Here is a 288358-nt window from a genome sequence, read left to right as displayed (position 1 = left end):
CACATATTTTTCCACAAACCTTATTGATCAAAATGTTAAAGGAGTACCCACAGGTGGCAGCCACTTTTTGTAACTGAATTCCCGCTACATTCTTATTACTTTGCAGCATTGCTACTGGTTGATTATAGAAGCACAGTCTTGTTACTTCCTTGGCCTGTTTCATTTTAGAAATTTAAATCTGGTGGACTTCTGACAATTACTAACTTTCTCATTGGATTAAATTCTTAGACAGTTTTATTGTTTCATTCCGCGGGGTTTTCCAGGGTTTTCTTTGGCTTGGTCAGCCTTTCTAAACTGCCACTTAGTTTTGCTATGAAAACACAGGCCTCTGCGCGTCCAGCGCACACCCTGCCAGATGCGCAACGCGAGCCCCGAGCCCAGGCTGCTCACCAGGCCCCTGCACGATGCCGTGGATCTCCAGCGGGGCCGGCGGCGCTGCGAAACCCTGTGGGGAAGCTCTGTGCTCCATCTCAGCCCTCTCATGGACATAGACACGTACTTTAGGCTGCAAAGAGATGCTTTGCAGCGCTAAAGCTGCTTCGGGAGTTGAGCATTTTGGCCAGCACTTTCTGAGGCCCCAGCATCACAGCTGCGTTTTGTCCTAGTTGCAATGGTTGTCCATGATATGGAATAGCTGTTCCTAGGCCATGAGGGTCCTCTCTCAAGTTGTCTTTCTGTGATGGAGACTCTCTTGGATCTCTCAGAGTGCCTGAGGGTGCTGTGGGGCACTGGAGCCTGCATTTCCCATCTCCCAGAGCAAGGATGTGCTGGGCAGAGTACAGGGTACCTTCCTCTTAAAGCTGAAACAGGTTTCACTTCTTTGGGATGGTGAGTGTAGATGTTGCGCTTACTTAGGAGAGGAGACACGATTCAAATTCAGTTCTAGCAAAAATTAAAGTGGTTTCTGTTACACATCCCTGCAGAGTTCAGAATGGATTAAGTGGTAATGAGATATCAGTAATTGCCAGTGGAACTAAAATCATAACATAGATCTCAGTAATTGTGTTGATTTAGAAATGTTGACAATAATGTGTCTACGCTGGTACTTGTAGAGCCCTAAGACTGGTGAAAAGGAGCACGTCCACCCAATGGAAGTGTCTTAAAGATAAGCAAAAATATGCAAAGCAATGGGGGGGACTGAAAAAAGTTCTGGTTTGTTTTGTGTTTTGGTTTGGTTTTTTTGTTGTTTGGGGGTTTTGTTTGTTTATTTGTTTTTGTTGTAATTTGGGGGGGGGGGTGGTGTTTGGTGTTTGTTTGGTTGGGGTTTTTTTGTCTTTGTTTTTTTTTTTTATGCCGAGTTTTGAAAGAACTAGGCCTCAGTTTCTTCAGAGAATTCAATCCTCTTTGTTTTGTATCTCTTCATGCCACATCAGATCCAGTGTTTGGCAGTCACCTATATTCCTTAGTTGCTGTGCTGAAAAACATTCACCTAGTCATTACATTCTGGGAAGCATAACAAGGCTGGCCCACAGATGTCCACTTTTGCAAATATTTTTCCTTTTACATGACACCCCATCACAGACAGTTGTGGAACGGGTTGGAAAGAGGCATCAATCTGACCATAACTTCTGCTTCTGAACATATTTTGCCCCTCATCTGCAAGTGCACATAGAATATTTCTCTCCAAGAGTTGCTCCAGCTCAACTTAGAATATTTTCCTGCCGAACCCTATGCAGGGGTAGGGATTAGGCTGTCTGCTTTCCAAATGGTTTAATTAAGAAAGAAAGACAGCCATAACTGAGTTCAATGAAGGTCTGCAGAGCAAGACTGGCAGCCACAGGGGCAGGAATTTTCCATATATTGGGTGAACACAGCACAAAAAGTGGCAATCCTAAAGCCCCTGCACTCTTGCACCCGTTGTGACCAAGCACGGTTATGAATGATGGTGTGACTTTGGTTATCAGACTGAAGCAGCATTGGTCTCTTCACTGAGGACATTAGGAGCTGGTTTTCCTTTGGGCTGGTTGACCCCTGAGAAATGGGCAGAGAAGACCCACTGGTTTAATACATGGTCTCATCTTCCAGTGGGTCTCAGCTTGGCCCTAATGAACCCCAGTCCCATAACCGAGGTTTGCTAAACTGCTGACCATCTACCACAAGCCTCCTTCTCCTTTTTTTTTTTTTTTTACTTTTTTGAGTGTCTGTCCCAATATGGGTTCCCCCACCCTTCCGTCACTGGAAGGTTTAATGCTGAGTGAAAAACCACGAACAGCCTTTGAACGTGTTCTGCCAAGTCTCTTTTACAGTACAATACTGGCAGGAGTAAAACACTGAGGCCAGGCAAATATGCAAGCTTCATCACATTAAAGGAAGCAGAGCAGCACAGTTATTGCATCATTCTATGGCTTCCCAGACGTTGTTGTTATTTTTTCATTAGAGCAACAGAACTGCACTTGGTGCTTTTTGCTGAAGAGCCAAGGAGGCCCCAAAAGGCTGTCGACTGGAGAAGAGAATGAGGCAACTGGAAAGATGAGTGGTTTACTGCATTCATTTTATAGCGCAGCCTTTACCAGTCTGTGGTAGAGGGAACCAGCAACATGATCTGCGTTCGCATTTTTCTTAAAAAGAGGGACACGTAGCCAAATACTTAAAACTATTTGCTTGTTCACGACAAGTTATTTTGAAATTTAACTACTACTGAATCAATCAACATTTTTCAACAGTAAATCACTTCAGTTCCATATCATATGTTTTTAATTTTATCAGCATCTGTAACTTTTTAATTACCATTTTTATTAAAACTTCTTTTTTTTTTTTTTTTCCCCAGAAGCAGTACACAAATCCCTAGTTATTTAATCTGGGTGTTAGAAGGGGCAGTTGAAGGCTCACCCATTGCAGCAAAGTTCAGCTGCCAGATGCACCCACCAGACCCTGGATGCTCTGCGCTGCTCTCCTGCACTCACAAAGCCCCTTGGAGAAGCAGCGTGTGTCACAGCATGGCTGGAAAAAACCTTACCACCAAGATTTTAATGAACAGTTTTGCCCCCCAAAAGCTTCCAGGCAGATTCTCACCTAATGAAGAGTGGAGACATTTTAAAGGCACTTGAGATCCTGATGCAATGGAGAGTTGCCTGAAAACTGCTGGTTTATGACCTATTGTTTCATAATTCAGCATTAGGATAATGTCATTTTTCTGGCCCTTCTCCAATACGCACTTAAAGTGACAACAAACAAAGGTTTTGACTAGCCAACTACATCAAGATTCTAAAATGATGGAAGAAAACACATGAAATTAGTGAAGATGGCTTTGTGTCACTGGAGAACTGCAAAAGTGATAGGATTAGGCCACATCATATATTTGGTAGCCAGTCAAAGCTTCCTTATATGGGTTTATGAACCTTTCAGAAAGAAAACATTTGCGTTCAAAGTAGAATTGATTACAGTCGTCGTAAAAGAGAGATCAAGCAGCTGAAGGGCAACATGCTCCATGTAAACTAGGATAAAACACATAACTTGCCAATGACAACAACTGGAAAAGAGAGAGGAACTTGCCAACTGAAAGGTGTCTGGCAGATAACATAGAAAGAAGTCAAGAGGATAAACACAAGCGATGCTGATGCTGTCCATGGAAATCCTTCCCAGCAGGTTGTGGGTATTACTGAACCGATAATTAGGCAAGAGGATCAAAAGCACGTTACAATGTAAAATTGCACTCAAAGAAAAGATTCATGAAAATGGGTAAATTTTGGCTGGTTTCAATAGCCAAAGCAGCAAGATATTGAGCATTGAGGAACATCTCTGTTTAAGCAGGGGAGAGAATGATAATCAGTAAAATTAATTCCTTCAGAAGCGGTGCAATGTAAGTTCCCCCTGCAATCACTACGGCTGCAGACATGCTGGTCCTGACCCCGGTCAGGTCACCGAACTGCAGAAGATTAAGTTGTCTGAACTGAGAAGTGGCCAAGATGCAGCATCGCTTCCTTCTGTTGTTCTGGATCCTGAGCAGTGTGTGGGAAAGCTTAAGTGGCTAAAGAAGGGACAAACCACAGTTTACAGGTGGGGAGCAGTCAGCTTCTGACTCTGGGAATAAGCTCTGCAAACAGCCTGCATGGAAACGTGGATACCACTGCTGAGGAAACACACTACATGTTTCCATTGCAGTCATCCTGCTGTCATCTGTAAAACAAAAATTATGTTGGTGGAAATGTGCAAGGAACAACCATTTAATTTATTATGAGATGAAATACTTAAACTAACATATTATCTAGTTCAGTCTCCTGGGATGATCCACATCTGACCCCCAGTGTCAGCAGCTCATTTGACTCATTTTAGGAGACGTGGAATGAAAGAGGTACCGTGCTTTTACACAAGGCGATCAGTTAGCCTAAAGCAAATTAGCGAATCGAATCTCAAGACAGCCCCGTGAATTTCAAGCTCATTTACTCGCCAAAGAAAAGTTTTAGTGACAGAGCAGAATAACAAAGTCCCTAATAGATCGCAGATCCTTTGCACCCAGGCTGTGAAGTTTATATTTCCCTAACAACTTGGAGACAATATTGTGTGTCAGAGCACATGCACTTGTCATTAGCATGAACATTAAGAGGAAATGAACATAAATTCCAGATTCAAAGATGTAGTTTGAATATCCTGGGACAATTAAATTATTGATAATAGTTATCTGTCACCAAGCAATAAATCATAAAGTCACGGAGTGGTAGAAGAAAAGCTATCTTGCTGCTGACAGATGCATAGACTGAAAGATGTGGTGGGCCTTTAAGGTTCCAGAAATAATTGCATAAAGGTGAAAGATTTCTTCTCTGGCTTTTTTTCTCATCAACTATAGTATTTCCATACTCAAAACAACACTTTCTCGTGACAACTTTTCTTACTTGGCCCCTACATTTTCTGACATTTTAATGAAAATGAGGAATGAAGCTGAAAACGAGCAGCCGCTGAAGAGCAGGGCTGGCTTTATGGCTGCCAGTTGGATCGTGGGGCTCTGTGTAGAGCCGAGAGCTGGCTCCCAAAATTGTGAAAAGTGATGGATAATCCCTGCTGACCGTAACATCGGTGTAAATAAACTGAAAAAACCCCCCTGTATTACAACACTGTGAAAATACAGGAATTGCATGGAGAAAACAAGGAAGGAACAGACTGAGCAGACGACAGCAAATGAACAGGACAGAGGTGAACAACCTTTTTTAAGTCCCTTCATTTTTGCAACTAAAAGACTCTGTATTGAATTTGCACATCAAATTGCTTTGCGCTGAATGTAATATTGAGCTCCTGTGCTCAGTACAACCGTATTTCCTAAGAGGCTGCAGGTTTATGTGGACAAGTAGCAGCTGGTGTGAGGAGAAAGGAGTGAAGGTGTTTATTTCCCTTGCAGGGAGAGGGGCCGGGGAGCGGGAGCTGCCGGGAGCCCGGTTACACGCGGTGGGAACACTGGGCCCAGGCGGCTGCAGCTGCTGGAGCCGGTGCCAGGGCTTGAATAGGCCGGGGGGGCTGGCAGGAGGGGTGCGGGCAGCCGGGGGACCCGGCTTTGTGAGCATCCCTTTTCAGAGGGCTGCAGTGCCCTGAAACCCAGCACAGCTCTGCAAAGTGGAAGCTTTTCAAATGTACGCGCTGCACTGCGTCGCTCAGACAGGCCAGGGATCACATTCATTTATTCATTTTCCAACAACTAAATCTCTTTATATTAATTACATGGAATCCACTGGTTTTGGCCAAAAAATATGTATTTTTTTAAATACTGATCCTTTGCCTGTGTGGCGATCTGTATCAATTTCAGCATCTCTTCTCAGAACTTAAAAACCGCAGGCATGATAAAGGAAAAGAAAACAGCACAAATAAGTCAGTTTAAGTCTGGGATTAACTGTCTGAGGTCTTAAGACTTGAGATGAACTACTCCGAGGCATAAGGGCTACCAGTGCGAGTGAGAGTGGCGAGCTGAGGCTCTGTCATTGTCAGGAACACAACATTTATTGCACTGACACCTGTATCATAAAATTTACTTTAGAACTTATTCCATTTGAAATCCACGCTGAATGGTCAAGAGTGCTTTGAGAGGTCATGTTAAGGACAACAGTTATTGCCAGGGAGTTTTTTTCCCCTCAACCGTTAGAAAAATAAGCCACAATTTAACATACTTTTCATAAGCAAGTCTGTGATAAACTATTTGTATCTGCAGCTTCTCTCACAGAAAATATGAAAATAAAATCAAGCCTCTCCTCTTCCAAACAAATTGGGCAATTAGCATTTATTTTAGAAGTATTTTTGGGTCTAGTGATGAAGCATATGCTACCACTACAGCTGTGACATCAGTATAACAATATGGATGTATTTATTTGAAATAACATACCAGGCCTGTGGGGCAGAGCTGGAAAATACCTAAAATAGTATTTGCTTGGTCACTGGCTGCTGGTGGTATTTGTGACAACCCCTGATCATGTTGGTGTTCGCATTGATCAAAAAATACTACTTGGATTAATATTTTGATCTCCACGCTGTCGGCACCTGTCCATAGTTGGTTTCCTTTAAAATACTCTCTACAGCCTCCCTAAGGGCCCAATGCAATCCTCCTTTTTCAGAATTGCGTCAGTCTTCTCAAATGAAATTTTAAATGAACCTTCTCGTCTGCTTCAGAGAAAACACAAATAAAAAGTTGGATTTGCCTTGTGTCTTCCTTAGAAGCTTCTGTTAGCAGTAAAATTAGCTGCCTTGCAGAGCCATGCTAGTTAGAGAAAAAAATAATGAAATTACAAACTGCTTCTAAAACAAGAAAATGGTTAATTATTAAGGGCAGTGAAAAAATTGTTCAGAAGTGAGTACTTGCAAACACAAGGTATTTAAACATTTGGGTTTTATCAGTGTTGTCAGCAGTCTGTGCTTGTAATTAAGACATTACAACTCTCAAGGAAATGCTTCAGTATTACTTGTCAAGCGTGGTACACACAGTGGGTCTGTAATCTACCATATCAATCATTGTTTATGTGATTATTGAAAGCAACTCTAACTCTGAATATACTTTTATGCAGCAAAATAAAGTAACTACATCAATACAATGTTGTCCTCAATTTAAAACCAAAAACCGACAATAAGATACTGTATAAATGTAAAAGTAATTCTCTGCTTTTTATTTACAGCTAGTAAATTTTAATTTTATTTAAACACATGTTAATTAAAACACGTCACCAGCTACTTATAAAATTAAGCACTATTTTGTTCGATGTTGGTAGAAACAGGAAATTTGGAGTGATGTCTACTGCTACAGCTGTTTTAAGTCCTTATATAACACCAGATGTGCGATTGATATATCTGTATTTTGTCCTCTCCTGTGAATTGCAAGTGATCAAACAGGCAAAAACATAATGACAGGATGATTGGACAAGTTTAGCATGAAGGGAATTGTTCAAGAAATTCATAAATCACTGCACAACCACACACACAGTGAAGGAAAATTTATTGCAATGTCATAGGTATGCAAAACCATTTATTGCTACAATGAATTTCAAGTACAAGCATATTAATTGTAGAAAAAGTCTTTGACATATCTTAACTGCTAGTCTTTTGAAAGATACAATACTAAAACACACACAAAACTAGGTGTCTTATAAAATGAGGTGTGACAAACCAATAATGTAAAAACAAACATAATTTTCCACAGATTTATTTTTGTTACTAAGTTATCCTCATATGAATGAGCTCTGCTATGGAATACAGATGCTAGAAGGAGTAATCATATATTTAAACGTAGCTGTATTGCAAAACAAGTGTGTTGGTAAAAGCTGCTAAAGCATCAGCCATACTTTGCTTTTTCTGTTGCTAGAGCCAATCTGCGAATGTTTGCTATGCAACCAGCTGCTGCCTCCTGCAGAGTTTCGTCTGTAGAGCCCACCATGGCCAGCAAGAGCTAGCGAAAACACAAAAGAGAAATGGCATAAGGAGAACAAATAAGTATGCTATTGTTTAAATAATATTCAAATCATCATCTAGAACAATTGCATGGATTTACTCACACATATAATAAATAAAATAGTAAAAATCATATTAACAACACTGTATTATTTATGTATGTATGCATACCTATATACATATACTTTTGTATACCTATATATATTAACATACACAAAGACCATAACACTTTATATTTTAACGTATTTTTACCTGTAATTTGATATTTTCACGTCTGATTTTCTGTTGATTGTATCACACCTGTCTGTTGGTTGTCACTTGGATTTTTTCTTGTAAGTAGAAATTGCATATGCTTTAACTGCAATAATGGTTTCCCCCAGGTATACTAGTATATTTGTACATGTTCAAGATTTTTAATAAACAAAGCCATACTTTTTTTTTGGCCTTGATCGTGAAACTGGATCCATGTGAACAGACCCTCGTGTCCCATTGACTGCAGCAGGTTTCTTTATTGTCACAGCAATCCACTCTTGTTAAACTGCTTGAGGGATACAGATCTGGGCATATAATTCTTAAAGATTTGCATGTAAAAGTAAAAAACAAAAACTCAAAAGACGACAAACTTTTGGAGCTGATTCAGCTTCTTAGTCATATGGATTAGATCCTTTACTCTGGAAGTCATTCAATTTTTTCAGTGGAAATTCCCTTGGGTAAGGTGCTGTTCAACACAAGTATGACCTAAGACAGGCCTTCATGATAAAACATTTTTACATATCAGAAAACCATTAATAATGGGTTTGGATCTCACCTCCTCAGTGTGTTGCAAGTCAGTGATGCAACTGCAAACGCAATATATGGTGGAAAACAGAAGACTCTTGCTTAGCTTAAATCAGCTCCACGCAATCCTCAGATTTCTGAAAATCTGCCAAGCTTAATGTGCGTTCAGGTATTTTGAAGCTCAGACAGCTCTAATTAAAACCTCTATTTTCAGTCTGCAATACTTAGGATTCTGTGTTCACCCAAACAATGTTGACTCAAACCACAGAGAAATCTGTTATCACTCAACTCCAGTGCATATTTTTCATACAGCTAAAAGATTACACGAAATTATGAACTGCTAAATATAAAAGCATAAATTGAATGCAGACATCAAATTCGTACGCTACCTTTTTCTAACCTTCCAGCGATCGTGAGGCATGGGCCACAGCTGCACACATATGGCATTTGCTTATAGAGATCAAAGCATTTTATACTTGAGGAAGTATTTGTGTTAGCCAAATGTACAAAACAAGCACCTTGCCAGTCACCTTTCACCCTTTGACCCCTACATCTAACTTAAGGGTGCCTGTGATGGGCCTGAATCATGTCGAAAGAAGTATTATGTGAGTTAAGCATCAATGATAATTTTTTCTAGCAATTCTTCCTATAACTTCCGTTAACGTCATCAGATGTCTATGTACAAATAGCTAGGTAAGACTTCTTGAAGTGTGAACACACCTAAAGGGATATGCCAGAGTTAAACATGAGACGAAAGGATATGAGAGAGCTTTATAATCTTATTTGCCTGCAAATGTTGGGCCAGGGGTGGCAACCAGAGAAGTCAGTGGAAGTTTCTCCACTGACCTCAACTGGCAGCAAGACCAACCAGCGCATCTATGTGGTGACAAAGCTGCGCAGCAAAGCACGAAGGCCAGAGTGCAAGTCTCAACAGACACTTAACTTCTTTTTTTTTTTTCCCCTAAGAATTATGGCTGGATGAACACCTTTCTTCCTTGCTAACTTCCACCAGCTGATTTCTCACCAACTTGAAATGTTTCTTTGTGTGCCTCACAACTTTCTTGTATAACTTACAGAGGAAAACTGGTCTAGATCCTTCACATCCCTGACTCAAACCCCAAAATATGTATGCACATACCACTCCTATGGTGGTTTTGGTAAAGCCATAAGTTTCCAATTGAGAGGCAAAGAAACTATATGCTTTATGTGATTATTCACTGCATCTTCACAGACCTAGTGCAAGGCTTTCTCAGCATAGCGAATGTGGAACTCAAACTTTCAGAATAATTTCAGCATAAGACTTGTTACCAGTTTGTAAGAGCAGAAGCTCATCACAAAAACAATGTTTTGGAAATACATTAACTAGTAGAACTACAGCAAAAATAGACCTTTGCCTTTATTATAACTACACGTTAGGTAGGACTCAATTCAAGGTTATTTATTTATTTTAGCCAACACTTTTTTCTAGGCTCAGAAAACTTAGGAAAACAGGTATTTTTCTGTCACTTTCCACGTGGAGCTCAATATTAAGCAACGACAATAGTAGTGGGGAGGGAAACTGTGCTATTTATTGGAGGTGCACGTTGGAACATGAGGGTTAGGTAGCAAAGAACAGCTCGCTACAGAACATAGGTTAAAAGTACCCAGAAGGATGTCTAAAGAATTAGTGGTACAAATGCAACTAATGCAAACGACAATTTTTATAAAGGTATTAAATACTGATTTTTTTTCCTTCTGAGTTTGGAGAATCAAGGATCAATTCTTCTCTAATTTGTTTTTCTCCTATAGTGGCAACATCTGTAAGAACTGTCACGTCATACAAAATCCTGTACTACACTGTGTCTCAGGATTTTCACAGTACTACTTCAAAGAAATATACTTGGAAACAGTCTAATACGGTAGCTGCCTCTGAGGACTGAGGATACACAGCAGCATTTGTCAGTTAACCTACTCCTTTTGTGCTAACAAAAAGGCAGTTGAAGAGAAGATTATCGAAAATGCAAAATATTTCAATATAAGTAGGTAATTCCATATTTAGGAATCTAACTTTGAAGATTTTTATATAAATCCTGACTTAAATGAAACAAAATTTTATTCTTTTTTATATATACCAAGAAAGTTATAATTCTTTCACTTCCTGACTGCTGCTCCTTGACACTTTCATAGGTTCAATTTACTGGCAATTTGGGTCATCCAATTCAGGTATGGAAATGTATTCATAGGGAGTATACACAGACTATACCCACATATTAGATATATTTGACAAGTCCAAGAAATCTTTTTTTTTTTTTAAATTCCGGTGCACCAGTACAATATAACATGTCCTTTTTCTTGATGCGATGCCCTTGAACTTCATGTATCCCTTCCCTTTACTGTTCAGGTATTGTTTTCTGACACATGTAAATGTTAACAGATGTGAGAAGCAGTAAAAAAAGCATGTGGTATAAATGCTTCTTTCTGGCACGTAAGAGGCACTTTCCATAGACAGAGAAAGCACTTGCGGCACTATGTAGCCTTCATTTTCTGTTGGCAGGTACCTATATTCTAAGGCAAGAGTCCAAAACTTTTTGCACAGTTAGCACGTCATACCAGCAAATAAGCACAAATACAAGCTGTCTGGAGAACGTACAGAGCATATGCAGCATTTCTGGGTTCCAAAAACAAGAGCAATGCACAGCCAAATCATTTGAATATTCAGAACAATTAAGATTTTGCTATTAATATCCCAGCTTTAAAATAGCACAGAATTGTGATACTATATTAGGACTGCGCAGTCATAGAATAATTCAGAATGGAAGGGATCTCAGGAGCTCTCCAGTCCAATGTCATGCTCAAAGCAGGGTCAGCTACAAGGCTAGACCAGGTTGCTCAGAGTTTTATCCAGCCTGACCTTGAAAACCTCAAAGTACGGAGGTTGCACAGTCTGTTTGGGCAACCTATTGCAGTGTTTGACTGCAGGTCTTCCCTGCATTCAGTTACTCTTGTTTCAGTTTATGCCTGTTGTCTCATCCTCTTGCTGTGCATCACTGTGAAAAGCCTAGCTCCATCTTTTTGATGACTGACATCCTCATAGGTACTGGAAGGCTGCTATTAATATTAAGTCTGCTTGAAGCTTTCTCTTCTCCAGGCTGAAAAAGCCCAGTTTCCTTAGTTTCTCCTCTCCTCATATGGCAAGTGCTCCAGCTCTTGACCATCCTCTGGTCCTCTGGTGGTCCTCTGCTGAACCTAGTATGGTTTATCCATGTCTTTCCCATATCGGAGGCCAAAGCTGGGTGCAGTATTCTAGGTGTGGTCTAATGAGTACTAAGGGGAACAATCACTTCCCTCAACCTTCTGGCTGTGCTCCTGCTCATACAGCCCAGTATCGTGTCTTCTTTGCTGTCAGGACACATTGCTGGCTCATGTTCTGCGTGCTGTCTACGAAAATCTCCATACCCTTTTCAGTAAAACTTTGTGTTTGTCCTTGCTGAATTTCACAACGCTCCTGCTGGCCTGCTCCGGCCCTGCCCAGGCCCCTCTGAGCAGTGGCCCTTCCCTTGACTGTATTGAAACTGTCCTCCCTGCCTCAACTGGCGACTTGGTCTCATTGCAAACTAAGTCCATTGCCTTCCCAAGACCACTGACAAACACGTTAAGTGGGATAGGTCCCAACTGAGAGAGCCCTTCAGCACTCCCCTTGTCACCAGCCTTCAGGTAGAGCACAACCCACTGACTACCACCCTCTGAGCTCGATCATCCAACCAGTTTTAATCCATTTGGTTGTTCACCCATCTAGACTATAACACATTGTAATTTGGACAGAACTATGCTGTGGGAAACAGAAACCTTGCTAAAGCCAAGGTAAAGGACATGCACTGCTCTCCTCTCACCTACAAATTTAGACACATAGAGGGCAATCAGGTTGACCTTTGGTAAAACTAAGTTCACTGTTCCAAATCATCTTCTCCTTCTTGTGCCCAAAAAATGTGTTCCAAGAGGACTGCCTCTGTAACTTCCCCAGACACCAGTGAGAAGCTGACCAGTCCGTGGTGCCCCAGACTGGGAGGACAACTTGTTGCTCTGAAGACACACTTGGCAAACTCTTATTGCTGGGTCTTACACTCTCTGGCATACCAAAGGTGTAACAAAAATGGAAAGTCTTTTGTTCCTCAAGGAAGTAGTAAGAGGTAAGGGGATAAGCCATAATATTTGCTTGCATAGACATGCATCAGGAACGATGCCACCTCCCCCTGCCTGAAAGCACATGACATGTTTTCAATTGCACACATAGTATCTTTACCATTACAAAATAAGCAATTGAAAACCTATTATTTCCAACAAGATAAGACAAGCCATCAAAATAAGAACTTGTAAAAGTGTCATTTCAAAATGGGTACAGCTCCCTGGATGAGTAAGACTCTAATTAAAATGGGCTAGTAATTCTCTTTTCTATGAAGATGTCTTTATAGAATTTTTCACTTCTACAAAAGAAGTAACACAAGGGGATTTGAAAGCAGAGAAAGTGTAGACAAGTTTTGTACCAACAAACCCTGAATCTGACAAAATCTCAGCTGATAGTGATGCTCCATGTACTGGTTACAGTAATTTATAACTACTCACTTTGCTTTAGTCACAGTCATTGCAGCTTCCAGACTCAGAGGCGGGAAGCGGGAAAAATAGGGAGTGATGTCTTCAGAAAGAACGGAGTTTTGCATGTATTAATCTTTAAATAAGGGGTTAGTCACACGATGTGTCTACAGCAAGTTTTCCAGAACAGTGGAAAGGTAGAACAATGCTGCTGGAAAGAGGTTCCAATACAAAAAAGATAAAAGATCAGCCTGTTCAACACTCTGGAGTCCTGTGAACATGAAAGCAAATAACGAATAAAGAATAACTATTAAAAACATGCCTTTTTTGTTTTCCTGGCTTCTTTAGGTTTTCTGCTCTGTAAAAGAAATTTTATTTGATTTTTTTCTAATGAGAAGGAAATACGGACAAACTCCTTCAACAAGATTCATATCTATACTGGGAAGCTAGTAAGAGTTCACATAGAGCTTAAAATTCCTGGATCTAAAGACATTTACTTAAATACATCTTGTAGATCGACATAGCATTTCCAACTGGTGGTAGGACTTTTTTAAAATTTGGATTTAGTATCTGACTTCTTTTACATGCAGCATTTCCAGAAGGATGCTAAATTTCTAGTACTGTGATCTTCTAATTGCGTAACACTTCTTTTCCAAAAAAGACATTTTTCACACGCTTTTTATAAATCTAACCTAAAACAAAAAAAAATGCTTTAAATAAAAGCATATGGTAGAAGTTTATCCAAGAAAGTATCAGTCTAGATCCAGCCAGCATTTTGCTAACTTTCAACACCATATTGCACACTGGAAAATATTAAAGCACCAAGTTTCAGTCTTATGTTATAAATATTCCTATGAAAATGCTTCTCATAAAATTAAACTATAAATAATAAAAAATACTCCACAATCAAAGCATAACGAAGGTTAAGCTAAGTCACTGTTTCTAAATTAAAATTCAGGCCAATTTCCTGATTTCCTCTTTCAGTGGAGTGAAAGGGTAAGACAATATGTACCAGGCACAGCCTCCTAAGAAGATGATGTTCCTGTAAGTTCTGGGGTGTTCTCTGTTAATTTTGTTTTTCTCAGGTGGCACGAAGAGAAAAGATTTCAGACATAAAGTCCGGTCTGTCAGGGAACACTCTGAGCTAGCAGACGTACAAAATCCAGCACCAAGAAATTCCAGTAGAGGCAAAAGCTGGGCAGGGCAGATCCCACTGTGTCACTCGCTGTATGGGTAAAGAGGTGGGAACTGAAGCTCTCTGGCTGGGGTGGGAGAAATCCTAGGAAGACTGCACCTGGCTCTTCCTTCCCTTTCCCTCTCCCTTTCCCTTTCCCTCTCCCTTTCCCTTTCCTTTCCTTTCTTTTCCTGGGAATGAGGAGGTCCAAAGGATGCAGCTTGGGCTAAGGTACCCCTGAACGTGGTGGTGGTCAGCAGGCTGGCCAGGAGCTCTCTCTTCTTTCTCACCTCTCCCTTCCTCCCTCAGAAAGCCAGCGACAGAGCACAGGGCCAGGCAAACCTGGGCACGTTCCACAAACAGGTGTGGGACTTGTTAGGATGAGAACAAACTTGTCTCAATTCGTGGTGCACTTCCTCACCTGCCTCAGGACTTAGGACAGGTGACTTGTCCCCAGCAAGTTGTTACTTTTTCCTATGTGGCTGCCTGGGATGAAACAGCTACTGGTTAGCTGAATCCCACAAAATGCTGGGAAACGGGAGGAAGAAGATCAGGGCTTGATAGATTCAGTGAAGTATCCTGAACGTACGATCACTGGTACCTTACCATGGGATGTTTACCACTTCTTTAGAATATACAGCTCCAGTGAACTTCAACTGATTTTATGCCATGATAGATTTGAAGCTGTACCCTTCTGGGTATAGCTTCGTTTTTTTGGTTTTTCCTATCTGCTATCTTTCCCTTTTTGTCTATTTATTTTGCTTAGTCACCTCTTGTATTAGAACTAAACTGAAAGGTATTTGGGAAAAGGACCATATTTCTCCCACACATCTGAATTGTGCCTACTACAATGGCATAGCACTCTTGAAAAGAAATCCCTTGATCGCACACTAATAAAATACGAAATAAGAATATCATTCTCATACTCTCCAATAAGCTTAAATGTTGCATGGCATTACCTTGGGGAAACACATACAATCTGAAAGCCTAAAGGGAATTACAATACGGTACACACTGTAAGGTACACACACATACTTGCAAGTTTTTATATATTTACAAAATATGAATAAACTCCACAGCTCTCTCTCCACCTCATCTGTATTAATTGTCTATTTCTTATAAGCACAAAATTGTTTAGAGAAGGATGCCACCCTTCTGTGCAAAGACATAATAAATGGGCAGAGAACTCTGAATATCAGTGACAAGGAGAAAGTGAACAAAATGCTAAGTGGTGAAATGTAAAATAGTTTAAAAACTGTAAACTCTCAGGCCACTTTAAAATACACTAAGTTTAAAGGTTTTCCCATCTCAGGTTGTTACGTATAGGACTTCAGATGGATATTTCTAAAAATTTCAGATGTAAATCTAACTAAATATAAACATACCATGCAAAGGTAATGTAGTTAAATAAAACTAGTAACAAAAATGGTTTCTAACCCTTGTTTAAAAGGTACGATTATATGTAACCAATTGGACTCCTTAAAGGCAGACAGTTTGAATCTACATTCAGCTGTAAGAAGTTTGGTGCAATATTAAGAAAGAATTCAATCATCATGAACATTCCAATGTATAAAGAGCCTTATGGGATATGAAATTCATCCCACAAAAAGCAATAGGCAGATCTGATAATCCAGAAGTGATGAAGCCCAGGGTCTTACAGCATATTTTTATTTGAACCACTTTCTCTATTTTATTTTTATTTCATTGTAGTTTTCAGAAGAAGATTAACATATAAAATGCTTTCATTGGGATAGAGAGAAGAAAGAACTTTTTTGTCATCTCAACAGAGTGACATTTTTAAAAAGCTTTTTTCAATTCACTGGAAATTAATTTTATTAAGAGTAAAACGGAAGCCTGCTTACTTACTACATGTAATGGATATTTAAAACAGTAAACTTATGTCATAGAGGTTCCTTTCCTTTCATAATTTAGTTTATCTCAGTAACATGTTGGGGACTGTCCTCCCCTGATATTGCTGCCAGCCAGATCAATCTTTCTTCCTTGTATTTTCTGCTCCTTTTCCATACTTACCTGCTTTTTCACTCTTTGCTTTCTTTTCCATTTTACAAGAGCATGACTTTTACCTTGCATTTCTTTCCCAAATGTTACCAAGGAATATGAAATTGAGAAAGAATTACTAATTCAGTTTTGTTTTTCCAAATTCATAAACATTACTATCAATAAGTATACTATCATTTTATCTGTTTGTCTATCTCTAGCAGTCATACAAAGATCATATGAAAGTTAAGAAGGAGAAATGCAAATAAACTATCAGCAGCAAGTCAGAGGAAAAAAAGGAGGTATAAGCTGTTCATTAACCCTCACATACCGAAGGGTTCTGCCTGATTTCTCACCAATACCCTGAAAACATAGTGCTCTTTTTCGTTCTCTCTGGTTTGTCTGTATCCCTGAAATGCACTATCACTAGCCTGTCTTTGAAGACAACATTGAACTCCAGCAAAGAGGCACCAGTTTCAAGACCAGTGACAAATTTTGCAATGTTTATCTCAAGTTGCATCTTATCCTGAGAACAGGATACAAGATCTGACTGTACTAGTATTTTTAAAGTACGTTAGATCTACTGGTATGCGTGAACTGACTTCAAACTCTCTGTATTCAATTCCAAGTACTGATCTTCATCTCTAAACTTAATACAGCTTTAGGTCCAATGCTCGAAGTATCTGTCTCTCCGCCTATATATTACCATTATAATCAAAAGCAGTGGGGTGTTTTTGCTAGTAAACCTTACATATCAAAGTCTGGGGATAAAAGCAAGATGTTCTCACTGTAGATCCATACAACAGCATTTATTTTAAATCATGAGCCAGGGTATTTCAAAGCTTTTTTTTGTGTGGCATGCAAGAAGACTGATCTATAATCTCATGTTTTCAGATGTGTGGGTGGCAACAGTGCATACATTTACATAAATTAGAAGATGAGTGGTATTGTTCATCTTGTAGTCTGGTTTTAGACTAGTAAATGTACTAGAAAATGTTCAATTAGAACACAGTATAAATGTATAGATGCTATGAACACAGCTCAGCTTTATTCTTACAAATACAAAACTCTCAATGTGATGAAGCAAAAAATGAGCTGGGGATGTTCATGGGCAAACATCTGTCTATAGTTCACATACTAATTCATATCTATAGATTTAAATGTCTGATATCAGGAAAAAAATGAAAGAAATTATGAACATAGAGTGGAAGTTACTTTTCAAGATTGTCAAACTGCTTCTTTTTTGTTATTAGAGAAAAACAAAAGGAATACATTATTTTATACAGAGAAGTCGACTTCCTATAATCAACCCAAATTTCTGAGTCACTTTAGCATTGCTTTATGAACAGAGTCTGACACAGGGGTCATAAAATATATATACTAGTGCTGGAAATTTGTGTGCTTTCCTTAAGTTGGTGTAGTGGAAAAACGTTACCATGCACACTTATTGTGACAAATGCTTCGGTTTTTTGGTGATTAAAACATAAGGGGTGTCTTGAATTATTGCTCCGTTCAGGTCATGTTTAACCAAAACATTTGTGATTTGCACATAGTTGTCTAGAGTGGAGTTGGGTATTTTTTTAAAAACAAGCAAAACATCTCCCCAAAACCATTCAAGGACTCACTTTGGTCACAAACACCTTGAGTGGGATTTTGGAGGCTTTATGAGGTCAGGGATTTTTAAAGACACTTTGTAGGCTGCAAGGAAGCAACAATACCTGCCTGCCTGCACATGTCAGCCAGGAAATACCAGAGGCCTTGATCTGCTTCCTTCCTTCTCTAAAGATGTAACTAGAAAGTAGGGAATGACAGATTAACTAATAGAAGTTAACTTTAAAACTTTCCCCTGATTAGAGCAAAAGTCTGTTTCTCGTTTTTTTTTATTGAGTAATTGCTCAACTTTAATTCCAAGCTTCAAGTTTTGGGGATGTTTTTAGCTTATTCATTTGCCTGGGCTTTTTTAGTTTCATAAAAATAAAGTTATAGTTGTGCTTGGGCAAGTGGAGATTGCAGCACATGCATAAAGGCTCTGCTAAAGCTGGTTAAAGCATGCAGGTGAAGATGTGAAAATTAATATCCTAAAACCACACAACTCTATGCTTTAAAATAGACAGAAAAAAAATTCATGTGGGTCTTCTAGCTGAATGCTACCACTGCAAAAGGTAAAACAGAATAATGATTAATACTCTGAAGTCGGTACAGTGGTTCCCTTATATCTCAGGTAGGATGAAATGGTTAGAAAGGTTGATTAACTAGGTACCCAAAATATTATTTCACAACACTAATGGTAGCACAAGAACACAATTAACAGCATGCTGGACATACTCAGGGCACACTGACACCTAATCATAATAATATGTGTGTAACATACAATATTTTCAATATGTTACACTGAAAATTTTTCTGTCCAAATTGTTTGCAAGGACTATTGCCTTGCCCAAATATATGGACATCTCTCCAGTTCTAACAGATTAGTTGCTGGCAGTCCCTTTGCATCTGCTGCACATGTAGTGTGCAATACTGCCCAGTGTTTTAAATCCAATGATTTAATGAAAGGTAAAACCTTTGCACTGAGCTGTGATGTATTTGCACAGGAGATTTGACCTCCATGGCTCAGCATTGTGAACTGCAGTTTGAAATTGGCTCTTGTCTCTACTACCATGAAGAACTTTATTATCAGCGAAGTTTGCAACCTCACCGTTCGCCACCCTTCCCACTATCATCTATGAAATACTGAATAGCAAGATCCCTTGGCTGCAAAACTTGATCCAAATTCCTACATTTTTATTCCTGATTTTTACGAATTATTTATCCTTTCTAGGACTTTGCCTTCTCATCACATAGCAGTTTAACTTCTTTAAGAGCTTTTGGTGGAGAGTTCTGTTGAGGGCTTTCTTAAAATCCAAGCCTGGTCAATTCAACACTTCCAAATAGCATCAGGATTACTGCACATGAATAGACTATACAACTAATGAAAAGACAAAATGCATTGAGAAGCAAAGACTAACAAAATATTCTCTATACAGTGAATGTTCAGCATATCCAGTACCAAAGTATGACAGACCTTCTTTAGATATATACATACTCCATTATCTTACAATGGCTCTGGAGTCCAGCAATTATCTCTCTTTGGAATTCTGTGAAGGAGCTAATCCAGTCTAATGACTGTTGGATTTGTGCAGATTGCACAGATACAATGTACAGAGAGAAAAAGAGCAAATTCATCACACATACCTATGGTCAAGGTAGACAGTATGCAAGACCTGGTGAAGGACAGGACCTCCAGAGGGCAATTCTGATTTTAGGTGTTCTAAATACCTTCTGGAGATTTTTAATCCCTCTATATTGCCACAGAGCCCTAAATTACGTAACTTAGCCCCAGTCCAGTATTTGGAATTGCCATACGTGTATGGCAGTATGGAAGCACCTTTATGAGTCTCTGCTTTCTCAATCTCATGTCATGGAGAGTTTCTTTATTGTTATTTTTATCTTCAACACAAATGAATGAGTAGACTAGATACAACCTAAAGTCACTTTCTATCTAGTTTTTCAGCTTCTCCAGATTCAAAAGTAACATGTAATATGCAGTGTATCAGACTCCTTTGGTAATTAAGTTATTGGTTAATATTCTCTTACTTTAACATTTTTTTTCTCCAAAACTCAGAGATTAAAAATTATCATAAACTTTGGCAAGAAATCCTGCACTGATTAGCCGCCAATACAAATACAGCCAATTAACATCCTTGGAGATAAATGCAAAATTAAATAAAATTAAATTTCCAATAAAACGAAATTGTATGAACTTTCACTTTTAGTCTAGGAGAAGATATATTTTAGCTTTTATATACAATTGATTATTATATAATCATAAATCCATCAGCAATTCGTAACCTGACCCTGCCCTCACTCAAGTCAGGACAGAGCTCTCAGCAGCCTCGCACCCAGCAGCCTCCTCAGGTCTTTGCACTTTACGCCAAAGTACAGAACACTGACCAGGAACACTAGAGCCCATCCCATAATCTACACATTGCAAATGGACTTTTCCTTAGGATCTTTACCTTGAAAGTGACAGCAATAAGATATACCATAGTACTTAAAAGATACCAGAGTGCTCTTTGAAATGGCGACACAGAAGAGACGGCAATGACTGAGGCCTGAACCCAATTTGAACCAAGTGATTGATTCTACAAGAAGAAGGAAAAAAAAGGCTTCATAGATTACAACAATTAATGCATCGTTTGGTACATTGAGAACTCCTGAGTGACAATTCAGCCTCTATTTACACAGGTATGTGTGTATATATATCCGTCTGTATATTGTTCTTCAGATTTCTTATGTTCAGCTTCCTTGAATAGCTCCTTAAATACAAGGAAACTATTTTTGATCAGCTGAATGCCAAAACTAATTACCTAGCATTCCGCTCTTGTACATCAAGCCCAGTGTCTCTCAATTAAGAAAACTAATTTTAATATCTGACTATTTAGCTAAGATATTATTCAATAAACAGGAAAATATTTTCATATTCTTCTTTCTTATTATTGCCAAATTAGAAAGAAACATTTCGCATAGTCACAAGGATAAGACTGGTGCAGAGAGCTAAACAATTGCAAGAAGCTGCTCTGTGTATTTCTGTGGTTTGGAAATAGTGCAAAGTCGGAAGGAAAAGACATTCTCTGCATTTTCTAAAGCAAGATAAATACAGAAAAGAAATATAGATGAAAGATGGAACTGCTGTCTATGGACTCTGCCAGATTCCTTGGCTTTTTGGCACACCTATTGAAGCTGGCAGACTTAGCCAGTAGCAATCTTTTCCATTAAAAGGAGCAACATATATTTTGGTTTAACATATTTTGTTTGTTCATTTTTAAGCTTCGAAAAATGCTGATTTAATTTTTTTTTAATGATTCCTTCTGCACAGTTGGCTGCAATTGCGCTTATTTGAAGCGGCTCATTTATCACTAAAAGAGCTGCAGGGCACAGCTACTGTTAAATCGTTCCAACAAACCTACAGCTTAGTGGGACAAGCTTCTTTTTATAAGACTAAAAGATGTTTAAAATGTGCCAAGAGTAGCTTTATGCCAGCCTCTAGGTTCGCTATCCAAATGGTACTAAATCAGAGGTCTCCTGAAGCACAGAGTTTGGGCAAAGATAAGCTGATCTCCCTTAGGCTGCTGGTTGTTCCCATTCGGGATCAGCCAGATTTTAACAGAACACTTGCTACGTACCATAAACTTTAATAATGTGAAATTTTGAAAAATAATCTGAAGTTTGAGGTTTGGTCTACACTGAAGCCAAAGTTCATTACCTTTGGCAATGGTGCAAAAGCAAAATGTTTTACATGTAAGTACCCTACTTTATGAATGGTGAAGTTCTGCTTATTATGAAGGTAAAGGCTCACTGGTTTCTGCCTCCTGCAGCTGAAACTATAAAGAAAATGTTCACACCTGGCAGTTGCTAACATAACAGAAATTGCAGTGGTGCAACACTGTCAATTTTCATTAATCCTTCTGAAACAAAACAAAATATGCCAGTATTGGACTTAGTTTATGAAGCCTTGTATCTGAAATTTTAAAGTGTGATGCAATCAATACATTTGTGGGCGAAGGGACTGGGCAGACTTTCTGTAGCCAACAGACATGCAGAAATTTTGCCATCTAGTGCCCTCTCTCTTGACGTCCAAGAATTGTAACAACTAATTTATGAAAAGCAACAGGCATCAGCTTGGATTATGTGCCAAACATGCTATATCTCCAGACTGAGCTGTGGAGCCTGAATAGAGCCAAGCATGACAGTTAAAAAGTTGGTTCTTCTAAACTTAAGACAAAAATATGAATATGTAAATATGCAAATACATACTATTGTACCCCGATAATATTATTGTGTAGATATTATATGAAATATTTTGGATTGATTTAGAAAGATCTTACCTTAAACCTTGCTTAATAATGTAAAACTCTATACTCTCTATCCAATGTTCTCACCAAAGGCCCCCCCGCCCCCCAACAACCAACCCCATAACCAAACACTCCTAAAGAAATAGGTGCCAGTGCTTTTGCATTTCATTTTCTAAACTTCAGATATATATGGTTTGTGGCAAAAAGTTGGTTTTAGAATGTTTTCAGTAGAAATTACTAGTAATTGTCTTCCATATTTTGTAATTCACATCTATTTATTTCACAAAGATGGTCTTACGAAAGTCTTTTCACATAAAATGGTTAGCCAAAATTTCTTGTAGGGATTTATGACTTTAGCAAAAAATGACCAATATTCTGGAAGCTCTGCACAATAAAATACATTAAATGTATTTTTCAATACAGTCATTATAACAAAGCATAGAAGAATTCTCCAAATATTAAATCTACATTTCGCAGTAACTTTCATAAATCACGGTTAAACCAACTGGTTTTATATCTTAGATTACTACAAGGGAACAGAAGAACCTACATGTGATTACCCTTTCTACCAGTAAGAATATAACTTAAAAAATACCAATACCTTTTATTAATTCATCACAGAATTCAGAAAATAAATTATAGCTGTTACACCTTCTTTGCCTCCCCCCCAAACAAAACCCAAACCAAACCCAACCCAACAAAAAAGCCCCAATAATGGCTCCTCTAAACCAACAATAATTAGTTCTGTATGTACAATGGAATAAGAACAGGAGAAAAGACTTGTTCATAGTGCAGCACAGCAATACTATTTTTAAATAAACTTGTTTGGATAACAAAAGCAGCTCAGCACAATGCGGAGCTCAGCAGAGGCTGATTTACTGTGACTTCATGTAGCCTTCAGCACAGACACACACAGAAAGAGCTGCCAGCAGCACCAGTTATGGTTCACATATGGTGTAAGTGCCTCAGTCTGGGTGACTGGCTGCTCTCCAGTGCTCCTGTTTCCTTGTTTTTTGCAAAAAGCTCACAGTATTTATGTTTTACGTACGATAATTGAGTTGCAGCTATGAATTAGCAGTGATTGTACCTTGGTTTCATTGAACTATCAAATATGATCAATACAAATGTTTTTTTATAGATGTTTTCTACCACTCCATTCCTGTTTGTTTCCCTCCACCTTGTTACGTGCTACATTAAATAGGAAGTTTTCTAGGGTTGTCTTCTTATGTAGGTATATATCACTGCCTAGCAAAGTGAACTACTTATCTGTGATCAATGGCTTTAAGCATCACCACAGTACACATAAATAAATGAATAAATGGAAAAAAAGAATGCCTTTACTATTATTATTTAATTGGTTTGGAATTCAAGCACAAACTTTAAGTCAAAATATCAAGAGATCCTCATACGAGATACTGGAAATTATCTCACTGAGAAGATTTCTCTAAATGTTTTAGAATATTTATGTACCATCTGACCAGGTAATGGCAAATTTAGAACTTCATTGGCAAGCTGAACAGCCATTTTTTATAGCTTCATACTTTACCATCAAAGCCACTGGTATTCTTTTCACAGACTTTAATCCATTTGTGTCTACATAATTCAAAAGCATTTACCACTTTCTCAGCCAGTGAACTCTGTCAGTGTTCTAATGAATCATATCTCTGCCAGACCTGGAATCTTCCATTGTTGAAAGGCAATATTTTGTTTTAAAGGCATTACAAGAAGAGTCAGTGTGTTGGTCTCTTAAAATCTTCCTCTCTAAAACAACAAAATGCTAGAATACATTTTGTGGCTGCTTTTAAAGTGTGAATTATTCCTACAAAAACGAAAGCTAACTCATCTGACATTCATGAAGTGTATTAACAATTCAAATCTGATTTAATCTCCTGGAAAAAAAAATCAACTTCTATCACAAGGTCTAAACACACTGGTGATTTACATTAACAATATCACCTAATTTTTACTCCTGTGCATGAAGGTCAACATTATAGTATGCAAAGGTCTAACCTGGGGAACAGTTTCCATAAAGACATGGAAATCAAAGTAGAAAATTGGCCAAATGTGAACTTTGAGGGCAATACTGTGGCCAAACAGAATAATGAAAACCTCTGATGTTCAAACAGAGCTTACATAGAAACAGGAAGTTATTTTACCTGTTTTAAGTATTCATACAGATATTACTGGAATACTGAATTCTGCTCTGAAGTATGTTGAAATTCAGTCCAAAAGGAAAGTTCAAAAGTAAAAAATTCAGGACTGAACACACAAATATAATTAAAGAGTTAAAAAGATAGAAATTCCATTAGAGATTACACTTGCTTAGCTAATTAAAAAGATGACAATGTGACAAGTAATTTGATCTTACTCAACAAGAATGTATATGAGAACAGAAGTTATATAGGGCTTTTTTGTTTACCAAGCAACAGTATCATACATGTAACTGTGTAAGATAAAGCTAGACAAACCTTAGGCTACAAATAAGGTGCAAATGTTTTTATGGGGAAGGTATTTAACTACTGGAACAAGTTATGATGGCTCTAGTGGATTTTCCATCACTGGAATTTTTTAAGTAAAGAGTCAGTGTTTTTCTAAAATATATACTCTCTTCCAAACAGAAGTAAATTGAAGCAATGTCTCTGGTTTGTATGAGCAAGGCTAGTCAGACTAGATCAATAAAATGATCCCTTCTAGTATTATAATGTCTGTACCTATTATTATTTAACATGAGAATAGTGTCCAGTTTACAGGACTATAATCTTATTTAGGCTTTTTAAATGTTGGCACACTACCTTTCTTCCAGCCCTGCAAGTTCCCCTGTGCCACAAGGCTTGTTGAAAATCAACATCCAAGAGGATATTAATTAAAATTCAGCTGTCTGAAACCTAGCTGTTCAGTCTGAGCTAGCCACCTAGGTCCTTTCTATACTCAGTGAAGAAAACTAGGCATTTTCACGAGTCTACTCCTTCCAAATATCTCAGGCATCTATTTTCAGCTAGCACAAGTCTGCAGGTGCCTCTCTCTCTTTCCATTGACTACAGAAGGTGTCTTAATTTAGACTACTCCACATCTAGAAGTGGCTGAAGTTAGACGAAAGGAATCCACCCTTAATACTCCAAAGATCTTTGTCAAAATCCCTGGATTCAAGTTAGCTAAATCCACTAATTTAAAACATCTGGCTTTATTAGATCAGGTTCAAAGTGTGCTTCAGTTACTGCTGGGAAGATAGTGTTTCATCACCATCATAGCATATAAATGCATCTCATCAGTATTTTCCTAGGAAGAGAACAAATTATTTAATTGTTCTTCCTTACTGCACTATTATTCAGAATTCTGTCATTTCTATCTATTAATGAACCGGACTGCATAGTCGTTTAAACAAGCTCTCCACTGCCTTGGGATGGTATTCACCCCATTAAACATAGATACCTACAGTGCAGATCTGAACTTTGAACCTGCACTCTCATTATAGTCAAAGGAGACCAGAAAATATTGCCAGTAGAGACTGAGGTGCCTTATCTTTGCATGCATGTCTAAATTAGTAGAGATGACACACAGTAAAGAATCTATTTCTCTTCCTTGACTATTATAAGAATTTGGGTGACTATTTCAGATGGGCATGTTCACAATGTAAACATTTAAAGTTGAGATGAATGATGACTTTAATTAATTTTGTTCTTCCACAGCCTGATTTTGGGTTCTTATTTTCCCTTTTTTTCATTACTTTAATAATCTCCTCAGAGGTCTTATTAGCCTCATCATAAAAGACTGGCCTCAACTCTGTAGGTGATGAGGCCATTCAAACTTCCTAGGCCTTCTTTACACAGAAATAATAATGATATTCCACAGAAAAAAAATCCTTTATATCACTTACAATATCAAAAATTAACTTCCACAACAGCAGAAACTAACTTCCACAATAGATCACCTTTTATCTTTCTTCATTTGCAAAGTAAGAACAACCAGGAATAACCAGTTACATGTCTTCCACTTGCATATACTTTGAATCACAGAATCACAGAATGTTAGGGATTAGAAGGGACCTCGAAAGATCATCTAGTCCAATCTATAGCTTGCCAACTTAACCAAGAAAAAGTGTGACTGTAACACAGAGAAGCATTGTATTAATTTGATACTGTGATGTGGTCTCTAGGATAATGATTTGAATATTCTTTCAGGATCTTCAGACAACTTGAATTCTTCCTTTGAAACATGTTTAGACTCATCTTTTCGTACTAAAGTAGTTGCACTTCCTCATCTGCCTGTGCCTTACAGAACATTCTTTCTACAATACATCTTAAAAGAGCATCCCTATTAAAAAAACTGTATTCTTTAGTGGACAGTTGAGGATCTTTTCATGAATGAGCTTGATTGTCTAAGGTTCCAGCAGCAGTCAGCTATAGGTAGACATCTTTGTTCCTTTGCAACAGCTACATTTTAAGTGAGACTTTTTTCTGTTTCCATGAAGAATGTGGTGATGGTGATGGTTGGATGTCTCCAGTTGTCTGTGACTGTTCCTGTTTCTCTTCCCTCTAATTGTGACAGACTCCCAGTGTGAAGAACTTTGCCTGGCAGTCCTGCTTATCTTGGCTATAAACTGCCAATCCTCCACTGGATTTCCCTCTCCCTTGATTTGCGGACAGCTATCTCCAGTGTTGAATTCAGGTTGATGCCTGTTCCTTACTCTGATGTCTATAAATTTCCTCTGCTTTCTAGTGTCCCACATGTCATTACTGGGTCTTTGAAAATACAGATGTCTTTTCCAGCACAGCCATGAATTTTTACTTCAGAAAGTGGAAATATTTTCTGGTGTTTGGTAGAAAGAAAGCATTGATTCATCTGTCACAGGTCATAACCATTGTTCCATTCCCAGTCATAAGAACATTGAGCATGGAACTGAACATAAAAGAAAAACTTCATAAATTGCCTTTCTAAACTTCCTCCAAAATGACGCTGTTTGTCTGCTCAGAATTTCACGTGGCAGCTGACATACACCAGCATTTCCCAACCTTTTTGTCACGTAGTCTTGCTTGAAAAAACTGAACATATTTCGGGTACATTTACAAATAGGTGAAAACTTCGAACACTGGGTTTCTCTCACAACTGTATGCAAATATCTGCTGTTTTGTGATTAGCAAATACTATTTGTAGCAGTGGCAAAATGTGAAATATGAGAATCTGGATGAAATTACTTGCCCTATATATTTTTATTCCTGGTTTCCTGAACAGAAACATGTATATACACATTGTGTAGTGAATGGTCAGAAAGTCTGATGCTTTGAGAAAGTCTCTGGCCGACTGTTCAAGTACTCAGCAACTGTGTCATTCACGCAGAGTAAATGTTACCCTGAAGCATCAGAATTTCCATGTATTTGAACGTAGCACATGAACATGTGTTGAAGAACACCTGGGATTACACATGTATTGCAACCTAGTCAGAACTATGGCAGCTGTGACATGAATCCAACTGGGACTTGGACTAGCACTTGGACTAGCACATCTGGAGAACCTACAATAGGTCCAACAGAACACATTTTCACAGACTGCCCACCATGCTTCACTTATTATATGGCCATCCTCACTGGATAAGAACCACTATGTCTCACTGGTCTGATATACCCTCTAAAAAGGCCTATTTGTTGTTTCACTTTGCTTTGCTGATTTGCTATTCCACGTATGACACAACATAAAAGCATTAGAAAGTGGTTGGAAACATCACAGCAAGATATCTGCTAAATAAAACAGGCTTTATTTAGGGTTAGAAACTCAAGATGACCATAGATATTGTCTTCTTGTGAGTGGGAGAATACGACTCCCTGACAAACAGGGGCAAAACCAAACTACACCCTTTTTAAAAAATGGATATGCCTATACTGCAGTCATAGTACTAGAATAAAGCAAACCGTCTGACACTGATCTCCATGCTACCAAAGCTAGACAAGCAAGAAAGTCCAGGATAGTTAGAGAAAGCCAGCTCTGATAACCCCTCATGGACTTCTGTCACCTTACGGCCTAGGGAGAACAGACTAAGGTCTAGATTTTTCAGAGTTTATTAACATGGATCTCTGAGCAATGTTAACTTCAACACATCCACTAGTATTGGATTCTCTCTGGCTATCTCCTAGTTGAAAGGCAAATGCATTTCGCAATATGTCTTGCAGTCCTGATTCCCAGTGGTTCACACATATTGTGGTTCCAGTTCTACATCTGCATGCTATGCACCTGTACATAACAGCTGGGAACTTCTCCAACGTCCTACTGTTTTGACTTACCAATTTTATCAATTTGCCTTGTGTTAAGGATTTATTAAAGACTTAAAGGAATAAAGATTTAATAACAGCTCCGTTTATGCTTATTATGTCATAACAAAGTTTCCACAAAACACTATTTTAAAATAATGTGATAATTAAAACCATAGAAATATTATTTGTGAAGAATGTTTTTGTTTGTTTACATAGAATTACTTTCATATTCTCCAGATTAAATGTCTGCAGCATTTGTAATTAAGCACCTCCATAAATGTTTACTTGAATGTAACTGAAAACAAACACACAGAAAAATGAAATATATGCTGGCGTAGAACAAGATAATTCCATGTATCTCACCTACTTACTTGTAGTTCTTAGCACTAACTATGGGATGTGTCTAAAGAATTTCTTCACATAGATGGATTTCTTACAATAATTAATATCTTCTAATTTTTAAAGTATCAAACTTGTTTTCAAGGCTCAATTTACAACTGTAAATTGTTACACCTCATTGTTACACATTTGCTGGGTGACCCTAGGACTTCAGATTCTACACTATACACACTGATTTCAGCAGGACACAGAAAAGACGACACTTTCCTTGAAGAGCTGGATAGATGTCTTCTTAAAGATTTACACTTATTCAGTACATTTGACTGTGCATCAGCTGACAGTCTTTGGTATGGATGACATCAACCATCTGACTAGTTTGATTTAGTTTATCCGAAAATACACTCTGCCAAACTTCCATTATTTTTTATTTTTGGGGGACTAGCAAGAACTAATCCTTCCAGTAAATTAGTGTCTTCCAAGGATATTTCATTTTTAACTGCTAGTGAGAAAAATGTGCAGTAAGGAATCATAATGTTTCTTTTCCCAGCTATATATTTGGTTCACAGTCACCTCCTGGCTATGAAGAGATGCCAGGTTACCAATCTGAAAGCAACAGTGCAGCCTTTTAAGGTTAGAGGTGATTTAATCGATATTCTGAATCACCTCCAAAAATCCTTCCCAAGACTTTAGCACATTGCACTAGCAGGTATGAAGAATTATTGCAGGTCCTTCATGGTAATGTGTAGACACAGGTGGTTTTGTCTTAATGCTCTTTAACCTCTTAATACTTGATCAAGTTTGCTGCATTTTAAAGATTCATTAAAGAACCAGTTTTGTTCGCAGTCAGACTGCTTTCCCCCAAAAACCTGAGATCTTCTGAACTACAGAGGAGGATTAGTCACACCTCATGGAATTTTGAAATACTTCGAAGCATGTGCGATAGCACTGCATCTCTTAGTCACATATGTTTGTAGCCCTGACCTAAAATTCAAGTGAATTTTCTGTTCATGGAATGAATATTTCATTTCTGAATGACACAGACTGGAATTCAGACACTTTATCCTACACATCTCCCTCAGTATCTAAACAACAGAGTGATTAAATCTGTTCCTCAGGCAGTATATCTTTTGAGATACCCATCTGACTAAGTATAGTCAAGAAGGTTTCTGCCATGTTAGGGTTTCTGGATACTGAATGGGAAAGCCCTATGGCTGTTTTCCCTAATTGAGTATGCCATGGGTATGGCTCAATAAAGTCCACTGAGAAGCTGGAGAATACTGCTTAGTTATCAAAAGGTAGTGAAGAAGTGGTTTGCAAAGAACAATAATTTTCTTCCATATTTCATATTTTTTTCATTATTTTCCATATGATAGAAATCAGATTATCTGAATCACAGAATCATTTCGGTTGGAAGGCATCTCAGAGGTCATCTAGTCCAACCTCCTAGTCAAACCAGGGTCAATACTGAATTCAGACCAGGTTGCTGATGGCTTTGTCAAGCCAGGTCTCTAAATTATCTTGGATGGAGAATCCACAGCCATTCTGGGCAACTGTTCCAGTGCTTCACTACCCTCACAGAATTTTTTTCCTTATATACAGATGGAATATATCAGATTAAATTTTTGACCATTGTTTCTTGTCCTCCTACCACGCACTTCAGTAAAGGGCCTGCCTTTGTTTCCTTGATACATTTCTCTTAGATACCGACAGGCTGCTGTTATGCACTGCTGCCCAAAGGCCTTTGCCAAGCTAGACAAGCTCAGTTCCCTCATAAGTCATGTGCTTCAGGACCCAACCATCCTGGTGGCCCTTCACTGCACTTGCTCAGGTTAATCCACATCTTTCTTGAAGTGGGAGCCCAAACTGAACATAGTACTCCTGATGTGATTTAATAAGTGCTAAGTCACTACCCCTGACCCACTGGCTATGTCTCCAGACCAGGACCCTGTTGGCCTTCATCACTTCCAGGGCATCCTGTTGGCTCATGTTCAGCTTGCTGAACCTGTGCTCCAGGTCCTTTTCCGCAGAACTGCTGCCCTGGCTGCTGGTCTCAACCTGGGCCAAAATGCAGCTGCTTCCTGTCAGACAACTAATGCACATCTGCTTCTAAGATAGAAATTAAGATAGAAATGTATGTGTGTGCTGGCACACGCGACGAGAAACTGCCATATATCCTCTCACATGTTCAGGCCACCCATCAGTTATGAGATGAGCAGCACTTCCACTTTGGTTCTTGATGGACCCACATACAAGCCCATGTTCAAACACGTGCTCACTGCATTACAAAAATACAAGTTTCTCATACACAAGAAGTGCACCCTGGGGAAAAAAAAAAGTTTAGATGCAACAAACATAACCCAAGTTCCTTTATTTTGCAGTTTTGCTCTCCTTTTATCAGTTCTCTTTTCTCTCACTTAAAATATTCCAGAATATTGTGAATAATAAAAAAATTAAATAGCTGTGATCGTTTTCTGTACATTCCTATTTATCTGCAAGTGCAAATAAATGTTTTTAATTAGCCTGAATATTTTAACTAGCACTGAAAAATAAAGATGAACCTAGACTGAGATGGAATTTTTATAAAAGTATATAATCAGAATTGGCTTTATATAATATGTTCAGTGTGCTACAACTTATAAAACCTAAAACCTGCATAACAAAATGGATGAAAACAACAGATGCAGGAAGGTAGAAAATGGGTTGTGGCAGTTGAATGGAAAGATAAGCAACATTAAAAAGTCATCAGACACTAGTTACAAATTGAGCTATAGTACAGTATATATTCCTCTGTGCTCTACAGCCAGTGTAATGCAACTGTGATGGGAAGATGTTACATTGCAGCACTGAACAGGTAGCTTAGAATTGAGTCAGTTCAAGCACTGGCATTTAAACTGAGTCTTTAAACATTTTTGACCAGTGAATCTTTTTAACCCAATTACAGACATAGCCAGCTACAGATACATGTATGATAATGCAGGACCAGTAGACTGTGCCAGAATTGAAACTGCTCACAATAAAGTGCATTATGATTAGTGCAGGCATAAATTCACCATTAATAACAACATTGCATCCCAAGTCAACTCATACTTTCAATACATTTACCTGAACATGAAGTAAAACGAAAAGTCTTCAAACAGTGAATCTTTCAGAAAATTTATGAAAATTGAAAATTCCTACTACCTCCATCTCTACGGCCATAATCCTTATCTCTCCTGTGCCAAAAGAATAACTCTTCTGGCTTCAACTAGTGAGAAAACTTTGCTAGAAAATATTTTTGAGAGAAAAATTCTTTCTGGAGAAAGATCTTTGCAGAATTTGCTTACACTTAACTCCTAAAATAAGAATTTGCATAAGTAAATGCAGAATTCACTGAAACAGCTCCAGATAAACTAAGCCTTCGTATTATTATATCTTAATTTGTCCCCAAATCTAGTTACACTCTGTTCTTAGGTGACTTTCTGCCATACTAGGCAACTATTAATTAAGATGACGCAACTTCTTTTGCAAAAGTCATTTGAGAACAACAAAATGCTGACGTAATGTCACTACCAACCTAGGTCAGAGTCAAGTCAAATACTCTAGAGGTGAATGTCCACATCATATCTCCACTCCCAACAACCACCGAGCTGTAGTATCTTTAGTACTGAAATACTGTTCCCTAATTCACTGCTTAACCAAACACTTTTAGGATAAAGTTCAGAAAATCTGAGGTACGCAGCAGTATTCAAGAACTATTTCAAATGAAAGATCTGTTCTTTCGACCATGCCAAACCCCTTCAATAGTTTGAACTCCAAATAAGAAAAAAGTTCCACCTCACCTTCACTACTCCATTTTCATGCATGGTGATACAGTTGTTGGGATCCTCTGAAAGTTGGTATAAAGCCTGAGCTGTAGCTCTATGAACCGCTGGATCATTTGACTTCAAGTAACGGACTAAAGGAGCTACAGCCTTGGTCTCTCCAAAGGTCACTCTATTGCTCCCCCACACGCAACAGCGGGAAATGGCCTCAGCTAAGTGACGTCTTAATTTGTTATTGTTCTGAAGAAGGCAAAAACACAATAAATTAAAGACAACATAGTACAACAAAAAATTCATAGGAAAGCAGAAGTGTATTCTCAAGCATCTTTAAGGCATGACAATTTAACTGAAGTACAATTGAAAACTGGAAAGAACTGTAACACATGGAGCTACTAGTCCTTTGTTATTGTCTTTTTAGGAAGTGCTGTGCCTTTTCATATTATTTCAAAGGTGCTTTTAGACTGACTGGAAATTAGATGAAATTAGCATTAAAATGTAACGTATAGACCCATCACTGAGATTCTCTGCATGGTTCAGATTTATTGCTCCCTCGACCCTTTGTGCTTTTTTCACATGGCAGCTGCATCTCTCAAATGCAATATTCAGCAACAGTGACTATTAAAATGAAGCTCAACTTCCAAAGCTATTATAGTACCAGCCACAGAGTGTTTTCATGTCTAATATACATCTCACAGAGGAAGGATTGTACAGCTCTTCCTTATAGATGCTGCGAAATCTACCGCTCTTGTCATAAGCTTTTAGTTGGGTATAATGCAGTCTGACTTAAGTAATTCAGAATCTTAGTATAATATGTTTAGATGTTACTTACCGTGTTTGCCAGTTTGGATAACTGGGGGACGACTCCATGATCTGTTATAACAGCTAAATTTTCTTCATCTTTAGCTATGTTTGTAATGGCTGCACATACACTAGCTAAAACTTCTTTATTATTTGACTTTAGTAAATTGACTATCAGTTCCAAGCCACCAACAAAGGATCGAACCATTTCCCCAGCATCCTAAATGAGAATCAAAAGAAACATTATTTTTAAATATTCAATCTGTATTTTATGCAAATGTTTAAAAAAGAGAATGGCATGACATAATTATTCAAAACTGCAGCTATTGCTGTGTTGCCTTCACCAAGAAATACGGCTAATTCGGACCTCAGAGCTCTCTTGATAGACATATGACAGTTAACACTGTTTCACATACCACCATCTAGACAGAAATTCCATGCTTAAATAAAGGTATCTAGTGTCATTTTAGATACCACAGGGAGAAGAACTGGAGCATTAGAGGGAATTGGCAGTTGGCACGTTCAGGATAAAACGAAGTTCTCTTCCAACAAAGAATAGTTAAGATGTTGACGTCCTTGGAGCAGGATTGCAATGGCTGTTAGAGGTTTACATGTTAGAAATTAACCAGACAAATTCGCAGGAAAAAAAAAAGTCCATTAAGGGTTATTAAATATAAAAGTATTCCCTCTGATTGAGAAAGTTCCTGAGTCCCAGATTTCTTGAAGGTGGAAGAGCATTCTAGGGAGTGGAACCCCAGCTACAAGTTTGCTCTACCTTTCCACAGGCATCCCTGTGGGCTAGTGTGAGAAACAGAATACTGTGTCAGTGAACCTTGGGTCTGACATAGCATTGGCTGCTCTCACACTCCTGTGTTTATTAATCAGTTCAAATTAGCAAGCACATGCTTACATGTCAATGTGTAAACCAGACAAAACCAGCAGTTTCGGCACTGTGAGACTAAGCTAATGGGTATGGAATTCATTTGGTTGCCCCAAGCAAAAAGGGACTGGCAGTATCTAATGAAATGACATGCAGCATATGTACTTCACGTACCCTTAAAAGCACACAGGGCATAAATCTAAGATTTGTTCAAGCACAAATTCTTAACTGATATATAGCCACTGACCAATGCTGTACTCTAAGATTCACTGCACTCCGTTAAACTGAGATGCTTGAAAAGAAATGTATCTCTTTCTTCAGTAAGATGTTCTACCATGTCAGATTACATTATTCTAGATAACCTCCTGGTTATCCTCCTGGACAGAAACAATGCCAGAATAGAAAAACACATATACTTCTTTGAATGATTTTTTTATATGTTTATTCAACCTGTGGGTAACTCTAAGGAACATTTTGCCAACGACCATCTAGGAGGAGTTCTCAGGATACCCGGTTATACAGAGCCTGAAAGACAACACTACAAAATGCAGCAGCATTTTCAGAAACTTCATTGTAAACATAATAATTAGCAAAGAGATGGATGGAACTTCAAGGGTCTGACCTGAGTATATCAAGTATTGCAATGTAATCTGGAGAAATCACCGTTTCTACTTGAATGGGTCCAGCAGTTACTTTAGTTGAGTGGACCTCTATACTGAGCATAGATACCTGTGTTTTATCAGGACTTTTTTATACAATCTGTAACCCAGTCTGACATTTTTTGTTACATTTTCTATCTTTCAGATGTGGATCCAGAAAGATGAGTGATTCTCTTTAAGTTCTTTGTCCAATGAATACAGAAACCAGCAAATAACCTAGTTATAGATAACTTAAGGATTCCTGTAAAACATAAGACTTAAGAAAAGTAAATAAACTATTGATTACAAAATAGATATGGGTCAGAAACCACTGTAGGCAAGAACTTCAGGTGTTTTTTGATGTTTCTAGCCTGTGCACCTCAGTGATGGTAAATGTGTGTAGGTGGAAAGAAAGGTCTGCAAGTGGAATTTCTTTCATGAGCTTCCTTCAACAGATCAACAGGAGAATTTTGAATTAAAACTACCAGTCTCCTGAAAGCCTTTTGGACTGAAAGGTCTTAGGACCTCATGAAAATTCAAGCATGGATAGTATGAACTTTCCTAGGGCTAGGGAGTGACCCTGAGACCAAGAATGGTTTTGATTATATTTATTTCATTTTGGGGGCTGATTTATGAACAGAGTAGTGTCCGATTGTATTGTGCTAACTTTGCTGAGTAACTTGGTAAATAAAGATTCCAGAATATGCTGCAGTTCATCATTTTTAGTTCTGGGTCTAAATGCTAAACAGAACTCTTAGCTGTGATGTTTCCTTCTAACAGAAAGCAAAAGCAGTGAGTAGGCCCATCAGAAGAAACATTTTCCACCACAGGCAGTGCAATCCTCGAGACTGGAAGGAAGAGGTTAAAGCCATATAGTGTGACGGTCAAAACCAGAAGCCACAGCATGTGAAAAAAGGGTAGTATCCAAGAGCAAAATTCGTGCTGAAGTCCTAAAATAACCAGAATGAAAAAATAACAGAGGTCCTTACAGAAACTAAAAGAGGATCTAAATGTTTATGCAGAAGGAGGACAATCCAGGTTTATCACCCAGAGAAGCAGCTGAGAGAAACAGAGAAGGAAGGGCAGTTCTCTGCCCCTTCTGTTACCATGTGAGCTGCATGTAACGGAAGCTGAATTACAGCACGTTTCCCATGGATACACCAGCATAAAAAAAATTCTCTATCATTGTTAGTGCATACATACCACATTGTAAATGTATCTACAGACAATCATCTGAACATAAACAACTTTTCTTGGTATCGGTTTTCACGTCTGTCTTGAAATTTTAAAATTTGACCCAAGATGGTAGATAATGTGTTACAGAGCAAGATTTCTTACATGGAAATTTCCTACCTACAGGTATTAGAGGGCTAGACAGCTAAATGACCAGATACAGGAGAAGAAAAGAAAATACAATATTTCACATTTACTTCAATTTCTTGAAACTTACCACAGAAGTGTGCATTGCCTTGTGTCTAAATATTGGCTCAACAAATGAGAAAGGCTTCTGTTCAACAGGGAAACTTACAGTAGCGTATCTAAGATTGGAAAGGGGCCCTGCTATACATGGACATGATTCTACTTTTCTACATGTATTATTATTCATGCTCTTGAAAGACATTTCACGAAGAGATAAGATAATCTGTATCCTGTCTTAATGAACTAATATGTGCATTTTTTATTTTCCTACCTGTATATATTTTCTTTCCAGATAATTATAACCCTGCTTGTTAAATTTCTGTTCTGACAAGGTTATGCTTTCCACATTTTGTAAAGGAGCACGGTCCAATTAAACTGATGGAATAATATATAAACAATCCAGCAGTGAGAAAAAGAAAAGAGTTTCAATGATTGCCTGTGAAACCAGCTAAACACAAGGACAGAACCTTCTACCAGTGATGAAAAGCAGAGGGAAACTGCAGAAACCACATGTCAGGAAAGTTTCCCAAATGTGATTGTGGGTGTAGTCTGGTGGTCTGTGCAAGACAAAGGGAAAAGTAAAGAAGTAAGAAATGTGAAGAACAATGAGCAGAAAGGAGGACTGAAATGAGAGCTTTAAAATCCACTATGTTACAAGATTTTTTTCCCCAAAGAAATTTCAACAACAAATGAAATCTTTTTGGTATCATTTAGCAAAACCACATACTTGCTTTGTACAGTAAATTTATACTTTTTTTTTTTTTAACTGAAATATGTGTATTTATTATATTGCCACACTTTAAAGATATTTAAAGAAGAAATTACATGAAGTTGTGCCTGTGATTGTGGAGGTCTGGATTAAATTATTTTGCTTCTGTGTTCTTTGAGTGTACCCGTATTAATGATCAGATAGCAGTTCATGCTATAAAGTCTAATGTAACTTCTGTGACTTTAGTTTCCAAATACTCTCAGGCATTTTCATCTATACTTATTTTTGTAACACGAGAAGAAAAATTTCTTTTGGAAATCTTTTTGCACTTTTTGTTTCGCACAGAAAAAAATAGAGTTTTTAAATTCTACCTTCTAAATTAATCATCAGACAACTTTTTGTGAGACTTAACCCAAAGGGTTTGTAATTTCCAGCTATTAGTGTGTGATAAGCTTTCATATTTACTTGTAGTCCTTAAACTTTACTGTAGAAATGTAAAAGTTTCAAAGTCTGGGTAGTTTACTATTGGGTAATAACAATTTTAATATTGAAATTAATATTTTATTTTATATATATATTTTATTTAATATTGTTCCATTTCCAAGACTACCTTTATGCTTTAGTATTCACATACTGCACACTCTAATCTATTAATATAGTTACTAAACTACATTTACATTCTTTAGTGTTGCATATGAAGTTATTCAATAAACTTCAAGCATTTTGAAAAGCTTAGAGAGCATCTTAGGATATAGCTATACAAAAAAACCAAAACTAACCCAAAACAACAAAAAAACCAACTTGAAAGAAAAGAAGAATGCATTTAAGTGAATTTAGGTAATTTATTCCCCCCTTACTTGTTGTAACAAGTTATAACAACTACTTCTTAGTTGTTATAACAGGGCTACTCAGCTTGAGTTAGGTGGGGAAAAATGGTATGGTAAGAATAAAGCCTAAGAAACAGCCTTTATAGATAAAAATATTGATAAAATCACTCCCACTGGGTAATTTTATTTTATACATCTGAGTGTGTTAATGATAGGATAACTGCTTCTGTTGTAACCATCACATTTCCTGAGCTCAACAAAGTAAGAGGCCAAACACAGACATTTAAAGCAATAAAAATGTAAAAAAAAAAAAACGGAGGGGGGAGCAAGAACATTTTACTGTATACAGGAAATATCTTCATTTTAAACCTTCATCATTATTCTAAATTTTAATGTAATATTTAACCTGAGGTGAGAGATATGAAACAACATAGATTGTTAAACCACATTTTAAGTGGGTGAAGAAAACGGGAAGAGATAACAGGATTTTCTTGACTTCGTGACCGCATCTTCTAACTAGTGGACAGCAAAGTTTTTATCCTCAGAAATTATGGTAAATATTGTGTCAGAACTGGATTCAAAGGGAGGAGTTTGCAATCTCATGTAGTAAAAAAACCTATCTGGCATAGATGTTGAGTCCAGCAGTTCCCTGTTGTGCTGATAAAAGCCTCATCCTGCTACTCTTTAATCACCTGTCTTCATCTTGATGAACTACATGACTATTAACAAAATTCAGTTAACATTCCCTTTTTACTTATTTCTACATTGGCTTCTGCCAAGAGCAGAAATACTGTGAGACAGATCAGCTTTACACATAATTTTTTTAATTAGGAGCAGAAAGCATGCTTGCAAAAAGACAGATCTGGAAAAATCACTTGATCCTTGCAGTATTTATACAAGGAGAACATTTGGGATTCTTTGGTTCTCTTGCTGTCATATTATATGTGTTTTTGTGGTTATTTTCGTTAAGTAAAGAAAGTTCATCAGCCTTAAGTTGAGACATACAGTTCTTGTAAGTGAGCTACTGAATTCTTTTGTAACTGAATTCCTATCTCATTTCTTCCAAAGTGAATATTGGTTTCTTTATTTGAAAGACATAAAGCTAAACACAGTATTACAAAACCACATTGTGTTTATCTTTAAAATACTCCACTTAAAAGAGAAAAGTTTCTCCACTAAAAACAAGTAGTATTTCACTTTTAGAACATCTTAAGAAGCTTAAGGTGTCAAAGCTAATTTGTCAAATTGAATTGCTCTTGTCCAAAAAAATGATGGTATGGCTGTGCAAATAAACTTTAGTTATCAAGAGTAATTTTTAAACTACCATTTCTTTAATGAAGGCAGCTGTCTTTTTTCATCTCCCATCAACAACTGAATAACTTATCATCCTAATGCACAATCCAATTTAAAATTCAAAATAAAGAAATGCAACAGATAGATTTCTATATTATAGCTGTTCAGTGAAAAAGGGAAACACACAATTTAATATAATGAAGTTTCTATTAATTTTTCTTATTAAACACTTTCATGGTAACATTAATCAAATTACTTTATATTTAAAGGCTAATTTTTATTCCTGTCTCTACAGCTGTGGAGACTTCCACTGTAACAGAACTGATGAAGAAACACCATGTAAGATGAGATTCCTCCACTACATCTCACAGCTCTTCTGTGTTGGGAAAACACAACATGCTGGGAAAACAACAGCAGACAAGCAACATTTTCCCATCCTCTTCACTTCACTGGAGCAGCTAAAGCCAGAGCCACAATGCAGAGCAGCTTTAACATGGCTCCAATGCTCGTCCATAGCCTGGAAAAGCAGAACTCCTTACTCTTGGCTCTTAGGGGATTTGATCATTGCACTATTAAATACCTGGCAAGTATATTGCTATCAATACTTTCAAGAAACAAAAGCAAAGTCCATTAGCCAAGCATACGGCCCAAGAAAGCATGCAATGCATGTTCTGTAAAAGATGATGGGGGGAAAAAAAAGGTCTACCTAATCACTCATGCAACTCATAGTAGTCCTTTTGTCTATAGTTTTCCATACTTTTCAGCCTGGCAGACTATGCCTACTCTTCCTTCTCCTCCTCCTCACAACTCTCAATGAAGTTCAGTTCTGAGTAAATGCCAAAATCCTAATTTTTTTTCACAGAAGCAGTGAAACTACTAACATTAAAGTCTTTTGAGGCCACAGTAGAGAAAACATCATGATTCACTTCAGATTATTTTGAAAAGCGTTTGAATAATGGAAGTATGAGAAACAAATAATATTGAATAACTGGAAAAACTAAACATTGTTTCCATTGGATTTGGACTGAATTGAATCCAAATAAGTGTCTACACAAACTTCTTTATTTATTAATATATTTATGAGATAGCCATCACTAATGTGTAGTTTAATATTGTAAGGAAGACAGCAATATTGGCATGTTCTGAGGCCAGTCTAGCTAAACAATCAATGCAGTGACAACACAAACTAATAAGCTGTTATAACAATTATTGTTTGTGTCTTTGCAACTCTGGCACGGTTCCATAAATTAGAGTGGTATATGAGAAGGTAATCTTATCATATTGTACCACTTACCATTACAGACCACCGAGAATCTGAACAACAAGTGTAAAGTATAAAATACGTTACAGTTCAGTCAAAAGCTTCTGCGCTAGATAAAATGAATGCTTGAAATTTTCTGGTTTATATTATGCGGCAAATGAGACACAATGATCTCTGTGCTCTTTTCTTGCCTTAAAATCTACGGAAGGCCTATGTGGCAAGTGAGAGGGTAAAATAGGAAAAAGGTGAGATGGACAAGAAGAAAAAACAAAGAAGAGATGAAAAAGAAAAAATGTGAGGAGGATGGGCTTTAAACTTTTTATAGATTTTAAAAATCCAATTAGCAAGTCTAATTTAAAAGTACAGAAGCTACATGACAAGCTGTTGACTAGCAGGTGTAGCTATCATAAACTAAGTTACATGGAAAACTGGTCAAATATTTTCCAGTGGAACAGTATTCCATCAGAAAACGCTAATGGAATGGAACCAAAACCTTCCAGAAGAACACAACAACTTCTTGAAAAGTTTTGACAGAAACCAGGCAGAAAGGCAGGCTAAATTACCAACGTGCCTCTTCATTTTTTCTCTTGTCAGCCAGGTGGCTGGTGAGTAGCCTGCCAGGCTGCTGAGCTTCTGGTTTTCACAGAATCCTTGACTTCTTGCCTGATGGGCTGCCAAACAGCTGAAAAGCCAGGTCTCCAGGAGCTCCTAAGCTTTTTGGCTTCTTATGGCCTCCGAGCTCTCAGGCAGCTGCTTGCTCCCCAATGAGGGAGATATGGGTTACACTCTTAGCTTCCCAGCTTTCAGGTTACATGTTTTACAGGAACCGCACTCCTATATTTGTAGACATTAAGGATCTTGGGGCAGTTTATGTCAGTCCATTGAGGATCTCCAGGGTAACGTGTCTATAGGAGGCCCAAACGATGATAGTTGGTTCACTAAAATTCTAGGCAGCCTGGACAGGCTGGTTCCGCATGTACCCTGGCAGCCAGCTATGGATTCCCCAAGCCAGGCCTGGCTTCCTGGGCTTCCTAAATCTCCAAGGACTCTGGTGGTCTGGAAAGCCTGAAGTGCAAGCCAAAAAATCCTTTTTGTCTCTCTTACAGTACTCTCTTGAAGTTTAGCTCATAAGAAATGCTTAAAAATTTGGAAAGTCTACATCCAGATATCAGGCATTAAAAACTGCCTGAAAATGAGACCGAATATAGAGAAGTAGGTATGATTGATGTTAAAAATGATAATGTCTAGAGAAAACAAATAGGAAAATGGAAAGGGAGCAGGAAGAGCACCAAGTTTGAACTGCCAAGGTTTCTGTATAGAATTGCAAGCAGCACAGCAAGGAAAACAAAGAAACTGGAAAAATGCTGTACATACTCAAGCAGGGAGTTTCGACATTAGAGGTTTAACCAAAGAATGGTACGTAAACAAAAATGTCTTGGTACTGCTTACGTAAAATTTTTAAAATATAAAACAAATGAACAAGAGTATGGGGCATGAATGATCTTTATACACTAGAGTTTTAAATTAGGAAAATGTTTAAATAAAGTATCTTAATTCATTTAAAACAGCAAATAATTTTACTATTTGTCAAATAACAGAAGAATTTCCAAGTTCCACTACCTTTCTTTCTTACTTTTAGTAAAGAAATAATATCTGTGGTTTTATACACACGGTGATGTTAACATTTCCATAACAAACAAAATCTGTGTAAGAATCCTAAATAACATGGGTCATCAGCAGCGTATTTTCCACCCACAGGTTAACTCCAGGCTGCTGGCTCCAGAAGAAGTCGTTTCCTCAGTATATAATACTTCTGTAAGCGTGAAAGTTACTTGACCTTTACACATACCCATCTCATGGACATTCTCTTTCCCCATTATGTAGTAAATACACAGACAATTTTAGATGGCTGATCATCCTTCATCACATCCATGGAATTCCACTTCAGAGCTAAAAGGGATGCAATAACTTGGGCGGGGGGGGGGGTGCGGAAATCACATTTAATCAGAAAGGTCTGAGATCTCATTTTACATGTACATTTTAAGAAAATAGAATAACTTTCACTCTCTCTTCTCTCAAATCCCTGGTCTCAGACTGTTTACTTAAATTATTTTAACAGACTTTATATGTAGCTTCCTGAAGTTCTTTAAGAAAGCCTTTACAGTTGTAGCTAAAACAAAAGCTATAACTGAAACTTTGAAAGTTGAAAGCTGATACACAAGAACAAAGGACAGAGAGAAAGATGATGCCTGACATTACCATTCCCATTCTAATGTTTGCAGCCAAAACTCTACTACATATGAGGACAGAAAATAACTTCTACCATTTCTTCTTCTTTTTTTTTTCCAAGGCATCCTGTTGAAAGGTTACTCTGTGAGGAAATAGGAATTTTCATACAAACTCAAGCTGGCAGTGTTCCTCTTACTGGCACAATGCCTTTGGATGAATTTTATAATAGCCCAAACAACAGCTTTGTAGAGTTTCTCTAAATTTTTCTGTTTGGGCTGATGTACATTGGGAGAACAGTATAAATATTGTTTTTCAAAGAAGCATCATAACCAAATATTGCTGCTCCAAGATCAACAGAGTTGAGTAGGCTTTTCTTAGCCATATTTCATAATCATTTGTGGTTTTTGGACAGTGCACTTACACTTTGTCATTACTAATGTGCATGCAGCAGTAACTTTTCCTTTTGGATGTAAGGAACTAATTAATAAGACTCTCCTTCTATTAAGACAATTCCTTTAACAAATGACAGTCTTGTCTCTCATGTTATTACATTTTAAAGAAATGTATAAGCTAATTTATCTAAAATAATGAGATATTTGTCTCAGACTCACAAATAGCACTCACAGGTGATGGGCAAATTTTCTCAGGATAGTTCTACCACACAAATTATATCACTGCCAGCCTATCTGTAAGATCTTCACTCTGCAAGAAATCCTTAAGGTTAAAAATATTTAGAACTAATGCTGGCACACAGAAACGATGACTGATACCAAATCAATGTCATAGCTGCCAGAGCTGTAACAGTTTATGTACTACAGTGTACAATTTATGTCCTCTACTTAAGAAGTCTTAGATCTGTCATGGAGCAAACATCACTCACCTACATCAGGTTGTTGTAACATACAATATCACTTAGCTATATCATACTGATACAATTCTATTCTATGGGAAGTATTCTGAACCAGCTACCATAATGTAACTGGTGACACATATAATCTAGAGTTACGGGAACTTGGATTCTGCTCCTTTTGCAATTAACTGCTTGTCTTAACAGCAGGAAAACTAGTTAGACTTGAAAGCTGCAAAACTGCCTAGCACCTAAACATCTCCAGAACTCAAGTCTTGGCTTTTTGTGACTCTTATGCCCCAGTGGTAAACCAGAAATGGTAGACTTTCCATCTTCAACATATTATGGTTAGAGTAAGAGCATGAGAGATAATAATGTACTCACATACTATGACAATAACAGCCCTATCAGTGTGACAGATTAGCTTCTAAGATTTTATAAATATAATTGAAAATAACCTTGAAGTTGGATGTACAGAAAATGTCTGTGCAGAAAAATGGATGCTGCACTAAATTGTTCTAAAAAATCGTTTCTGATACAGTTAACAAGTTCTATTTCATCTTGCACCTCCCACTACAGAAGAGAATCACTATAGCTTCCACAGAAGAGCACAAAAAGAAAACAAAGCTAGATTCCAAGCTCACAGTCATTCAAAACATGGTTTGCAGTACAGGCTTGGAAAAGCCAGAATGCACATAATCCTTTTAAAATCATATACTCATCACTGCTTTTGAATCAAGCACTGCATAAACCAAACTGTGCTTCTTGGAAGATCATGCAAATTGTTGAATATTATTAACTTTGAATTTTTAAAAAAAATTGTTTAGATAGAAATAGTTACTGCACTTCCACAGTGTGGCTATAATCGCTGCTTTATACATATTTCTTTCCATTCAGTGTCAGAGGAAAGGGTATTATTGGTAGGTTTGTTTCAGTGTGCCACTCTGTCTCAGTCTCACATAAAGAACTCTTTGTGAGGCACAGATTAGCATTTGGGCAGGCAGCCAAGAGAGATGAAAGGAGGATGGCTACACTAAGGATGTATATAGCTTACACTCATCAAATACCCAAGGGAAAAAACACAAGAAAAAGAATCCATGTAGTCTACAATTTCAGTAGCTGTCCTCTATCCCCTTAGTTTCTGAAAAAGTGCTTTTAGCGGAAGCTCTAGCAATGTGGAGTTCTACTCTGGCACTACAGGTTGCAGAGTCTTACACATAATAAATATTACCTCAGTTCTGAGATAAAGCACAATTTGAACATTCAGTTATAGCAACACTACTCAAGAGAGAGTCAGGTATAGTCATATCTTGACAGAGGAGATGTGTATACACCCCACCAAAAACTTTATTATACTAGAGAGTATGTTTAAAAAAAAAAGATGGAAAGATAATTCAGAATAACCAGCATGCTTGAAAAATGGCAAGCAGGTTGCCATTGTAGAAATCATTGTGAAGAAATAGAAAATGTTTAAGATATAAAAATCAAGACCAAATGTTCTCACAATACTTGCATCCATGTATCTCTATCTACATCTACTCATCTATATAAATTAATAGCAACCATATAGTGCTCAATTTCATACACTGCCAGCAAAGTATGCCAAAGATATCTAGCGCTTTGAAGGAATTTCCATTCTTTACATAGTCAGGATCTCAAATGTTAAGTGGAAGGATATATATTTGTGATATAGTAGAGGGAAGATGCAAAAGTTGCATTAAATATGGAGGTAAATTAGAAACGGAAGATATTACTGTACAAGGATTAAGGATAAAAGTCTACTTAGTATTTTAGGAAACTTCTAATGGGAAACAAAACCTTCTCCATTTATTTTACCACAGGTCAGTGGTTAAGAATTCACTGAAGATGACTTACAGCTTATACTTACCATTATATCTTTATTTGGAAACTGACACAAACTAAATGAATAGCTCAGTCTTCTGTGCCCAACTGACCTGCACAACAACCACTATTCACAACTGGCACTTTTTGTTGGCAGTCTGAGCAGAAAATCTAAGGATTACATTGGCACCGGGTCTGAAATATGCTCTGAAACCAAATGATGGTCTCTTGAGAACATAGCTGAAGTACCTCATAGTGGAGAACAACTACAACTACCTTTACTATTCATAGCCTGCGAGTAGAAGCTTTCTGTTTTCAACATTGTCAGATTTTCAACATGCTTTATTTGGGAACAGTAAGTTTAGGTCCTGCTAAGTTATTAAAATACATTTTCCAAATACAGTAAGCACTGTAAAGGCAAAGCAGAATGCTATAATGAGTGCTAGATAGAGGACACTTTTGAAAAGTGAATACATCATTTTTTTAAGCAGTTAACAGAACGAAATAGAGAGTGTAAGCAGCAAACGGCAACGTATTGCTGGAAATCATCCAACTATTAAAAATACATGTGAGTATATATATAACAAAACTACTACTTTAAAACTTTCTTACCTTAGCATTTTCAATGCAAGGACAAATAGCCCAAGCTGCACTTGCTTGAACATCTGGATTAGGATTTTTCAACAATGACCATATCAAACGAACTCCATCTAGACGGTCAATTATGCTATTGCAGAAACAGACCAAAAAAAGAGATAATTAATTATGGAGTAGACAATGTCAAATTCGAAATTATATCAGTTTGTTTGGAACACTGCTTTAAGAAATATTGGTATGATTTTCTTTAACATACTGTTTTGCTGTAAGTGCTTGTGTTTTATTGTCAGCTAATCGCCATCAACATATGCAGTAAAAATGCTTACTATAGCAGATAGGTGTGAATACATGATGCAAAGACAGAATATATTTTCTAACTAAATATCATTAATGTTGTTTACTTTTTTCTCAGCACTGTAATTCAAAATGCTTATAGAAGATAAAGTAAACTACATTATAACCAGAACTCATAGAAACGTGAAAACAAGCATGTGACTTTTTAACGATCTGCATGCAAAGTGAAATCTGATTTCAAGCATACTGGCTTCTTTGATATATTAACAAATACTTTCCAAAACAAATATTTATGCCCAAAACTATGTACTTAACTTTTTATTCAGTCTACACTTAATGTATTTACCTTACTCTATGACATATTTTAAAATGCCATGTTTCTAATCTAGCATTAGAAATTAAAATGGTCACACCACAGTGCATCCTTTGTTGGGTACGAATAACATGTAACTTGTCTCCCATGTGTTCCTTACCAACAAGACTAACACTGAACACTGTGTTATAATTACTTAAACACACTGTAATCAAAGTAGATTTGTGACTAGCTGAAAAATGAATTATCATCAGAATCATCTCTACACCATCTGCGTTATGTTTACATATCAATCAGGCTCGGGGATCATAACTGCGCATTAGGGTCCAGTGAATACCTTAAATGCAAAGGAAGGTCAAACAAAACTTAATACCCTTCACAAATATGCATTTTTTCAAAAAGATATGTTGAACCCAAAGCCAATGAACTGAAGATAACGAAAAGCAAATATAGCTTCATTTTTTAATCTTAAAAGTAAAAATTCAACTGTATAACTGCAATTGCAAACTGGTTAAACACATAGGTTTTTCAAAATAATACTTTTTTGTACAAAGCTATGGTTGAGATACTATAAGTTATTTAAGATCTGCTAATTTTAATACAGTTTATTTTACATACTTAGTTCCAAATCAATTGCACGAAAATCAAAGGCCAATTCAGAAATCTTAACACATCAAAAGAGAATAGCATGATCACAAACTACATAGTTACCTATATATTTTCAACATTGTAAGGATGACTTCAGTAAAAGCTTCAAAACAAGCTTTTAAATCCCTCCAAACTCCCCACACTTAAACAATTTTAACATTACTTTCCTGTCATTTCAGAAAGCATAAGGAGTTTTTTCCTAGATGAGATGTTAATTAAAAAAGAACCCATGAATCTTTCTTCTAGTCAAGCAGAGTACTGACCATTTACCAACATGAGGTACTTCCTCCCAAGAGGGACTAAATATAAATGACCCAGCTCCAACCAGTACATAAAAATCAAGAGGTAGAAGCCAAACAGCTCAGATTTTTCCACCACACTTAAAAAAAAAAAAAAGAAAAAAAAGAAAAAATAACCTCTAGGCTGATTTATCTTTCAATTTTTCTGAAAGCTTCCTTTTTAAAGTTTACTTTCATTTTCTTTTCAAGGTAACCTAGCCTCACTTGCTGGTTCATTCTCTAAAGAGTTTTGCCTTTTGCTTGAAGACCTGAACGACCAGTTGTCTCACACCCAACAGAATAGCTCAAAATATCTGAAAAGGTTGTCCTCCATCCATCCAGCATGTCTAAAATCCTAATAAGGACAAAACAAACAAATCTCCAAAGTACACTGTCCATCACTGATTACTGCTTTCTCTCAGTTACACTAGATTAACACAAATGAAGAGAACTCTATATACAAGAATGATGCTCTTAAATTACTGAACTGGAAGAATTATTGTTGTGTAATCACCAAATAAGCACAAACCCTTTTATTTTCATCTTGCTGAGAACATATATTTGCCAATTAATAATTTGCCAATTGCTTTGCTAAACAAGTGACTAATCCTTTCTCGGTTCAATTTTTAATCTTTTTATGGTTTCGCTGCACAGTGTAGCAGATGAAGAAAACAGGTGTTAAATGAGCATATCTGCTACAAAAGCAAAGGGAACACTAAAGTAAATGGCCTGAAAAATGTTTCCTCTATAAAAATGCTTAGACATTAGATTCCTTTCTATGTGAAATTTCCGGTAGGTTTCTTTACAAATAAATAAAGAGATGGGAAAATAGATCTGTAATTTTGAAAATTTCAGTTCTGATGGCATTACCCTAAACAATATTCTGATTTGCTTTTGTATATAGATTTTGTATCTAATTTTATTCCCAAAACTTATTGTAACATTATTAACAGGATGCTATAATAAAGCTACTTACCACAATAAAGACAAGCAACTATACCTTAACATTTACTTCGGTTGGCATTCATTTCTGTATAAATCCATAGCTAGTACATTAGTCACTCTGTGGTTACAGTCCCTTAAATGATATATTTTATAATAATTTGTTGACATTATGATGATAAAGTTGAACTACAGTTAAACCTGTATTAAACAACCACTCACGGGACTGTTAAATGACAGTTCTTTCAAAAAAATGCAGAACTTTTCCTTTGAAAGCTGAAGGGAATCTCATAAAAGATGATATAATATGATATTCAGTTGATATAACAATGTTAATATTTAATATTTAAAAATTCAAATATTTAACTGCTTTGTAGAACAGCTGAAGTACATGTATGTAATGTATCTAACATATAAAATACTATTAGTCAAAATCTTAAGATGCATGAAAGTCACACGAAGTAGAAATGTAAACATTATAGGTAATTGCCACCTGGTGCTTCACTGTAAGTACATAACGATATGCAGAGTTCAGAAGCAAGAGCCTGAATTCTTAACTACTGTTGCTCTGTACCTTAACAGATCAGAGGCATCTCCCAATATACCTGGCCCAAGACGGCCAGTGACCACCTCTTCTAATTCAAAGCTCTGTACCTCATCATAAGCTGTTCTTATTTGATCACTGATACAATTTAGAACAAGGTGTAAATTATTCTCCTCCTCAAAATACCCAGAAGTGGTTGTATTGGCAGTTATAAATATAACAGCAGGAGTGAAGAGGTGCTCCTGCCACGCGCTGCTGTGCCAGCCAGACGTGACCAGAGCAGGGACCAAGGGTGCGCAGCTGGCAGCACCCCTGCAAAAAGGCAACTGCCAGGGGTGAGCGAAACATCTGCTTGGTTTCCACACAGAATATGTCTATAGAATATGTCTTACACGCAAATAGTTTTAATGCAATTAAACACATTCAGAGATTACTGGAGTGTCTAGGACAGCCTCTGGGAAATCTCAGGTTATAATTAACCGGTAGTTGCTATTTGGCCAGTGCAGATAATTTAACAATTTTTAATTTTTCTGAATTACTTTTGTTCGCTGTTTACAGTCAACACTTGTTTAATAATGACTTTTTACATTATTTCATTTAAGAATCTTGGTATCATGATGTCATCGAACATCACGAGATATCTGTGCAAGACGTGGCTTACAATTCTAGAAAGTAACTTTTTTTTTTTAGGTAACTGAAACTAGCAAAGCTGTTAATCTGAAATAGCACTTCTCTTTCAAATTCAAACTTAATATTGAACATTTCCAGAAGAAACTTCACCATGAATTGCTCGAACACACATGCATACACACAGCCTAGACATCTGTTTGTCATATCTATAATCTTTTTCTGTTACAGTGTCATTTGCCAGAACTTTTGAGAAGTCTAGTTTAATTGCCTGCCAATTTAGACCACAAATACAAATGTAAATAAACAAAGTTATACTGACTCTGCACTGTGCTCACTGGTAAGATTACAGGGCTTAATTCTGGCAGAATGTAATCTTGTCTTTTTTGAAACCACAATTTAGCATGTTTCTCAAAACTTGCACTAGTTGCTGTTGACTGCTTTGATAAATAGTATTATATACCAATGACTCAAACTCCATCTGTTTGGATAAAATAATTGTACATTTTAGTTTATAAGATTCTAAACCCTCAGTTTTGAATGCTAGAGATGAAGTCTACAGGTTTTCAAATGAAAAGTACAAATGAAAATCTAGCAGCAGCTGAAAAATATGCACTAGTCCTCTGATTTTAATAAGAGAAAGAGAATAACTTATATAAAGGTCCTCAAAAAGACAAATGTAGATAAAAGATGTGCAGTGGCATCTCTGTCAGTGGCCATGCACCAGACTGAGTATGGAGAACAACTTCATGCTGTCCACATAATAGTAAGGAAGTTCAGTCACACAGGTTTGGCTTTTTAAGAAAAGTCAACTTATTTTTTGCTGTGAGTGAAGCTGGCTGCTATACTTTATTTTACATAGCTCAACAGAGTCAAAAATAATCTCTTAATTGATGGAAGTTGCCTTAAAATAAAGGCTTGGTGCAGAAAAGTGACACTATTGTACCTTCCAGTGAGTAGTTGTAGAAGTTAAAGTGTCAACTAGGAAACATGACAGAGATAGAATATATAAAAGATATACAGAAGCTGTAGAGTCACCTATGCTGATCTACTAGTCTTCTCTCTTTGTCAGTGCAGGCTTCCTCCATGGAACATATGATAAATATACAATATTTCCCTCAGAAGTTAACTGCACTGTTTCATAGAACACCCTCAGGTTTTTATTTCTTATATTAATCCCATCCTCTTCATTACATACCCTTGAATCATTCACAAAAACCACATGAGCTCTACTCTTGGTCTGTATGGTCTCCACATACCTACTGCTGCAAGTATAATCACATTCAAAATAGAAGACTGCTCAACTGAATATTTAGTCTCTAATCCACACTTCATAAAACATACACACAGCTAATGAAACGTTAGAATATGTCTGAAAATTCTCAATCCTTCTGAGGGCTTGATACTCCCTTTAAATTTTCCTGCTTTGTTTGAAGTTTCTAGTACATACAAAAGTTTGTGATAGCAGAATCCAGAAAAATCATCATGGTTTTCAGAATTTCTGTAGTGCCAAATTAAAACAATAACTTGTTAAACAGTGCTTGTCTTTAACAGATGACAAAGAAAATGGGGCTTAAGACCTGCCAGCCAAATTTGCCAGGAGAAAAAGCGAATAGTAGAGAAAAACTGCTGTCATAGAACCTGCCAAGCCATTCTGAGGAACAAGTGATTATGAAATGAAGAATGAACCAGGATGACCAGAAACAGCCAACTATCAAACTGCGATGGGAAGTTCTCATCACCTGTATATACTTAGAGGCTACAAGTGGCTTTGCTTTGCTTCTTTCTCGAATACAATCTTGGCACATCTCCGCATCCTTGTTAAGATGCATCCTTTTGGTTAAAAAGTTCAGAAAATGTTTACAGAGAGAGAATGCACCCCACAGTAGTTTCTAACAAGACTACTTATTGTTTTAGTCCCAAATTCTGTAAATGGAATAAAGTGATGCTACAGACTCTGTATCCTTTATGTCTTTGGTGACTTACTCTTCCCAAAAAGGAGGAGATCAGTTTGGATGAAGAGCTACAATTTCAATTCCTGCTCCACTGGTCTGAGAGGAGGAGAAGGGAGAGGAATTGATATCCCTTTATGTGTGTGGGGTGGGAATGAAATATCTTAACCCTGTGAAGGGCAGGGCACTCAACCAAACAAATCCTTTAAACATGTGAGTAGTTGCACTGTGTCAATGTTTTAACTAAGCATTGCCTTCAAATATTTTGCTGGATTGGTATCAAACTTATCCACATCTGGATGAACCACACCTTGGGAAAAGACAGCAGCATAGTCTCTTCTAGTACTACAAGTCTAAATAGCACAATACATCAGGTACATGTCACAGTCTTGCTTAGAATTTCTGTGAAACTTTTTTTTTTTTTGGTAGTAGTAGTAAAAATAATATTCTACTCTTGATCTAAGATCTGGCTTACTTGTTCATGTTTTATAATATTTAAAAGAAAAAAAAAGTTGAGAACCTTCAATAAATAATTTACTCATATGAACCAAACTCAACATTTGATCCCTTTGTCCACTCTTTGCAAACTCCATAAATTTTTGTTCCAAACAACCTGTACTCTCTCCTTCCTAAAAACAAGATGGACTTTGTTCATCACAATTTTAGCAGTAACTTGTGTTATTTTTGGTGCTTATACTGACCACATTCCAGTCTGAAGCTATCCATATTGGATACTACAAGTGATAGTCCTAAGTACTAGAGTATGTTTGAGGTTTTATAAATACCAATTTATATTTACTGGTATTTAAATTTCTCAGTTAATTTACAATGTTAATTCTGTTAGGTTCATGCATTTTTAGAGAGATACGTCGCGAAAGTGATTTCATTTATGTATACTTTAATGCTCCATAGCTAACTGTTCATGCAAGCCATGTTTACGGTTGTGTACCATCCAGCCTTTTGCCACTGGGTGACAGCCAAAGCATGAAAACAAAAGCCCTATTCAGGAAAAGAATTCCCTACACTGCTATATGAATATCAAGTGAATTATGCAAATCAGAACAGGAGGAGATTAATAAAACTCTCTTTCTGACCTTCCTTATGTATAAGGAGGGAAATATGCCGAGAATCTTGAGGTAAATATCCCTGTAAGGGAACAGTAAGCACAGTAAATGCCGACCTCAACATTTAACTGGAACACTTAATCATAAAACTCAAGGATGTTTGTAAGCTGTACACATCTACATCACAAAACCAAAGAGAGCAACAACTCTCTCAGTAAAAAGACTGTCTTTTTCTTTGGTTTTGCAAAGGAACAAAAGGGAAGGAAAGGGTCAAAACCAAGTCTGAGTTCATAAAAGCAATGATGGAGAGGGACAAAACAGATAAAACACAAAAATATTGCTCTACTTTTCAAAATTTAAAATTGTTTTTCATGACAGCAAATGCACACTTTTCCTTTTGGAATTACTTTCTCTAATTTGGGCTATTATTTATGATTTGACAACAGATGTAAAAGGAGAAGGCAAAACAGCTACTTATACACTACTTTAAAATGGTGCCCTTTAACTCTGAATTTTAGATTTAATAAATATCAGTTTACTAAAGGTTTATCTGATTTTCCCCAAAATGTGACAGTTTTACATTCTATGTATATTCTTCTTTAATAAAAATCTTAAAAAAATATATATATAGTACTTTTTACGGGGATGTAAATAACCTACTCAGCCCTATCAAAAACACAAACTAAAATACCCTTTTAAATCAGATTAGACTTGACTATATTTGTGCCAGAATTACTAAAAAGAAGGGTTTTTTTCCATATTTAAAATGCTATGAATATGAGTAACTTACATCATAGTGTCAGGTTCTGTTGCACAAGCTCCCAATACTTTGTTGACATTCACAAGTAGTGCATGATTAGTTCCAGAAAGTAACTGCACTAAAGGTGGTATTCCACCACATCTACGGATAGTACTTCGATTTACTGGCTCTTGGCAACATTCTCCCAGTGCTCCAATAACATTTACAAGAACTTGTTCAGGCTGGTCAGTCAGAAGTCCTACCAAAGCTTCTACGGCTTTATATTCCCGAAACCTAAAATAGAGAAATAAAACCAAAGTTGTTATTTTCAGTACATTACTAAGTTTAATTTTGTAATTAAAGTATAATTATAATCGACATATAATGTTTAATTTCTGCGTGTAAAGTATCTTGTTGAAATCACCATATAGGTAAATCACTTCAATCAGTTCTTGAAAGCATGGCGTACAGCATAATTCCTTACTCCGCCTTCTTAAATACATTTCTCTAATGTAGCTACCTAGGAATCTGCAGACTAGTTTGAGCGTTTTTTAAAATTCGACATGTGGATGCAACATCTATAGACATATAGCTGAAAACATACTGGAAGACTGGTAAGTACTGTGGCAGGACTTCCAGTACTTTTTCCTGCCATGTTAACACCAGCTAGAGCCATAGTATACCAAATCCTCTTCCACCTCTCTGAACCAAATGATCACCCTTACTTTTCACTAAATGTTTGCCTTTAGAGCATGTGCCCTGACCAGTTCTATATTTAGTTCAGGCCCAATAAGGGCAATTTCCTAAGGTCAGAGCTATAGTTGTACGTTTCTATTATACTATGTTAAATTCCATTTTGAAATCAAGTAATTGACAGAAATTTGAGTTGACTGCTATGTTAATAATTCCCTCATTTCTCATAGCACTCCAGGTGCTGAAAATCAAAAATATGTTTTTAAAAATCTTGGAGGTCCTATCCTACAAGCAGATGCATGATAAACCTCAAAAGTTCATCTTTCAGAAGAGGACTTTATTCCTCAGTACTGGAGTTGTGTTCCAAGTTCATTTTGTTCAGAATTTAGAAGATTCTTAACGCTTAAAAAAATACTGTCTCTTCATACATTTTCTATGATACACCTTGACAATTCCACTTGGTATATCAAGCTAGATCTAACCTGTAGACTACCTAAGAATTATGCGTTGACTTATACCTTTGTGTAAATACACATAGTTCCTTCCCTAAAGAGATAATTTCTCTGAAGGTACAGAGTTCTCATTTGTGCTTGCCCCACAGCCCCTATCTTCTGGAAACGTCGAACTGCAAATACTCTGTATTTCCCAGGAATCAGTTTTACATGTGCCTTTTCATTCATACAAAAAAATAGTATTTTTGAGATTTTGAGGGCAGAACTAGAACTGTTTCAACAAAAGTTACTCCTTCCAAGCTATAACAATTAAAGTAACTGAGAAATGAGAAACTTTCATTTTTCATGATTCAAGCCTTTGCTTAAGGAGGAATCTTCCTCTCTTTGCTCACTATTATTTGGAAGTATCTGTATGATTTTTTTTCAAGAGAAAACACCAACAGTATGAAAAAAAGAGCAATAAAGCAAGCAAACAATTTAAAACCCCTGTTTTTCTCTGGCTACTTTATCTGTGTTGCATATCAACTGCCTCCCAGATGGAATGATATAAGCAGGTTCTGGCATGACAGAGCTGTTGGCTCGGGCCACCTTGTGTCCAGCAGCAGCAGGGCTGTTGCACGCAAACTGGAATGGGAGCCAGTCAGGCCCTGACACCTGCATCAGCTCATTGCTGAGGCGGCACAAAATCTCAGCAATGTGCTGCAGGTATAGGAACTACTGTGGAGTAGTTCGAAGATAATTAAGTGGCCCTGCAGGAACCAGCAGGGTTTGTTATCTTCATGCCAGACTCAAGCTCATCCCTCCAGATCTACTTGCACATTTTCATATTATTCTCCCTCCCTGTTCTGTAGTGCCCTCCCGTCTTGAGTTTGGATAGAGTTTATTGCTTCAGACTCAGCTCTACATAATACATGAATTCAGCTCCAGTCTGGAGTTGCGCCTGGCTAGTAACCTTTGTGGAGCGTCAAGCGCTTGCCAAAGATATGTGAGTAGCCCAGCAAAAATCTGTTTGCATTTGGACAGAATTATTTGCTACAGCTATACTAATAAATAAAACAGGCAACGGCTCATTCTCTAGCCCTGAGGACAACAAGTACAACATAGCATCCATATGGCTAAAATCTCTTACACCCACAATTCAGGGTGGCCTCACCCATTCTGTGCAATGGAAACAATCTGTTGCCTGTGCTGTTCCCAAGGAGTGTCTGGGCATTGTCTGGGAGTGCGCTTGCTGGCACAGGCCAACCTCTGTAAGGGGCTGTGCTACCAGTTAAACAGTATGGATAATCATAACATCGTGCCTGAACCTTGAAAGGTTCAGCTCTGTTCAGTTTACTAGTATAGAGAGAGCCACTCAGTCCACCTCATCACTGACTGATCCAGAGCCAGGTTGCCTCTCTGCAGATACCCAAAGTCCACAGAAAAGGAGGATACACCCTTCTGAAAAGCCAGCTTACTGTGCAATCAAGAATGCAAAACGCAGCCGGACAGCAGTAGAGTATGAGAAGACCACGGTTCTGTATACCAACAGTCTGGGAACTCATTTAGGACAGTAAAAAGCCAGACTGTTAACCCTTATTACTGGAATTCTTTCTGATTTTTATGCAGCAGTTATCTGTCGTATCTGCTTGTCCAGCAAAGGACACTAAAATTAGTTAGCTCTTACTGATATGCCTTCCAGCCTATGAATCTTACATTCCTCTGTACTGAGCAGCGTAACTGCAGCAGGAAGCCTAGCACAGACTCCAGGGGAGCAGGCTTTTTTTTTTTTTTGAGGTAAGGTGCATCAATCTGGCAAATTAATTTTAGATGAGAGCATCGAGTATTCTCAATCAATAAGCTGTTCCATGAAAGGTGGAGGGTGATAACTCCTGCTGTCACATTCTCAGATAATCACTCAGAACCCTGATACTGAGAGCTTGCAGGTACCTATGGTAGGAATCTCATTTTAATTCCACTCATTTAGAAGCTGGGTGTCCAGCCTGAGCTATAATACTTTTCTGAGCCCCTTCTGTAGCCAATGAGGCTAATTATCCTAAATTCCAGGATATTCTTAAAGCAGGCACACCTAATGTGTATTAGGTATCTAACATAGAACGAGATAATTTGCTGTCTCTCTTGACATAACACATTAAAGCAAAGTGTACTAACTACTGCCTCTAAAATTCAGCAGTCATTCTGGCTTGTAAGCTATAGAGAGGAGTGGGGATATCAGACACACCCATGGTCAAACGTTTAGTATGTGCTAGTACACCTCCCAACACGGTGTCCTATATCCAGCTCTGTGGAAAGGGACCTGGGAGTCCTGGTGGCCAACATGCTCAATGTGAGTGAACCACGTGCTGCTGTGGCAAAGAAGGCCAAGAGGACGCTGGGCTGCATTAGTAAGGGCATCACCAGCAGAGACAGAGTCATTATCCTGCTCTACTCAGCTCTTGTCAGGCCTCACCTGGAAAACTGTCTTCAGTTTTGGTCCCCGCTATACAAAAAGACGTCAACAGGCCAGAGTAGGTCCAGAGAAAGTCCACAAAGATGATCACAGGACTGGGAAGCTGCTATATGAGGAAAGGCTGAGAGACCTGGGCTTGTTCAGCCTTGAGAAGGCTTAGGGGAGACATCATCACCATGTTCCAGCATTTAAAAGGTGTCTACAAAGAAGATGGAGACTCCCGTTTTACAGGGAGTCACATGGAAAAGGTGAGGGGTAATGGGTACAAATTACTCCAGGGGAGATTCTGATTGGACACAAGAGGGTAATTTTTCACAATGAGAACAGCCACTGGAACAACCTCCCCAGGGAAGTGGTGGATTCCCCAACACTGGACACTTTTAAGGTTCAGCTGGACAGGGTGCTGGGCCATCTTGTCTAGACTGTGCTTCTGTCAATAAAGGTTGGACCAGATGATCCTTGTGGTCCCCTTCAACCTGGTATTATATGATCTTAGCTATTTTTTAGAAGCACCAATTGTCCCCACTAACTCTTAAGATTCTAGGGACTTAACACTTTCCACTGTACTCTGATGAAGTCAGGTGGCAATTTTTTAAGTACTATAAAACCTAAGTTGAAAGCCCAAGTGATTATGAATTATGGTTTTGAAGAATCAACACATAATGATTTTGAAATGAATAGAGGCTCATAAAATCAAAACAGGATACGTAATAAATATTTGTAAAATTAAATTGTTACTTTGACACATTTTCTTCACTGATTGCGCACTTCCAGATTGCTCCTGTCACGGCTGCTAAAAGTTGCTTGTTTTCAGAGTTACCAAGCAGAACAGATAGTGGCTGTAGACCTCCATGCTGTCTAACCAGGTCACGAGTTTCTTTATCTTCTCCACACTATACAAAAAATTTAAATATACATATTATATAAACCATGTAAAATTATGTCTTCCAAAGCTAGGTGTATTATGTTGAAACTAGTAAAAACTAATACAGAAGATAACATAAATATTTTATTGAAGTATCTGAATATGTTAACTCACTAAGAGTTTGACAGTAAACCACTACTATATACGTAGCAGCGCTTACACTGTCCTGTTGTCCACCTTGTGGGCAAACAAACATAAAGAATCAAAGCAGCTCTTACACAGTTTCCCCTGCCTCTCTCCAAATGTCACCTGTGTGATTTAGAGTTTGCACACAAGAACAGCAAGTAGGAACTTAATTACAATATTAAATACGCAGCTAAAAAATTTCCAGAAGAATTAAGCCAAAGAACATCAACATTTTTATAAAGTAATTTCTTACACATTAGAGAAATAGTAAAACTAAGAAATATTAAAACTGACGACGACAGGAAAGCAAAGGACTAATCCTGGCTCTAATCTACTGATTCTAATAATACAATTACCTTAAATATGGCACTTGCACAATGCATCTGAAGCTCCTCATGTTCACTGCTCAGATTTTTCACAAGGTACTCAATCATTCCTTCTGTCCTTATTGCAAGTCTGTAACTTGGCTAAAAAGATAAAATGCACCTTTTAAATCCTGTATACTAACAGTTAATAACACTAGTCACAACAATAATACAGTGCTACAATTCTAGGCTTTGATATTGAGAAGCCTTGTACTTTATTTTAAGGATGAGTCATCTGCATTGCCTTGAAAATACTTTTGATGTTCTCGAAGTTAATCAAATACATAAATTCTCTGCAGTGCTCTTCAAATCACCTGTAAAACCAGGTGGAGTAACACCTATTTTGTAGCCACCTGGCTTAAACACAACTCGGAATATTCTGAAAGGTGTCCAGCGTCCCTGCTTAGAGCCAAGAAAAAAATGCTTCAGAATGGGATGAAGAAGTACCCACTCACTTCATCAAGAGCCAGCAGCCAAAACAACAAATCTATGCCTACAATAAGGTTATAAAAACTTGTTCTTAGAACTAAATTTTTTTCAGTGATCTTTTCTTCCAAATTTTAACTCATAAGCACTGTGGCAGTGGACCATTACTTAAGAGAAAGGAAACATTTCTGTTAGAGATGCATTTAGTGCTATTTCCAAATTTGGCCAGATAAGAAACCCTCAAAAACTTCACCTTCTCAATATAGACTTACTGAAGTTAAAATCTGCCAGGTTGCTGTCTCATGGAGCATGCATAAACCTGTGTAGATCAAGAAGCTAATTTTGAAAATACGAAGTGATTTATTATGTAAAGTCTGTCTCAATCTCACCAATAGAACTTAAATATATTTTTGACCTTAAGTGCAATGCACCTTAATTTCAAACATGATTCCACAAATGGAGAAGTAACCATTCATCTCTTATGCTAATGGTAAAAAATATTTGTATTCAAATTCAAAACTTAATATACTCAAAGCTGTGAAACCTGCCAAGGAAATCTGTAGAAAAATCCCATATACTCCTTTCTTCTTCTTGCAATTGACCAGACACCATCTTACCCAATTCACAGAATGTTGTAAATCACACTGCCCTGCACTGCATTGGATCTTCTTGGCCACATCTGCACATTAGCTTTGTAGAATTTAAATGTACTGATTAACCAGAATACAGCATCTTAAATTACCAAACTGGTCAAGTATGATGAAAAAAATGAGAAAAAAAATGACCTTGATTAAGGACTTCATTTCTTTTTTTTCCCCATAAACTATGCCTAACCTTTTAAATAAAAAATACATGGTCTTTACTTCATTGCAAGCTGTGACCTCAAAACCAGTTTGACGACACAATGCTTCTACTTCCTGATGGGATAACTGCCCTGGTTTAGGTGACATTTAAATGTAATGCTTCCTTTCAGTAACTAATTGTTTTAATGATCGGAAATAACTTAGCTATATGTGTTTACTTACCTCTGAGGCACATTCTTGTAGTGTCCCCACTACTGGGGTTACGATGTTTGCATCTGAACATTTGAGCCATCTAGCTAATAATGGAATGCCACCAGCTTTACGGATCGCTTCTTTATTTTTGACGCTTCTGCTGCAGCTCCAGAGTGCCAAAGCCCCACAGCGTGCTATTTCAGCATCTTTTGCTTGATACGGTGTTAGACTGGTTGATCCCACTGAAATGCATTCCAACAGCCCAACCTAAAAAAAAAGAAAAATTAAATTATCTACAGGGAAGTTTGATATTATAGTGCTTTTTAATGATGACAAACACTACCACAAGAATCATGCATACAACATGTGACTTATTTTTTGGACAAAAATATGCATATTACAAGGCTACAGATTTTAATATCTGCTTACCAATCTCTTGATTCCTCCCTGCTGCCTTACTGTCCTTCGTGCACGTTTAAACCGAGCAACATTAGCAATTGTTTCAGCTGCCAAACATTTTAGATCTTTATCTGGAGAGTCCAGTATTTGCACCATGATCTCTAAGCCCCCAAGATCTGCAATTGCATGTCTGATCAGTGTATTATGACTAATTTCCTTCAGGATTTTTAATGAAGCAATCTAAATAATGGAAGATAACAGAAGTTAAACATTATTTAAGCATACATTAACAGAAAAACACCTTAAAATGCTGGGTTATCTAAAACATTTTGTTTTTAAATTGAATCAGAAGCAAAGAAACTGAAAGTCAAAGAAATTGATTTTTTTCTAAAAATTTTTAAAAAATTGAGACTATACAGAAATGATAAAAGAAATAATCAATTTTCTTTATACTATATAACTTGGAAAATTGAAAAAAAAATATAATAGAAAAGGCATATTCATTGCTCTATTCAACAAAGTTACTAACCTGACACTTAATTTCTTCTGTATCAAGTAAATTAATTAACACTTCAAGACATCCAATGTCTCTGATGGCCATCTGACAAGCTTCTTGAGCCAGATTGAAATCTCTCATTGAACACAATGCAATTACAGTCGCTGTTGGATCACCTCCCTAAAATAAAGCAAATAACTAACAAATGTGTAAAGTGCATTTAATATAAAACTTAATCTCTTCTACTAGTAAAACTACTACTAAAGAAGAAATATGTTAGATTATTTTGATTCTATAGTGTTAAATAACGCAGACATAGTAAGAAATTGAATTATTGATAAAGTGTGCAAATGGCATATAGATTGAAGTAAGAGTGAATAGCACAGGTGACAAATTACTAATACGGCTTGCTGTGAATGGACTAGTAAATTAGGCAGTCAAGTATTGTGAGTTTTGTATGAGTGTTTGCAGATAACAAAAGAATACACAGTGAACATACAGACATTTCAGGAAGCTATCTGCATTCTTTGCATTGCTGTTCATTCTGGAAGAAACTAAAGAGATTCCAACTGGAATCTTCCATTGTGGAGAGGATTTTTTTCAGATGATTTTTCTGAAACTGAAGTCACTGTAGAAAGCTTTTATAAAAAAACCCTGATGTCATGAACAGTAACGAATCACCATTATTAGGTAGTATTCAACTGAGTTATAAGGGATCCAGGGTAAACTAACTGATTCAGTAGAAGCGGTACTGTATCCTCTTGCTTCAAACTGCTCTGTTACCAGTGTCCTCGGAAACAACAAATGTGATGTGAACTTTGAGAAGAGTTCAAGAGTTATGGAAGGGCTTTTAGCCAAATATCTGTGCTGGACAAATTGGTAGACTGTAATAAAGAACAGAATTAGCAGATATCTGTCTAAATATTACATTCTTGCAATAATATGATATACTTAGAGTCACCATGGATCTGCTAGGAGAAGTCCTGCCTCACAAAGCTTACCAGGCTGGCAGCAATGGTGATCTAGTTGACATGTCTAACTGGACTCCATAAGGATTTTGACTAAGTCCCTCCCTGATACCATTTAAAGAAACTAAGCCATTATATCATAAGAGGAAGGTCATTGCATGGATTGAAAAGAATTACTGAAGTACAGGCAAGTGGGGACAAGAGCAAACAGATAGTTCAATAAAGGGATGTGATTTAGTGGAGTTCTACAGATCTGTGTTGAAATTGTGCAATTCAGCACACTCATAAACACCCTAAAAATGGAAGGATTAGTTATGTGACAAAATTGGTTGATGACACTATGATTCATGGTCAGTTGTGACAATCTGCTAAAGAACTTAGTAAAAGGACAATAAAAATAGCAAATCAGAAAATGAGAAGCAATGCACAACAACAAAAAAACCCCAATCCTAACTCCACAGATGAAATTATAGGCTTTCAGCTGACCATTAAAAATTAGAAATGATATCTTGGGGTTAGGGTAGATGGCAATCAAAGAAACAAATGGAGTATTAGGACTTATTTAGAAAAAAACAGTGAACAGAGAATGTCACTATATCACTGTATCAATCCATGGTTCACATACACCTCAAAAACTTCATGCAGTTCTACAGCACCAGTTTCAGTTACTGTAGTACTGGAAAATTTCAGAGAACAGCAAAGATAATCCAAGGTTTTTCAGTCTAGAAGACGGATGCCTGAAAGGATATGATAGAGGTCTACAATGTTAGGCATGGCATTGAGTGGGATAGATAGGGATTGACTGTCCAATGCCTCTTTTAATACAGACGCAATCTCTTTCAATAATGAGGTATACTATGATTCAGGTTAAAAAGAAATAACAGAGTCTGTGCTTCTAATGAGGCAACAGACTAGTGGAACTAGTTGTGAAAGGATTCTGTGAAAGCTAAAAGATTTCATTGAAGGCCAGTAAAAACTCATTCAATTTTCAGCTCCCTGAGCTAAAAACAAGTGGGGGCTTGGAGAGTATTAGAACGCTGTGTGTTTGCCCTGTTCTTACTCCACTCTGAGCATTCATTCATGCTCCTGAGTGTCTTCTGCCTTGGCAGAATATGAACAGAGATTCACACTACTTTAAGTTATGCAGTCAAGCTTCCCACATTTGTGGAAGTCAGAGGTTAGGACATGTGGGGTGCAAAAGATCAGCTTTAACCACAGAAAACTTCTATCTCAATTATCATTCTCCCATCCTGTTGCAGTCAGGTTATTGGGATACATTGTCTTCTGATCTGCTCAATACAGTTTATGTCTAAATTTAATGTCATGCACTTACAAATAATGAAAACAGGCTCTAGCTCAATGTAGGAGTTCTATCCTGGAAACCGTATAAAGACTTGGGATGTTGAATATCAACTTGAGATTACAGTGCAACATTTGATTAGAAGAATTAAAATTGGGATGTATGAGTTAAAGTACTGAATAGGAGCATAGGAATTATCTCTTTTTAGACACTTGTGCAACTACTACTGAAATTCTGTGTCTAATTTTCCTTTTTACAATTCTAGAAGGAAAGTGAAAATAAATGTAAGCCCGGAAAATAGTTGACAGACATGAGAAGCCCTATTCAGTTTATTAAAAAGTAAATTAAGGTATGATTTATTCATAGTGAATAAATAAATCTATGAGGAAGAAGAACGTGATCACAGCAAGCTCTACGGTCAAGCACAGAGGTTTGAAGTTAAAGGTACTAAAATTTAGATGAGAAGTAAAGCTCAAGTTTTCCATTGTGTGGTTAATTATCCTTTGGAAGAAATTACTTCGAATGATGATAGGTTTTCCAGCAGTGGAAAGTTTTGAGTCAAGATTGGATGTTTTTCTAAAAGATAAGATCTATTTCAGTCACAGCTACTAGACTAGAAGCAAGAAAAAGATCAAAGAATACACCCTGTGGTATGCAAAAAGCTAAACCATATGATAACAATGGATCCTTTTGAACCTATAATATAGATTTACTATTAATCAAATTAGGTATGAACCCAACTGCACAGAAACTGGGAGGGCTGAGCTACCATGTAGCTACAACAGAGGCTGGAGTGCATGAGCAACGCCAGCTGGTGCTAATGTGGAAGCTACAACTTAAGAGCACCCAGTAAATCAAACTGCAGCCTCCACCTCCCACAGCCTCTGAATTCCAGGGGAGCTTTGGCTCCCACCCAGATCTGAACTATGCTGCCCAAGCCCATCTCTTTCCAATGACGCTTTCAAAGCTGCAAGGGACTTTGTAACAACCCTTTCCAGAGGAAAATGTTTTTGCTAAACTGTGCACGTCATATTGAAATACAAAATACTGAAAAACTGAGTAATGTTTGCTAATATGAAACAAGGAGATCTAACAAAACCAGGAGTTTTGCAGCGTATTTCTCAAGTGTAAAAAGAAACAGTAAGACAAATACAGCAAAAAAGTCTTTAAAATTAACGTGCTTTTCAACAGATACCACAAATGTAGTAGATAATCACAAGTGAGAGAATACATCCAAAAGCAATGTAAGAAAAATACTTGATAAAGCTTCAGATCAGCAACTTACATCAGACACTTCTGCTAATGAATAAAGCGTATGTGGATGGTGCTTCATAGATAATTTCTACTTAAATTTCTTGTAACCATAGATATCCGCAGAATTTCCCCACAGAAAACTGGTTAAATATAAAGCTACTTTTTAAACATCTGTAACATATAGTGTTCTAAAGGAAGATTCCTACTTTTTTTCAAATTATCTCTTTAAAATCATCATTACCATCTTCACTTCAGAAGGAAATGAAACATGTCCAGCTTTGAGAATGTATTTTCAACTGTTTTGTAAAATATGTCCTAAGGAATAAAATATTGTAGCAATTTCTCAAACGTTTTCCTAGAGAAATCAGTTTATCCACACATATCAAAGTCTAAACTGTTTTTTAAAAAATCCATAAAATATGATCCCAAAACTACACTGAATATTCTGTAACCTAAAAGGACTGACAGCTGTCCTTTTATGTGTCTTTTGTGGTCTTTTCATATATCTTAGACTTTGAGATTTACTTTGCTTTGTATTATAAAAATTTTGTAACAGGTGTTTAAAGAGAAAACTCGTCTTTTTATTATTTTACATAAACATAAGTAGTATATTGCTAACCTGACAAGCAATGTGCTTCTCCTACAGTGAAACTACATTTATACATACTGTAGTAATTAATAATTCTCTTATCTCACACATATGATTGGCATACGACATTTAATATGGACCAGGTTTTTAAAAACTAAACAACTTTTATACCTCTTATATTAAATAAAAACTAGAACTGTATATAAAATATATAAATGCATTTTACTTTTTCAGCTTTGAAAATGCACACACCACTTGAACTGTTTTTAAAGTGAAACCACAATAAAATATTTTTCATATGTGCTGAAGCATCAGTTCTACAAAATAAATATTACCAATGGTTTCAAAAATTATTTTTTGTGTCTTCAAGTTATCATTACAGTAAGCCTTGCAGTACTTAGAGCGTAGATTTTAACATGCATGGAAATAGTTACCTCTCCATTAAGTTGACATAAAATCTGCATCATGTTGTTATACCATTTGAAATCCTATATGCTGGATGCAAAATAAACTCTACTGGCAGATCAACAATCAATTTTAAGTCTTGAAATTAAAAACAGATTTAGTTTAAAATGTGCCTCTTTTTCTATATGGTGGTATAACATATTCACAAAGTAAAAAACAGTATCACTGCTACACTATCAGTAAAATATCTTCTGTGTCATTTATGGGTACTGTCTCTATTGTGATACTCGGCGCTCACAACTGAGTATTACAGAACTCTACAGAATGTGTAGCGCAGCTTGTCTTTCTTTTGCTTTTATTTTTGAGGTGTTTAACAGACCACTTTTATAATACTTATAATAATGTGGAGATTAAAACTTTTAGTTAAAACTTTTAATGTACATATACAAAGGCAGCTGGTTTAGATTATGATAAGACTGTATATAAATTTGGTATCTGTGAGTCCAATCTCACCTTCTGTGATGGGAGAAAGAAAAATATCTCTATGAGACCTGCCTCATAAAATTTCTCCATTACAGTAGGGCAGAGTGTGGAACCTGTCTTTAAATTCTTTCCACAACTGAAAAGGGCATTTTAGGAATGGTGAAATACACAGCGGTATCATACAAAGATTGCTGAATTATCTTTTCACTCTTAAAAATGTAAATCAAGATGTAATGTAAAAAAGAACATTAGCCCAGCTAGTTTGACTGCCTTCATAACATAGGTCATGCAGTTTTCATCCATTTATTTTTGTGTACCACAAATAATTAGCATTTGACTAACACATACTTTGCAGCTGTCTGGGGCATGATTTTTGTCTTGACATAAAGATGTCAAAAAATGGGAAATCTAAAGGCTGTTAAAAAAATGATCTTGCCTGACTTCACCACTTTTTTTCAATAGGTTTTGAAAATCTGGACACCAGAACGAGACTCACTGCTTCAAAAATCAGTCTTACCAGCACTGTATAACAACCGTATAACCTTACTTCCCTAAGCCTGCTCCCTGCTCTCGAATATGAAAAAGCACATTCATTGCCTTTCCCACAGAAGCACTGAGCAACTGTTCAGTTGTTTGCATTCTAACTTCTACAATTTTTAGAGTAACTGTTTCCAGAAGACAGCCTCTCACTGTACAGGCATGTTCTGAGCTTCGTGTTCTCATCTATTAATTTTGCACCTGGGCATCATGAAGCACATTTGATCTGGAGACACCATGCCAAGCAATTCAGATCGGCCTTTGTGAGCCTGTCCTGTTACTCCACCTACTTTACCATTTCTGATTTTCAAGAGTGACTTCATATTCACAGCCCAAACTCTGACAAAACTGTTGAATAGTGCAAGGTTTAATCACCACTATACTCGAAACATACTTATTTGGTGAGGTTTCTCCAAATATGACTGTATGCATCAGTCAGTCCATTCTGAATGCACAGCAAGGTGCGAGATGCATAAACTTCTGGCTGCATCCAGGCCTCCTTTTCACTGGCTTGTTCAGCATCCTATCTGTCTTCACTTTGAAAACCTCAGGCCTTCAGAAATTCTTCCTCAGGATCTCACGGAATGCTGGACACTGCTTCTGAAGTATTCAAGTACCTTCTGACACCTTCTGGCAGAAACACATTCAAAACCAACATGCCTCTTCCTTGCCCCACTGCTCAAAGATCTCAAGTTATGGTAGCTCCTCAACAATAGAACACGGTAGAAAGTAGCTACCTACTTAATTGTTGGTGGTAGTGTTTGCTAAAATTAGTATTTAAGGCTTCTTAAGCCACAAGAGAGTTCCAGAATTAGCTACAGGGATGTATTTTAATACCTTTCAGCATATCACTTTTTTTATCTGCAAGTTTGTTAAATGACTTTTACAGTGAAAAGAACTGGCAAAGATGGCTTCATGCTTATTTTGCAGTCATTACCTTCTAAAGCAGCTGAAATCATCTTGATTCCAAACATAAGTCAGTGCAGTTTGAAGGCTGGTTGCGCAGGACGTTGCACAGGTACAATAACGTTTTTAAATGGCAATGTATCAAATAGCAATTAAATAAAGTTAGTAGGAGGTCAGAAATTAATCCATTGTTGTTATGCAAATACAGGAAACCAAGAAGGCATGATGTAATGGGAAAGAAGGGAAGCGGAAGTTCAGAAAAGTCATCACAGTGCCTTAAAAAATACAAGAGTACAAAAGCAAAAATTTCATTGAGGGTGAAGAATGGGACATGTAGAAAGAGATTAATCAGGCAAACAGAGCATACAGAGAGTGAGAACAAGACCAAGTAACTAAGAATGAAAATTAAAGAATAACACAAACATGTAAAGACACAAACAAAATACATCTACCAAGGGACACACACGTTGCAACCATCATTTTGTTTGATACTTCTGTAGTAGTCAAGAGGAAGAAAACTGTCAGTTGACAGCAAGCTTTCGACAAACGTAACCAAGCAAGCTAAAAGCACTAATCGGTCTTTTTTATGCATTAGTCTTTACTATGCCCTAGTAACGTATACTTAATGTCAATGATGATGTAATGAACACTCTGCTTATGCCAAGGACACAGAAAACTTAGATATCTTCATACTAGCTGAGCTTCATGGAATCCACTTTACGGTACTGAGAGAACTGGCTGATGCCAAAGACATTAATTTGCAGAACTACAGATAAAAATCTGGCGTTAATGGAACAGAACATAGGTATTACCTATCAATATCACATTGCTTTCAGAAAAAAAGATCAAACTTTACAGAGAGCCTTATAACCAGATTTGTAACCTGTAAGATACAAGAAATTATCCTTCTTCAGTTCAGCACTCATAAAACCACAGTTTAAGTACTACATCCATTCTAGGTATCATACTTCAAAAAAGATACTGACCAACTTAATGCAGACCAGAGCAGGATAGCAAAATATCTCTAAAGTATGATCTACACAGAAAAACTGAAGGAACTGGAGCTGTTTACTCTAGAGACGAAGAGAAGAAGGTGGTGGTTTAAAGAACACAATTATCTGTCCTCCAGGTCCATTGTGGGTAAGACAAGAAATGACAGGGTTAAATGACATCAGGGCTGATTTATGCTAGGTATTAGAAAAACTTTTTAATGGCAATAATATTTGAATTTTGGCATATATTGCTTTCAGCAGTTATGAAATTTCCATCACAGGGAAGAAAAGTTAGAGAAATATTTGTCCAGAAGACACACAAAGAATTGATGCTGTTTTGGAGGCAAGCAGATGGAGTAAATGACCTCCTGAATTCTGCTCTAGTCGTATTTTTTTTTATTTATTGTGAACTTTTATGACCATGACATTTTTGAAATATTAAGTTTCTTATTAGATATTTCCTTCTCTTCTTAAAAAAAAAAAAGATCCATAACAAATAATAAGATCATACATACAGATAACAGATAATTATACAGGCTTAAGATTTGAATATCACATGTCCCATCCTAATTAAAACCCTTCCTAGTGAATACAAAGCTTTAAATTTTGAAACTATGATCTCATTTCAGTAGGCTAGGAAAGAAAGATACAAAATTTCCTCTAGAGTCATCTCTGGAAAGGGTAAACTCCATTAAAGTTTTTGCAGCTGGCCTGCCAGCAGGCAGAAACATCAGCTTTGCAGATAGCTGAGACTGTGCAGGAGCTGTACAGGAGACTTACAGAATATTTAACCTGGCACAGTCCACTTAATGTGCCGCTTTGACTGCAGCAGGGACCTGTATCGGAGGTTGGAACTGTCACAACTGACACTAGAGACAGGACAGGTTTATGAGAAAGGCACCAAAGCTGGACTCAGGTATCCGTGCTCCTGGAGCCCTTGGACAAAATTCCCACTGCTACTGGCCAGAGGCGTTTTCCCAGTAACGTTGTTCCCCGCTTTCAACTGACACCTAAAGGCATTATTGGAGTGCAAATAATAGAAGTACTAACAAGACTATAAAGATGATGATTCTAAATGTGTTGCCCAATTTGTAGTAAAATGCACACACATACATAGAAAAATATAAACTTTTCAGTGAAGTTATAGAGCATTTCACTTTCCTGAGAGAAAGAAAGATTAAGAAATTAAAAATATATAGCTTTGGGCTTACAAACATCTCTCTAAATATGCAACCTATGTGGAGTTTTTTTATTAAATTATTTAATTTGCATGTCGATTTAGAGTGAATATGATTGAGTGTAACCAGAAAATGAAATATTGTTTTACTATGAATGGCAATGTCAGGATTTTTTTTTCTGTTTATACCTATGGCTGAAATATATTTTGCCATAGTAAAAGTTAATTTTATTTACTGTACTAAGTCAATTCTGGACAGATACCTCAATGTGCATGTCTGTGGATGTATGCCTATGACTAAGTAACAGGAAAGAAAACTGCTTTTTGTGGGCAGTTTTGTCATTCTTATATATAATAATACCCTAGTTTTGATCTTGAGTATGTACAATCTGAATGGCAGTTACAATATTCTTGACAATATTAAGACTGAACATACAAAATGGGTGTATTTTCAAACATACTGAACAAGCAAAATAGTTTTATGTGATATCCAAAAGCAAGTAGGTGAAAATACAGAAAACTTTATGTTGTTATACTAGAAATTATTTAATTAAAATTCATTAATGGAATTAAAAAAACTCCTACAACACACACATTGTTTAAGTAGAATCCCAGGCCAAAATATTATTAAAATACTGCCATTTTTTATAAAATGAGAAAGCAAAAATAAGTAGTAAAGTATAAAACAGGATTCTTCATTTACACCTTTGTGACTTTTTGATTTTCTGTTGAACTTAACTCTCTCAAATCACAGACCATTTTGTAATTTTCTGCTGGAAAATACTTCAAAATTTAAATAAATTTTTATAAAACTTAATGAAAGAGTGAGTATTGCAGTGTAATATGTATAATATGTTTCAGCAAAGCAATTTTTCTGTGCTAGTGAACCTCTAAACACTCTGAGTTATGTTTTGGTTTAAATACTAGTTCAAATTTTTCATTTCAGTTTATAAAACATACAAGCTGCAACTTGTTAAGAGATGAGTTATGGACAAGTATAACTGAGTTATGGAATAATTCCCTGCCCCATTTCCTGAATCTTCCGGCGTTCTTTGGCTACAGCCTGGCAGTATGTAAACCATACAGATTAATATAACTAAAGCCAGTGGAAAATCACAGGCATCTCAAAATCACAAAATCCAAACGGTCACATTGGACTAAAACACTGCACAGAAGCTGCACGGTTTAAGTTGCAGATTAATACCTTGACCCTGACCCTTCACAGTGGCAGAAGTGACATATATGTTATGACCCAGACACAGTGAGTTTAAATTGTCACCATATTTTATGAAATTGAAAAGAAATGAGTTTCCAAACAAAAGAATAAATCTGTTATTTTGCGAGTGAGCCAGAAGGTTTTCTTAGGCAACTGCTGATTCCCTCTTGAAAACTCTCCCAAGACCTGTACCCATTCTGTTAGTTTTCCTTCGCTGATTCATAGTAATTGGATTCTACTATAGAAGAGGTAAGAGTCAATGTAGTTCATGTGCAAACATATGAACTTTTACTTCATTGGACTAGGAACAGTAGAATGTTTTTCTCGGTAACTTCTCAAACCTCAAACTTGGAGAGAAGTGAAATGCTGACCCAAAAAATACAGAAAACCTGGCCAAAGTAATATATGATATCTTAACAGTGCAAGTCTATCTTTTTCTCATTTGTGAAATTTTCGGTTCAGGAGTATATTTGTTCCCCAGTCGCATATGGACAATTTTGTAAAGACAATGGACCACAATCTTTTCAATCCTAGATAAATTTGGAGAGAAAAATAAAAAGATTGTAATGTGCACAACAAACCCACAATCCCACTGTGACTTCCAGATCAGATCACTACAACAGATGTTAATTGTGGATTTAATCTAATTGATCCATCAGAAACTACTGTTACTGCAAAATGTCACCGTTCAGGAGAACGTGTGAGCACCGAGGTCAGCTCTGAGTTTTAGCTCTGGCTTAGGTTTCAGTTACCACAGGCCACCTGTAGTGCCTTTGGTAACCACAGCAGAGTTCAGACTCCAGCTCATCTGGCAAAGTGCCTTGAAGTAACTGTATTTACAGAGTAAGTCTTAGATTGTCTCCAACTCGCACCACAGTCTCCCAATAACACTCCAGCATGAATGAACTCAGCTTCAGCAACCATCCTAGATTTCCTCTGCCCACCATGATATGACCTTTTAGCACACACAAAATGCTTTACTTAATGCACAAAACTTCTATCATTCTTTGAAAGAGAATGGTACTTCTTGGTACCATCTTATCTCTCCAGCAGTACAAGTATCTGGATACTCTGTGTCCTGAATAAGGCTGGCTATGGACCTGAAAACCTCTGCAAGGCCAGCAAAGAGCCTTTTATCAAGTTCAAGGGAATCAGGCCATGGTATTCAGGACTAACATTATTCAATCTAAAACTGCTGCAGTCCTATAGTGTCCTGTTGCAAGTGGGCTATCTCCTTAAATTTAAGTATTTTATGCCAGTCACCTGCAAACATTTTTATATATATATATATATAGGCTTCCACCTGATGTTAGTCTTTATCCACCTTCTTTCCTCCCTTTCCGCCTTCAGTCTCTGGCTGAAGTCATACATGATACTATACAAATCACAAGCTGTTGAAGCAAACTCAGCCTGCAGTAATCCTTCAATGGCCTTCAAAAGGTCCCTTTGACATTTGGGGCTCATGGTGTCCTTAGGCAATGCTTCTCTCCCAATTCCCTCCCAACCCATAAAGACGCCCTTTATGCTGCCTATGCAATCTCCCTCCTACAGGATACCAACTAGCTAAAAGACACCGACTGAACAAAAAATATTCTTTCAGAAAAACTGCTAAATATGGGTAAATTTGTTTTGCAATAAAAAACAAAAACCAAGCTCTCAGATGCATTTGTGCAGATAGGTGAGAACAGCTAGTTGGGCTAATATAGACCAAAGAAAGCCAAGATATAAACTTAAAAGTGATTCTTGGGTAAAGAGAACAAAAATGCTGTTTCTCATAGAACATTGAGTAACATAGATTTATATGATTCCTCAAAGAAAGGACATAGGTATGCTTTAGTGACCAGAAGGCAGGTAACATCCTTTGCACCTGTGAAGAAATCATTGGATTTTTTACATTGATTTTCTGATTGCTCAGACAACATCAATCTCAGTCAGCGATCACAAAAACTGCACGCTGTTGTCTTCTGGGGCAGCTAATTCTTGGAAATTCCTTCCAGATGTTAATTTACCCCCTCTTTGTTCACCAACATAGTATCAGAAGAACCGTCAAAAAAATGCAAGGATACTTCGTAGCCCACTCCCTGAAGAGCTCCAAAGGCAGCGCAGCACACGGTGAAAAGGTAAAGAGCTGTGCAAAGCCAGTAGGTCTGGTCTACTGAAACACTTCTGAAGAACCAGAAACAAGACAAACCTATAGGATACTTGATCACATACTTATTGTCTGTGTAAATAAAGCTCAAGCACAGTCACCAAGCTGGCAAGGCCATAGTGAAAGCATAGGTATCTAGTAGATGCTCATAAATTAATTCTCCCATTAACTGAGGACTGCCAATTCTAATGCTGTTACCAAAAAGGCTGATCTTTACAAAGTACTCCAAGAAAGCCAGAAAGCATGAAAACTCCTATTTCCAAATACATAAAGAATCTGGAGTAAGAGTAGGCCTTCAAAAGACTAATTCACAATAAATTCACTGATGATTTCAAATGCACAAGACGGTGGGGATGGAAGTCATCTGTCTAAATTCACACATCTACAGCCGTCCTACATTCCTGATAATTAAGACCAAGTCATCTATCTCCATCCTACATTCCTGTTAATTGAGATCAAGTCAACAATGAAGTTGAAAATGTGATCCATCTCATTCTGCATTAAATGCTTAAAATATCAGATGAATCACATCCTAAAAGTGACTATTTTTTCCACTCATCATGAAGGTAGCCCACTAACTCTGTTTACATTTAGAGCTAGGTAAGATGAATCCCAGTCTAGGTATTGCATTTTAAGTCTTGGCACTAGGGCAAGGATACAGCTCTGCCTTTGGCCACTTCAGATGAAGAAAATAAAGCATATATATTTTTTTAAAGGAACATGCAGAAAATAGCAGGAAATGAGGATTAAATAAGAAAGAAAAAAGGGTCTAGGATTAAATAATTTAAAAAAAAAAACCCTACACAAAAAGCACTACTGTTTTTTAATGTAACATTGATACTAGTAAATCCTGACTGCAGAGTTGGAGATGTGACATGGGCTGCACATAATACTGACCTTGTGTGACAGTGTCAGACCTGCCTAAGCAATTTTGATTTTGCACAGCATTTGGCTCACAAAGAGAATAAAAGCCTTAATATGTTATTAAGGCTATTTTATTTTTATGGATCCAACTTGTTTGTGAAACCAGTGGAAGTAAAACTGTGGAGAAAATTTAATGAGGTTAAACTAGGAAGGACCTGTGCCTGTATAGGCTGCTGGAGAGCCAGCATGCTGCTGAAGTTTCATACACACTGAGCTGACAGAAAAGACAGAATGATTTGAAACCAGCCAAAAAAGATTCTGCAAGAAAAACAAAATGACTCCAATAGTTTATTAAAAGCTAGGAGAAAAATGTTCTCTGGAGAAATAAAACAAACTTAAAAACTGATCTCAGTGAGAGAACAAGAAAAACAAATATAGATGAAGCATAGGTATGCCTCTTCAATAACTGGGTGTATAGTAAGCTGCAACTAAATTAAACCTAGATCCAATGTGGAACACTTCAAGCCAATGAAGAATGCTGTTCTCACTTCTTAAAATTCTTGGTAGCCTTCAGACACAATCATATTCTAATTCTTTAGGAAAGCCAACAATGTGAATACCTACTTCATGACTATAACGCTGTATGTCAGACTGAGACAGCTGTGGCAGTTTAAAATTATTTTAGAGGTTCAGTAGTTACAGTATCAAAACAGTAGTTCATTAATTTCATTACCTGTTTTTACAACAGAACACAATCCTGCAGAAAGAGAAAAATCAAACATCAGTTATTTTACATTCTTTCCTTCAGCCCTTAGTTTTTGACATACCATCTTTTCTTGCTTGCTTTTTTGGTTGTGTGTTTTTTGGTGGTGGTTGGGGTTTTTTGCTTTATTTATGTATTTCTATCTTGTCTTTTATCTCATCAGCTATGAAATTCTAAGGAATAGGTGACCCTCAGAACATTAATTAAACCCCCACTACACAGAAATTCAGAGTTGGTGTTAATGGTCAAAAATCAACCAGCTGTTATGAATTTTATGTGTCTCTTGTGATGAGGAATGATTGTTTGCACAGTATTTTGAGGAGAGAGCTATGCAAGTGCTTCAGAGTTGCCAATTATAATAATAATTTGAGAGTTCACCATTTGCCAGTATTTCCTACCCAGTAAATTTATCGTAAAAAGATTTCTTTTTCATGATCGGCACTAGCTAACTTGTTAAAAAAACCATATCTTAACTACAAAATCCAGTTTTCCCACATTTTTACTTCCCTCCCGCCCCCCTTTTTTTTCAGTAATCACATTCGTTGCTGAAATTTGAAAATAAAATCTTGGCTAACACTTGAAGATGGGAACAAGAGATGTTCATGAACAGCAGAGAAGAGAGTGGTACGAAGGCTGACAGGTTTGCCATGGCTCACAGGTGAGCCAAACACATGCCTGGAAACACTAGCAGGTGGCACATGATTATGGCTCATACACTTGGTATTTTCTGAAAAATAAGTCTACCGCTTAGCCAAACTACAGCAAAATTAATTTTTCATCTTGATCTTTCAGTTCAGTTGAATAAGCTTCTTCACATGACCCCACCATATACTTTCATAACTGAAAAGATTTATTGTTAGATACTGTACTAATAAGGTCATGTAAATGATCTGCAAAGTTGGTCAGTCCTGGAAAAATGCATTACGCAGTGGCAAAATTATTTTATATACAAAAATATTTTATATGCACTTATATAAGCTTATTTTGTATTTAATAGCTAAAATATAATCTCATGCGATTCTTTCTAAAGTGATACTATAAACAAAACCCAGTTAACTCTTATCTACAGATTGTGGAAAAAATAATATGCAATTCATTTCCTACACAGATTAGATACTTCTACTTCTGCTATTAGATTCTAATATTTGTATCTATTCCACATCTACAGCAAGATTGCAAGATTACAGATAAATTTCTTTGCTAATTTTGCAAAACAATAATTTCTAAGTTGGTTACATATCTGACCCAGTTTATAACTTCTATGTTAATCATCTAAGTATCCAGTTATAGTTGTAAAGTTCTACTGAACAGTAACTCTTTCTGGGAAAACAGAAGCAGAGTCAAGAAACAGAGAGTTAGTTCCTAAGAATTTGTATCTGCAGTTCTCTCTGCAGTTTGTTGTTCAGGAATACCCATTAACACCAGAGGTTTTAGACTTTTTCTATGACTACCACAAAACTTTTGAGCAGTATTGCAATGTGTAAAACAAGTAAACAGACAATTGCTGCTTTAGTGGGTACACTGCAACACTATTTCTTCTTGTCTTACAAAAATTAAAATTACTTTCTGTGTAGTTTCACTTTAAATAAATTAGTATTTGAAGACCCATTTTACTCCTTAGGCTAATATGTTCATGTCTCTTTTAAGGTTCTGCATGTTAGAATAAAACAGAGTTACTCTTCTGCTAATCCCAAAATACAATCAATTTCTTAATCCATGTATAGTTTATGAGGCTGATTTAATTTTTTATAAAGACCACTAGTGTAATTTTAACAATTTGGAATATTTCCAGTGCTGTTATTACTAAAGAAAGCTATGCTTTTCCATTATTGAATTAATAAATACTCTGTCTATCCTCTATTTCACACAAATTTTGAGAAAAATCTACAAGCCACATCAATGTCTTCGCAAGTGCCATAAATTTATAATTGATTCATATAAAAGAGTTGCTGTATACACCATCTGTTAAACTACAGGAGAGCTGAAACCGCTACACAATTTTCATTTACACAAGAAAGGAGTAATTTATTTTGAAAGGCTGGATGTTTTCTATCACAAATTTTATGAGGAAGATGTCTTTTTCAGCTATCTAAAACCTTAGACTTCATACATGACAAGTCTCATCTTAGAAATAAACTGTGACTGAGTTTATATTAATGCATCACAGGGAAGTGTGCAAGCAGTTGCTGTCCGTCTTCTTCCCCTCCAAGCAGAGAAATGTCACATTGCAATCCCTGCATATGAAGTGCAAAAGAACTACCCCCCCCCAAAAAAAACCCCTGCCATTCAAGATTTGGTCCTCAAATGTTCTGAAATAGGCTCCCTGTTTCTGTAATAGTTTGGACCTTCCTTGTCCACGTTCCTACCCTTCATGCACACATGGACTTCCTGCAGCCTAGTTTGCCCCAAGCCCCTCAATTCCAACCTCCAGATGTCTCCCTGTCTTTTCCTGGGGAATAAAACTATCCCATTCTGTTATCACCAATACCTACATGAACCTCTCATTTCATACCCTGCATCTTAACTCCTGGCAGAGCCTCCCAGCATCATTTCACTGTTTGTTTCATTTTTGCATTTCTAAACTGTACTTTTCCTTCCCATGTACAAATAACTCAGCTGGGGATCCCCTATTCCTTCCTGCAAGTCAACACAGAGCTGCATTTCCCTAACTGATAAACTTGAGCTTTTGGAGAAGAGGAAATAAACTGCCTGCAGTGCAGCAGCCACACTACATCCTCCTGGCTCAGCTCTGCTCACACTGCAAAGGAGAAGCAGAAGTGATGGGCAGCAGGTTTTGCCAGCCAACACTCACTGCAACACATGCACTGGAAGAACTAGACCCATGACTTTGATCTCTTAAGACTTTCATTTCCTTGACGCAATTGCCTAGAAATAAGTGAAGACTTTTAGAGTGAGTTGGAGAGAAAGAAAAGGGAAGAGGCAAAGACCAGAAGGAACATTCCTGTACATTCCTACCTCCCTGGTCTGTTTGCCATCTTTATGTAATGTAAGCCCAATACGGAGGGGCCTCCTGCCAGCTACAGAAATTCTGCTTGAATGCAGCAAACTTCCAAAGGTCCTGCCAAAATGCAGCTGTGGAGCAGACCTGAATACACCCAGTGTATCCTGCAGTTCCTTCAACCTTTTCCTTGTCCAGTGAATGAGACTTCACTGAGTCATGTGCCAGAGATCTTCCCTTCCCAGCCGTCCACTGCTGTGCAGCACCAGGGCACACAGGCACCCAGGTCAAGGCCACGCTCGAGGCACATCCTCCCAGCTCCTGTGTGGCACCGTGGCCTCTCCCGAGCTCCTGGGCCTGGCACAAGATGCAAACAGCTGGGGAGAGACAGCAAGTTTGTCCACCTATGACTCCAAAGTAGAAAAGAAGCACGATCCTGTTCTGGGAATGAGGTCATTTGAACTAGACTAATTCAAAATATATCTGAAATTAGTGGGTATTTTACATGAAGTGTGAGATTTGATTCGTTTCACTAGTGTACCCCTGAAATACAGCCAAAGGTAGAATGACTTTCCAGGTAAGAAACTGAAGGGAGAATTCTATAACTGCCATGGTCCTGCAGAACTCTATCCAGAGCTTGCCCTGGCATAGGCATACATATAAATCACACTCTTACAGAGAACCAAAACCAAGTAGAACAAGAGTTTAAGGGATTAAAGATTTATTCTGGAGATTGAAATTATTCCTGGTGCAGTCACCAGCCCCAATTCATCCCTCAACATCTCAATTTTATCTTAGAACTGGCACTAATCAGTACTCAAAGGCAGGCACCACAAAGCATTTTGCCCAGCTCTCACTTTTTTTCTTTTTTTTTTTTTTTCCAGTGAATAGCCCCAGCTCTGCCACAAAGAAGATTCTGCATTTCTACCTGATGTTCCCCATTTCTATTAAAAAAAAAAAATTGTAAAATGTGACCCCTTCACCCTATTCCTAAAATTTGTCACATGCTAAATGTAATCCTTCCTCTAGAAATCTAGTACTTTAGAAGCACTACTTTAATGAATAATATGAAATCTGAAGCAGGCTCTCCTGAGTGAAACTCACTATTACAAACATCAACAGAGCACTTCATTCCAGTTTTATCTACTCAAGCCCCAAAAGATGCCTAACACAATGCCATTACCAAGCTCCCTGATCTATCTTTCCTGCCCGCTCTTACGTTGGTGAGGAGACATTGGCAAGAGCACACACGCTCTATCTTCTGTTTCGCAGCGCTGGGAAGCTGGAAGGTGGGACCCGGCGCCAGACCACAGCTGCAGCTGCTTCCCAGTGGAGCAATTCCAACATGGCTGCTCTTTCCCAGAAAGGAGGGGGAACGGAGAAGGGCAAAAAGTCAGGAGGGAATTTCCCCTGCACTGGAATTTTCTCTCCATGAAGAGGTACACAAATACAGAGCCTACAGGCACGATTTACAGGATCTAGCAAGTTTACTTTACATGGGAAATAACTGTCTTTTTTAAATGACAATCTAACATTGGTATAAAAACTAGGTATCTTTCAGGTTTATGGAAGTTTCGTGATTACAAACTGACCTTCTATAGAGTCTTGCGATTCACATCTACATTAGCAGGCATTCAAAAAATGGTTGCACCTACAAATTATTATATTTTCTAAGTTGGTATCTCAAAGATCTATTATTTTAGCCATTTTATTAAACATTTAAGATGCGCAAATAATGTATACAACCTTTGAAGACACACGAGCCCTCCAAAATTTGTGCTCCTACATAAATTTGCTTGTAGATACTTAAATATTGCAGTCATAAATTTATGTTCTCTTATGTTGCATGTGTCATGAACACTTGCCTACATGAACAACAAGAATGCCAAAAAATCTCCTAAGTCTGGCCAGAAGCGCAGTATTTATACTTGAATTAAAATTAATTCCATGTGCAAGCTAAAGTAGCACTCCATCAATAAAACATTTCAACCACTGTCTGTGGTATGGCACTGAGGCATCTCTTTTCAGCTTTATCGGACACTAGGGATTTCTTGCTTTACGTAGCTAAGAATCAACGGAGAAGTATTTTATGTATATCTTAAAGTACTTTCTTTAATTTATACCTCATTTAAATAACTATTGGAAGACTAGAGTGTGCATGAATAGATAAACAAGTATACATTTGAATTTTCATAACCAAACTTTTTCATACGATGGAATTTTGTATTATAAATACTTCTTAGTAGGTCCTCACAATTTGGTCAAAAATGCTCCCCTTTATTTCTCTCGTTCTAAGCCATTACGTAATTTTGCTTGTTGACAGCTGGAACAAAATATACTCACTTCTAAAAGAGAGGACCATGAAAAATATATTTTCTGAAATGCCATTCTCACTCTTTATTGAGAATGGTTTCATGCAAGTGTAGATACATTTCAGTATTCAATTAAGTCCAATACTAAAATCTAAACATGACTATAAGAAGGATCTAGAGACAAAAGGGAGTTTGAAAATTATGTAACCAGGAGAGAAAAATCATGTTGCTAAAAAGGGTGGTCCATAAATGGGCCAATGGAAAGATTTCTGGGAATTTGTCAACAGTCATGAATTTCACATATCCTCTCCAGGAGGACATTGGGTCTTTACTAAAAGTAATTAGGATTATTTCTCTGAGCTCTCAAAAAAGTACGAAGAGGTGTTTCCCTAGACAGATGGAAGCAAGCTATTAGCAAAATGAAAGACTTGAAAACAGCACCTTGAACTGTAATTCATGCAAATAGTATTGTGTAAAATATATATATAGCGTGTTCAGCATTAGGGGATAGCTGAGCAAGTTACATGCTGAATGTTATACCAGATTACACTTGCCAAGGTTTATTTTAGCATAGCCAAAATGACAAGAACATAAGAGGTCCAACCTAGAAAAGATGAGGCACAAAGAATTGCAGGGAGACTTGTATTGTTTATGCTTTTCTGTGTCTCTGGCTACAGCTGCAAGCACAGGTCCCACATACAAGAACTGAGCACAAGCACTGTGAGTGCACTGAAAACTGCATAAAAGACACAGTTACTCTTCTACAATGGTTAAAGGACTGGAAGGAGCCAAAGCCCGGCTTACTCCTCACAAATATTTCTGCTGTACCAAATACCAGCACGATCATTTTATCAGTCGGATGTGTATACTCCGTAGCTGTACTCAAAAAAACCAAATAAACCAGCGCTTTTATTAGTAACTTACAGTACATAAATTCCAGTACAAACTTGTAAAGGAATTTCTCCTGAGGGAAAAACATAATTAGTTTTAGAGTTTTCCAGAATAGTAGAGGGTTGTTGGGTTTTTTTATGTGTTTCAGACACACACAGAACTCTAAACATCTATATTTACAGGTTCCAAAAGATTTTCAACAAGTCTGTGTAAAAAACTTTTTGTTGTTGTTGTTTTAGAAGATGCCTGTTTATCATACATTTTCTTGTCCACTAACAGCATCTATCCAGACACAAGACCGCGCTAGAATTACTTCAGTCGTGCATTAATCATAGTTGATGAAAGACTTTAGGCAAGTATTCAGTTTTAATAAAAACTCTTGAAAGTTATATCCACATAAAGAAATATCTTGGAAAGTCTCACCCAAAAAGCCAAACAGAAACCCAATAATTAATAAAGAAACTATACCATCTTAACTTTTAAATAACACTGAACAGATGGTTTAATCTAAGGGTCTATATAAGCCAAAAATAGCAGATAAAAAAAATGCAGGAGAAATGGATGCATGATAGGAAAGTCCACAGTTCCAGGATTTGAACATACTAACCTTTAAATATTTTGCAAGTTTCTGAATTCCCCAGTATTCTGCTGGCAAATCGGTGTTTCCTTCCTGACGACGTACAGGCTGTTCTTCATCTTCATCAGTCTCTGAAGAACTTCCACTAACATCTTCAGACATGCCTGATGTTTTACTAAACAAACAGCATCACTCATTTTAAACAGCTATAAACTAATAGGAACAAGCATGTTTTAAACAGCTATGACAACACTTCCTAATAACAGAATTCGAAAAATTTAATTGACATTACCAAATAATAAGTACAGTGATAATTACTGTAGATATGGAGGATAAAAATTTAAAAAATTGAAGGAAGAAAAATAAATAACCCATACCGTTTTGAAGCTGGTTGTATTCTAACAGATTCAGTAGAAATGCAACTGACTTTCTTTTTGGTTTTTGGAGTCACGGTACTACTTCTCCCTTCTTCTACTTCAGTGCCTTTTTTTGTGGCCTTGTCACTTAAATGTTTCTTTTTATTAAAAAAAAAAAACATATATATACATAGAACGAAAAGGCTATGGTTGGACACATATTATGTTAGTACATACGAGCATATGAACCTACACAATACATGTCATTAAAAAGAAAGTATGCTGTGTCTTAACTGACTAATTTTCCTCTAATAAAATAGTGGAATATTAGAAAAATTACATTAAGCTGACCTGTATGTGATACAAGGACAGAGAATGAGTATATGCAGACAGGCCACAGGTCCATTTCTCCTAGGGTACCATCTCAAACCATGACTAATAGTAGCTACCTAGGTAACAGCAGAACAATGGAAGAACACAGAAACTATTCTTCCCAGAATATTCTTCAGCAAACTGTGACTCAGGGAACTCGTGATTGTCCTTGCACTAACAGTTTTGGATAGACTGTTTTTCGATGAATGTGTCTGGCTGCTTTTTGAACTCACATATGGACAAATGGCCTCTACCATCCTGCAGCAAAGAATTTCAGAGGTTAGACATCTGTCGTATGAAGAAGTCTTTCCCTTTGTTCTGAACTGGTCTCACTGGCTCATTTTCATTTGATGCCTTTTATTACTGTATTAGAACAGAAGTGACTATCTGTTCCCTATTTACCATCTCCAGTCATCATTTTTTATAGCTGTCATATTGTCCCCCAGTCATCTTTTTTCCAGGCAGAAGAGTTCTAGTCTGCCTAGTTCTTCCACACACTGAGCTGTTCCATTGCTTTGGTCATGCTGAATACAGGATGAAATCTTGCTTTCCTCATATTCCAAGAAGACTCCTAGTCCTAGCTGAGCACAATCTCTGGGGCTTTTTTGTCCCTGCTTTACAATGTTGCGAAAATAAAATGTCCTTTCAAGCCTGGACTAGTCATACTATCACAGTCACAACAATAAAAGAGAATACTACTCATGATTACAGCCAATTTCACTACATCTAGACTCTAATAATGACTGTGGAAAAAGATAAGCTCTTGTCCCTGGAAAACCACACTTTTGAACTGATGGCTGTAGGTCACATCCAAAATATCTTAAAATGTTTCTTACAACTTGTCAAATTGGCAGACTTGAGAAGGTACTGACTTTTTTTTGTAGGATGGCAATCAAAGCCTTTCCTTCAGATATCATTCTTCCTCTATTAACACAAAATCAGGAAACATGAAATTAGAACAGAGTTCTGATTTCAGAAGACAAATCCAACAATATTCAATATGTGTATCTTCTATTTTGGGGTGTCCAAACTTTGAGATAATCTCATTAGTGAAGATGGTTGCTAAGCAGAGCTAGAAAAGTGGCTCATATCCTATGAAATCATTAAAACTTGGTATTATAAGAGTCACTCAGACTTTCCATCCTGGATCTCTTTTGCCTTCCTCAGATAGTGTGGTTTAGATTAGATTGTCTACTCTGTCTTGCTTAAAAGTGCATTTTACATCAAAAATATTGTAACATCACAGTCCTAGAGGACCAGTACTGCAGATGGTTCCAAGATATTTCCCTGCCTTGCTGTGGAAATGACATAATGTTATCAAAGTTGTTGCATGACAGAAGAAAAATGAGAAACCTCTTTGGTAGTCTATACTCTCTTCTTAGAAATTAAGATGCAGTATATTTTGTTTTATTGCTCCTAACTTAAGGTAATAATGTAAACCTACAACATGTAGTCCAATCACTAGCCCTGTTTGGAGAGATCTACAGGAAAATCCAATTAGAAAGGTAACTACTTATCTGTGGGAAGCAGAAAGCCCAGTATTCTTCCACTTCGTAGATGGCTCTAATTTCTTCTTGTCATTGGATCTCCTTCTTGCTGCAGAACTTTTCACTTTCTCATGTACATTCTTTTCTGTGAAATCATGAAGGTTCTGGGATTGGCCAGAGACCTCAGCATCAACTACTTCCCTACGCTGATAATCCTTCTCATTTGTTGGTTCTTTAAAAAAATTATATTCCTAATAAAAGAAGGAGACCTGGTTTGTCAGTCATATTGCTATATGAATAATGCATACTAAAATAATAAGTTATAAGCACAATTCCAGGATGCTGTGCTTAAAAATTGTACGTATTAAATGTAGAATTACATTATAAGCAAAAAACCAAATTGCTATTATATGAAATAATGAAACATGAATCTAGAAAGTAGCTGTTACCATGTGCAAATTAAAGTTTTTGAAATAAATGAACTAGCTAAATTTGGAACTTCCTGAACATGCTCGTATACTGGGTGTTGTTCAATTTCAACTATGTTAAATAATCTGTGACACAAGCACTTTTATAGAACCTAATTCCAAATGAGTTTTAAGATCTAGAATCACGAAGTCAGTCATTATGCTTTCAACTGATCATTTCCATAAAAACTATTTCCCTGCATAAAGGATTTACAAAAAATTGCCACAAAAAATAAAGAACATAAATCTGAAAATACGCTGTAATAAACTGATAGACTTCAGTTCCAAGTAATTTCATTTGATATAGTTTAGAATGAATATAAACACATTCCATTTCAGTTTTTTCATCTTCTGTCTCTCAGAACAAAACATTGTTGAACAAGTTACATACAAGAATGGAGCTGAGCGGCACCTACCAATCCTTCAGCTGTCTGTGTCTAGTACCGTGGCCGATCAAAAATAACCAGAACAGAAAGGACTCTTGTCAACTCTTATTCTCTATTGGAAAGTATTCAATTTTTACAGGAAAGTCAGCATACGATCATTACTTCTTATTATTATTGCAGCTGTCACTACCAGATAGGTGAAGACATTCCTTTATGAATTTGATTCAAGGCAGTTTTAAGGAGACGGTCACAGTGTGGTCTGTTTTCGACTCATCCCTGATGTGAATCGGCTGTTCTGGGCTTGCTGACCCAACTGTCTGATCATAAACTAACTCATGCTAATTCTCTCATTCTGAAAATGTACTCTAGACAGGACAATTTAACACATGATAAACTAGACAAATCGCAAGGGAATTGATGCTGCAGCTTGACCAGCTAAGCACATGTTAAAAAGTGTTTCCTATAGCACTATCTGCCAACACAGCAATTCCAAATGCTAGCTTAAACAAGGCCAAGAAGATATTATAAAAGTTAATTGGTTTTGCAATATATGCGCACATAATCAGCTTTTTGAAGCTTCCCTCTCCTCAGAAAATAAATCAGAACTATTTCCAGCCACAATTTATTTCATGTAGGCAGCTTTGGAAATACAGCTTTTCTCTGCTTTTCTGAGTTCTAGAGTAGAGAAGATTTTCCCTCAAATAAAAATGCTCTGCAGCTCTACAGTATTAACTTGTTTAAATTTTAGTTTTACTATGCAGAGTGTGCTAAACCAGCTCTTCAGCAAGGCAATACGATACGATATTCCTAAACCAGTAAAATGGTATAATTTATACCATTCAGCACAAACTTATTTACACAGCCAGGGAATACTGAGTGATTTATATAATGATTGCAGGAAAATAGGATAAACTCTATTTATTTACTTACTCTTATTAAATAAGTATACACATTTCTTTAATAACTACAGTATCTTTATAACAGCAGAAAAACAGTAAAGAAAGGTATATTATCTCTATTACCAATATTAACATTAATCTGTATTAACATTTAGGACTAGAACTGTAAAAAATATTAAAACACTACCACATTTTACTTTTCATGACCACCAAACGAAAACAAATCACTTTGAAAATACATTAAACCAGTAATTATGTCTAAAAAATTCATATATTGCCATGTTTATGAAATGTAAACCCATAAGTAGATACAACATTAAAAAAATACTAGGGGATAACCAAAACACATTTTGGAACATATTGCACTTTCAAACAGAACAACTTACAAATTTAATTCCATCATTGTTAATACAAGCCACTGTATTTATGTGTACAAATTGAAATGCTCTGTTCTTTCAGAACTGTCAAATATCTCTATATCAAAAAAAAAAAAAAAATCAGCCCTACATCTGAGAAAATCAGAACTAAATGATAAGGCAATTTCCCTGTTAATTACTTCCTTCTTGCTAAGCAACTAAAATTGCATATAAATGACCACAATAAAACTTTTGACAGCCTTTAGCATGTAATGAATTTTACCACCAAATTATTAATCTCTTATAACCACACTAGAACCCTGAAAAAAGATTTTTTATCAGGAATGATGAAACAACTAAAACTGTAGTGGCACTGTGTGATTCTACCTAATGTAGAGCTCTAAATAAAAGCCAAAACACTTGCATTTTACAGTGGCTGAAGCAACATGTAGTGTGTAAGCTGGATGCTTAACCCACAGCTCTGATATTTAAATCAGGCAGTTCTTGTAAAAAAGTTGGGCTATTATTTATATTTGGGTTACAAAGAATGAAGATAAAAATGTAAGTGGTTTTGATCACAGAAAAATATTGTCATAAAAAGTTGACCTTTTCCGCAAAGAGATCATATTTTCCTGCTTTAACATTTCCAGTGCTCCATAAAGAATAACACCAAAAGATGAGCAAAACTTTTTATGCTAAATTAGAAGCTGACCTCACGTGTTGGATCAAACTTCATGATAAGGTAAGAGAGAACGATACATGACAGTGCATTATTTGCTATTTATGAAAGGAACATATTTAGTAGAAACTGAAACAAATCCAAAGAAAAATAATAAATGTATTTGAGAGTCTTTAAAATTCTTCATTTAATCATAGATTTATCTTTGATAAAGAACATAAACATTCAGCCAGGTCTATAATGCAATTCTTGCCAAGGTACTATGTACATTTGTACAAAGCAGAATATACACCCAATATCAGTAAATACATACCTGCTTAGCCATATTTTCTACAAATCGAGGTGATCTCTCCCTTAAAAATGTGACAATATCTTTATATACATCACTTTTTCTTTCATAGTCAATGTCATCTTCACCCTCTAACTGACCCTTAAAAAGAATAAATTTAAAATTATTAATAGTGTTGCTTTACACAGGTAGTTTAATCTGCATAATAAAATAGTGCTAAAGAGAACAGAGGTCATACTGTAATGAATTAGGTACAGAAGTCTTATGCTCAGCAGAGTCCACCAAACTTCAATAATGCTTTGTAAAGATGCATGGATCATCCTCATGAAGCCCAACAGATAATAAAGATCTTACAAAGAATTCTGCAAGTAATTACTATCAGTTACTTGTACTGTGTGTAGTCCCACTGAAAAGAATTTATGGGTTATGGCAAACAACCAAGTAAATATGAGCTTCCAGTGCAGTATGGCAGATGTCTAAAAGGATCAGAAAATAATGTGACCTGACTAGCCTCATCTTTATGAGCTTCATCTATTAAAAACATGCTAAGTCAAAATTTCCCTGGATTTTTTATCTCTGAGGAAATCACTTTATGGAGTTAAGCCTGACAGACATCTGTCTCCAAAATAAATGTAAGAGTTCTGGTTACTGCTTAACACACATAAGGGACAATTATGCCTAAATAAAACCTATCTGTAAGGAAAGAGGCAACCAAAATGAAAAATAGAAGAGAGAGATAATTTCACATAAGCTTCCACTGAAAGGAGAAAGAAAAGACAAAAAAAAAAAAAGACAAAAGCAAGCTACATTAGTCACACACAATAATAGTATACTTCAGATGAAGAGCCATGAGGCACTAGAGATGCATCCAGTCCCACACTAACTTTAAACGGCAACAGTGTGAAGGACTGTTAGGGCACGCTTAAAGACTAAGCACTGCTAGCGAAGGGTGCAGAATACACTCCTAGCATAAAAATTATAGAACAAGCACTCAAAACATATGGGAAAACTAGCATACATTTACTGCTGTCTCCTCCTTCTGTACCAATAAACTAGCTCTGCAGGTCTTACAGCCTCAATACCACTACCCCAAACCTGATGGATTTTTGATTTTAGCACATGAAAATATTCATTACTCCATGGTATCCTTTATTATTACTTACTCCATTTAAAAACACTCCTGCTGTGCTGCAAGTGATATACAAAGGATCAGTGTCATGTGGTTTGATGACTAAATAACAAATTTCTCCATGCACTTGTCTCCAGGGAGGAGCTCGGCATCCATTAGAGAACACGTAATCTGTAAGCAATTAGCCTTAGTGTTTTTATCCAGTTTAAAAGTAGTTTTTAATAGTTATGCTTGATGATTAATATAACATGTATACAAATCAAATTCCCAAAACAATACTCTTAAGAATTCACACTGTTAGGAATTAATCATGCAAAGCTCTGTGACCTGTAGCCCAATCCAACCAAGAACTGCAACTGTGCTTAGCGCTTTTCGGGACCAGGGACTCAGTTCACTTCCTCTGCTTCCCCTGAAGATATTCATATAATTGGAGATTATTTCCATAAGCAAAGGCTGAAGAACAGCATTCCATATCTAAAAATACTTTTTATTTTACTTTATAACTTTAAAGTAGAAATAAACACTTTAATTACTGAAATTAATTTAGCAAATTTCACACAGAAGTCAAGTACTTTAATAAAGGGTATATGTGAACATGAGATATGATCAGATCTGAACCTGATGTATACTCCAGTGATTCCAGTACTGTATATTCTCCTTTCCCAGAGAAATTCTTGAGAAGATTCACTTCATTATTTACTGCAGCTGGATTTAGTCTGACATCTCTGCAATTAAAAGAAAATTGTCCAAAATGTATTCATCAAAAGGATGTACTCAGAGAAATGAAGAGAGACTATTACACGATTTTTTCTTTTACATTGAGTCTTAATAGTAGCAACCAAAATCTGGAAACGGGCTATCTTCCATTGCTTTTCTCAATTTTATCTGTTAGTTTAGTGAAATTTTAGTTTATAGCTAATATGAAGTCCTTGTAACTACAAAACAGACTCAATGTAACACTTAATATGCTTCCATGAAGAAATAAACATTTCCTTGAAAATATTTAACTGTAACTTTGTTTTTTGTACAAATGACTTCCATTCGCTAGCAAAATGCAAAACATATGCAATAAAAAAACCCACACTCGCAGGCACACACTTGCATACCCACACCTACAGCAAAATCTTCAGAAAAAAAAAAAGCTTTTTCAATAACTTAGTGAACAGGGTAAGTTATTTCAATAAATTTCTTTATGTCACACCAAAAGCACATGTTGTGGGTTGAAACCAATCTGATTTAACAATAAAAAAAAAAAAATGTACTGTCTGCCATGCTTAGCTTTCATTTGAAATGCACTTACTGTGAAATGTGTTTCAAAGAACTATTAAGCAGTTGCAAATCCAGCTGACGAAGAAGAATAAAGATTTTCATTTTCATCTCTGTTTCAGGGCCATCATCTTTTTTCACTTTGTCAAGTAAGCGCAGCATGGACATATCTTCTCCTTCAACAGTCCCATATTCAGGGCCAAGAATTTTCACTATAGGATCTCTGTTAGCTGTAAACATTAAACAGAATAATATCATGTGATACTATGTTAAAAATTATTAGGGAAAAAACTACTTTTAATCTCAACTGCTGAATAATTTTTATGCTATTTACAGTAAGAACTTTAACAACGTGCAGTTATTCATCAAATATTACTGTATGATGTACCTTTCTTATTCCTCTGTTGTAATTTGAAATGCACTTTCAAAACTATTAAAACATTAAGAACAAAAATATATTTTTTGTAACAAAACTACTATTCACAATAAAGATTAAGATTTATTCAACCAAGAGGTGAATATCAAATACTTCCCTTTATCAACAGCCTCCTTTCCAGAAAATATGCCCAGCTGATTACCAAAACAGGAAATCAGTGGGTTTAACTCACTGAAAAGCGATCATTTTGGAAATATGATTTAGTGTTAAACGAAATCTTTAAAGTTTTCTAGCAGCATTCCCAATGGCCCCATCACTTCCTCAGCTATGCCAGCTGTTCCTTTTGGTAAACAGTGACATAACTGCACGCAAATGGGTTTTACAAAAACATCTGCAAATGAAGTCTGTGCATCTGTGAACACCTCTGCATGACACCTTGTCCATATTATTCTTCCCTATTATTCATTGTTGATCACTGTCAGTGATGGGACTCTGGATTAGATGAATCTGAAGTTTGATCCAGTATGAGCATTTATATTTTAGTATTGCAGATGCAATTTCTACTAAAATTACCAAAGAATATTTCTGATCTCTTCTACCTCCAATGAGAGGAGGATATCCACTTTAGTATATCAAGGATCTTCTTGTCAGTTTGAAAATCTAGGACTTGAATATGACACAGTAAAAGCACTCAAACCTGTATTTTAAAAGCCATTGTGAGCATATCAGTTTTTCTCTGGCTATTTTTTAAGGATGTAACATCTTAAAATAGGATGAAACTACAAACATAGGGAAAACTGCTATTAGCCTCCAATATGACATTCTTCTTCAGAAATGTAAACCTACTGTCTGTTGCAATAGCTGGAGTATCTCAGTATACATGATTTTGTATATGAGATTCAACAGTTTGAACTTTATTCAAGATTTCTCTGTTATTGATTTCTGTGAAAATAAAAGAAGAAATAGAAACTTAATTAATTTCTGGATCAGCACCTTTAGCTACCTTCATAAATCAACACCTTCTCATATACTTAAAATGAAGGCATGCCTTTCGTTCTTCACCTTTCTTAAACATAAATTGAAGGAGAAGATAGGCTTTTTAAGAGAGAGGAAAGATGAAAAAAAAGAAGAAAGGAAACCTTCAAGGCATGCCTGTGCTTCCTTTAAGCTTTTTTCCACAGCAATTTGTAGCAAATGGGACAGCTGGTCAAAACTGCAAACTCTGAGAGTTGATTCCGTGAGGAGAAGCAATGGTTGGTCATCTTTACCTTTGGCTTCAGATTGAACGGTTGCTCCACTAAAAAAATTAAATTATACCTTTTTAAAATAAGAACAGCAAATTTTAGAAAATAATCTTGAATGTTATTCAAGCTTCCCATGATAAAGCATATACAATGTATTTAAACTGTATTTCAGAAAACTTCTGAGGTAAACCAATTCATTCAAATCAGCAGGTGGATGTGCTCAAAGTAGGTAGGGACCCTGTGGAGAACCTGCACTGGAGCTGGCTCCTGGCAGGACCTGTGGCCCCATGGAGAGGAGCCCACGCTGGAGCAGGTTTGCTGGCAGAACTTGTGACTACAGGGGATCCACGCTGGAGCAGCTGCAGCCTGAGGGAAGGACCCAGGTTGGAGAAGTCTGTGGAGGACTGTCTCCTGTGGAAGGACCCCACACTGCAGGTGAGGGAAAAAAGTGAGCAGGAAGGAGCATCAGAGACAATGCATAACAAACTGACCAGAACACTCATTCCCCACCCCCCTGTGCTGCTCAGGGGTGAGGAGGCAGAGAAAATCGGGGGTGAAGTTGAGCTCCGGAAGAAGGGAGGAGCTGGGGAAAGGTGGTTTTAGATTTGTTTTTATTTTTCATTATCCTACTCTGATGTTTGATTGGCAATAAATAAATTTCCATGAGTCAAGTCTGGTTTGTCCATGATAGTAACAGGCAAGTGATCTCCCTGTCCTTATTTTGACCCATGAGCCTTTCATTGTATTTTTCTCCCCTGTCCAGCTGAGGAGAGTGAGTGATAGAGCAGCTTTGGTGGACACTTGGTAGCCAGTCAAGGTCAAGCCACGACACAGGAGCCACTCCTAACACTAACAGAAGTCACAGGGTTGATCACTGTCAGCCACATATTGTAAAAAGTCTTCGGAAATGACAATGCAAGTTGTATAAATCACTAACTAAGCTGGTCTGTATCACACCAAGACATAATACTCTCAAACTTTAAAAAAACCCCTATGAATTTGAACTCAAAATTTCCAGTATATATCAATAAAACCCTCACCCATTTCAGCTTCCCATATACACTAATGCTTTATGTTAAATGACCACAGGTTTGCTTCATAGTTCACCTTCAACATTTCAAAACACACATTCGCACTTACTTGATCTCATAACCCTCTCCAAATACTGAACAGCTCAGTTGCGTTTTCCACTCAAGGGGCTCTCTGAAGACAAATGCTGCTTCCTGAGGATGTCTAGTGTTAAAGTCCTCCGTAAACTTAATAATTTGATTTAAAAGAGATTCATTCAAAGGGGTGATTTCGAGCGTGCCCGTTCCAGAACCAGCAGCAGTCCACTGAGCTGCTCTTGCCAACGCCGCTCCCATGGTCTCAGCTCGTATCAGAGGGGACACTTCAGCAAAGAAACAGAGAATGACCAAATGGTAAACGCAATACGCTGTGGATGCTATCATTTGAAATAAACTTATCTAGGCATGACTGGAGTCTTTTAACTCATTAAAAACCCTGAAGCGGGAAAGGGAGAATTGAGGATGACAACTTGCAAATTTTAAAGAAATGAAGAAATTGCTTTTTTAAATCTTAATTAAATTCTGGCACTATTGCAAACGCAGGGAGCTGACAGCAGAATGCCTCTGTTGTGGCTGTAACCAAAGGCTCCCAGGTTCTCCTACTAAAGTTGATGCCATGTTAAAAAAAGTATGTGCGGGTAGACAGACACATACAACTCCCAGAAATGACGCCCCCCGACACTTCTTCAAAAGGAGGAAAAAGGGGGTGTCAGACCTGCCCGTCCAGCCTGGAGAGGCCGAGAGCCGCCGCAGGAGAGGGGCGCGGGGAGGCCTCGGCCCTGCGGAGCGCCCGGCGCGGCGCCGGCCCCCGGGCGGGCCTGGGCCAGCGGCTGCGTCAGGGCCAGCGGCTGCGTCAGGGCTGCCGTGCGGGGCGCGACGGATCCTGGAGCCCCGCGGCTGTGTGCAGGCCCGCTGCGGCCCATGGAGCCCGGCGGGTGGACGCCCCTCACCGCCCGCCCTCATACCTTGCCCCGGCTGAGCTGAGCCGCGCCGGACGCCGCTTTCGCCGCTCGGGCTGGCCGAGGCCGGCGGCGTTGCTATGGGGACGGGCCCGCGGCGGCGGCCGTTAGCGGGAGAAGCGGGTAAACGCAAGCGGCGCCCCGGGCCGCCGCCTCCCGCGACGTGCGGCCTGCCGGGAGCAGGTGCGGGCCGGGGTGTGGGAGCAGGGCGGTGGAGTGGGGGAAGCTGGGATAAAGGGGTCGGGGCTTTCTCCTTGGAAGGTAGGAGAAGCTGTTTTTAAAATAACTTAAAAGGTCGTAAGTTTTTAGTGTGGAATTAAACAATGTAGCGATTAAACTTCCACTACACCGGCTTTTAAAGGAAGATCTTTTTGCCTTGAATTTTAGCTAGTATAGCTTACACCTTTCAGTCATCGCAAGAAAACAGCCTTAATTAATAACGTTAACATTGACCACTTTTAGTTCTTGAGGCAAGGTGACCAATTACGCTTGAAATGCTTTTTGTTAAAAGATAATGTGAAATTCATGTTTCTTGAAAGAAGTAAAGGACATGTATGGGCAGTGCCAATGGATAAAGCCCTTTCACATACTGAGGACAACATAACACTATAAACATGCAAATAAAGCACACCAAACACAGAGTGGAAATTAATACTATTTCCCCAGTCATTTTGTTGATCCATAAGGTGAACGAGCCATCACTGGAGAGATTTTAAAGTTATAAAGTTGCTATCGCACTCCCACCTGCCCGTCTCCTCTTTTGCACCATAGGGCCGGTAAGAACCATATTCCCTGATTTCCCTTCCCACCTGTAAATCCCCCCCAGTTCAGGTATCCAGGTCCACCAAAATACCATTCAGATGATAAAAACTGGATTTAGATTTGACCTAGGAAGGAACCTGTTGCACACTGGCTGTGGTTAGGAAGCCGTGTTTAGCTTTCCAGTATGTGTGTTCTTCTGAAGGCCCAGGAAAATAATCCAACAGAAGTACCCAGCTGTCCCAACACCACAGGGTGAATGTAGCCAAGAGCTATGTTATCAACTGAGAATTCAGCTGGGTAAGAAACCTCTGACAATGAGGAAGGTCACGGAAGGTATGTCGGGTGTATCTTAAAGAATAACCTTGTGGGATTAATACATTTTTTAAATGGAAATGGTTGTCCAAATACATTTTGCTAACTGAAACTTTCAAGCAGTAACTATGGATAACTACATGCAGTCTGCACTGTAATGAGTAGCATTGGCTTTTCTTGCTTCACGGTGTAACTTTGAGAAGATAGAAGATGCCTCATTTGATTAGGTGTAAATGAAAGCATTTTGAGTAAAAAGCCTGGGTAAAGACTTAATGCAATTTCTTTTTTTTTATGTAGTATGTATGAAGGCATTTCCAGGAAGGATTAAATCTCTTCTTTTTACTGAAATAATGACTATTAAAAAGTTGAATTTGATGGGCAGAAGGTGCAAACAACAAAATGTGAAAAGGAGTAAAAGTATCCCTACATGGGTGGTGGGGAGTGAAGACAGTGAGTTTTCACAGAGTTGAGTATTTTAAGCAAGAAGTCGGTGGAGTAAGAAATAGAATTCCTAAATGAGATCACTCTGTTCCACTGAACAGCAAGAAGAAAAGATATTTCAGTGGTGAGGATAAATGGGATTATTCGCCCTTAAAATGTATGTATCTCCAAAGAGTATGAAGCTCCATAAAAGGAGCTTCACTAACTAGGGTAGGCTTAATTACCAGTGGAACTTCCCTTGGGGACAGATAAGTCAAAAATGAAAACATAGAACATGTCCTGCAAGCCCGCAGCGAGGAATGCTGCTGGGATCTGGTGTTATAATAGAAGCTAAAGGACTATGGATGGTCTGGAGGTTGGAGGTACTTTTTTCTTCTTTTTGACAGGCAAATATTGTTTGTTGCTCAGCTGTACTCATAGGAAGACTTCTCTAAAACTTCTGAAGGCTAGAATCCATCTAATTTAATTTCTAGCCTCAATTTGTGTGACTAGTTTGTGTATATTTGTTCTTGCACCAACAACGGTCCTTTACTTTCAATGGCTACTTTTCCTCCTTAGATTTTACACCCAGTTTCTAAGTTAGAAATTTTCTCTTAGACTTCACTAGGCTAAATAAGTTCCTCTGGTCTCATCCTACAAATTCTTCATTTCTCTTACCATTTTAGTATCACTTATTTGCCTGTGCTCCAGTGTGAACTTGTTTTTCTTAAATAGATTTGACACTATTCCTAAGCACATTTCGCCAGGACTGGCATTGACAGTCTTTGTCTCTTTTAGAAGTTCCTCAACACCTGCATTCTAAGATTGCATTTGTTTTTCAGATCATGTCAGGAATTGTAACCGTGCAATTGAATAACACAATCAATTTTTAATCCGTTACTTCTCAGCTGATGAGTTTGTAGCTTTCTCCACGATTTAAGCATAATGTATTGCAGTTTGCCCTTATAAAATCAAATTCCATTTCTAAAGAAAAATAAAAAAATCTTTCTAGCAGGCAGTCTCTATCTGTTGGTCCCCATCCTCTTTACAAAGTAATTTTTGAACCTGATAGCAAATTTGAAACAGCTTTCATAGAGAGTGTCGTCTTGGAAATAATTAACCTCCTACAAGTTTTGTAAAACTTGAGGTAGTTGAATGGAGGGGAAAGCAAAATGAATGCCCTTGCTGAGGTGAAGGCAGCCATATGAACCAGAGATCACATTCTGTAGCAACCAGCCAGCCAAGCGTTCTCTTCATGCCATGCTGGCTAATTAGCGCTTGAGTGACCTCAGCCTTGCCCGGGGGGTGTTTTGCAGAGAAGGTGGAGAGCAGAATATTCAGGGATGAAGCATGTAGTTCTGTAAGAAATCAGATTTTCGTTTTGCTGCTCATAAACTCCTGCCCTGATCTTCAGGCCGGAGGAGAAGAGTGGGGAGTGAGGGCAGAGTTTGTGGGTGCAGGGGCTCCCAGGTGGTGCCCGCCCGGCCCCTCGCTGGGCTCTGGGAGCTGCGTTCCTCAGTGCCCAAACTCTTCACATGTTCCCTTGTGTGATACGAACGATCTCTGTTCTTGCTGTCTCCCCGCAGGCTCTCTGGTCTTTTGCACGATTTCAAACATGTATTGGCTGCGGTTATTGCTGCAGTTACTGCACTGGTCGTTAACCTCTGGGCGATTCCCTTCATTGCGTTCAGGCTTGTCTGGCTGGATGACTAAAGGTCATGCCTTCTTACATCAGCTACCCCCGAAAAATAAGAAATTAGGAATTCCTTCACTTAGCCAGACTGAAGTATATTTAATACCACCTTGTGCTTTTACCAGATTTGATTGATCAATGCTATTGATACCTCCTAGCACAAGAGCATAAATGGGTAGCTTAGGAAAATTTGCCTGAAAGTTAAAATGTTCAGTAATCACTGAAAGACTTATGAAAGTATTGCCTCGGTGACTCAAAATCAGTGTGCAAAAGCTTCCAGGCAATAAAGTCATAATGTATTCTCAAAACCAGCTTACTCAGGAGCTGGGTCCACCCAGAGGTGGCATTTGCACCATGTTTGGCTAATTCTATAAATTAGTAGTAGTACGTTTATAAACTAGTGACTTTTTACTGTAAGTTTTACATTTTTTATGTAAAAGACTTTTTACAAAACAGTAGGTGAAATGTTTGCCTGAGCGTAGTCAAAGATGAGCTCATTTGTTACTGGCACAAAGAAATGGGGAATATGAAGAATTTGTTAACATGGAGAGAAGGGAAATTGGAAATTGTTTTTACAATCTAAAGGTTGCAGCCAGAATGTGTAAGCAATTCTTCTTGTATATTTTTCCTCACATTATTGTAGAATAGGGTGTAGATTATTACTGTTAACGTAGAACAGCAATACAAGTTTTAAAAACAGTTGTAGAGATTTACATAAAATAAAAAAGCTATTCAGGGTAAATAATACCAGCTATTCTTTCTGCTAAATAGCAGTTTAGCTGATCAGCTTCATGGGCACTTTGTCAGACAGTAGAAAATCAGGAGAAAACAAGATAATACTTGTGATTTCCTTTTATTGTTCTTTAGCTTGCTTTCATTGAAAAATTTACATATTTTTTGGCATTCACAAAACAACCAAAAATCCTACTGTTTTGGTGAAAAGGGCTTAGCTAGAGAAATAAAAAATCTGGTTGTGCTGCATTTATTTTTCTGTATCAGTACGAATGCAATATTTAGGTGCCTGGAGTTGTTAATGACCATATTTATGCATCTTAAATTCTTGTAATCCATTGTTAGTTTGTGTGGGTTTTGTTTTTTAATTAGGGAGTAGTTCTTGTGGAAAGGCAGAGTTTCCGCTCAAGAGGCAACCTACATGAGAATGTAGACAGAGGGAGAGGGCATGATGAATCTCTTGATGTTTTTATGCATGGTTTTTTGGAAAATAATGTTCAAACCCTAATCCTTAGAAAGCAAATGACGACTAATTTTTCACTGAGTCTCTGATATGTGTGTTGTGACCTCCTACTTGACTCTTGTTTTCTGAGTAATGATGTGCTTCCAATAATGCCAAGTGATCTGAAGTGAGGTTTTTTTAAAGATTGGACACTGTCTTGGCCCTAGAAATTAACAAGTAGAAAAGACCATTTTTTAAATGGGACTCAATGCAAGGGACAAAGAGGTTTGCAATGTTGTGCATGAGTATCTGGCAGAGACACAGTTCATTCAAAAATCTTCAAGGAAAATAAAGTAGGACAATATTTTGTTTAATAAGTTATAGATTAGCAATATCTGGATAGTTATTTTCCGAACAATGGCAATAACAGAGGTTCTGCTGTACTTTTTTAGAAATGGCTTCCAGATGGGAATCATGGTTTACAGTCCAAGACTGAATGTGATTTAATAAGTTTTTATCAGTAAAGAATATAATATTTCAGAATGTGAACTGTGTTACTAGACTGTGCTTCCCTGTATTTGTAGATGGTTCTTTATTCCCTTTTGTTCATTTTTGTTTACTGCTGCCCAGGCCTTTGGAATATTTCTGAGTATGATTTGGAGGAAATAATCAGTATGGTGTAATAACCAGATGACTGTGACTATGTCATAATAATATTTGGAGTACCAGGTTAGAAAACTGTGATTTTGAAAGACTTAGTAAATTCATTCATATGCTTGCTTTGTGTATTGGAACGAGATATAGGTCAGGTTATCAGAGGCCTTAACATGGTGGGATATCTTTTCAGTGTAACGTAGGCTGTTTTTCCTGAGTTTGTTATACTTTAGTGGGGGATTATTACATTCAAGTTTTTTTCTTTTAAATTCCTACATTATCTTTCTGCATCTTCAATCTCAATTCCCTCTTCATGTAATATTTTGTCTTGAAATTTCTGCTATTAAAATATGTGTACACTGAAAGAGAAAAGTCTCTTCCAGAATATCTTTCTCTGGAGCTATTTAAGTATATGAATAAATTTCTAATTGTTTTAAAATGCTGACTTTTACAGGAGGAGTCACCAAAGTATTGACTCCATTAGCCTCCTTATTTTGTTCATGTATCAGGACAACCCCTTACACACAAACAGGATTATTGGCTGATTCTCTTTATGTCTCTGGTGATTCTTCCATACATAAAACATTTATATTTTGCTTGTATTTTTTCCAGGGAGAAGTAGCTATGCATTTTTTTGTTTATGTAAAATGCTTTTTCTAAACTAGTTAATTATTCTGACCTTAATAGTACAGCAATTCTGTATTCATAGAAGCTATATAATGTCCTTTAAAACCTGTTCATTGGTTAGTTGAATTAGTTTTATGAGCGGATTGTAACTATAAAGTTAATACGGTTTCTGTGCAGCCGTCAAAAAGATACAGAAGCCTTTTAAGGCTTCAATATAAATTGGGCATTCTAATTTGTATTAGAAAAAATAATGGAACTTCAACAGTGATGTTTTTCTCCGAAGCAGTACAGATTCAATTAAAATAAAACCAAAACACAATAGAATATTTATCTAAAATAGTGTGTGCCAATTGGAATGGACAAAGTGGTGACCCTGCAAACGAGAGCAGAGACTCAGGGGTATCCAGAACTACTTTTCACCTTTACAATTTAGAAAGGATTTTGACTTTCTGGCTAGTAAAACAAAAACCAGAGAATTGTTTTTAAATGCAGGAAGAAAAATTGCCAGCTACACTTATTATATGTTTAGCCTGTAGTGCTAGACATTTGAAATAACTTCATATTTAAAGTAATACTGCAGATCAGTGTGTCTTGTACTGTGATTGCAGACAGTGTTTTTAGCTTTCAAACATAAACCCTTTGCAAGAGAATGCTACTGACATGCCCAAATGCCTTTTGCTTTCCTAGTGGTTTCTAAAAATTGCCTCCTTTTTTAAGGTGAAAAAGGGAGAGAGGGCTGGACTGTTTTGGGGTGGGAGTGTGAAAGGGAGATTGTTTTAAAATTAGAAAGAGAATGTCATAAGTAGTCTCCCTTTATGGATTTCTTTTCCTAGAGGAAAAATGAGAGGTATTGGTGGAAAGTATTTTGGACAGTAACGTGGTGATATTAATCAGGAAAGAGAGTCTGGCTGTTTCCTGAAGACCGGATTCTCACACGAGGTGCTAATACAGACACACAAAAGACACTACAGAGTTAAAGAGAATTTAAAATCCTTTTCAGGTATTCAGCTTCCAGTTATTACTGTGCTAGCCCCATTTCACTACTTAGGCAATCAGCAATAGTAATTCTGGGTAATTGCCTACATAGTTTTTATGAAAAGTAACATTTAAAAAACCCCATCAAAATCGTTTTTCTCCCGTTATATAATCAGAATGAAAGCCAAGACTGACATCAGGGCGTTTACTCTTCTTTGTGGGTCATTTTGAGGCAGAAATTCAAGCACCTTGGAGCGATCACTGGTTTTGAAGAGACTGCTTCTATCATTTATGGTGGTACGGTAATATTATATGGGAAAATGTGAAATGGCGAGAGGAGTGGAGATCAGAATAAAGCCAAATCGCTACAGGCTTTGAGCAGCAACTGGCTGTAAAATTAATAAGGAGCAACAGTTGGATGTTGCAAGGTTAAGCTTTAATCCAGTGCCTAGCAGAAAACTAATTTATTTATCTAAATTTCTGTTTCATAGTGATTGTACTGTGCGAGTTATTAAACAAAATAAAAATTCCTCAAGTCCATAGAATATATTTGATGACACTGACATCTTCACTCAACTTGGATGAAAAATAAGTCCTCGGTGGATGAGAATAGGGAGTATGATTCCATTCCAAATCAATTTACAGTAGAGCTTCAAATTGAGGAGGAAAGTTGCCTTTTTATCAAAATTATTTTTTATTGAGAGAAGCAGAACTGCGTGTTACATATACATGTCTTCTTGCATAGTGTACATTCTGATACAGTTAATTCAGCCAATTTTCTGGTATTATTCTCAAGATCTGTGCCATGGATATTAGCGTCCTGCATATGGGTACATTTTTCCTCTGATTTTTTCCATTTCTTTTTCTGGTAATAACTGTATAAAATCGAGCATTTTAGTTGAAATTTAGAATAATTAAGGTTGTTCTGGAGGATCTGAAGCTCTCCCACATTTTTGGGAGTTAGCTATGTTATTGTAGATAGAGTTGCCTCTAGCTGTTACATGTTCATTTATGTTTTTAGCTCAAGCAGAGATGGAGATTAAAAAGATCTATTTACAAACAAACAAAAACACAAACAAAAGCCTCTATTGTTTTTGCATCCAATTTATACATAAATCAATATTTCAGTTTATCACAAGAGCCGTTGATTTTCAGCAAACCTTCAACTCTGAATGTAAAATTTGGGGGATGAAGCAGACCACTTTTTCAAAATGCCTGCACATGTGCTCTGTTTAGATTTGGGAAGAATAAGACTGAATAGTTTGAACGCAATTTTTCCTGGAATATGAAGTAGCATCTATTGCTTTGGTAATGAAAAAGGTTGCTGATTATGATGCCAAAAGGCTGTCTTACTGGGTAGTTTTCAAATCTTGTTGCTCAGAGATGGAAGGGGATTCTGTCCCTACTGGAAAAATCATACCTGGCAGGACTTTAGGATCTGCTCCCATTGCCATCAATAGATTTCATGGGCGGAAAATTTGGTCCGTCAACAATGTCAGACGGCAGCCAGTTAAACTTGATTTTACCAGACTCTTCTAAAAAAATCTAGTACCCATGACATTCTAAAACATAGTTACATTAATTACTTTTTTCTGTTGAGATTTCAGTGTGAAAGGTTTGTGATTTATTCTGATTTTGGTAAAGACTTTCACACTGGAAATAAGGATGGTCTTTGTATGCCAGGGGTCAGAAGCAGCAAGGCTTAAGATTCCGAAGAAATCTACTACCAGCTGGCAGTTTGCTACAGATGTTGAGTAAATATAAGCATATTTAAGCATGGTTAGCCCGAAATTATATGCTTTTGTTATTAATTAATAATGGTATTTTATTTTTTTTACATTTTGATTCATTAGCACCACTAAATTGGAAGCCATGACATTTAAGAATTAATAAGAGTTTTGTGCCATTTAAATGAGTAAGTGCAAAAAAAAATCTGAGGATCCGAATCTGCAAAATTTACACTAGCAGCCCTTTGCATCTCCTGCTGGATATGCTGTACTGCACAATAAGTACAATGTAGAAATTGGTGCCAAAGCTGGCTTATGGACTGGAAGCAGGCTAGCCTATTTGTGCGATGCTTTGCCAAAGCTAATTTACTTTGCTGAAAAACAGGGTAAATTAGACAGTGTGCAGCATTAAGCAATGCGGTTAAACTGCTTCCAGTTACCCAGGCTGGCTCCTTCTGAGCTGCTTTGGCGATCGCTCCACAGCACAGACATGCCCTGACTCAAATTGATGTGTGTGAAATTTCAGTCGTGTAAGGAAGGACTGTGGAATCGTACCCATCCTTTCTTCTCCAGAAGTTCTGTCCTCAGATACATGCAGAATGTACAACTAAGCATGTCTTCAAATAACTACAGTATAACTGTCATTGCATTTGACCTCAGAAATGTGATTCTCTGAGTAAACACAGAAAATTTAGGCACTGCAACTGATTATAATTAAATATAAGTGGCTAAGCACAGATCTGTGGTATAAATAGATGTGTTACAGCTGACAGTTAAAGTTTGAGTTCAGCTTACGTGTGAGACTTTGCATTACTCATGTAAATCAATGTTCTCACTTACCAGAGAACCCTCATAATTTACCACTACCCATAAAGTATCCTCTCTGTAATCAATAGCGATTCCTATATGGAATTACTGTGCAGAGCAACCTTTCTTCCATCCATATCCTCAGCGTGATTGCCATATGGTTTGGCACCACGACAGAAAAATATCCAGTGAGCTCAGTAGTTTTCTGTGTGGAAGGACTTAGCCGTCCTAATTTGGTACAAAAATTCCATTCAGTTCAAAGTAAGCAAAACTGGAATTAAATACTCCGAATGGTAAAGGGTTGAGTAGAATCTTCAGGGGGAAAAACTATTTGCTATCTCACTCTGTTGAGACCTTATAATTAAATTCAGCTTAGTTTTATTCTATATTGAATTAGAACATGATAATTAAAAATAGTGTTGTCTGTCGTATTGATAACAGTAAAGGATGATTATTGCTTTCGGCAATAATCATAAATGCTGCACTTGAGACCGAGAGCAGACCATATTTAAATGAATCTCAAAACATTTTACTGCTTTCTGTTTGTGTGAGCACACCGTGGTGCACATGCAGACGCGCTGTGCTCAGCTCTGCAGTCTGCCAAATGGGAATGCTGGGCGCAGGGGGGTTTCTGAACCCCCTGGGGAGCCTGGGGGTGCCCCTGCGGGTGCCCCTGGGGGTGCAGGGCTCTGGGGCGCTCACCCAGGGCACCTCGTGGAGCTGCAGTCCCTGCCCAATGTGATTCCCCCCTATAAACCGGGCTGAAGCTTCAAACAGTGAGGCAGTGACCCTGAAGCACGCGGGAACCTGCATCCTCCGTAACTCATCGCTTTGCCAGACAACCCCACAAGTTCACGGGGATAATCCCCGCGTGAGGGAGATCCCGGCAGCAGGCAGAGGTCTCAGTGAGTGGCAGGAGCGCTCAGGGCGCCCGGATTGACGTGAGCCCCTCAGGGAACCAGTGCAGACTTGTCTTTTAATGGGGTTAAAAGAAGCTGTAGCTGGAAGTTGAGAGTTCGGTGTACTCACAGAAACCTAAGCTTTGGCACCTAGGAGTCTGACAGGACCAAAACAACAGAGCCAAGTGAATTCAGATTTTACAGTCAGTGAAGCAGAGGTTTTCCGAATTGCTTTTGTGGATTTGGATTGCCTGAATTCCACTTTCGGTGCCTGGTGTGCATCCTGAGTGTGTGGCTCTGGGTTCCAACAAAAATATAGGCTACCTCTCAAATAAACAAAATTTAGAAAAAAGTCGGTTTTCCATTTTAGTATGTGTTTGTGATTACTAAAGTAAAAATAATTCCTGTCATTTTCTAGTCACCTATGCAACACCTCTGGTGGAACTGAGCGTACTTCTTCTAGTGACATAAACCAGGCACTTCCAAGCATAATGTTTTATAAAACTGAGATTATCTAATGGGGGAATAGAAGAGTTTTCTAATAAAACATGGTAAACATGACAAATAAATGGCACTTTAGAAAAAAAAATCGTAATTGTGCTTGGCATTGGATTACGGCATCGAAGAGTGACAAAGTATATTTGAGTCGACAAAGCTATTTAAGGTACAGAAATCTGTGAAGTCGTGTGCTTTCCTGTTCTCATTCCATTTCTCACATGAAAGCCACTTATTTTTTGTTTCACCCATATTGATATAAGGATAGCTATGTATGTATATGCTATACATTTTTTCACATAATTTGTGATTTATAAAATACACATACCACAAACCACCATATTTTATTTTGAGAGTAAGCAGAAGCACAACTCTTCAGTAAGTATCTTCCCATAAAGTGTCTTATGCGTGTTTTTCTACTTTTACCAGCAGAACAGTGTGGTATTTTTGAAGTGTTATGTTTTTGCTGTACAATATTAAGACTATGGGAAAATACACAGAGGCTATTAAATCCCTAATGATTGCTTTGCATCAGTAAAAACATACATGTACTCACAATATTGCTTTATTAGTGGGTTCTTCAGTGACAGGTTGCTCAGTGGTACAATAATATCTCAATTTTAAAAGATAAAAAAAAAGGAAGACAGATAAAGGATGGACAAGTGCTGAACAGTAACTCTACTAATTCTCATATTTGCAGCAGTATCTTAAACTCAGCAATTGCTCACAAATACTGCGTTTGTATTTAGCTTGAAATCTGCTGTTCTTATTATAGGTACAAGGAAGGACAAGTTTAAGGAGGACAAGCCCCTTCAAGCTGCTCCAGCCCTATAAATTGAACTCATAAAGATTTATCTTCGTAATCTCTGCCTCTGCTTTTCTTGACCACCTCATTGAGATGCGTGGTGCCCGATTTCTCAGTAGTCCGCGCACAGCAGCGCTCACACTCTCTGCACAGCTCCCGCTGCCTGCAGCTTGCAACTGCGAGTGCTCAGCACTTGTAGAAACTACACTCCATCATACCAAGCAATTAACGACCACGCGTGCAAAGGGAGCAGCATCACACAGGAAATCTGTGCAAAGGCGGGGGTTCGGTTCCCCAGGGCTGCACTCATGCCTTAATCATGAAAACATGTTCTCTACAGTTGTCTGCTTCATTCACTACGTACTTCCAACGGCTGCAACAAAGACAGTACAGATTCTGCAGAGCACGCTCGCTTTTACTATGCAATGATTCATCCTCCAGCGCGGGTCTTTTCTATGCACTGCACAACACACAAGACCCACAGAAAACTCCCTCTGCTCTCAGAGGAATCACATGCAGTTCCCTCACCACTCACATAATCCACCAGAGTCCTTGTCCCTTTGTCTGTCTCTTCTACCACCAAGAGAGCTGGGTGCACGGGAGTGACGGGATTCCTGATCCGATTCCTGCGCTAAATCAGTCCCCAGATTGCAGCCGCAATGAGTGGCAGGAGCAGGGAAGATGGTTTTGAACGCCAGTAGCCCCAGGGCTGGAGCACGCCCAGATGTTTCATGGAACGGCTCCGGCAGGCCAGTCGCACGCAGGTGTTTATTGGCTCGAAGTAAAAATCAGGAATACCAAGAATAATTCATCCACCACTTGGCTCTTCAAAAAGAACAGGAACGAGCACAATGCGCAAATCTAAATGGCAGATAACAGCAGCTATTAGCTAACAAGCGTGCTTTACTCACGGAGTTGCTTGCATGATGAACTTTTTATTTTCCTGGAATGAACTCATTTTAGTATGAAAACTGATTACGCGTATTGTCAAACGCATGTAGCCGAGCAAACGTACAACTCATTTTTTTCACTAATATCTATCATTTTTAGGAACAAAAGATGCTGCTGCTACCTGCAATAAGTACAAAACTACTTCTTAGAAATGTGATTTGCAGTTTACTTTCTCTTTATACTTAAGAGCTATTTAAAAGCATAATAGATCTAGCCAAATCAAAAGTAGCATTGTGCACTTACATTAAATATATTCATTTTCACATTAAAATTACTTTAAGGAGCAAAGAATTGCTATATATGGGAAATCAAAGGAGAAATGTAAGAAACTATTCCAAAGAGGTTCGCTACGTTGCACAGCACAAGCTCTGCACAGCCTCTGCGTGACCTAGACCACAGCCAGCTCCGCACGATTTATTGCTTATCTTTAATAAAGCGAAATCCAAATGCCTTTTCTGTTTTGTTATTTCCATTTTAACACTAGCAGTAGCAGACAGAGAGAGTTTAGTTTTAGCCTGGAAGCTAAAAGAAATACTTCCAACATACATATGTACTGTTACGGTCTGACTTATAAATGCGCGGTAGTAAAGTCAGCAAGAATTGAGCACTAAAGCTGGAGATGAGTAAATGGAGAGAGATGCTGCTGTATGTGCAGCCTGCGGGTAACAAGGACTCTGGCTGCTCTGGGAAACTTGTCATGTCGGTGAGCAAGGTCAGGCGGTGACAGACGGCTCTTCCAGCCCGAAATGGGGGCTTGCACCGAGTCTAGAAAACTGAAAACAGTTCGAAACATGCATTTAAGTAGAAATGAATGTTATTAAAACAAATTGTACCCATCATTTAGAAATGTAATCTGAAAGTACCGTAGCTCCTGGCTTCCGTTCAGATGATGTCTGGCAGCGTGCTGTGTATCATCCACAAAGTATCTTCCAGAATCCCCAGCACCCTGGCTTCAGGGACTGCTCTAAATCTCACTAAATTCTGATGATTCTGACGTCATTTTCTAAGCTTAAAGTGTTCTTTCAAGTGACATCAATCATGACTCAACCTGGCCTCTCCTGCCATATGTGACAAAGGCTCCTATTTTTAAACTTTCAGACAAATACAGCCTGTATAACTTCTTTTTGCCAAAAATATGTCAGTTCAAATCTCACTATTCCAAGCATATTCTGTTCTTTTGGGATACTTGTCAGCTGGTCTATTTATATCAGCTTTGTAAGAAATTAGTTGTTTTTCTAGAAGTAAAATAACAGACTTGGAGAACAGAGCTTCCACCTTGCATTATTAATAGAATTCATGATAATCTGTGGTTATATTGTCAAGAAGCACAGAGACTAATTGCACAGAGCCAACAATTCACTCAGCCTGGTGGTTAGAATGGATAAATGGATAAAAATGATTTGTATTAGTGCCTGCAGTCTCTTGTAAATGTCAAATACTTTCTTGACATTCTAAAACCCAGGCTGTACAGCGAAAGTGGAGAGTAGCATTTCGTATTAATTTAAAAATGCATAAAACTGATTATCCTCTTCTAGCACTCAGTATTTCACTGTTTCATGAAGACCCTGGATGCTGCTCATAACTGGCTTTTTCAACTCATCATGTCTCTCATTTTTCTTTTAGCAGAGCAGTAAATGTTTTACTTCAGATAAATAAATAAAATTTGACTTCCTGTGTAAGAAGATATTTACAAAGATTCCTCACAACCTGTTTTTCCACTTGGAGAAAGTTGTAAATATTCATCTCCCCTATTTCCCATGCATGGCGGTCCTGCACGCCCAGGAACCAGCTCTTCCTTTTGTGTAAATCCCAATTGCATGCATGTATTATATCTTCATGTGTTTCACTACTGTCACTTCAGCTTTTTACTCTTCACTTTAATCACCTTGCAGGGTTCAAAGAACACCCAGACATATTCTCATGTGTTAGTCTTTAAAACATTCACAAAATGTTCTTGTATAAAGGATTTATGATATTTCCTTGGTTAACCCCATTTGTGTCCTTAGCATACATCTGTTAGACTCTCTTTTGTTACTCTGCTATAGTAAAATGATGCACAGGTGTAACCGAACTGACAAAAGTGTTCTTATTTTTCTAAACCAGATCACTTTTATTTAGTACAACTGACACTTTACTCATTGTTCTCGTTAGTATCCATATTTATTCCAAAAGAATTGTGAACTGAAATCATCAAAAAGCTACCAGCTGCACAAGACTTCTGAAACCTCTGTCATCTGAGTCTGTCTTACACATTACAAAAACATGCAAAAAGGCTTAGAGAGAGTTTCAAAATAAAAAAAGAAAAAGAAAAAGAAAAGGAATATCCAGGTGGCTTTTTAACTGTGGAATACAATAAAATAAAGTTTGGAAAGTATTACACAGAAATATAATAATGAAAAAACAAGATATGCAGTTTACAAGTTGAAATATATAGTGCTGTGCCTTTGCTTGAGCCGCATTCAGTAAAGCAGCCAGAGCTCACTGTGTATGGGTTTACTAACTGCTTGGCAGCTCTGAGTTTACATATGTATGACTGGCAGCTCACAGGCATGCTGGTCAACACCAGAAAATCTTTTAAGGCTTAAGGATAATTAAGGTTAATTATTCTGAAACGCTGTTTTAGAAATTTCAGTAATAATTGCCTAAAGTGACAGAGATGAATCGCTGCCTCCACTTTGAGAGCACTTGGGATATTACTTAAAACTGTGTGAGAAGATTTATTGGGAACAGATTGTAGGTGTAAAAGAAATGAAATCCTGGATGAACAGCTAAGCAGGAAAGGGCATGCCAATCTAACAAAATCCTACAATTTGCATTAAATAATTTAGACAAAGAGTCAATAAATGTATCAGCAACTCATATCTACTATCATTTGCTTTACAGGAATTAGATGCATTTGGATTGAAATTCACTCCCAGATACTAATCTTAGATATTAATCCAAAGATAATAACCAGACAGCTCTTAGATGTTTGATTACTCACCGAAATATTTATCATCTTTGCTGATTGCATCTTACCTGAAAGCCAGACCCTGAGCCCAGGGAAGTCATCAACTCGGTTCCAGGGTAGGAGCTGCCAACCCCATTGTGAGGAGTGTTATTGAAGTCCAAAGGACCACACATGAAACGAGGCTCTAAAGTTCGACAGTAAAAGTCAGCAAGACCTGGCATTAGATTACAAGTTTTCAGAGCAAAGACATTCCTGATTTCCCAGGCACAGAAAGAGAAGAGGTAAAACTCTGATATTGTTAAAATAAAAATGAAACTTTTCTACTAAGCTCACTATCATTTTTATCCACTGCCATCTCATCTGTGCCACACTATTCAGCTGCAGGAACAATCCCGTGGTTTTAAGTGGTACAGACAAAAGTCATTTGAGGCTAGCTATAGAGAGGGTTCCTACTATCACTCATTTAGGGGCTGAAGTGGTGTCAGCTATTTGCTGGTATTTCATACTTATCCCATACACATAACACAGAAAGCAGGAGCAGCCGTTAGGTACAAATAGTAAAGCAATCTGGACTAAGCACTTTCCAATAGCACAAAATGAGGCAATTTACCAGGAAGAGAGGGAGTTGCTTTTGCATGAAAGAAATCCTAAGTTATTCACAAGGTGCTAAAAGAAAATGAAGAATCATCAATCCTGAACACTGGAACTGTGGGAATCCATAAGGATTTCACATGACATGAGTGGGCGCAAGCCAAGTAAGTGGAGCTGCGCAGGGAGCAGAGCAGCAGTGCTGCCTCCCTGCAATGCACTCTCAGATTTAGAGAGAACCTGGCCTCTCGTGTTTTCCACTTAGATTTTGTGACAGACAAGTTACTGTAGCTGGGAGTGACCCAGGAGTTCTGCAGAAAATCTGGGCATGAGTGTCTCACTGGGGGTATTTAAATGCGGTTGCAAGGACAATAACACCAAGCGTACAAATGCGTTACAGTTTGTCAGTGGTAGCAGAGGTAATACCAGCCGCCACCATCCCACTGGTACAAAGTAGGTGAACATGAAGGAGGCTCAGGATGAAGAATGCACCCACCTCATCAGTGATACACGGACACTTCAACCGTGCGTGTCTGAGGACTCACTGGACTTGAACAGACTCTGAGAGCAGGCAGGTTTTAATACCGCTTTTCAGAAGATGACTTCTGGAGACCACAAAGTTGAGCGCTACACTCAGACCATGACACTGTGATGGGAAACCTCGTGCAGAGTCTGCCATGACAGCGTTAAGAACTGCACATTGGAAGTGCTTTACTTGACACAGAGCGTGACTTAACTGCTCCCTGCTAAATGCTTGTCAGTGGAGGGCACAGGGGTTGAGACAGCTCTTTCTTGTAGTTAAGACGCAGTAAACAGCACCTTGCTGCTTACATCATCCTCCCGTGCTGTTTTCACCCATGCGTTGCTCAGCGTTGCACCAGGCTTGCGGGCTTCCCCGTGGTACAGAGCCCAGCAGTACCCCAGCTTCCCCCTCCCCGTGCTCCTGGCCAGCCTCTCCTCTCGGCTCCACGCTGCCCGTGTTAAACTATTGGCCCCTGACACGGAGAGGCTTTTTGAGAAGCCTGGTTAGGAAGTAAGGAAACGAGATTAAACAGAGTAGTCACTTGAGAGCAGCTGCAGAAGTTTTGTCTTTGGTAGCTTTGGAAGACAGGAACTCCACATCTTTTATGGTTACATTTATATAAAGAGTAAAGGCTTTAATTACAGAAACTCTTCCTTTCAAGCAGGCAGGAGGGAAGCCAAAAGAAAAACAGAAGAGTTTGCAGTCCTAGTGTCTGATAAGCAGAAGTGTTACATAAACTTCTGAAGATTAAAAATGGAATAATTTTCCTCTTTTACTAAGTCGCCATATGATCTTATCACAAACAGCGTCTCTCATTTCGAACACGCGGTGGTGTTACCTATGGCAGCCTCTACCGTGGCAAAGCCTGGCAGCTCCCGGCCTCGCCACAGCACCCCCAGCCCCGCGGCCCGCTGGCAGCCACGCAGCGCGCGCCTTGGGAAGCGGCGTACGGTGCAGTTGGACTTTCGAAGGGAAAATAGAACTTGATACTTCAGTTCCCACAGGATGCCACCACGCAGACTATTTGCTGTAAAACGAAACCGGCGGAGCGGTGTTTTACGCCACAGTATCGCATAAAAGGCAAGACAGTTGGCCCAGTGATACTGCTACACAGACAAATTCCTGTGTCTCCTGACAGGTTCACATTTCTTTATCTGGCAAGCATAAAGTTATAGTCTATGTACAAAGCAGTCTTTTCATTTAGGGAACAATTAAGCTAATCCCAGCAAGATTTCATGTTTAACTAGGTTTGTAGTGAACAAGTTTGCAGTCTGCATTCAATCAGGCTCTTTTGACTTTCACAAAACGGATAAAACGGTGTGTTTGAAATGTAAAGTTCTAAGCTTCCTGAGATGTGAGAGAGTCCTGCCTGAGTAAAACTATGCATCTATGTGTGCTAAAACTTTGGTAGTATATCAGTAGGCTTATTTCTTTAATCTGTCATTAATCCTCCAATTAAGAAATAAACAATGTTTTGGTAAGCCTGCTTTTTTCATTAAAATAAATTGGTATACAGTACAGCACTTGATAAATACATAAACATATATACTTATGCACACATGCACAATAAAATAAAGTTGCTATTGGCAAAAGGTAAAATCAGCTGCACTCATGACAAGACGCAGACTCTTGGCCTTCAAAGCCTCACCTATTCAAAAGCGTGGTCGGAGTTTGTGCTTTTTTTCAGTTTGGTTTGAGCTGGGGTTGGATCCAGCTGTGGCCAATGATGATCTGAATTCAATGAAGTCAAAAGAAGACAATAATTCAGGTTCAGTTCTGTTTTTTGACAAAACAATGGTTCAAATCAATCTTTGGTTTTGGTACTACTTCCAGCTTAACAGCTGTGTAAGGAAAAACATCTGGAATAATACCCCAGCAGGGCCAATAACTGAGGCTGCTTTTCATACTATCCAGATAGCACCAATAATAACAAAGCTTTCAGGCCAGTTTTCAACAACAACAGAAAAAACCCCAACCAACCAACACGACTCCTTTTGTGCCTTACGATCAATAGTAGCCAGGACTGCAAATGGGGCTTTGAACATACTGCCTCCATCTGCACCCGTCAGGAAAACGGGCCAAGACCCGTTGTTCTGGCTGGGAAGGAGACAGGCAGAGCACAGCTCATATTAATACATACACAGCTGAGCTCTCTCCCCCGGTCAGGGTGGCTTCACGGCTGCTAGGACCAACCTCATGCTACCCCTCCGCTGTGCCCGGGCACTACCCAGCACGGGTGGGCTGAAGCCCCACCAGGAAGCCCCCAACACCCTGGTCCTCCTGCGAGATGCTGACTCCGCAATGCGACAGTCCCACTGTGCCGGCACAGCCGCTGGGGCCGGTTGGTGAGAACGGTGGCGCTCACTGGATCTCTTTGCACCTCCTTGCCGGCCTGCGCTGCTCTGCCAGCTCTCTGACTGTTCTAGTGAGCTGCTTTGAACCTGGGACTACATCCTTGTTCCATGTTCACACAGTGCCTAACACAGGCCGGTCTGTATTTGGGAGCAGGGGTCCAGAAGTTGCATCAAAGTAGGTTTGATGGGGAAGCATAATCCACACGTGGTATGCAAAGCTCTCAGAGAGAGTAAAATACGAGAGGGCCTTACGTGCCCTATGGAGTGGTCCCAACCCATGCTTCCATCTGTGCAGCTGCCCCATCATAAATGTGCGTCTTGATCATGAAACATGACCACTCCCACCACTTGAGGCCTAGACCAATTTCAGGAAATCATCATTTCTTAGAAATGAGCCAGTAATGCAAATATAGGAATGGGAGGGGACACACCATGAAATGCCCAGAGGTCACACAGGGAACAAGCAGAACTGCTCCTCGTTGCCATTTTCTTAAACAAAAAGCCCTGAAGCCAACACTGGCTGCGTAAAATTTAAAATTGCTTCTGGTGTTTTTTACCACACGCTGCTCTCACGTATCGAACGGGCACAGGGGGCTCTCAGAGCAATTCTGGTTTAGTGGAACAAAACACTGTTCATGTGCTTCTCCATCAGGATCAAATGCCAGCTCTTCACTTCCGTTTCAGAAACACAACATCTCCAGTGTCCATTGCGAAGGACGTAAAAAATGTCCTTGTATCAAATTTTTGGTGTCTCACTGTTTCTCAAGACAAGTTAATTATCCCTGTCCCCCCCTTGTATGACTGAGATTAGTAAATTAAAGCTGTACAGGGGCCAAGAGGAAAAAAAGAATCAAACTCTCAATAATCAAACACAGTTTGTGTTAAAGCTGCGATCACCATACTCTTGCTGTAAAAGTTAATGAAAGTGAAGCAACATCTTTGCCAACACCACGACGATCTGGAGTATTCCTTCTGGATACTACATTTCAACTCTCCATAATTCCAACAATTTTGGCTTTGCTTACCAGTAAAGATTTACTGGTGCTTATTTATATTTACCAAGGAGGGAACAGAAACCACAGAACGTTTGCAGCCAACTTGCTAACCTCCTTGTTCAGTGACTTAGAAAACCAAAGACGCATTTCCAGGGTAGCCCTCGCATTTGTAACATTCTCAGTCCCTCTCTGCCATACCCACAGACCCTCTGCCTCTAAAACATGTACCAAATCCATCAAAACTAAGTTTCCATGAGACTGTGTATAATCCTATAGAAAGCTCGTTACATCTTTGCTAAACCACAAATCTAAATTTCACATGAGGAAAATCATAGCATGCCTTCTGGTTTTTTAGCATAGTCAAGTTGTGAAAATTAATACAGCTACTGAAAAGAAATAGACCTAATTATAAAATAAATTGAGAGCTATTTTCTCTATTTATTTCTTATCAAGAAGTTTTCAAATACTGTTTGTGCCATTTGAACCCTTTTAGAAATCCTGAAGATATTCTTCTGCATTCATTATTGAAATGTGTAGCTGGCAGCTTTGTGCCACTAAGTCTTTAAAAATTTGTTTAAACAGATACATGTGTACAACTAAAATAGAAGCAAAACAAAGTCTCAATAATCACAAGGACTTACCCTGTTAGTTAAGATGTTGGATGTCAGCTACACAAAGTATTTTATTATAGAGATGTAAAATCATTCCATACAGTCTTCCAAATATCCAACTTGTATTTCAGACACAGATACCAAGAGGGAAAAAGTCTCCAGCTGTCTAGAACTCCAAATTCTCTCATTTGTACTGTCATATAACATAAGACAAAATTTAAGACCGGACTTTAACTGTTTCCAAATGTTTTTGTGTATGTTTCTGCTGAAACCTTTAACCAAAATCTAGCACCAGAATTCTTAAACAAGAAATACACTCACTGTGTTCCTTTAATTTTGTGTTCAGACATTTTTCTGTTGAATGCTTGGTATTATACATTAATCATGGTAATATATGATAAATGGTAATATATGATAAATATTTAATGACTTTGGGAGCAAAAGGATTTGGGTAAATTGCAAGTACAAATGATTTTAAGCATTGATACACAGAAAACTTTTAATCCTGTGAGGAAATGACTGTAGATACTGTAGTAGCAAAACCAGACTCAGATTATAACTTTAACTATAATTCTCTGAAGAAGGTATTAATCCTTTGAAAAAATCTCACAAAAACTAAACACAAGCTTTACTGAGGAAAATATTCTCCACACACAGTAGAAACCTGAGCCTAAGTACATGTTGGAAATGCAGAATACTGCACTGAAAAAAAACAGAAGGTGCTTAAATGTCTTCTCTCTAATCCTAGTACGTGTTAGGCTTTTTTTTTTCCTCTGGAAAAGACATAACACAATGCAAAAAGTAACTTAGTTTAAGCACTACTTTCTTTGAGTCCTACAAATGAACGCAGCCTCCCCTGGGACTTGTGAGTGGCCCAGGAGCCCATGTGCCCGATGAAACACTCCGAGTAAATAACTGAGATAACACTCCAAGCACTTTGCAAGCCCAGGCGAGCTGGTATCTCAGTTTGACCCACTGACTTCAGCTTTCTCCCTCAGAAAGAAAATGGTTTATTTTGGGGTGGGCTGCAGAAAAGGGTAAATGTATTTTGAAGGAGGATTTGGCTACAAGAATGAAAAATCAAGAATTTCAGTCCTTGTTCTAGGTTGCTTTATTTTTTCATTTAAAGATAACTGGAGTATTACAGTGAATAGAGAGATCTATGACATAACTTACTACTTAGGCATTTTGCCTTTTAAAGTCATTAATCATATATGTTATTGTGCAGTTTACGATAAAGAAAAAACGCCTTTAGTGATATATCAATAATTTATTGTTTTGCATAAGAAGGTAAGATCAGATTTCAGGTAAGACATCAACCAAGGACTTGATGGCAAATTCAAGTATAGAGCTTGGTACAATATTAAAAAATACTACCATTTATTTGACCACGGCAAACAGCTAAAACACAATAAAAACATCTGGACTTGACTGTCAAAACATACAGTTCTCTAAAAACCCACACAGCACAACTTGAATATGTGGAATATTGGAAACACGTTTAGTCGTCTTTGTTCCCAAATTCCTAGGAGTCAAAGGAACAATCCTCCCACCCTTGGTATCCCAGAACAATTCAGCACATGGGCTCAGCGTCCATCACAATAAATGGGCTCTTGTCCTGTCGAAACTGTTGGGCTAAAACATTTTTCTGCCTTGACCTACTCTCATCTCTGCCTGCCTCACCGAGGCCAGTGGCTTCAATTTTATTTTATTTTTTCTTTTTAAGCAAGCACTACAATAATGATTTTCAAGAGCACTCTAGTAATTTAATTACAACTATTCCTCACCCCTTGAAGACGCTGTGTACATTTTACTCTGCTGGCTGGATTTATGTTTTTGTGATTCCCTTTCTTTTGCAGGTGTTACAATTCAGGAATTAGCTCCTGGCTGGGAGACGGGGCAGGCAGCCATCCATCCGTCTGGGGAGCTGCTGCCAGGACGGTGCTGGGGATCAGAGGGTCAGCGTCTCCGCAACGGCCGCGAAGCGCCGCGCTGCTGACGGCTGCCCCGCACGGCAAACCCGCACCGACCCGGCGGTGGGAATTCAATGAATTTCAAAAGGAAAAGAAAAACAGCCTGCAGGACAGCCACGACTGTGCCGAACAGGGAGTTTGCAGATTATTCTAGCATCTATTTCTTAAAGAGAAAAGCAGGTCCCTCATGTGAGCATTACCGTACACTAATGTTCTGAGGCAGCCCAGACAGCGTCAGGAGTGTTTCCGTGAGGACTAAAGCCCCTTGCGTTGGAAATGGCCAGACTCCAAGAGATGCCGAATGCCCTCTCAGTTTGGGTTGGTTGCAAGAGATGGCGAGGGCACTCGGCGTCTCACAGGCAAACAGACACACTGAGTTCCAGATCCCCTGAAAAATAGTTTGATTTCCAGTATCTAAAAAACCATATAAAATGTTTTTGCAACTCGCATAATCTCCATGCAATTAATTTAATCCACAAATTTCTATTTATGTTACAAAAAATTTTAAGTCCACCAGGAAAATGGTGAAATTTGACAATAGTTACATTATAGCTGTTTGAGCAGAGTGTGTGTCTGTACTGGGATTCAGTACATCTGTAACTCTTGCATAAACATTTCCAGACTCCTAGGGATTTTGCTGTTGTTGCTTGCATTTCATTTATTTTATACAACTCCAAGACAAATGCAATGACCCACACATTAAATACGCATTTAGAATAAAACTGCAAAATCTGATGGCTTTATCAGTGTATAAACTAAAATAAAATATTTACATGGAATGTTGAGCTCCATTTACAGAGACAGTGTTTCAAATTACAGACTTAGTAATCTCCTTAGCAAATGATCACATTGACAAGAAATTTAAAAACTTAACATCCCTTTTCAACCCTTTCATAAATATATAAAGTTTCACTAAATTCTTTTTTCTTTAAACAAGACAGCTATATTCTCTTTACAGATTAACATGAAATAATGTTTTCCTGTTTGAATGCCACAGATGTGATGATCTGAAGTCGGCAAGTTCCTATACACATTCTGTACTTACAGGACATATTCACAACACAACACACAGGTGTTACTTGGTCTTTACAGAGGTACTCACTTCCTGCATATCAGTAGTAAATAAAGGAAAATACCAAATTATCTATATTAAAAATACATAATCTAATATACATTTGCTGACACTGCCACATCACATTTTAAAACGAGGCTTCCAACTGTGTCTGGCCAGTGACAAGGATACTTTTTACAGTGAAGTCTACATCATTATTTTTTTTTTGGGTGGAAACAAAACATCTGTTACACTACTACAAAGCATCACTACCTCATAAACAATAAAAATAATTAATCTCTTACAACAGCTTCCCAGATGTCCAAAGTTTCCTTGCTAATTGTCTGAAAATTTTTGATAGGGAAACTGTTCTGAAGGATGTCAAAAATTAATCAAATCAATTTAAAGGAAAAAAGAAGTTTCTACTTTGTTGCTATTTATATCACTTTGCCACTGATTTTACAGAAGATTAATCCCAAAGACTTTGAAGTTATATACATAGTAACTTGCATTTTTTCCCTATTTAAATAAATATTCCTGTGAGTTTTCTTTGTTGTGCCACAAAGCACGCGTGAAAATATTTTCAATCCATGCATGCTCACAGCACGGTATTTCACAATTAAGCCACTGAATACATCTTTCTTTCCATGACTATGTAAGTGCAAAGGAATACTAAAATCACTCTGTACAGATAAGACACGGTTCACATCCGACAAAGTAAAAACACTTATCTTGATAGGTAATTAAAATTACGATGTCTTCCTCATAAAAACCTTGGTCACTTTTGCCTATTTCAGTTCCCTCAAGCACTTCAGGGGTAACGACTTCCAGGTGCGGATGTGCTCTTTATGGGAGCTGTTACACTTAAAACCGCCAAAGTGCTGATCTCCAGTATTAATTAGTATTTTCTGCAAACGCTCCATTAAAAAAGCTTACCTTGGAAACACACAGATGATGACAGAGGTGATTGGCAGTTTTGTTACACTAGCATTAGCTCACTTTATGGAGCACAGTAAGACTTGGGTTTAATCTGAGTGTTCCGCCACAAAATTGTGGGCAGGAGGATTGAAGAGACAGGAAAACAAGACCAGTTCCAAGTGGATGAAGAGTGCACCTGCTGCTCAGGTCGAGTTAGAAGCCCTCCTACCAAGAAAGCAGCCATCAAGCAATGCCTAACCATGCCCCACAGTTAGATGCTCCGACAACAGCAAGTGTTTTGTCTATTTGAAACGTTACGAATGCAGCCAGCTCACGGGAACCCAGAAGGTCTCGGTCTCCAACCTGTCAAAAGTTGTTTTAAGCTCACTGTAAGCTGTAGCGAGGTCATCGTTGACTATGACCTTATCGAAAAGGTGGCCGTACTGGCTCTCCATCACATGGGCAGATTTAATCATTTCGTGAAAATCTTCTTCCTAGTAAGATCAGTGCAAGGCATAGTCAGTCCATGGCAACATCACATCAGCTCATTCTGTGCTAAATGCAAAGCTACTTGCTTATTTCTTATCTCGTCAGGAGACAGAAACTGTACTTTTAATTAATAAAAAAATGTCAGAAATTATCATTACAAGTGATGTCAGAGAGTATTCTCACAAGTAGACTTTGGTCAACAGGCAATTCTTTAATCTCTCTCCTTGCAGTGACATAATTAGTCACTGCATGGTAATTACAGAGACATTTTCTATTAGCATCACCAGTGGAAAACGTTTCTGGCTGTTTACCGTGATGATACATTCAAAGTTTCATTGCTTAAGTCTCATCTTACTATTAGCCTGCGATATATTATAGCGCAGCCTTCATCCTCTTAAGAGCGTGATAGGAGCTCTCTTCCTACGCCTGGTTCGACCTGGCTCAGTGGATTTCTCTTCATGTTTGAGGAGGGAACAAATCTTAGGAATTCAATTGTTTACACAACTCTGAGCGATTAAACCCATCCTAACTAAGCAATGTGCTGAAAGCTGCTCTTAAGAATGAACTTGTCTTACATTTTATATACCATAGGACATATTTTTATAGCACATTATTTCCAAACTATTTCAAAAGCATATTCTACACAGATACAGTCTGTGACTATATCCATGACCCAGTTTGAAACAAAATCTAAAAAGTCCCAAGTAACATCTGAATGAGGGAAAATGATACACACCCTAAATGAAGCTAAAAAGTCTAATGATGATCGGGTTTGCTTTAGCTTCAATTAACATATGATTTCATTATATTTCAAGGAAGTAGATAAGTTACTATTGGGTAATTTGACTATTTTTTTCTGGTTATTGGCAAAAAGCAGCATTTCTTACTTGCTCAGACTGTTCACCTTCTTTCTTACAGTGTTCATTTCCTTATAACATTTTAAAAAATTGTTTCATCCACAAATACAAGCTTTTAATTAAATTATCATTTACTTTTAAAATTTACTTTATATTTGAGACTCAATAATACACTTGATAAAACAAGGAAGTTCTTATACTTGAATAGAAACATCTAAGCCCACATGCAAATCTGTTAAAGGAAATCCACAGCATTATTTCTCATAAAAATAAAATTGCATTGGGGGTTTCTTCAAGGACATAAAATCAGGTGACCACGGAAATCTAAATATGAGACAATGAAAACACCACAGTAAATTTGTGATGTGAAAGATGTTGGGAAACAAGAAGATACTATGTGTAAGCCCTGACAGGTACTGTTGATGAGATCCAGTGATCACCTTTATTTTCAAAGTAAACCACTACAACAAAACTCTTAACAAGTTCTCATGTTTTACCATGTCTAAATATACTTACTGTAAAGGGTTTTGCAGTTCCCTTATCATCTTTACTTGAAATAATCTTGGCATTTTTTCTGGTCTCTCTCAAACGTTCAAGTGATGGAGGCTTTATAAATATAACAAATGGTTTGAATTCATATGTCCTTAAATGTTTCACTGTCTGAGAAGAGGAAAGGTTTTAATTAATTAGTTTATTTCACAAAATGGAATTTACCATAATAAAAGAAACTCTCCACCAAAATAAATCCATAAAGCTCTTCTAGAAAGCTATTTTTCATTTGCTGCCACCGCACCCTGGTGACCAGTACTGATTCACGTAAGGACAATTTTCATGCGAATGGGAAGACAAGTCCCCATTTCCACGCGGGCTGCTGGCAAACCCCATCAGTGGGCACAGGCTGCGCTCCGCAGGGCCACTGCCAGCGGGAGGGTGGAGGGGAGGAAAAATTCAACACGTTTTAGCAGGAATAGCACTTTCTGTATCCATGAAAAGTAGTGGGAACAGGTGTCTGTGACACTCGGTCACAACCGGTCAATGATTTGTTCTCTTCAATACTGTGTGTCCACCACGTAACTCCTGCCGTTCACTCTTACTGAGTCAGTCGAGTGATGCTGTGCATGGAGTTAGAGACGGGTCTACAGTTCAGACTGTGCACAGGGCGAAGCAGGGATGGGACAGCCAGTGGCCTTCTGTCCTCTTCACACTGCCGGGGCCCACAGGAAAATGCCGTGTTGGCGAGTGGGATCCCAGAACGGCTCACAAGTCTGGAGCTCCAAGAGAATTTAGTGCTTCGTTGGAAAACAGAGCCATGCAACACTCTGGCAGAGCAGCCCGGCAGCACCACCCGCGGGAGCCCCTTCCCGGCCCCGCTCCTGCCCTGGCGCGGGGTCCAGCGTTCCCGTCCGCTCCCCTGCCAGCGCGGCCCCCTGCCCGGCTCCCACGGCACAGCCCCACGTCCGAAACTGTCCCGGGAACTGTTCACGAGCTGACGGGGTTCAGAAGTCACAGACCGGCCACCCTTGGTGAAGAAATACTTTGGCTGGGTTTAAACAAACTACTCCAGCTCCTGGAAGCTCTGCGGTTATTTAGTAGCATAAAAATTCCCGGTGGAGCTGTATAGCAGAGTTGAAAAGCAAGGTCAACGCAAGAACAAACGGGTTAGAGAGGAATGTTCTCAACCATTATCCAGGCAACAACACATTTAGTGCGTGCTTTGACTCGTGTCTGCCCTGCATGGAAGCCCTTTGCATGAACCGTCCTGTTAAACAGGTGAGAGAGCGTTGCTGGACTGGGTGACAGCTCAAAGCCATTCTGAAATTGAAGTTTCAGAGAGAACCACTAACACAAACCAGCAGCAAAATGAATGAAAATATAGGATCCCTTTGTAATTAAATCTTGGTATTATGGTGCAGGCTCGAAATTAACTTAATTACTGAGCTGAATACTTGCTAATATGTATTGAAGTTTCCTTCCTCTGTTCCTTTCAGAGAGTCTTGCTGTGATAAAGGTACCCAACGAGACCACTCGTCAGTCATTCGGCATGCAATAAAATATACTTTTTAGAAACAATTTTTTCCTGGTATCCGCATATACAATGCGGGGAACTACAAGAGTCCAAAAAACACGCTTACTTACATGAGGTTGCACATCCAACAAACATACTTTGTTTTTAGCTAGAACGGATCGAACAGAGTCTAAACTTGTACCATAGTAGTTGTTCTTATACTCGCCATACTCGATAAACCTGTGGCAGAAGGTGAAAACAACTGGAATCGTTTCCATTTTCTCCAGAAAAAAAAAAATATATCAGTTTGGTTTATAGGATCTAATTCAGGAGCAAAAATATTTTACTTTACATGAGAGTTTTACCATGTTTTATAAAGGAAATGCTGTCAAGTACTTCAGCATGTCAATTTTAAGAAATCTTCTACTTTACCACTTTCAAATCAGTAACACCTGCTTGTATTACAGTTAAAGAGAAAAAAGTACTGCAGTCCAACAGCCCACTAATGTTTTCCATCACCTCTTTTTCTCAACTAATGCAATGCAATAAAACAGTGGATAAGCTAAACAATAGAAACTACTGAAATTTCATTGCACACTACAGAATATCCAAATTCTCTTTCTCAGAAGAGGAGGAGGAGCGACAATGGTGCTAATGGAACCAAGGCGGCTGGTTATGTGCTATAAAAGTACAAGTACTATTTGCCAAAAAAGCAAAGCACAGTTTGAAGTTTCAATAAAACCCACAGCTTTGTGTCGAATACACTTTTGCCCTCTGAAATACAGAATTTCAAGCTACAGTATTTTACAGGCTGCTGGAGAGCACGATGCTACCATTGTCTTCATTTTAGTTTAATTTCTGGCAGGTTTACAGGCAGGGGCTTCATGGTAGATCTCTCAATTCAAAAGCAGAGGAAGTGCCTGGCCTGAAAGAGAGCAGAACTACGCAAACATTGACTCAGGCATGTTTGCAGCACTTCCCGCCCCCCGCTCCTAGAGCTGCAATGCTTCATTGCTATGACAGATGATGACCTACTAAAAGTGTTCCCCCATCCTGAACACCTTCAAATTCAGTGTCTTCTTCATGAGCTGAAGCACTGGAAATACTTGGACGCTTAGAAACAGTTGTATTTGCACATACTGCTTTTTCCCTCTGTGTTTTTGCTAGCTGCTTTGAACTGCCTATATATCAAAATGTAATTTTAACACATCTTCAAATCACTGCAACTTATATACACTTTGACTTATTATCTAAAATTACAACGAGTCTCATTTTGTAACAAAGCCATTATTTTAACTGCAGTTCTAGTTAAAATCTCTTCAACGTACTTGTTGTTCTGCACGTCTGTCTCAAACAAGTGCTTGGAAATGAAAATGTATTCAACACCATCACTTTCTTGGCTTCTCCTCGGTCGAGTAGTGTCTGCAGTTTCATTAAATGAAAAAAAAAAAAAAAAAAGGAAAAGATGCACAAAACAATATAACGCAAACCAGTCCAAGAAACACTGAAAACCACACAGCCCTTGTGCAACACCAGGCATGGTGGTTCCCTCACTTCTGAGGCACATAAGGCTGCTCTGGATCTGGTAGGCGGCACTCAAGCACATGACAGGATTGAGTTTAAAAGCATGCAGAAAAAGCAGGAAAAAACTTACTGGACAAGTATCATATTATAATTTTTATTAACTAGTGGAAAAAATCCAATAAAATGAGGACAGCTGAATAATAAAAAGAGCAGCAGTCCGTAACAATTACCCCAGCCTTGTGACTTGTTAAACTTATTAGCATACAAGACCATAAAGGGAAACAAAGCTCACCATCCTGATTTATAAAATGTTACGTTCATTAACAACACTTGTAGCTATGGTATATGAAACATGATAATAAAAAAATGGGGTGTGAATTTTATGTTTTAGTGCTTTTATTTTTCTGGTGATCAAAACTGAATTCCTTTTTCTTTCAGTAGTCTTGTAGTATTATTTGTTCTTCTTGCTTTCCCTCAAGTACGAGGTATAAAGGTTTTGCTTATAAGTGAAACTTGTGGGGTTGCCACTTACAGATAATGAACCCATTCAAAAGTCATATTTAATACAAGTTGTATGTTACACCATCATGTATTCTCTGTCACATAGGAACACAGTCATGAATGCCATTTGATATCCTGCTCTTCTAAGGTTGACAAGAAGAGAAACATTTCCAAGACAAGAACCCAAATTCTCCCTCCAAGTCCTGACTTACTGAATTTCAGGGAGAGGGATTTCTTTACGTGTTTGTTTTAAATTATAACCACAAATTTGGAGAGAAAAGAGAGAAGGCAGCTTGATGAATACTGACAACTTTTAGAGAAATATTTTTGGGCAAATGATTGCATATGCTTCAATGTGTTAAATATTTGGGAACATCTGGCGCTTCGTTGTTGTTGTTTTCAATAACCAGCTGAAGCAAATATGTGCAAATGACATGACTTGCCAAAACCAAATGTATTCATTTATCTACCTAGGAAATTAATTCATACATATACTTGATAGAATACCTGTACTTGCAAAAAACCTGTGACAAAATTTCCCAAATTCAGAATGTTGGACCTATATTTTTGAAGGATCTCTATAGGAGGCACGAGTACAAGTAGAAAGCAAAACAAGGAATGAAAGTCTAACAAAAACTGTTAAGTGTTTCACATTGAAGAAACCCCAATAAAGTATTGTGGAAATCAATTTAGAACATTGTTATACAAAGTAACACCACTTGGTCAGATGGGGGAAAGAGGAAAAAAATCCCCAAATCAGCTTTTCTGGAGTTAATCAAAGGGATTTAATTCATTTATTCACATAATTAAACTGGTCAGCATCACTGTTTTCAGCCTAACATAGAAAGGCCATTTTGCTGAAAGCAAGCATTGGTAACGGAATATGTTTCACCACTTTACAGCCAAATCCAGGGTGTTCTTTAGCTGAATTTCATTTACTAAACCTCACTGACATCAATCACGCTAAACTTGTACTAAAAGTCTACTGCAATGCCTCTGAGCCAAAACGTCCTATCAGTTTAATCAATGCTATTTAAAATACAACTGCGGCAGCACTTTAAAAAATTAGAAAGGTAATTTGGATGCCAAGCACGCATTTAGGGACCCAAATTTGAAAGTGCCTTAAGGTAATGCAATAATAAAGGATCATAACGCACGTATAGCATTAGGAGAATAGAAGTGTCTTTCTACTTACGTGGCACCGTTACCCCGTAATGCTGGGTGTCACTGATCAGCAATTTCCGTTTAAGTTCATTCAGTCCAACCCCCACAGGACCTGCAAGGAAAAAAATGTGCTGTTTCCCAACAGTCAGTTCTATCTAGTCTTCAGGTCTAAGTGCTCTCTGAGGTAAGACTACATAGCATATGGCTATAATATATACTGGCTTTTAATCAGAGTCATTTGGAAACGCCCATGGTTCTAGTCTCTCCTAGAACATCCAGTGCTGACAAATTTCAGGGGTGTAGTTGGCAGTTACTCTGCTCTGACATTACTACTGAGGAAAAATCAGTGAAAGAGTTGACAGCAAAGCTAACTTTTCTACAGCAGCTCCCCTCAATATGCACTTACCTCCATCCTCAGCCCTGCTCCAGACCCTTGCACCCTAACCTGCAGCTTCCCAGCTAAAAAAAACGGTTTGGCTCTTCATTTTGCCAGCATATCCCCAACTCGCGGACTGGGGGACCCCAGCTGGCATGCAGCAAGTCTCTCCGCAAAGTCCCTCCACACGCTCCACATGCCACCGTGGCCTCTTCCTCGCTCCCTGCAGCTGCCCCATCCCCTGCCAGAGCACTGTCCCCATCGTGTCCCCATGCCCGGGAGCACCCTGCTCCCCCAGCAGGGTGGAACACCGCTGGGCTCTGGCCGGCTGCGCTGTCACCGTCCGCCTTTCGACTGGCCCAGGGTGGCATCGCACAGGGAGAGGAAGGAAGGGCAGCGCTCGCCAGGTCACAACCCGCTTGGGATGTTTGGGTTTCTGTCTTGGTTGTTGATTTTCTTTTAAACTATGCTCGTCTCCTGCCTGCTGTGTGAACTGGTCCAAAGCAAATGTTTCCTTCTTCACACGGCTGCCAAAGAGAGACCACTCTTGGAAAGAGGATGGCAGGAAGAAACAAAGACAGCACGGAATTTTTTCGACCCGTCTCCTCCACCTCCACTTAAGTACTGCTGTCCTAGAAGCTACTGAGCAGGCATTCCTCTTGGCTTTCGGGTTGTGCCCAACTCTTAGCCACTTGCTAGTGGTGCTTCAGGTCTCAGGGAGGACACTCTGTCCTGTGAGGTCTCAAAGGCTCCATGGGCAATCGCTGCCCTTCGCGCAGGGCTCCAGCCCGCCTGGCCCCTTCGGTGGTGGGGCCGTGGTGTCGCCAAGGGAGCTCAGCTCTGCATGCTCATGCATTTCTGACGGGCGCTGGCTCCGCTTCCACAGAGCCAGGCCAACAGCAGAAGAGCAGAGCGAGTCATCGGAACCATATCCCACATAATACAGGGATAATATGGTGGTTGTAAGAAGAATTCCTGCTCTTCTAGTAAAAGCGACACATTTATGCATGGAGGGCCTCTTAAGAGAGACATTTTATACATTAGAAATACAAAACCTAATAAACATTTTAATGAAGTAGTGATATATTGGTTAATTACCAGCGAGAGTCAAAAAGCAAAGATGGATGCTTCAGCACCTTCAGGTGCCCATTTGTAAAACTGACTATCTGCCCTGTCTCAAGTTAGAAACACAAAATGATGAAACGCAAATGCTTCCTACTTTCCTACCATCCCCAGACTATGGTCTCTCTGTAAAACCTTAGAGATTCTGCATTTCTAATTTTTATATGTTTACATAAGTTAAACACACAACTACATTTCAAGTTCCATCTCTGACCTTCCTGTAAATTAATCTATCAGTACGTATAAATGTTTATTTAATATGGTGTACAGCAGCCTCTACTGGTGCATGTCTGCAGAGGAAAGCAATGTGTCATGTCGGTAATGGCACTACTTTTGTTCTTATAAAAAAAAAATTCCTTTTTTAATAGTAAAGCTATTTAAGGCAAGTATGGATTTTTATCAGAAATGTAAATAAAATTCTCAATATATCCTAGTAAAGTAGAATGAAACAAGTGGAGTTCGAGTAAAAAAAAAAAATCATTGTATTCTTTTCAAGAAAAAGACTTTCCCCATCAAATCTACACAAATATTATTTCCTCTGTCTACATGCTGTCAAATCAACAATATGCTTTTAGCTCTATTTATATATAAAGAATCCAGGCTTTGCTTCCTGTAACGGATGCCTTGGAAACTTAGATCAAATCTGTTTCCAGACCACAACCGTATTACTACTGTGTCTCCCCCTCCATTTAAAAATAATCTTTAAATTTACCTACTGTATATTCTTCTATTTCAGCACTGTCTTCACAAAACTCTCATAACTCTAACATATGGATGTTGAAGACTGATTCCTAATTAGCAAAGCCACCCATTATGCTGATTTTTACACTACATCTCCCGAGCATAATGTACACTTCTCTTCTGAATATTCTTTTCATTTTGATACAGCAGAGAAAGATGTTGGTTTCTAATAATTATGAATCTGAACATGATTTGAACTTAAGTCAATGAAGCATGAGGATTGAAAAGGACAGTCCAGATTCTTAGGGTAAAATGCCAGGCATGTGGGATCTATGACTACAGCATAGATTTGGTTTACTATAAATCACCCCAGGCAGCAATATTTAGAGTTATGGTGACAGATTTAGAGATATTTTGTTTATGTTTTTAAAGGAACATTTATGTTGCTTGCTGTTGCATGTTGAGTCATGTAAACTAAGTAATGGTCAACTACTGCACAAATAGACTGTTGTGCCTACCTCATTTTTCTGAGGGACAATTACGGAATTAAATGACCAATCATTAAAACTTTCAGTAAATTTTGTACCATTCACACATCTGAAAAAAACTGAAAAAATTGTTTGATGTCTATTCGGGTCTCAGAAGGGTTAACCCAACCAGATGGTATTTTCCCACAGATACATACTGAGCTCCTAGAAGTCTATTTGAAAGAAAAAAGAAAAAAGTGGTCTTCCAGAAAAGAATTTGGGAGTTAGGTGACAACATCCCTGCTGAGATCATAAAGACCCTGTATAAAACATGACTTGACAGAGGTTTTGTGGCTCACTTTTTCCTGCCCTTATACATATATATATATACACACATATATGTATAATATTCCTTCCCTATAATGCAATGATTGCACACACATGCCCAACTGTAGTTCAATGAGATACACAGCAGGAAAGTAGAACATAATTTTTTGTGTGTCACAGTAAATTATAACTAGTAGTGGGAGTGTACTTTGTGAGTTGCTGTTCACAGGATCAGTGAGTTCATACTGGCATTCCCATGGGCAAGGCTATAGGCAATATGTTACATCCTATGTATTCACCACTGGACCATGCTGACCTACCCATGCCTTCAACCAGGAAGGTTTAATGAAGAGAGCAATTCTAGGTCTATTTTGTCATTGTCCAGATAGTTTATGTGAAGCAGTTTGGCCATGGCAGGCCATTTTCCTGCACCACCGCTGTAGATCTATTAAGTCTCTGCAAGCCACGACTGAATACATGTTAAAGGTAAGTCAGGCGATGCAGAAACCTAGGAGCCACTTCCATTTCATCCTTCCCGCCTCTGAGACAGACCTCCACACAACTCCTTCATGATAAACCCCAAAGTGGATTTTTTAAAAAAACATAAGCAATATAACAATAGAGAACTTTTCCAGCCCCAGATTCCTTTTCTTCACAGTGATGACCAGAAGGACACTGTTGTGGAGGGCACTGACAGCCTAATTCGGAGACAGAGAGACTTTTCTCACTGTGTCACAAACCAATAATAACTGCTCCTTCGTGGTTACACACCTCTGGTCCTCGCTTCCACCATGGCCCACACAGGACAGATGCATCTCGACGGGTGACCACAGCATCTGAGAGGCTTTGCACGCATCTGGTGATACCACCGCCCACACATGACTGCGTGCATGCTGCGGGACATGCTCATGGTTTATTACTGCTGAGCTTGCTTTATTCTAGCACTGCCCCTTCAGAAAGCTCTGACTTGGCTGATACTACGCCCTGTATACTATGTGCCACATCCATTCTGACTCTTCGGAAATAAAATTTGTGCTAGTCTGGCCCTCACAGTTACTGAAGCAGAAGCCTTTGTCAGCAGGACTTTTTCCTCATTAACATAAATGAAAATTCTAGTGTCTAAATAATACGTTTCGTGTTCAAATATTCTGCCTTTGCCTGATAGTCCTGTAAGGTATCATGCTTAGGATGCAGGCAGTAGATGTGAAGGAAGACTTCAAGGATTTTTTGCCATCCTGGGAACAGTAAGTTACCCGAAGACAACTGGTGACACGATACTGGATAATTTTGGTTTTAGCAGACTCATCACATTCATAACAACTAAAAGTACAGCAGAAGCATCTTTATCATTGCTGCTTCAGATGATCTGTTGTTTTAGCCCCAAGGATAAGCAGGATTTTATTCATGAACCTACATTTGCAGACAAGGTAAATCCTTGACAAACTAACACATCTAGCTGAACCAGAGACTAGTATATATCACGCTACAGGGTGTTAAAAATTACTGTGTGTGCAATTTGCATCCTATAAATAAGACTAGACCAATCTGAAATGAAGCCAAAAGAAATTTCCATTTCAAAGTTGTCGAACTCCCTCCCCCTAAAAAAGGACAAAAGAAAACCTAAAAAAGCCCTTCCAACAATAAATTATACATTCAGGCCTAGCATGACACAACAGACATTTAATGTCCCCACCAATTAGAGCTAGAAATTAATTATCTGTCCCTTTGTTTCCTGGTACTAATATCCAAATTATATTTGACGGATTATATTGAATGCTGCTACTGGCACACAAAAAGCTTTTTAAATGTGTTCGCTTCTACTATACCTGCATTGCTTAGCTCTGCTAGTTTTTCCACATTTTGCCCAAGACATTTTTATGGTATTGGCCAGACTTAAGCTGCTCTTAATATCCAGAGAAAAACATTAGAATTACTGAAGTCTGCAATAAATTCCTGAACTGCTTTTGTTACTGAAAAAGCACACTTTCTTCATTTGATTTATTACAACAAAAATCAAATGAAATCTCTAGGTATTCCTTAGATCAGACATATGCAATTTGTTATAAAAAGTCTACTTATCACACTTTTGCACTGCGCTCTGTTGATGTAACTGTAAGATCAACTCAACCATGTTATTACTTGTTGTATATAGCCCACAATCTCACAGTGATCACACTAGTAGGTGGCTGAATTTTAGTGCTGGAGAGTGACAAAACTGTTTATTAAAAACTAAATTCAATGTTCTCTTGGATATGAGTGATATAAAAACACAGCAACTCAACAGTTCCAGTCCCTGATAGAAGGTCATATTTCTCTGCTCTGCTGCTTTCAGAATGGAGGAAACTCTACTAATGAGGCATCAGCCTATTTGCTACTGCAAAAGAAACAATAAGCAATGAGACATTACTCATTGGTATGAAATGTTTCTCACAACTCCTTGGTACTCCAATGGTTACCTTTGAAAAATTTAAGATAATGTACTTTCTGTTTTTTAGGAGAGGGAAGCAATGCATTTTGATTAGATAATAAATGTTGTAGGGAAGCCATGGCAGTGACAGATTATAGAAGAACAGAAAGCTGATGACATCTTGAGTCATCTGCAGCTACGTTTACATCTGTTCCTGGCCTACAGAAGTCCACCTCTCATCCACCTTTCTCTCTACTTGTCTATTTACCTATTCTAACACAGTAGATGTTTCCTTCTACTTCTATATTCTGTCTTTGCTGACCACAGGTACTTATTCTGGTTTTTTTCCTTCTTTTTTCCACATAGATAAGTTGATTGATCTCTAAGAGCAGAACACCAACCTAATTCTTTTGAGTTTTGGTACAGCTTGACTGCCAGGTTCAGACTAGTAACCATGGTAGCTATATTTTATTTTCAACTCCCTTTGGTTTAGCAAGGCTTCAAACATGACCTCCTAAGCGTCCTTGTATGCAAGACGGGACATCCTGTCTAGACAGGTGGACTACTGTCTAGACAGGTGAAAAACTGGATAGATGATTGTGTCCAAAGGGAAGGGGTTATTGGTCTGCATGCTACTGGGTGACTCATTACAAGCAAAGTTCCTCAGGTGTCTGTCTACCCTGGGACATACTCTGTTTCATATCTGTATTAATAACCTGGAGGATGACACAGAATGGGCCCTTATCGAGTTTGTAGATGCCAAATCAGGCCATGTAAGTGACTTGCTCAAGGGCAGGGCTTCCATTCAGAGGGACCTTGATATGCTACAGGTGCGGGCTCACAGGAGTTTGTGAAATTTGATGAGGACAAATACGAAGTCCTGCATCCGGGACAGATTAAGCCCCACAACGTTCCAGGCTGGGGACTGACCGGCTGGGGAGCAGCCTGGATGAAAAGGACCAGGGGGTCCTGGTGGGCAGTGGACTAAGCACAAGTCCACCATGCACGCTGGCAGCAATGAAGATGAACAGCCAGTTGGGCTGTATTAACAGGAGCACAGCCCGTAGACTGAGGAAAGTGGTTCTTCACCTTTACTCAGCACTCACTAGACCCTGTGAGAAATACTCTGTCCACGATGGGCCCTGCACTACAACAAAGATGTTGATAAACTGGAGCAAAGCCAGCAGAGGGCCTCCAAGGTGGTTGGGAGCTGAAGCACATGACCTGTGAGGAGAGGCTGAGGGAACTGGGCTTGTCTAGCTTGGAGAAGGGATGTCTTCAGGGCGACCCACCAGCACCTTTCAGATACCTGCCGAGAAGATGGAGGCCACCTCCTTACTGAGGTGTGAGGTGGGAAGACAAGAGAAGACATGGTGGGAAGACAGGTTCCCAAAGTTGTCATCAGCAACCTGCTCTGAATTCACTGTTAATCCTGCTGAGTGGGAGGCTGGACCAGGTGACTTCCTGAGATCCCTTCCAATCTAAATGATTTTGTGGTAAGCATTGTGCTAATCAGCAGTCCCCTGTTTTACCAGGTCAAAAATAAAGAAAACAACTTACCAACCAAAACTACGAGTCTGTATTTGTCATTAGGTTGTCGTCTATATTTTGCAACTTCTTCATATGTTGGGATATCTGCTGTATCATACTGATCACTCTTCTTGCACTCATACATAGATTTGTTTGTTTTTTTATCTTTTCTGCTAAGACGAAAGCTTCTTCTAAAACCAGCTGCAATAAGAACAGGTTTTTTTCAAAGTAAGAAAATAAGTCTTCTCAAAACATTTGAAAACAGTCTCTTCCAAACATTCAGGGATTGGTGCATGGAATAAAAAATGTACTATATGCTTAATAAGCCTGGTCATTAGAATGTTTTTTCCTGCAGTTTTAAACTATATCAGGTGCCTACTTAAGATGCAAAATTAAGATTATCAATAAAATCATAACAGTTGTAAAAACAAGCTGTAAAATATAATTACAATACGTTGTTAACATATTTAGATAATTTGAGTCTCTTATACATTAGTATATACACACAAGGAAATTCATGCAACCTGGACTCTCATACCACACTTAATGCATTTCTATTAAATCACCATGGCACACAGACACCAAATACAACATATGGTGGAAAGGGTTAATGAGAATTAACTCCTTGAACAATTTTTTTTTTGTGCTTAGTTCCATGCTGATGGCATAAAAAAAGTGCACAAAACCTTTCCTGAAGATGTTTAAGAGTAAAACCAAACATTGTTAGTTAAATTTCAAACCACTATGAAACATCTTAGACAGTACAGTACCCATATTGGGGACGGGTTAGCATGAAATTAAAAGTTAATATTCCTATTAAATTTGCATTTACAATTGCATCAAGAGTGTCACATCGACAGTGCCTATCTAGAAGACTGGAAATTTCATATAGATTTTAAGTACACTCAAAGGAGATTATCATAGGCATTTTCAAGTAGAAGAGCACAAAAAAACCTTCTACACTATATGTTAAAAACTAATTTACTCCTCTGTTAGTGATTACCTTACAGTTTTCCAAGTGAATCCTTTACATTGCATTATATTACATTTTACTGGTGTCTCTGTGGCACCACTTTTGTTTGAGAAGGAACTGCAGGAAGGACTGCAAAGGACTGCAAAACTGATTTCATTTGGGGGGAGCGGTAATAAAGTAAAACACAAACTACATTCGAAATACTGGAAAAATCCCAACATATTATTTTTTTTCTTCCAGAACATTTCATAGGACAGTAAACACACGCAAACTTTTGGTGACCCCAGATTTTTCAGCAGTATGTTTTCATAAACTTGTAACAGCACTTATGTTTAGGTGTTTGAGAAGTAATCATATTACAATTTTTTCTTCAAAGGTAGTATCTGGCAAATTCAAGACTCAGTTCTGCAAATATTTAAAACCAGATCTGAAGCTAAATCCTTCAAGGCTTAGTTACAGGCTTAGCATTTCACACACACACAGTTCCACTTAGCATAAATCTTTGCAGAACCTGGATCACAGAGGATGTTAACCATGTGATTTTATGGATGTGAGCCCCTATACCTATGGGAATCTACAACACATGCATCCACACAAAAAGGGAGGAAAAATTTATTTGAGAATACAGTGATGTTGACCCATTCGTATTGAAAATATGAGTAAGTAAAATGAAAATTGAAGGAAGAGCAGAAGAATTAACATCCACAGAAAAGGCTGGTGACATTTTAAGAGCTACAGTATGGTACAGACTTAGAAGGACATGGGCAGGGATAGAAAAGGGACCAAAATATGAGATATGTACACATACTGAAATAAACCGAGTTATTTTATTATTTAAAAGTACACTGACACTGAAGTGACAGCAGGCAGAAAAGCCCTGTTGGAGTGCTGATAGCTGTGAATTACACTCCCAAGGGAGGGCCGGGGAGAACTTGTCTGCCCCAGGGTGAAGTCCGTCATGACACGAGGATGTTTTCTTGCTACATAACTACACCTAACTGTATAGACACATAGGAAAAAAGGTTAAAAGTAACATTAGCAATACAGGCAACTTACAAGTTTCCTGAGGCCTCATCTAAAAGGATCCAGATAAAGATTAAAAACAAACAAACAAACAAACAAACAAAACAGTTGCCCTAAAAGCAAGCTTAAAATTGTTCTGAATTTTTTTCTGTATAATCATTTTACGGGGAAAAACAAAAGACAAAAAGAAAAAAAGACATGAAAGAAGAATTCTTCGCCATTCTCTACTAAATGGTTTACAGAATAAAGAGCTTTGTCATAAAGAAGAGAATCCACGTATCTGGAACAGGTAAAGAGTTAAGGGTAGTGATCAAATAAAGCTAAACTGATCATCCCCATTCTAGTCTGGTGTTGACCTCACAAACACCAAGAGCTCTGTGCCTCTCAGTAGTTGCTCACAGAGCCGTTACCAACAGCTTGTTAACCTCAGCTTACATGTCAAAATGCAGAATCTTTAGGAAAAATATTATTTCTGCAAAATCTTCATATCAATTCAGTCTCTGTTGGTAGGTTTTAGTAAGATCATTTGTAACTTGTTTCTCTTTTCTTCATTCACTTTATTCAGATTTCATTACCAAACTACCTGGTGGTAGGTTATTTAGGAATTTTCATCCTTTCTTCTCTTAAAAGAGGAAAAAAACCAGTGTTGTTTTCGTGGGGTTTGTTTGTTTGGGCTTCTTTTTTTCCACCAAAAAGGATCAAAATCTTTCAGTGCTGTCTTAAGGCTGACTTATCCCTTGTCACTTTTAGAGGCTGCATGTAAAGCACCCCAAAGACTCAGCTGATACGGTTCCACTGTGAACACAGTTTTCCTTGATTAAAACATTTGCTATTTCTGTGACTGAAACTCACTGGTAAAATGAAAATAGTAATATTGTCCTGTATTTATAGAAGGCTCAACAAGTTCACCTAGGACTTAGACTTTACAGAAAAGCTATTATACTAATTAAAAAGAACAGATGAACATGGGAGCCAGAGATAACGAAGTAGATTTCCTGTATGGCTGATTTCTCTGCAATGTGCTGGTGAAGAAGCTCTGTAAAACTACTGAGTATTAAGAACCTGTGATACACCAATTGCTTTGTCGCTTTAAGACTATTGCCAATTTGAAAGTCATTTTAAGTGTTCCTCAAAGCCCAGCTGAATAGCCCTATAGAGAAAGCCAAGAAAGCTTGCTTTAAGTAGCTTTCGAAACCAAGGAAAATGTACAGTACAGACAGAAAGGATGAGACTGTTTCAAATATATGCAACGTTTTTATGATTCTGCTACTGCATTCCTGGAAACATGACTCTCTGTCTCTCACATCTGCCATCATATATCCCCACATATGTGGCTTAAATTTACTACGACCTTCAGAAGGTATTTTATAAAAAACCATCGATAAATATTTTTTGTTGAACTCTGCATTTATGATTGTGTTATAGGTTGGGCAGCTATGACTGTGCAAAAAGATTAAGCTGAACTGAAAAAACATCATGCTTGCAAGGAATAAAACCATTTATGAACAAGCAAAAATATTCTGCTAATGTTTGCATATTTAAAAGTTCAGGAAAAATGAAAAAAAACTTCATATACTTAAATTAGCAATAAAGCATTATTAAAATATAGTGAATATCACTACAGAAGCAAAAAACCCAATACTGATATGCAATAGAAAAATAAAGTTTATATAAACTGATTAAGCTTAAAAATAAATTCTTATAAAGAACAAAGAGAAAAATAATTGCTTATGATAACATAAACCTCAATGAATATGAAAGGAGCTGCAGGCTACACTGTCTGTGGAATATGGATATCAGCAGAGATTAACCTTAGCTGCCAAGTATGCAGACTATAAAATAAAAGGGGAAAATTCTGTTACTAAATGAACATAAAATTCTGAACATTGGGAAGCTTGCATCAGCTCACTGGTTTCAGCTACATGATCAGAAGCTTATTGAACATGTAAACCCATAAACTACTGCTGGAATGTAACAGGCTTGGTGAAATAACAGCGCTGTGAAGCAAATATGAAGAATAAATGTTCTCAAGCTACAAATGTCTCCAAACTTTATAACACGTCTCAACATGAAATAAAAATCAAAAGCCGCTACTAATAAACCTAATTAAGGCCCAGCAACAATCCAAGCGAAACTACTTACATCTCTAAGAAAAAGAATGAAAAAAGCTCGAGGAGAAAAGTGTGATCATTTAATCACTAGCAATATGCATTTGGTCATCTCAGAACAACATCCTTACATTTACATGGAGAAATCCACTTCAGCCTCACACAGAAATCGAAACTATAAACAGGCAATGCATGAACCTGTCTCCCCTAAAATATTTTAAAAGGATGCTGACATACAAAGTTGTGCTTATTTAATTATATAATTCTAAAGAAGAAGTGAACAACTATGCTGTGTGAATTCAAATCCAAGTATATACGTTACAGTAGAAAGTTAATTTCCCAAATTCAGATAAATTACACTAACAGAAAATACTATAATTTAAAGTCACATACGCTTCATAAATTTCCAAGTAAGGCTCTAGAAGAAGCACTTACATACACTTTTGTTCATTTTTATTCATTAAAACAAGTGCTTAAGTGTATGTTTAAATTATGTATAGTCTTCACTGAATTTAGTCTAATTTTACAGAACTTATAGTGGAAAAATGCTGTTTATGGGTAAATGGACTTGCAAGTACTTTTTGTATTTGTATTACTGACAAAAGCAAGTTTGGTACCGTGGTCATTATCTAGGTTTGAACACAATATTTTTACTAGATATTTCTGGATTTTTTTCCCCCCCGCCAAATATTGAGGGTTTTTATACGAGTATTTCTATTGTTACATAGGAACTGCACAAACACAGAGCAGACTTCTTGCTCTGCTTGCTTCTGGACTGATTCCCAGCTTGCACATTTAGACAGGTTAATAAAAATTTAGATTATGTCTGGATTTTTAAGACAAAATTGAGAATAGTAAACAGATGATATTCATCTATATTTACTGTATGTTCATAAAGGTTCAAGTAATGTAACTAGAATTTAAGCTTGGCAAAGGCACACTCCTAATGTTCTCCCCAGCAATTCCTCAGGAAATTACTGCAGAAACATATAGTACTATACTGTGAATTAAATATTAGAATTCGGTGAAAAATCATGAAAATTATCGGAGTCACTTTAGAGGGAAGGGTTCAAATTAATAGCAGTATAACCTTGGACATAAAAGATCTGACCGCAGATGGTACAGACATTCTGCTTTCTGAAAGCTGCCTCTGCTGTTGCTCTCCATGACCACCTTGTGTGTGTCTCAAGCACATATCCTTTCAGAGAGGGTCAGACGTTCACAGAATATCCTGGTTCACAGATCGAGATGCTAACAAATACAGAGCTCTAAACCCATAACAAGCCACAAAATCAACTGATAATTCATGAACTGATATTAGAATTGCTGTAGTTCACTTGATTTGATTACATACTATCAAAAGCGGCACGAAACATGACTTAGTCATTTTGGCTTTAGGAAGTAATCAGTGTATCCATAGTTTGAAAACTGTTTCTAGACTTTAGACACATGAATGATTTACCATACTTCGACTTACCTCATACTCACTGCCCATATGTGTGAATACAACCTGCTGTAAATTCAAAGTAATACAGGTCAACTCCTCCATCAACAGTTAGGCTAACTCAGACTACCTTGCTCTTGTAGCAGCTTACAACATATCAACAGTTACTCAGGTGTCACTAAAATACCCTGAACTTGTTGGTGTGATACAAGCCCTTCAGTGACAATGTTTTGGGTTTTGTTTTCAGGGTAGTATATTTAATCAAGACTTTATGTTATAATGATGAAGAAACTTGCCTAGAAATGCTTAGTTACTTAGTAATCAAAGAGTGCCATAAATGTCTATCATATCTAAAGAACAAGCACATTCAGAAAAATTGAGATGTTCAGGATTCACTTCAAAAAACAATACTGCAAAACACAGAGGGACATTCAGAATAAGCTGTTTTAAAATATCAGACATACTTGTTTTCCCACCTTCCGGAAAAGCAACAGGTGGGAAAAAAAAAGTCTTTGAAGGCCTGCAGCACCTTTGGGATTGAAGGAATACATGGTGAGTGGAAAAGAAACAGGCCTCTCCAAAGCAGGAAGGTGGACTGCAGCAGTTCGATATGGTGTTGGCTTCCATGTACGTAACAGAGCGTTTATGAAGTGTCTTTGCCTAGGACCCTTTTACCTTATAGACTATCCGAGTTTTAAATCTTGCACAGCATAGAGCTAAGAGCTTTGTGTCCTCCCTGCAGCTGGTCAGCAACTTTAGTTAAAATTATTATACTTCAGTTATTCCGCAGCAGTATGTTCCTTGAGAAAATGCAAGTGAAAAATAATTTAGGAGAAAAGCAACCCTGAATGTGTCTGAATGGGATTGGGCTTCTAATCCTTCATGAAACAAGGAGACACTGGAGTGCATGAGAAAGTTCGAAATAAAAATCACTGTGTCCTGTTTCCATGTGCAAAAGAATAACATCAGCTTTCAAAAGCTTGATCTTAAGAGATGATAAGTTTTAATGAATGATTCTTAGTGAAGAGCTCCAAGGAACCTCTGATTTCTAAACCAAATAGCTAGCTATTCACAACCAGTGAATATCCTTGTGTCCTTACCTCAAAATTGTTCTTAACTTCAGAGGAGCCTTTTTTTGTTCCTCCCTGTTGTTCTGTCTTCTGGCTCTCCTCTCTGACACCTCACTTCCAACAGCGCAGAGCCAGCATGAGAAGGCTGAAGGTGCCATCTCTGGACTGATGGTCACACTCCGCCGCATGGAAGCTCCCAAGAGATAAACCATTGCCTGCACTGTACAGCAGCTCTTCAATAATTTTTGTAAAGTTTTTCCTAAGTAAACTATGTTCCATCTTGATTTTTTGTTCTTTGCACCTGGGACAACAGTAGCTCCTTCCATAAGACATCTCCTGCCTACATGATTGAGCCTTTTTGGAATGGTAGACCAGAATGTTTCACTGAAAGGCTACAGCACAAAGAAAAGGTGGATTCTATTTTGCCACCTTCATTCTCAAATAAAGTAATCAGCCCACTAAGATCTGATTGCAAAACTATGATAGTCTGATCTGGAGAATTCATGCAATCTGCATTTGTGGACAGAAAGAAAAGATGGGAGGGTGGGGGGAAGGTCCTTTCTGTTTTAAAGGAAGATGCGGTTCATGTGGAATCAAATCCAAAGTATCATTTTCCAAGCGTACTTCAATCTCTCAATACAATTACGATTCAACATTAATTTAGTCGATTAACTAACCAAGGTAAGAAGTTTATTTTCAGCATGATCAGGTGACTCTTAGTTCCGCAAGTACATGATGAAATTATACCCCATTAAGGTTTTGGAAAGAGGTTAAAGTTCTTTCAATTACATGGTTTGTGTGTTCCTGATGTTGTTTATATTCCACATTTAAAAACAGTATAGTGCAATATGAAAACCATCTTTAATATACCGTACTGGCCTCGGATGTTTCAGTGAGCCCAGCGGCTTGGATGTACTAAAGCACTTTGACAAGTTTCTTCCCACTCCTCTTGTAGTAGGAGGATGAAAGCCTTGGGAAAAGGGCTGGTTGCCACAAAATCCGCTCCAGCCAGCCTTCAGCTGGCAGGAATTCTGGACAGTTTCAACTAAAATATTTTTACATAGCTTTTAAAATGGCACAAATTAAAAAGCTGAAACATATCATGGAACATTCACCTTTTTTAAATGTTACTTTTGTTTGAAAATTGGAATCTTGAAGCTGAAGCCAAAGGACTCCTTCCCCTCCTCCTCTCCCCTCCTGACAATGATACATTGAGCTCAAGCTAGCTTTAAAGCTAAATTTAAGCTATTGAGTTATTAGGACTTATTTTATTTTGCAACGTGGAAAAAGAACCGGTGCCTGCAAATCTGCTCTGTATTCTCACTGAATCCTCCCCAAATGATTAGATAGACATATACAAACAAAGTGTACGCAAAACTTGGATAAAACCTTGAAAGTGTGTCTTTAAAAACTTAGTCAAACTTTTCACAACAGAGTAACCTTCTTGTTTCATTAAACACATTGCTTACTTAATGTACAATATTTTTCCCCAGTTGATATCTATTTTTTATTTTGACTTAAAAATCAAACCAGTATTTTATTAGCTTATGTTGAACCAGATAAAGGCATACGCTACATAAATCCTTTATGTCAAATCCAATGAGCCATTTTTAAAACCTTAATAGTCATGCTTTTCTCATGCAGAGTAAGGACATTTATATGCAGATTACCCCCAAAAGCACAGTGGACACAGTAGTTCCAGGGAAAAGAAGCTGAAAGAAAGGAAGAAATTGTCTGTTGTAACCAATTGCTCACCTAGGTAGGATCCACTGTTGTGACCAGCACATTCAGCATCTTCTGGACGAAGGGTAAAAGCATACAGAATAAGAGCCAAGAAATAAAGCAGAATAGTTAGAAGCCCAGCAAAAAATACAGAAGAAATTACTTTAAACATGACAATTATACAAAGCATAGCATTAAAAAGCCTTCAATAAGCCATTTTCTTAAAAACATAAAACAACATATATTGTTTTATATTTTAGCTGGAGATATTCTAGAATTCTAGAATTTTGCAGCATGCACACTGATGTTTTTACCTTTTCAAGCAAAAATTGTGATGACAGCAAACATTCTAAAAAGAATTCTAACACTGTATTATTCACACTTTATCAGTTAATAGAAAATATGATGCCACTTAAAAGAAAGCAAAATGTATTTGACGTAAATCAAGCTTTTTTTGTAAATTATACATTATCAGACTTTAGCTTTAAGTTTTGGCTCACTGGATTAGACAGAAAGGTTTTTGATCAAAAACACATCCTCCCATTTGATATAAAATAGCTATAAAGTAGATTTTTTCATGCCAGAGGCCCTTTGATCAAAAATACAAGCTACAATTTCTAATGCCTTTATAAACAAAGGCCTCTTAAGTTAAAAAAAAATTACAAGAGATCAGCTGCTACGACTTTAACATATGCTGCAAGCATAACAGGAACCGGCTACACTCAGAGAGAAAACAGTAAAGATGATACAACGTGGATGAACTTTCTGCCATCTCAGAGAAATACTTTGTCAGTATTAATTAGAAATGCAAGACCTCTCAAGGCCATGTAATTAAGTCCGAACCATCTCTTTCCATCCCAGCCCGCCCAAGTTTTGCTAATATTATTTTATGATACTACTTTTCTATACATATCTTCCAGAAGTTCAAGAGAGAGAAAGCAGTTTAAAACAATAGTTCAAATTACTGATCTTTACATGAAACAACTAGGAATATTCTGGTATTTTTATCTACTTTAAAAGATGATTTGATGTATTTCATGGCAATATGAAAACATCATATGTATAACATCTCTTAGAAACGTTTGACTATATTCAATTTAATTCTAAACACATGTTCTCTAAATAAAATTATTGGGTTATGCAGGGAAACTTTTGTACATGTACCTTCAATTTCCTCTGAGAAGCACAAAGGAAAAATAGGAAAGGAAATCATTAAATGGAGTGAAAACATAACTTAAGAAAGAAAAGTTAAATTGAAGAAGAAAAATGCACCTACCACACTCAACCGCTTCCTCATCTTAGAACAGCCAAAAAACAAAGTATTATTGTTTAATACTTCATAAATAGGAAAAAATTTAGCTATGTAAGCTACTCTAAAATCCTCTTGATAGTACCTATTATACTGAAGCATAGACCAACATACCAGCACTGAGTTTAACTTACATGTTTAACTACACTCAGTTAGAAAAGAACCTAAAAAGACATTGAGATATTATGTGTACTTTAAATTTCCTATATGAGATTTTTTCACTACTTATTTGGTAGCAATGACCTTAGCCAGTTGTCATGGAAGTGCTCGTTCATATTAAATACAAAGTTTGGTAATTCCATTTAATCAGTCTTAACCTTGAATTTCTAAGAATCACTACCATGAACATGATCTCAGTATTTTTCTGCACTTACAGTAACAACTGCTACTGCCCTTGGAGCTGGGTTTTGGAGAGGTTTTTTGTATTTCTTGAATGTCTATAGTTGTACCTGAAAAAACACTGAAAGAATTTATCTACTCATTTTTCCTCTGACAGTATCCTGATATAATAGGTGTACTTAAGATTTTCTGATTACCTATAGTAAGTTAATAAACTTCTGCCTCCTTGATAGTGGAAAACAAACATTTTTACAGTCATCTTTGGGCTTTTACAGAAAAGCAAGATAAAGAATTTTTGTTCACAAAGATATTATATACTAAGGTCTAGATTTATATAGATATTTTACAATCTACATCTCATTCAAATTTCCTTTGGAATATGGATAAATATGCCTAAAATACAAATATTTCAGGGTTTCCATGAAGCATGTCTTTCCTTGAAATGTGAAGAAATTATTCGAGAGATATTTTACAATCTTTCACGTGTAACTGATGTACCAAACAAAGGTGAGGTCGAAACCCTCCTGCCTGACTACATGGGAGAGCTTTTCCCATTTCGTGTTATGAATTGGATACAAGAGTCTCTTCTGCCAGGGGAAGAATACTGTTTTGCAGAATCCTTTCTTGGTACTTTTTTTCCTGAGGACTTATGTTTTAAAATAATAGTTTGGAAGACTTCCCTAAAGCCTATTTGAAAGTTATTTCTACACTCAAGGTGACCATACAGTTTTTGTAGGCTGGAAAGTCCTCTAAGGTGAGCACTGCTTGGTTGACCACATCTGGTGCCTTAAAAGAGTGCCGACAGTTTTGTGAGTTGAGAGCGAAATCGCTGGATCCTTTTCCCTTTGCTGACCTTAAAAGCTCCCAGTTCTTGAAGCGACAAATGCCCCAAAGCTGGACTCAGAATGGCAGGTTGGCTTACAGGTACTATTTCTTTCTCCTCTGTGCTGAGAGACCTCTTACACTTCCTGACATGTATGACAAGTTTGTCTATATTTCCATGGCTTTTAATAGGCTGCAATGTATCTCCTGAAAAGAAGTCACTCATGCTCAAAGCCAGTTGACATCAATACATCTAAAAAGTCTCCTGAAATCCACAAAGTTATTTGATTTAACTAGTGGCTGTGCATTTCAAAGTATTCTGTTTGGTATTTTATCATTGCAAACAGAGAAGTCCTCATTTAGGAACATGAAAGACTGGGCCAGGAGAAAAACAGGTCTCTATGTACAGACAGGTTTACACTCACTCAACCCTGACCGTTTTGGACTTTTGGAGACCTGCAAGAGTGGGAGATGGTGGAGCTACAGCAGCAGGGCTGAGAACATCCGGAGGAAATGCAGGCTTCTGGGCTACCCCTGCTAGGGAAGGTAATGGTCTTGTCCATCCATGGTATACATTAAAGACATTAGGATTCCCAAGTGCACCAGCTGGTGCCAGAGAGCACAAGCGAAAACACAGAGTGAAGCAGTTCTGAATTTTTTGCTGAAAAATCTTCCTTCTTATTACTGCTCTTGGCTTTCTTGGGCTGCTCCTACGGTTGAATGTAACAGTTTATAATGAAAAGATCCAGGAAATCGATGGGTCTTCACAGCTTCACGCAGCTATGAAAAAAGTCATCAACATGGAGCTCCCAATTTGAACTTTACCAGGAATTTTACCACGGCTACTGCCTGTCCTTAGTAAAGCCAGAGGTTATTTGCCAGGGAACTTTCATAGAATCATAGAATAGTTTGGGTTGGAAGGGACCTTCAGAGGGCATCTAGTCCAACTCCCCTGCAATGAGCAGGAACATCTTCAACCAGGTCAGGTTGCTCAGAGCCCCGTCCAGCCTGGCCTTGAACGTCTCCAGGGATGGGGCATCCACCACCTCTCTGGACAACCTGTTCCAGTGTTTTACCACCCTCATGGTAAAAAATTTCTTCCTCACGTCTATCCTGAACCTCCTCTCTTTTAGTTTAAAACCATTACCCCATGTGTCATAACACCCCCTTCTAAAAAGTCTGTATTTTGTTTCACCATTAACTAATACAGCTCTGGATGTTTGAAGCAGTTGTGTGCATGAAGCAGATACATGCCTAAAGTTTCAAAGTTTGGAGACATTAAAAATTGGGGTAGATCTTCTGAGGCCAATCTAGTTTCACTAAATTGAAGCAGGACGAGAAAGGAAATAGAGGTGTTCATCTGAAAAGAACAAATTAGAGACTAAAAGAGGACAGAGACTAAAGAGGAGGAAATCTGATGGGAAGCAGGAAAATAAAAGTAGTGGCAAAATGAAAAAAAAAAAGGTAACACAGAGCAAATAGAACACTGAGAAAAGAAGAAATAGTATCAATTAAATGCAGTGTGATAAGAAGGGAGAGGAAGTTACAAAGAAAACAGTCATGGAACAGGCTCATGAAACAACAACGAAGCATAACCAAGATATAAATGGGAAAAAAAGAAATAGGAAACACAAGTGCAATGGAAGCTTAGGAAGTAGGTGTTTTTATTCATTTTAGAAAGACTTCAATGTAGCCAATATGCTATACTATAACAATGCAAAACAGTATTACATACACTGTATTTTTGTATGTATTTTAATGGAAATATACTCAGATTTGGTTTTGGGGGCCTCATCTAAATTATGTTACTTATGAAGCTCAAAAGCAGTGCCATTCTGGGAACTTCCTCAACTCTTTGGAACAGTCCAGCACCAGATTAAATTTTTAAATTTTTGCTTTCTTTCAACAGTGTTTTCATCAAAGGATCTTACTTAAATGTTTCTCAGTCTAAAATTAGATCCAGCAGCTCTGTTCCGTTTTTTTATCACAAGGAAGTTACATTATCCCTTAAATTCTATTTCACTCTAGTAAACAAGAAACTGTGAGGTACGATGATCTGCATTATAGCGAATATATTAAACACTCCTGATTTTTTAGTGACAGCCCCACATAGTAATTGATATTTATACTGTTTTGCAGTTTTTTATCCTATGGTTTTGTAGATTGAACTATACATATACATTCATGTTATAGAAGATTTACAGTGATCTAAGTTAATCCTCTCATAACATCATCAGATAACAGTAGGTCTAGCAAGATAATCTGGAAAATGAAGAAGGATAGTCTTGCAGTGAAGGACAGAGCAAGAGTTTATGAGATCCATTTCCACTTCTGTCTCATGTGACCTTGACTCAAATGTCATCCAGCTTCAGGTTTCCTTAATTTCTCTGTAGTAGCAAGAAGTTAATATTTGTAAAGACAGGAGACTTCTGAACAGAGATGCTAATGTGCTAATTTAACTCTATGGGTCTAGGTTATTTTTTGTTTTTACTCATAGCTATCTGCAGGTAGGCAATCAAGTTTCAAATATGAACACAGAAAAATACTGAGAAGAAAGGCAGAGTTAAGATTTTGCAGCAATTACAACAAGGCAAAAGAGTCCTACTCTACATTTATCCTAAATGTTTGCTCTTCAAATACAAGTGGAACAAAGCATTCATTCTTTTAGCCTGTTTAAATTCTTTTGTTGGCAGAACATGATCTTCAATTCACAAGACACTCAACCATGGATAGAGTGGGTTACATCTTGGTTGAATGAACAACATTTGGCTGCAGTTAAATATTTCCTCTTGCTCATACAATGCCAATCACATACAGTAAATCAAAATTGAAAGTAAAATGGGGTTTAAGACCTAGAAAAACTATACGATGATGGTTTGCCACAGTAAGTATTTACATTTAGCATTAAATATACAGAACAAATGTATTTACAATGAAAAGACATCTCTGAACAGCTCTGTCATATATGCTACGTACATATACATAATTATATATAACTATACACACAGGGTATGAATATACACATACGCATATGCATGCATGACACAAGTTAACAGAAGTTACAGGCTACACTAGTATAAAATATAAAGTTACCAGCAATTTTCATACCAGAGACAACACATACATATCATAAGAATAAACACAGTAACCGCTGTGGAAGCAAAACTATGCTGAAGGCATATAATATCTTGGCCAATTATTGTAGTTCATAATAACTGCAGAACAGTAAGTTATTTGGTTGTTAGTCAAAGGAATTTACTTTTTTTCCTCAAAACAATAGGCGATTAGTGTTTTATCTACAAGTCAAAGTAAGCTACAAATGCAAGAATGAGCATGTTTGTTGGCAGTGACTATTACAGTCAGAGCATGAGTAGTCTGTGTTCAAGCTAACAGGCTGGGAACTATTACGCAAATGAATTCTTGCCCATGCTGAGTCTCATATCACTCCTAATTAGGTGGGATGCGGTGACAGGAGAACTCACAGAGCCAGTTCCAGCTGCAAAGTTGCGCCCAAGCTAAGCCGACCTCCTAAAGCCAGGAGTGCTGTTAAGGGTTATTGAGGAACAGCAGGTGAGCAGGTTTCAGACACAGCGAGGCTGGTTGCACGTAGCCAGGTGCAGCAGTCCTGCACACCCCTCTGCACCCCCTGTGCGAGGGACACCGCACATCACCGTCCCACCACGCGGAGGGTTAGTCCTGCTCACACCCTCCCATGCATCTCTGTTCCTTTACTTGCATTCCATTTTCCTATTTTCTCTTCCATGCTGCTTTTTCTTATAATTTTTTCCCCAGTATAATTTTCCCATAGTATTAATGCACAAGCAACACTGGTTTTTGCCGAAACGTCATTGCTGTTAAGTATTAAGAACAATGCTGAAAAGGCTTGAGAGGTTTGGTATCCCTCCATCATCTCCACACTGACTCAGAGCCTGGGAAGTAACAATATCAATCTTGTCAGCAGGTCTGCACATGTAGCTGCTACCTATCTCATGCTTTTAAAACTTATCAAATCTTAACGCTGAACTTATGGAGGTCTTCTACCAGTCATAAAAACCCAAAACAGGCTAGAGTTTATATTAGTAATTTTTCCATTCACAATTTCAAAATCTTTACCAAAACAAATATGTTAGTGTTTGATTTAAAACGAATCAAGAAACAACTGAACTATAGTGTAAATACTGACTAAAGTAATGCTCTTGCATAATACTGTTAATTGTGCTAATTTAATAATCTCAAAGCCCATCTTCTGTGGGGTTTTGCCTAACGGGGTTTATGGGCAGCTTTTGTCCATCTGATCTTTCACTGCCCTTGTTGCAATACTTTCTCCTTTTCTTCATCCTCGATATGAAATTTCACTTCCCCGCTTTTCCCTTTATTTCTTTATTCCTTCTTTTTCTGGGTCTTCCTCTCAATGTAAAATCATCTCTTGTCAACATAGGCTCCATCTATATTATCAATTTCCTGCCACCTTACACTCAGATACCATCAAACTATGCAGCCTCTCCATTTGCAAATGAAGAAGTGTGATTTCACTTACCTTTCAACATTTAATGTATACTGTTTTGTCCCTTCCTCCAGTGTCCACATGTCAAATGTTTTTCTCTTTGACCAGTGCAATGTGAGTAACATTCTCTTATCTCTTTCAAGAGAATAGCTAAATTCTTGGAGAGGTGTACGTATGTATCTTCCACAAAGCTAAAGTATTTACTATTACTTATACTCACTTTACACATAGACACAATGAAATAAGTTGACTTGGCTACTAAAGTGAAACTAAGATTTGGCATTTCCATTATAAGCCGATCCTTTTAATAGTTTAGAATTAGGTTGGGTTTCTGTTGTTTTCAATGTAAATAATTATTTCTGAAAAGGTTCCTTGGAAAAGGTTCCTCCCTTTCCTTGATATCTGTATACATATAAGCATGGTCAGCTTGTATGTACCAAAAAAGGCCACTTGTTTTGCTTCCAAATTTATGATACACAAATATGTGTACAGATTAGCAACTTCGAACAACATGCATTGCTATGCTGAAAAGTATAAAAAAATCAAAATTGGAAACAGAAAGAACACTTCTCAAAAGTAATTCAATCTAGCTCATCACAGGTTTTGAAACATACTTGATTATCACACCAAATCCTGATGGACGTTAATGTTACTGTGAATACAGTTTCTGACTATGTTTCAGAGAGTTTGTTTTCTAGACAAATACAACAGTCTTTCCTACTTGCAGAACTGGCTTGAGAGGGGAAAAAAAGAAGTTGTAGGATACTTCTTGTAAGTTATATGATTTTGAGTAATTTTTAGATTATTTTTCAAGTAAAAAGGACACTACTATTGTGGCAGCACACCTAAGAAACCAGAGCTGACTCACGTTTTCTTGGTATCCAAGAAAATAGAATATTTCTCCTTGATTCTCCCTCTTAAAAACAAAGGTATGTACCCAGGTTTCTTCCTCACTACAAAACATGGGATCTGTGGAATGAGGTGACTGAGCAGAGCAGGCTGACATCCAGTGCTACTTACCATGTCTCAAGAAAGCTTCCTAGTGCAGCTCCCTGTCCATCAGGAAAGGGACTTTCATTGGCAGCTCTGCTGAAGTCAACAGGTTTTCATCTTTGGAAAGCTATCAGAATACGAGCTGGCAAATTGCCCTTTCCCTCCAAACTGCTAACGGAATTCAGGTCATACAACTTGATGGGATCAATTGCAATAGGAAGAAACCTCTCAATATACAGCTAGTTCAGAAAGATCTACAGAACACCAGTTCCCCACACAGTTACCCTTCCAAACATTGGAGAACCCTATATTAAGCTGAAATCCTGTAGTACAGGATTAAAAAAGAATCAGAAGAAATCAAGCATTATCGATTTCCCACCTCCTTACATGGGATCTTGTTAAATACAACTTTAGAGGATAATAATCAGCGGGTCATAGCCCAAAATACAGAAAAGGGTTTAAAAAACCAGAGCCAGCAGTCCTTTCCAATTTTCCGCTCCCTGTGTCACCTTCCTTACTCGTTTCCGCTACCGGCAGTATGCCGTTTACTCAGCTGAGTAATGCGCGATTTTCCAGCATCTCCCAAGTTGAGTAAGGTGATCGCTCTACACAAATAGAGACACGGCCTCCACATCTCACAGCCTCATGGCTGTGCTTGGTAACATGAAAAGCTGCCTAACCTTAGAAAGATCACAAGGGTGCGGAGTTTCCCAGCTTAAGTGGAATCTTCTTGAAAAGCCAGGCAAGTGGAAGGCTTTCCTGAGAGCAGCTCGAGCAACATCCTAGTCACAACATTTTTTCTGTAGCTGAATTCTGGTCCTTAAAATGGCCACCTTTATGAAGGATCTGAATTCCCTCCCAGCACTAAATGCATGTGTAGTTTTTGAATTAAGGGATGGCCTCTACTCAGAACAGCACTTCCCCTCTTCCCATGGAAAACTGGCAGAGGTAGCAGCAGATTGTCCCAAGAAATGAGGAAGAGAGAACATGACAATCGTACATCACTCTGCAGTCTTTCCTCCTTCAAGACGCACCACTGCCTTCAAGATTGTATTTAGCTGGACCTTGCTTTCTCTAAAGAAAGTATAAAAGACAATGACAGTAGGCATACTGCTTGACCCTAAGGCTCTGTTGTGTTGTAAAGGAACGTGGAAGAAGAGGAACATTTCTCCCTTGTTTAAGCTAATTGAGGCAAAGACAGTGGAGACAGCAGAGACAACAGCAGCCAACATCATACTGCGCTGCTTCTTTGGGTTGTAATTTTGGCAATTCCCAGTCAAGTTCAGACTGCCTATTTGGAAGGGTGAGATGCATCTTGTAAAACCTTTCACTTGAAGATCACTAAAAAGATGCAGTCCATTACGAAATGAATCATGCAGTGCTGCTGCAGAAGGTGATTTACCTCTTCAAAAGCACCAGTGCCACCTTAACTGAAGGCTCTTGTTGAGGGGATTATCCAGATTCAAGAACAGTGGACAGAGAAAAAATAGCTATACCCTTGGATCAGACGCTTTTCCAAAACTGAGGCAGAGCAACTTGAACTAGAACCTATAGAAACAACAGGTTTACTACAAACTGAAGGAGCTCTTCTTTGTTTCCATGATCTATGTAAATTAGAAAAGCTATAGCACAACCATGTAATCTGTTCTTGTAATTACAAAGCTAATCAAAGGCTTTGGAGTTAACAATAGCATTCGGGCACACAATCAAATAGTAAAATGAAATGAAAGATTATTAGAAAACTAACAGTAATTGTTAAGCTTTAGAACACAAAAGCCATAGCAAGGAGTTAGGAAAATTGCAACAGAAACCTCGGTGAGAATTTTTAAAGTTAAAATCATTTAGTTCTGCACTGAGTGTGCCAGCATCCACTGTTTGCCATAGTACCCATACTTTCTGGTTTAATGTTAGAGAATGAAAGATGGTTGGAAATTTTAGACCACTTTCTGAATATTTCTAGTTGAACTCACAAACATGTTTGTATTTAAGATTTAGATCCTACTGAAGCATGATAGTTTCTTACATTGTACTCACTTGGTTATGAGTCTGTACAACTGAAAGAAATAACAGGTCAAGTAAAATATGCAATAATACTTAAAACAGATGTTGATGTAAATTCCAGTGGAAAGAAAATACTGTTTCAATGTAGGTGCTTTCTTTGAGCTTATTTTTCTTATATTGTGCAACTACTGTATTTAAAAGCAGAGACTATTAAGAATGAATTTGTTTAAAAAACAGTAAGTGGTTCTGTGAAAGCCTGTCAAAGAACTGAATGTCCTGACTTCAAAAAATTTGTGCTGCTTCATATGACACAAAAATCACCAACTATATGAGGGAGAGAAGGGGAGACTATCTGACCTTTTATCTCAGTCTCAATATAAATTTCACTGTATTGATGCAGTCCAAGTTATATAAACCGTTGAGCCAATCCTGTACTATTTCAACAGGAAAAGAACACTCCTCAGCCTTTGAAATATTATATATCAAAACATTAATTGGGCTTGGTGCTTCGAAAATGAAGTCAGAGGGTTGGGAAAAATTGTTAGCTGCTTTTAAAGCTTTTAATGTCAGCTCTTATATTTATTTTCCTACCGATACAATGTGATAAAGAAGCTATTGAGCCCAGGACAAATGCATCCTGTAGTCACAGGGCTGAAACAAACTGCTATTTTATAAGGTTAGAGATCAGTAGTATGATTTTTATCCCAGGTTAACAGACTTACATGATTTTCTGTTGGAAATTTTCAGTGGCTGAATCTGTACTTCTGGTCTTCTTAGTGCAAATCTCCTGTAAAATGGGAGGTGGTTGGGGGAAAGACACAAAGTCCTCAGTTTTCACCACAAGTTTGGGATTAGTAAACACTTAACATCATGAGACTATAGCAAAATATCCTGAAGACTTTATAAGAAATTAACTTAAAACAATGCAATCTATTTACAATCTAAAAAAATAAATCCTCAGCCTCCAGTTTTTGAAAGCTCTCCAAAACCTGCTGCGGTTCTTATTCCTGCATAGTACATCAGTGTGAACACAGATACTGATGTGCTGTTTTCCATATGTTTTTCCTTTCAGTCTGGATCAGTGTCATCCTATCAGTTTTTGTCATTATTAATTCTAGCCAGACAAATAAGGAAATCCAAAGTATTTCAGCAACAGGTTTCCACGTTCAGTTGTCTTGCTGCAAATGCAGGTTTATCATACCCGTGTAATCTATGAGCATTAAATACGACAACTATGCTAACTTAACAACTCGGCAAGTACGTGTCTTCTCTCACTACAAAAAATAATGAAACTATGCTTCTCGGTAGCTCACCTCTCCTGGAAATGCTTTGAAGGGATCAAGCCTGCTCTGGGATTGGCATCACCTTCGTGTTTGGCCTGCCACCAGGTTGCATCATCCTGGCTCATGATCTGAAGGACATCTCCTTTTCTGAAAGCAAGGCCAGCTTCTTTACAAGGAATTGCTTTATCCTCTTTAGGATCATAGTCAAATAGGGCTCTGATAAACATCTGAAATAAACCACGTTTTATCTTTAGAATCAAAAATATTAAACGTAATCCAAAGGTATCTCCTATTTTTGCTTTTACTGTTCAAAAACTTTGAACTAAATAATGTAAAGCAATAAACATTTACTGTTGTAAAACATCCTTATGAACGACTAGCATTAGAAGTTCATATGGAAATGTTAAATTCATTGCTCCTCCAACTGCGATCTCAATGCAGCGAAGGTTATAAGATCCAACTCCCAAAGGCAAACAGGACTTTGCAGGTGAATAGTGTGCCCATACAGGGAACAGAAGAGAGGATATTTTAAAACCATAGTGCTATCAAGTGCCTTCTGCCCAGTGTATGATGGAAGAAAAGGAGTACTTGGAACTAAGCCAAGTCCTCGCAGAAGACTGAAAAGTACCTTATGTCAACTTCATGGCTGTACAGTTAAGGCTTAAGAACCATGTTTCACCCACTTGTAAATTTAGTACGTGAATATTGTGTAGTGCACTACACGTTGTTGCATTAGAAACACTGAATCTAGAGGCATAAATCACATTCTTGGTTCTGTCATCCAAGCAAACAATATATATTCTCAGCATAACAGTTACTGCAATAGTTTCTGAAATAGTCTTGCCTACCTTGCCTTCATTTACTGGCATTTCTTCCTTCACACTAGGTATAATTTTAAATGTAATTGCTCCTTGAGACTGAGCCTGGTGAACATTTGAAAAGAATATGAGAAATAATGAAAAAGAAAATGAGAATTAAGCTGTACATTTCAAAGAAATATTAAAAGGAAAAGAAACTCAAAATAATTTTAAAATATTGAAATTTAATGAATCTCTCCTCTCCCAAGCATGATCCATGGAGTCTGACAGCTTCACCATTTCAAACTTTGCATTGCAAAGAATAAAATACCCACTTGAAATGCTTGGTTTTATTTGCTTCACTGGTGGCCAGAGATGGAGTGTTAAAAACTGGGACCTGCATGTTTCAAAGGTCCCACTTCTGTGCTGAAAGCAGAAGCAAATGCTATAGCTAAAATATATGCATATTAGAAGCAACCACAGGACTCCTGGCACAGTTTGGACATCCCTGGAAAAATCCAACTAACATTTCATTTAAAAAAAAAAAAAAAAAAAAAAAAGAAAAAGAAAAAGAAAAATTCAAATAGGCTTATGCCATATTTATCATATAAAACTATTGGGGGGATTTACTCTTTTGGCAACTTAAGATACTTGAAAAGAAAAACATATTTGAATAGACTACGTGTACTAAATGGAAAAAAAGCCCTCCACTATAAATCTTAAAACAACTCAGCCATCATCAGCCACCTCATCCATTCATCTTTCCCTATATCCCACTTAAAGTGTGTCTGGCTGCATTTTACTTATTAACCACAATATATTCCCACTGCCTCGGTGACATTTTGCTGTTGAAGGAAGTGCTAATCAGCTGGAGCCTCTGCTGCTGTTGCACGCAGCCGACAAGTTCCATAAAACCCGGAGAGCGCCACAGACAGCCAACGATTCAAGCAAAATGGAAACAGGCCCGTCCAGTACCGAGCGAGACATAGTTCTGCCGGCATGTCTGCGCCCCAGAGCTCGCTGTTGGACAAGCAGCAGCCAAGTTCTTATTGCACCAGCCGTAGGGCTGGAATCAATAATTCCGTTACTTCTGAAACAAGCCCTAACTAGCTTTTGATGTTTATATTGTACCTCGAGGAGGTAAATGGGGAAATTGTTCACACCTTTTCTAGGGGTATTGTGCTTCTAGAGATTTTAAAATATTAATTTCTAAAGGAAAATATGTTTCTGTAGGGAACATAAAACCACAAAGCAAGTATAAATATCAGTGGGCTAACACTTGAAATGAATCATCTCGGTTATTGAACCAAAGCTGTGAGACAGCCACTCAATTCAGCAGGACAGCAAGGTATTTATGCATATAGAAATGCCTACACCATGAATATAGAGCTGTCATGACCCTCATAGGTTTCTTTGCCGTAAAAATATTAAATATTTCAGACAAATTCTAAATTACTTAATGTGCAATAGCGCTCTCTAACTGAATAATTAGGCTGGCTTCAGAAATTCTGTAGTTCAGAGGAGCACAATCATATAAATGGCTACACACTACAAATCAATAAAAAATATAATCTTAATATACCACTTTGTTTATTCTATCAAGTACATGTATTTTGAAGTAATTTTCACATGGAGTTAATGTGTTATTAAAATTATGAATACATTTAAAAGTTTTAATTCAACAGATCATGGTGTGCCTGAAAAACTGTAGATTATACACTGAGGTCTGCAATATTCTGCAATGTATTTATAACCATATTACCGTCATTAACTCTTTACAAGTAATCTGAAATTGCATATGTATGTAATGCATGGATAATCATTCTCTAAGAGAAAGGAAATAGAGGTGGCACTGGAAGAAAAAGCTTTATTGTAGAATATACTTTTTTCTAAGAAATACACTAGAAAACGCAAGTCTAATTACTTTTTCTTGACTCCCCTAAATTAATTTTAAAATGTTTGGTATTTACCAAAATGTGTATTATTTCTTCAGGTTTTTTATCATCTACAGGAATCCCATTGACTTCCCTCAGCTCATCACCAACGTGAATAAGACCTACAGAAGGCAAAGAGGAGTTGTTCAACAGTAGCTACATATTATACAAAAAATGCCATTAACATGCAGCTTTTTTCTCCATTGCTCATCCACTTTAAGCTATAACTTAAAAACAGGAATATATGGTGAACATAACAACAGCTCCTGTCCTCACAGATAAGTTTGAGATGGTTGATTTACTCACCTCCCTTCCTTCCTCCTGAAAATTAGAACAATTTCTCTGTGACTTTTCCAGACTTTTACGCAGATGTTTGAAAAATGTCTGTGCCAATTCTTTTCCTACTCATAATACTTTCTTATTGCTACACAGCTGCAAGTACTGCAAAGATCACTTAGGCTGTGAGTGCTAATTTGCGGCACAAATGTTTCCTAATTTTACAATATATATCTAGATTTACTCCATTACCCCATGGAAGTGTGAAACACGGCTGTCCTAGATTTTCCTCAAAGCAAAGAGGCACTTCAGAGAAAAATTCAGGACCTCTTGCTTGAGCTCTTGCAGATTTTGAGCATCCCAAACTAGCAATAGCAGTCAAGGATGTGCTGGTATTTTGAGAATTACCAGCTGAAACTCCAAATGGATGTACTAATATAAAATAATTCAGCCATCCTGAGTTCCTCCATCAGCAGGTTGTAATCTTGGCATATCCTTTCATTTCTAAGTGCGTATCTTCACATGGAAACAAACCATTGTATATCTTAAAAAAACCCTGTATCTGCTAACTCAAAGATACCCAGTTGCAAGTGAACTGGGGAAAAAAAAATCAGCATGAATACTTTGACCAGTATTGAAATATCACTCTGGAAAGCTGTCCAAACCCCAAATACTTTTGTTTGTGATAGTGATGTATTTTGTGTGTAGAATCTGCTCCCATTTTATCTCATCTTCTTCTGAATTATGGAACTTGAATAGCTAGTGGAAAAGAGCAAAACCTTACCACTTCTATCTGCAGCTCCTCCACGCATTATCCTGGCCACCACAATTGCACCAGTCTGTTCATCCCTTTTAATAGTAGCACCCTTAAAAAAAAAAAAAAAGTTATTTGGTTAATCTTACCATAGTTTTAATTCACTACGTTAGAAAAAAATTTGCTATGTAAAACTGCAAAAAAGTTGACATCGTATTACAGCAATGTGTGAATAAGCCAGAAATTATACTTGCCTGTGAAAAGAATATACAAAATATGTTGCTCTATTACCATCCTATTAAAACATGAATTATTTTCCATTCAGAACTGACTCATGCAGTTTGGACAAATGATACAAGAAGTTTACTGTTCGATTTCATGTTAACTGCAGCGTACCTTACCTGAGTCTGTTGCTAAAACTGTACTAAAATATTACTAAGAATGGATAAATTGTTTTTCCTGCATTAAAACAGGCCACGTTACATACTATGGCTATAAAAGCTTTATCTGTGTTCCTAATAGTTGCGCTTTATGCTCAGAACTGCCTGTGTAACCCACTCATCACAGTTCTGCGTTGCAGCGTTATCAATGAATAAACATGGATTTGAGAAACGCCCCTGCACACCAGGGCTCACCTGGACGACCCGCGGGACAGCAACGCGGAGGACGGGAACATTTCCTGAGTTAGTCACGGCTGTTTTCATACACTGCACAAACACAGCAGCCAGGCATTTAGGTAAAATGACATCATGTAGTTAAATTTCCAGCGAACAGCTGTCTAGATGAGAAAAATGCCTTTGTAACTAGAGCTGCGAGGGCGCGCTGGGAAGAGGCAGAAGGTGCTGGGGCAGCAGCAGAAGCAGCGACAAGGGAGCCGGGAAGGACGCGGTGGCGCGGAGACGCCTGTCCTGCCAGGCGGAGGGGACGGGCCAGGGGGAAGCGCTGGCCCTGCCCGGAAGGCAGAACCCGCAGAATAACGACATCGATTTTAGCTAGTTACGATGTACTGTATAATCACCTGCAAAAAGGTTATTTGATCCAGTATTTTCACAAAACAACACAGAAAAAAGCACCTTCTGGCCAACAGCTTTTTATCTGCACGTGATCACTTTGCCATGTCAACGTATTTATTATAGTTACCTGTGATAGCTCTGACTTTTTTAATCAACAGAGGTATTTAGGGCTCTGGCAGGTAAGTCAATTTTCTGAAAAGTTCCATATTTTTACTCAGTATTACTTCACCTCTGAGTACAAGACAGTGGTTAGAATTTCCTTCCATCAGAAAATTGTTGTGCTTGAAGTAGAGTACAGAAGTACTTTATAAATAAAGTTCTTTTAAATAATTAAATTGCTTTTACAGCTAGTTTATGTATTTGTTTAGATTAAACATGAACATCATGTTTATCTCTATTTCAATTTTTAAGTGTTTCATGGATGTGAAGCTGAAATAAGTACAAGTAAGTAACGTGGGTCATGTTTCACTGCAGTTAAAAATTTTACTGACTGTCAACAAACTTGTTTCCTTTTCCCTCTGCCTCTAAGATGGAAAACCAGCGCAAAACAAAAATGGGAGATTAATTTACATTTTACTATATGCAGGCTGCATTTATTGCAAATACAGAAAAATTAAAACAGACACCACACAATATTCTCTTTGGATGAGCCTTTAACAGTAGCCAGCAAAACTGATATGCTGTGTTTGTGCATTTTATTTTACATCTTAAATAAATTTATTATTATGACATTCTATCCATAAGCAAAGTAATTCTGCAATTTGTCATCCTTATGTGTTGTTTATAATGCAATTATATTGGCAAACATTTGTATTACAGTTTCAACCAAGTCTGAAAGTTTCAAAAAGATAAAGATTTAGCTGCAGCTAATCTCACTTTAAAAACTCACTATTAGACTTCTGAGCAAAAAGAACTGCACACCATTAGGAACACATTAAATGAAGCATTAATCCTTCTAGCCTATATCTCAATATTGAGTTCTGACATTGCAGCAACGTCTATTAATTTGAAGTTTATTATTAATACCTGGAAGATTACAACTGTTTAAAAGTACAAAGCATCTTTTTGATGGATATTCAAAAAAAAAAAAAAAAAATTACGCATGATGATGCTAGAGTCAAATATAAATACAGGACATTTCTACCATATTGTCCCCAAAAAACAGAAGCTCTCCTAATTGATCAGGGGGAAAGCCCTGAACAGAAATTCTTCCTGCCTTTTACCTAGAAGTCAACACTATTAAATGCAAAAGGTACGGAATGTCTCACAGCCTTCTCTTATGATCACCCAGCTACCCCAGACGCTAACGCTGCTGTCTGAAAACAGGTACTTCATTTCACCTTGCTTTTAGACAGACCCTAGGAAAAAAAGACAAGAGTATTGACCCAGCCAGCATCTGGAAGCAACGATAAGACTCCTGTCCAAGTGGAATGGTCACTTCATGCTCGATGTGATTATCACTACTGGCACAAAATGAATTTTCCTAGCACAAGTTAGACAATTTGACAGACATCCCAGTAAAGAGAACAAGTAAATTGGAATTTCCAAACAAAGCACAGAATCAAGTTTGAATTCACAGGGAAATTATTTAATGCAAGTTAGCTCACTGTCAATAACTCCTCTGTGGCAAACTCAAAGGGAATGGACAGGCCCACAAAAAGCACTGTTTGAATTTATGTATTTTTGCTGTACCTATAGTACACAAAGAAAAAAGAGAGTTACTTAAATTCCCTTTCCCTCCCAATTTAGGATACTTAAAAAGAAATCATCAAACACAAGTGGATTTCTTTTTGAAAACCCCAAGAGCTGATTTTCTGAAAAAGCAGCTTCTCTTGTAATGGTGCCAGCCCTGCTTAAACTATGAGGTATATATAATCTGGCAAGAATTTATCCGTATGAGATGTTCAGCTCCAGTACTTTCAGTTACATGTGCAATGCAGCTCCTCATTTAGAGCTTTAAAAATGGAAGAAGGTTAGACTGGACTTTGAGAGCTGGAAAATATTTTCAGTGTTGCTAGCCAAAAGTGTAAGTTACCCTAAATGAGACATATACAGATGTAATAGCATAGCTCAGTTTAAAATACTTTTAAAGGGAAAAATAAGGAGTTTGGGAGCCATATGGTGATCAGACTGAGAAAATGTTTAAAGGTATACCATGCAAAAGCACTAAAAATAATACAAGCTCCTTCAGCAAGGCTCTTTCACTTTTTTTTTTCCTCCCCCATCTTTAACGTAGTAACACTGATTGGTGAGCATCACTCAGGGTTTCACAGATGTGAGCTTTATTAGTTCATCTATTTATCTGCCGGTTCCAGAATGTAAACATTATAAGCCTTTATTTTTAAAGAAAGAAAGACTAGCCTGTAAAATAAATTACTAATAAGAGAGTCTGAAACATCTGTAATATTTTTGCATACCTTTCTGTTAAACAAAAGCACATGCAGATGTTGAATGCAAATAAGTACTTCAATAAGCCTTATTTTACTTCATTCTCAGTGGAAAATGCAAATACAAATATCAGTTACCTACCTTATAGTGAAGAGTTATTTAAAAGTTGATGCCCACATACATGTAGACTATGCACACTAAAGCTGTTCTTACACCTAAATTAAGCCCACCTGTAAAATAGTTGGGTTCATTCACTAATAAGAACTGAGCTATGTGGACTCAGAGTGAGAGGCAAGCAAGAATCTTCATGGGCAGAACATGTAAAGGACTCTTTTAAATCTCCACAATTCAATTCACCCAAGTTCAGCTATGGAAATCAGGTATCTAGTTCAAGCTAGGTGTTTAGGCTCCTCCTCTACTTAATCAAAAGAAATAGGCGGCTCTGGAGAAATAATCATCCTTTCATTAAGTCAAGCATCTTCAATAGATGCCATGGCTCATTCTCTGGAGCTGCCTGCACTCCTCTTGACTACAGACAAAGCACAGAGACTAGTTTTCAAAAGGCTAAATTTACGCAAAATGAATCTGTGTGATGAAGAAGCAATCATCTTAATGTGAAGAAACATGTTATTCAGAATAACTACATGACAGCTATAACAAACCCGGAATACCACTGGGGAGCTGGAATTAGCCAGGAACTGAACTCCTGGTAGAGTGGTTGTACATCTCGGATCTCAGGAATGCTAACCAGGAACACGGCAGTGGCCGAAAAAGCCCTGGAGAGGTAGGCATGAGTGAAAACCCTCCAAGATATCTGATAAAAAGCCTAATTATAGCCACGTGACTTTTGGACTAGCTCTAAAAAGAGATGTTTCTACTTCTCTTTACATAAGTTTCGAAGATGTTCTAAATTACTTTGTTCAGATAAAACCTCCTGACACAATTTCACCTCATTTGAGCGAGACACTGCTAGAATAGAGCATTTAGAAAAACAAAAGCAAACAAAAACACTCCACCACAACCATGGAAGGATTAACAAGTTTAAACCATCTCTTCCAAAAAACTGGAGGAAAGTTCAGCACTGACTTCTGAACTGGGGAAATCTGGCAAACAGAAAGCCCTCCCACAAACCATGTGTTCCCCTCTCTTTTGAGATGATTACTCCTGGGAACTCAGGCCTCATTAATATGTGATTAACACAGACTCAGAACACCGGTGAGGTGCTTAACTCAGAGAAAAGCACGAACAAATACAAGAGGAAATGTGGTGCAGTTTTATATAAAAATGGTCACTATATATATTCCAAAGAAGAGAGTGCCTAATTTGCTTCACAGAGAGTACTGTTGAAAGTCATCCAAAAGAGATATCCAATTCAAGAACATCCAGGGTGTGCAACTGATTTAAAGCTTACAGCTCTGCAGAAAAACAATCTCTACTGTTTGTGTAAAAATAGAGAATGAGAATGTATCCAAGGTAAAACAAAAGTTCAAAGAGCTCAGTATCTTCAAGTCAAGAAACCAGACAGTCTCCACCCCAGAAAAAATATTGTATGGTACCTCCAATCTCAAGCTCAGTGGCAAGGATCTTGATATAACTACGCAAGTGGAAGTCAGACTTTTTGACTGGAGAACAGTGAATAGACAAACTGAACAAATAGAGACTCTTTGTCTGTGCTAATACCCAAGACTTTAGAACAGGGGTATCAAACTCATTTTAGGCCTGTACAAATTTAACTACTTCTACATTTATAGAAGCCTAAAATTACATCCGGCCCTTTGAAGGCAACCGCGGGGCTGACGTGGCCCCCGGTGAAAATGAGTTTGATACCCATGCTTTAGAACAAGTTCTAAAGGAAAAGCCACTAAAAAGACACAGAAATAAATAGAAAAAGAAATTTTAAATAGTAAACATAGATCGTGGCATACCCTTTCTTTAGTAAAATAACTTCAGAAAGCATAAATGCAGTAGATCTAATATATTTAGTATAAACTTGTCTTTATTTATTCTGCTGTGCCATATTTTGGTAAGACTTTATCTGAATTACTGTCCATGTGTCTTCTCAGCTCTTACCTAAGTGAAAAAAAAATCTAGGGAAGACAAAGACAAAAATAATAGGTTTGTTACGTATTGTGGTGATGGTGTCATAATAAGTCACTATAAATCTGCCACAAAGAAATGAATGTTTGACATTAACATTAATAATGCCAAAATGGAATGCAGGTGCATTATGGAAAAGGAGGAGGACACTATACACTATTCTTTGAAGTCTTCCTGTAGAACAAGTAACATGCAAAACAGAACTCACTATAAACTCTTCTCCGACAAAAAATAAAACATTAAGATAGACAGGGGATTTTGAAAGAACACAAAAACTCCTTTCCTGTAGAGATAAGGCACAATCTAGAAATGTTGGTTGAGGGGCAGCTTTTGGAAGTCATTCAGGCCAATGTCCTGCTCAGGGCAGGACTATTGTCAATGCCAGATGAGGTCAGCCATTACATTATGGTTGAGGTTGGAGATTCCACATCTCTAGTCACTCTGCTCCAGTGCTGGACTTTCCACCTAATGAAACACTTCTGTTAATTCTCAGTATAAGCCTGCCATGGCTGCAACTTGTGGCCACTGCCCTGTGTTTTAGCATCTTTCACTGCTGAGAAGAGTTTGACTCCACTGTCCTTGTGAGCTCCCTACTCTCAGGTAGTTGTAGGCTGCAATTATCTTTGTCCTTTGCCTCTTCCTAGCAATAGGTCTGTCACAGATTCCATTATAAAGCTGTTTTCACCTTGGTAAATAAACTAGGTAATCTTAAACTGAAGAACTGAGTTATCTCACATTTTTTATATTTTCCATGGCCACAGTCCTGTCTAGTAAAAGAAAGTTCTAAAAAAAAAAAAAAACCACACCACTCCTCTCTGCTGCCTCTTGAGCACAAGAGTTATGCTAAGTGTGGATGCTCCTTTTTAAGAGATTGTACTGGTTTTGGCTGAGACAGAGTTAATTTTCTTCAAGGTAGCTCATATGGTGCTATGTTTTAGATTTGTGATGAGAACGACGTTGATAACACAAGGATGATTTAGCTATTGCTGCACAGCGCTTGACAGCGTCTCAAGCGCTTTCCTGCTTCTCACCACCGAGTGGGCTGGGGGTGCACAGAAGCTGGGGGGGGGACACGGCTGGGACAGCTGACCCCAGCTGGCCAGAGGGATATCGCACACCATATGATAGCGTGTTCAGCAATAAAACTGGGGGAAGAAAGCGGAAGAGAAGGATGTTTGGAGTGACGATGTTTGTCGTCCCAAGTCACGGCTACGTGTGACGGAGCCCGGCTTTCCTGGAGACGAAGATGGCTGCACACTTGCCTGTTGGTGGAAGCAGCGAGCGAATTCCTTCTTTTGCTTTGCTTGCACATGTGGCTTTTGCTTTACCAATTAATCTGTCTTGATACCAACCTGTGAGTTTTCTCACTTTCATCCTTCTGATTCTCTCCCCCATCCCACTGAGGAAAACAAGTGAGTGGCTGCATGGGGCTGAGCTGCCACCGGGGTTTAAACCACAGCAGACACACCGGGATCTGGAGGATCCCACTGGAGTGAATGGGCAACAGTGGAATCTGAGGAACAGTCCAAGGATAACCTTCAGCTTAGGCAACTCTACTTGTCCCTTTAGGAGTGCTTAAAATCTCAAAAGCCCATATACAACGTATGTATTTCATATAAGTTTTCAGACAATCTCTGGTTTGTTTTCGGAGTTGCGATTTATCCAAGACACTTTGAGATATTAACTTACAGTATCTAATTCACGAAAGTCTTAGTAGCAAATCATGTTTGAAACATGAAACTATGTAAATTAAGATTTTATTAAGATTTTTCTGACAAATTCAAGAAGAGCAACAATAAGGGTGTTTTCATTAACACTAAAAATAAGCTGCTCAATTAGAACTCATTTCATACTATATGTTCAAATTTCCTCACACCTTTCAGAATTAATACTCTTTCTGATACTAAAACCTAAAGCTATTTTTTTTTCTCAAAGAATTTCTTTGATAAAAAGAAAAGGAAAGCTTAAAGCTGTGATTTAAATATTTAGGAAAAAAAAAAGTTTTACTATGTTAAAACAAAGTAAAAACTTTCCATATGGTCAAACATTTAATTATGCCCATGGGCACCTACAGTCAGTCAATACCAAAACTTCCTTCTTGTTTATTGATGCCAGAAATCCATCAAGAATAAGAGTAATAGTAAAACATCTACTGTGAGACAAACTACCCCTGTACATCTAACAGAGGCATTGCTCTCCCACTGTCATCTCAAATACAAAATAATGGCTTTCACAAAGTAACTTTGAGATATTTCTTTAGGATTGCTATCCATTAAAACAAATATCCAATACAACATAAAACAAAGCTCTCACTGGTTTGCAGGAGAAAAGGAATATAGTTAAATTTTATAAAAGATGACTTTCAGTCTACAGCAAATAAAAATAACCAAATCAGTAAAGCATTTTAATATTCTCATAATACAGCCTACGTTTAGTCCTTTCATTTTTCCAGATATCCCCATGAAGATATTAACTTTCTAGTATTCATAGTCCAAAGTACAACAACAGACATCTTAAATTTGCCCAGATTTCAATTCAAGTATTTTAAAATATGTTTTTATGCTTTCTTTTCAGTGTATCGAAAGGTCACCTTTTTTTACATGAATGGTAACAGGCACAGTTCACAACAAAGGTCAAGATTTCTCTGGGGATTCATTCTCCCTCTCTCATTTTAAAACAAGTTCATGATTTGAATTCAAGATAAAGGATGAATATATTATTGATCTAAATACTCAGACCTGCCCACATATATAATGCGCAAACACCATCAATGAACACATTCTTACGATTCATTTCACATGCTTTATTTATAACGACTGCGAATGGAAGTCACAAGCGTATTATTGAATGTTATGAATAAACAGGCGTAATGTCTGTCTGTTCGTGTTTCAAGTTAATGTTACCCGTTCACATTCATAATCTCAACACTCCCCACCCTGTGCACTAACACAAAATCCCAAAACAAAAGATAGGGTTACTTACCAATGGCTCCCTGTTTTTGACGAGCCTGATTATTTTAACTGAGTCTTCTTCCTCATCAATATCATCAGGCATAGGGGGCAAGACAGGATCGTAGTTCTTCTGAGCAACAGTATCATGTACAGAGAGCAAAGCCTGCAAACATTAACAGTCAGTTTATTATTTGGCATCTGAGACATTTATGAAAGACAAAGGAGAGGATATTATTTATAGCCTGACTCTTCCAGTGTTAATGCATGTAGAATGGATATAATTCCTGTATACAATTTTAACACATGTCAAACTGATGAAACAACTCCATAAAGTATGTGTTTTCATATACAGAATGTATGCATCTACTAAACTGTGGATACAGAATAGTGTCTTCATACACACAAAAATACCAAGCGCTTTGCACATTAGCTTGAAACTACAAAAATTATGAACAGGAGAAAGCCCAACTCTCCTAAAGTAATAACGTTCTACTAGTCCTAGATAAAAAGTCTATTTGATACAATAAGCAGTTCTACGAAACAAATAAGCAAAATAAGCATCTACCAGTACTTCTGTTCAAGCATGAGATGCATGACATTAAGTTGTTGCCCAAATATTCCCTTCAGAGCAGCTCTGGAAGCTTACCTGGTTACTGGATCCCTTTCATACTAGCTCCCTTTCATATGAGGTCCAAATTACCTTAGGAATTTTTAATTTATTGTGGAATTCATGATTGAGATTGAGGAACATAATGTTGAAATGATTCGGTTCAGGCAGGTGCTTATCAATCACCTGTCACATGTCTTGCCTCCTTTCTTTCTCCATTTCTTCTCCAGGTCACACATAGCTTGAACAATAGATTTTTCAAAGAAAACTCTAATGAAGTCTGGCAAAAGGGTCAATCTTAAAATAATTTATGAATGTGCAGAAATTGAAAATCTTGAAAGTCCAAGTTAGAAAGCTCATTCTCCTAATGCTCTGAAAAATCTCAGCTATAATCTAAAATTCACAGCTTCTTCTAGATACAGAACAGAGTTCTTTTATATTTTGAAAAGTTTTCATTATTTGTAATACCTTTTAAATTGGTGAAAAAAATGGTTAAGTAATTCTTTTACTTTTGTAGTGAAAACTATGCGTGATAGCAGGAATAACAGCAACAAATATACATATCGTTCTATCTACTTTTTCCAGTTGCTTCTGTTTTCAAGTAGTTGCTCCTCGATACTTGAATATTTAAATTTTGACCTGATATTTTTTTCCCAAAGAGTCAATATTACAAAAGATGTAGTCTGATTAGCAGAAGTAATTTGCAAATTGAGAACCTTCCTGACAATAAAAATAAAGCATTTTGGAAAACATGGAGATGTTTAGGATACAGCAGAACACATCAACATTGTAGACATGGATGATATCAGAAGGTATCATAAGAATGACTGTAATTATGAATCTATTATAACAATTACAATAATAATTAAGAGGAAATTCCTTAATAAAGAACAGAAAATGGCTACAGTTCTCTGATACCAGTTTACTCGCTACTTAATAAAAGGCAGATAATATTTGACTGAGTACATGAATGACTGGAAACTTCTCAAGGATAATACAAATGTTTTTAAAAAGCATGACATTTCCATTACGATATTCCAGGTTTTTTTTCCTGAATGGAGTAGACTGTAACAACAGAAAACAATTCCCAGGCAATGCTACAAGCTATCACATCAAAAGCAGAAGGCAAAGAGCACATGGTAATCTTGAAATTCTGCACTTTAAATTTGAAGTTAGGGCCTCAACACAATAAACAGAGAGGAAGATTATATCTGCTTCATAAGAAGTTGCTATTGTTTTACTAATGTCTACATATATTGTACAATTTGATAAAAACATTTCAACACACTCTAATTAATTCTGGTATTCTTCCCAAGACACAGTTATGAATTTGTACTATTTACCATCAGAAATTACCAGCTCCCTCCCACCAAATGTTAGTTTTACTCTAGACCTGAGCTAAAAACCTCAGGCCAGCAACTATGTTTCCTCCTGGTGATGTGTATTATGAAGCATTACACATGTAAAAGCCATGCAATCACATGCAGTCCTCTAAGGATGTATGTGAAATATCAAAGATATACTAAAACAAAAGTAGTGTTTGCTTTTACTTCAGGTTACTTACAGTTAAGACTTCTAAAACTAGTCTTCTGCAATTACATTTTTCCACATAATGTAGGGCACATTCATGGTCTGGTTCAATTTAATAAGGTTCTATATTGCAGTTTAAAAACAATCAGGAAGATAGAGAAAACAGATGAAACTAATCTAAAGCGCCACTTCCAGAGTAAAAGGTAGCAACTTAAAACATGTTCAAAAGAATCTACCCTTGACAATGAAACTTGCAGAATAGATTCTGTTCACTGCTACACTGAATTATGCCACCAGTGTTCATAAGATACTTCCCTGCTCTGACTGCCAGATCCCGGACACCATGCACAAAACAATGATGCAGCCTAAGCATTTGTCCTGGTTTTGTTAAAAACAAGTTTCTCTTTTAGTGAATTTCCCTGTCAGCTAAAGTCTTCTTACTAAGTGCAGTTTTCCTGAAAGTTAGGTACATGTTTTGGTAGACATAGCAATGGAATGCAAGGTCATTGATAATGATGCATCCCGTGAGATGTGCAAGCAGGAGGTGAACTGAAAGTTGACCAACTAAAGTATTCCATCCCATTCATGTGATACTTCATATAAAAGTGGGAGATCATGAGGATCTCGCCCTTTTTTTTTTCCTTATGGCCGACATTGGGAGAGGACCTTGCGAGTTGTCCCTGTGAACTGAGGCCCTGTGACAGACTGAATCCAGCTCCGGTTGGCTGCAGAGTCCAGTCCAGGACTTCGGGTGCCAGCCCCACATCTGCCGGAGCAGCTGCCAGGACTTTCAAGATTGGTTTTGTATATTTTGTATTTTTTTATCTACTTTTATTGGTAGCATTAGTAAATCATTTTTAATTTTTCCAACTCTCTTCTCTCTGTCCTTCTTTCCCTCCCAATCGCCTGTCCTTAGTGGGAAGGGGGGAGAGGGAGGGGCTGAAGGGGAAAGGTAGGGGAGAGGAGGTTAACAATACATCTGCCACGGTTTTGTTGTCACCCCGCAATCAAACCACGACAGTATTATAAACTGATGTCAATCAATCTCTGGTATTTATGAAGCTTTTCTTCTTTCACAACTGGAACTTATCAACCCCTTCCCTCTTCCTCCCAAAAAACATATTAAACCACAATGTACTACAGTTTTCAACATCAGATCTTTTCCCAGAACTCTAGTACTACTTTATCTCAGTGCAAAGATGCATATTTTAGGTAAGAGCATGAATGCCAGAAATTGTGTCTTTTCTCAGTCAAGCTTCTAGAAGAGCTTCTGTGATCACACACTTGTTCATGCTGCATGCTGAACATGCCGAGATTTCTTTCCTGCTTGTCCTCCATCACCGCTTCTTTTAACACACTTCGCTCTGTCCACTGCAGCTGCTCTTGAAATAGTCAGCGGCACAGGCACAGGGCAATAATTAACCTGCAAACAAAGCTTCAACTAGAAGTGATCAGAGCCTATCCTCGAGAGAACATCCGTATGTTCTGAACACAATGAAGAAATGACCATATGCACCGGGTAAAGGGACATTTCTTCAGCAATTAATATAATGTATGCTTAGTCCAAAAAACTACCTGTCAGGCTAGAATTTATAGAAAAGGTTGGGACTTTTTAAAAAACAGACAAATTACAAGTGTGAAGAAATAAAAGTTGGATCTTATGAGGAACAAGATTTACATGGAATAATTGTGCAGAAAATGCACGTGGCAATGGAACAGTAGTAATGTTTTCTTTTTGCAGATAAGATTAACTTATTCACTTCCATGACACTAATTTTTAAATTTTTTTCATATTTTTAATACTTCACTTATCATATGAAACTCTGCAGATTATTTTTTTTAGTGTTTTTTGTTTTCAAACACACAGCTCTTCAGAACTATGCATTTATGATCCAAAATTTGGGTCATGTGTATTTAAGTACCTCTGGAGAAAAAGATTTCATTTCAGCTCTAAGTTCTATGCTTATGATTCACTAATGTAAACATGGTCCATATTTAGAACTTGAAAGAAGATATGATTCAAACTCCTGCACTACCTAAATATAAATATTGATGTTCAGCTAAATTCTTAGACATGATCTAGCTGGAAATGAATACTTTCATCAGACCTCTGAAATGTCTAGTAACTAGTGCTGTATTTTTCATATTAAAGCTATCACTGATCATTTCACAGTTTATAAATTGAAATTTTACACTATCAACTTACACAAAGCAAATCTGACATTGGAAACATTCAAAGTTCTTTTTCTCAAACTGTTCCGAAACCTTAAATGTTTATTTAAATTGGGAATGTTATTAATGAAAACAGTTCTATATTTTGAAAAATGTGTATCATTTAACTACACTGACTACATTTTTGCTCCTGTAAAACAATGACAAATTTTATATTATTTTTTGCTTCTGTTTACATTTTGAGATCTGTAAAAATACCCCAGATAGCCTCTGACTTGTGAACACAGCTCCTTATGTTTTTAAATTCTCATTATTAAAAATCTCAATTTAAGCTTTACTTTTCAGAAATATTTTACATTTACTAGTCTAGAAAAACATTTCAGAGAACAGTACGTTAAGAAGCAAGACAGAACGGACAAAGAAACAAAACCAGTCTCTTTCTTTACGGTACTTGACAAAACAAGACGGAAAATAAATAATTAAGATTATCGATATAAAATCTGTAGGGACTCAAACCAGCCTTTATGAAAGCCAACAGCTGCTGCAGGTGGTGACACCTCCAACCCAGCTGCTGGTGACCTGCCCATGGAGCGACCCCTGCCCTGGCAGCAGAGTCAGCAAAACGGAACGACATGGCCCATGACTTTGCTGTCCCAGTCCACAGCCTGCATCATTCGCACAGGCCACCTTCTCTGGCGGCTCAGCCTGAACTCTTTATCAGGTGAGACAGAGACTTTTTTCCACCTCTTTGCTTTGCTATGGTGACAGTCACTTCCACTGAGGTTGGCACAGAGAGGTTGCACCAGAGGAGAAAAGTAACTTCATCAGCAAAGCGCCCCTGAATTCACCTGGCAGAGCTTGTCCTCCAGAGAGCTCTACCATATCGTGGTTTCCTCTGTGATGGGGTTGCAGAAGACTGAAAAAAGACAAGCTAAAGATGTCGGTGGAAAAACTATTCAAGACTGGAAAGACTGATTTATGAGTAAGTTGCATAAAGTTAAAATCAAGTGAGTGAAGTCATCCAGCGACAGATATCAAAGACGGAAAGCTGAAAGAGCTGGGAGGAGACTGAGCCCACTGAAGGAAAGACCATCAGAGCATCAAAATGGAAGGAGAAGCATAAGAGATGTAACAGCCAAACATGTGCAAGAATTTAGAAAGCAGGAGAATAAAACCAGCAGAAAGCTGTAGCATGATGGTGATGGCATACAGGCTCTAGGCTCAGAAAAGCAATTTGACTTGAGAACAGTCTGGAGAAAAAAAAACAAGGAAGAAAATGTAAGGTAGTCAGAATCAAGCTATACATTTAAGAGCACAAAATTTAACACCGGAAAAGGGAGATAAGAATTTAGATTGGTGGGCAGGGGGAGAGAGAACAACCTTTCTTCTTCTACAGGAGAATTAGTCTTTAAATCTACCATGTTGAGTACATAAGCTAGACTTTACATTGATGTATGGGTGGCTTCCACATCCCCAATACCATTCTCCAGGAAATGGGTGGTGAAACAGCCATCCAAACAGGGCTGGCCATGGCAGACTCTGCCCCACCAACAGTGCCCGCTGCGCCAGCACCCGCGGCCCCCGTCCTGCTGCAGGAGAAGGGTGGACGAGAGAACAAGAGGGCAGGTGAGAACAGGCATCTCGACCAACAGGTAGAACAACTACGTTAGCTGAATTCTCCAGCTCAGCTAAAGCTTGAAGCATAATCTAGAAGCAGAAGCAAGCAATAAAAACCACAGGCAGGAGAAACTCGGTTGTGCTGCTGAAGCAACCAGAGGATGGCTGGGATAACGGTGAACTGAATTTTTTGGTTTTGGCAGTAGAACCAATGGGTGAGCCAACAAGTACAGTAAGCACTTATCAGGCAAAAAAGTAATAATATTCCTTCTGAAGGTGCAATAGTCTAATCACTTTCTTACAGAAATCTGAGATTTTCTCTTCTGAATAAAATTCCCAAGTTAAATATGTATTGTACATAATGTTACAGAAATCGGTGAACTTCCAAAGAAACATGTTTTACTTATGCTACTGAAAATCATATACAGTATTCATTTGACACAAGCAAAAAACTGTTGACATTGATGATAAGGAAAATGAAATAAGTCCCATAAAGTAAACATGACTTTCAGTTTGTAATCAGGACACCAATGGGTGCGCTAATTCATAAGAAAAAAGAAGATCAGAGTTAATTTACTTCTTTCCATCCTTCAAATATTTTAGTTTTCCTATGTATTTTCTATAAACTCCCTAGAAATGAAACATTGTGTGAGAAGGCAACAGTTAGGTATGTACAAAGGAGAAAAAACATTCTGTGCTTGCAACTGTCCCATCTGTACTTAAACCAGAGTTGCCCTCTAGTTCAAGCTTGTACAGCTGGCAATTAAATTCCTTTTTTTCTAATTTGACTTTGACGCAGTTGGGTCACAGTAGTGATTAAAAATGTTTAAAACACATACTGTACATGTGTGGGTTTGTGTTCTTAATATCTACCATATATTAATGTTTTTAGCACAGCAACATCTCAGTTGGCTCAATATTCAGTATATATTACTTTTTCCTGTACTGTGGTGAACTTTATTCGTGACTATATGAACTTCCTTTCACAAAAGGGTAATTTCCTTCCCTGAAAATGCAGTTCCTTGATTTCAGATTCACCAACCTGAACTGATGGGTTTACCTGCAGCTGGTGGCCAGACAGCAATAGCCAACAGAAAAGTGAACGAACTTTCTGCATCTTCAGACTCTGCTTCCTCTGGCTCATTGTTCACAGCCCCCGGAGACTCTCCCGAAGTCGAACTGTTCTCAGTGTTCACAGAAACACAGCCTGTCCCTGTCACCTGGTAAAGGTGTTACTGTTCCTCCAGATGACAGCCCTTTGTTTTTCCTCAGTTGTGGACAACGGCAGAATAAGCTCCGATTTTAAATCAACAGTGAAGAATCTGAACAAAGTCTCTTTTACATTTGTAACGTGATTCATGCAGCTAAAGCATTCTTGAAGCTTTAAGCCCTGTTGAAGTAACTTCCAAGAGCACAAATAGATGGTTTGCAGAGTGGAAAATGCCAAGACAGGAGCACTCTTCCAATATCTTGGCAATCCTTGATCAATTAATTTTTTGAAAAAGTGGCAGCATCCTGCAATATCAACTGTCTACAGCGGTAGCATGCATTTTTTTCTTGGTGGAAAACCACCTGAAGACACCCCTCCCCAAAAAATCAAGTGAAAATATAAACTAAACAAAAGTAAAAGCTGAGGTTGCAGTTTCCCTTTCTGAAAAAGTGTCTTTTAGAAATGACTCAGTCTTTATTTGACAGCAGCATAATATATAAAGTCTTAAAAATAAAACATCTACTGATCTGTGAGGTTAAAAGAATCTGGATATACTTGATTCCTCCAGAAAATAATAACATATATTCATTTATGATAAGGAGGCTTTAAATTAATCTACAGAGTACTCATACTGTATGGACACCTAACTAAAAATAATCAACCAGTTTAGTTTTTTAGGTAATTACTCTTGCCTACTCCGGATTTTTTCTGTACCGAACACTAGAAGTAGTATTTCTATATATGAATTGCACTAAATTCAGGTATCATTCTGGAGAACTGAAAAGCTGCAGTGATTATTATCTTCATCATTATATATAAGCAAATCTTTTACAAGTACTTAATAAAGTTGTAACTGAAGAATTATAAAATGTTAAAATACATGTGGTACAATAAGATAAATCCTGCCTCTTAAATAGAAACATTCTTTTAAAAGGCCAGGAAAATAGTAGGTATAAGAAAAAGACTTGCAACTTTCTAAAATATCTTTGATAAGGATACTTATAGATTTATAAATTTACAGGTTACAGATTTACAGGTTAATCATAGGAACAGAGTCTTGCCACTGACTAGAAACCCAGGAATAAGCAGAAAGGGGAAAAAAATTATTACAAGACCATACTGGACCACTACCAAAGACTGATCGATTAACTAGAAAAGAGGAGACTGTTAAATAAGTTAATGGAGAGTTCAAATAGAACAGTCTGGCAAATGCATGGGAAAAACACCACTGAAATCAGCATTAAAAAAAAAGATGACAACTAAAAAAGGGACTGTTTGCATCGTATTGTGCAGTTTCTCCATTTTCACTAGCTGAACAGAATTGCTACTTGAATGGGATGTGATTTTATCCACAGTGATTTCTTCCTCTTACTAATTTGCCAGCATCAATAATGTTGCCAACTTTCACATGTTGCATTGTGAATGCTTTAGTTACACGTGTGCAATCCAACATTCTCACATGGGTTAAAGTTGGTTCCTTCATGTGGGGAAGTCTTTATATATAACCAAAGAATTTTTTTTATTTACTTTTCAAATCTTCTATATTCTGCTGCCAAGCTGCCTGGCTTCACCTTTGTTCATTATACCTATCACTTTGTTTATTATATGTTGGCTGCTAGCGAGCATTCTCATGTCCATATGTCTAAGAAGATTGACAGACAAGCTGCCTGTTGGACATCAGCCAAGTTATCACATGAGACGGACCTGAGAGCATTTTCAGGGTAACGCGATATATTAATGCGGTATTCCTTCATTTCCTTTATATCATCTTATGCTTATGATACATTGTGTATTGTTATATGTATGCCCTGTCCCCTCCTACCACATTAACTGCTTTCTGTCACAACTGCTTTCTGATTTTCTCTGTCAGATGTGAAAAAAATCAAGGCTTTTCTTGCTGTTTTTTAAAGGACTATTTTGCTATTACATTTTTGTTTTACTTCATTCCAGTAACATGAACATTCAAAAATAAAGATGGCAACATACTCTCCTGGCACTCCCCACCCAAAAAAGTTTTCTATAAAAACCTCCTTTGAATTATGAGCGCAAGCAGAAATGGAAATAAGAAGTCAAGGTCTAAAGCTGAAAAGAGTTAAGAATAAAATCTATTTTTCCTCTAACAAGGTTGCCAAAATGTGTGATGGAGGGCTTCCCAAAGTAGCAAACAGTTTAAAGGCAGGAAACGCTGGGCAGAAGGACCTCACTCGCTGGCCAACAAAAGTCTCCCCAGCATGGTCTCCTCTCCCCAGCTTATCCATCAACCAACGTTATCAAACCATCGGTGCTGTGGTCCTTGCTTATTGTTGCAGTAATCTGCACACAGTGCTTAGGGGGAAAATAAATATTTCTCTCTCACTCCTGATATTTCACAGCATACCATCCAAAATCAAGCAGGCTGTTGCAGATTTACAAATTAATGGCACCTGATCTCACAAATGAGGGTTATGTAGGTAACTTTTCAGTTGACATATGAAGTACACTGCATTCCAGCTTGCCATTATAATAAACTGGTTTGTATAGTAAAATCTATCAATATATTAGAAGAGCACAACTCTTGTAACCAGTCCTATCAGCAAACCTCAAAGACCACTGGTGATTAAATAGTTATAAATCATGGGAAACTACGCTTCCGGAACAGATATTATAGTTTGTGTTATCATGTGTGAGCACGAATATTTCATAAAAAGAACAGTCTCCCATGACATGAGTTAAAATAGAAAACATTGGTACATTCGGTAAGACGGGTCTCTAAAGGGACAGGGCCAAAATGTCCTCCAAGTGCCTGGGACACAGTAACAGCCCAAATGCAGCTCAGATGTTAACTGACCTGAAATTTGTATTTGGGTTCTCTAGATGCAAACCCTGAACAGTTGTACGCAAATCCCAACAATTTCCAATGGAAAATGTTGACTCTGCAGAAACTGCATATTGCAGTGAAAAAGCCCTGATGGAAAACCCTCAGCAAGTCCAATAAGAAAAGAAATGCTGGAAAGAAGACAAAGTTTAGATTGAGATTTTTTTAATTACATGTTACAAGAAATGCTTCATGAATTTTCAAAGCAAAACCAGATTTTGTTTTATATTCTTATAGCCCGATATTTTCTTTGAGTGCTTTGTATGTTAAAGTTCTTGTAGAAAAATGCCTGCTGTTTCCTGCATAGTAAATCATATTGTCAATTTTTGCCAGTGACTGTAAGGCAGCTTTACAAGGCTCTGCTGATAAAGGCTTACAACGTTTGTTTTTTTAACAGAACAAGTAGCACTTTGATCAAAACAGTCTATTAGGCCACTGTGCAAATCCAGTAAGCCTCAGATGCCAAGAATGATGGCATCAGCAGTTGTTTATCAAATAAAGGAGAGAATTTACAAACTTCCTAGTAAATACAAGAAAACCAGAACAGGACAGGACAACAGAAAAGGTACGCTTCAAGCTAAAAGAAGCACTTTTTCTTTTCTTAAAGAAAACGAAACAAATATAGGAACCATTTCTACAAAGAACAAAGTGCCGTGACTTCATTATCTGCAGTTTTACTTTCGTTTAACTCATAGTTCTATTCTGAAGGAAAGCCAAGGAGGTACTTAATAGATGAAAATGTTTACAAATGCAAATTGTTTATGCTTTGTGAAACTGAAAGTCATGTACACCTCAAATGAACTGCAAATAAAACAGCAAGCATAAATCCTATTTACAATTTTCTGGTGTATGCATCTTTGCTATTTGAAAGCAACTGAAAAAACCCCCTGAAAACAACTGTATTTTCTCTGAGCAGCACGTTGAAGTTGTCCATGGATAAGTTAATCTGAAAACATTCCCAGTCATACAAGAGCAGTTTTCCCTTCACTCTGCAAGTTATCTTAAAATTACTTCCAAAATTCTATTCATTCTACAGGAATGAAAGAGAAGCCAAGAAAAATACTTCGGGTATGTCCACCGCTCGTTCCTTCTATGGCTACAGGTACAGCACCCAAAGTGATCCAAATACCTCACATTCCTGTGCACCGCGATGCACTGAAGCCATTCACAGTCCTGCCTTGTGCCCCTGTTTGGGTATCTGGTTTATGTTTCAGACTGGCAGCTGGCAAACCTTTCAGCACACATAAACAGGAGATCAACTCCACCACTGCCATCCTTAGGAGGTTAAAAAAGTCTAATTTCCTCTGGGTCATAAGAGGTATAAACATCCTTCGGAATAGTTTCAGCACAGTGGCATAAGCTTTTAAAATAATTATTGTTCTGCCCATTACACCGACAACCACAAAGGACATATTTTATATGAATTTAAAACACACTAAATTTACCCTAATAGGGATTAACTTCAAATGGTAAATTGCTCATTTTAACATGTAATGATCGGGAATGTAACTGCTGTTATAAACACGAAGTTAAAAGCTAGTTAGACCTGAAGAATTTATCCAAGCCTGTCTCAAAGTTAGTGTAACTGGGATAACGTTGTTCAATGTACTAAAAGATGGTCCACTCTTGTGACAGACTTTTTTGTTTACAGCCACACCAACAAAATAAATGCCTAAAACGTTAATTCCTATAGTTGTTTTAGTTATTCAGATTTCAAATAATTTTAAAAATAAATAACAATTATGCCCTTGTGCTATGGCACTGTCCCAAAAAGAACTCAACTTTTTCCAGCTTGTCAGAAAAAGAACCAAGAGCTACTATTCAAGAAAGAAGTGCAAGAGAATTTGGAAGTTTTAAAGTCTTTCATTCTTAGTTTGATCATCTGTCATATTTACTACATGTGTTTTCTTACAGTGTCTGTCACTGGGGTTCTGCCCCGTGACTGACAGAGTAACTCTAGTGCGTGCTTCCCTTCTTCCCGTTTGCGTCCCTACTGATGGGTAAGACCATTCGCTAACTTGATTGTGACATGTGCATTGCTGGCTCATGGTCAACCTGTTGTCCGGCAGGACTCCCGGGTCCTTCTCTGCAGCGCTGCGTTCCAGCAGGTCAACCCCCAACCTGTACTGGTGCCTGGGGTTATTCCTCCCGAGGTGCAGGACCCTACACTTGCCCTTGTTGAACTTCATTAGGTTCTTCTCTGCCCAGTCCTCCGGCCTGTCCAGGTCTCGCTGAATGGCAGCACAGCCTTCTGGTGTGTCAGCCACTCCTCCCAGTTTGGTACCATCAGCAAACTTGCTGAGGGCGCACTCAATCTCTTCATCCAGGTCATTGACGAACAGGTTGAATAAGACTGCACCCAGTACTGAGCCCTGGGGAACCCCACTAACTATAGGCCTCCAGTACCTCACACACAGATAAACAAATCCACTCCATTTCCCAGAGCTACATGCTCTGTTCTACTTCCAGAGATCTGTTTTAACCAGACAAGATAAACCACAACCAATGTTAGTTCATTTAGTTATGGTAACGGATGCCACATTTTAGATTAGGGGAAAAAAACCCTCTCAGCATAACTGGATATTGTATCCAGTTTTTAAAAGACCAGAAATGCCCAATTTATTTTGTCTGAAAGAAAATGCACCTGACAAAACTTTAGAATGACTTCTAGGACATGTTGAAAATCTCAGGTCTGATAAATATAACTGCCTCAGAGAAATTATTTTCTTCTTTAAAACACTTCTCTATGGACGAAAACCATGAATACCATAAACTTGTCAAAGCTTTACTCATCAGATGCAAACACTCAGAAATACATTCAACAAAACAATTTTGTAAAATGAAATTAAAATATAGAAGTATTCATCTAATCAGACATTTGCTGAAATATCTCCCAGCCTTCTGCAGCATGTTAAGCAAACCTGTGAAGTTATAATCATCTTCCTACACCTGTCCCTTTACACCACCAAACTGGTGGAAGCAATGATGCAGTGCAGGAAGCTAATCCGAACCTTCACCGTACCACGAACATCGGAGCACAGCAGCAGGGAAGGGGAAGCTCTCCTGCTGGCACCAGCCAATGCTTCAGTTATAAGCCAGGTCAGGAAAGTTTTCCCCGCAGAGTAACACAGAGCCAGTTTCAGTTAATCCCAAATTAAGCCATATACAAGTTTTTAGATAAAGCCTATGCAACATCATTGGAAAAGATGTGTCAATTATCCCAAGTAATTCCACATGTGTGGGAAAGAGTTGTTCTAGACATCATTTTGCTCCAGGATTCTAGAACAAAATAAACAAAGAAACCCTCTCCGGTCATCAACCTAATAGCAAAAGGCTAGAAAACCTTACACAATGCATGGCACAAGCTCTGATACAGCTGAACAGACTGGAGGGCATCTCTGGGAAGGAATTGGAAACACTGTCACAGCCCCAAGCCTGACAGTGTTCAAGAAGAGACTGGGCAACGCCCTAAGACGCGTGGTGTGAACTGTGGGGCTGTCACATGCGGGGACAGGAGTGGGACTTGATGATCCTCGTGGGTCCCTTCCAACTCAGGACATTCTGTGATTCTACAGAGTCCTGCGTTGTCTGGTCAACATGACGGAGAAAGGAGCAGGGATTTTTACCATCTCTCCCAGGCATGTTTGCCGTGAGAAGATGGATTAAGAAGATAACAGATAGGCAAAAATATCATGAGTACTGTCAGTTCTTTCCCCCAACTCACAGGAACACCTGCAAGTGTGTGCCTGGTGCGGGATCGGGCAGTCTGGCCATGCAAAGGGCTGGGCACCCTGCAGCTGGCAACCTCCTCCTGCTGCCAAGACACACTCGCTAAGTTACAGCAGTTGTTCAATCACATTAACCATGCTGAGGGTAAAGCACTTCTTTTCCTGAAATCCCACTAAGATTATCACATTGCATTTAATCATTTCCAAGTAACAGGCAGCGAAAGCGAGCAAGTGAATGAGACCAAGTGAGAGAGAGGGGGAGCAAGACAGCAAGGGGAGGTGAAAGAGAAGGCGAAAAAAGGGAGAGATGCAGCTGTGGCAAAGGAACTGTCTTCAGACTCAATCCACTAAAGCTTCAGAAGTATGAAACACATGTGGACAGTCACTAAGGAAATACCTTCAGTGAAGATTAGTATCTCTGCCATTTGATGCACCAACATTTCCTCTTGTAATACGCCATTGGCATTGCTTACCCTTTCAGAGAAAAGCAGCTTACCACTTTGCAAACTATGGAATAACCAACTGTGCAAAAATCTTTAAAAAGGAGGCATAATTGTTCTTTAAAATTCTGTAGCACTTTGAAGATATGACAGCGTCTCAGGTTTTGAGATCAGTGTTTTACAGGGACTGTAAAGAAACAACTGTCTAAATAAAGGCTCCTTTCCACTCCACAGTTTTTTCCCTAAACTTATCAACTGCCGCATTTAATTAGCATTGCAGTATCCAACTACAGCACTAAATTCTTCATTCTCTTTGGAGTGGAAAAATAATGTGATAGTGTGCATTAACAATGATACACAGGGGGGCTTCTAACTGGATATAAGGAAACAGTTTTTACTAGGAGGATAATTAGTAATTGGAGCAGGCTGCACAGAGAGGTTGTGGGATGTCTGCTCCCAGCCATCTTCAAGCCATGGTGGGAGAAAGCCCAGAGCAGCTGCTCTGAACTCAGTGTTGACTCTGCTTTGAGCAGCACATTGGACTAGACAGCCTCCTTCCAACCTGAGCAATTCAATGGTTCTATAGTCTACTGTCAGATAAAACATACCAAGTTCCACGAAAGCACCACAGAGAACCTCAGAAGTTTTCAAAATTAGATTTTTTAAACAATAACATCCATCAGGAATTTTGTTTGGAGTAGCAGGTTGTGTTACTTACGCGCAGTGTCATTGAATCGATGGTATGACAGAAAACCTTCTAGCAAAAGCAAATTTTTAATAAATTTATGAAGTGCATGAAATAGAAGTTAGCAAAACACACAAAAAAATTAAAGCATCTACTTTATGGGCAACATTAAATGTGTTTCTCCATAACAGGTATTTCTGATTAACATTGCATCCCTTCTTAAAAGCACGCAAATTCGTTAGAGGAGCCGAAACCCCAGGCAGCCCGAGGGAGCAGATGCAGACACCTGCACAGAGAGCACTTTGCAGGTGCAACAGGTCCTCACCTTGAGGTTGGGTTTGGAGAGGAGTTTCAGCAGCTCTCTGACCTCACTGCTCAACGGTTTGCTCTGCAGCTCCTCCGCCAGCTGGGTGGGAGATGGAACCGACACAAAGACCATTAGCAAAGCGGAGTTTTACCCAGTGCATCAGTGACAACCCTGAATCTATCTTGTTCAAGGTTATTGCTTTCCAGCGTGTTCAAACAGAAGCCAGCATGAAGAAAAACACCATCAATCACCGCGCTTCTTTTTCTGGCCCTCAGTGGACCAGATTTAAACCAGGCCTTTTGGCTCAGTTTAACACAAGTAATCATTTCTGGCAAGAGTGCAGCCAGATCACATTCTGATTTATAGCAATGGGGGCAAATCCCAGCACTTCATTTAAGTGAATGGTCCTTTGCGTGCAGACAAAGGACTGCTTGTAAAAATGACTGGATCAAACTTTGACACTGTCTATAAAAAACAGTTTCGAATGAGGTGGTGAAATCCACACTGCTTCCAAAAACCCACAGTAGCTGTGCTGTTTAGGAGTGGGATAAGAAAGCAAAGTGCCCCTACAGTACAAGCAATCCGAACCTTTTATTATGTTTACACATACACTGGAAGGAGCTTGTTAAATGTGAAGCAGGTTAATCATAATATAGCTTATAACAGGTCATCAGCAATTCAAGCCTCTAAAATGCACAAACTACGTCCCACCAACAAGATCAGTAATTTATGTTTGGTTATACTACAAAATTGTGGTTTGGTGAACAATAGAGCAGCAGTATATCGTTTAATCCCACGGCTATTTGGCTCATGTCTTGGGTTTTTTTATCACGACATTCTCAACTAATTTGGACTCAAGAGGCATATTTTACTGCAGGATTTCAGACTCGAAATATTTTTCCAGAAGAAGGAGAAGCTAAAACATATTTCACAACACTGAACTTTAATTTAAAATTCTGGAGCTACATGGCTCATAATCCAAAACGTGATTTCAGATAATCACTTATTTTCTTTGCATTAAATCAGTATCATAAAAATGTCTCAAAGAAAGATTGGTTATTTGCAGCAAGTAATTTTACTTGTCTAGCCTAATTTTAAATTTGTACTTTCATTTTGTATAAATTTTCAAGATAAACGAAGTATATTTTGCATAATTATATATAATAGACAATTCTAGAGGCAATTATAGACATCAGACACAGTTTGAATACTCTTTTTGGTTTTTAACCTTCAAATTAATACAGGGTCAACAGGACTGAAACAAAAATTCACCACCTACAGTCCCACAGCCTTTTAACTATAATTCATAGAAAAAAGGCCATCAAATACATCAATGCTAATCTTAGCAATATTTGTGTTTTAATACCAAAAGATTAGAAAACTATCTCTGAGGAAAGGTCAGAATGAAATATTTTAGGCACATAAAGCCAAGTATTGAGGTAATCTGACTGCAGCCTAGTCTGCATGTGCTATGGAAAAGCTCTGCAAAGCTGAAAATAACCTGTGACAGGAATGGCAGCAGGTACATGACACGGGTTCCCCTCAGTTCTCTTTTCATCCTTTAGTTTGCATTCCTCATCACTACAGAATAAAACCTATGCATTTGTGTTTCATTGATGAAGACTAGTAATTGCTCAGTAAGGATGATTGCTTCAGCATTTCTCTCAAACAAATTGTGCACAAGCATCTATTAACTACAGCAGAGCTGGTGTTTGCTTTGGTAGTGCAAATATAAATGCAGGTACATAAGGTCTAGAACAATGAGAAACAGAGTATTTTGTTACTGCTTTAACGGACTTTTTAATCTCATAATTTATAAAATATTTGTCCAGATGAGAGAATTAAAAATTTGTTTTCACTCATATAATTTACAAGCTTTTAAAAAAATATTTCCACAGAAGCCTTAAAGGCACATGTAACACCCCATGACAGAAGACAAGGAGGAAGATAAAGATAGATAGAGAAGAAGGAAGACAAAGCCATGTTTCCAGATTAACCAACAGATATCACCAGAGCTGCTCGTTGTGTTTCTAGCAGGTTTGGACTGGAATTTTGTTGGTTGTTGTTGAAGCCCCAAGACTTGTGACAGCGAGCAGCAGCAGTACAAGCTGCTGCTGGGAAATTCAGCCTATAAATCACTGGGAGTGAGGGGAGAGAAGGTGTGGCAGCTAGGAATAGGAACATGCTTAGAAAGAAGCCTCATGACATTTGTTACCCCTAAAACTGCTCTAAAAAATAATACAAAAATAAAAACCCACTCATTAAACGGTTTCATTAGCAGCACCTCAAATTTGAGTTTTATTAATAAATCAAACAGGAAATATTCACTTGCTGATATATACTTCTTTGTTTAACTATAGAACAGTTACTGTCATTAGGAAGACAAAACATTAATTTAAAGCCTATTGAAATAAAACTGTGTTTTATATCACCAACATGCTCTTAAATCCCCGAAGCTGACAACTACTCAGACAATTGTGCCAAAAATTGAGTAGCACTTGAATCCTGCAACTTCATGGGTTTTGGAGTTACAAACCCCACTGCATGTAAATTAAAGTTTGGTGATAACTATTGAAAGACAGAAAACTCTGCAGCGTGCCAGCCTGACATCAGCTGCCAAAGGACATCCTTATTCTATGGGACGCTGCCCATAAAACCAGCTGTTCAGCTACACATAAGCAAAAATGCAAAACCAAGAAGAGGATCTTTAAAAAGAAGCTGTGCTTAAAAAGTAGGCAGATGTCTAGAGACAGTCATGTCCAAACATACGTGCATTTTAAAAATACTGCCATATATACATAGTAATACATTCATAGGGTTAAAACCCCTGGTGTCTGTCAACCGAGAAGTGACAGAGTACTTTAATTTGGGGATTTGCAAAAGCATACATTTTAAATGGGGCTGAACAAAGAATGAGATTGCTCAGCATTTCTGAAAATATCAAGAACTAAGTTTTGCATCCAAAAATAAGAAATTATTCTTATTAAGAATTTTAGCCCAGAGCTCCATAACACAAATGTTAACAGGGACTATTAATATGTCACCAAGAACTTAATGAAGAGAGTTTCAACCAGCTTTCTAATTTTCAAAATTACTATCAACATTATTCAAAGCTACTTGAAGGTTAAAAAAATATTACTAATATATGCCTGATGTCAAAGCTAATGTATTATTATATTTGGTATGTTACAGGATATAGCTCTCCTCATACTGAAACATGATTAAATTACATTATATCCTGTTTTCAATAGACTTCAAATACGTTTAATTTAGTTTTTCGTTAAAATGCTACCATTCTCGATTCACAACATATAACCATTTGTAAAATTTAAAAATCAAAAGCTATTAATTATATTAAAAGATAGTTACGATTTTAAAACATCTATAAAGTATATGAAGTTTCAAACATGCTGTATTTGAAACAGATTCCAATACATATTGCCTTTTGCAAAAAACAACCTGAGATCATCAACTGTAACAAAGATTTCACCTAAACCACAGTTTATTAACCATTTCTCTATCCTGGCCTACCTCAGGTTCAGTCACAGTTTATACAGGTGTGTGCACAATTCATCTGAATCCTAGAATTAACCAAATAGCAAGAAATGGCAGGTTGGATTTTTTTTCTTTAAAATAAAAGTTATAGTAACAGGAAATTAACTACTCCATCAATGCCGACCACTTTTACAATTTATTTTTTGGTTATGAAGGTAATTTGGAAAGCTCCAATATCAATAAATCACTACTGTACTTTTTCTTAAATAGGTTTGTTTTGTTTTTTTTAAACAAGCCTCCTTCCTGGGCATTTCATATGCTTCATTTCTGTAATACTATCTGTCATTTTTCATGTTCTGTCAGCAGTGCTGCTATCTCATTTGTCTTTATTCTTCCAAAGCATTCCTCTTGTCTGTGACTTTCTCAAAACACTAATAGTTGACAGCTTTTCCCCTCCCAGTAGAGTTCCAACCTGTAATTTCTATTACGTAGTTACTGAAGCAGAACAAGAGGCTATCTAGATGCAATGTTTTTATAACAGGCAAGTGAATAAAAATCAAAGTAATATCAGCAACAAGCCCCGTGATGACAGCACCTTTGGAAACATTTGCAGCTTCTTATGATTTCAGCTCAGAGGATTACATTCATATGTTTGCACTAAGAGGAGTTCTGCTTGCAGACAGTTTTTTGGGAAACTTGGTACCAGTGATCTCAGCAGGGGACACTTACATCATCTGCCAAGGCTGCTGCGCCGTGGAGTATGGGCACGGGGTTCTGTTTTTCATAATAATGCAGTTTTTCATGAATCTGGAAGACAATGGCACAAAATGATAAGTTTCTTTAGCAGCATGAGACACTGTACAAAATGACCTTGTTTAACTAACTGATCTGTTGAGTGTCTGTAACTAAAGAAACATCCTTATAGCAACCTACAGGCAGCAATCACATTAATGTAATTCATCATCATCCTCTGTTGAAGTGCTAAGAATATGAAATCAGATGGAAAAAATGCTCAGTATGTAGACCAACCCACAGGAAAACTAAACATTTGTGATTTTTCTCTCCTGGCTTTCTCCATCCATATTTTAACGTATTGCTTTAAGTATCAATTACATTTTATATTGCTGCTGAAAACACAAAGCATAAAGTGTTTATCCCCAAGATGGATATAAAAAACCCTGTAAATTATGATTTATGAAGTGAAATAATAGCCTGCCACCCACGTCTTGACAGACAGCTTGGTGGAGCGGCTGCCGTCATTAAAATAATTCAGAAACAAGGGCAAAATAGTGCTAATATGAATTCTAACACATCTGAAAGAAAAAGGCAGTCCTTCAGCAAGTTAAAGTCATTTAGGAGCATTTAAAGTTTTTAATGGGGAGTTATAAACATTAAAAATGCAGTGTGCTTTGGTCGTTTCAAAAGGGGAAAGGATACACCATCATTTAAATATCCAGCCTCTTCCCTCCTCCGCAAGTCATGCATTTCAAAATTTAGATTTTTTCCAGTGTGAAAGCTTTAAAGAGTCAAAATATTTTAAAGCTTCTAACAAGTTTCTTAGAAGTTATTTCAGAATGACATAAAGTACTGTATTAAATATTCAATTTTATTTACATTTCTTTCCTGAAGATACACAGATGTACAAATATTAATTAAAATTTTTAAAAAGAAGACAATAGTCTGAACTGATGCAAACACACCCCATTCTTAGATTTCTACTTTAGCTGAGCTGCTCCCAAGGAGGCATGGGCTCCAGATGGTTGGAGGAGTTGCAAAAGGAGCTAAATCCGGACTTGTGTGCTTGGCAAGGAGGGGAAGACGAGGTCTGGCACAGGCCATGAGGCGCAGAACTCGGCTGGGAGCCCCTCGCATCTTTGGGGATCCCCAGTGATACCCTGCCCCTCCCCGGCGTGCTGCTGGGGGGGCAGCAGGACAGCTTTAAAGAGCAACCAAGGCAGTGGTCTTTGCACACAGACAGCGTTTGGAGCTGACTGGATTGTCTCTGATTTTCCCTCCAGCCTTTGCCCCTCTGCCACGTCTGCTTTTCTCTACCTGCCCCCCCGGCAGCACCCCCTGCCCAGGACTCCCCCCGCCCTCCCCCAGACCTTTCTTCTGAATTTAAACTGAACTCCGCACAACTACACCCACCACAAGACAATGCCATGTCTAGGACACTTGCGCTTGCCATTTTTCCTGTCTTCTGCTGTGCTTCGTAACCCTTTCTGAGTCCACATGTTTTTATTCATTTAGACGGAAGTTTCCTTGAAGTGACGGCCAGACGATACTCTGCTAATGCAACGTGCCAGAGAAAGATCCAAGTCTTGGTCGATTCCTTCACCATTTCTGTAATCTTAATAAGTTTATTTCTGTACTTCATTGGTTAAAGGATAACAAAGTTCTGAAACATCAAGGCGAAGCATGAAGACACCACAGTTGCTCAGTTGCTAAGCTGTAAAACTATTTGTTCTGTACAGCAAGTATTTGTACCTCATCTGGAAACTAAATGCTAAGCACTATTAGCTCCAGAACACGAGTCTGAATTTTACATAGCTTATGTAGACACTGTTTACTCAGCAAAGTAAGACTAATCCATGTTGGATGTCACAAAAAGTATAAGTGACTGGACAATTTCATATTTCTAGCTCACAAAGCACAGAAACTAAACAATACAAGGAGCTGCAGCTCCCTGAGTTTAGCAGAAATTTGTGATTTACTTAGACTGCGAACTTGAATAACTAAAAGGCATAATAAATCAAAAAGTCTCAAATCCATCATTTTTTTGATTGCTTCGGCCAACATCTTGATTTTATCCAGGCTGAGCTTCCGTCAACTGAGGCTAAAAGCACTTGCCTGTGCTACCTTATGCCTCTCAAAGAAAACAGAAGTGCCTCTGCTGATGAAGCTGGTTTTATCCTGGGAAATCTGCAGGTTTCTTTACTGGTTAAATTAAAAAACTTGCATAACTCATCTTAAAAAAAAAAATATAAAACTGTAAATTCATGCAACAAATATGGTTTTAAGACCAAGTATTGTGTAATTTTAACAAGCTATTGGCTCTGCCTATAAGCAGCAAATGGTTGAAAACAAATTTTTCTCTTCCTAACAGTGGACACTGGAATCCAGTTGAGCATTTAAGGAAAATTATTAAGATTTTATTTTATTATGGAGGAGCTGTAGAGAGTAACTGCCTAACCAAATCTGGCGGAAACAACAGAAGCTAATCAAGTAAGCAGGAAAATTTAACTATTACTAGACAGCTGTAGATATCACCTTTTGCTACATCATGTTGAAGTTCTATTAATTCACTGTACTGACATGATGATCGACTCTCAGGATAAACATTACATGTTCTATGGTAACAGACACTGCAGCCTCAGCATACTTCCATTCGAAATGCAATGATGGTGTTTTTTTCAAAAAATATCTGATTTTATTTAATAGTTAGTATTTTGCCTTGTTTGTTAGCTGCATCTTTTTAATCAGATCTTTATATGACAATATATAGCTTCCATCTCTTTGCAATTTACAGGATTTACCTAAGAAAATTTTAAAAAGCACTGGTCCATGCACAAAGCTGCAATCGACGCAACACACAAGGATTACCCTTCATATCAGTATAAAATTATCATATGCATCATAAAAATGCTCCTTCCTCCTGCTCTCCTACATTACCACCTACCTCTAACTTCTGGAAAACTAATGTATCCTTGATGTATGCAGCGCTTATATAAAACAGCTTCCTGAATGCAGTAAGACAGGAGATTTGGTGCAATTCAACTGACAAAGCAAAAATTTCAGTAAGGCAAAAATGCATTTTCAGTCAACTTCTTCTCTCCGTGTGTCTAAAATGTATTCCAGGATGTTTTGGTCTGTAATTTTCCCCACGGATCACAATAAGGCTGACTGGCCTCTAGTCCCCCACAGTGTATTTTTGGCTTTTTTTTGAAGACAGGTACAACACTTGCCCTTCCCCAGTCACTGGGGACCAGGTCACCCATTGCCAAAAATGAAATTAAACTGTAACAGAAATTAAAACCATCCTGAAACACTTTGAGGTAAGTATGAAAGTGGATCCAAAATGGTAGAAAAGAGAACATTTACCTATTCAAGTTAAAACATTTCATATTTGCAACCATTTGTTTGAGCTTCATTCTAGAGCATTTTATCTAATACAAAAGGCAAATTTACCTTGTATTCCATGGCTATACTGATGTCCAGTAACCTTAATACTATTGCTTTCTCTCTAGTAGAAATGTGTGGAACGTATGGAGAAGATACGACTGTATCATGCTTAAAAAATAGAAAATATGGTACATCTGTTTTAAGTTCTTCTGCCATTTAAGTGTAAAGCTCGAACCCCGAAAATCTCTTCACAGATGAGACCAAGTCTGTTAAAGCAAGAGTTATGTATTGTAAATAAAGCATATAAAGCTGTTCTGCTGAACAGATGACTAAGTTGCTTGGGATTTGGTTTTTGATTATTTTTTTTTATGACTACCTATTCTTTTCACTGTAGGGTACTTTGGGAAGACTTATGAGGTTCTGTGAAAACTAACAATCTACTGTGAAGATATGCCCCAAGAGGGAAAAATAATCATTTGCAAATTCATACAATTTTTGGCACATTGGTAAGCAAGGGAAATTGTTTCTGGAATTTCCCAGAGAGATTGAATTAAGCTTTCTATAAAGTATAGCAGAAATATGTTTTCTGCAGTGTCCCCAGCCCAGACTATTCCAAAACCCACACAGAACAAAAATCTTAAGCAAAGAATTCTACAAAATAAGCTTAATTTCTCCTTTCAGATTTCTTAATTTTCAAGTACAGTTCCAATATTATATGGCTGAAAACAACAGGGGAGAGGGTAAGTGTGTATACGGAGTAATATCGGTTTCCAAATACCCCAGCTCCTTCTGTGAAGGAATTCCCTTAACGCAAGAATAATTTTATTAGTATTTCATGGGCTCTGGTACAGTTATGTGTGCAGGACTTTTCTGAAAGCCTCTACAGAACAATACTACACACCTACGAACTACATACCTGGCTTCAGCTTGTATTGGTATTACAGTCCAAGATTTATCAGCAATCTCTCAGAAAGTTCGCCATCTACAAAGTTTCTGGAAAATTTAAAACAGAGCTCCACAATGGACTACTTTCCTCATAACATAATGCCACCCAAGAAAAGCAATATGTCAGATATGTTACCTCCTTTTTCTGAACTTGAAGAAATAATACTCTTTAACCGCTTGATGTACCTACAGCTTCATGCACAGGAAGAGTCTATTTTTAAAGGAGATACTGAAAGCGTCAGTGAATTGAAAGTAAAGTTCCCTGTACCTGCTTTAAAAAAAGTTTCCCATCAATGCAAACTCCAAAACAGAGACAGAAGCCTACTTATGAGAAATAATTCTGAGATGTAAACAGAATATTAAGACTTTCGTCTTTCAGTTTTCACAATCTTCTCCGTTCCTATCCCTGCTATATCATTACATCAGCTTAGTCTTTCTGTCCTCTCTTCCTCTCCTCTTTTCCACCTCAAAAACAGTTGTTCAGCTTCCTCTCTTCTGATTTCTTTGTTCTACTCTCTAAATAGAGATTATTGACAAACAACACATTTGAGTCACCTGGAACTACCTTGCTGCCCATATGCTTATATTGATATGAATACTCTACTCTAAGGGTACGTACTCAATGACCACACATCTCTCAACTGTTTGAGTAAGCACTAAACATAAATTTTACACACAGAATAGGTTAAAAGAATGTTTATGTCCCTTCCTCCCGTTTATTTTACTTGTTCCATGGATTGATCAATCTAAAGTTCAGAAAGAACTAGCAAAGAAAGGTAAACCTCACAATAAGACTATGAAGACATATTATGCTGTAGTGGTTCAGTGCAAGCTTTAGAGCCCACAGGTTTTGTTTGAAAAGCATATGCAAAAATAATTGCTAGTGGAGAGAACAAGAGGTAGCAAAATGCAGAACGACTCGTATAAAAACAGAGCTTTTATTAATAATCAAGAGCAAGGGAGAAATAAGGTGCCTAAAAGTTCACATGAGACACAGTCTTTTTGACAGAACAATTGGCATAGGTAAAGAACAAGTGTATATAAGAATATATATGCAAACACTTATAACCCCCAAACCACTGTATCAGTATCAGTCAGTCATACTAGCACATAAAACACAAGAAACATCACACACATTTGTGAAAATATTCTGCCAACCACACAGGGGTGTCACCAACTGCGTCAACACCTTTGGATAAGAGCTTTTTTTATGGCAATGACACGATCCTGGCAGTACGCACTGAAGGGGATCTGGCGAGAACTTTGTACTGACCATCATTCTAAGGCAGATGGTAATTCTCAGAGTGCATCACCTTTTGAGAAACATCAGTGGCTTATATCCTTTTATTAGTCATAGAAACATTACGTTACTTGACTATGATTTCACTGGATGAGGTATCTCTCAGTATGGAGATAAGGTATCTGCAAAATTTGGCTAATTACGTGCATGCATGAAAACATGCAACACCATTTTTGTTTAATGCAACAGAACAGTCAGCACCGCGGGCCTAATCACCGCGCCATGTGCATTTCTGGGGTTTCACTCTGTACTAGTTTCATCTTGTCTCATCTGCTGAATACCCATTAGCAGCTGATCTCCTTGTTCTGTTTCAGCAGAAACAAATCTACCCCATAGACTCACTGCTGATGCAAACCAAAGCAGCAGAAGTTGAGTAGATGGAAAATTGCTCTAAAAAATGCATTCCTGATCTGAATTAGAATGCCAATATAAAGACACACACGAAGCATCAAGACATGTCTGGAAGACAGGCTTCAAGTACATTATTGTAGAAAGTCCATAACAACAGGCAGAACATTTCCCCTAACTGCTCTCTTCATTGTATTTTTCATCATATATCGACAACAAGTGTCTGGAATCAAAGCACTGACAAAAGTCATGCTGCTTCTCTATTTACTGGCTTAGTCACTTGCACAGATGCATAATGAAAGACTCTCTTATACGGAGAAGCTGTTAACTGTCCACCAAAGTTTCAGGTTCATGCACCATTTGGAAAAACGTCTTTAATTCCACTAGTGGCATCACAAACCAGGGAGATGCTACTACAAAGAGGACCACGTTCACAGTAAGAAGCCACAATAGATAAAGAGAATGGGGGGGGGAAAAAAAAAAGCAAAAGAGAAACTGGCGAGTCAGTAAGTGCTAATTTTGGCTTCATCTGCAATTTGTGTCCTGCATCTGTAATATCTGGAGTAAGAGACATCATTCCAAGGCACTCATGACTGCAAAGAACACATTTATGAATAATCCCAACATTTAGACAGTGAGATTTCAAGCTGAGAATTAGGGTTTTCTTTTGATCACTAATGGTGATCACTACCTGAACTCTGGGATTTAAGACAGTGAGCTCACTGTCTAAACTGACCGACAACTTTGAGTCAAGGTAAAACAAAGTACTTGGAAGTTAAAAAAGAAATTATGGGCTACAATGAAACAAATGAAAATAACGGTAAAAACATTCACAAACTATAATTGCATACCATCATCTATGCTGAAAGAGTATGCATATTTCACTTGATGTAGAATTATAATTAAAAGATTGTTTAATTCCCTCCCTTTCTCCTCCCAGAACCCTACTGTACGAGATCAAAGCAACCAGAAAAATTAGCTAGGTTTTTTCTTTATTTTCATCATTTAGCGGGTGTCTGTAAGCCTATTTACATAGCACAGAAAGCTGACTGAATGCAAAGCTACTTATTTGTTCCCAGACCTTCCTATAGAATTTATCACTACAGCTTGGGCACACTAATGAACTTAAATATACGAACAACTCTGCAGTAATATGGCATGATGAACACGAGGCATAGGAAAACTGAGCAGCAAATCAAATGCCAACTCATTTCAAATACCCAGTGCAACATCTTTAAAACTGGCTTTCTCAGAACATGTACAACCTTTAAATCACATTCTATTCAGGCCAATTGACTTGAATTGCAGTTAGAGGCACAGAATATTGCTAAGAATTTAGCATTATGTATTTTAGAAAAGAGAAACAATAAAAATGCATAAATCATAGCTAACTACACAAAGTTTGCAAAGAGAATTTCATTCCCCATAGCAACCTTAAATTGTCTCAAATATAAATTAAGTGATTGCACAGTGCAGAAAGGCTTTTGAGAGAATGTTACAAATATCAAAGCAAGGCTCTGTAGACATATTAATAGAAACAGATATTCAGATACCTCGATTCTGGCCCAATTTTCCACAGCAAAAAGTTTCATCACAATACATGAGCAATTCTCTTTAAGCCCTTGTTCCAAAAAGCAGAAGCATTAAGTTCATAAGAATTCAAAAGCAGGTTAATGGCATGGAAATCTTTCTGCCAAGACAGTTAAAAGTGGGTAGTCAGAAGTCATTCAGACAACTATGTTAGACAACCTTCACAAAAGAACTAAAAACTTGCACTATAATAAAATAATCATAAGCTTCTTTATCACTGTAGCATGAAATCACTTTAAAAGCAAACAAACAAACAAACAACAACAAAAGCACACACACAAAAAAACCAAAACCCCAAACCAAAACAAACCAACCAACCAACCAACCACCCCACCAAACCAGAAAGCCTGCGGACTGTCTGGTACAAACTGTTGTGATGGGCTGGGAGGGATTCGTTTTGCTCACAGCATCCCGTGTGGTGCTGTGTTGCAGATCTGATAACCCTGCAGTGCTTTAGCTACTCCGAGCAGTGCTTGTGCAGCCTGAGGCCACCTCTGTTCTCACAGGGAACAGGCCAGGGGTGGCCAGGGGTCTCGGAGGGGACACAGCAGCGACAGCTGACCAGAAAGATATTCCTTGTTTTTTCAAAGCAGCCATCCCTTGGGGACTGGATGGGCCTTGGTCAGCTGGATGTAACTGCTTTTACATCACTTGTTTCCACCCCCACAAACAGCTAGAACAAGGGAACAACCAAGAAAGCTTCTAAATTCTTTGATGGAAACCCAAAAATGCAGACTATTTAGCTAGAGATGTTAATAAAGTTTGAGAAAGGTGTTTCTAGCTCTGATAAAACTTGGTAACTAGCTCATTTAGCACACCTTTACCTAAGCAACTCATTCATAGGAATTACATGAGGCTCAGGAGTGAATTTGATAAGATTTCATTCCTGCCAGCTTGAAACATTTTATCCATTGAAGGTTAAACCCCCACTCATGTTAACACTGCAGGGAATGTTTCCGTGATGACAGGAAAGAAGCCCCTTATCAAGGTTCAAAGCTGCAAAACACGGATGTGATTTCTGTGCAGTTCACTTTGTGCTACACCAGAACACATGAGACAAAAGAAATCGCCAACACACTCTCTCTTTTCCAGGTCATATGTGTACTTGAAGTCCATTATTTGAAAAGAGCCAGCAAATAAATATGCATACTGAGACCAAGGTGCTCTATCAAAATCTCTGCAGTTGTGCTAAAAGAATGCAAACCAGGCTCTAAGCATAGAATCACAGAATGCTTTGGGTTGGATGGGACCTTAAGAGATCATCTAGTTCCAACCCCCCTGCCACGGGCAGGGACACCTTCCACTAGACCAGGTTGCTCAAAGCCCCATCCAACTTGGCCTTGAACACTCCCAGAGATGGGGCATCCGCAGCTTCTCTGGGCAGCCTATGCCAGGGCCTCACCGCCCTCATGGTGAAGAATTTCTTCCATATGTTCAATTTAAATCTACACTAGCATCTGTTCAGCCCTTAAAGATAAGGTTGCTAAGAGTCCAGGATTGCGTTAGGTGACTTAAGAAGTGTCCTTTACCCAACACTCAGAATGACCTATATTCAAAACAGAACTCCAGAAATTTCTAATTGCATTGCAATTTCAGAAATAAATTTTCAGAACTGTGTGCCCAATTACAGTAATTTTCTAAGTTACAAAATGTGGTAATAGAGTTATATTAGATCATATTTAAGGGCATTTTTCTTGTCAGGTTATGTTTTGTAAAAAGTATACAATAGTGTGTTATCTACAGATTTGCAAAGTTATTGGAGCAGCATTATTTTACATCAAGTGCTATCAATACAAATCAGCAACATTGCCTGGAGAGGCCACAGCTCCCACTTACACGCTAAACAAGCACTTGCTGCTGGAACTTTGATGCAGCAAGGACTTGGCTGTGGAGTGCTTATCTGTGTGACACAGTTTTCATGGCAGAAGTGCCCAGTTAACGGTGACGGCAAATATCATGCGATTATTATTAATTAGATTGTTAAAGCCAATAAAAGAAGCACAGTATGCTAGAAATGAAAGAAAGCAACCTCGTGGGAAAAGAAGGCAGCTTTTATCAACATGAAATAAACAAACGATGTATTGATTTTGATGAGGACAAAAAGAGCCTTGCTAAAAATTCTGGTTGTATAAGTTATTAGTTATTCCAGCTAAATAACTAGTTTTTATCGTGTAGCCAGAAATTGCAAGATAGAAAAAAAAATGCCTGTGCACATTGCAGGAAGTTCTACAGTAAAACTCTGTTCTCTATGGATTTTTTTTTTAAATCTGTGGTCTCATCGTTTCCTCCTCAATCATTTAGCACTGTGCCTCATTACCTCATTTGTCTGCCCTTCATCCTTGATCAGCTCTGATGAGCATGGGGCACGCGAAGCAGATGATCATGACAGAAAATGCTTCAGGAAGAACAGCTGCACCCAGTGGTTTGTGTGAGGCCGTCTCACAGATGAAGCAGTTCTGAGTCGAGTCTGACAAGGTCATGAGGGCATTGCCAGATTTGATTTTGTCTTAAAGAGATCTAATCAAAGTCTCAGGCCCATAAGGGCCCATCTCTTGATGTTTTTTTTATGTCGTTGTAAAAAAGCATCTCTTCTTCTTTTTCTGTACTGAGAAAACCAAGACAGACATTAAGCAAGCAGTTGATGAACCTGGTGATCCTGCTCTTGCATCTCTGTGCCATATACATTGTCTCTGTGTACTTAAATTGCACCTCCCCGTCACATTCCTTTTTTATTGGAAAAAGCACTTCGTTATCTGCTAAGTACCTAGCTAGTGACACTTTTGACAAACGCATCCTTCACGAACAGTGGGGTATGCCTCCAGATCTATATCTTAGACCTATCTCTTATAATATTTTTAGTTTCAGAATTTCCTGTCTTCATGCTACTGTGACCAAAGAATTTGAAAGAAAATTCATAAATGCCTCCGTTATGCTTATATACCGCACCTTCTCCTTAGCTTAAAAGCAAACAGAGCCATTAAAATTAAGTTTTAAAAAAGTAATTCATTTGGAACAGCTATAGCACCAAAGAATCGGTTTTCCTAATCCGGAGAGCACACTGTAAGCAAGCAGTTGTTCACCTCTCAATAAGATTTAAATGCAGAAAAAATACAGCTGACAGGGAGGACTGGTGAAGTTGTTTTTATTACCCATTTTGAGAACAGACAAGTACAGATAAGAATGGAGAGGTGTGAATGCAGTTAAGCGTGGGATCAGTAGCACAGAAGTTCAGCAGTAACATTTAGTCCAGATGCAGTCATTTCAAAGCAAAGGTTCTACGGTATAAGCCTAATATTACATGGTGAGTGACCAACTTCCCGCCCCACCACCACCTCCCTGAATGACAGTCCATCCATTCTCTATTTGTAAAATGGAAAAGTAGCATTTCCTTGCTTAATGCGTGGCTAAAAGGAAGACCAGGTAAGTACCTTGAAAAAAGTGTGCCACGTATTTAAATTCATTGGGTGCTGTAGAACTTGTTGGGGCAGCTGATGAAGACCAGATGCTTTCATCAGGAAGAAAGGAACAGATGTATCCTGAAGCTTTTGGTTAATGTGGAAATTTGAAAAACACAACCTCTCTGTAGGCACATATAGAAACTGAACAGAACAATCTGGGAAAACGACAGAGGCCATATACACAACGGCAACACCCCATCCAACCCTTTCTGCCCACAGCCAAGTAACACCAGATCAGTTCTGTAGATTTCTAATGGTACCAAACATTCTGGGTAAGGCTTGCTCATCAAACTGTGTTCTGCCAACAACCCTTGGTAAGCAGCTCCTCAGGGGTGTGGGCAGAGCCCAGGACAGGCAAGGCACTCCCAGGAGCCGGGTGTCCCTGCAACATGTGGAATCCAACTGTGGCTCAAGAGAGCAAAGGTTTGGGGCAGCACCTGCAAGTGAGACCCTTCTGACCGGCCCAGCCCGCTGGGAGATCCTGCAGCCGCGGGAGCAGCAGCCTGGCATGGGCTCCACCTCGCTGTGAACTGGTTTCCTGACTTCCCAGCCCATCCCCGAGAACAATTATTCACTTTGTGATGGCTTCTTCAACATGAAAACTTAGCTATGCCTCCCATCATTTTTAAGCTAAACCGCAACTCTTTCGCTCTTCCCCCATGGCTCATGTGTCGCAGCCCTCTCATCATTCTAACTGCTCTCCTCTGGAATTTCTACACTCTATTTAATTAGTGGCCTTACCTGCAATCTGCCTATGATCAATACATTTTTTCCTTAACTACTGATAATCCACAGCTTGCCTTCTGGTTTTCATACAGTTGATAATTATTATGCAAATACGATCCTAAAGCCACTAGGAAGCTAAAGATTAAAATAGAAAATACATTAAAGGTTCATTTCCTTATTCATTCCCACTGCCAGAGTACTCTAACATGCTTATTTGTGATGCTAACCCCTTTATGGCTTACCTTGTGAGATGCTGCCCTTTTCCTTCCTTCATTTTTAAAAACTTTTATCTTTAAATTATATTTGGATACCTCTGAGGTTTATTTTATTTAGCCTATATCATAAGACAAGAGAAAGGACTCAAGAATAAGAAAATGCTGGTCTGAACGAATATGAAAGCATATGGTAATAAGACTAACGTATTAGCTATTTTATTTTTGCAATGTTAAGCAAAATAGATTAAATACTGGCTACAAACCCACTTACTCCTTGCAGTTTCTTAAAATGTTTATTTTTCTGTAAGAAACACTTTTCACTTTGAATTCATTGTTCCTTATACAATAAAATAAAGCTGCTATTATATGAGATTTCACAGACTTCATTCAAATACACTTTTTTTCAGTAATAAGAAAAGGTTTTGATGAGTTTGCTTATAGGAAGAGGGTCCCTAGGCAGACAGAGGAAGTTCAGACCAAAGCCAAACAAGTTGCACTTGCTCCAAAATAAATCTCGCTGACCCTTTAGAGCCAAACAGCCTACATGGCTACTGTACACAGTATTTTCAACATTGTTTTTCTGTCCTTTTAACCCCATTTCCACAGGAAGGAGCATCAGAACAATTCCAAATTTGAATGAAGCCACTCTCTTGTGTGAGCTAAGGACATGAAGTCCTTGAACAGAAAGAACAGAACATCAAACTTTTTCTCCTTTGAAACAAGCAGTCTTCCAGCTGGAGCCCACGGATGCGGAAAGATCCCTACCCTTCATGAATGCATTTTCAAGCAAAACAAAATCTGAGCAGTAAACCCATCAAGTACCAGTCTGAATTTGCTAAAACAAAAGTATATGCAATTATTTTCTTCCAAAAGCACACACCTATATAAAAACATCTTAAATTTGGTAAAAGTTTGAGGAAAAATTTTAGGGGAGCAATACGGAATTCAGGATTCCAGGTCTCAGACCGCTCTTCCCAATTCATGGCTTCTCACTCTTCTGTCTATACACTCCCATTCAGTGGCATCCTTTGCCCACCCATCCCCAGTATTATTACTTTAATAAACACACTTTTTGAAGGAAGCATTCAGATTTAAATGAAACACAGAAATACCCCGTGCAGTACTGCGGACATCGCAAAGCGATCACACATACAAGAAAACTGTTGAAGTCACATATAAAGATTGCAATTTAAAATTCTAATAATACTCTGGATTATGACATCATCTTTTATCTGAAGATTTTTCAGGGGGGTTGCACTAGATGACCTTTGCAGGTCCCTTCCAACCCAAACTATTTTATGATTCTGTGATTTCAGAGCACATCACCAAAGGAACCAAACACATTAGTTTCCTCGTCACTAAAAGACAAGGACCAATCATGGACACAAAATGTACTTCATTTTCAAGCCAATACTATTAAAATGACGTCTAACAGAAAAAAATATTGTAAGTTTAATTTTTTTGTTATTCCGGCTACTAACAGTGAAATACTTATAAGCAATTGCAGTATTTATTTGACAATTATATCAGGAAATGTGTTTAAGTTACTTTTAAAATATACTTTTATCTAAAGAATACTTGATACAAGCAAGAAAGGAATTGCAATTCACACTGAAGCCCTTCAGTCTTGAGAAAGAGCACTCAGTAAAGTTGCACAGTTGTAGTTAAATACAGGTGGAAATAATCCCTACTGCAATGATCGAACAGCTGATATTTTTACAATGTTTCTAAATACAAAACTTGAGGAAAAAACTTATTTAATTCAAGACCCTAATGAACTTAAATTCATTAGAAAAAACAATATATACATGTCTACAGTATTTCAATCCCACATTCCAACAATAAAATTGTTTTTTCTTTCTTTCTTTAAGAAAATCTTCTATTTTTTCACACTTAAATACTCTGTTCATACTTCCTTTTTAGGTATCACCTCATTCTGTGTGTAAGTAATGCAAGACTTGCAATATGTATGCCTAACTAATTTGAATTATTATTATGTTTAACAAATAATCCAAAGAATTGATCTAAAACATCAGAAATTAAATTTTTTTAAGTCTTCATATTGGTCAGATTTTAAGAAATGTGAAAGTTTCCTTAGGTTTATGACAAATCTTTTTTAAACAGCACAAGTATAATGTTACTGTTTTATACAGCAAAAGTGTTTCTCCATTTGGGGTTTGGTACTTTAAATTTAAAGATCTTTATGAATTTGAGAGGAGGAGTGTTTTCTTAGACAAGTCAGCTTTCTGTACTACCTAAAAACATAATTATAAAATTGTCTAAAAGAAATAATTATGCCACTAAACATGAACTGGAAAAAGAAAGAACCAGACTGGATGCAGCTAGAACGTAAAGAACAAAGATCATGTCAAGATCTCACTGACTGGGTTTTGGAAGCTGTTGTTGTCTGAAGTCCTTCTAAGCATAAAATATACCAGCAACAACTGTCATCTTGTTCCTGAGAGACATATAGAAAAACTGCAATCCTGAATATTTTAAGACTTGCAATTAAATTTGATTATCTAATTCAACAATTTAAAAAAAATCCCATTATGCCATATATATGCTTTATGCTGGTATATTGATTAGCAAAGAAAGAGCCATAAAGTGAATTCCAACATAAATTTACAATACTTTCTCTGCCAACACTAATACCCATTCATGTTAAATTATTCCCAGAGTCCAAATTAAAGGACCGAAGAAGTAACTTGCTAAGAATATGGATTAAAAGAACACTTTTCCAAATAAAGAAACTATCAGGACATGTTTTAAATGAACAACTGTACAGTCCAGCTTTGTCAAATAAATACAGCTGAAGAAGCAGCTTTAAAGCAGGACAGTACTGAAAGATGAGAGTTGTCTTTGGAAATCTGCTCAGCATGGGTCGAAGAGCTGCACAGGACGAGCAGGTAGACTCCAATTAACTGCTAATAGGCTTGCTTGAAAGCTAAGTTCATGATTTCGTTTAGATGCTCGAAACAAAAAAAAGATGTGCCTAGATTTAATATTTCTCTCAACAAATAACTTGCCCATTCCTTCAGAAAACACAAAGCCTTAGATAAATATTAAAATGTTCTCATTTGAGCACAGGTGTGTTTTACTTGTAAACAATTTGCTTTGCAACCTTCATTTCTCTTGATACTACTATTTTTAAACACTCATCACAAATTTGAGACAAGCTCTTTACTTTTATGTCATTATACAGAACCTAATTTCCAGACATTTTTCCAAAAGTAAGCGACTTCCACTGTTCTGTTCACAATATAAATCCAAAGGGAAGAACTTTCTTAAACCTGCTCACTAAATTTCTAATATGAACGAAAACTAAACTTCTCATTGTTGGACTTCCTTTTTTTTTCCAGCAAACTCCATTCTCTGCATAGCTAAGATTTTACAGAAATGCTGATTAAACATTAATTAAACTGATAAAATCCCTAGGATTTGCTGCATACAGACTGAGAAACCTTGGCATACACTTCTGCTTTTTCACTTTCACTATTCAGGCAGAGCCTGCTCAATTTAAATCATTAAGAGTTTGGTTTATTCTTCCTTAATACAGTGAACGGTATCCTTACAACCTCTACTCAATGCAAGTTAGTCCAAAATCAAATTCAGTTCAGGTTCCCCAAGTTCCTAACAAGAGCAAAGAGATAATTTCTGTACAGCTCTATGATGCAGAATTTACCCATTCAAAACCCAAACTTTAAATACAGACAGGGACATCTATCCTTTGAGCTAAAATTATATATACATTTTTATATATCTCTATACAAACAGACATACATTTATCAATTAGCACCATCTAGTGGGGTCAGTACAATTTATGTGATATAAGAAATATGTAGTTCACTGTTCAGGTTTTTCTACATCCTGTGCAATATGTTGTGATATAGCACAAGTCCAGTAATTAATAAAATTCAGATGTAAAACCAAACAAACAACCCATAACATACCCCAAACTCTCTTTTTAATTAATAAAATTGTTACTGCACTATAAATAACATTTTAAGAAAAAGCCTACACTGAAAGCTGCATGTACATATATATGAAAATTTATTGATAGGAAGTAAAAAACCTTTTAGGCATTCATACACATGCCAAATGCAATTACTGCTTAATTACTATTTTCTCTTTTGACTGCTCTGTTCCCCCATCAGACACCTCAAGAAAAATCGAGCAATCTTTGAAATAAGGAACACTGAAGCATGCAAATGATGACAAAAAACCCTTCTATTTAAGGAATGCAAAGGCCTCCATCATCAGAGAAGAATTATGCTGTAAACACAACTTTTGATAAAACCAGATCGAAGTGCCACAAACACTGAATCACAACCCAAAATACTAGTAAAATAACAAATTAAATACTGAATTTGAAATTCGCAAACTAATTAATTTAAAAGAGGTCACCTCCAGTAAAAACAGATCCTAAGAACTAATGATGCTCATTCATCCCATTTCTCAAATATGAAATCTAGAAACTGATTTTTAGCCAGCTTTACATTGAAAACTGTGAGGACTAAAGTCAGGCAAATTAATAACGCTGAAGAATTTCAAAAGCAAAAGTTAACAGTAGTAGACACCCCCACCCCATACATACTCGTAAGCAGGAAACACAAGTAAAAAGCAGCAGCACATGAGGGTGCCCAAGTGCAACACTGAGACGGGCAAAACCTCCACCAGCCTTGGCCAACAGGCAAGTGACCTAAAACCATCCCTGGTCCCTTCTCCCTCCTTGCTTACAGCCCAGGTTAAAAAACAGACCTGAAAACAAATAATCCCTAAAATTAAGTACGTGCTGAAGAGTATTAGGACAAGTTGCAAGTGTGAAATTGAGCATTTGCTTAAATGCTCTTTAACGAAGCCATGGTCATGAAAGTAAAGAACGCCCTAGGATGTGCTTTGCATTCAGGTCTGCCTGTTTCTCAAAAAGGTGATTGCCAGTTAGCAGATCTTTCCAAAGAGATAACAACGAATCAAGGGGAACTTGGAAAATGAGAGACAGACGCATTTCTGGTGATATCCCAGACCCAAAGTTAATATGAAAATATGAATTTGCGAAATCTTAAAAAACAGACGGCAAAATTAAAAAGCACTGTATGGTGATTAGTAAAGAATGATCTGCTCTTCCCTACTCCACTTGGCACTAGGTAAAAGTCAGTTTTATTTTTGTTTCTGGGAATAATGGTAAAAGTAAGTGAAAATTCAGAAAACTAGAATATTTTGAGAAAATATGTAGATATGGGGGAAAAATCAAGATCAATAAAAACAGCAGTGGGAGACTTGCAGTGAGTACTCAGAAGTCACAGAACACAAGAGCAGAAGATCCTGAGGTCTGCACAGTTCACTCAGGTGCCAGACTACAATTTAAATTAAATGGAAATCAAAATAAAGAGACTCTAATAAATTTATTAATACCAACAAACAAGATAAACAGTAGTAAGAATTTTAATAAAAATAAAGATGAAGACAATGCTAGAACTAAAATGTGCCAAATAAGTACAACCAGATAATTTAATGGTGTTCATGGCTACAACTAATTCTCAACCTTCCCTGCAGAGGACAGAGAAACACCAACACTGAAGTGGAACGTGTGTTGTAGGACAAAGAGGAATATGAAAAAATAATCACAAAATATTGGGGAAAAAAAAGCAGTAATTTAAGGAGAGATTTAATGCCATTTCCCTGTACCTTTTCAGACCACTGCAATTTAGGCTATTGCACTAAATCATCCAAACTTTCAAACTCTTTTTACAGGAAGCTTCAAATCAAAGCAAACATATTCATTTCTTTTTATATTGGAGAGAGTAAAACAAATATATTTGTACAGGTGTATGAAATTATAGCCATGTCATATCTTTAAATTTTGGAAAGCTAGTAGAAAACAACAGAAATTGCCTAATGACAGAAGAGACGACAGTAACAAAGATAAGGGAGCTGCATTGGCACTTCCACTATTATAAAAAATAATACAGAGATAAGTTCAGCAATTTTATTCTTCAGGAAATAAGAATCTATCAAAATACAGATCAGCGATACGAAAGTTATCAGTAACTGGGATGCCAAGAAATTTCTGGAGAGTTTTCAACCAGGAACTGCCCCCAGCTCCAGGTCGCCTTTTTTCAAGTAGAATGCAACCAAAGCATTAACCAGCATGACCTAGCCTGATTTACATCATAATTTGAATATGCATCATTAGAAACAGGCAAAAATTTGAATAATATCAGGAAGAAGTATCATTAACCAGATAATTTTTTTATATGTTTATGCCATAGATGAGCTATAACAAAACCAAAAGGCAACACATTTTCTTTTATATCATGCAAAAATTTCAATTTGCACTTGACAGAACAAGAAATTACAAATATTGATCCAACTTAACTGAAGTACTTTCTAACTGTATCCATCTTCAGATGATCAGCCACAGTGTAGGAGAGGTCATTCTTACCTACATTATTAAAGGTTTGGAAAATCAGTGGAAAAGCTGAAATAAGTAAAAACCAGCATGATATTCCCACAGAGAAGCCATGACAGAATGGTTATGAAAGTGTTAATAGAAATAATAAAAGGAGAATAAATGCACATAACACAGCGGGAATTAAAGGTGTCTCATACATAAAAAATTCATTTAGGAGTAGAAAAATAAATATAAAATAATCCAGTTCTAATAAGTTAAAAGACCAATACACATACTCAGAAAACACAGAGACAGACTGAAGCAGGACAGAAGACGTGATCAAGCGATAGGTCTTACTCAGTGGTTACCTCATATGCAAAAAGAGGAAAATATTGTTTCCCCTTTGGGAGAAGATAATAATAAAACTTGGTCAGATTATTAGTTAGAATTAGTTAGAAATTGGTAGAAAGTGAATGTTTCAAGATGAAAGAGCACAGGCACACAACTACAAATATTTTTTTGCTTGGCATGTGCTATGGTATGATTTGTAGTTAGCCTTTAATGATATACCAAACTTTGGTATGACCAGCTTAGTATTTCAGATGTCAATTAACATGATGACAGCCTTGGGTTGCATTTTTCCTAGAATGTTTGAAACTTGGAGATTCAAAATTGCACCCTGATTTATGGTTTGATCCTGATTAAAGCTGTGTATGTCTGTAGTGTCTTTACTGGATTATTTAATCACTAATTCTCAACAAAACCCGTTCTTTTCCATGAAACCCACTCTGTAAGACACATTAAAATTCAAGATACTTTATGAATAAAATATCCATACTAAATGTAAAGCAGTACTGAAGCTATCTCATACATAATCACTAGCATTTATAGCTGGCTTTTTTTTTTAAGCCTAAATTTCAATATGATTGAGGCAAAGTCATGTTTGTGAATAATGACACCATTGCTGTTTACCTCGTGCAGGTTGCAATTTCTAGCAAAAGTCAATAAGAAAAGTCAGAAAGACATAGGGAAACAATTGTATTTACTTCCCAAAGGACAAAATAGGACTGTTTACCCACACCATTCCCACCGCTCAGTAGATACCAGGTTCTTCATGAAGGGCCACACTGTACCTGAGCCACTGGGGCAGAAAAGAGTCAGTGGCTCCAAGGCTCCAAATCTCCTCTTGGAAGCAACAACTTCAGGCCAGACGTGTATGAAACAGGGTGAACAAGAAAGACAGCAGGAAGGAAATCAGAAGAAAAACAACCTGAAATTGAAGAGGAGAGCACAAAGTGCTAGCATTGGCCTAGCATTCTCTGAAACAAACAGTTCTGAAGCAAAAATGTGTCCTTGCTGATCAGCAGATGCATCAAGAGGGGCATATTGATGCAGCCAGTACAGTGTGTGAAAGTACAGATAATGAAATAAGAAATGGAATTCAGAAATCAAAATTAATTATTTTATTCCTTTGCATCAATAATATTGGTGGTTGCATGTCTGTGCGTGTGAGATCCACGTCCAGAAACTGATGAGAGCAGGATGTGTTTATATTTCCCTAACAAATTTAATCGTGTGTACTTTGCTAGCAATCTTTAAGCTGGAGGAGCCAGCAAGTAAGAGGAGACCCATTTCTGGAAGGACTCAAGGTCTTAACCAGCGGCTGGGTAAAGGGCCTGGGGTTCAGGCTTGGCTGTTTAGTTGGACTTAAAGCCCATGCTGGTATCTGAGGAATCTGTAAACATTGTTCTGCTTAGAAATCTGGAGAGTGAGTGTGTGTGTTTTCAGTGGTAAATTTCAGCCCTCATCAGCTGGAGAGGAGAAATGGGACCAGGCTTTCTGCTTGTTTGTTGGTGCTTACATGGGTAAAAGCACCACTCTGCCTGTGGAAACCTTCCTGGCCAGCTGGGCTAGTGGCACAGGCACTCAGCATCGCTGCTGGTCGGACTTGCAAACGGTAACACAGCGGCCACATCCATCTCTCAGTGCACCAGAGCAGCTGCTGCAGCCGAGACACAGGAGTCCTCACGTCCTGGGGTCAGCTGCACTCGGCAGCTCTCAGAACACCCTCCAACTCCAGCACTGATGGAGTATGAAAGATTATATATCTCATCTGGTTCGCATGTGATGAAATAGCATAACTTTGCAAATACATGCAAACTAGGTGAGAGTAATGTTTTCCCTAGGAATTTATATGGCCACATTAACATGGCACACAAATATTTCATTTTATGCAGTTACTGTCTTACTTCCTGCAACGGACAAGGAATTAATCCCATTTTTATTTAGTAGATACGAAATAGAAGCAGCCTGCAGACATACAGGGGAGGAGACACTGAGGGAAAAATCTGTGTCTTAGTAAGAAAAATGGAGGGTAAGAAGACAGCTACAAAGTACAGGACCATAATGTATGCATGTGCAACTCTAAATGGCCCACTGAGGCACCACTGCTTTTTGAAAACAAATCCAAGACAGCTCTAACTTTAGACAATTCAATGTTTTAAAAACTGTTGCTACAGAAATAGGAAACCTATACACCATAGGTAGCTTAAAGTGGTTCAGCTGGAGCAAGAAAGCATGAAACCTTCTCTCTGTAGCATGGAAATGGACTGTGTCACCATTCTGAAGATGCTGCGTCAAAGTCAATCTGTACATCTAGGTTTTGCTATTCCATTGAAGGTGTAGTCAAGTTACACCAATTGCCCATTGTAAATTACTCATCCTTGACTTGCAGAGACAACAAAGTCTTATGCTGTGCATGTTTTTAAATCGTATTTCTTCAGCACCTCATTGGTTACTATGCCGTGCCTTGCACCACACAGATAGCACCGGTGTGTTAAGTATTCATGTTCTGCATCTCCCAACTTAATGTAACTTATATTTGAAGTGAACTTCCACGGACATCACCACACCTGCAAAGAGAGCACTGGATTCCACAAGGATACACAGAAACAGCTATTAGAGAAAAGCCTTCGCTTAAGAGAGCACTGCTGTACAAACTATGCTATCTGTAAGCCTAAGGGAATAGTGCACACATAGCGTACCACGTTGTGCTCTTCTTCCAATGCTTTAAAAGAGTTATAATAGAGATGACTGAAAAAAAGTTTTTAAAAAAGGCACTTAAGGCAGCACAAAACAAAGAAAAGTAATGGGGCACAGAAAAATAAAATACAAGTAAAAACTGTGTGTCTATACCTGCATTTTATACAAAGCAGGAAAGATAGTGAGGGTGTGTGCAGCATTACACATATTACTGAACACTACAAATTAACTTAATGAGGATTAGCTGGAGAATGGATACAACCAAGATTTCCAAAAAGAAAGGAAGTTAATGTAAGCAGTAATAAAACCTGCTGGTAGGAAACAGAGTCAGGCATTTTTGCTAAATCTTATTTTTAAGATTTTTATTAAATCTTATTGTATCAGTTTCCGTGCTTCAGAAAGATTTTATAGCTATCACATCACACCCTTCTTAACTCTTACAATGTTTTTGCACTGCAGAGGCTTGTTTGGGTAGTTATGACTTTCTGTTCTTAAAAGGAAAACAGTCCAAGACAGTAACAAAAAAAATTGTTTTAAACACTCTCTCACATGTTCTGCCACAGAACTTCTGGTCCAAGGGAAAAGAACACTGTAGAAAAACAGTTTAAAATTACATTATCCTTGGATGTCTTGGGTTTATCAGACTACTATTACTGAGCAGCTTATGAGACCTTTGATTGGCCTCAGTTTCATAGACAAAAAATGTGTCACTTTGGCTGAATAAATACTGTACAAGCTCCATAAGATAAGAAAAATCTGTGTATGAGCATAGATTTGGGTTCCAAAACTTCTCTTCAAACTGCTGCACTCGTTTTGTCACCAGGCTGGTACATTGCCCTCTTGGTAACAATGAAATTACAAATTATTTGTTGTAGAAGGATTGATTTACTTCTTTTATGTCCAGTACATTTTGGCTGGATTTCTGCTACTCTTTGGAGGTTTCCCAGCAGAAACTTTAAATCAATTACCACTGATCCAAAAAAATGCCTCTGTCTGGATTTTAACCCAAACCCAAAGTTTTTTCACATTCCAAAGCACTGATTTATTCACAAGTTTCAAGTAATAGTCATAGACCAACACTTCACACCTCTGATTTAATAAGCTTATCTGCCTTATTTTCACTTCAAAAGTCTGTTGGTACACCATACATGTAGAGATTTCTGATATCAACCCAACTTCTATAGCTTTTATGAGACTAAACTGCCAACAAATCAATTTAATTGATGCTTTGGAAATGGATATTTTCTTATTATTATTTTAACAAAGGAGGAGTTGATGATAGGAACTGCATCAAGTGCCTATTACTAAACGCACTAGCAACTCTGATGTAGAAACTGCAAGATGCTACAGATACTGAATGTCCAAACTTCTGACAAAGAAATTAACACTACATATCCAGTTAAACTTCCATCAAAAAGTATGAAATAAAAACATATGGAAAAAATACAAGAAAGTATTTGCCACAGGAGAACCCATTCAACAGAATTCAGGACAAAACAATGATTTATGTCCACTAGCTGTCTGTTTCCTAGTTAACTATCTACTAGCTACAACTGTAACAAATGTTTTTAGTTGAACCATCACATAGGATCCATATTTCACAACTGCACTAACCCATCCATTTGGCACTAACTTAAGGTGCATTTTCTTACAACCAAGGTTACACCGTCCAAAGCTGTGCCTGACCACTTTTTCAATGAATTGGAGGTGCATTTTTTCACTTTATTAAAGGCACAAATAAGCACAGACATGGATGTGTGAACACACACAGCAAAACAACTTTGCCATTACTCAGGAAAGAAACCATAAACCTGTTACATGTTATAATATGTGGAAAGTTAGGGGGCTTAGCTATGATTTCAAACAGGAATCCATATTTATTTTGCTTATTTTTGCCCAGTTATTGCCTGATGTACTGCATTTATATACAATAAAAGCAAAACAAGTCAAAGGGTTCAACACACACACCCCAACCAGAATCCTCCCACCTCAACATGAGAAGCAACCATTTGCCCAGTGCCTGGCTGCTAGCTACCTTTTCCCTAATGTTTCCATGGAAACAATATCAGCCTGAATAAAGTAAAGATCCTGTACTATTTTCTATAAAACTTCAATTACCTTATTTTGATTAATCTGATCACTGTTCCCATGGAAATTAAGTTTAAAGGCAGCTGACTGCCTCCAGCTAAGAGCGATCTCTTCCAGTTTTCAGTTGCTGGCTATTGAGCAAGTCCCAAAAAAATAACTTTGGCTTCAAAAGTCACACTCTCAATTTATGTGGCATTTCATAAGGAATAACACTTTGCATTACACTTTTTTTGAATGCAATAATTTTAATGGAAGCAAAGCGACTCATTGCTTCAGTGGTAATTACTCCAAATACAAATGCAAAGTATTGTCAGTCATCAAGAGGCTTTCTTACAGAGTATTATTTTTCCAATCATTTTCATTGTTACATAAGCAGAAAACATGTGGCAAATTTATATTTCAGTATATGAATTAGACAATTACCTACAAATGCTTTGGATGAGAAGAGTACAGAAATTCTTGCACCCCTCCATGTATATTCTGTACATACAACCCAAGCAGGAAGCTTCAAAAATTAACTGGAGATCAAGCTTCTTCTCCATACAATGAGAAAAAGAAAAGCCTTAAATTTCTTCCATGCAGCTTTTGTATTTCTTTGCAGATTTGGCATCCAAATACTGCCCATATATACCTTACTGCTACATAGTTCCGTAGGGCTGAAAACTTTGTGCAGCGTGTGTTTTGCCAACAGGACTTGAGGCAAGGCTGGCCCGCACCTCTTTCTACAAAAGACATTCACTGAACAAGGACAACCTTACAAAAATTAAGATTTCCTTGATCTGTGAAGAGCTAGATTTAAAGGAAGACAAATAACAGCCACTTATTATCAGTATATCAATATTAATGAATTCAACTATAGTAAATTCCTTCTCCCCTTGCCAGAAGTAGTAAAAGTTTTTGGACCAGCACAAGGGACCACATCTGTGCGATGTTTGGACAGTCTGCATTACAAGAGCGATCACTTTACTCTTGCCGTCGCTGGGCTTTGCATGCTTTCTCTGACCAAAAGATGTAAACTATAACATAAGAAGCAACTTTGCTTGATTCTCCTCTAGAGCATGAAGAACAATTCTTTTTCATTGGCCGTGGATTGTTACTGGCTGCCAACCACCACACTCACACCTCCTCCTCCAGATGGCCAGGTGGTTAATGCTTACTCACATTGCCTTTCCCTTCGTTTTTCCTATCTCCAAAGCAAACAGCACTTCAGACCTCCACATGGATTTACCGAACTGCAGCCTATTCCCTTCACCGGGGAGGCACAGCTTTTTAAAAATAAATACGGTTGAGAACTCAGCAGTAAACAACCTTAAGAACTCCAAGTACCAAAGCAACGTTTTAGTGAATGAACTATCAGTTTCAAAAATTCCACCCACTCCAAGGTGGTCCATACATCTCTCCAACTCTCTAGTGGTCTCCCTCCAAACCACAACCCACCCACTCTGTTAGATCTGAGATTAGGTGCCACCTGTGGTCTACCAAAGCCCAGTCCCACTTTCTAGGCTTGCCGCTCTTGGGTAATGCAGCTGCTCTGAGGTGGCTAGTTTTGTCTGCCCTGAAATCAGAAACTGCTCTTACCATTCTCTCAACAGGTGCAAACCTAGTAGCCACCAAAATCCCCTCACAAACACACCCTGCTCTCTCCATCTTCTATATAACATAACAGTTAACAGAGAAAAAGAGTTCTTCTGATCCGCAGAAAACACAGTTCCAACATTAAATTATGAACACTGTATGAATATTAGTTCTAGAGAAAGTACATGGGAGAACAAAGTAATGAGAAAGTAAATAAGTTGTGTATGTTCAGTTGATGTTTCAGTGTCAGCTTCAAACCTGAAATACAGAAGCAGTCAACATTATCAGGTTGCTATGGAGCCAACTCCATCTCAGTAAAATCTCCAACCTTCATTCTATACCATTTGTGTCACACTCAGGTCTTACACTATCTAATACATCCTCCTCAGCCACCATCACCCTCCCAGTCCTTTGCCACATACACAGGTACCACTCCCTCCGCCTATGGCTCATCCCCACCAAAAGTTCAGAACAATGAGTTGTCACCCACGACTCATCAGAACAACTCTCATGATCTGACATCCTTTTCCTCCAGGTTCTTTCAGGAAGAAGATCCCAATGTGTGGATGCTTGAGCTGGTGCCCTGGCAGGAGCACTCACCATTCGCGTGCACAACACGGCAGGTGACCACACACGCTCTGTGCAGCCACATCTGGTTGGTGGCTGCAGAATGTCTGACACATCACAGGGCAGGGGAAGCTGCACCATACGACCCCTCCACAAGCGCCAAAAGAATCTGCACAGCTCTACCCAGGTGAAAGGTGGACAGTTATGAGTTACTTTATTCCCTAACAGAAAACCAGCCATGCATCCTGCAGACTAACAGCTTTTTTCATGGAGTTTGTGTGTAAAGCTCTGGGTAAAAACTATAAGTGTATAAGCTTGCCCATGAACTAGGCTTGTACCAGTCCGGACTGAAGATTTAGCGTATCATCTGCAGATCGTTGATTTTATTACTGTAAACGTGTCAAATCAAGCTCTTTTGCTTTGCCCTAGTCAGCTCACGTTTTGTAAATGTTATCTTTATTTTTCTGATTCCCAACAAAGTAACCACAGTAGGCTGAAAGCATCTGCACTTACATATTGAAAAATATGAGTCTTCACACTTAAAATTTCCAATACTTCTATACCGCAATGATTGTAAAATTTGGGCTACGCAATCATATGATTCAATTTACATGCCAAAGAAATTACACCAGGATACACTTGACTATCTTATTTCAGACAATTTGTTAGCCATTGACATGGACAAACATTAGCTCATACAAAATAATTTCTCAGAACTTCAAGTCAAGTCATATCCAGGTGAAACTAATAGAAAATTAGCACAAACTAAGGTTTTGCAGGGCCAGCTACCAAAATGCTATGCAGTTATAATAAAATCAGACTAGATTCACAAAATACTCCTTATTTTGCAGTAGTTATTTTCTTTTCCAGTGCCGCATATGCTGCTTTTTGGATGTACCAACTCTTCCCTATCAAGCAGAACAGCAATACCACTTGCTGTGGCTTCTTCTTCATAATGCAAAGTACAGTACTGGCTAAAGAACTGTGCAAGCTCTGAGCTGGCCAAAACCAACTAGTAAACACCAACTGGTTAAGAAATACTTTAGTAGCAGCACAACAAATAAGCTTACTCAATTCTTGAGCATTACACCCACAACCAGAAATGTTCAAGGAGACAGTGGAAGTAGAAGCTTCATCCTGGAGCTAAACAGACAAACAGTAAAACACGTGTCCGGCGCACTAACAGCAAGCAAACGCACACGGAAATTCTTGTGGCTCCTCTAAAAATAAGCTAAAAGAGTAGTTTGAACAGATCTTTATTTATCCCTTCTGTTCCACTAAAAAAAAAAATCCAAGCAGAGCACGTGTGTACTATTTCAGGTTTTCAGCTACGTTTGTGTTTGTAATTACCCTGAAGGATCATCCCTTCGCATTTCTTTTCTATAAATTTCTACAGAATTACTGGGATCTCTGCTATATAAGTAGTCTGAAGATTTTTGGTAGAACTTAAGAGATTCGTGTAATAAGACAAGGAAGTAACAAATTGAGGGAAGCAGAGACAAATTTTAAACATTCACTATCTGGAGCCAGTTCTCTCTTCCAAACTGTCAACAATGGTTGTGGGTTCCCTCTTCTTTGCACTTCGCAAACTAAGATCTAATGAACAGATTCCTTTATTGAGAAAAGGGACAGCAAGAACAGTTGCATCAGTTTTTGCTGGCTTTACTTACTACAATAGGAATGTTCTGTAGGGAACAGTCCAGTATTTGCAGGGGAATGGGCTGGATGATCTAATACAACTTTTCCATTTCTGACTTCTTAGAACAGTTTTGGCTGATCCAAGTTCACAAAGAGATTTCTGTCCAACAACACTGAATGAGGAGAACTCCAAGACAAGGTTTGGGGCATTTTTTTTCTTTTTTCTTTCTTTTCAATATTAGGAGAGCCAGAACAGCAAACTGTATGCCATAGTACACAACAATACAGAAAAGACTATGATAATTAAATGCCCATAAACTTAAAATATCTGTAGAAAAACTAGAAAGTTCATTTTATACTTAAACCTTTCAATCAATATGGAGCATTTTATCCATTTTATAACTTAGGAAAAATCCCTCTTCTAATATTTGAAATTATTAAGCAGCAAGGTAACAAGATCAGTGAAGAAATTTTTTAAGCCGTGTGTCTATCTTAAATAGAAGAAAAATAGTGCCTAATTAGTAGTATACTCATGCTCATTTTCTTCCAAAATCAACACATACCAGGATCGCAACATCCTTGGCTTTAAACTAGTACTTTTTTTTTTATTATTACAAAATATCTGTCATCATTCTCTGCATGAGGAATTAAAAACATTTGTCTTTTGCAAGTACAGTTGACTTTAAGAAGTTATTGCTAGGAAAAACAGTCTTTCAAAAAAGACACCAGAACTCAGAAAGAAAGATTTGGCACTTCTCAAGTCTTGTAACAGGGAAAAACTATGGCAGATGGGGTTCTTCCTTCTGCTCTTACAGCTCCCTTCCAAAAAGGCTATGGACTGCTTTCTCTGAAACTCAATAGGATACTGAATAATCCTTCTAAAAATGTGTTAAAGGTCAAACAAATACCATGAGTTTCAGATACTGCTAATCCCATCTTGGGGCAGGGATATGAACTAGATAACCTTTTGAAAGGTCTTCATGCCCTACTTTCTATACCTGAACTTCACAGAAATCAGAAAGTGAGGTTCGGTAGCCTGTGATATGCACTGGGTCAGACCAGGTGCTCTTAATATTCTCAGTTCTTATAAATAAAAAAATTTATCTTTTGAATGAAATTAGTATTGCATATTAAAGAAGTGCAAATGGTAAACACTAAAGACAAAGTTTCAAGAATTAAGTCTATTTTAAGATAGTGTGAGACTTAATAGGACATTAAAAGAACCAATTTACAGGGTCAGAGTTACATGCACATTTAATACTTCCGCCTAAAGCATACAAGATAAATAATAAAGTTGGCTGGAACACTTCAGTGCCTTCTTGTTGCAACTGAAATAAAATGACCATTCACTGATCCCCAAAACTTTGTCTGCCTCAAGAAAGCTTCCACATTAACTGTTTTTTGTTAAAACCAGAAGAACCAGTCCACCCTGCAATAACAAGCAACTTGGTACCCATGGCACCTGACCAGGAGAGCCAGCAGGAGAGACAACTTCTCCAAACGGAGAGTTTACTCATGGTGAACAAAGCAGTTACTCTCGTGCTCTTTGCCTTCTTTTGGAGGAAGGGGCAACAGGGAGCAAGTGAAGGAGTTTGAAAAGGTTTAGGATTTGCCTCAATACAAAATTAGAGCAAGCGTTGAAATGTCAATGTTTTACAGGTCCATACTCATTTTCTAGCCAGCTTTCTTTAATTCCCAATCCAGAAAGAAAACTAATTTAGCAACTGACCTAACACTTTGTTTAGATGCACAGCGCTGTCAGCCCGTGTTAGAGAGACGACTGGTGATCTCCTTGCAGCGACCTTCTGAGCCACCTGAGTGAGGAGTCTGGGACTCACCGCACCTCAGAAACTGCCATGAAATTCTTCAGGCAAACAAGTACTGCCAAGCACTGTTCCCCCTTTGTTCCTTTTGTGCTTCAACTGCCAGAGAGTACTTGTGTTTACTTTTATATGTAAATTCTCAGCTACTTTGAAAATCATTTTGGCCAAGTATCAACATTATTACATCTTTTCCCAGAATAAGATAGCTGAACGAAATGGAAAAAGGTGACTCTTTCAAACCTACATCAAAATAATCCCAATTTTAAGATTCTTCTAGATCAGTGCCTGAGAAGGGTAACAAATTCTGCTCAATGATGTTCGAGTCTGGATATGTTCACAGCCTGGGTTACTACCACCTACTGACTCATTTGAGACCTCAGAATTTCCTTCCAGCTTGAATTAGGCATGTAGTAGAGACTGAAGACATACTTATTATACCATTTTGTAGGAGTGGAACATTTCTAACCAGCTGATTGGTCCCATTTTTCAGCTATAGGCAATTTTAACATTATCAAGGTAGCTCTGAATAGTCCTATGGCATGCTTTGATTTCTTGTTGCTGATCATTTTCATAGCAGGACGCTTTACTCAAATATTCTTCCAAATTTATTTTAGGTTGTACTTTAGTCCAAAATATTTATGTGCAAAACACAATTTTAAATGGAGGCAAGCCAATAAAAGAAACAGCTTACTAGAATTTCAGTTGACTTTGTTAAAGGAAATTATTTTAAATTAATGTGGCTACTGAACTGTTGCCATACTTGACCTCAGAAAACATATTCCTTCTAATTTTTGCTGTGAACATTTATTTATTTAAGCTAAACTCCAGGTCTTGAATGTTGACCATAAAGAAGTCTCAGATTTCCTGCTACTATTTCGTACTCTTTTTTTCTAAACAAGGGCAAACAACATATGTTTGCTGCATTAGTATTACACTGCCAAAACATCACTCTTAAATGAAATCATCTATGTATTTTTGGTAGGATCTTATTTAACAACTTCCACCCCTGACAGAAACAGAGTTTAAAACAAGGCTGGTTTGTTTTCACTGAGTAACAGTTTGTCACCGGTTTACTAGATGGCGCTCAAAACATTTTTCCATATGCTCTTCTCAAAGAGAATCTGACTTAAATGTGGTTTACCTTCACCAGTGAATGAAGGCTTTTTTCACCAAACATATCCCAGAGGAAGGTCAGGTCTTCCTGGCTGTCCACATGTGGCTGCAGCTGGGCTGGCAATGCAGCCAGCAGCTCGTACAGACCTATAAAATGAAAATAAAACACAATCTGTAATCTAGGGGTGATCTCATTAATTTCACTTAACAGTTCTGTGTAATTGGCTGCCTGGATCATGTCATTTTAACTGAATAGGGAATCTGGAGTATCCAGCATAACATTAACTTATACAACCAAAAGAAATATTTTTAAAAACTAAGAAGCAAGTACTAGCAATGTACTTTTTACCTTGTCACAGTTGTCAAGCTTCTACATCCATATATATTTACACAAGGTTATGCAGAAAATTCATAAAGGTTTTGAAAAAAGGACATAACCAGAAAAAACCATACATTCCTTTTCTTAATCGTTATTCCATTTCCCTTGATGTTAGCCAAAGAGTGAAATGAGTCATGAATAGGAAAAACTTCCTTAAAAGAACAGAAACTGGATAGGGTGGTCCATTAAAAAAAGGTTCGTGGTTTCTCTAAATATTTCTTGCTAATATATTGCTTAATATTTTTTTATCCCGTGTTCAGTAGGAATCCACGGCAAGACAAAAGGAACCGCTCTGTTTTGCAGGACTAAACCTTAAAAACCAAAACAAACGCAGCTTTCCCAGACACACACGCACACAGAAATATTTCAGTAACGTTTTTAATGTGCAGGTATTTGAGATTCTCCGTAGGGTTAAAGCAATTGCTGTTCCCGGTTATTTGTGGCACACCTCAGCAGCGGTCTCCGAGGGGCAGACAGTAGCACACTGTTCCACAGTAGCACGCAGCATAAAATATCCATCATGCACACAGGCCATCAAACTGCTGTCCAAGAAACGTAGCAACAGTGTTTGCAGCAGCTCTCTTTGGGGAGGTGACCTGGCATGAGCCGATATCAATTCATAGCACATGTTTAATTTTCCAGTGGGATTACTTGGGGTAAAAAGGACAAAATGCCTTTTTCTCCTGTCTGCTGTCTACAAAAACACCAACAGTCTCCTGGGATCCAAGATACACGGTCCTGCTATTATTTTTAGTCTGAGTAAGTGCTGCTGTTCATCACAGGACAGATTTACAAGATATTCTACCAGTAAAGAACACTGTTGTAAGTTATAGGTTACCTATCATTATTATGCATATTATCTCCCTAAAACTTAGAATTTAGAATATTTATTAGTAAACATAATTTCACAGCCTTTCAAGGCACTATATATCCCTTTCAAAACTATGTTCAGTATCTTCAGGATCTGATTATTTAACATTTTTGTCTTTTTACTGCCTTTCAGTAAAATATTCTGGAAAAAAAAGTACCTTCCAGATACATTCTTTTTGTGGTCCAAGCATTTTTTGGTGGTCGACATTAATTTCTCTTAGGAACTTGCTTTTATTTAAAACTGCTCTTGTTTATGCTTCAGAAATACTGCAAAAAGTGGGTATAACTCAAACCACTACAATTTTGCATGGGTAGGAAAAGAACACTGTGCCTTGCGTAGTGAGACACATACAGTGACTGAACTGACACTCAGAGAACAGAGGTTTGAATGGCACTCTTGGCTCCAACTTTCTGGAACTTCAGCACTTAGCAAAAATGGTTATTTTTATCATGCAATTCATGCTTCAAAAACATTTTCATTTAGAAAATTAAAAAATTTCTTTACACTCAGCTTCATATTTCTGCACATTGCCACTATTGTTACTGCAAATACATTTATTTCAGAATAACCTGAAGGTTGTTAAAAAGTTGAATAGAAATTTAATGTAATCTTACACTGTGGTATAGCCGCTTAGGAACAATTCGCTTGTACCATTCAGAAGAAAGAACATATTAACTTTAGCTACTCCCTTCAAATAGGAGATGCACAACAGAGTAAGCTTTTTTTATCCTTGATGCAGCAGATCTGCTTAAATTTCACATATAAACAACTACAAAACTCTTCTATCCTTGTAACTATTGTTCCTCAAAGCTTTGGTAATTAAATCTCCAGGGAAAATAAAATCAAAGTCCATGTTTCTTGATGGATTAGCTGTTACAGCAGTGACACAGGGTGAGACTGATTCTGCCTATAATGAGACTTAGGCTTCAACGCACAGAACTCCCAGAGGAAAACGCCGCCTGCCAGCACTGTAGGAGTGATGAACCCTGCGGGTGTTTACGCACAGAGAAGTTTCCACATCCCACCCAAAGGTGTCTGTGGGCTTCACTTGATCATACAGCCCTGAATCGCCCCTTCTAGGGAAATGGGTGTCTACGTCCCTAGTGTGCTACTCCAGCTTCGACAGCAATGCACCCAACCTGTGCAACTCTCCTGAGGAAGCGGAGAAAATTCAACAGGTGCTGACTGGTTTTCTCCAACCCCATGACTATGTTTGCGGGGCAGCCTTGCTTTGGCTCTACAGTCCAGTGTTTACAGCTTTCACAGAATCACAGAACAGTTGGGGTTGGAAGGGACCTCTGGAGATCATCTAGTCCAACCCACCTGCTAAAACAGGTTCACCCAGAGCAGATCACACAGGAAGGCGTCCAGGTGGGTTTTGAATGTCTCCAGAGAATGAGACTCCACAACCTCTCTGGGCAGCCTGTTCCAGTGCTCTGGCACCCTCAAAGTAAAGTAGTTTCTCCTCATGTTCACATGGAATCTCCTATACTTCAGTCTGTGCCTGTTGCCTCTCATCCTATCATTGGGCACCACTGAAGAAAGTCTGGTCCCATCTTCTTGACACCCACTCTTGAGATATTTATAAGCATAAATAAAGAAATCAGAATCCAGCTCTTCTCCCTGGCAGCAGAACCAGAGGATGACTCTGCCCAGCATGCTGGAGAACACCACGCTCCTGCTCCTCAGACTCCTCTTGAAACTGAGCACTAGGTAGCCAGGAACAGAAAAAAACTCAATCAAGGAGTCAAATGAAAAATCAGGCAGAAGGATGACTCAGGGTATTCAGTCGGGAAAAACAGAAGACAAAGATCTAGAATATGTACAAGGTTAAAACTGCATAATTCCAGATCACCTGACTCAGCTACAGCCTCCTTCTAAACAGAAGGTTATGGCAGCAGAAGATGCTAGCACCTCTAAAGGTTTACATTCTGTCCTGATTTCAGCTGGGATAGAGCTGGTTTTCTTCCTAGCGGCTGGTGTGGTGCTGTGTTTTGGATTTAGAATGAGAATGAGAATAATGTGGATAACATACTAACGTTTTGGTTGTTGCTAAGCAGTCAAGGACTTTTAAGCTTCCCACACTGTGCCAGGTGCACAAGAACCTGGAAGGGGGCACAGCCAGGACAACTGACCCAAACTGGCCAAGGGGATATTGAATACCATGTGATGTCTAGTTTAGTATACATTTAGGGGGAAGAAGCGGGGGGCAACACACTTGGAGCAGTAGCATTTGTCTTCCCAAGTAACTGTTGCGTGTGATGGAGCTTGGCTTTCCTGGAGATGGCTGAACACCTGCCTGCCCACGGGCTGTAGTGAATGAATTCCTTGTTTTGCTTTGCTTGTGAATGCAGCTTCTGCTTTACCTATTAAATTGTGTTTATCTCAATCCATGAGTTTTCTCACTTTTACCCTTCCAGTTCTCTCCCTCAGCTCACGGGGGAGAGTGAGCGAGTGGCTGCGTGGTGCTTAGATGCCGCCTGGGGTTAAACCACCACACCTTTACAGACAGCGTCTCATTTTCTCTTGTTCCTTCTGTGGTGCCCAGTACCATGGAATTCAAACTTTTCAAATGGGCATTCACATTTTTACATATGAAGAACACCACTATGTGGTTCTGCACAAACACCCCTCCAACTAAAATGTTGCATTTTATTTGTCTCTCAATTACACAAAGTGTTGTTCTTATCCACTGCAGTGTGAAGAAACAGTGAAAGTTATGGTTGGCATATGACTTTACTAGCAAATGGGGTTTAAAAGAAAGTGCTTTTGTGATATGGACAGGGACAAAAGAATTTGTCAACTTACTGTAGGTTAGTAATGAAGTTGAAAGGACTACATTGGCAACTACACATTGGCCTGATTTAAATTACCAGAACTGAGAACTTGTCACATCCATCTTTCCAACACATGAAGGGCTCAAATGTCTTCAAAAATTAACTTTCAAAAAGGACACAGGTATACCCTCTATATTCAGATGAAATATTTTGTAAATTAAAAATGCATGTTTGTCATGTAAGCAATGGAATACGATGTATCTCGGCACCCCAGAGCTGAATGCTACCGTTGTAAGCACGTGGCTGCCAAAGCCTCAGTTGTTCTATTGCTCTCTCAATTTGATGTTTCTCTTAAAGTCCCACCTCCTTGAGTCATATGACATGAATGGACCTTCTATTAAAAAAGCTATTTTACATATGTTTTTGGAAAGATGCCCACAAAAAGTATCTATAAGTTGTGTTTAAAAAAAAGAATAATCATGAAAAGCCAAAAAAAAAAAAATCCTGGGGTTTTTAATGCCTGATGTTGGCAACACTGTAAAGGCCCTTGCAAAATAAAATTTGCTTTTTTTATACACACTGTTGTTATTCTACTCAGGTTTTTGTTTTTTGTTTTTTTTAGTCTGGTTTGCCTAAATTTAACCAGCTTTTATATTTAAAGGAATCATATACCCACTGGGATTTTCTAGTATCAAAATACTTCAGGTGTGAAAATTCAGTAAAGTAAACATGACTTACGTAGGAAAAACTCATTTACTTCAATTTTTAAAGGCAGATGATTTACTTAAACGTCTCAGAAGACCTAAGCATACATTAAAAAAAAAAAAACCCCATGAGCTTAAACATGGAGTTGTAAGACTACTTTGCAGTTATGAGAGGAGAAGTCCGGTGAGTCCTACAACTTGGGGGAAAACAAACAAGCAAGCAAAAAACCCCACCAAACCACAAACAACAAACACACAAGCAAAAACCTCCATACCACATACAGGAAAAAACCCCCACACACCACAAAATAAACCACAAAAACCCAGATCACAATGTAATCATCCCTGGACATTCTCAAATCATTGAAACGGAGGAGGAAAAAGGGTCCTTTCTAGATAAAACAAGGTCACATAATCCAGTGGCAGTAATAAGAGTCAATTCCAGATAAACAAGAGACCTCCTAGTTTTAGATACTAGCATGCTACTTGTATTCAAGTTATTTAAATTAAGTACAGTATCTAACACTTATGTGAACTAAGTAAAAGCCCGTAGCATGGAAATATTATTAAAAGACACAAGCATTGCACGTAGGAATGCTATAAAACTCTTTTAAGTGTGGAAAGAGGAGAGGTTGTTTGAAGGTACTTATATAGTCTATTAAATCCAATTACCTGATTCAAGAATAAAGAAATTTAAAAGTAATAAATTAATATTGGACATACAATACACTTTTCATGAAATTGAGTTCAGCCAAGAAAAGTGACACAGGCAATTAAAAACCAATGACTCGATAACCTTGCCTACATAAATAGCCCATTTAAACTATACGCATGTAGATAAATACACATACATAATCTAAAACTAAAATTTACAACAGCTTGTCACGGACAGAGAAATGACTCTGAAGATTTTGGACTTATTGCAAGAGCAAGTAAGATAAAATGGCTGCAGAATAAGGCTTGTAGCATTCTGCCAGCTTGGACAAAAGAAATCATTTCAGGGGAAAAATCCAGCTATGTTTGAAAACTCAGCACTGTCCCTGCTTAAAAAGGTAATAAATACATTTCAATTTGTTCTTTTAACACACTTAAGCAGTTCCTGTCTTCAGAATATCTTCAGCTTTTCCTAAACTTAATTACAATTTAGCTTTATTCAATCTGAAGAACAGAGCGTATAACAGTGGCAATTCCAGTTCTAAAATGCGTACGCTAAATTTGCACGTGCAATGAGATTTAAGACTATGCAGCAACAGAAAGCTTTTAAATCAGAAACAACGGGACATAAAGAATTTTTCCAGTTCTAGAAAATTGCTTCCTTCGTAGTGTTATATTCTATAGAAGACTGCTTGTTCCTAGGAGGAGAATAAATGGCTAAGCAATTGATGAAAGTGTTCCCGTACTGAACCACTCACACTGCAGATTCCAGATGCTCTACATTCTTGACATCAGAATGGAAAAATTTACTGTTAGTCTAGAGAAATTTAATATCACCATTCTTGTCATATCCTTCATAGCTTCATTATTAGGACAAGTCTGTGGAAGCTATAAACTAGTGCTAAATGATAAAAAATATGGTCTCTGCGTTCCATCACACTTGCATATTACAAGAAAACACCGACTTTGTTTTGGTTAGCATAAGGAAAGAAACGGGGACAAATGGATGTGCATGTACTTTCTTATGTTAATTAATTTCCTGAATTAGCATTCTGGACAATGATGCCAGACTTCGAATCAAAAATTTTTACAGTAACTGAGGGATAATAAACACTAAAGAACATATATCTAAGCCCAGAACAACACTGTAAAACTTTATTGTATTAATAAAATGGGACACACCAACCTTTAAATTTTCCACTTTGTCAAAGGTAAAATAATCAGCACCATTTGCTGCCATTTATAACAAGCTGACATTTTTTCACATTTGAACTGTATTTTACAGTTCTATAAAGGCTCAGACAACACTTGCCTTATACAAAAGCAAACAGCATTGCAGTAGAAACACTCCTCCTGACATCCGTGCTGCTACATATTAAAATCACTCACTAACACCAAATACTGAAAATTATTTCATTCTGAAATTTGAGATGAGTTTTTATGCACAGGCTCAAATAAAAACATATGGAGTACACATACGCTTTAGGACAGACATACTGCACCATCCTATCAGGCTCCGGTTGTAAAAAGACCACTATGCGCTCAATTTTATGTGCTACAAATAGTTCTTTTTTATGTTCTCTTAGGTTATACCACCAAATATACGGGCTTCCTGACACTGCAAAAAGTTAAAGACTAACAATTTTTCTTTGCAGAACCAGAGTGATTAACTCATTCCAGCATGTACCCTTTTTAATTTTGCAGTTTAGTGTTTAAAAACAATGTGATATTTCAAGGTACTGAGTAATAAGTAACTAGATAATCATGACATGCAAGTGATCAGCATCTTTGAAAAAGTATTTGTTTTGATTTATTTGCTAATTCACAAAAAAAGTAAAATGCTGAAATCCTTACAAATGGCATAGCAACAGAAATGTCAACATTCTATTTTTTTCCTAATGAAAACAAGAATTTTGCTGTAGTATCCCTCAAAGAACAAGATTACATACTAAGGGCAATACAGTCTTTTAACTGTATCTAATTTTTATTACTCCAAGCTACAGTAATTTGTTAACCCACCTTAAAACAACATTATGACAGAAAATGTTGAAAGCGAGCAACCGTTTAAGCCCCTCACTTTTAAAAATATTTTTTCCTTCAAACCAGAAAGTCTTTAATTTTGGAACTTGGCTCCAGGAGCTAAAGAATCCACAGTTGTTTGAAACAGTTAGTGGTCTTTTAGGATTTGTCTCAACACGTGTATTTCAGATTAGCATACCACATACCATTACATTCTGATGCGAGTTAAATACCTGATCCCTATTTCCATTCACACAGGGCGAGACCGTTGCTGCAGAGCTCTTGCTTGTACAGCTCATCAAAGCCGCTTCGAAACCGAAACCCCTCAAAATGTAGTTACTAGACATTGTATCAACAAGGATACTTTGAAAGTTCATGAAATGTACTTTCATGAGTATTCAAAAGCTCCCCTATTATCTGCAAGAATAACACGTAGACAAAACTGACCTAAAGTGAGCTATCAAGTGCAAATTAATAAGCAGCTTGCGGAAAGCTCATACAAAAATCTGACGTTTGTACTTTTTTTCAGAAAATCTTGGCTCCTCTACCGAAGCCTGCATACTATGACACCTTGAATAACCTCAACTAATTGACTGGTCCTTTGTACAGACATCAGCTTGGCAAGTCTTTGTTATTTCTATCTAGATCTTCAGCAACGCTGGAGGAGGCAACAGCAAGTGCCTGGCAGGCAGTCAGGAAAGAGCTGTTCCAGCACTAGAATGTCACTGGGCAAACTCACCATGTTTAACTCTTTACTCACCAGCTGCAAGGTTAAAAGTCTTGGCACTGGGGAGGGGTGGCAAGGAGTACTAAATGTGGTATTTTACGTCTGCAGAAGGATAACACAATATCTCATTAAGAGATTGAATAAAGACTTCCAACAGCAGAAGCCAAGACTATTTCAACTCAGCTGTGCTTAAAACTATTGGAGACACCATCCGATTACCAGGTATCTCAACCTTTTATATTTTGTCTGGAGAGCAGAAGAAAAAGTCCTGCAGTCCTAGGCAGTACTGATGTCCAAAACCATGCCAGTGTATTATTCCAGTGTTGTGATTCACTGTATGACTGAGTTCAAAGTTTAACACTCAAAACGAGTTATGCCATTACATCCATCAGTCATACATGCATACACGTACAGCTGATATCCAAGTCTATAGAGGTACATAGGAATATACGAGAGAGACAAGTACATAATTTTATCTCAAAAGTTTAGAAAATTAAACTATTAATTGGATTTGGTTTGGGTTGGTTGGGTTGGTTTGGGTATTCTTGTTGTTTGTTTGCTTGGGTTTGTTTTCTTTGGTTTGTTTTGTTTGTTTTGGGGGTTGGTTGTTTGGTTTGGGGTTTGTTTTTGTTTGGTTTATGGTTGTTTGCTTGGGTGGTTTGTTTTTTAAACCAATATGTTATTTTAAAAGCAAAATCATATTTGAACCCCTGTGTTCCACAACAGGGAACTAACAGCTAGCAGTGTAGCTTCTCACTACCTCTTAGTAGTACTGAATTTCTTTCAGATTAACAGTTTTAGTTTTATTAAATCAGCCAATGCTTGACATGATGTTGGGCTGAGAAGCCACAGAAACTTTCATGTGACAGTAAATGCAGACGATACACACGCTTGCGAGCTCCCCTGGACGCTGGCACGGCTACACGAGTGGCACAGGGTGGCAGTCTGCTCTCGGCACAGGATAGCTGGCATCGCTGGAAACTGCCAACCACTTGTGTAGTTACAGCTTTTGGTCCAACAAACATAGCTATACATTTAAGCCTCTGGTTAGAAACAATACAGGCTCTCGTACTTTCAAATTGAGCACAAAACTACACGTTGCTCACAGAAGAAAAAAAAAAAAAGTAAAAATTGTTTCAGCTGCCAGTTCATTTTAATTGAAATTTGTGTCCAAGAACTGTAACAGTTTTAAAGAGTTTACCATCAGTAAATATAAATGCACACATTTTCTGATTCCACACTGCTGAATCAGTCTAGTGTAATATAAAATAAACCCAAAACAGAAGTTTAGAGAAATTTCATTCTACTTTCAACAAATTTTCCAACAGTCACCATAAAGATGTTGATACCAAAATAAATATCCTTTCCAATACCAGCAAGTTATACTTTTAAAAATTAAATCTGATAGCAATTAAAGCTAGCCATACACCTCATATTTTCCCAAATTTTTCATATTAACATTAGTCTATAAGCCATTTAATGCCTTTGGCAGCTGGAGATGCGGCGAATTCAAGAATGCACGGTAAAATATTGGCTGAATTTATTAATTTAGCATAAATTTTGCCTCGGTAGCATATCGGTTTTCATTAAAATCTAGCCATATTGTGCATTTCAACGTGGTGAGAAATTTAAGTAGCCTTGAAATGAGGATGCGGCCGAAGGCACTGACACGCTCCACCTGCGGGGACACGGCTGCCCGAACCCTGAGCAGCAAGCGCAGGAGCAGCGAGCCCAGGGGAGCCCGGGGGAGCCCAGGAGAGCCTGGGGGAGCCCGGGGGAGCCCTCCCGCATCTCCCACAACGAGGGAAGCAGAGGCCGTTCGGAGCGGGATCTCATTGCCTGCACAGCTTTGCCCTGGCAGCCTCCGACGGAACAGCTACTCCCAGAAATCTTTCCTTCATCACTCTCCTAAACTCCCTTTCTCTTCATCTCATAACACTGAACCCAGATCTTTGGCCACCATGTCATATTATTACTTTTTTAAAATCAGCTCCAAAAATACAACTCCCTGATTTTTATCTCCCTCCTCCTTCTGAAAGTGAGTTTAAAAGGCTAAAATCTTTAGCCTCTTCAGCTTAATTTGTCCTTCTTCCCCTACAAATGTTTCTGATGTCCCCTGCTCAGCTCAGCCAACCACTCAGCTTTTTCTTCTTGTTACTACTGTTTCTTTTTCTCTCTACCTTTTCATCCTTTTCATTATCAAGCATTCCTATAAAAGATTTGTTAAAATGGGCAAGCTGATTAAACTGCATTAGTAGCAAATAAAGGGAAGTCATCTATATGAACACAGTAAAAGCAAGGATAGAAGCTTCTGGTGTTCAGATGATCGTAAAATCGTCTTTGAACTTCACACTGCTTCCAGTGGTCTCAGTTTACTGGGAGGTAATCCATATGGACTATGGAGCTATCATATCAAAATAATATTCCAGCAAAATATTTCTACCAGTATACAGTATATCCATATCAACAGCATGCAGCTTCAGAGGATGAGAATTCTTAAAAACAAAAAAAACACTCCACAGAATGCACTTAAAAATGCAGTTTGGAAAAATATCCAACATTTAGAACAAATTTCATATCCTTATTTTGTATTATTACAAAACTGAAAAGAAAACACCAAAACCGGCAATATTTTAAAGGTTACGTGAACTTACAATTTGGTAATGTGTTGTGTTTTTCCAATTTAAAAAACTAACATGTAGTCAGTTTTATGGGCTTGTAATACTGAAAAAGCTCCACTATCTGGCACAGTATTATTTCCTATATATACTCAAGAAGAAACTAATGTAAGCCCTGCGCATTTTTCTTTCTATAATTTACAATATTCAAATTCAAGAACTGCTTCTGACTTTCATTATATTTAAGCAATTTCACACAGTTTTACTTGGTGGCCAAACTTGGCCCATGAATGTGATTTTCCCGCTGACAATACATGATCAAAAACATGAAGTCTGCTTTGCACATTCATGCGCTAGTTTTTAAGGACAAACTGAAAGGCATTTTTAAACTTGTCAGCTGAGCAAGCCTGATATAGGGCTGAGAGGAAAGAAATCTGTAACAATTTTACGATGTTTTTCACACTAAAACAACACTTAAAGAATAATGATGCCATGTTGGCTCCACCAAAGTCAGCAACGAAGCTGCCATCAACTACCGCGAAGCCAGGACTGCAAACTTAAATCTTCCTAAATAGATAAGTGGATGCCAGATCTTGCAGATTTGCTTTACCTGCAAAAGTGTAAGTCTTCTTGCTTAGTCTTCAAACTCTATTCGATGAGTTTGCACACAGAGCTCAAGCAGGCTTTTGCAACGCAGAAAATATTTAAAGCCTCGGATGTAGCCTCAGGCAGGAGCTCAGCCTTCTGTCCAAGACGGTTGCTTTAAGCTTTGACCTGACACTGACAGAACTATAAACCTTAAGGGAGGAGCAGGATCATGCACACATTATAAACAACAAGTAACCTTTATTATTATTATTATTATTACTATTATTATAATATAAAAATGGAGTTTCTATATGGTTAATGGAGAGTGAAAGAGAAAGAAGCATGTGCACACATAAGCCCTTCTCCTCTGTCTTAAGAAGCCAGATCAGACTGGTAAGGTACAAGATAAATTTCAAAGTCACTTGATGAACCTAAATTAATTAAAACAAATGTTTTAAACAAAAGATTGCAAGTATTGTAAATATTTTGATTTATCATAGCTTAAAGTCTGGTAAATGCCTCTCAAAACAGATTTAAGGTCTGTGTTCAGGAGAATATATACAGGTTAAAACATGGTATAACAAAAGCATGTATGTGAAGGAAGCAGCTACAAGGACATGGTGACATCCCTAATAAAGTCTGTTGACAAAGTAAAAGCAACGCAAAATTAACACAAGTAGGTCAATCTTTAGTCTGATCTAATGTGACCGATCATGAACACTGTCCTGCTTTTGACAGTGGTCTGATGCTAAGACTATATAAAAAAAAATAAAAATCATCAATGATTCCATGCTAGTACCCGAGTTTCCAACAGTCCATGACTTGGCAACTTTCCGATATTCACGGATGATGCATTTCTAGTCACTAGCCCTCGATAAATTCTTTCACTGATTTTTAAATCCAGGTTTACTTTTACTGCACCAGGATATCAGACACAAAAACGAGCTAGGTTGGGGTTTTGTTTGAACGCGTTCATAAAACAGAGTCTTAGCAGACAGACTAAATGAAGTTGCGTCCCTGCCCTAGAGATGCAGTTTTGTTAGGTCCCCATAAGTGACTTGCTGACACCCCTGTATCCCAGCCAGTCCTCTCATGGACCAGAACACTTCCAGTTCATTACAGGCCACACCACCAGTTCGTGCAGGCAGGGCAAGAGGAAAACTGGTCTGTCCACCAATGAACCACACAGGTAAGAAAATCCAAATTTGTTTGTTTCTCCTTTTTTTAACCTGAGAGTGAGACTAATAGCAGAAAAACAGGGCTCTGATTGTAATACAAGTAGTTTCCAACCAGGACAGAAAGCAGTTTGATGTAATCATCCAAACAATACTTAAATACCTATAATCCCTATCAGGAAATACCATAAAGGAAGTGGAAAAAAAAAAATACTTCTCTTTTCCCTCCAAATGCAATTTTTTATTTAAAGAAACAATTTATATCTTGCAGCAGGAAGCAAATTGAACTCAATAAGCAGTATTATTTAACAGTAAAATATTAATGGTGCATACCATATTTTACTACAGATTTCCTAGGAGAATGGAGACAGTTGAGCTTTATCACACACCATAATTATTAAAGGTGTATTTGGAGCATCATAAGCATTAAATAGCACAGTGAAACATTTTTAGAGACATTTTAACACACACTATTTTAAAATTAGGATTTTTTTTTCCCCCCCACTTCTTGAAGCCCTTTTCTTTCTTTATTCAGAGAGTATGTCCATGACACTTACTTCTGGACATACGAACATTCTTAAAACAATAAAACAAGCAAAATTGTCAGCATCAGGCAGCAGTCACATCCCCCTGCTGTTCATCTCAACATGTTCTTGAGACTTTGAAAATGTCAGAAAGCATTTGGCCAATTACTTAAAAAATAAGGCAAGTTTTGGAAGGACACAAAAGGTTGCGTGATAAAGAGAGCAAAGATCCAGAGTGGAAAATCAGCCCAAAGCAGACCGTGGCAAATATTCCAAAATTCAACTTTAGCATACTAAACAGCTTCAATTGCACTTATTTACATGGGGGAAAGGGCAGCAAAGAAAGGTATGTGGAGGGGTAGGGTTTGGCAAGACGACAGTCAAATCCCTTAAACACAGGAACAGGGAGACCAAAAAAGCAAATAAAAACAAACACAACCCTCCCTCTCCATGGTAATAACTAAATAAACAGACACATCAAACTCTAAAGATTAATCATTTCATCTAAGAGAAATTTTACACGGACCTGGAGCATGGGGGGGGGAAACAAAACTCACTGTGCCATACAATCTATTTAAGATAAGAATCAAATGCACTTCCTTATATACGTATTTTCTGGATTCCTGATCTGAAATCTCCCTCTTTGTTTTGAAAAGCCTGCTGTTACTTCTTGTGCATAAAACTACATGATCTACAATAACAAGCACACAGGTGGAAAGCAGGGATCTTTGTATTGCAACTTCAGCCAGGTCACCAATTTACCAAATATTTAACCTCGAGCAGAAATACTAACTTTAATTGCCTCTATAACAGGGACAAAAATATTGTCAAACAGAGAGAACGTACACATAACAGCAGGATGAGATTTAACCTTTGAATATAACCTAATATTGCGACGAAGAAGGTGAAAACTATGGAAAGCTGCAGATCTGCCCTCCCGCTGCCTGCAGGCAGTGACAGGACCTGGAGCAAGGGAAGGAAGAGAACTCGAGACAGGATTTTTCTTCTCCTAATTTGTTAAAAAATTGTCAACACTAAATAGTCTGTGTTCAGAAATAACTCCACTGATAACCATAACTCACAGAGGGGATAGTCTAGACTGCTGCAAATATTAAGGCATGTATGATATCATCTTTTTTTTTTCCCTCCTCCTTTTTCAAGTTAAAATAGTAGGAACCATGCTCAGAGGTGAATCCAAATTCTTCAGATCCATATATAATATCTGTTTGGAGTTGTTCTTTTTTGGGGGTTGGGGATGGTGTGGAAGATGACAGTGGTGGGACATTTTAAAATTATTTTATTTTACCTGTGGTGTGTCATATATCTAAATTAATTTTAGGCTATGTTTAAAGTCTGCTAAGCATCTGTTGAGACTATAATTAATTATCTTATTTGATGATTTCTTGAAATAGAGACTGTAGACTTAACAAATAAGATCTGGAGGAAACACGCAGTCCTCCTTGGCTTGCGTACCTGTGTCACTTCCAGATCCAGTTGATAACGCTGGCATGATTTAGTCTGCAGAGTATCACGCACGAACGTCAGACTAACACTCTGCAGCCAAAAGGCAGAAGTTAATTTCAGTTTAAGTGCTTGCAGCCAAGTTGTCTACGAAGATTTATGCTATCTCCCAGTTTCTCCTAGAAAGAACAGAAACACAGCTTTACAATTAAGAACATTGTTAAACTGTAAATTACTGCAGCTTACCAAATCCAATCATTATCACAAAACAAGCTTTTGATTTAAGACTCTCAAAACAAAGTGCTTTGCATTTATTTATGACTGCTAAGATTTTTTTTTTCCCCAAAGTGAAGCAAGTTTTGTTTTATTCAGTCTAGCCTATAATCCCATTCTGCTGTAAAAATAATTTAACACATTTCTCTCATGTAAATTATACTATTTAACTCTAGCGTGTCAGGTATTTCGGGAAATAGAGTCTAGGGTTATTTTATTAAAACTGTGAATAATTTAAGTCACTCAAATTTTGCTACTATTTATCCCGGAAAAAAAATTGCTTACTAGCATGGTAATTTATTCAGTGTTTCTACTTAACCTCCTTTCAATTGTTCGCAGTTCATTTAAGATCTGACATGCAATTTTTATTTGTAATCTGGAAACAGAAGATGATTTTTAACTGAAGTTGTAAAAAAGCAGAACTAAGGTAAACAGCAATTTGATTCGTGGAGTTGATGGAGCCATTACCACGCAGACCATGTAAGGAATTTTTCTGTAATTCATTACTACAAAGTCAGTATTTTTTTAAGACATTTTAAAATAATTGCTCAGGCCTACCGATACTAAATTTTGGGTCCTTATTTTAACCAGTTCTTGAGGAAAATTCAGAGCAAATGTAACAATAGTAAAAAACAATTTCAAATATAAGTGAATGTATTTAAATTCAAATATGTTAAAATATAAAACTGGAACACAAACTTATGAAAAGAAATTTGGGGTTAAGACTGGAAAGATTTACTAATAGCAAGGCAGGGGCTGATGTGTTTGCAGAGAGAAGGAAGGGAGAGGGGGAAGGAGAAGCTAACAGAAAACAAGGGTTTTCTCTAGACTTCAATAAAGAAAAGGGATCCTTGAAGAAGAAAGCAGCATAGTTCCGCTATAGCATAAGAAAATAAATAGAAGAGCATTTTGCTGCTGCTGTTGCTGGTTTGGTTTTTCTGTTGGAGTTTGGTTTTTTTTTAAAAAAAAAAAAAAACACCCCACATTCGTATTAATCAGAATGACTTTTGAAGCCATCTTGGCTCTGAAAGTGCATATTTTGGACACATTTGTACTTGGCAACAGTCTTGTGGAAGAGTAATATACAGGTGCTGTAAACACTGTATGCTGTTCAAAATTCTGTTTTTCACAAAAAAAAAAATCCCCACATTGCTAAAAGTATTGCAACATATTAAGGGCCATCCACAAGATTTTGTTTAGTAAGTTTTAAATCACAATTATTAGATATACGCTAGCTGTTAACTCATCCCTAGGCTTAAGCCTATAGTTCAAATACTCTGACATCTTCTTAAAGTTGTTTGTTTTGGTTTGGTTTTTTTTCTCCCATAAGCATTTACCCAAAGATTTTGCATTACAGTTTTCAAAGTCCAGTGAATCCGGTTGATTTGTTTGGTTTTTTGCAGGGGTTCTTTTTTTGTTTTGTTTTGGTGTGGGGTGTTTGGGGATTTTTTGGGGGGGGGAGTCGTTTTGGGCTTTTTGCTTGTTTTAAGAAGGCAAATGCAGCAGAAGTTACAGCCTTGGATAACTATCTCTATGATGAAAAAAACTGAGTAAAACTTAAAAACCTTGATTTAAAGATTAATTAGATTAACCTTAAATTAAGATTGTTTAGGGTTTGGGGTTTTTTTCAGTTATAGAAGTTTGTAGTGAAGAGTTTTGACTAAAAAAGCACCAGCTTCCAAAAAATATTTTGACATTCATCAAGTCAGCACAAAGTCCATTAACTTAAAATTTAAAACAGAGATAATGAAGTTAAGTATTTCAGAGTGAAAGCTCATCTTATGATGACAAGGTTGTAAAACATCTATATGCAAAGCTAGCCAGGGTGCAGCTTAAAAGAAAAAAAAAAAAAGAAAAAAGAAAAAAGAGACATCATTGCCAAGGACACGCTGTATCAATTAAGAAGGAACATATTCACTTTGCATTAATTCTGCTTGTTTTCTTTTTAACGCATGTAAACACATAAAGGAGAAGTCATGTTCTGAGCTCACTTCCAGTCACAGCGTGAGCAAACGCGGCAGCCGCACAAACGACGGAGGCGTTTTTGGTTTTCACACATGTGAAAAACTGGTTAAAACAGAATGATTTACTATTAATGGGACACCTTTGATTTATATGCAGCTTAAACTACTTTCATCTATTATAAACAAAAACAACAAAACCCACAGAAGACATTCTCATTATAGGTGCATTATTAATCAGAAATTCAGGTTCCTTAAGAAAAGTTCACTGCGAAACGTGGAAAGTCTTGTTGATCTACGTACGTGTCACGTATTTAAACTCGGTCAGTTTCTTTATTTTTCTTTATTTCACAGTAAATCGCTCAATATTTTAAAAATTCAAGCTCCTTATTATTTAAGAAACCTATATACAGCATAAAGTTATTCCCCCCAGATCCTAAATATATATTAATGAAAAATAAATGACCTGATGAAATCCTTACCAGTAAAATGCTTAATATTTTGCTGGAATGGAATGGGGATTTTTTTTTTTTTCCTTAACTTGCAAATTAAGCTACATTTTTGCAGTGACGATGTTATTTTCTTTGGCTCGCTTTATTTAAAATGCTTTGGAAGTTTTAGCCGGAGCGCAGCCATAGGCACTGCTGACTGCTGTATGGAATCGATTTGCTGCAACACAGAAATACCAGCTGTTCTAGTATGTCCTGAGAGGGATTACCGAATATTCCTAAATTGAAGTTCAATCCATCTTTCCATAAAAATCAGAAGCCAACGCCAGGAACGTAGCGGCAGTATCAAGTGCACCTGAGGCATTTACAATACCCAGCAGGACGGTTACAAGCGGCCTTTAGCAGGGGCTCGTTTTTGGGATTTTGTTACCCCGCGGCTCGCACCGCATCGGGCGCTGCTGGCGCCGCCCGCGCCGAGCCTGACACCTAGCGGCGGCGGGCGGCACCGCCGGGCCCACCTCACCCGGGCCCCGAGAGACCCGCTACCGCCGCTTCTGACCGTAAACCAACAAAAAAAACAACAAAAAAACCAACAAAACCCCCACAAACAAAAAAACACCACCCCCCCCCCCAAAAAAAAAACACAAAATAAAAATTAAGCAATAAATTACATAATTTTAATTATTTCTACTTATATAACGAAAGACATTTCAGGGCTGTTCAGCCTGGAGAAAAGGAGGCTGAGGGGAGACCTGATCGCTGTCTGCAACTACCTGAAAGGAGGTTGTACCATGGAGGGGGTTGGTCTCTTCTCTCAAGTAGCAAGTGATAGGACAAGAGGAAATGGCCTCAAGTTGCGCCAGAGCAGGTTTAGATTGGATATCACGAAAAAATTCTTCACAGAGAAGGTTGTGAAGCATTGGAACAGGCTGCCCAGGGCAGCGGTGGAGTCACCATCCCTGGAGGTGTTTAAAAGCTGCATAGACAAGGTTCTTAGACATGGTTTAGTGCTAGACTTCGGTTATGGTTGGACTTGATGATCCTGAGGGTCTCTTCCAACTGAAATGATTCTGTGATTTCTATTTCTAGGGCTTTCCACTTGTACAATAAATATTAACAAAACCAGATGCCTGTAAAGGAACGGAGAGGTTTCCCCACCTTTGGGTAACTCCTGCATGTTACACACGCACATTCACCCAGCCAGACACAGTTCTAGTCACTTCACCGCCAAGTTCGTTAAAGTGACATAACTTAATCAGGGTGCCAAATCCCCTGGTTATAAATAGCCAGGAGTGGGACAGAAGCGCCCTGGGAACAACTTCCAAAACTGCAAAATCCTAGAATTACAGCTCTCCAAGGGAACTGTTTTTCTGCATAAGCCCCAAATACGAGAGGCCCCTTACCAAGGGATAGGGGATAAACCTTGTTCCTGATCACCCATGTTGTCAATACAGCAGGACGAGTAATGATGGACAGAGGCAGTCAGATAAAGCAGGGTGGGAGGCAGCCAAAGAGCACCAAGATCAACAGCCTTCCACTATTTTAGCTTTAGTAGCTTCTTTCTAGCATCCTCCACTGCTTTTGAATGGAAGTGACTCCATTAGTCACGCAAACGTTTTATTTTAGTCAAGTTCATTTTTCTACAAAAGATGAGGTAGGAAAAAGGATTCAAATTTGTCTTTACAGCAAGCATCACGCCTTCAGAGGCAGCACATGTGATGTCTCGGTTCTACCTTTCACTCCCCATCCAAGCCTCAATAAACTGCATAGTGCCTATTTCTGAAAGGTTATTTTACAAGTTACTTAATATTTTTACCACTTAATTGAAGATGAATAGATTTCTTTCACATTTAAAAAGCAGGCTGAAGACGGACTGATTTAAACCAGGTAAAACCATGAAAGGTATGAACCTAGCAATGTCACAAAGCAGGACACACACACATAAAACCAGGTTCTTTGGTAAAAGATACACTCAACCTGTTTCTCTAAAGGATGCTACAGTCACAAAGACTATAACCTTATTTCCACAACTAAGCCAGCATGCCTGCAAATGGTATTTGAACTACCAGATAGAGATTTCATGTGGAGACAGGAAATTTGACAGCCACAGTCTTGCATTCATCACGGGGCCTCAAGCCACTGAGTGACTAGGGACATGTACACAAGCCTCCAAAACCCAGTCAGCACAGGAAATTGCCAAAGGAGGTTTTCTAGACTGGGAGAAGTAAATCTGTTTGGGTAGACAAAATCTGACTTGAAAATGGTGGTCTGCTCTCTTGGAAGTTGTATGGTAATGAGTTCTATTGAATCCTTAATCTCTTCTAAGGAAATTTCCACCTCCTCAATCACAGGGTCTCTGACAGGCTACTGGAACCTGCTGGTGGCTCCTGATGGGCTTCCAAAGCTGGTTGGCTGCCATGGTAGGTGGTACATGCACATTGTCAGCAGGAACTCTCAAAAAAATCTTGAACTGGAATTACTGCATAGAGGACACAGCATACAAACGCGATGGGACTTCAAAGGCACTGCAGAAGCAAGAAGCTGCCTCCGACTCACTTAGCTGTGGGTATAATGGAGGCAAAAAAAGTGACAAAAAAAACCTCCAGGTATAGAGTCCAATTAAGAAACCAGGAATATCTATGGCAACTACAAGTGTTACTAACTAATACACCAACATAGAGAACATTGACTGTTCCAAACTGAAAAGCACAACAGTTGCCTTCACTAACTTTCTCTTGGTCTTGCCATCACATCAGTCTTCAGCCATCAGAAGAATGTTTTTCTGTATAATGTTATAGTAGTGTTCTCCATTTTGTTTAGCTTACATAAATTTTTTGCTTACCCCACAGGGATGTTAGAAACAACCTCACTTTGTTAAAAGGTTTTGAGAATAATAGATAAGAATTTAGACACTCTTAAGCATCCATTGAGAATGTAAAACTGCTTGACTTAATTTATAGATTTGTGGGGACATCTTTAAGAAATACTCAGTTTGGAAAAACCCTATCTCTGAACTCATTATATCTTGTAGTGTGCCTTGTACTTCCATGGCTCAAATTTAACTGTGAAGCCCCAATGCATCAGAAAAGAGATGTCTCTGGTTTTTACTTACTCGAAAATTTTGACAGATGGAGAAAAAGGATGACCTAAATGATGAAACCTACAATTACTATTAAAAAAAGAGAGTACTGAAGAAGTCATGTGCTGAAAAACATTAAGACATTAGAAATTAAAACCCATTAGTCTGTGGTGCTTATTTCTGAGTGTGCTCAGGTCTCACTATACCAAACAGTTTAATCAACACCAGATAAAAATTGCAATGGTGGCAAGACTGTTTGCAACCTGCACCTTCTCTGTCTTCAACACAAAAAACCTGACATGAGCTCTTGTCCAGACTCTGATTTTAAATGTCAGTGTTGGAACTGAGCACATTCCTTTAAATGTATGAAAACATTCCTTTAAATACATACACTAAAGCTACCAGTTTAATTTAAAACAGCACCACTGTAGTTGATGTCAGATACCCTTAGACAGATCCAATTTTCTGCAAATAAAATGTACCAACTGACAGAATAATATTAGTTTAATAAACTAGTTTAATAAAGCTATTCATTAAAGTGTGACCTAAACTATGTCTCAGATCAAAGGTTACTCTTTTGGTTTGAGTAACTGTTTTGGGTACACTTTTAACACTTTTCCCCTAGCTGCAAACCATTCCTTTTCTTGGAAAAAAACTGTCAGCAGGTACCACAGCCTCTCCATTAATTACCTGCACAAAAAGTTTTGATCTGGCATGGTTTTTTGACAGTCTGTTTGAAAAATGTAACTAAACAAAGTAAATGATAAAGCTTAGTGGCCCCCAAAATACGGAAAAAAATTGGCAACTTTTACAAATTTCCATAAATGAGAATCATAGAACCATTTAGGTTGGAAAAGACCCTTAAGATCATCAAGTCAAACTAGTCAAGTTCAGCAAAACCTGCTGCAATGTGTGATCTGATAACCTCAACACTCCCCAATGGACAGCTATACCAGTTTCGCACATATTTTTATAGTATTATAATTCAGTTTGATTGGATATCCAGAAAAGCTGACAGAAAAATCTCCAACTGATAGAAATCAAAACAGGACTAAGGCCACGCTTAATAGAATAGTAAGTATTCCATTGATTTAACTAGTTTAGTGAAATATTTGCATCAAAAGCATACTTGACTGCTTAGTCTTGTGGCTCAATAAACATGCATGTGCCAATTTTGGGGTCTGTTAAACAGCCAAGTCAAAAAATCACCCTCAGAAATGTGTGTGTTCAAATACTATTATTTCAAAGTCAGACGTCCTCTACAATGTTAGAGTATTATTCAAACTCAGAATGTTATACACCTCTAAAGCTAAATGAGGCACGAATGTTTTACAATGCTTCCATATGTTACTACCAAAGACCAGTTTTGACTACTCTTTCAGATTAACTGATCTTCTGAACGGTTCTCCTTTTTCAGCATAACCTTCCATTCTGTTAAAATGCATTTTTTTTTTTTAAATGGAGAAGATGGGTAAAGAGAAGAGATGAATGAGCAATTAAACAATATGTATTCTTTTTTCCAAGTGCAAAAGCAGAATAAACCTCACTTTCTTAACATATGTTTTTATTAAAAAAAAACCCTCACTACAGTAATTCTCATCTTAATCAGTTTCAGATTGCTTTCTCTAAAATGAAGTTTTAAAATTTAATATAAGCAATCTAAAAAGTATATGCCTTTTGCTCAATTTTGGAAAAAAGTTTTGATTTATTAAGTGGTAATTTATTAGTTGCATCTTGAGTGTAAGTAACCAAAAACTTCCTTATGCGTACATGTGTGCAGTAGAAACAAAGCACCACACATGGACGGATAGCTAGCCAGAGGAAGTATGCGTGCTTTATTTCCAGAAGTTTACAAGCTTTGCAAGCCAAATTGCTCTGAGATGCAGGTTGTAGAAGAAAACAAAGGTAAATCTGAACAGCCAGGCACTGACACATTCCAGAGCCGCTGCACTGCTGGTACATCAGGCACATCAGACGCTCCTCACAGTCTAGTGCTCCTCCCTGTAAGCTCCCTGCGGTTGTATTTCATCCTTGAATTCTAAGTCCCAAACGCCACCGCAAAACTCTCCTCCTGCCTCGCACCTTCCCTCCTTGCAGAGCTCTGAGCGCACCATTGCCTCAAGCCCACTGTGTGATTTGCCACCCAGGACACCCTTCCTTCCTGCTTTATTTTCATAATCTTCGTTTTCTTCATGTCCCTCTTTCTAGGAGTGAAACTCCCCGCGCTCTGACCTTGGTGTCCCAATTCCACCTCACAGTTTCTGGCTTCATACCCATAGCCACCTTACCCTTTTCCCTGGGTGATGCTGCTATGTACTTACCATTCTTGCCATGAATTCATGATCCTCCACTAACTAAACTTGCTTTTACCCTTCTCTTTGCAAACATCCCCACCTCCTGACACTTTGCTTTTACTTCCCTTTCAGTTTTCACTTTCTCCAATCTCCATTTTCACTCCTGTCCCACCACTGCTGCAGCCCTAATGACCCTCTCTGTTTTTCACACCATTGCTTTCCAAACCTAGATTCAGTTTCCAAATCTATTCTTGACCAGCAAGTCCTTGCTTTCCTGCTCTCCACATACCTCTTCCCTTTCTTCTAGAACATGGATGAGCCTCATTCACACAGGCAAGAAGCCTGAAGTTATGACACATGTAAGCAGGTGCAGATAGAAACAAATCAGATGGGGGGGACTTTTCTGCCTGCAGCTCTGCACCCTCTCCAGGCTGGAACCACCCGCGGAGCAGGACTTTCCTGTGTTCTGAGTCACATACAATCAACACTCAGTAACATCTGGAATACTCCCTAAAAATTTTGGAACCAATCATATATATAGCTTCCCAAGATATACATTATAATTCAAAGAAATACAGTTAGAGTTCAGCTTTACTGTAACACTTCAAGCTTGATTTATTCTATGAGTACAGTCACTCTGCACATTTTAGTTATGTACAAATTTAATTAGCAGAAAATAGATCAATTAGAATTAACTGTAAGTTCTGTCTTGCCAAGCTGTATAGCCTAAGTTACAGCCCCAGTGCAATCAGAGTGCCAGTCTCTGAGATTCGAGTCACATTTTCAAGTTTAAAAGCCACTTAATTCAAGTCTGAGATACTGATGAATGAAGAGGAGTCAGATTGAAAGCAAGGGGTAAACTGTATGTCAAGTTCACACCGCAGTGAAGACAAGCTCTCAGATTTCATTTGGGGAAAAAAATACTCACATTCAGCCTTTATCAAAAAATAATTTAAAATAAAAGGTCAATAAACACCAATAGTAACAGAACTTGGCAGTGATACTACATGAAGATTTTTTTTCTGTTTTTCTTGTTCAACTCCCAGTTTAATACATTACTTTATGTCTTAATGTATACCACGAAAACACAGGATATGCAAAGAGTCCAAGTTAATGTTGCTGTTGGAAACTTAATGTTTGCATTTCCTGGCTTTTGCAAGTTTAACTAGGTGAACAATACCACATTGATTCTATTTTGGCATTTGCTACAAATACCAAAGTATTTTTTCTGATTTTGTCTGAAATGGTATAAATCAGAGCTAACCTGTTTGATAGTGAACCTTTGACATTTTTGTTATTGTCCTGGTTTTGTTAAAACAGAAGTTTCTCTTTTAGTGAATTTCCCTGTCAGCTAAAGCCTTCTAAATAACTGCAGTTTTCCTGAAAGCTACATACATGTTTTGGTAGACATAGCAATGGAATGCGAGGTCATTGATAAGGATGGACGCACATCCTGCGAGAGCAGTGAACTGAAACAGGTGACCAAAAAAAAAAAAACAACCAAAAAACTGACCAATAAATATTCCATCCCATTCACGTGATACTTCATATAAAAGTGGGGGATCATGAGGATCTCATCCCTTTTCCTTATGGCCGACATTGGGAGAGGACTTTGCGAGTTGTCCCTGTGAACTGAGGCCCAGTGACAGACTGAATCCAGCTCCGGTTGGCTGCAGAGTCCAGTCCAGGACTTCGGGTGCCAGCCCCACATCTGCCGGAGCAGCTGCCGGGACTTTCAAGATTGGTTTTGTATATTTTGTATTATTTTCTCTATTTTTATTGGTAGCATTAGTAAATCATGTTTAATTTTTCCAACTCTCTTCTCTCTGTCCTCCTTTCCCTCCCAATCGCCTGTCCTTAGTGGGAAGGGGGGAGAGGGAGGGGCAAATGAGGGAGAGGGGGGGAGAGTGGGTTAACAATACATACACGGTTTTGTTGTCACCCCGCAATCAAACCACGACAGTTATTCATAGTGTCCTCTCCAACCTACATATCTTACAGTTTAATAGGCAATGCCAAAGGTGATGCTATACAAATCAGTAAGTGTACCTGCTCCAGCAAGTGCAGGTAAATAAAAGTGCAGAAACACTAAAAATAATCTGATGCTTTGAAAATTAAAATATTGTGAATTCAGAAGTTTTGATGAAGCAATGGAAAAATATTGTACAGTAAAAATGTTTCTTTGAGAAGGTGTCACTGTAGAGTCTCTAACAGTGCTGTAGAAGTCAAAATAGGAAGGTGCACTGTTCTGTATATCAGACATTCCCTTATGCAGCTACGAGAGGGTACAACCAGAGGCAGTTCAATCTTCCCTCTGAATTCAAAAGCTAAAATTCCTAGGAAGTCCAAAAAATAGAGGGATGGCAGGCAAATGAATTCAGCTAAGTGCAGGTACTTGAGGAACCACATACATTGTACAAAATTTATAGTCACTGCAAAGTAATTGGTCTTTTCAAGCACGTATTGCTATGTGTTCCTTGCATTAGCACCCCTGAGACAGTAAGATAAGGAACCGAACGTGGGTACGGCTCAGCTGCCACTCTTGCCTCCTATTTTGACAAATGATCTAAAGGCATCACACTGATAGAGGTCAGTCAAATACTTATTTTTTTACCGTCCTGCATTCTCAGACTCAGACAATTCACTGGAATTTGTTTTTAACAGCTAAGGCAAGAGATCTGTCACCAGTGCCAGCCACCTTTTCCAGTCAGGCTCCCACCCTTGAAAATGATGTTGCATGAAAGACTCAGGGGCTGCCCTACCAAATTTGAATAGCTACAGAACTGTAACATTTCTCTGAGGATTTCTCACATTGAAGAGGCTATGAAAGGACAATTATTGAATAAACAAAAATAGCAAGGAAGCCTCCTCTCCCCTATGCTCCCTAGATAGACGGGAAGCGAGGGTAGAGATGGGGTCACGGCACATTTATCAACTTTAAAGCCCTTTCAATGTTCTTAAACAATCCCACTTCTCCTTTCTAAATATATGAAGATTCATAGGGCTTCGTACCAAGCAACCATCAAGGACTCACATCACCATTAACAGTTGTGAAAAGCTCAGGTGGGACTTAAATGAAGAGACAGATTGGAGTTACAACTTACACCTACATCAACTATTGCTGTCATGACCACACCAGCAATGAATACCACACTGACAGAGAGGAAACCTGCTGTCTGACGGCACCGAGCAAGGCTAGAGAGACACAGATACTGCACTTACAGCAGAATCCAAATGGGCATGTGAGGGCTGAATCAAGTTTTACCAGGACTGCCAAGATAACAGAAAAATATTTCTGCAGGTAAGTATTCAAAATAAGATTTTTTTTTTTTAATGTGATGAATTGAGAACGTTCTTATAAACCTTAATTTTAAAGTGTTCTAAGCCAGAAGAGGGAGCTCCTGCACTTTTCAAATAAGTCAACATGGATTTCATCTTGCCTTTAGTAACAAGAGAGCAGTTCTCCTCATCTCGTGCCACACACACATCTGCATCTGGTTGCTTAAAGAGCAAATATATAGGAAGAATCTAATATGAAACTTTAAGATACATCATGCTCTAATTACACACAACCGATATATATTTTAAGAAATCTTAAAGTTAGTTTTATTTCCCCTCCTCGTAAACCTGATCATTTTTACACTACATAAACATAAAGCCGAAATAATTGTCTGCAAACTGTTTAGTAAGTGAAATTTCGTGATCTATAAACAATGACAACAGGTATGAAAACCCACTGATTTTCCTAACAGTGAAGGGGTGTTCTCCCTATCTTGAAGTTGAGTAAGTAGAACACATATCTTGCCTAGAATTACAAGAGATGAGGAAGTGGATTTTGATAATTTTAAGAAAGTTAGGAAACTGGAGAAGTGCCAATTAAAACAAATATTTGCAATTTAGTGCTGCAGAATGAAGCTGCAATTGTAGTTCATTTTTTTAATGAAGGCTGTTCTTCAAAACATTTCAATGCAGAATAGTTTATTAATAAAGTAGTTATTTTTCTGCTTTTCTAATGAAGATAAATGACAAGTATTTCACAGATTTTGCAGCCCGGTTCCTTACTATAAAGGGAATATTTACCCAAAATAAGAGCAGACCACAAAAAAGTCAAAGGGGACAAAACACAAGTTCCTTATACCAGATTCATCATTGTGATACCAGCTTCATTTTCTAGATTGAGGGAAGATTCATGGAATAAAATGGATTGGGTATTTAAAACATCTCACTACAGTGAATTTTTAAGTTGCTTGTCTTCAAAGTACACATGCATAGTGAATTGCCTGTTTTGCAACTGAACTAAGACACCTTAATGCTGGAGGTAATTTGTGTTTCTCTTTCAGTGACAATGTCCAAGACTGAGCCAGTCCTTACTTTTATCTGTAATTGCTCAGTAAAGAATGTTCAAGAAATTTATTCCCATTGAAATAAGTTATTCTGTGAAAACTTCTCACTAGAAAGCAATTGCCAGTTTGAAGAGGAAAGTTGTCTAAGACGGATGACACAATTTGTGGTGAATACAGGAAATTGGGTATTTCCATCTTCCAGTGGTCTGAGGTCCAGGTAAGCGCTCCAGTTTCCCACTTCACATCCCTTTCTGCTGTTTTCATCAAGATTCTCAGCCTTCCAGATTCCCAGGCCAGGGCTTTGGACCTTGATATATGGTTCCATTTTCCCATGGTAAAAGTGACAACGTTCTGGGTTTCTTCCCAAAGCAAATGAAGCATATTTCTTCCGCTCCTTTATGATGACTGTATTAGCATTTCCCACACAACTCTCAGCTTAATCAGAAATATAAAACTTTCCATCATCACATTCCAGAAACCAATTAGCCATCTGCTCTGTGTAACTTCTAATTTGACAATCTTAATATTCTTGAACTAATGCTCCATGCTTAAAAACAGAATTGATATACAGCAGACTCTACTCATCAATTACAAAGTCAGTCTAACTGTAGTGGTCTATTCTACAAAATCTGGAAATTTGCCTTTATGATATAGAAAAATGATGCTCAGAGTTTTCCCATTGCATCTGCTATGACCTTCAACTAGGGTGGTGAAGGAAGAGAGGAAGAAAGGCCATAAAGATAAAAAGCAGGGTAAAAATATTTGCTGCCAAATTTCACATCACTGTCAGCTTTTACAGTATAGCAATATAATTATGTAGTCTAAATTTCATACAGTTTTGTAACTTCTCTCACTCATCAGGCTTCAGATTTGTGAAAAATTCTTACATTAAAACTATTTTTCATGGTATATTATTTGCCAAAATATCACTGTCAGAGCTCATTTCAGGTATGGTAGTATGATTAAAGCATAGTAAAAGGGTTTCGACATGTAACTTAATTTTCACAAATATTGTAATTGTTACTTATAACATTATAAACTGGTTTAAACAAACATTAGGACCTAGAAGTTAATTCCCTAAAAAGTTATTAATCGGATACCAGAAGCTATTTCATCATTATGTAGCTCACCAGTCTGAAACAAAACAAAATGCCATCTTTCAACCAAAAGTAATATAGCCATCATCAGCAAGGGAGTAGCAAGGAAATGGAAGAACAAAAGCAAATAAACACTCTGGAAGAGTTTTTCAGTGTGTTCTAAATTCTTGCATCAAACAGCCCAAGGATGGGGTGGGGGGGAGGGGGCAGTCAACTAAACACAGAGAATACAAGGACAACACACATCTGGTGGTCTTTGCTGTTAGGCAAATGGACTAACGTGTTTGATTAGTGCTGGTCAGATAAAAGGTTTATGTAGGATTTTTACTGGCTAAGATTTTGACCAAAACTCTAGAGATTCAAATTAATTTCTCTTTATTTATGTGTCAAGCATAGGTTAAAAAAAAAAATATATATTTTCTTTTGAAATAACTCAGGTTTAAAATACACTGTTACTCAAGACATTCTTGAAGCCCAAGGTTGTGCTTCTCCGAGGTCAGCTCCTCCGGTCATCCAAGTCTCTGCTACAACACTATTGCCTCTGCCCTGCCCCTGGCTGGGAAGCGAGGTGGCAGAGAGAGGAAGAAACAAAACTCTTTTCAGACTGTTTTCTAGTCTCAAAACAAGTAGGAATAAGAGAGACTCAGTTTCTTAGTTTGTAGATACAATACCAGCTCACTACAGTAGTACAAAAAGTAAAGTGCCACATCACACTATTTCAAGCAGAGAGCATACACAAAAAACTAACAGATAAATGAAAATAACCCAATTAAAAAAAAATCAAGGGTTAATCACACAAAATGCACAGGTAAATACATGTCAATAATCAAACAGTGTATTTCGAAGATCAGCAGTGTGCTTCTGTGTTGAATATCTAACATGCATGTTGACACAAGAGGATTAATAAGAGGTTCATCTTTTCCCTCTTCTTCTGGCCACATGCAAAACCCCTTCGGGCCCTCATGAGCTACAAACTTACTGAGAAAAATTAGAAGTTCTAGCTTACAAATCAATGCAAAACCCACAATGTTGACAGGTGACTTTTGAAAAATCTCTTTTGCACTGAGATGCTTGAATAGGACAGAATAACCACACTGGTCATGGCCCAGCCTCTAACCTCCCTATGCTCACAGGCAACAGTAAACACAGGGTTTGGGTTTGTAGAGTATCTAAGCCACTAAACACCCTGTGATAACAGTATCACTTTCAGCACAAACACCCATAAAATCTACAGAATGTCAAAGTTATTAGTAATGTCATGAGTGCTTATGCAATAGGGGAAAAGCACAAGTATTAAAAAAACAAACAAGAAAAAACACACTGCTACATGAGGGGGAACTTAAAAGGGGGGTGGGAAAGAAAAAGTCCTGTAGTTGCAAATTTAACTCTGAATAAAAGAATAAAACACACCAACTAGGCACTCCGTAAGTTCTTTAACACCATTATAAGCATCAAAACATGCTGTTCAACACTGGCTGGAGAAGGAGATGGGTTGAGTTTGAGCCAGTTCCAGTCTCCTCCCTTTGCTTTTTGAGACCTAAGGAGTTTGACGACCTGCCAGCATCAGCTGGTCAGCTTGATTCCTGACACCAAATGCCAGTAGCAACCAGCCCAACCACCGTCTCCTGGACCTGTCACCACCAGAAAGCAGCCACCCTGCTGTACCAACCACTCTGCTAGACCAGCCACCCTGCTTCATGGAACCAGCTGCTTAGCAGTTCTTCAGCCTCTTCACTGAATTAACATAAGCAAGATCTGGCTGTGATAAGCAGCTATGCATGTTGAATAGTTTTTGTCTTATCTTTCAACCCCAAATAAACCCACCCTTGCCTGCGGGGTTTAAGGCAAGCTGCCAAGCAAGGTCTTTATGTGTGCAAGGGGGGAAGTGTATGAAGCTAAAGAGGAAAAAAATTGCCCTGGCCCTCACTGAGAGCTAAAGGAAGCCCTGAAAAGCACAGTGCAAAAAAGTATGACCAGGGAATTTGCTATCAAGTTCACTTCCAAACTTTGCTAAAGACACCTGCAATATCCAGTAGTCTCACCATAAAACCCAGCTTGGAAGTAGAGGGTTGCTCCTCCTATGAAAAAAACCAAACCATGTTCTCTGTTAACATTGGAGTTACCCCATATCTAAGTCCATATTTTACAATCATAAGTAATCACTCCCCAAATACACCCCATCTCACTCACTGTACAGGACAAATCACAGTCACAGAGTATTTGCTTTGTCATTACTGTCTGATGTATTTGTCTTATTTGCTGCAAACTCTCCAAATACTGCTCTGAAGACAGGATGACCTTTTCCTTCTGCATTTCCACACTTGCTCAATATACCACAAGATATTGAAACATTATATAATTAGTTTATTGAAACACTAACTAAAGTGTGATTAAACTCACTAGAGCAACTCACAGTTGCAGAGGCAGGAACATGATGCAATTCCCTGTTGCGGTTATCCACTGTCTTAACAACACCCACCTTCCCTTTCTCACAACTGGTTGCAATAGCTATAAGCCTTACAATTTCAACAGTAACTGAGATGGATGCGTACGTTCGAAAGGCATATTGTGTCATGTAGTACCATCAAAACATTTATATAAGAAGAACTAAATTAAGCTATAAGTGTATATCTTAGAACTGCCCAATTTTAGCGCAACCGGCCACCATTTCAGTGATGTTCTTTCAAATTCAGTTGTGAAGAAACACAGTTTCCTGCAGCCTTCATACAGAAACTACATACATTATGACAAATCATCAACACCTACACGGTTCGCTAGCTCAATGAACCGTAACTTTCTGAAATATTGCACAACCCTTTGCCCCTGGAGTTTACAGTACCCAGCAGCCACCGTTGGCCACCAGCTGCAGCCACCAGCAGCAGGAGGGCACCATGCAGGAAAACCGGTGTTACCGGCTCTGCTGTGCAGCCTTAAAGACCTTCTAAGCCCATTGATATCTGGCAGGCCACGGACACCAAACTAGCTTAGCAGGAGTGAAATACACTAATCTGAAACAAAAAAATTTCCCTGGCCTGCTAATAATACACAGATATTCCAAAACTTGTTTAGTGTAAACCCCTCTGTTTCCACAGCTCTCCTTGCACTAGAAAGGAGAATATTTCCAAATGGAAGGAAAAAATCCAAATTTTTCCTGTATTTCCAGGAGAGGATACACAATCAGCCTAACACCAGAGGGAGAAGACCCATATCCATGTTTGTTTCTATGCCATAAGTGTGCTGTCTTATTTGTCACACACAATGTCCTCCCCACTTTCAAGAAACTGCATGTCTTCTTTAAAAGAGCAGATCAGAAAAAAACAAGTCATGAATGATCAGCAAAAAGAAAGTCACATGAAAGGACATAAAAAAAAAGACATGTTGAAACTTGCTGTCTTATTAATTTGCAGTGAGGTACTGGGAGGCTGCCAAATTAGTTAATCCAAATACACAAACAAGTTAATGATGACCTGAGGGAGCGACACTGGATTTACACATTGAAGGAAACACCATGTAGGAAAACATTAAGAAACTGTGTATATTTCAGAGCTCTATGCTATTATTTCAAAACCTCTTTAATTCACCACCTGGAACTGTGTAATGAACACAGAGAACTGGAGCCTCCCCGAGGAACTTGACTGTGGTCCCTGTTTCCATCACAGGGTGGGCATTCACAACAGAAACTTCAAAGAAGAACTGAGAAGTACCCTGGTTATAAGTGCTTTTGGAATATCCTACCACGCACCTTTTCAGGACCCACATGGCTATTGTGTTCAGCAAGTTCAGATGATCTCAACAAGAAATACTTTATTTTTATTTTTTTAAATTATCAGAGTGTCATGGAGAAACAAAATTATTACCCGAGTTTCTGCTCAACCTAGAATTTCCATATTTAACTACCAGACAACACGTACCTTCATTCTCTAAAAAGGAAGGAAAAGATTCTAGTTCACTCCTGGCTTTAAAGATACACATGAAAACATTTTGGTTCAATTGCTGATGTTAAGTTAAAAAAATTGTCTGCCTCTCTGAGAATAGTGAAATTATCCACTTTCTGAAAATGTTTTCCAACTAAATAGTGGGGAGGAAACAAAAAAGGCATTACTTCCCATTTCATTATTAGAGGGATCAGTTTACAACCTAAAGATGGGATTAGACTACTTACATAAACATGGGACAGAGCAGTGTACAAACCCACTGACAAACAATTCCTAAAACAATTGCATCGTGTATTGCATTTTTCCTAAGCGCTCTGTTTAAAATAATGCTCTAAAACCATGGTAAAAAAGGGCAAATACCTTGCCGCTTTGTCCCAGAAGAAAAATATATTTTCCAGTTATCGGAAAGTATCTGACATGACCAGAATCACTGTAATGCCTTTTTGCTGCTACCTTCAACCACATTCATGTTCCACTGCATTTTTATTTCATTTTGAAGATACAGTAGAACAGAAGCAGAACTGAATCCAGTACTGACAGTTGATTATGAGTTAAGTGTCTCCCCACTGCAACCTTTCTACAGGGTCAGGAAGTTCAGAATCCAGATGCAAAAAAAGATTTCTACATTGCATTGTGGACAAGCTACTCAAAAACTGGATTTTCTATCAACGCCATGTTTTTATTGTAGGACAAACTCAAGTATCCTCAAAAACAAATATACACTTTACACACTGAACAATCACCCTTATAAAATAGATCCAAGTATTAATTATTTAAAAGGAGTCTCTTCTCTCCCTTCTTTGTTCTTGCTGCTATGCCAAGCGTTAAAATACTCCTCGGCTCAGTTTATCTTTAACACATAGGCATATTCCAGTATTTTACAGGCTATAGTTTTGCTTAGTACCCTAGAAGCAGCTTTCTCAATCTTCCGTATTGCATGTAATTTAACTAATGATATAACAGGCTTTACTTTAAGAGTTGATAGAAGCATCACAAAACATTCTGCTGAGATCTGAAAAAGGTACACCTCACCCAATGACCCCACCAGACTTCTCCATGCTTTCTAAATGTTTTCATCTACATAGTTGTATTTGGTTATGTAGAGAGACAGCTGTCATTCAGGACAGGTTCAGCTGTCACAAATCAGTGGTGGCATAATTGGCCTGCAGAAATGAAAATTTCTTATAATAATACTTAAAATGTTATTTCAGTGAGTGTAAAACACCCACACGGTCTGTTTAGGCAGCACTCATTAGCCAGCATCAAGTCTGAACCGTAACTAACGAACCAATGATTACTAGTTTTTGCTGAGAACTCAACTGTCCCAATTCCCAGCACAGGGGGTATGTGGCAGGAAGGACAATTAAAATCTTGTCACCAGCTCACACGCCTTACAGCCACCTTTTTGGTCCCACCAGGACAAGCTGCAACCTGTGCATAACAGACTCCTCCATTCCATGTCAACTGCGGAAATGCTTGAACTCGATCATTCTTATAATACTTTGATGTGATACTTTATGGAAAAGGAGGTTAAGAGAAGAAAAACACCTGGGAAAGTATTTGACTTCTAGTTTAGTGTAAAACTACAGATATTTAAACTTATTTTCAGTCACTCATTTTAGACTTCTACCAATCCAGAATGTATTTGCAATGTCACCACTACTGTCTCCGTTCTGCTGCTTCTGATCCACCTGGGACCAACACACACAGCCTGAAAGTCAGCGTTATGCCTCAACATGAAAGCAAGCCACTGGTAACCCAAAACTGTTTGTGACCCAAGCCCACTCACCCACATTCTTCCCCTGCTAGCAAAGGCCTGACACCACCCTCCTGCTCTTCAGTCAACTTCGCAGGAGGAGATAAAAACAATAATTAAGAAAACCTCAAAACCCTTCAATACTTAGCCAGAGTAAAGGTCCATGTAGTACAGAATCCTATCTTCAGGAGAGCCAGGACAGAACATCTAATACACATTGAGGACAGCGCAAGTATTAATATAAATTATTTCCTCCCCCAGCGAACAGCAGCACAGCATCTGTTTGAGTCAGGCTGACTCTGTGCTCCCACCAGTAGTACTGACAGATTTGCAAAGTTCCTTGTTGAGCCCATTTTTTTTGTTTTGACTCTTTACAATATCTTGTGAAAATAAGTTCTACAACTTATGCCAGGTGTAAAGCACTATTTTTCACTGTGTTTGGTACTCAAATTCTCAGAAACAGTGAATAATTTTCTATTAACTTCTTCCCATTATTTATCATTACCTTTCATGTCTCCTTTCAAGCACCTCTTTTCAAAACAAAAATTGGTTTATTTACTTTTTTTTTAATGGAGAAGCCATTTCACATTGCTCATGTTCCCTCTCTTTTCATTACACTGGCTAAATATCCCAGTAGATTTGAAATTACATCAGTCCCAGAAAAAAAGTAAATGTTCAAGCATTCACAAAATTTGGGAGGGAAATAATTTTGCCCAGGATTTTTCCATTTATTTTCTGTCTGTAAAGAAGCTCAGGATCTTCCCAGCATTTCAGCAAGTATGTAGGAGTTGGGGCCCAATCGCGGCCCATACACAATAACTGGGTCACAAAATTCAACACTCGTCATGTCATGAGACTTGCACTATGTGATGGAACAGGGACACATGCTCTACTTCTGATTACAAGATCCTGTATCTCTTTTGTCTTTCTTGATTAGGGAAAAAGAAAGAACCCACGGCCTCACCACCCTACTGCACAGTTTTCCTCCTGGTCTGTAATTTTTTTAAGTCAAGGTATTTTTTGTCACCCAAACAGCAAAAGCAGGCCTTTTCTTCATAGTGCAATTCAAAAATAAGCTTTCATAGTAATATGTTAAGTGTTTATAAAGCCTAATACATATGCACGTACACAACATTCTTCTGTGCTTATCCCATATAAAAGTGAAACAAAACCATTTACAGCAAGATGAGAGATGTTGTAACAGTGCCAAGAGCAGCAGTAACTCCAAACTGCATATGAAAGTAATGACAATCAGAAAAACTATAATGTGAATAACATCATACGGGTTGTCACAATCAGTCATCAGCTATGAAATAAACATACAATAATATTTTGATATTATGTTTAAGCATAGCTGTGTAAGCCTGTTTTCCCTGGCACGTCTGTTGAATATGGCAAAGAAAATGTGAGATCCCCCACCTGCAGCTTGTGAGCACTCTAAAAATGCAACAACCAAGATCATTTATTACAAAAAGCTATCTTTCCAAAGGACTTTTTATTCATGGCATAACAAGGAAATTGTTATTTGGAAACAAATTAAGTTTGCAATACATAATATCTAGCTAACTTAAAACCCTAGAGCTACCATTTGATACTTTCTATTTCTGCCAGAGAAGATTTTTGCCTTTTAGGAAAGAAGATGTTAATAAGTTCACACATTAAACCATAACTCATCATCACATAATGAAGTCCAAATTCAACACCTCCTTGAGCTAGTCATTACAAGTTATGCACTACAAGCACTTCCTAATTGGTCTAGAAATAAACACAATATTGATGAAAGTGCTAAGAAACACATTTAAGACAGCAAATATCTAATGGAAAACAAAAAACGAGAGAAAGGATTCACAATGCTCATTAAAAAGAAAAATGCCTTTCGCGATTACTCAATAGGAAGCTGAATACAACTATTCACTCGAATTAGCAAATTAAGTTTGCCTTTTCTCTCCAAATTCTATTAATACACAGACATCATGACGCAAAAGTCTGCACATGCACTTGTATCCATTTTTATTTCATTTTAAACTGGAATGTCTCGTCTTTGCAAGTATATTTACAGAGGCACAGAAACATGACCTCTTCTGCCTTTCTCTAGACGCGTCTTCGTCCATCTGTCCCACACGCTTATCTGTGCTAAATTTGTAACCAATTCCTATATAAATGGGTAGAAGTTTATGCACACTAAAAAGAATTAAGAACCAGCTAATTGTTTATGTAACTGTTAGAAAACAAGCTAGAAGATTCCTGGTTTTGGTTCTTGTTTTGTTTCTTGGACCTTATCTAATCATAATTTCTAGTACGATCATACCTTCACATATTTTCTCTGTACCTGATCAACTTGACTGCTTGAAAAGTGCAATTTAATTTAGATTCAGGAGCTGTATTGTTAAAGTAATTACATTCTATGTAAGAAAACATTCAAATTCTTAATCCCTTCACATCCATAACTAACACCACAGCCTATGACTTCATATCTCTTGACTACGAAAGATTTGGGTTGGACACGTTCTAAAAGCATTGTGCATTGGGTCAACAGTTTTGAGACAGCTCCTTCAGAATATGACTTGTGACTAAGATCTAATTCCAGGTTAACAATTTACATGTTGCCCACCTTAGAAAAGCTAGAGAAGTTTTAACTGGAACCATGAAATTAAGGTACCTACTCTAAAAATTAAGAGTGCAATGTTACCTGCAATCCAAAACACCTGTGTGCTCTGAGTGCTTAGAGAGCAACCATCCAGCTACGTGACCCGATTTTGGGACTGCCATACAAAACAGATGCTTTGGAAAGATGCAGAGATCTTCCTGCAGCACTCCGCTGCAGAACACAACGCTAACGTGAAGTCGGAGTCAGGCTTGCCTTCTGGTTTAACAACAGCAGCTGCCTTGCTCACATCAAGGTCTTTTTACATGTAGAAAGGGGGGAAAAAAATTAGGAAGGATTATCAGAAGAAATGTGTTAATTTTACTCATATCTCAGGAACATACCCCTCAGGGCAGCACAAGAGAAAGCTTCCAGACATTCACATGAAGATGTAAAGGCTGCCATTAAGGGCCAACTGGAGGTAGACCCTACATATCAACATATTGCAGGTGAGCTAATGACAGTCAGGACAGCAGTAGACAATGAAGGGAATTAAAGGGAGGTCGGGTACACAGTATATAACTCAATAACAAAGACAAATCCTGTAGAAGAAAACAAAAAGAAGAATGATGTGGTACAAGCAACAGCCTTGGAAAATCTTTGTGGCAGAACTGTGCTGCAGAGAGAAGCATGACTAGTTGTTGTGTATTATACTACAAGAGAGACAAAAGCTACAGTAATCAACAAAAGAGATCATGCGATCCAAAATATTTTCAGTGTTTAAATCTGTAAGACGGAATATCTTACAGCTATTATCAGAGGATTTGAAATGACTAAGACTTAAACATAGCCTTAACATGATGCTGAATTTGGAAAATATTTCCCTGTTTTTGAGCTCAAGTGAGAGACAGAATAATAGCATCATTCACAGAAAATCAAGATAGAACATAAGAGGAATTTTAGAAGTGGTGACGGAATTATGGAATGAATTGTATTACTCAAGAAAGAAAGCAATGTGCTTTTTAAAATTACAAGTTTCCAATAATTTACTTGAAAACTAATAGTAATAAAGTAATAATACTAATACAAGACTTTGCAGCGCAATTTAACAATAACACAATTTTTTTTAAAAGTTGAAGATACAGATCCAGACACTGCAACCAATGAAAAATTTACTCTATGTTTTTGTAATTGATATAATCACAGCTTTAGCTAGCAGTGACTGTATGTCAAAAGAATTAATATTAAGCAAGAGGGCAATGTGGAAAAGCCAGTCTTGAACAAATTATTTCACAATCTGTATCCAAAACACATACAAAAAGGTGAAAGTGCCAGTGTTAATCCCTGAAAACAAGGCACAATAATTCAGCTGTTCAAAATGAAACTTATTTTTGTGCACAAAATTATAATTATAATTAATAATTATAGTAGTTATTAATACTCTTTACAAGCTTTTCATTTAACTTAACAACATGGCTAATAAAAACCAAGGTTTTTTGCTTTCCTCAGAACAGGAATTCATTACCTTTTTTTTTCCTCCATGCTCCAACAGATCAGCTAACACAATACTTATCTGCTATTGTCTCTAGCAAGTGAGCAACTGAAAAAAATAAGAGGAAGCCCTTCCATTAAAATTATCTTTAAAAAAAAGTATCTGTCTAGAATGATTTTTTTTTTTTTTTTTTAAATCCTAGTGCTGTGTTACTTTCAAGAAATGATTTATTCGGGAGGATGTCTCTGTAGCTTCTAAGTTAGGACTGACATTTGAACAAGTCACAACCAGGCACAAATAAATCAAAGTGAAGTAAGCCCAGTTTTCAATGAAGACAAGAAGGGTACTTCTATCATCACAAAACATTTGGGAGAGACAGGTTTCTTCTGCTCCATTGATTCCAATGAAAGCAATGAACATTCACAAGAACTTCCAAAACAATGTTCTTTAACTCTAATCACTAGTTCTGCTATTCCTTTTCTGATAGTTTCAAGTCATTTTCTTTATGTGTATTAAGAGATGAAGTTACTGAACTTCAATATTAAGAAACACAACTGGCTCTCCCCATTATCTCAGTTCTTCCCAGACAACTTCCTCCACAATTAATCTATTGGAGAACCCGTTGTGTTCATCGCATCTCTCAGTGCAAGGCAGACACCACCCAACGTCTTTACGATGCCTTTGGATGCCTTGGTCCTTGTCAACCAGCTGCTCCCCCCTTCCCATCCAAGGAGCTGCACACCCTACATTCTAGGCAGCAGCAGGGGATTCCTTTCCCCAGTCATCTCCTTGCCTACAACCTAAATAAGGGTACTGTCATCTCCTTCACCCCACACTTCTTTCTTCCCATTACGGACAGAACAGTGCTTAGATCATCATGGCCCTTTATCTACCACTCTTCAGAGAAACTCAGCTATAGAGTCCTTAACAGATGTTTTATTTTTTCCCCCAGATATTCTTCAATCTTAAAGAAAACACATTATTTTGAAACAATATTTTGAAAAGACAGCTACGGTGTTAGATTACCCTCCATTGCTCCCAGCAGTATCATTCACAGAACAGATTTCACTGCTTTTAGTAGTTTCAATGCTGCCCAAAGGCAGAACTGAACTCAGTAACCTCAGGAATGTCCACGGGTTGAAGCAGCAAGAAATCTTCGGTTTACCTCTCTACTGCAGAGTACCTGAACAAATGATTGTTGGTTACCTAATGTGAGCCTCAGCCTAATGTTCATACGGCTGCTGTTCTTCAGCTGTCAAAACTGAAGAGGAATACCAATAAGCTACACAACTCTGTCAGGGCTGATTTAAATGCAAATGAGAATCACCACATGCAGGGGAATTGCAAGCTTCCGTAGAAAACACTTGTCTCCCAGCAAAAAAAGTGATGTTCCAGTGTGTTTCAGGTTATTACTTAAAAACATTGGAACTGAATATCAGTAAATACCAGCTCATGAAAGAAGATTTTATTTAAAAGGCATGTGCTAACATAATGTTGCTTTCTGACTTCTAAATGAAACTGAAGTAGAACACCTCCACTTGAAATATTTAATTAGGCAGGAAATCTAAATCTCACTTCCAATTTTCTTTCACCAAAACCTCTTTATCCTCAACATTACAGTAACCTCATTTATTCTTAACATTAACAGGTGCTGTTTGAATTCAGTGCCAAAGAGAGGATAGGACATAAGCATAATATTACATTTGGAAACATGAGTGAAATTTGGCAGAAGCTAAATGTGTTGAAGTATCTAAGACACTGCACATGTGCTCCTTACAGTGAACAGTGCCAACTGTGAAAATGAAACCACTTTAAGGTAAGATGTCTTGCAGGTCAGATGTGTGGTCTGCGCTCATTTCATATTCCAGACAATACAGTGCAGAAAACCCAACCCCACAGTGGCCCTCCCTGCACACATATTTTCCATCTGCTTTCCAGCCAGCCCCAAAAGGTTGCAATCATACCAGTGTTAACCATATTTTTAATTACTGATACTTCATAGCACCCCAGAATTGTATATCTAAAGAAGTCGTTCGCACATGAAGGCAACCATTGCCAGTTCATCCAGTAAAATTTTTCACCTTTTTTTTTTTCTCCTCACTTTCAAGGTAACTCACTGACTAGGAGCCAAAGTTGGCTAAATTTCACTCTTTTACAACTTCGCACAGTTGGAAGCAAAACTTTTGATGGTTATCACACAGGGAGCAAGCAACATGGAAACAAACACAGCAAGTTCATTTTTTAATGCTTTGGAAGTTTAACAGCCAGTAAGTTTCCTAACTATTAATAGGTTATCCCCTTCTAAGATCTCCTATTTTCTGTAATCTTGCCTTCTTTATCAGAAGAGTAAAGGAATTTTTGCACAAGTGTTATGCCACCACTTAGGAACAAAAATGAAAAGTTCTTCAACTTATTAAGTAGATTCATAATTGGATCACCCAGTATAGCCTGCACAAAAAGAAAACATTGTTTATTTATTTTAAACAAAACAGCTATAAATTCCCTTTTGTTTTCCTGTATCAGGATTCAAAATCACCATGTCTGTCTTAGGAAAAAAAAAATACATACAAGTAGTACCATTTCCTTTCCTAGAAAGAAAAGTGAAGAATTGAATCCATGTTCCAAGAGAATTCCTAACTCACCAGCCTGCAGGTACTTTGCAGAGGAGTTCCCCATCCTTCCTGATGAAGTTGACCATCATGCAGCCAGAAATGCAAGTTGATGGATGTGAAACTGTAGGCAAGAAGTCTGAATCTGCAGCCTGGTGCTTAAGTCACTTACCTAAGCACAGAAAACTGGGTTATGTCACTCTTGTAAGAAGGGAAAAATGTGAGTTTGAGCGCTCTCAGGTTGAGAAGGACCTAGAATCGAGGCCTCCTACTTCTTGGACCAAGAAGCTAATTAACTGCTAGTCTACTACATAAAGATAGGTATCAAAGGCATCTTCCTAAGAGAAAACTGCAGAAAGTGGTATGGAATTTTCTGATTAATACAAGGGTTATATAAATGTCTCCTACCAACCAGCTTCACTGCACCAGTGCTCTGTATCATGGATTTCAAATTCTAGCCAGGAGATCAGAATCTCACCAGCACATGGCCCCCAGGTGCCCTCCTCCTGACTTGCTTAGCCAGGAGCCTGAGCTTTATGAGCTGCAGTGCTGAACATTAGAAGGCTTAAGTTCTGTTTTAAACCTGGGATATAAAACCTTCCACTGCTTTTTAAACAGTGTTAAGTGTTTATTTTATTTTTTCCAACACACCAGCATTTAGGATTTTAAACGGGAAGAAAGTAGGTCAGGTTTTGCTACTGAAGCTTTTTCAAACTTTTTTTTTTAAGTTTTGTAGTTAAACTCTGAAAAAATGTATCCACCTTTTACATCTCGTTAATATCTTAAGAATATAAATCTTTGAAGAGTACTTTGATTTATCAAGAGCCCTAGAAGTCACAAGTATCTATAAATATTAGTCAGAAAAATATTTAAACATAATTCCAGTTTTTTATTCCAATGTAATATGTCTGACTTATCTTTGATCACAAATTTTTGCAGTTACTCATTAAAAATGCACGAAGAATTTGTCTCTGCACAGATCAGCCACAGAATACTGATCTGAACATTTAACAGCCTGAGGAAAAAAAAAACCCACAAACTCAAAGTGGAATCCACGCACTTGAAGCAATCAAACATCTGCCTGCCTTTCAACACCACTTTCATATGATTGTCTGCATTGCCAAATTAGAAGATATACCACAAGTCCCTACTGTTTGAACAACCTTGCCACTCTAAGATAATGTTCAGAGTGTTTAAAATACAAATTTTTTTTATCTTTGTGTTTCTGTTGGTACACTGCAACAACAAGGAAGCTACTATTCACTTATTTTATCAGCAATAGTACAAAGAATATGACACACCCTTCTCAGGGAACTGGAAAAACCTGCTGTGTGAAAGCTGAAAAGTCTGAGTACCCATACCTTCATTTTTCTCCTCATTTCAACAGCAGCACTGAAAGGAGACTGCAAGGGCTTGGCCTTAGTCTAGCAGAAGTAAAGCTGAGCAGAAAAGCAAGGGCTGTGTACAATAAGAAAAAACTATTTAAAAAAAAAGGACAATCTTGGCACAAGAGCTGATTATTACCAACTAATGATGAATAAAATTAGGTTGAACATTACAAGCAGCTTCCTCACGTTTAAGGCAATTTTGCATTGGAACAGGCTTCTAATCAAAGTAGTGAGAGGAAAAGGCCCAGCTGCTTTTAAGGCAGCGTTCCATATGTCTATAACTGTATGACAAAGCCTACAAGAGCATGAAAATAAACTCTAATTAATAGGGAGGTCCTTTCCTGTCCCACATTCCTAAGAGAACAATAACTGTCAAGCAAATAACATCATTCTGATACAATTCTAAGATACAACTGTCTGCCAGGCAATACCCAAGAATAATTATACCACAGAAAGCAAAACCAGTTATTAATATCGTGGCACAACAAACTTTGCCAAGAATAAACTTCACAGAGTATCTTTTTATGAAACACCTTAGCCCCATAACCTCATGCTAAAAACATGCTGCCTCTACAACCCAGAGCTGCAGCAAGCTCACCTCATCAGTGCTCGCCCCCTGGTCTGGCAGAGCTGAGCCTGGCAGAGCTGAGCCCACTTGGTCTCCATGCAACGAGGCAGCCCCATCACCCGCACCCCAGCGTTTTGCCGGCAGGCAGCAGGTCATCTTACCCGACAATATCGCATCTAACACGCTCAATGGGCTCTTTATTTGCTACCATCATTACTAGATTCAGCTCAGGCAGGATGATTCAAAACTGGCTGTCAACTGCTTTGCTACTGAAAGGTTCAAATTGTCACTTTTGCCCACATATCGTTAACCAGGAAAACTGCAGAAACTACGACGGTCTAAGACAATTGGTAAGACACAATCAGTCTGCAGAAAGAACGTTCCATTAGATTAAGCTTTAGAGTTTGAAAGAGCAAACTATAGGAAATTTTTTTTGCTATACAATACGTGGTTAAGTTGTAATAGCCAAGACTCAATTATTCAAATACGTACTTCAAACACATTTTGAGAACAGGTTCTTTGGCTGCTATCAAACAAATGGTCCAGACACAGCCTGTCAGAGACAAAACTTTGTCAACAGCTAGACCGCTACACCAAAACAAGGGTTGCTTTACAGCTATTTGTGACTCTTTTCTCTATATGTCCTCTCTTGGTCACTTCTGGAGAAGGTATAACAGCTCTTACATTCTCATGATCAGACCTGCAGTATATAGTTTTCCTTTAATTAGCACACAATTTCACTTGAAATTTAGAAATCAAAGGCAATTCCCTTTTTTTCAGTTTATTTCCCCTCTCCTTATCCCTTGCAAAACCATCATGGTTAGACACATAGAAAAGTTTTGCAGAACAAGAGCGAAACTTTACTGCTCAGACAAGTTTATGTAACTTAATCTCAAACTATATTTTCTTAGCAAAGCACAGAGCATGGTAGCTGCAAGAGAGCATTACAATCCATTTTTAGACGTTTTCCTACTATTTTAGTTCATCTGCTTATACTAGAATATCAATGCTCTTTTAAACTTGTCATCAAAATAGCATACACTTTTATTCGCTATGAGAGCCTGCAGATCTGATTTATAGGATATCCCAGACATATGACTGCATAATTCAGGCAAGTTTAAAAAAAGTATGCTGAAAGAAGATACTACCAAGGACTTCCCACCAGCCCTGCTGAGCATAAGAGGACATGTTTTACTTGACCTGCCCTACTAATCTCAGCAAGCTGGACCTTAGCAACAGATGCGAAGCTCAAATGACCACTTTCAAATCCTTGTTGCAGCTTCACCTCCAGCCTTTGATCATTTTTCATCTGAAAGTAACAAATGAATTTCTGCACTGTGGCCCATGTAACAGCCTCTTCATAATTCACCAGCTCATCTCTGCAGCAGCAGCAAGTGGGATTACTCATCTCAACTTGAGATGCATTTCACATACAGAAAAGGATATACTAGATAATTAGACGACAAATTTCAGTGATCTTAACCATTTACAGACTATTTGATTATTTTGCCATAGGATTAGATATCAAATTACATGCATTATGACACTTAAATTTTGAAATTCAGCAGTCTGACACAGAAGCGGCTAAACTGTAGCATGAAATCTACCTGAATCAGGTTTCACTCCTCTAAATATTACAAAATTGTAAACATACAAATTGTTCGAAGTGTAATTCACTTTTGCACAAACTTATCTTAAACTGGAATAAAGTTAGGAAGAATATTTTGTATCTCAAAAGGTCTTTACCTTAAGATAATAATTAACATATTAATTATTAATAATGGGCAAATCGAAGTCTTCAGAAACATTGTAAGCACTGCAAAGCATACAAAAGGAAAAGCTGTTTATACAAAACTAACTTAATGCACTTAGAAAACATGCAGACATTAAGAATTGCACCTATCTCAAAACACACTCGCTTTTTGTCTTCTGCTTCTCCAAGCTGCACCCACAGACAATCTACAGAATTCCCTACCAGATATTCTGATTACTTGCCTACGCTCACCCCGGCTGGTTTCCAGGCAGCCTGAATTATTTTGCTATGACACTGCAATGACAGCAAAGGACTCCCGTGTTCCAAGTAGTACAGAGGGTTGGGGTTTTTTTATATACTATTTTGAAACAATACTTTTTCAAATATTATCTTGGAAATATGACTGGTGTGATTCCTGTACACAAATTCTGGATCTCAAGTATAGTTGTTTATGCCGAGTCTTGGGTTGATAAAGTCACACAAGCTTGCTGTTTCTATTAGTAAGCTTTTTTTTTTTTTCTTCATTTATATTTAATTCCAAGTTCATAGAACTACATGGGATGTTCTGGCAGATGGTACAACCACATGCCAAGTCACAAGCCAAAGACTTCCATGACAAAATGTCAAATCAACAACCCTCTGATGAGACACCAGCAACGGAGAAAGAAATCTGCCTCATCTGGACAGCCAGAACACGGCCTGGTTGAGCTACATGGAGACAAGGTCTCAGCATCAAGTCAGCAACTATTACAAGGAGAAGTCCAAGCCAGCCTGACCATACTATTCTCTCTTCAGTATTGTCTAACAAAGAAAAGCAAAAGCAGAACAAGCACTATGCCCCATGACAACGCAACTTACTGACTGGGAACCACCCACCTAGTCAAAGGGACTGTGGCATTAATTCATATGCTGGGGCTGAAACCAGTTTCTTACTTAGAGACCAGAATAGCTTATCCCTTCACTCCTTAGATAAGAGGCTTTTATTTAAAGTTTTTACTATCCCTCTTTTAGTTACAAGATTCCTGTAGGATCCAGTGGGTTAGATGAGCTTTTCCTTCAGCTTTACTTCTCCGAGAGGTACAGTTCTACCACTCTATGCCCTTCCAACAGAAGATCAGGAAGATTGTTTCATGAAATGTGCTGATTCTACTGAAAGAATGGTAAGCACCTGATGTTTTCCTTTCTTCACTTCATCATTCTTTTTGCTTTTTTCCCCTTGGCCTAAGAAAGGTTTCACTGCCAGCGGAGGTGGAGAAGACTCACTAGTGAGAGAGGTTTGACCTTGAGTTTTAGATAATTGCTGCAACAAATGTTTCCCAGTGGCACGCACAGTCAGTCTCCTCATAGTGAGAGCTCTCTTGTACCTAAGTACATACACTATGAAATCATTTTTATGTATTGTAAATGCACATACGAGAAAGTTTATGCATAAAAACATACAGCCTCCAGAAAAAAAAAAATTACAAACAAGAGGAAATTTGTAGCTTCCCACGTATTTGTAACCTCTAGTTTGTAAATTGGTAAGTGGCTCTGCAACAACATGAACGCTGGATTTTGAGTTACCTTTCCTCTTACAGTCTATGCCCAGTAAAGAAAACATAACATAGTAAAAAACATCACAAGGTTTGGCAGGAAGTAAACAGACATGAGGCCTGCAGTCAGTCTGAGGCATGTTCTCACTTCTCCGTTTGGGAAGCAGGCTGTGTGTGCCTGCCACATGTGCCCGTATCAAAACCCATTGCTCCAGTCAAGCATTCCAGTGGGGAGATAACATCTCAGCATACTACTCAGGAATGAGTTTTGGAGAAGAAAAGGTCATATCACGACTTAGCAATTCAAAACAATGTATTATTACATGTAAGGTCTCTAAAAAGTGTTCCAAGAACTGCATAGAATCTGTTTCTTTCCAAAAGCAGCAAAGAGAGAGAGAGAGGAAGACAACACAATTTCCATTACCTGGGAGAAGATATAAAGCAGCAACAGCAGTGAGACATGAACATTTCTTGAGGCAGAACCACAACCAAGCCCTGCTTGAAAGAGGAAGAGGGTAACAGTATACTTTTAATTGGCTAGAGCACATAGGTCATAAGGCCAGCACTAACCAGAGGGCACAAAAGGAAAGTTTAGCCCTTGGCTTACTGTGTTCTCAAATGCACATTTAAATAGGAGGGAAACCAGCATTTGGGTTTGACCCACCCGTGAATGGGAACAGCCCACTGCAGGGAAAGGGCTGAAGACATCTGGGCTGTGCAGTGGGGACACTGTCCTGGCAGGCTGGGCGCTGGGAGCCAAGGCTGCTGCAGTCCTGCAGACCGACCACAGCAGCTCCCATCGCATCCGCTGCCAGCACTGCAAGAAGGACACGCTCTTATTTTTATCCCAATGCTGAGGAATCTTATGACCTGCAAACTACCAGCTAAACAAATATTTAGCCATAAGTACCACAATGCAAGATGAGATTTGCTTTTGGACAGCTGGGGATAACAATTTATTATTTTCATCTTCACAATGTGGGTAAATTAGAAAATATCAACACATGTAGCTGCTCTGACATACTGGAAATTGTTAATACAGACACACTGAACAGCCACAGAAAGTCAAACTACTTAAATGAATACCTTCCATTTCCTATAGTCTGTTGGTCTTTGACCATCTTAATGTGCACGCCACGTTCTCTTTTCAGGAATCTGGAGACACTCCATTCATGTAAGCACAAAGGTGATTTTTCTTATTACCACCATCCCAATTGACCAGCTTGTGAAAATGTACAACGCACCTGCTGGCACTACCTGTCATTCCAGAGACTTTTACCTGTGATGACAGCAGGTTTACTCTAATAAACTGCAGTGTTTTGATAAGTAATGCATGTGTCTATTGAACTGATACATACATTTTAAATATTAATGCTATATCCAAGCTCGATGAAAGCATTAGAGAAGACAGAATAAGTGATTTAATAAGGCAGGACATTCAATTCCCTGATGTAAGATAGCAGCATGAAAAATTGTGAGTTTAGTCTTTAGATGAAGCAACCAGGATGCCGCCTGTTCTCTTTCAAATTTAATTGCTACCACCCATAGGAAGCCAAAAACAGTAGCTGGAACTCATTAAATGGTGTGATAAAGCTGCAAGTCTGAGGAGTAAAATATAAATTCTACATTAATGAAGTGGCATTTACTTAACTGTCATCATCGATTACACTTATCCACCTACACAACAAATTTACAGAATTAAACATTGTGTTACAGCTGCTGTCTGCCTCTATTCTTGGAGCAGTAAAAACTGTGTTTAACTAAAACCTATCTTCCTATAGGATGTTGTAATTCTGACCAATATTAAAAAAACCCAAACAAACAACAACCCCTAATACCACCTTTGGTTTGCTGAGCCAGAAGTGAACCACTGGTAAACAATTACTAGGTTGAGACTACTTGTCTTGATATTACAGATGTTGGTTATCATGTTTCTCTGTACTTTTTTCAGTTGGTTAAGGTGATGATAACCAACAAGTAATGATTTGGGTCACCCTCCACTTTCACTTCTCCAAATATGAAAAGTGGCATTTTGCAAGGTTTCTGAAGTTTCCTTGGTGTTCTGTTACCTATTAAATATAATTAGCCAGGTCATACTGTGAGAAAAGGTTATTGAACTTGCAAAGCTCTCTTAACAGGCAACACCTAAGACTCCGCTGCTGCGTGGAATGTCAGGGTTTGTTTCTTTCCAAAATTCAAATATTTGTCTACACATTACTTCTTAAATCAGGTATCTAGAAAAAAAAAAATTACCACTGCTATAATATTCTTCTGTACCTAAAGTATCATGGAATCAGGAGTTAAAATACTTAATACTGAATGCAATACAGTGTTAGAAAACAGTTTTGTAGCTTCTAGGAAACAACGGCCGTTTACAGATGGCACAATGAAGTTTTCAGCTTTTTTTCCAATTACCAGACTGTTCCTTTGACTTCCATTTCTTCCAGTAACTGCCTTGCAAATTCTTCCCTTTGTGGAACTCACAGCAGAACTTTCCAGATCTAATTGCCCATGAAAACATTTTCCTCCACTGTTGCAGCCCTGAAATTTCCTATTTCCAGTCACAACTTCTCCTTCAGTCTGAGCGCCAGCATGCCCACCATCCACTAGAAGTAGTTACCTTCCAGCAGAAACAGAGAGAAAGTACAACAGTATTCAACCATGCACATTTCCTAGCGGTAGCTGTGGTTCTAAACAAAGGACAACACCCGTCATTTCTACACTCCTTCCAAAAACATGTTTGCCAGATGACTGACTTCTATCTTGCCTCGGTGCTCAGCTGCTGCATGTTATTTTTGCTCTCCGTCGTAATGATCAAGACTTCTTGAAGCTGGAGTCTTCCCAGGGCATCTCACCCGACCTGTTCCAGGTCTCCTGGCCCAGGCACATGACTCTCACACAGTCAGATGAGGGACCGAAGGCACCACTCAGCACTCACCTCAAAGCATGCCATTCACAGTTTTATCCCGAGGCTTGTCTGCCATTTGGATATCCTCGCTCAGGCTGGTCATGGCAGCTGGAAGGTGGTCCAAGTCACTGTCTGTATCACCTTTCAAACATACAACAAGCTTTCGAAGCAAGGAGCCAGACACTGCAGCTTGATCTGGGTAGATTAAGCCTTGCTGGGCTGTAGTACTTGTAGTGTCTTCTTGATACCAAGACAAAATTTCTAACACATCTAATTTTGATGTTATTAAGGAACAGATTTGAGTCTTTGGAGAAGTAACCAACCTTTGAATAAGAAACCTACAACAGCTCTGCGGTACAGACTGGATGTTCCTTTTCCCATAGGAAATTAAATGCTACAATTTAAGTTGGCAGGACTGAAGTTACAGCTTAGCTATATATGTACTGGAGGTAACATGGACTTACTGAATCAGTTGGCCTTGGAGATTAGGCAGCAGAAGGCTCCTTTCAGGGCCTCTAGGATCTACAGATGGCAAGGGAGCAGCAAAGCAAGGACAGGCTGTGCCCCAGGCAGGCAGCTAACAAAGGGCGGCTGTTTGTCCTGGTGGGAACAGCAGTAACTGTGCCTTGGGCTGGTGGGAGGGAGAGGATTAGGGGAGGAGCAAGGATTTTTAGATATGACCTACTAAGTAGAGATTTCATACCCTCGTTAGACTTCAGACTCTATTCACCTTAACAAGGGAGCAAGCTGCTCGTGCAGAAGTTGGTTTTGGTCACCTCTCCAGCACTGCTAACCTGAAGATGGTGCAGCTTCAGTGTTCCCCTTTTCCTCCTTCCACATGCACATTTCACTTACAACGCAATCCTAACACAAAGTTAACTGTGTTCACAGCTTCCCAAATGACCCAGATTACAATGAGATAATTAACTGCTCATGAACAGCGACTCATTGAGAACTTCTATCACAGTATCTGTTAAGCCACTGAAAACTTTCATTACTGTATCTGCCAAACCTCTGAGAAGAAATTTAAGACTGGTTCTTTAGATCAGTTCTCTTTTTGCAACTTTTCTGGACTGTGATTGAAAAAAGCAAGGCTTTCTGTCAGTGGAACTTGCAAGGTGTTCTCTGAAAAACACACAAAACCCCTCTCCATCTGACAGCTGAAGCTTCTGATTTGGCCACATGTAATGTGTGAAACAATTATATTCCACTCTCTTGCATTTATAATTAGCGATGTCAAGTCCATTTCTTTAGATACATTCACAGCATACTGTCTGTGAAACAGCAGCTCTGCATTTTGTATCTGAAACTACATTGTTCCTTTTGGAACAGCTTCATTTGCTAAAGCCAAGCTCAGTCCACCAAACACCACATTATGAATGCAATAAAGATTTTCTGTGCTCCTTATATAAATGGATGTATACATTTCCAAGTTCTGAGACATAACTAGTAGCTCTGAAGCAGTTTTACTCTACACTTAAACTTGTTATACAATTTACAGTGCAATGTGTTTTGTAGACTGTAGTCATTAACTGTTGGCTATATTAGCAACACACTTTCCTATTTTTTCAAAACTTACACCATCATATATAATGAAATAACATAAACAGATTTAGTCATTCTTGACTCAAAAAACAGAAGCTGTCTTTACAAGACAATAAAGCAACACAATTAAGAATACTTAGACCACATATTAGTACAATGGTGTTTCACAGCTTTATTAATACTAATCATGATATAAAAATTTTTCTTTGTCTTTCATACTAATTCACACATTGCTTAGGACCATCGATAACAAGCGATAGCCTTGTCCAGTATCAGAAAATTGTGGACAAAGGAGTAATCATAACGTAATCCTACCTGGATGACAGTCTTTGCTTCAATAGGAACTTAAGATCTGCATTTTCTGGACTGTGAAGCTGATAATTTATGGAACCTGAAGGAAAAAGGAAAGGATAGTGGTAATATGACATTGGTTCTAGTCAGCGTTGGAAATAATATGTATTTTCACATTTTTATTCTAAATGTTAGGAGCACAAGTTTAAAATAGTTAATTTCCCAGCTATTTCTCTATAAAGCCCTGCTTCGGAAATAAGTCAGAAGAGACTTATTTAAGCCAGGGAGAGAGAAGACTTCAAGTTCCAAATTTGTTTTGCCTCCATGCCTGTCCTAGACAAACTGGTCTTAAATGAGTAATTAAGCAAAATTATGATTTAAAAAAATAGGTACAGGTAAGGTTTATCTAATGTATAAATATCCATAAGACTTCACAGATGTATAATCACATCTTAAATGTGAACAATATGCAAGTTCTGGTACAAAACTTCAGGTGTAAACCTCCTCCCATTGCACTTAATGGGTCCATATTGAAAACCCTTTAAGCACTTGTGACTTCATGCTTTCTTTGCTTCACAATAGCGAATCACTCTGCTTCGGCAAGTCAGCAATAACCTCAAAACCATTACTGGCAGTGCACACTGACATTCAGCAAATGTCTTTTTCAACACTCCACCTGGCATTATGCACCACCTGCTCCTTGTACAAACCGAAAGCACCTGATGTCTCCTCCTGGCAATCGGCTGCAGGAGCAGAAATGGAGCAGCAGATCACACGTGAAGCACATGGAGCAGATCAGAAATGGAGCACAGAACGCACATGGGGAACAGAACCACGGCAACCCCGTTACATGCATGGCAGGCACCTAACAGTCAAAGCAGGGTAGAAAACATCAAGACAGGCCTATGCTTTCCATGTCCGTATGTCACCATCTCTTCTCCACACTGCAAACTGCAATGTTCACATCTCCAATTTCATAGTTCTATAGTAGAGTTTGTAACCACAGTTTATGCGTTGGTTGAATGATTATCTTGAAATACTGATGTCATTGAGGATGTAAACAATGAGCTCATTTCAGGAGCTTTTGGTTGCAGGCTTATTACATCACTGTCTATATTGCGCATGGTCCGGAACCAAGAAAGCTTGAATTTTTGTTCTTTAAAAGTAGCAAACACCTACTAAGGCTGATTTTTTTTTTCTTCTATTAAAATATTACATAAAATATTACATACTGCCAAGGCTAGATTTTAACTTGATCTGTTATTTTATATAAGTAACAAGAACAGCAATAGTGGGATTATATTACCTTTCACAGCTGAATGGAAAAGCAACAAAAATCAAGATGTTGGCCACAGTAACAAGATGTGACCCCAAGAGATTAAATATACTGAAATCCTTTTACATTAGCAGCTCATCTTTTCTCCAGAGCTAAAAACTGGGAGATAAGGTGGATTCTACCCATGATTCATAATGTAGGCCGATAAACTATTTCAGGGACAAAAACCTGTAGTCCTGAAAACTAGTCTGCTTAATGCTGTTGCTTAAGAACACATGGAATTTGTTAGCCTTCCTAAGTGGGGGGGGAAATTCAAGTTGTGTTCTTTGGTAGCTGAGCATACCGAACATAGATATTCAAGAACACCAATGTAAAGTTTTGTGCATCTTCAGACATGCTGGTTTTGCTTTCTGCTGGTTTTCCCCTAAAGCAAGACTCCTAGATGAAACAAAGAGCATGTCAGTGTATCTCTATCATTTATCGCTGTCTTCGGAAACTCGCTTGTCAAAGAACTTTACTGAATACCTCATGACAATGCTTGAAATGTTTCTGTAAAATACACAAACGCGGAGTCAGAGCTGTTCTCAGACCTGCCACACAACCAACATGACACGGGACAGAGCCAGTGGCCTGAACCGTCAAGGGCTGTTAAGGATACTGCACCGTAAAAGTTATTTGACATGTATTAAGTAATGCTTGCTCCCTCTCTCTCTTCTTCTGTAGTACATGGCAAGGCACTGTATTAGGTAAGTATTCTATGATATCGCTTCTGATGTAAACACAATCCTCTGAAAGCAGGTATAAATGAATTCTGTTATGCTATATTTCTAAGACTAAAATTAGGTAGAAATTAGTTAATACACTGTATCTTTTCCTTAATGAACAAGAAACAGTAGCAACCAGGATGAAAACTTTTCAGGAGATGGGGTGAGGAAGAGTATATCCACCACAGGCTGGGATTAAACTGCATTAGCACAACCATGTGGGAAGCTTTCAGGACTTCTACACATAATTCACGTAGTTCTAGATGGTGAAACCTGCTGAATTCACTGCAGCAACTTTCCAAAAGATACTCTAGAAGATGACTAACAATACTTTGCTAGCAGCAAGACCAGATTTTTTTCCTGCTTTTACTTATTATCATAGCAAGTTCTACAGTAAACCTGAAAGCAGAGGAACCAGTTTAGAGGGAAGATGCTACTAAACTACTTTTTATAGATTCCTTCTGCTCCCTTACATGTGACAGAGATAAATGAAAGGCTCATGGGTGCCCAGGTGCTTGCCACATAAAAAGAGGAGATCCAGCACAGGAAAGCAGAACTAAGGCTGGTGTTTCAGTGAAAGATAACATTGCAACATCGTAAGAGGAGATGGGAGTTGCAGCAGACTCCAACAACATCTTCATGAGAAGCACAGTACTCCCACAAGGCATTCAGGAAAAGACTAATAAGTTGCCACTTAAAAAACATACTTGTGACCATTTCCTATCAGGAGTTGGGATGTCCTATAAATGTTAACAAAAACACAAATAAGCACATTCATTAGCCTGCTTTCTCTACACCTGGTATTGACTTTAATACTGTACTCTTAAAAACTTACAGCTCTGACACCTGCTTAATCTAAAATTTAAATTCCAAATGGCATGCTACTACACAGAAAACATTTTATCACAAACACAAAAGTGCCATACTAGTTCAGGTTCAAGGTCCATCTAACACAGTATCCCGTCTCTAAAAAGGACTGCTAGTGGGTGTCTAAAGAAGAGAACAGAACAGAGTAAACATAGGGCAACCCTTCCTTGATGTACTTTGCCAGCTGACTGCAATCTGCAGCTCTGGGACTTCCTCTGTCTCCTTTTAAGTGTATACATGTAAATATAGACGTGTTCACATTAAAGTCCAAAGCTATTCTGAGCCTGAAATAATTTAAATCAACTTTTCATCATTTAGGCTACTGCTTTACTCCTTCTCATTCTGAGGAATAAACAGGCACAGTTGAAACTGAGGAGTCTCACTGATTCATTCCCTAGTTCCATGAGATTAAATCCCAAAACTTAAATTACCTGTTGCTTTAAAACAGCTTTTAGAAGCTACATGCAACCACCCATTCTGAATACCAAAAAATCTTATTCAATCCAAACAGTGATATCAAACAAAATCCTAATGTTAATTCTAAGTGAGATTAGAAATTTGATCATCCACATCAATTAGAACAAACAACACCTTCAGGAAGTGAATAACTTAGTAAATTAAGATCTTTCTGTAAATATGGCCAAATATGGCCATCTCTCCATAAAACGGAGCTGAAGGATGATGATAATACCTCATAACAAAGTTCTAATTACTATATTTTAAATCAACACCTACAAAACATAGGTTTAACAAATAATACCCCATTAAAATTGGGTTGTTGATCTAAGTAAACTTAAAATAAGAACTCTAACCTCATCCCAAAAAAAACTAACTGTAAAAAACAAATGCTGAATTCAAGTACTGCAGATCATCTTGAGGTCTAAAGATGCTGGTCACCGCTGTCCAGACTATTCAGCCTTCTTCAAAAGAAAGAACTCCAAAAATCAATGAAATCTATCGCCCCTGAAGTTCTTCTACAGCTTATTTAGGGAGAGGAAAAGGCAAAGATGTGGTAGGCTGTTTAAGAAATCAAATCGAAAGCTCTGAAAATGTAGAAAGGCAGTTTGTTATAAACACAGATTAAATAAAATGAAGCTAGAAATTCAGAAGTGAAAGCACAAAAGTAGCATGCAAAGGCATCTACTGCTCTTCTGAGCTCTTACATCAAATATCATCATCTACATTCTTCACATGCAACATACCAAATTAATAATGCTATTTATTGCTCAACACAGACTAAACATAGGCGTTAACAGAATCGGTTAGAAGCTGGTTCCACAGGTGAATTAAGTTATTCTCAGCCAATTCACAACAATACCTCACGGTACCGATAACCTACAAATCAAAGTTTACAGGTCTCTCGAGTCCGGCTGCGTAGTCTGAATGTCACTTGGTGGTTTAGTCACATCCATTACTTGCTGAAAACGAGCTCTCCTCGGCTCCTCCCGCCAGGTTTAAAACCGAGGCACAGCGGAGCACCAGCCCCGACCGAACTCGCCGCTCCCCGGCCGGTGGACTCCCCGGAGCCCCGGGCAGGGCTGCGCCCCGGGCCCGCCTCCCGCGGGCGCGGATCCAGACCTCCCCCCGCGGTACCGGTGCCCGCGGGAGCCGCCTCAGCCCGAGGGAACCCCCGGGCTGGCAACGGGCCCCGGCCCCGCGGGGCTCCCCTTGCCCGGGCGCCTCGCTCATGCCCGGGGGGCTCACCCTGGCGGCGGCCGGCCGGGGGGCGGGGGCCATCTTGGAACCGGCGCTCCGCGCAGGGGGCGCGGACCCCCCGCTACGAGCCGGGGCCGAGCCCCCACAGCCCGGCACCTGCCACATCCCCTCGCTCGCCGGCCGACCCCGCCGCGGTCCCGCCGGCACAGCACAACCCGCCGCGCCCCTCGGCGCCCCCCGCCCGGACGCCGGGGAACGCGGGGCCCCCGCCAGCCCGCAGACCCCGCGCGGCACTGCCCCGAGGAGGCGCCTGCGCGCCGCGGGGCTGCGGCTCCTACCTGCGGCCGGGCCTCCCGGCTGGCGGCAAGCACGCCCCAGCCTCCCTTTACCCGCGGAGCCGCACGCCCCGACTCCCCATCGCCGCTGCCGCCGCCGCGCTGGGCCGGACCGGGTGCGCCGGGCCCCTCCTACCGGGGCGGGGCTCCGCGGCGTGCCGAGCCCAACGGCCGCTCGCCGAGCCCCAGCCCGCCCCCGCCCGTACACACACACACGCCGAGGAACGGCTCGCGCCCCATTGGCTACAGGACGGAGGACCGCGCAAAGCTGAGCGCCGATTGGCCGCGGGGGAAGGCGGCGGCCCGCCCCGCGGGGGTCGCGTGACGCCAGGCGGCGGGGCGGCTGCGGCGCTGTCCCGCTGTCCCCGCTGTGCTCGCTGTCCCCGCTGTGCTCGCTGTCCCCGCGGCGGCGGGTCCGGCGGGTCCGGCGGGTCCGTGGCTGTCGCGCTGCGTGCGCCTGCGTGGTTGTGTCTTCTCGCAGCTAGGGAATTTCGGCAGCGTGGCAAGAACTGGGGCTGGGGGAATCCGCGGGCGGTGTGCGGCGGGAGCCGAGGGGCAGGAGACCCGCCGGTGTCGCTGCGGTAGCCGGTCACGCCGCGTGGCGAGAGCCCCGCCCGGGGGGTCGGGCCGTGCAGCCCCACGCGTGGCTCTCCTGCGGTCCGCGCTCCCCTGGGCCCACGCTGACGCGGGGCCTGCTGGTGCTGCGCGCCCCGGGGGACACCGTGTTGGTCCGCGGTGCCCGGGGGACAGCGGGAGCGGCGGGTCAGCGCTGCGTTCTGGCGTGCTGCTGCACGGAGCTCCGAGGCCGCACACAGAGAATGATGTTCTCAGATTGGTGGGGGGTGAGCTCGGAGAGCGGCGGGGTGGCCGTGGGCGAGGGCGGCACCAGAGCAGGCGGCAGCCGACCTGTGCGTGCGAAGATGAGACACTATTCATTCCGTGCATCTACTCTTTATAGGATTATTTTTCACATAATAAAATACACCAAGGATTCTTCCAGTGTTCTCCAAGTGAAGGGAAACTCTAGTATTATAACTACGTGTGTTTGCAGCAGCAGTGCTGTCTGATGTCCACAAAACCCAGCGTTCAGTGCACTGGACCGTCAGCCTGCAGAAGTGCAACCCCGATCTACACCAGCCTGTATTGATATTGGTTCTCAGCTAATCTCAAAATATGTCATTACAGGTGGGTTTGGACAGCTTCAATTCTCTTGTACTTAATGGGGATTTTCTGCGTTGCCTTCAAGTAGCATTTCGAGTGAAGTGTTTAATTGTAACAAATATTCTTTGAGATACATAAGCAGTTACAGAAGACTATTAGTTTCTTACAGTTTCTTGGGGCAGATCTTTTATTTCCAGACACATATAGTTGTGTAGTGTATATCGCAACTAATCTCATTCAAACTTCTTTGACATTTGTTCCTGTTCAATTTAAAACTTTTTTTGGCACACTGCAGCATCACGTTATTTCATTGTGTTGTCAATCATTTTTGGTTTAGATCAGCAAATCATTAACAATTACTTCCTTCATATCTTCAAAGACTTGGGCTGTGATCCTTCCTTTTGTGATCCATCAGCAGCTGAAACATTCCAGAAAGGAAACTAGTTGAATGTATGTGGTTAGTTTTTGAATAAATTATTGTCAAAGACAGTAATTACAATGCCTGGAGGTGCTAGACAAGTCAAAAGGTAGCCCAGTTTCTGGATTAATACATTTTTTTTACATTTTTTGAGATAATATTTTAAATATTCATCTCACTTCTCTTTTAACTATTTCACAAGAGTAAACAAATGTCAAGCTAATAATTTCCTTCTTTTTATGCTGAGTACCACCCAGGTACTTTTTAATATCTTAAGCCTTAACCTCATTTGGAAAATTAATTAGAAAAAACCACTCTGACTTCTGATACTTTATATGCAAACTTTTAGTTGAGGCCAGGCTGTTGTAGGAGAAACTTCCATTCCCCAGGATGAAAGTGCTGACAGATACTAAGCAACAAAACTCCAAAACAAGGCTTCCAGCCAGAGAGATGAATTGCTATTGTACCTATCCAAGTATTACCCTTCTTTTCCTATTGTCGGGTTTGGCAAGAGCGAGTTGAGCCCTCCATCGGTTTTGAAAAAGAGCATATTCTCCACAAACCCAAAACAAAGCAACTCCTGTAAACTGAACACTCCTGTGTGGCAGCAAATGAGATGAAATGGAGAGAATGAAGAACTTTCCACAGGCTGGTGCTTTTTCCAAACCCCAAGGAGACAACCATCTCCAGAGGACATTCTCCAGCATGGCTTTCGTTAAGAACTAAGCATGCCAATGCCATTAAATCAATTTGAGTCTGATAGTCTAAGAACTAGACTAGCAAAATATAGCTGGAGAGTTACATTCTGGCAGGTTAGATGTCCTTCTCCCTTTAATTTCCTCTGAGGGGTTTCTCTGGTGAAAAAGATCTGGAAGAAATTACACTTAAGAAGCTGATGTGACACACTAGTCCCCAAAATACTTTAAACATGACTGGTGTGGTTGGGAGGCTTTCTTCTGTTTTGGCTGGCATTGTTGGAAATCTGCAAAAGCAGCATCCTACATCTCTCTCAGGGGATGCAGCAGCAGGAAGACATCTCAGCTGGTACCACATCAGCAGACCCCTGTGGGCCCACAGGATCTTCCTGGTTGCCTCTAAAGATCTAGCCAATCACAAGGTATTGACACGTCTCTCTTCAGTTGCTAAGTTGTTGTTACAAAGCAGCTAAAACATATTAAATACTTTCCTAAAGTTATTTTTCCATGCAGGCAGTTGCTCTATCTGGCACAAAGTTGTCGTATGATCACTAATGGGGAATGAAACTGAGCCAGTTTCTCTTCAAAACGTGGCCAGCCCTATGGGACAATTTGAGAACTGCTTTAAATATGTTTAGTTGTGTATGTGTAGAAACTGCTTTGGTGTTCTTCACCTCCTGACACTGACACTTTCGCTGTGCATAGCTGAGATTCTTGCATAATTTAACAGAGCCATCTCAGGTGTCTCCCACTCTGTTCAGAGCAGTCCAGCTGTGTTCTCTGGATTTTGGCATGCAGCTTGTATCACATTACATTTACAGAAGAGTTTACCAGACTTGCTTATTTAGAAAATTCCCTAGAGAACAGGGATTTTTTTTTCAAACACATATATTTGAATGCCTCCCAAAATATTTATGACAGCTGCCTCCAGTCAAGTTTTTTATTTCCTTGATTTTAGTCTGATATGAGTACAATCAATATTATTCATTATTCTGTCTCAAATTCCAGCATTGTTGGTGCAAGTGAAACCAATAGTCATAATTTTTTTTTTTCTGATGCTTGCTGGGTTTTTTGTGTTACTATTTCATCTTCATAGTGTTCCAGCAGACAGGCTTGTGGCCAGCACGAGGGACTGGCTGAATGGAAGTGGAACCAGTCATTGCAAACTGAGGATACTGGAAAACATGTAAAAATTGGTTCATTTATTAAAATCATATTTATTTTGTTTTCTCCCTTTTTCCTATTATAATTGCAAAACCTTCTGAAACTTGTTGTTTAGCAAAACTCTGAAGTATATCTAGGTACAGTAGATTAATTATGCAAGTGATTTTATTGAAAGAACATGCACATTCATTTGCATACATTGTTTGCCTGGTCTTGCTATTACAGATGCAATCTGTAGTAAAATCCTAGTTTGTTGAAGCAAAGGAGTATTCTAGAGACTCCAGATTTCTGGTTGATACAGTAGAAATCTGTCATATTTGTGTAGGGCACATGGAGCTTGAATACATTTGTACGAATAAATATTAAAATGTCAAAGATTATTTTTCATTGGTTTAGATTTTCCTGAGGAAACAGGGCTTGTGGTATTTTGATGTTCATGAACAATGTCTGTGAGCCCCCCTTAGCACTTTCTGAAATTTTCTGGCTGTATTTAAGGTAATTCTGACTTTCTTCTTTCATTATAATTATAAAAATCTCAAAATACATCAGTTTTTTTCCCTTCAACTTATAAACTTCTGTTGTCTATAGAGCTCTCAGTATTTTTCTGTGAGACAACCTTTATGATTTTCTGGTACATGAGAATTTCTCCTCGGGATCCAGGTATCATAAGGGTACATACATGATGTAGACAGACATCTTCAGGTCTGACCTTTTTATTCTTCTACATGCTCAATGAGCTTGCCATGGCTGTTTTTGCTGTGCATAAGCTATTTTGAATATTCAAACAGTTTTGATAAATAACCAAGCTCAAATTTGTCCCTTCACCAAATATCTCTTGCTCTTCTTGCTCAGTCTTGTGTTTTTCCTTAGTGCAAACCACACTGATATCCTTTCTGCCATTCATGCCACCAACTTCTCACTTACGAAATAGAAACTAAATAAAGTTGACGGAGCAGAAATACAACAATTTGTCACACAACAACAACAACAATTTACCTGTTAGATTGATATTTCAAATTCTGTTTTATTTTGAATTCTTTCCTGGATGTCTTCCTCATGATCTTGCTTCCGAACCATAACAGATAAGCCGTTCTATAGTTTTTATGCTCTTTTATCCAGTTTCATGCTACTGATATATCTATATATCAGATATATATATCTGATATCTGATCTGATCTGATATCAGGTATATATATATATATATATACACCAGATATATCAGGTATATAGATATCAGGTGTATATAGATATATAGATATATATAGATATAAACTTATCCAGTCATCAGGCTACAGTCCAATTTGCTGAACTTTGCAATACATCCATTGATGCTCCTCCATCCCACTTGAGAAGTTCTATTGCAGCCTTCTCTGATTTGGAGTCTTCCTGTTCTGAAAAGCTGATTATATTAATTATGAATGCTATTTCAGGTTTTAATGGTGGCAGTTCTCCACCCCGTGTAATTAAAATGTTTTTCCTACAATTCCTCACTGTATAATCAGCGTCTAACCATCCCTTGTTTTTCTTTCTAGAATCTCACATGTTAATGATTTTTTAATTCTGATTTGCAGTTAAAACTATTTCATTATTGATATGCAGACATCAAACACCTCAGAGTTTTGCTGCCACCTCCCGATCCCTGGCACACCTACTAAAATCTTATTTAATCTTGTTTAACGGTTTGGATTTGCTTAACTAAGCCACCTACCACCACCAAACTACACTGAACCAAAAGCAGACATATCCTTTCTGCCTCTTAATATTCACATTGTATTTTAATACAGTGCTTGGGGAAGAGAAAAACACATGCAGTTGAAACTAAGAACAAAAAATGAGTGTTTGTAATACTTCTACACAGAGGTGTAGTTGTGAGTTAAATGCTGATGTTAAAGTTTCTTACAAAACAACTTGAGGATTGCTGGGGGAGTTGTGAAAGAATTAAAAACATAATGAATGTGAAGTATAGGATGTATCATCCCTAATTAGGCTTCCACTTCATTTTGCTGAACTCCTGGGAGGGTGAACTGTTCGCATCACAAGACAGTTAAAATGTCACTGCTTTCTTTATCTTTCCTGGCAGTTACAGAAAACTACTATTATTAAAGAATTTAGATGTGGCTGCAGGCCAAGAACGTGCTGCTTTGTGAGCATGATCCTGCATGAGCTTTTTAGTCTTCCACTCAGACTAAGGACAATGCTGATGCTCAGATCAGTCAGAAACTGGGAAGTGTGGTCCTCCAGTCACACGTGTTTTTGAATGGCAGACAGAAGTATGAAGAAGGATAGAACTTGGTTGGATAAGCAGCTATAATTTCATTTTAATTTGCTATCTGATTGCCTGATCTCATTTCCCTACATTTTCTCCCCTAAACCCTGTCTAATCCATGCCTGCAGCCGGGAGGCAGAGTACAGAACACCTGTGCAAACCCAGCAAAAGGCACAACCCGCTGCTCCTTTCCCTTGGGGCAGTGCGTGGCTGTAGAATGGAAAACAGATCGCCCTTTGGCAGCATCTTAAGTTAGCGTCATGTACAGTCACAAGTACTGAGTTTAATCTTTAGCAAATGCATTAGAAAAGAGGCAACTGCTCAGGTACAGACATAACACCAAGATTAACAGGAAATACGCAACTATAATCTCACCAAAGTACATCACCTGGTAATGAAGAGGGAGGCAGATGTATTTTTTTCACAAACTGGCTTACACTTGTGGCATGTTCTGAATTTAAAACTTCTCTAATAAATCAGTGAGACTATTCTAACATGAAAATGCGGTGACTGATGCTGAGTTCCTCTGGCAGTCTGTTCCAGGGGAAAGAGATCTGCTTTGGAGATAGCCTTGCCCTCCAATTCGCAAATGTCCTGTGTATGTGTCTGCAAACTGGGCAATGTCAGAACTGGGGAGATGGTAGTCCAGAACAGACAAACGTTGTCAGCCCTGTGGACGTTTCCCTAATTAAACACAGTTACAGCAGCCATAATGTCTGAGATGCACCACCAGCACTTGTGCGTTTAGTGAATAGTAGAGAGGATCTTTCTAGGCTGAAAATTGAGTGCCTGTTACTGATAAGATGCTCATTGTCAGTCCAGCTGTTATCAGTCATTCTAAGCATACTCCTTCTCTATCAGATTGTTAAACTAATGTTTACTAGGGTTGCCTGACAAAAATGGAGGGCCATGTTCTCCTCCATGTAACAGGAAAGACACCAGAAATTAATATAAATTTTCCTCCAGGACCTACCAAGATCTACATCTTCCTCTTACACCTAGCAAGGTGTGGCCAAGCCTACCTTTAATATCAGGATTGCACCCAGGTATGTTGCAGTTAGTCTTTACCAATTGGCCACAACAGCACAAGCTTTAGAGCTTCCTGACACATGCCAGACACCTTAGTTGGCATCTGTGCTCATTCATTGTCTCTGGATGACTCAAGCACAGGCAAAGGCCTTGCAGGCAGTGGTGTGATAGTCTCAGATTTACCTCATCCTAAGTACAAGGAGAGATGCTTTGAGCTCAGGCTGCAGCAAAGCTCACATCCAGGAAGAAGTGGATTGCAGGTGTCTGCTGCATAAATCCACTGACAAACCTGTTCTTCCCTCCTGGGTGAAACAGTTGTTGCTTCCCAGCCTTCCCAGAGCTTCTCCTCTGTGCTCAGGCACAAGCTCCTACCTCTGAAAGGGGGTTTAGACCCAATATGGCTGTGAGCCACTCAGGATCAGCAGAAATAGGGACCGTAAGTCTGACCAGAGCTGGTGAATACCATACTCCTTCTTCACACTTCCCTCGTGCCAGCTCTGGAGAAGGCTGAATTAGGAGCTCTGCTCTTTCTGCAAATGGAAGATCAGTTCCTTCTTAACATGACTGAGAGAAGGCAAGTGGCTGCAGCTCAGACCTGGCATTTTGTCTGAGCGGTGGTCTTTCCAAGTTAACTTCTTTACTTCTCTAGACTGGATAACACACCGTGGTTCTTCAGTTTCTATTTTCGGCTAGCTCATCTAGGATGAATTGTAAGCAGGCTGGCTGTGCTTGCTGCCTGCCAGCACAAGCCAGACAATCTAGTGCAAAATCTCATTATCGGTCTTTTATTTTCAACTCACTTAAATTCTAGTACCATTCAGGTTTGCCGAAAGTGCTGGTCTGCCTCTATAGAGGAATGGTCTTTCCCACCTGGAGAGTACTTTTATCCCCATTTTGCTCTTTTTTTTGTGCAAGTATGTGCACATATAAGGGAGAGGCAGGAGGAAGGAACAACTCCCCTAAGAGACAAACATCCATTTCTCTCCCTAAGCTGGAAACCTATTTAAATCTGCTTGCTGGGAATCAGCCCTTCAGCTGATTCCCAACACATGCACAAGGTAGGGTGAGCAGCTCTGCCGAGTTTTTAAAGAGCCCATACAGCCTGTTACACAGGGTTTGACATGTCCAACGCAAGACCCAGCTTTCAGCTCTTTGTGCCAGTCTACACTGATTCAGACTGGAAAAGTCTATAACAATTGTCTGCATCATGTGGGTGTTTTTCTTGCCCAGAGAAAATATCGACCAGAGTGTTTAGTCTGAAATTAAATGTAGGAAGGGTATACTCTTTTTTCAACAGGAAAAAAATAAATCAAACTTTTTTATGGAGAAAGTTTGCTTTGAAATTAAGCAAGGGAGTCCTTTGTCACATGCTTTTTACTGCACCAAAGAAAATCTACTCTCATTCGGCCAAATTCTAGGGTATTTTAAATCTCAGTTTCTGGAGACGCTGCTGCTTAAGGGTTAAGATGATCCCGGAGCAAGCTTATGCCTGTCATAGTTACAGTCCTGTTGTTTGTGCATCATTCCCACAGTTCAAATAAGGCTCTCGAACCCCTCTCAGCTCCCAGCCTAGGCACGCACTCTCTGTACAAAGCCACTACACACGCTGCAGCCCAAGATTACACGATGGAGACAGAATTTCCCAGTAATGGTTGCTTCCAGCTGCTACATGCTGAGCCAGAGCCAAGCAGCGAATGGAGCGCAGGGACACTTTCCTGCACTTTCAGTGGCCTCTCCGTTGGCATCGAGGCAATGTGAAGGAAGCAGCTATCCGATGCAGAGGCTGACAGAGCAAGAGCCACATCTAAGGCCTTGATGTGGAGAACCAACAGACCGTACTGGAAGTAGGAGCATGTAGGATGAAAACTGGGACTTGCAGAGAAGTCAGGTATTCAGGGCTGGCAGGACAGGAATACTGTTTTGAAGCAATCAAAGGAAATGACAACTGGCAGAGACTGAAGATCCAGAACAGGGGTATTAGGGTTGTAGGCAAAAGTGGTGGTAGAGATGAATATAGGATGGGAAAAACCAATTGCCCAAGAGACTGAGGCACAAGAAAAAGAACTGATAGAGCAAGTTGGGATGGAGAGGGAAGGCGTACTGAGAATGCGGGCTCAGGAAAGTGTCTGGCACTGGAATCCAGGGGGTGGGTGGCACGGGTGAGTGGACGGTGTGAGCAGTCCCAGATGGGAGAGAGCTGGGCCAAGGAGTCGGGGGGAGTTCAGCTCACCTGGGCAAGGAGAGGTGGAGTGAAGGCTCAGCTGGGAGTTTGAATCTGAGGAGTTGTTTTTAATGAATGTTGGTGAACAAAACAGATAGAGACAGCAGTTGCAACAAAACAAAAAGTAGCCAAATTATCTTCTTATTGTCAAAGGCATGTAAGTGCATGCTCTGAGAAGACAAGAACCCAGGACATGGGCAGCTGCCTGGCCTGAGCAGAGGATCCACCCTGGCACCACTCACATGAGGCCGGCTGCTGCATCTCCTCCTGGCACCGTCCGACGGCACAGGGACCACACTGTGCCCGCTCCACCGGCTCTGGCAGGGACACGGGAGCCCACGGCGGGAAGGTTTGCTGACAGAGGGAGTTTCTGGAAGTGTCGTTGTCGCTGGCATGGCAAGTTGATGAAGTCACCTGCTACATGTGCATCTTTTCCAGGGTGGATCCTCTAGATCTTTCAGTGTGATTTTTTACTTGCTCTCTGTTTACCACAATTTGGTGGTCAGGCTGTTGGCTGCATTCTGATGCCAGATATTAGGCAGAGAAGGTTTGGCTATCTTGAATAACAACATGGCTTTTATTGATTTTAATCTACCAATAATAATAATCATGACAAGATAAAAATGGTGAAATTTGCTGTGGATGAAATGTGTCACAGGCCACAGCACTCATCAAATGAGCAGCAGATAATGATTATTATGCTTAGCGCTGCTTACTTGGGTAGACTCTTGTGCTTAGTTTGGAAATAGTTCCTAATCTTCCTCCTCTGACCAATGCATATGGCCATGACTGAGCGCTCAGGCTTGGCTGATCCTCTTACTCCGGATTGTGTTTAACAAAAACTCCAGCTGTCTCCAGGTTTTCTGTGTGCAGGAGGTTATTAAGACACACAGCCTTTGGCATCCCTGATGCTGATCTTCGTTACTCTCTGCAGCGACATGTCACCGTTCAGGTTGAGCCAGTCTACTGTCATTTAAGATCAACCAGGTACTGATACCATCAGCATTTAAAAGCCTCTTGTATGTTGTGTTTTGTAGACCATGAACAAATACATTCAATAAGGCTGGTGCTAACACAGAGCTTTGTGGGAATCACTCTTCTGGAACTCTAGGGGTGGATTTGTGGCCCACAGCTTCATGAAAACGTTTACCACAGAGTAACACCCCAGTTGCCATTGATACTCCTTGAGGGAGGATGACTGAAGTATGTCAGATGGTACATGGGGTTACTTTGAGCTGAAGTCAGCTACACGTTTCTTACTCTCTTGACAGTCCTTTTTGACATACTTAGTGATTGTGATGGTGCTGACGTTTTGTTTGGCAGGAAATCTGGCAAAATGTCGCTCATGAGACCTGGCTGGGGCATGCCAGGATGGTGCCTGCCATGCCAGGAGAGCTGCTCCATGCGCGGGTGGCTGCAGCTCAGGTGGCGCTGGGCAGTGCCGCCCAAGTGGCACTTTTTCCCCAGTAGCTTTTTGCCAGATTGTGGGCATCCAGCCCTGCAGCCTCAGGCTGGTGTGGAGATGGATGGACAGTGCTAATGTTTCTTATCCAGTTTCTGTAGCAATTACAGCATTACATTGTCAAACGTGCATATTAAGCTAGGTTAAAAGTATCCCCTAATTTCAGTTTGTGATTCTTAAGATCTCTTTTTTTTTTCCTGATAGAACCTAGCACTATATATCACTTTGTATGTCCAAAGCACAGTTTCTGCATCCTTGGCTACAGCTACCTGAGTGTGTCTGCAAATCAAATCCTAGGTTATCAAGTCAGCACCCAAAATGAGGGATATGAAATTAAAGACTAACACAATAAGAACTCCCCTGCTGGAAGTCTCTAACAGAAGCAGAGCGGACTCCAGTCCTCCAGGGACAGCATTCTACTATCTTAATTGTAAAGCGATCCTGTTTCTTCATGCAGTCAGCTGTGTCATTCACTATTCTTTTTCCACTTTCGGGAACAGTGGGAACAAGGGTCTGGCAGACAACAGATGCTTTTGGTTCAGAAACTGATCCCACAGCAGGACTGAAAAACAAATATGCAATGTTGTAAGAAAAAACTATGCTAAAAGTTAAAATTACAAAATTGGCTTTGCCAAGTTTTAATGATTAGCTGTGCAACATTAATATTATTTGAATGTATATTTTTCTGAATACAGATACATTTATGTGCTCTAGCTGTTTGTCAGCTCACATTCTTTATCATCCCGGGGGGTGTCGAGAAAAAATTACAGGAGATAGGAAAAGCAGGAAAGTTAATTTTGACTAGTCCATGCAGGCAGCTGGAGTATGCCGGCATTACTACTTCACTTCCATTTAGAATACAAAAGCCCGACAGAAATGGCTAAAGGACATTTTTGCAAAGAAACTCCTGGAAGCAGCTATGTTAAGATAAGGGTAAGACTACATGTCAGTCTGCAGTCTACTACTATACTGTTTTATAAGAAAAGTTACAGTCCCCTATATAACAATGATGCACCAGTAAAATATTATTTGGTTTTATAAAAAAAGATTGAAAGGTAGACTTAAAGTAAGTTGACCAGACTTTTCTTCAACTTGATAATTCACATGTAATTCTGGAAAGACCAGATATGATCCTGCAGCAAATAGTGTGGTGGTTTCTCTCACGGAACAGACCAGAGAGCAAGAGGTGGAACTCTCTGTTTCTGGGTTGTTGATGCTGTACATGTGACAGCACTTTGCATGCAGCCAGTGTCACGGTGTGTGCAGATGGCCTCTAATATATTCTGCTTAAGATACTATCTTGGAGAGCTCCTGCTTTTTGCACTGATCTGGTGGGAGCTCAGAACCACTCTCCTCTCCGGGACACTTGCCAGGGAGAGCATCAGAACTGGAGTGTTATGAAGTAGGCAAGTAAAATGCAAAAATATTGAGGGAAAACTTGTGGATCAAGTATGCTACTTAATAAACCTGTTTGTCTTTCTAGACATCAGCCAAGGCTGATGAAAAAGGCTCTCCTATAAAAACCAAAACAGCTTGTGTGTGCTATGTAATGTTTTTCCTCTCAGAATCAGGTTGGCAATGCCTCTTTAATGTGCAGCACTGTGAACTTAAAAGAAATCTCATTATCAGCCTTCCTAGCCTTAAGCACTTCATCAAGTATTCCATGATTGCTGGCTTGCAGATGCTGCAGTTAAGGTGCTGGGTGGTGGGGGTTTGTTTGTGTTCCCTTAGGTCCTTTTCTTGCTTATGTGTGTGGCTATAAACATCTTACCCCTGAGAAAAGACATAAAAGCAATCATATAGACATTAATTAGATGCCATATGATTTTTTTTTTCAAATTCTGGAGTCATAAAGCATAGCTTTTAGTTACCTGGTTTTGTTCTGGGAGTAGTAATTTCTTCTTCAGGCATATATCAACATGATCAGAAATATGTATTATTTCTTGTCCTGAATTCTCGATTGCCCCTGGCCAACTTTTAATAAATAAGGAAACATTTATGCCTGAATCAAAGAGTTCTGCACTCCTGAGTAAAAGTTCGAGTTCCTCTGTTGTGGGTCTCGGCACTGTACATCTATCACGTATTGTTCACAGAGATCCTCAAGATAGAGATCAAAAACTTATAGTTCATTTCAGTCCATTTTTTACCTTCTAAATTAAAGACAGAAAACTTAATTCCAATGTAGTCATATCCAGCTGGCTAGGTAAGTAACTTCTTTCCTACCCCAAAATAGCTGGTACAACAAAACCATATTGCTTAATTTGAGCTACATCCAGATAATATTACATGCTCATGTTGTATATTCACCATTAAGGAGAAGATTCCTTTTTGAAAATAGTTTTGCAAAATCCAAGCCTGTGACTTTACACCAACTGTTGGTGTGGTATTTTGGGTAGGTGGCTTTCATCAAAGTAGAAGCTAGTAATGATCCATCGGTGTCAGAAACAGCTGCAAGTTGCTGAGACCCAGGGTTTTCAGAGAGAGGCTCCATTGCAGCCAGGATTCACTGGTTGCATTACTTTGGACTTCAAAACTACCTCTGGCAGTTCCATTCTCATCAGCATGCAGAAAATTATTGTAGAGCGCAGTAGTGTGTGGAATGGCTGCACTCCACAGCTGCAGAACCTCCTCTGTGTTGAAGCTTTTGAAATGGCTGAGTGGAGGAGGAGGATTTTGCAGAGACTTCTGAAGGAATCCTAATGACTTTTAGCCTTTGATGTGCTTGGATTAACCAAATTCAGTTTCTCATTACATACAAAATATGATAAGGTTTTCTAGTGTCTAGTTAGTTTCCTTTTCTGTGTCTTTATAGTTTTCTTTCCTTCATGTTTATTTTCTAAAGAATCAAGGCTTAGATGTCTCTGTGTTCCCAATAATTCTTGGATTTGTTATCAAGTTTCGACCAGAGTTGACACAGGTCTCAAAGATAAGTCTGAATTTACTCAGAGGTAAGTTCAATTTGTGAAAGCAGGTGGCTGATAAAGGAAATAAATCAAAATTGGCAACCCCACACCAAAAAAATACAAGAGCTCAGCTATTATTACATGTCAGTGATTCTGTTTAGGGGAGCAATGTCTATCAGCACCCAAACCATCATAAAAGCTTCCATCAGAATTTTGTATGGATGGAAAATGGAGGAATCACAGTACAGATCCTTAGTGCAGAGAGTGTTGTACTATGGCCATATTTTTGTCCAATATGAAAGCAGAGACCATAGAAGCACAGAATAGTTTGGGTTGGAAGCGTCCTTCAAAGGTCATCTAGTCCAGCCCTGCAATGGACCATTAAATATGACATGCGGCGCCCTCCTTTCCTTTCTGTCCTGCACTGTCCCAATGTTCCCCAAGCTGCACACCTGGAATTTCATTCCTGCCTCCCAAGTTATCCGCCAGAAGTTTATGGAATCAGATTTGAATTTTGTGTATTTGCCATCCAAATCAGCAATTCAACTACCCCATGACTGCTGTCCTATACACTGTAAAAAAGCTGTCCCGTGATCATACGCTATTTGCTATTTTAATATGATTGCAAATGTTCCTGCAGTTACCTAAGGCTGTCTGCGTCTCTTTCATACTTGCTCTCATTTGCTTTTCCAGCCTGTATTCTTATCAAGAACACATTTGTCTGAATTAGTGGTGCACTCATCCTATGACCATAAATTGGCATTATCACTAATTTAATCCTTACCTTAAATTAAAAGTTTCTGTTTCTCATAGATATTCTAAAACTGCTTGGTTTTCTAAGCTTTATGTCTTTCTAGAAATGTAACTCTGGATTTTGACAAGTGGCTTTTGACATCTTTAGGACATAATGGTCTGGATGTCATAAAACCTGAATGAAGAATATTTATAGCGATACTTTGCTGTTAGAAATTGCTACTATTAACAATTCCAGACTGCCAAAGGTTAGGGATTAATCTGAAGAAAGAGCTGCATCTTGGCAGGGTAGGCTTGGTGGACGCCATACCAATTACTCAGTTTTAAGCTGCTTTAGTGATCAGAGACTAAACTGCTGGGCTCAGAGAGAGAAGTGGTAGTCACTCAGTGTGCACAGCGTTCTCCTCAGTTTCTGATTTTGCAAATGTTGCAAGAGTGGATCTAGAATGCTGGAAAGGTGTTGACTGATACATGGATGATTGTGGCTGGCTACCCTGGTCACAGCTGTCTGTCTCAGAAAGGCCAACATTTAAAGCCATATAAAGGCATCTCGGTGAGTGTTTGAATTTTCAAGGCATTGAGCAACAGTATCTCTCACCTGTGAAGAAAGAGCAAGAACACCAGTAGTGGCTGTTTTCAGGTACAGAGCCATACTTTTATGGAACATAAGGGCCAATCAACAATTTCCCAATTCTTATAATTTTTTTTATATGGCTATAGCTTGAAAGCCCAACCTTTCCATGGCTGAAAATGAGCTTGAATTATACTTTCTGCCAGTCTCAAAACTGTGTAATTCTGAAAGTGCTGTCAGTGACCGCTTACCTTTTCCCCATCAGCAAACAAAACTGCTGCTATCTTATCTTGTGGCACGTGTGTTGGTCATGGACTGTGGGCACAGCGGCCACAGACCCTCTGATGCCTTTCTCCCAGCCTGGGTCTCTTTTGCTCCATCCCGGTCTTGCATCAGCTCTGCTACATCACCATCTTTGGCTTCTTATCTCAACCTTCCTCCCTTGTCCCACAGTCTCTGTCCAGACACCGCTCTCCTTTCTTCTCTCCATCTCCAGCCTGTCCTTTCCTTGGGCAACCGGTTCTTGTGGGTTGCCCCAGACCAGCAGCAGGGTCCATAGGGGCAGAGGAGAAACCAGCTGAAGAGAAGCACCTTGGTCAGCCCCAGCAGACTAGCACAGAATCACTGAAGGTGGGATCTTTGAAACACCAAGATGTGAAGCTCTATCGAGACCAAACTGAACCTCAGGCCTGTAATTCAGCCAGACTGAGGTGGATTTCCAGAGTAGCTAAAGCACTGCTCCTGCCAAATTTCATGCTTTTCCTCCAAAGTATGAGGCCTTTGGGATCATCTAAAGAAGAGGTTGCCATTCTTTGTAATGTGAGGGAAACAGCACATTTTTTCTTGTTGAAGAGCAAACCCATTTTGGCTGAAATTTTTATACACTCAGTCTGAGACAATTCTTGATCCACGCACACATGTGTCACACGTATCCAGCCTTAGGCAGACATCTGCTGTGGAAAATGTGAGTCCTGGTGGCTCAAGTCTGACAATGGCATCAGCAACGGAAAATATGGTCTAATAGTGGGAATTATCAGCAGCATTTAACAGGTGAATTTTCCCAACACCACCCTAAATTGTCCCTCCACTGAAAAGCTTTTAAAAGATTCAACAAACTTATTTGTCCTTTGCAGCAATTTTCCTCTTAAAAAGTTTTGGCATGCTCTTGTTCATATAAAATAATGATTTGCGGAAACAGAGGAAGTTAAAATCCCACCCATCCTTTTCTCTCCTGGCTTATTTATTTTCCGTGCGAAATTAATGAGTTTCCTGCAACAGGGCTAGATCCGCTTACACATTGTGCAGATAAGGTAATATTTATTTCCTTTTTCCAAAGGCGAGCAGACACCTTCGCATTCCTGTTTTTTAAAAGTGGAGATCAGTGTACAGTATGTCAAACAACACTAAAATCAACCATCCTAGATTATAAAATGCTAGTTCTACATTGCCTACTGCTGTTAAGCAGACTGGTAAATCAGGCTGAGCTGTACTGCTGGATGCCGACATAGAAGCTTAATTTAACTGGCTTAATTTATTTTACCAGCAAGTACTTTGGAAAGAACACATCTGCTTCTTTAAAGGACTTCCCTTAGTTTAGCGCCTGTCTTGTGTCAGGCTCAACTGCTGTGTTCAGCGAAGCTCACGGAGAACAGTTTCCTACGGATTTCTCTCCCACGTCCCGCTTACTCTCCCAGTTCCTTCCTGCATCCCGGTGCCATCGCTCCTTCCTGCGGCATCCGGGGCTCCCTGCGGCAGAGCAGAGGCTCCTGCCCCTCTGCAACTGGGGAGGCCAGAGCCCCCTCCCCTGCAGGTGTGGTGCCTTTGCTCTGCTCGCTGGGGACACCGGGCATTCGCCCCACCCCTGTACAACTGCCAGGTCTCACTTCTGGACTTGCTCTGTCACACGCCAGTATGTGGACAAATGGCAGGTGGCAGGAGGAAGGCCGGGGAGGAGACGTGACAGGCAGATGGTGTGAACATACATGCTACATTTCCTAAGGAAACCAGGATGAACGGAACTCCTTACTGTCAGGGCACCATGTAAGAGAATTATATACAAGAAATGCTGTGTGTGACTTGGTTCAAGAGCCAGTGGATACTTATATTGTTATTTAACCTCCCCTTCTTCCAGGGTCAACCTCAGTGCATCACTTAGAGCTCCTTCTTCCCTCTCTCTGGCCAGGTCCCCCATAATAACCTAGAAGAGGAATTTTTTTTTTTTTTCCCTTCACATATGAGTTTAAATTTTCTGTTTTAAAAGTTAAACTGGACAAGAAATATGAAAAAGTCACAGCTGTCTCAGGCCGCTGAGTTTCTAACTCCCTGCTGCTGGAAGTGTGAATCAGGGCAGCGCAGCAGCAGTCGGTGGAGCTGTGCCAGTGTAAACGAGGGGAACTATTCCAACCATGTGTGCAAACTCCACCAGAGATTTACTCACCTTCTGAAACCAAAGAGCTGAAAGTTCATTCCCATTTCATTTATCTGCCAAGGCTGAAGTTCAGTAATTCATTCTTTTACCATAATAAATAATGAAACAGCTATAACAGGGAAGCAGGGAAGGCTTTGATTAGGCATTTTATAGCAAGTACAAGAAAAACATTGAATCCTGTGCTCAGGAACTGGCAGCTACAAGAAGCAGGAATGTCTTGGTTCAAACATGTCTGTTTGAAAAAGAAACCTGGAGAGTTTCTTTCCTGTGACTTTACAGGCAGTACAATAACCCTGGCACGTCAGTAAGGGAGCTGTCACAGATACAGCTTTCATTGTCTGTGCTCCCACTGCCACAGATAAAGAATAAATGAGCCGCTGACTCACAGTGCCAGAGCAACTTGTCCCTTATCCGACACCCCAGTCTCAGCTAGAATCAATTTTTCAAGACACATGGTATCTGCAATTGAGAATTTCAGAGCACGTAGCAAGCAGGCAGTATTATTACTACATTGTCTGTATACCTCATACTTCAGAAGCCTGTGTTTGAAAAGCAGATGTGTTGTTCTGAGCAGTATGAGTAGTGAATGTTGCATTATATAGCCTCATAGAGAGCATTCTGCATGTTCAAAGGGTTGCCTGGATCTCAGACCTTCCACTCCATTAGAGGCAGTGGGAATTTTGGAGCTGGTACTTTGCACCTCTCTGAAAAGGGCCTCCTCCCACAGAAACAACAGGCAAAGGGAAATCAGAACAACTCATTTCCCACTTGCCATTTTTAAAAGAAAACAAAGCACAGATGATTGCAGAAGTTCAAAGAGAGGATTGTAAAGTCTTTTAGAAGTGCCCTGAGGCTCCCAGGAAGGATAAGGTCTGAAGGGACCCACAGTTTTATGAAGTCAGGCAGGGACTAAAAAAGATGAAAGCCTGTGGTGCCCTCCTTTTCTCTTTTCCATACTCATCAGTAGCACATGACTGAGAACTAATGGAGCGGCTTAAGAATGCTGCTGCTGCTGCTGCTGCTGCTGCTGCGAAGGTACAGGTTAGGAGAGAATTCCTCATTGAGAAAATCAGTATGTCTTTTACAGGAAATACACCATCCAAATTCTGGATATGCAACAGTGATCCATGAAGGACATTGTAAGTATTTTCCCCATAAATAGTCATTTTGATTTTTCACTCTTAATTGCAGTCTTTGTAGAGATAAGTTCTCAGGCATTTTATTTGTAATATTTGAAAGTTGCAAATGGATGCCAGCGTGACCTAGAAACTCTGTTCATTTTACATCTGGCCTCAGCCTTGGCTTTTAGTAACCTAAAAATTTTGATTATCAGTTCTTGAAACTGAGTTACAATGGGCTTCGAGGAGTTGACATGCTGCAGCACTGCAGCTGCAGAGCCCACAAGGAACAGGAGGAGGGCACAGCCAGTGAAAAGTCACCTCTTAGATCAGGGGTTTGTAAACTGTAGTCGTGAAAGACTTTTTTATACTTTAATGGGAAAAGTGTCTTTTGCTTTGAGATTATACTCCCAGCTAAGTGCCTAACTTGTGTACTACAGACTCTGGCTCCATTGTGTTTCTTCTTCTAAGCATGTCACTCTTGGACTTGCACTGACCTACTTTCAAAAAGAGAGATGGACTTTGCTCCCTTCCCACATAATTTTGTAGCCTACTAACTTACATTCATTGGAACCATTGATATATTTTTTTCCATCTGAGAAGGGAATTAAAGTGGTCTCTTATTTCTAGAGCAAGAGCCGTAACCTCTACACTGTTACGCAAACAGTGCAAGGTCCATTTTGAAATAAAAGTGACTGTGGTTGCTGCTATCTTAGACGGGAAGAAGACACAGAGCTGCTCAGTTCAGCAAGGCGGCTGCATCCATGGACAAATGTGGTAATAGAAGTCTGGATACAAATGATGCCCAGGTGCCCATAAACTCACGCACATAAACAGGGCTTTTTGCAATTGTTCTGGCATGAGGCACCACATATTATCCCAGGGTTTGCTTCAGGCATGTAGAGCTTTTTCTTGCACCTCTCCCGCTGAGGTTGTCCTGCCTTGCAGGTAGTGTGCCTGAGTGTCTTCTCTGCCACCACAGACAAAACTGAGTAGTTCTGGCCTCAACCATAACAAGGCCTTTCTCTCCAGTTTCCCTCTGTTGTCCTCTACTGCATGCCAAAGCTCCAAGCTGGATGCCCAGTCTGGTATGACCACCTGATGATAGTGGTGCAAGTAGCAGCTCTTTCCACATTTCCCACCACCAGACTTAGAGACTTCTCCGAAAAAGATGTTAACATTCATTCCCCTTGGAACAGTCTCTAGGAAGAAGGAACCAGAGAGTCTTTTTGTCTCTGAAAGGACAAACCTGAAAGTACCTTATGGGAATAGAAAGTAACTGAAAGTAGTAGCTCCACCTCTGCATGGGATTCCTGGCATCAAAAGCTTCCCTGGGTCCTCTGAATGCTGGAGGTTGGGCTCTTACACCTTTGTGCCCTTGATCTTTAACAGACAAGCAGGGAAAGGAATTTTCAAATAAGAATTTGTGAAGTTTCTCTTCCTTTCTAGATCTGTCATGCAAGAAAGGTTTTATCTTCTGGTCAGTAAGAAAAATATTCATAAAAGTATATGATGAGATTATTATGGTGTGGAGACTGGCAGGTTTATAGCTGTAAAACATTGTCAAGCGAGAGCTAAAGGAGGACTTCAGTGTGAAATATGAAACTGATTTGGCATTCCCTGTGTTCTCAGGTTCCCCTAGATATCTTCTATACTTACCATCACAGATTCATGCCATAAGAACAGAAAAAATAAAGTTTAGGTGGAAATTATGCAAGTGGAAAGAAAATTATCATTGCATAGAAATGATCATGAAAAGAAAGACTCTCTTCATTTCAGTTGTTGCTTCTTCAAAGATGCTCCTCTAGAAGTAAAATGCTTTCAATAGAAATATGGTAATTGCCAATATCCCTTGAAGGTCTTTTCCACTAGCTTCAAAGTTAACAAGTAAATTAAAAACTCGTACTTATCATGAGCTGACATTTGTTATGAGCTCATTTGTCATGAACAGGCTGGAGCTCCATCAAAAGTTGTTCCAGCATGGCTACACACTGAGCAGCAAGAGCCCTTATAATCAGCCAGGGAAGATGCGGAGTCCTGGCAGGTCACTGAAACCAGGTTCTGGTTCAGCCCCTCGCACCCCCTGCTTCCCTAGCAGGGTGCAGGGCGGGACACCACCCTTGCCATGGGAAGACACGTCCCCCTCTTTCTATCCACCTTTGTCATTTCCCTAGTGGTCACACTCATCATCAGAACATTCTTCATCAGAAGTTTGCCACATCCTCTAAACACTGAACTTCTCATTTGTAAAAAAGGAAATGAAATACCAGTGGAATTGGCCTTTTTTGAAATGAAACACAAAGCAGGAGCTAAATGGAACTCAGCTAACACATGGCCGTTACACAGGCTCCTGCACTGCACCACGTTCTGTTCCTGGTGCAATGTACAGTTGCAGGCTCTACATAACACTGAACAAAATGTGCTGGGCAGCTTTGCCAGCAGGGAGTCTGCTCTACATGCTTAGAAACAGAAAGAAATATTTTACTTTCCTAGCCACTGTAATAGTTTTTCCTGATGTGAGGAACGAAGAGAAAATAAGTTCTGCAAATACTACTTCCTCCTTGAATTTCCATTGCCATTTTGCCCAACTGTTGCTTTCCTTTTCTCATGCCTCCTTCTGGTGGCACAGAGCACACCTTAACCAGAAGGTAAATATCAGACAAGAAACTGGCCACCTCAAGGTTCACGTCTATACCACCGTTGTTTCAGATTTATTCTATGGTGGGACACAGTGAGATCTGACACTACAAGAGATGAGGTTTGCAACACAGGATGCATTTGGTCCCATGGCAGGGAACTTTTGTGTGACAGCTGGGAGGTGTGTGAACGCCCCAGGCAGTCAGAGCGTGGGTCCCGCAGCAAGCGCAGCCCCTTCCTGCAGAGCAGGCCGCTGTTACCTGACACATCACACGCTGCCGATCAGGAGATCCATCCAGTTTTGCAAGAGAGATACAGCAGAGGTGGAAGTTTGTGGCTTAGCTGCAAAAGTCTGTAAAGGGGGAATTTCATGTGTGTGGGACACAACTGGGCAGATCTGTGACAACAGGATGAGGACATAGCGCTGCTTGACAGTTACCTTGGGAAGAAAATTTGTGTCTGCATGAGCTACTATGGAAAACATGAAATATGAAGGAAGAGCTCTCTGCCAGGTGAATGATGTCTTCCAATGTACATCTCTGCCAAGGACAGCAATGTTCAGATTTGCATGAGCAACAATTGTTCCAAACCAGCCATGGCACTGAGGAATTGAGGCTGGGACCAGAGCATTTCAGAAGCCGCCCTTCCCCCTAGAGCTGTGCTGCCTGCAGGAGGAAAGCCTGAACCTGCAAGAAGGCTCATGTATGAACCCTCTGTAGGCCTTGAAAGCAACCACATGGCAGTGGCTGAACTCACCATCCTGGTAGCCAGAGGCTGTGCCAAGGACAGAC

The 288358-nt window shown here is 38.5% G+C and overlaps 2 protein-coding genes across 7 annotated transcripts; both read right to left on the bottom strand.

Moving 5' to 3' along the window:
• Positions 1 to 7738: 7738 nt before the first annotated feature.
• ODAD2 (outer dynein arm docking complex subunit 2) lies at positions 7739 to 91723 on the bottom strand. Its single transcript, XM_065629660.1, is given in 19 exon segments — positions 7739 to 7852; positions 32663 to 32884; positions 33474 to 33662; positions 46000 to 46114; positions 53437 to 53679; positions 57718 to 57872; positions 58387 to 58497; positions 59847 to 60083; positions 60246 to 60455; positions 60745 to 60891; positions 81084 to 81228; positions 81431 to 81567; positions 83295 to 83519; positions 86369 to 86485; positions 87508 to 87644; positions 88092 to 88198; positions 88774 to 88969; positions 90255 to 90412; positions 91500 to 91723. Coding segments are annotated over 19 exon segments (3189 nt in total).
• A 22234-nt stretch (positions 91724 to 113957) lies between these two features.
• Positions 113958 to 266879, bottom strand: MPP7 (MAGUK p55 scaffold protein 7). Of its 6 annotated transcripts, none has more exons than XM_065627580.1 (19): positions 266745 to 266879; positions 261868 to 261943; positions 257524 to 257597; positions 225999 to 226165; positions 211518 to 211636; positions 181275 to 181352; positions 177069 to 177149; positions 161932 to 162063; positions 153482 to 153563; positions 152458 to 152543; positions 150539 to 150613; positions 149721 to 149917; positions 149130 to 149194; positions 130130 to 130300; positions 123221 to 123301; positions 121329 to 121422; positions 120132 to 120240; positions 118512 to 118655; positions 113958 to 117143 (listed from the first exon to the last, which is right to left on the bottom strand). In XM_065627580.1, the coding sequence occupies exons 4-19, from the start codon at positions 226033 to 226035 to the stop codon at positions 116964 to 116966; spliced, it is 1731 nt and encodes a 576-aa protein (XP_065483652.1). In that variant the 5' UTR covers positions 226036 to 226165; positions 257524 to 257597; positions 261868 to 261943; positions 266745 to 266879; the 3' UTR covers positions 113958 to 116963. The 6 variants fall into 6 exon arrangements, with proteins under 6 accessions (XP_065483652.1, XP_065483651.1, XP_065483650.1 ...); XM_065627579.1 differs by having other exon boundaries at positions 257524 to 257594; XM_065627578.1 differs by lacking the exon at positions 257524 to 257597.
• Between the last annotated feature and the right edge of the window lie 21479 nt (positions 266880 to 288358).

The sequence above is a fragment of the Caloenas nicobarica genome, chromosome 2 (assembly GCF_036013445.1).
Source record: "Caloenas nicobarica isolate bCalNic1 chromosome 2, bCalNic1.hap1, whole genome shotgun sequence".
NCBI classification, from domain to species: domain Eukaryota; kingdom Metazoa; phylum Chordata; class Aves; order Columbiformes; family Columbidae; genus Caloenas; species Caloenas nicobarica.
This window is presented reverse-complemented; position numbering and strand designations above follow the sequence as displayed.

Excerpts from the sequence above, each read along its gene's own strand:
- MPP7 (XM_065627580.1), bottom strand. The coding sequence starts at position 226,035 with ATGCCAGCGTTATCAACTGGATCTGGAAGTGACACAG. Across the intron at positions 149,918-150,538 it reads TGCCAGTAAATGAAGGCAAG|ATGTTTATCAGAGCCCTATT; the intron begins GTAGGCAAGACT and ends GGTTTATTTCAG. Across the intron at positions 120,241-121,328 it reads ACAGACGTGCAGAACAACAA|GTTTATCGAGTATGGCGAGT; the intron begins GTACGTTGAAGA and ends CTTCTGCCACAG.